This window comes from Plectrocnemia conspersa, unplaced genomic scaffold (genome assembly GCF_051122295.1).
Source record: "Plectrocnemia conspersa isolate PC_06_02 unplaced genomic scaffold, ASM5112229v1 ptg000002l, whole genome shotgun sequence".
Lineage (NCBI taxonomy): Eukaryota > Metazoa > Arthropoda > Insecta > Trichoptera > Polycentropodidae > Plectrocnemia > Plectrocnemia conspersa.
This window is the reverse complement of record NW_028277166.1, coordinates 800962-1089319: the sequence shown is the minus strand read 5'-3', so window position 1 is coordinate 1089319 and position 288358 is coordinate 800962. Positions and strand designations below refer to the sequence as shown.

The following is a 288358-nucleotide window of genomic DNA, read 5'->3' as shown; positions in this document are numbered from 1 at the left end:
ATTATGTAATGTCAGAAAAACTAATGTGTGTGAATATAAATAAAATAGTTTCAAGCTGGTTTAGTAGTTATTAAAAAAATATTTAGAAAATAGTAGTAGAAGGAATAATATATGATGGTATATCACTAGGACCATTATTGTTTATTATATATCGAATCCCATACGGACCTTAATGTTTTTAAATTTCTATCGTATCTGGGAGATCGGAATTAGTGATTATTATATAATTATTATTCCAATCGATCATCACAGATTAGTTTTACCTTGATTTTCCTAATCTCACGGATGAATATCGTGAGGATTAAGTATAAATGATCTAGGTCGTAAACATCTTGTATTTAAAATTCCTTAATAATGAGCTAATATGTATTAAAAAAATATATAAATTATTTATTATAACAATGATTTGTTTAATAAAAATATAGTAAAACAATATTTTAATTTTAATTAAAAAACCTAAAACTATATTATTGATAATCATATTGAAAAATGAGGTTATATGATAATGTTATATATAAAAATGTTATAGAAATATCTGATAAAATAAAATATTTAGAAGTAATTATAGATTAAATTTATATAATTTACAAAATAGTTTAGGAATAATGAACTTTAAGTAAATAATACTAAGTTTAAATGTATGCTTGACAAATTAAACAATATAAAAATTGTTGTACTTGTAGATAAAAAAAAAATAGTGCTTCAAATATATAAAACTAAATCTTAACATTTAAATATTAAATTAAAATATGTGTAAGATAATATAAATATAGTTAAATAATTATAGATATTATGGAAATAGTTTGAAGTTGTTATATAAATATAAATAAATTGTTGTCAAAAAGAAATTGTTATATAAATATAAATAATTAATTGATAATATAAAATATTTATGACTAATTTTATATAAATATCTGTAGTTTAAATAGTATTATTATATGAGTGGCATTTCAATTATTTTGCAACTATATAGATTAATTTTAAAAACCAAAGATTTACTTGTTGTAGAAATATGATTGAAAAATCATAACAGTTAAATGTTCGAGAAATATTAAATGTTAATTTTAATTTATTAAGAATTAAAGATATACATAAATTCAATAATATAAATAGCGAATTTTTAAGGGTAGATTTATTTATAATATTTCTAGAGCAATCTGCAATCTGCAGGGTTTCTAAATAACATTATTATATACTTCACAAGATGTTTTTTACAATACTTCACAATAATGTGTTACGTAAATAGATAAATATTATATTTTCCTATTCCGTAATTATTGAAAATTATTTAAAAGTAATTAAATATATTTTCACATAACATTCAGTACAACAACTCCTTTTACCTAAAGAGTGGGGGAACTGTTAAAAAAGTGCAAACGATTCATACTTGACGCGCGCTAAAAAGTGCACGGTGCACTTGCACCTCTAACTCTGTCGACCAATCACGCGGTAGGGCGTGGACTCTCAATTCAATAGGCTCCGCCCTTCGAAAGCGGGGGTAGCACGTGGCTTTTCCTACACACCATCCACTGGGTGCTCGAAGTGAGCTCGCTCCACTCGCTCCACGCACGCCGGCGGAGGAGCACACGTTAACTCACGCAATTATAAACACAAACTCGCGATGTGTCACGTGTCGGAAACATGAACGGGCCGCCGCGTTCAATACCATAAACAGTGATTGATATTGTTTCATATTCGAATATATATTATGATCAGTTGAAGAGGATTTTTTTCAACAACAAGGGGTGTGTTGTGCGATTGTCGTCGTTGCGGGATTGATGTTGTTGCAGGGCGAAGCGCGCGTGTACAGGGGCGGGGGCGCGGGGGGAGGCGCCCCCATGGCCGAGGAGTGCCGCGGCTCGCTGAGGGCCTCCGCCACCGACTTCTCGATAGCGGCCATCATGGCCAGGAGGGACCGCCAGGCGAGGCGATCTAGAGACGAGGAGCACTACTCGATGCACGGTATGATTTTTATCATACATTTGCAGCCGACGGATGTGTAGATAGTGATGTGAGGAAAAACGGGGAAAATTCAGTGACAATAAGTTTAGCATGACGAGAAAAATGGTCAAAATCAACCTATAATAAATTTTGATAGATAGGAAAATATATTAAAAACAGACATATCTATCGTACAGAGTCGAATACAATCGAGTATGTGTGATTGATGCATATTTTATGCTAATTATCACAATGAGATTTTTTTTAAGTTAGTTATATAGGAATAGAAAAGTCGTTTTATTTGGTTTGATAATAATCTATATTTTTACAATTACGTTAGACTTTCTTGATCAATATTTATAGTATATTAAATACCATTAGAAATATTGCTCACAAAAAATACATATAATATTGGTAACTATTGTTTTTTAAATGGAAATACGAAAAATCCATTAAGTTAAAATAAAGAAAGCAAAAACAGCTTATAAAATTTCTGTTTGGGTTAATATTATGTAGTTACAATATATATCTTATTATAATATCAGGGAAAAATCTGAAAGCGATAATTTAAGTATACATTTTCATATGTCCCTTATTATTTTAATCGTCATTATTTTAATTTTAATTAATAGTTAATCGAAATAGCTTAAACTCTAGAAGTTATATGATATGTGAAGGAAGTTGTGTTTTAAATATATCACAAAGATTTGGCAATGTATCTCCATTATAACTATTTTTATTATATCTAGCAATTTTTATAACACATAAAATAAGTCACAAACAAATTCTCAAAATAATATAAATTTTAGTAAATGACTTAAAAAAATATTTTATTAAGCTTTTTAAAGTATATTTACCAGCGATTGGAAAATTATAATATTTATTGACTATATAAGCTAAAATTTGATTTAAAAATAAGTATAATACACAATTTTAATGTTAGGATCAGAAAGCAAAAATTTATATTTACTTTTACTTGATATATTAAAATGCTAGTTAAGCTAAATTAAAGTATTACAAATATTATAAGTATTTTTTTTAAAGTACTAAAAGTTATATGATATGTAAAGACTATTGCTTTAAATCTAACACAATGATTCAGAGATGAATCTTTTACTTTATTATGGCTAGAAAATTTTTATTACATATAAAATAAGTCGCATGAAAAATTCAAAATAATATAAATTTTAGTAAAATCTAACAGTAAATGAAATGATTAAAAAATGGCTATTCTTAAAAAAACAGATTTATCAGCGATTGAAAGTTATTATATTTATTGATTAAATGAGTTACATTTTTATTTAAAAATAATTATTATCAGCAATTTAACTGTTAGGTTTAGAAAGGGAGAATTTAAGAATACAATTTTATATGTAATTTTAATTAATGCCTTTAAATGATAATTAAGCTAAATGAGAGTATAAGAAATAATATAGGTATTTAAGTTAGCATAATTTTTTAGTATAATCAAAATAGTTTTATTAAATTTTATAATATGTAGAAACAATTTAGTTTAAAATTTAGCACAAAGATTCAGCCATGAATATTTAATGTAACCATTTTATTATGAATATTTTCACTTTATTATCAAGCAATTTTTATTTCAAAATTAGTAAAATCAACCAGTAAATGACTTTTAAAAAGTTAGTATTGATGATAAAAGAAAATTATTGTATTTATTGACTAAATGAGTTAAAATTTTATTTATTCAGCAATTTAACTGTTAAGTAGGAATATTTTTTTATATTTGCTAACTAAGCTAAATTAAAATATTGTAAATAATAAAAGGTTTGTTATTATTATTTATTTATAAATATTTATACGTCATATTGTGCTATTAAAACTAAAAATAATTAAAATAGTTTTAACTCTAGAAGTTATATGATATGTGAAAACCATTTTTTTTAATATAACACAAAGATTCAGAGATAATCCTCTATTATAACTATTTTTATTATGATTATTTTTACTTTATTATAACAAGTAAATACTCAAAATGTTACACTATTATTTTTTTACTAAAATCAAGATATATATGACTTAAAAAATAGTAATTCTGATATAAACAGTTTTATTAGCTATTATTGACTATACTATTTATTGAAGTGCAAAGATGATTAAAAAATTAATATTATTATTTATTTAACTGGTTAACCTGTAGTGTTTATTTTTATATATATTTTAATTTGATGCCTTAAAATAGTAATTAAACTAAACTGAAGTTTCGCAAATATTATAAGTTTTTAGTATAATAATTGTCATGATTTTTTAATTCAACTAAAAGTTAATTGAATATCTTTGAACTTTAGAAATGAACAATTTCTTTATTTAACATAATATTATTTACAGGCGCAATTGATATATAATTACATTTTAGTGTCTAGTATAATATTCCCATAATTATGTAAATTTACTATTTTTAATAGTTACGTTTTTGAGAATGAATCTGTGTTTGAGTAAAGGAAAAGTTGTTAAAAACCTCCTATCGAAAATATTATCGAATTATTTAGTATGTAAAGACTATTTTGTTTTAAATATAACATAAAGCATTTGAGATAAATCTCTATCATAACAATTTTAATATGCATATTTTTAATTTATTATTTAGCAATTTTAAATACACATAAAATAAATTATAAGGTTGAACGCAAAATATTATAATACCGTATAGTATTAAAAATATGTTTATCAAGTAGTAAATTATTAAAAAGTATTTGTCTTTATAGAGATAGTTAAACCAATTTTTATGTCTATCTTATTGATAAAACTGATTAATTTTAATGTTTTATCTAGAGTTCAAGAATTTAAATATAAAAAAAATATATGCTTTCACTTAATTCCTTAAAATGGTAGCTAACCCAAATAAAATAATTCCAAACAATAAAACTGATAAAGTAAATTAATTGTCATGATTTAGTTAATAAATATATAAGAGATCAAAATTGTTTGAACTCTAAAATTATATTGTGGGTGAAGACTATTTTAATATTCACAATATAAATTTATTTTATACCTATTTTTATTATGTTTCTTTTTATAGTATCTTATCTAGAACTTTCTTATGAAACTTAAATAAATTGTGAGCAAAAGCTAAAACTATCCTTTTTTAATACACTTCTATTTAATGTCTAAAAATGTATTATTTCAATTATAAAAATTGGTGATAATGTTTTTAATTAATTAGTTCAAAGTATTTTATAAAAGCTCTTAATTACATGTTATATTGTTATCATTTTTTACGCATCTTATAATTTTCCGCAGATTTTCCATATATTACAAAAACTTATTAGAACTTTTACCTATTGAAATATTTTAAATGAACTTAATGTTTATATTGATGTATAGAACCAATTAAAATCAGTATTATTTAAATGATTATTATAAATTTATACAATTTATTTAAAAACAAATATATTAACTATAAATACATCGTAATTTTAAAAACGCTGAATATTTCGCTATTTCACTTTTTGCAAATCATACCTCCCGACATCAAGCACACATTTAATGAATTATGCAAATGCACCCAAATTCAATATTCACTCGCCGCCAGTCTTCCGAAAGCTTCAGAGAGCTTTTACTCTAGTGAATGTATGTGTGTATAGAGAAAAGCTTCGAGTCCCGCGGGTGGGTGTGGGTATACAGGGTGTTCTCTCGAAAGATATTTGCGGGCATGAATATTTGATACGGCGCTAAGTGCGGCCGGCTGAGGTGTTAAGCTCCGGTCAGCGCGGAGCTTTTCCAGACCCTAATGTCCCGACGCCGGAGTCTCGATTTATGGACACCGAAAACCAGGTGCAAATTCGAACGAAGAGAGTCGCAGAAAATGGCGTAAAACTTTCAGACGGATAGGTGTGAGGAGCTTTTATACGGGATACTTTTTATATAGATTATTTTTCCAACCCAATTTTGTTTATTACTTTTCCAACTCTTTGAAATCAAGTGCGTAGAAGACATCTGAGAAAAGCTTTTAAAGTAAAGAGTAAATAAGCTTAGAGCATAAATGCTTTGTTCGATTATAAAAATTGATTTATTGACAGATTAGTGGAAATGGATAAAAAGCAGCATAAAAGCTTTTATTATTAGTGATTATATATTTGTATAAAAGGCTTAAAAATTATAACTAATAATAAGATATGGATGTATTAAAGAGCAATAAAATTTATATTTTAAATAATAATTGAAATATAAAGATTTTATGAGCATTTAAGAAATCTTAATAAATTTATATTAAAAATATTATTAGTTACATATGTAAGAAGTTACATATGTCTTTTATTTGTAATATCACAATAATGTCACTGTTTTACTTTTAGCAGTTTAGCTTAGTAATGATTATATTCAAAGCTTACATAATAAAAAGTACAAGAAATACTAATTTTATAATGCACTCTAAATTTAACAACTATTTTTTTACAATATTTCTCGTTTAAGTCAAATATTAACTTTGAAATGTTTTATTATATTTACTTTAATATTATTTTTTTTATATTATATATTAGTTTAATGATTCATAGAGTTGACAATATGGCATTAAAATATATTCTTTGATAATTAAAGATCCTACGAAAATAATATTTTATTACTAAATAATATTCGATTTACTAAGAAATAATATTACTTTTAATTAGAAATTTACAATAAAATCTAATCAAAACTTATGTCTTAGTTAAATTTAGGTGAGTTTAGATTATATTCAATGTCAATATATAATAAAACCTCTTATCTACTTGGCTATTATTTGATATATATTTGATGACTCAAAGCATTTTTATTATTGTATAAGGTTAAATTTTATTTTTATTATTAAATAAGCATATTAAAAATATATTTTAATACCGAAAATTACTTGATTAATTAATAAATAATTTACAAATGTATTTTAACTAAATTTAGGTTTGTTTCTAATTATATTAAGAAACATATAAAAAACGATTACAATATTGATGATTTGAGACAAATTTAATATTATTAGTAGTATCATTAAAAATAAACTTAGACATTATTTGTTTCATGATAAATATTTTTTAATGATTTTTAGCTTTAATATTATAGTATTAGGTTTAATAATGTTGATTAAGCCTATACAAATATTATTTCTTAGTTTAGTGTTATTGCATTAACACGTTGAAAAGTTTTTATTGGAATAGAAAATTAAAGTCACATTAAAACTTATGTTTTAACTAAATTTAGTTCAGGTTAAATTAGATTCATTGATAACAATTTATCAATCACGTATAAAACATTGATTAATAATTATAATACATATAAAAATAAGCTTTTATATTCAAAGAATAGAAATTGAGTTTTAGGATTGAAGCTTGAAACCTTTTCATGTTTATTATACAAAAAGATTTTATTCTCACGAATAGTAATTGAACTAAAGTCTTAGATTAACTAAATAATACCTAATAATTATTAAATTAAATATTGTAATAATTAAATAGTATTGTTGCTATTTTTTACTTTTTTATTTGCATGTATATATTTATTTACATATTTTATTACATAATTACATTTCGATTATATACGAAACACCGACGGTCATGAGAAAATACAATTTTATCTTCTGAACAATAGAAAAACGTTACAATTGATGATTTCTGTATATTTTAATTAGATTAATAAAACTAAATAACATTTGCACCGATTTCTCACTAAGCAAAAATAGTTACGATATAAATTACACTGCGAAACGTAATAAAGTTCAGCCATATTTAACCGATCGAGTGTAATCAAATAAATAATAACTAAACACGATAACGTTTTCCTTGTACTCAATTAACAAATGGTTTACATGTGGATACAACTATATGTTATGAGACGTGTGTGGGTTGCTTTTCCTCGTCAAATTAATTACTCTTGCGCTCGCAACAATAAATATTAATATTATTTTCATACACAAAAGTTTATATAATTTGTCAGTGCCTTGTTGTATAACGGCTCATTAACTTCATGCTTAATTACCGATATCTTTAGATCAAAACTAGACATCTACCCGACGCATATCATTAAGCTTTTACAACTATAATATAATTTAACGTGATTTGCTAACAATGCATATTGCGTCCTTAATGAGCAACTTTAAATGTCGAAATCTTTAGATTATTGCATTGAGCCATAATTGATTTTTGCATAATTTTATGTATAAAGTATGTCTTTAAGATATTTTGTATAAATGTAGCTATAATTTGTTGTGGGATGATGAGAAAATAACTATGAAACGCTTAACAAAAACGTGATCTATGTACCATTTTTTTTTGTAATAAAAAACAAATAATAATCATTTATAATATAATATGTTAGCACTTAAAATTTATAATAAAAGGCATTTCCCTTAGATGTCGTCAATTAAATCTATTGATTAGTTTAGCTAAGTAATCTCAAAAATAATTTAATGTGTTCAGCTTCTTATCTAGAAAATGTGTGCAAAAAATAATATTAATCGTACACGTGTAACCTTTTATTACTTTCTATTACAATCTTGATAAAAGTACTATTGATCGTATCGTCGCACATTAATGTGTAATTAGAAAATACTGTTTTTTTATGAGATGTAGTATAAAAAGTATTTGTGTAGCTAGCAAAATATATATATATCATTCTGGAGAACGTGTCAACTAAATAAATTTTAGTTGGGACGATTTTTTAACCTCGTTTTTTGGTTGTTAAATATTGTTTATATGTTGCGATGATATAACGGATTGGAATAATAACTAAGAAACACAATCGTTGACAATGAATGATTGCGTTGACAAAAACGGTTATTTTCTATGAAAATATTATATTAAATCTAACGTTAAAAATATTCCTGTGGCTATTTTAAAGTTCCCACTTTATAAATTATACATTCTTCGCCTGAGACATTCTTTTTGCATATTAAAATATATTTTACATATATAACAAAGATAAATTTATAAACAGCTACTTGCATAAATCTGCGGTATTGAATTTTCGTTATATTTATATTATTTTTTAAATGAAAGGTAAAAAAAATGTCCATTACAATGAATCAGAATTAACCAAATTTAGAGATATTACAGATATATTAATTTATATATTTTTGCAGTAAAATACAAATTATCACATAATATATAAGTATCACAATATTTATCATTTTAATTAATAAAAATTACAGTAGCTTTAATAAAATGCATTTATTTCATTATATTTTTACTAGGTTTTATAATTCAATTTAAAAAAAGAATAATACAAATTAACATGAATTCAAGCAAAGTGTCTTTATATAATATATATTAAATTTGATGACTTCTTGCATGTGCTGAAAGTGTCTTCAGTCGTTTTAAGAATATATTACAAGTAACACATTTTAAGCCACAAGTATAAAAATCTTTTCAAGCAGTTTTTTGAGCAAATGTAATTTAATAATTTACTGATACTTCTATGGTTCTTTAAAGTTCATTTAATAATTGTATAGATTTTAAAATCTAATTTAAAAAATATATTTAGTTAAAGCTTTAGAAAAAAAATACATAAATTATCCTCAGTTGTGTTAAAGTTTCTTAAATATTTTTGAAATCAAAATGTATTCTTTAAAGAGTGTATTATTGATAAGAATTATTAAAAAAATTAAACATTCACTGTAAAAAAAATCATGCAAATTTTCCTCATAATAAATATATGTTTTATTATGATTCCTACTGTTTTTTTATTTCGCCTTATATCTATCTCTATAACTTTAAAAAAAATATTTGGTTATATCGTATGGTAAATTTTACCATAAATAAATCTTAAAATATGAGCAAATTCTGTTAACCTCCAGTATAAAAATATATTTTAATGGAATCTTTAATATTTATTTATTTATTCACATTAAATTAAGACCATTGTAACTTAACAGATTACCCCAATGCGTCACGATGATCGAAATCAATAATAGTATTATTTCAATACACACAAAAATATATGTATATAATACGATACAACCAAATAAAATTTTAAGTTGAATTTTGAAACGTATACAAATAATAAGACGAATTTAATTAGTCTTAGAATTAATTGTAAAAATTCTAGCATCTTAATGATTTATTGAATTTGACTCAAATTTTTATATGTTTCAAAATTCAACTTAAAACTTAATTTAGTTTTATCGTGAGATAAAATTTTACATAAATTTATATTAAGTTGCAACCAAAATTTGGTTATCTATTTTAAAATATTTTTAGAATGAAAATGTGTCTTAACCAATATTTTTTATGTGAGATTAATCATGTCCTGGTTGTTCCAAGAATGTATTATTGGTAACATTTTAAGAGCCTTCGCCATTAATTTTTCATTTAAATGTTTGCATTCATTAAAATTACAATTTTATGATTCCTTATATTTATATTTGTGTAGCTTTTAAAATTTTATTTGGTTGTGTCGTGCGGTAAATTTTAATATAAAAATCTTAAAATGCGATCAACATTCAATTACCTATAATTAAACCTATAGTATAAAAAATATTTTTATGTATTTTTACATACTGGTATATATATATATTGGTACTTTAAATAATATGTTTAAAAATTTAATATAGTGAAATTTTACAAAAATAAATATATTTTTAAATATTTTAAAAATCAAAATGTATAATATTTGATATTTTTTAATGTGTTAAAGGTAATGGTGAAATTATGTTCTGGTTGTTCTAAGAATGTATTACTTTTAATACTTTTTTTACCTCCAAAAAAACTTTTGATATTTTCTATTCTATTTTTATTTGCAAAAAAAAGAGAATAAAATTTAATTTATTTTATTCATTAGGCATAAAACATTATTAGTAGTTTCAAAACTCTCGTAACATGTGAGTGGTAATTTTACTGTAATGAAGTAATTTAGTAAAGTATATATTATTTTTTTATCTTTTTTAAGAAATAATCTCATAAATATTTATCAATTAGGAATCACGTAAAAATATATAAAATGCCATTTTTGTCATGAGGGCCGGAATCTTTGATTTCCCAGGGCCGAATTTGCTCTCGGCGGGTTTGAATATTTCTAGTTTGCAATGGTTGAAGTATCTATATTCATTGCTAGATTTATTAAAACCACAATAAGGGTGTGAAAAATAATGTTTATTGCAAATAGTAAGCAGCAATAAAAATCTAGAAACAATGTATTAATCAGTCAAAAGAAACGGTATTCTCAAACATACACCTTTTTGGAAAGAGTATCTATAAAACTATTTTTTATTATATTTTTTTTATTAAATCTTCCGTTGTAACCTGACAGGCATTGCCTGATGCGTTACAACGGATGAATCTGTAGCAACTGAGTATGGCAATCAGATGTTATGAATGATACATGTAAGTATTAACTACCAGACTGAAAGTCTGGAAATCAGTAACATCTATTAAATGTTTAATTTAATTTATAAGCAATAGATGTCACTGCAGCTGGGGCGATTTTATAATAATAGCCCATTTTTAAAAAAATAATAATTCGAGTGCCGCTGCCGGTGCTCGAACCCGCAACATCAGAGTTTTTATTATGTTACATTATGGACTACGCTATTACATTGACTTTCTGTAAATTTACGTGTTAAAGCTTCGTCTGTAAATTATAGTAATCAGATTTTTATTTTTTTAGAAAAATTTGGAGAAACGACTTCGTGCTCAGTGGCTAGTGGATCACCTTCACCTCCCATCACGGTGACGGGTTCTGAAGAAGGGCGAGAATCCCCGGTGGATGTTTCGTCCACATCGGAGGCCGGGGGCTCCAGGGCCGCGGGGTCTCCGCCTGCGGCTCCCCGAGACCCCAGGCTCCAAGAAAGGTGCAACTGTGAGGAGCTGCGCCATGTGCACTGCCACCTAGAAACCAAAGACTTGTGGGACAAGTTCAACGACCTAGGCACTGAGATGATCATCACGAAGACTGGAAGGTAAGAATTATAACACGTGCTTGTTTTTAATTTTAAGTATTGTATAAGCGGCCTTATTCAGAGTTTTACAATCCAAAAAATATAAAGTAACATTATGAAACTTTGTATCTGACTAAACGAAGCAATTTAATTCTGAAGTCCGAGTCCAAGTTTATTCTCTTCTGCGGTTTCGGCGCAAACGACCGAATGATTTACAGCTTTCGGTAATCAAACGGCTCCGAATAAGAGCTGCGATCCCATCTTAAGCTCCCCTGACTGATTGATTGCCGATTGTTGCCGATTGAGTCGCCGTTTTGTCAGTGAGATAATGGGATGCCGAGTGGTCCGACGGTAGCATTTTTTTTCAAAATAGAAGCTGTTTGCGAACCGCAATTTGCAACTTCTGAACAGTATATAATTCCAACAATAAAATTATAATTATTATTTATAATTTATTTTCAATTATAGATAAATATATTTTTTATATGTGAATGCTTAGGCTACTTTTAGATGTCCATTCACCCTTGAGCGTTTATAATTTGATCATAAATATTGCGTCCGCGCCTTGTCAAAACAACGCGATTAAAATTTTACACCGAACGCGATTAGGTTCAAAATTAACCATAATCGCTGGGGCGAGGGCGCGTCATCCCCTTTATTTTTAGCCGATTAAAAACTCTCCCATGAAGGGATGAAGTTTCGCCAAATAAATCAGGCTTTATCTCTCTCTCCTCTTTTTTACTTGAGCCTTTGTCCCTTTTATCTGCTGACTACTAAGTCCAACGTGTCGAATCGCCGACGAACGCCGATTTTTATCTGTTATTATATATACAATATTTTTTATAATCTATAAAATATGGGAGTTATAGTAATATTAATAATACATGAAACATTATAATATTTATTATTATAAAATCAGTATTAAAATTATATTTTAAATGATTTTTATTAAAGGCATATTTACTTTAAAAATCACTTTTGCTTGCTCTATTTATATTTTTATATTTTTTGATACTTTACTTAAATACCAATTCTATTAGATTTTCCGCGAAAAATCCGTTTTTCTAAAGCGTTTGCGCTTGACATTGGCAACCGTGAAAATCGCAATGGCGTTTCAAGCCTTGAAACGGCTATAAACCGAATCGAATAATAGTTATCGCTTATAGCGAATAAGGTTTTACACGTTCGCGTATTTATTGTGAATTTAACGTCCGAGAGCGTTATTGCGATAAAGCAGTGATTCTCAAATTAAAGAAACATAAACATAAACAAGAAAAAGTTTGTTATGCGTATAAAATTTAATTTGTATTTTAAAGTAGATAAATTATTATTATTATAAATACTACAATGTTGTTTGATTAAATATGTTGAGAACCACTAGTTTAATAAATTTATCCAATCAAGCGCTTAATGGCTGTGTGATAATTGTTATGACTCGAATATCGATTGCAATCTTGCGCATGATCGAATATACGTTCGATTCAATCATGGTTTTCAAATAGTTGCCATTTAAAAGTAGCATCTCAAATCTGATTATTTATATAAAAATAAGTATAGCCACATTGGTAATTCGTTACTGAGCTTTTGACGTGAATTTTTGCCTTCTGAGAAGTGAGAATTTTTCCTTCTGAAAATTCCGATATAATTTTATTTAAATGACATATTTAAAAAAAATTTGGGATTTGATTCGAAACTGTTTTTTCAAGATTTTCTTTTAGCAATAACCACATGACACAATGTATTATTTATTTATTTTGCTGCAATATATCTAATATAAAATATTATATTTATATAATTCAACTGGTGCTGTTGTTGATTTTTCGTTATTTCTTTGCTTCCTCCCTAGGTATTCGATCTGAATTTTCAGATGGAATACCTGAATGTATTGCTACTAATTTAGATTCGTTGAATATTTCCTCTCATGTCAAATATTTTTTAAACGTTCAAAAAGCAATAAAATCAACAATTATTTGCAAACAAATTTAAACATAAACGAACTGCTTCAAAAAACTACAATCTGTCCCTTTGAATAATAATTTTTATTGTGAAAGTACTACCTAGGAAATGGGTGTTTTTGAAGGCAATGTACCGCTCCTTTTTTCTTGTATCATCAGTACATACATATCAATAAACTGTAGTTTAGTTACATTCATCATTTAAGGTCGGTTTTTATTTTTTTAGAAATATATTCTTGCTATGATTTTTTCAAGACTTAGGTCCCTTTTCCCTCCCTTTCTCGGCAGGCGTATTTCTTGATCGAATCTTAATATAGATTATAAAAATTAAATTGCCTAATAAACGTAGTTCTTAAATCGCCTCCTACAATAAGGAAATTTTAGGAATTGTAATTACTTCACTACATAAAGTTTCGGTTTTCAATATTGAAATAATTTTTGTTTTTAGTTTGTTTAGTTTTAATAAATATGTAATAAAAATTTTCATTATCGCTTCATAAAGTTAAGGTCAGAATCAACTTTTTTTACCCTAATTTAGTGTAACATAAAAAAATCTTGTCGCAAAAATATTATTTTTTCTGATCAAATATGATTCTTAAGGTTATAAAAAATTTAACAAGCTTTGTATAATATAGAACTCTCAAAATTTTTATTGATTTAACTATTCAAAAATCAAAGCCTTTCCAATCAAATTTCAATTTTAGGATAAGAAAAATCGTATAGATCATTATTATAACTATGTAATACAAATGTAATAAAATTATCGCTTTATAAAGTTAAGATCAGAAACAAAAAGTCTTTATCGTAATTTAGTTGAGGAAAATAAAAAAATATTATTTTAAATGTTTCAGAATTAAACCGTCTAATATAATCTAGTGCAAGATGGCCCAAAAATCTCAAAACTCATGAACAGTTTAACTTTTTACTATATAAACTTTTAATGATTGAATCCGACCTTTGAGATTATAAAAATATTATCAGCTATTTTTACGCAGATCTTAATCGCTCTGTATAACATAGAACTCTTAGAAATTGTATTGCTTTCACTAAATAAATCAAGGCCTTCCTAATCAAATTTTAATTTTAAGATAAAAATCATAATCGCTCAGTTACAGCTTCAATAACAGTGTATTAAAAACGTTAAATAAAAAATAGTCAAAACCGAAAATTCTTTATCGTAGTTTAATTGAGAAAAATAGAAACATCTTATTTGAAAAGTATATAAAGTTTTTGTTGATCAAATCTGATCTCTAAATTTAGAAAAATCGTATCTCATTTCTTAGTCAGTTTCTTAACAAACCTCATATAATATAAAACTCTTAGATATTGTATTGCTTTAACTATATAAAGGAAGGGTAAAAATAAAAGCATTCTTAGTCTAATTTCGATTTAAGAAAATAAAATTATCGCTAAGTAAAAATCTAGAATTCTTAGCCCTGATTAGTGTATAACATGAGAAAAATCTTATGTGTATATTAAAAGTCGTGAAAATTGTATTATGCAACTTTTAAAAATTATTTAGCTTTTTCCATAGAAAGTAAAGGTATTTAAAGTATTCACAATACAATTTCAATTTTATGATAATATTAATCTTATCACTTAAATCTTTACTGTTTCAATAACTGTACATTAAAAACTTTAATTGCATATCGCTTTATAAATTTAAAGGCAAAACACAGATTTTACGTGTAAAGGAAGAAAAATCTTGCCGCATTATAATAATGATACATCAAAATCCTAGATATTTATTATTTTGTATTACTTTACACAAAACAAGTTTTCTCGATCAAAATTTACTTTAATGATAAGAATAATCTTATCGTCCATTTTCACTCTGTTTTTAATCTGGCTCATATAAAATACAACTCAGTAGTTTGTTGGAATTTCGCTGAAATAAAATAAAAATAAAATCAAAAAAGTTGAGACTTTATCTTACATTAGAAAAATCACCAATTTTCTTACAGTTAATCTTAACATTATTTAACGTACTATTATAACATATTTCTAAAAAAAATATAAATTATATCGCTCATTAAGTTTCGTACATTAAAACGTAATCGATATAATTGTGTTTCGCTGTTTAAAGTTAATATCAAAATCAAATTTTCTATAATCTTATTAAATGGTATAAAATAGAAAAATCATATCGACGCTTTCTCAAAAATTTTAGAAGCATCTTGTATGTATTTAAATTGTATTACATTTAACTATATAAAGCTAATATGAAGACTTTTCCGATCGTATCAAACCTTTTAGATTATAAAAATCATGTCGTCCATTTCCCCACAGTTTTGGAAGCGCCTCGATACGCACACGCGGGGGTGCGCCGTAATTGCATTTTGACAAACGAACCAGTTGTAAAACAATCTGCGGCCGCTTTGTTTGTCGGCCCGGGGGCGACGCCCCATCAATTCCGGGGGCGCCCCCTTCTTTATTATGATAATCTTCCGTTTAGGACGCCTTAATGCGCCTCGCGACAGATAATGTCATATTTGGACAAATTAGACGCGGATCGGCGATAATCCCTTTTGTATTGAATCTCGGCCGACCCTAAAATGCGGGCGGAAGGAATTGCACCTCACCCCCTTTTATTATGCTATTGTTATATGTGGCCTGTTGTGCAAATATAATGCAAATGTTAGGGGTTGATTTTATTAGGCTACGGAGTGTTACAGTTAGTCAAGTGAATTTACACAGATGATACAAGCATTATTGTTTTTTGTTAAAGAATTATATTCATGTAAATAATTTTATACCTAATTAATTAATGATTTTGCTTAAAAATATAATAACACATTAATATTATAGAAAAGCACTTAAATAGTTTTTTTTTGTCCCTTCTAATAAATAGCGCTTTTTAATATAGAAACCACAAAATAATATTTTGTGTTTTTAACACATGTTTTGTTAAATTTAATGAAGCAGATATTTTCTTCTTTTAATTAATAGCGCATTTAAATGTACTTACTAAAAAAATGCGTTTTATTCACAAGATTTGTTTCATGTTATAAAGCAGATATATTTTTAAATGGCGAAGGAAATAAAAAATAGTAGCTAATGTAATTACTTTTATTTTCCGCATGTTCTTTAAATATTTTATCTAAATCTCCCAAATTATTTTTAGAGCTTGTAGCGTAATTAAGAGTAGCCCAGAATTTTCCTCTAATAAACAATGCATTTAAATGTAGTAACTAAACAAATATTCTTGGTTTTTAAACGCAAGATTTATTTTATGTTATATTTTGAAATGATCATATAATCTATAAATAGCTATTTATAATTCCGTATTATTTTAATATATTTTCAGAATGTTTGATCTAAATATTCCACATTCTCTCTAGAATTTGTGGCGTAATTAAAAGTATTTTAGATTTTTTATAAATAGCGAATTTAAGTGTTTTTACTAAAAAAATATTCTGGGTTTTTTAATGAATGTTTATTGTAATAAAGCAGATTTATGCATATTTTTTAATTAATGGCGTATTATAAATTTTCTTCGATGAATATAATGTAAATATTTTCTTATTCACAATTATTTATCTAAGATTCTTAAATTGTTACGAAAATATGTGACGTACTTTAAGATTGTTCAGAGCTTTTTATTCTAATAAATAATATTTTTTAATATGCAAATAAGTTTTTCAACACAAGTTTTTTTGAAGTAAGAAAGCAAAAAAATGCATTTCATTTAATGATTCTGAAATTTAAAATTCTCTTTGTTTTCTTATACTTTTAAAACAAATTTCATCTAAATTCCCTACATTTAAAATAGTTTAAAAATTATTTCTTAATAAAAAGCGTATTTAAATGAATTAACTAAAAAAAAATACTATGTGTTTTTAAGCACAAGATTTGTTTGATGTATGCATATTTTTCAGTGAATTATTTTACGTATATAAATTTCACTTATAATATTAAATAAATACGATATACCTAATTATTATTAGCTATATTTTTTTCTAATTCTCTTCTTTTTACGTAATTTTTTTAGCTCAGGATCTATAAGATGTAATGATTCTAATGTATTATTTAAGCAGAAAACTTCATAATTTTATATATATAACTACTCTTGATATATTTTCTTTATTCACTGTATTTTTGGCGCAATTAAAAATAGCCTGAGTTCTTAATAAAATTAATTCTGTATTAATAAATCTGTGTTCTAGATAACAATTGGCGATATTTCGCGTATATAAGATTTTTTAAAAGTGTTTCACTAAAATAATTTTAACCGAATTCATTTATATTTGCCACTTAGAGATAATAAGATCTGCTTTAAAAATCCAAAAAACATTTTTTTTATAAAATTAAACTTCTAGTTAAGTGGACATAAAAATGTTCTTAAAAAATATACTTTTGTGGAGTGGAACGGCACAGGCTGCACATATGCTTATAAAAATATATGATTTTCATATTTTACATTTTATCAACATTTTTGTAGTACTAACATCACTAATAATATTTTTAATTTGTTGCTCGCACAGAGTATTCCGGAACCTGCAGATAAAGTGTTAAAAACTAACCTAAAATCTTCATGTAATGTAGAAATATAAATATTTTTAGTTTCATTTTAAATGTATAAAAAAATATTTAGTATTACTGAACTTTACAGCGTTATTATTATATATGATTAGAAGAAAAAATACCTTATTTATAACACACTTTTCATTTACTACAAGTTTAAGTTTACCACTTTTTTAACCATTTAAGTAGTAAGTTAATTAATACACAGTTTTTAATTCGCTAGTTTACACCTGGAAATGAGTTAATTTTACGTATCTTTTCAAAATTATTTCTGTTTTGTTATTTATTTATAATTATAGCAAAAATTTACGATTCTCATCGTTTTATTGCTTTGATTTATATTGCTACTTTTTTTTTTGAATTTGCCATCACTTGTGTAGTAAAGGTTGACAACTGAGAGTTTAGGGTTAGTAAAAATAAATAATAATCATAAATAATTCTATCCTATGAACTTTATGATTCAATAAGAAAATAACAATCTAAAGACTGAAAAATATGTTTTCTATTTAATTCAAATCTTGCGTTAATTTTGGCCATCCTATATTACTTTATTTTAAAACTTTTCTATTTATTTTACATATTTTTTATACATTATTCGGCTTTTGTGGTTTTTTTTATATCAATTCAGAGGCTCTCAATATTTTTTATAAAATAATCTAAAATATTTTTTGTTCTGTTTACTTTGTACTCTTAAATATATTGGTATGTGGGGGGTGCTTCTTAAAACTCGCACACTTATTCACCGTAACCAATACAATAATAAGGACGATAGTGACAAAATAGTGGTATCGCCGTACATGTACGGCGATACCGCGCAAAGGGTTAAGGTAAAAAAAGCGTAGTTCATACGGTCTTAGTAATTCAACGACCACTAATTCGAGTCCCGGAAGCAAACTATAATTTTTATAAATTATAATACACATAATATTTATCAGACTGAAAAGTTTGATCGTTTTAATATTTACTTGTAAGTATTCATTATGTCTGATTGACTTACCCATTTTGAATAGATTTACTCCGTTGTAATACATTGGGCTTACGCTTGTTACAACAGTATAAAAATAGTTAAATATGCAGATTTTTGTGGCCTATTTAAAATTAGAAATATAGAAATTTTTACACATTTACCATTGAACACAATCGCAATCGAAACGTTCAAGGCTTTTGAGACATAAACGTTTATCGTTCAGTCGTCAGACTTAATCGCTTAAATACACGTGCGTCGTAAACACTTAACGTTTATAATTTTATATTTACATTGACCGATTGAGAACAACACAAAATGCGAATTATCCAACGTTAAGATTCAGTGTAACATAATATTATTATAATAGACGCGTGTGAGTGAATTGCGTGCGCTCGTATGTGTTTTTTTCTCGTCCAGTGATCGCGTAGTCCCCCGCCACTGTCGCCTCCCCCCGCTCTGCGCGCCACCCCCACCGCCCGGCGGGTGCTCCCCTCCCACCGCCTCCTCGCCGCGTTAGCCGCCATGCTAATGCTCTGAAAGCGTCGAGACGTTGCTATATTGTTTGTTTACGTGTCGTCGTGCCAGACGGCGGCTCTCAAACTTTGGCGAAATGTAATTGAGGATTGCTGGTTAATATGTAAATAGTTTTCGGTAGTTAGATTTTAGCTACGTGCGTTGAATAAATTATAAACTTTTTATTGAGATTGAGATTCACATGTTGAAGTCTTCTAGATGCTTTATATGTATGTGGTCTAGTCGTGACATAGTAACACGTTAAAAAAATTATATTTGCAGAACTGAAATGGATCACTTCAAATCATCAAACGAGTCACTTGGTGACCCGTTTGATGAGCCCTGATATATTATAGATGGACAACAACATTATTCTCATTCTTGAAAAAATATATTTCATTAGAGTGAATATTGTCTTTACTTTTTCGATCCAGAATTTTATCTCTAGTGTGTGGTTTCAGTATTCACATTGAGATATTTTTATTTTGGTTTTTGATTCTTCTCATTTTCGAGTATATTTGAAGTACTAAGTCAAACAAACCGCAGGCGATTTTGATTTACCAGAATCAATCAAAACTCTTGCGTGCCAGAATCCATTAACTCTCGCGTTCGCGAACGACTCTCGGCGTGAGATTCGCCAATTGTCGTGTTTGTACATGGAAGCTGTCTAATTAGACCCATTAGGCAATTAGGCCCGTCTCGGGTAAAGATGGAAGCCGTAGATATTAATGCTCGGCCGTCGAGAACGCGACAAATCTTTACGATTGTGTGTAGTTTGATGTGTAGTCACGCGACCGATTTTGTCTGGCCGCTCCGAGGCCAAAGATGCATGTCGTCATAAACGGTTTTTGTCGTTGGGCCGCAATAAAACTTCGCACGACACACGTTCGTGCCGCGAGACGAGAAAATTGCTCGAGAATGCTCGGATCGTAACTCACTCGCCGGGGCCAACAATAAGAGAAATGGCGAGGCGAGAAAGAAAGAAAGCAGTCGAGAGAATAAAAATAACGACGAAAAATTTATGCGAGATCGTACTCATTGAATAAAGCGATATTATTAAAATACAAAAATCATAAAGATACTATCACCTGTCACTAGATGGTGCACTCTAGAGTCTAAATTTAAACGTGTATGTCGTTTTCGACAAAAAAAAGTGGAAGCTCTGGACGCACAGCCAAATTTATCATACATTTTTTTAAATTTAAATAGTTAAGTTTTTCGTTACGCGGCTTTGTCAATAAGCGATTAAATAAGTATACTATTTGTTTCGAATATTTATTAATAATATTCTAAAATGTACGAAACACAACGCCCGTCATTGATTCTTATCTTACTATTATTATTAATATTTTTTCATTATTAAATCATCCGTTGTAACCTGATATGCGTATGAGGTTTTCCCATAATTTTCTAATCTCACGGATAAATCTAGCTAGCTCGTGTAATAATAGCTGTTATAATATAAAAAAATAGTTCACCTACGTAACAAACATTGCAATTGCATTAACAGTTTAAATTATAAAATAATAATATTTATCAAATAGTTTGAGAAACTAAATTCTAACTCCACCTACATCAATCTGATTAGATTGAAATATGCGAGTGAGATGACGAATCATAAAATCGTCAATGATAAACACATCTGATAAATGTGTTTATCTAATTTATCTGACATTTACGATACAATATCGTTTATTGGACTGTTTAATTTAATGATGTTTTAACTGATTCGATTTTATTTATTTTTAAATAAAATTAAAAGCATTATATTTGAGATGTTGTCTGTAAAATTATTTTTATCTAAAAATAAACTGTGTATATTACTCTATCAACAAAGCACTGCGATTGTCATGCCATGCAGATGCAATTATACATCTCTTGATGTACGATTATATATTACACAACATAACTCATAAACATATGTTGCGTTTGAAACTCTTCGTTGACAACGCTTAACATACGCTAATAAAGCACCGCACATACGCTATAAATATATTCGAATAAATAAAAAATATTGAAATGTTTTTCCGTCTTGTATCGACTTTGATAGTTCGAATGTGTCGTGTCAGCGAAACATGTGTGGGCCGGCGAATCTGCGGATGTTCATTACGAGATGAAATCTTTGCGCCATCAATCTCGGCGACGGCCATTACTGGAGATTCGGCCGCCCCGGGCGAAGACACTTCATTAGTGGCGAGCCGAGTGCGGCTCTGACAGATTAGCGCCATCTTCTAAACGTCGCCTTTGAAGCTCTCTCGAGCGATTAATTTGATGGAAGTAAGAAGGTCACAATCGGGTTCGAGACTGATATATATTTTTTACTCTTATGTGTTTTACTGCACCCGACCCGAGCCACGCCTACGTGTTTTTTACATAAAATAATTTTTAAATAATCCGTTCATTAATAAGTTTTGAAAGATTTTATTTATGATGAGGGCATATCAACATAAAATCATAATTAAATTGTCAATAAGTTGGTATCTTGTTTTCCAGATATATTCTGATTTTGATATGATTTACTCAGCTGTGCGATTTATTGATCTTAAGTTTTAAAATTAGTTATGTATCTTTTACTTATACAGTCGATTGTATCATATATACATTTTTTTCGAAAAAGTGTACTTTGAATTCGTAAGATATTTATATATAAAATAAAATAAATCTTAAATATTATTTATTTAAACTTTAAGTGATTAACTATACCTATATTTAAAAAATATGATAGCTAACCTTGCCGATGTTAATATGGACCTCTAATATAAGAGGGCTGAACAAAGTATTTTTAAACCGAATTTTGGTCAATAGGGGAGCACAAAAACAAGTATTAGAGCATTTCAATTAGAGCATTTCTGCGACGGCGCCGACACAACTTTATTGCTTTTGACGTGAATTTTTGCCTTCTGAGAAGTGACAATTATTTTTGCGCTCTCCTATTGATCGAAATTCGATTTGAAGAAACTTTGACTAATATTCTCATATCATATTTTTATGTATTAATATATATATATATATATATATATATATATATATATATATATATATATATATATATATATATATATATATATATATATATATATATATATATACATATTTATCATTATTTATTCACATCCGATGTATAAATGTTACAGGGAATGTGTATTTTTGGTAGTTATATTTTCACTAGTAAAGTCCAAATACATTTTCACCAGTAGATATATATTTCTAATAGTGGATAGGCGCTAATATGCTGCTCTAAAATGTCTATGAAGCTCAATTTGACAGTTGCAAAACGTCCATTTGCTGTTCCAACCCAAACCTAACCTAATGAAAGTTCTAAAACCAATTATAATTTTAGATCTTTTATTAGGCTAAGTTCAAAATACAGATTAAGCTAATTCATCTCTCAGGGGAAAATAAGCGGAAGAATAAGTACAGACAGACATCTCATCTCACATATTGCTCTATAGATTGTCTGCATTTCGATATTACACTATGTTTAAAAAATATGATAGCTATCCTTAGCAGTAATATTATGTACTTCTAATTTAAGAAGGCTGTTCAAAGTATATTCAAACCGAATTTTGGTCAATAGGAGAGCGCAAAAACAATTATCACTTCTCAGAAGGCAAAAATTCACGTCAAAAGTAATAAAATCGTGTCGGAGCCGTCGCAGTGGGAACGCTCGGAAACGAGCGTTCCCACTGCGACGGCGACGGCACGATTTTATTGCTTTTGACGTGGATTTTTGACTTCTGAGAAGGGATAATTGTTTTTTGCTCTCTCCTATTGGGCAAAATTTGGTTTAGATGTGCTTTATTCGATTCTCATTCGTAATATTGTTATAAAAAGTCGCTTGAAAATCGAGCGTTTTTATGGCACGATGGCACGATTTTATTGCTTTTGATCTAAACTGAAAATTTACTATATGGCAACACTGAGCAGGAAAAAAATCATGACTAATTTTTAAGTAAATATTATAAATAGTTATTTTTAATAATTTTTAATGCCTAATTTATATATGTTTTCAGAAAAAAAAAATTTTTTGTAGCATAGAAAGAGTTTACTCTTAGCTATTTTTATTTATTCAAGAAATTATAAGTACTACGGTAATACATTGATTAAAATATGATAAATTTAAATTGATTCAGTAAAACATACAATAAAGAAATAATTCTACAATTCAATCAAAAAATACATTGCTTTTAATAATTTTCTTGAAAAATATTGGATCGATGTATAACTGCTGTTACTGATGATGGTGATGACAAATTACTTATAGTATATTAAAATCTGAAATTACAAAGCTTAAAAAAAATAGAATCTGATATTACAAAGCTTATAAAAAGCAAAACTTTTGCAGCCATTAGTTTATTGTACGAAATATGAGGCCCGGAATCTTGGTTTTTCCAGGGCTCTGGTTCGCTCCTGGCAGCCCTGATTAGAATAAATTTTTATTCCATAAATACTAAAAACATATTATAATGTTAGTGGTATCTCTTTAATTATTTATTTATATTTATTTACAACAAAAATACAACTAAATAAAATTTAAAATCGTTTAAAAATTAACTTAAAGACAAATTATTAGTTATTAAAATATATATTTATAGCAATGTATTATAGTATTAAGATACATATTAAAAATCTTCTAGTAATACATTCTTAGAACAAACAAAGAATCGTTTACCGTAACTTTCAGAACATAATGAAAATTGTCGATTAGAATATATTTTAAACTCGAAAAATATTTACATATTATATAACATAATCTCTGTTGCATCTCAAGGTTAATTTATATATTTTTTTACCTTAAGATACAATCAAAAATAATGTTAAAACCTATTTAAATATCATACACAATTAAAGTAAAGTATCATTTTAAAATTAAATTTGAACGATCAATTTTTATCATTCAGTATGTAGTAACTTACTTTTCTCAATATTTTGTATTTAATTGATGGTGTATTAAGCTGAGATTTATAGCTTATTTTGCGCATGCGCAATGTAATAAAAATCTAATATATCTGAATAATTATAAATTTGGTTAAGTATATGTAAAAACCATTACACTTTTCGACTTTTTTCATCATGTCGTCTGACTATAAATCAATTTTGTCATGTCCATGAAAATTTTTAGACTATCCTGAAGCATCTATCTTATGTGTATAATATGTATGTTGGAAAAAAGTGTCTCGTGTGCAGATTTTATAGCCAACGCCCGGGCGTTTTGGTGGCTTAATGCTCGGTGGCTTGGGCCATATGTCTTCATTCCTGCCATATTTTATGTGGCACGTCGCGGCGAAGACTTGTGACATTATTAACTGTGGCGGCGCTAGATCATTGCGACCGGGTGGGCTCAGAGACGGACTGGTGATTTTCGAGAAGAATAAATACATCGGCAAGCTTATGATGCGCTTAACCCTTTACGTGCCAGCAAAGGCAATAATGAATAAAATTGCCAATGTATATCTTCTCGAGAAATTAAAGCCAAAATATAGGTTGGAGGTTAGAATACAAATTTCAAAAGGAACGAGTGCTATCTATCTCATTAATATTGCATTATCGACAGTTAACCCATTGGCGATTATTAACCCGACCGAGAAGTTGGAGCTGTAAACACTTAACGCTTTGGGAGGCTCGTAAATATGATAACAAATCCGCAGGAAAAGGTTTCGCCGGTATTCGAGGGGCTCCCATGGGTCTAATTCGTCTCTTGTGCAAACAGGAATAGGGTTAGGGCACCCCGGGCGCCATTTTCTCCTACCCAACTATATATTACGCGTATTATTATGTGATTCTTAGGTTATAATCTTCACAACTTTATTATTTTATTTTAAAAATATTTTAGTTCTTAACGTAAATCTGTCCCTATCTAAGTATTATTTTAAATATGTTACACTATTTGCTGAAATAAATTTGATGTGATGATGATATAAATATAATACGCTGTTTGCTATAAAAACAACAAACACGCTGTTGCTTTTAAGACGAAATATATAATACATACAATTACATCGGATCATTATATTATATAAATGTATTTCCACTTGAAAAGTATCTAAACAATTACTTCAAAGCACGTTGTTGTACGTTCGCGGGAATATTACGCTCGGGGAATGTAAACGTGCTTCATGGGGGTGGGTCGGTTGTGTATAGGGTGGCCGAGAAAAACTTCCCCGCAACACGCCGTAAGTTTATGGTTGACACAAGCAGTTTGCTGAAGATGAAAGTTCACCTCAGAAAGATTAAAACATAATTTATGTTCACGCGAAAAAGAGGACTTTCGGGGGAGGAAGTTGCCCCAACGCAACGCCCGCGTTTATTCCGACGATAAAATTTATTCGAACGACCCTGCAAACACGAAAATGGATATCGATATCAAATTCATATACAGGGTGAACCAGGAATCTATTAAAAAACGCTATTGAATATATTAAATACTATTTAAATGATAGTAAGAAACACTGAGAAAATTTGAACACTCTGGTTGTTCTAAGAATGTATTACTAGCAACGCACGGTGAAGTTTTTCTTAGCTTGCCCATATAAATATTACATTTTGCTTAAATTGTTTTACATTACCTGCTTTATTTTTATTTGTGATTTGCGATTGTGTGGATCATATTTTTTTTTGAGCTATACATTATTAGATTTTAATCATATATTTCAATGGTGAAGTCAAAAAACATTTTCACCAGTAAATATATATTTTTATTAGCGAAAATATAATTTGACTAAAAGTGAAATAATATGCTGCTTTAATATGTCTATGAAACTCAATTTAACAATTGAGAAACGTCCATCTGCTGTTCTAACCCAAACCTAACCTAATGAAAGTTTTAAAACTAATTATATTTTTAGAACTTTTATTAGGTCATGTCAAATACTATAAACAGTATAAACTAAGTCTCTTAGGAGAAAATAAGCAGAAGAATAATACAACAGGCATTTCGCATATTGCTCCATAGTTTGTCTGCATTTCGATATTTAAAAAAATATTACTATGGACTTTTGATATGAGAATATTGGTCAAAGTTTCTTCAAAACAAATTTCGGTCAATAGGAGAGCGCAAAAACAAGTATCACTTCTCAGAAGGCAAAAATTCACGTCAAAAGCAATAAACGAGCGTTCGCACTGCGACGGCGCCGACACAATTTTATTGCTTTTGACGTGAATTTTTGCATTCTGAGAAGTGATAATTGTTTTTTTGCGCTCTCCTATTGGTCAAAATTTGGTTTAGTTATGCTTCATTCGTTTCTCACTTATTGTAAGTCGTCATATTGTTATAAAAAGTCTTAGTATGAACGCTAGATAACCGAGGGTTTTTAATGCGACGGCGCGATTTTATTGCTTTTGACGTGGATTTTTAACTTCTGAGAAAAGATAATTGTTTTTTTGCGCTTTTCTATTGGTCAAAATTCGGTTTAGTTATGCTTCATTCGTTTCTTACTTATTGTTATTAAAGTCTTAATATGAACGCTAGATAACCGAGCGTTTTTATTACGACGGTGACGGCACGATTTTATTGCTTTTGACGTAGATTCTAAACAGGGACACTTTCGAATATGCCCAGAAAAATGCATGTCATTTAATGAAGTACTATGAAATTTAATTAAATGTAAATATTAAAAAAACGACCATTGACTGGTCAATTTTTGCCCCCCCCCCCCTGGAAAAAGTTGGAACAGTCTCGAATCTATCCCGAAAATATTTTTTTAAATATGTCATATTCATTTATTTTAATTAAATTAGGACCATTGTAACCTAACAGGTTACCCCAATGCGTCACGATGGTTGAAAACAATAAATATATATAATTAAAATAATACATATATAGAAGTAATCAAAAAAATTATAGAATATATCAGTGAAATCGTATTAGAATACATTTTTACTGGTAGATATATATATTTTTACCAGTGAAATTATCTGGCAGGTGGTAGTTTAATTTTTTTTATGTTACACGGTGAAACGTCGTTCCAGCACCTTTTTTTAAGTTATTTTACTGTTTCAATTGATACTGAATGACAACGTGTGTTGAAATGACGTCACTGGATGAGTGTCATTTAAAAAAAGCGAGATTTTGAGTGCGAAGTGCAAGATTATGAGTGCGTAAACCAGCATAGCGAGCCCTAACATATATTACAAATATTTTTTAAAGCTTTAATTTGTCGATATCATAGTTTAGGTTCACACATGAACAGTTTGAGATATTAAAGAAAACAGCTGCCGTGTCTATTGCACGCATTCATGGTCTAAAATGCGATTTTATTCAATGGTTTTAATTTTGCTACATTTTTTATTTATGAATCTAAAATAATATGAATAATTATTCACTTGTTTATTATTATTTTTTCAAATAATCGTACCAATTAAGATGATACTTTACCCTTAATTTGTTTTTTTTTAAATAGATTAAACTCAATTTGATCTAAATATTTTCTGTCTATTTAAATAATGGTTCATGGAATTTTTTAATTATTGAACATTATTTAAGACGTATGTGATCATTTGATAATATGGAATTTATAAGTAAAAACAGCAATATATAAATTAAAATATATTTTGATAAGTCGCCAGTAGATGTCTGCCATACAGGGTATACTATATATTACGGTTAAAATATTATCATTATCTAAAATTCTAAACTATATTTTGTTGATTTCAAATCAATGTTTTTATGACTAAAAATATTATTTTTAGTGTACCATCACCTGTTATAAGTAGTAGGCGACTTAATTTGTAATATTAATAATTGTGTAACAACACTATGAATTAGTGAAAATATAATTATATGTGTTTTACATAATAATAATATTCTACATCGTCGTCAACGACGTACAATAACACTAGGTTGTTCGCACACTTGTATGTTTATCGACAGCCAACAAAATATTTATTTACAAGTATATTAGTGTACGTTAAGTACTCGTAGTATGTAATATAATACTACAACTAAAATTAAACAAAATAGTTTGAAAACCCAGCTGTGGAGCAGCACCAGATAGTCGGCAGAGGGTGGAGTTATAATAAGAGCTAGATAAGAAGTTGGCACTCGGCGGCGAGAGATTTACAGCGGCTGGGCGCCATTTCCACGACGATGGGAGGGTCGAGAATGGAGGTGGGTTGAGCGAAGGGTGGTTTCTTCCCCCAGCCGTCAGCTAAAATGGCGAACCGCGCTAATCGGCTGCTAACCGCCGAGGTCGAGCTTTGCTTAATATTTGGCTTGGATGTCAAAGAATCAGCTAAATAATTATCTGATGAGTATATGTTATTACTTAAATTAAATTTCTTGTTAACGTGTTTAAATAAGTGATGTCATTTTTAGACCGATCGCAATATATATATATATATATATAGGAGCGTGAAATGGGTGGTTTTTGTTTCACATTAGTATGTGGCCCGCGTGCATGCGTCGCTGACACGTGGGCCAGGGGGCGCTAACGAGACAGCAGACACACCGAGCTTACTCCCGCTCCCGCCTCCCCTTTGGCACTTGACAGGACGCGTCGTGCCCGTCACGTGCCCGACAATCATGATACAAATCCACTTATTTTATTAACACACAATCGCGCGCGCGCTTTCAATTCAAAACCGCCAACCACCCCGCGACAGAGGCGGATCAAGGGGTAATGGAACTGAAATTTTAAGATTGCCATACAGTTCAGCTGCGCATAAAAAAAGATCGCCTTAAAATTTAAAAAAAATTGAGGCCGTGCAATTTGAAATTTTTATATTATTAAAATATAAACAAAAGCTTTGATAAAATAAAAAATTCGATTCAATTCAATTTTATTCCAATTTGATATTTTATGCTTAGTAAAATATCAAATATACGTAATAAAATAAAAAAAGCCTTAATAGTTCATTAATATTGAATAATACTATAAAACCAGATTTTTGCCATTAAAATACTATGATTCTATCTAATTGTAAATTCTAATTGTAAACTCAGTTGGTACAGATTTGACTGTTGTAACGCATTGGTCTTACGCCTGTCAGATTTAATAAAAATAATTTAATGAATTAATAAAAATAGGAGATTAGTGGGTTAGTTTGGTTTCGCGAGATATTTTTATAATATTTTCTGATATGCAAATGATTAATTGTTAGTAGTTTAAATGTAATATGCATTTTTTTTAGAATTAGTGTAAAAATGTGTTTTATATATTATATTATGGCTTTGTTTTGAATAACTTGTAATTTAGAAAAAAATGATATTAGTACTGGTGTTACTCCACACCGGACAGGCATATGTTAAGATGTGTCTAATTAATTGTTTATATATTAAAATTTTATTTTTTATAATTAACGCACTTTTTCTATTCAATATTGATCTAAGGGTCGCAATGGTGGCAAGCCCTTTAGAGCGAAGTTATAAAATGTGTTTATTAAATTTAAGCTTATATTTAAAATTGAGTATTTTAGTAAAAAATTTTACTTTTAATATAAATTAAGTGAGATAATTTACGTAGCCTAAGTTTTAAGTAGCCCTAAATTTATTTTGATATTGTCTCTAATTATTATAAAACTTTGTACTATGTAGTTTGAAGAAATAGAAATTGTTCTATATAGTTTGTTTTAGAGCACATTATAATGTATTTGAATTTTTATATGAAATATTTTAAAATTCTAAACTTTTAAAATTTAATTTGAGATTGAGATATTTAAGTAAATTTAAAAATATTTACATCATTCAGATAATACAATTAAAATACTGTATTTTAACATTTTAATGGATTCTTCTTGTTTAGTAATAACGCTATATAGTTTTATTTTTAAGGTTATATTACGATTTTGTATAATTTATAGTTATAGATTTTATAAGTAAGCTTATTATAGAATCCATTATAATTTAAACGTTTTCTGTAAGGTCTTAAAAAAAAAATTAGAACTACATATCACTAGTTTATATTTATTTATACCAACAAGATTAGCTATAAAAAATCTGGCAAATATTTCCCAAATGCGTATTTAAAAATAGCCCAAAATTTATATTGTGTTACTTATTAGTTATCGAGTTAGTAAATCTTTAATAATATATAAATTTCTAGCTATTTCAAAATATATCATACTAATACATATATTTATGATGTATCTTAAATATGTTTCAAAAGTGTCTCTCCAACTTATGTTTGGCTTTAAAATACTTGCCGTTGAAATTATTTGTTCTTTCATTTCTTACACTCTCAGAACGCCAGTTAATCTCGCGTATCTCTTCACTTCCCCAGAGCTACGCCCCCGGCCCCATTTCGCCCCATTTTGTGGGGTTGGGAGGTGGCGCCGGCGCTGATCGATTCCGGATTGTTTTCGCGGCGAACCGCAGACGCGAACGACGAGCGCGCAGAGCGAACGGTCGTTAAAGTGACTCTCAAACTGTTTTAAAAAATATGACACAAATAAAATAGATTTGTTTATTAAATTGTCTGCAGATTATGTTTGAGAAGCGGTGGAACAATACAATGCGATTCAATCTGCGGTTTAATTGCATGACGTGCTTTACGACGTTTCGCAATTCAACAATGGCAGCAAATAAGCTCGTTTTACAGCATGGTTAAAACGCGATATTCAATGGAAATTCTATTTTATTATAATATGATACAACATACATTTAGAATGTATATATACATTGTATGCCAGAGAAATATTTTTTGCTTAGAATTTAATGAATAGCTTGGAAACTGTAAATACTTAGCAGAAGCGATTAACGATGAGTGTAAATTTTATTTTAGAATTGAACGATGCACATTAAAAATTTAATGAATTTTCATTTAAAGAAATTGAAGATACAATGTTTTAAATAAATATTTTATTTTAATATTAAAGCTACATGGATAAAATTTGATTTACTTCTCCCAAATATGTACAGTATGTTCATATCTAAACCATCTATTTTCTATGAAGCTTACTACTGTTACATGGCTAATCAACTAGCATCTAAAAAGTTAAATAAAACTATTTTTAACTCAATCGCGTTCCATTTGGCTCATCGATAGTGTATACTTTATGTATGGTACAGTGACGCCGTTTAACAATTTTCTAGTATCTCAGTATGTATCTCCAGCATTTAATATTTTTCACTCTGTCGTAATAACCTCTCCGAAAATATTTCGTCACGTTAATTTCACGGCAAGGAGAGGCGTCTTCGTTTTTACGACGTGACGACGCCCCCACCCCTTTGCCGACCGAGAGTGGGTGGTCGTTCGGGTAGAAGGAAGATCTCCTCCCCGTTCGCCAATTTACTTTGTGTCAAATTTTCGCGAACGAGTTACAGCCTCCCTTAAGGGAGCGCCCGCTGAATTCGTTATTCGGCTGTCGTAACCCTAATTCGACGTTAACAGAGTCAAAACTCTCGCCGGTAAAGTTTTCGAGGATATATCTTTAATATTTTATTGTAGGCAGCCGTCTACCGTTTTCTCTCTACTCTGCTCTCTCTCGCTCTTTTCGTGACGTATTTCGGCGCGAATTTGCATAATACGCCAGACGAGGACGTTTTAATGAAAATCTGCGGCGTTATTGCTTTCCGACACGTTGCCGAGAATAAAAGATGAATTTCGGCGAAGGCAGGGTTGGAGGTTGGGGTTGGAGTAGCTGTCGTTTTGTGCTTTTCGACTTTTCTTCTGTCGGCGAAAGAGCTGCGCGATTAAAGCGTCAAAGTGTCGCCAGTTAATTGATCGGTCGCTGTTTCGGAATAACGAAATATTTTAAGTCTCATAATTAAAATTTGGAGAAAACTCCAGACATACCTAATGTTGGGTTTAATTATCTACTACTCCTTCCCTTAAATATATATTTTTATTCAAACGGTTTATTTTAATGATTGCTATAATCAATTATTCTTAAATAAGTATACGAATAGCGTAGTCCGTAACGTCTCAGACAAGTAAATCTAAAGGTTCGAGTCCCGGCAGTGGCACTCAAATTATTATTTATAAAAATGCGCTATTATTAAAAAAATCGATTCCAGCTGCAATGGTATCTATTGATTATATCCCAGACTTTCAGTCAGTTCAGTAGGTTGTCATTGTCTTACTGAGTTGGTACTGATATGCCCGTTGTAACGCATTGGGCTTACGCCTGTCGGGTTTCAACTGAAGATTTAATAAAAATAAAATAATATAAAATACCAATTTATATTTTTTATAAAAATAATAATTAATTTGCAATAAATAAACCAAGTTTAATTAATATATTTTAATAAAAAAATTAATTGACGGGTAAAAATATTTTTGTTGTATTTTATAAAATCAGATAGTATATTTAAATTTTTTTTAAAAAAATCCAGATAAACCTAATGTTGAGTTTCATTTCTAAAAAAATGTTTTTTTCTGTTCGAACTTTAAATAAAAAATATATTATACATTTCTTAATAATAAGTTTTAATTGATACAGTATATATAAAATAATCAATTATATGTTAGGAATATAGATTTATTTGTAAACTTAAACTGCTTAAATATAGGAAAATTTTAATATATTTTTTATCCGTAGAAAATATAATTCATTCACAATAAGTAGTTATCTAATTATTTTTAAAATGCTCAAATATTGTTGTATTTCAAAATATTACGGTTCACAATCTGTCAAATCAATCGTTACGTTAGAATAATATTGTTGTGCCTTATAAAATCAGACAGCATGTTTTTCTGTAGAAATCAAATATTAATTTAAATTTAAAATATATCTTTTAAATACGAATTATGTAATTTAACGATATGCTACTATTTAAAAATATAAGATAGTGTAGCATAACACTATATTATATTAAAAATACACTTAAGACAAACCAAAGATTAAATTTAAATAGCATAGTTTGTATTTAAAATAGTTTTTCTCCACTTAAAATAAAAATATATTTTTTCACTACTTTTATTTTCATTTATTGCTATAATCAATTTAATTAAATTCCATCTTATAAAACTAGTTTTAGATAGTTTATAGTTTTCTGTGATTATTACACATTTAATTTGCTTAATCCATTCACGATAAAAAAATAATTAAGTTGTTGTTGTATTTATGAAAAACAGACACTATATTTTGTTGAGTTAAATAACCAGATTAATAGCTTTTTTACTTAAACGCAAAATAAAAAAAAGATTACACTATTATTTTATTTATTACAAATTTGCTTTAATTGATAAATAATTTAACTAAAAATTCTAATTATTCATGTTTAAATATTGTTGTATAAAAAAACAGATGGTTTAAAATATGGCAAATAAATTACCACGTAAGTTACAAAATCAGACAGTTTTTTTTATATCTAAATATATTTTTATTACAAAATTAAAATATATAACAGACTTAATAAAATAAAATTATGTAAATTAATAATAAAAATATTTAGTTTATTCTAATTTTTTTAAATTGAAATTATTTAAGAAATATTTGTCGCTGATTAAAATACATTAGAAAAACCTTTATAAATAATTTATATAAGAGCGACATATAAATATTTAATATTATTAAAATAATAATATAATTCATTGATATATATATTATAATCTTACATTAAATAATTTATCGCGGATGTATAAAAGTCGCATATTTAAATCATGTCTGTACCGAAACCAGAGACAACTCTTTGCGTGGTCTTAAAGCAAAACAGTTTTATAGACTCAATAAATATTCCGCATTATTATATTTCATACTAGGAATTTTCACAGTAACATCTGTTCGCCAGGCCGTATACTGTAGTAAGGACAAAAAGTACGAATTTTATTGTCCATACAACTCGTGATTCAATGATAACCATAAACACTCTACCAGCTTCTTTGTGTTTCATAGTATGTGTTTGATACTTGTGAATATTACAAAAATCTCTCTCTAAAAAACTTTCTTAATAACAAAGTTCAGAATATAATATTAAATTTAAGATTTTTAATATTCCATTCCAGTTCTCTCAAGACTAAATAAATGTCGCTTCATTATATATTTATATGCATTGGAATCAAACGGAGAGAATGACGATACTCGTTACTAATTAAAAAATGATTAATTAGTCGCGACATGGAACATCCCTAAAATATGCTTTGACGTATTGACCATTGCCGTGGAGTGAGATAAAAATATTTTATTTTATTTTATACAATATTGCCAAATGAAATAAATTTCTCAAAGATTTATAAATTATTATTATTATTATTAGATACATTTTTGGGTCACTTAGTTTTCCAGCGCTTAAATCGAGTCGCTTCGCCAAATTTCTCATCTGAATTTCAGCTCCTTTTTCAGTCGACTGGCGAAAAAAACCCTCAAGCGTCACCCATCTGTCGAAATTTGCGAATTTATTGCGGCGAAACGCTCCAGCCAGGGTCGGCAGCGCAAACTAAATCTAATATCGCTTGAACCCGCCCGAAGATTAATTATGTGCAAGGGCGCCATCTGAACCGTGGAGTGTTATTCAAATTACAATTTGGGGTCTCCCCGACCCCGGTCTTCTCCACTGACAGTGACTTGTGGCGCCCACACCCCGAGGCGATGCCCGTCTGTCTTCCCGAAAGGGAGACGGGGCTGCTGCACCGCCATTTTAAATATTTCCCCATCGAGCCCTGGATTTATGGTCGTTAATATATTTAACTCGCCATGGATCTGCTCGAATAGATTGGATACTTTTGAAAATGGGGTTTATTATGGGACCTATTCTGGCGTCTTAACTAAGCGATGCGTAATCTTAGGATGTAATTTTAAGAAGTTTGACGAAAGAATTTATATTAAAGACATTCTATAGATGTTTAAAACAATAAAGTATAATTTTTAGTAAGCAAGTACATACTTGGATTTTTTTATTAATTAAAAAAGCCATTGCCAGACGTACATATATGTACAATCAATCGTAAAAAATAAAATCGTTGTTCTAAGAAATTAAATAATTAAATAAATTTATTTAATTAAATTTATTATTTATTATGTTTTTTGCTAAAAAATAATCAAGTCAATTATTGAGTCCAAGAGAAGTATCAAAGTTTTTCAGCAGAATTTTTTTTTTGATACATTTGTAGCAATCTATAATTTTTTGTTATTATAATGATAAATAAAATCTACTTCTATGGTTACTTTTTTGCTAAAATATGTATTTTTTTAAATAGTTGTTTTTGAGATCATGTAATTAAAAATATGATTTGTATAATCTTAATTTTATGGGAACGAAATTTTTATTTCACCAAATATTAATCTTTTGTTAAAATTTATTTTATCATAATTGTATCATTCAATATAATTGTGTCTACTTTAAATTTCACAATAAATTAAAATATACTGTAATAAAGTTAGTGAATAATTTTACATTTAAATCAAATTAATTATCATTATTTTTGCATCTGTACAATGCATTGTTTTTATTTTTTCGCAAAAAATATGTACATTATAAGCTTATTAAAAATTAATTTTGAAAAAAAAGTTTTTGGTTTTAAGATTGCCAAAAGTTTATTTCTGTAGCTATTTTTTTAAATAGGCAATATTTTTTAATGTAGTCGTTTATATGATTATTTAATAATAAGTATGATTTTAAGTAATAGGATAAAACCTAATTATTATGGTTTTGGGGATATTTTTTTACCATAGTATATATTTTTTGCTAAAGTTGATTGAATAGTTATTAGATAATAAAATAAATAAAAAATTTAAATGCAATTTTTTTTTAATATAACAAATATTTGTAAAAATGATGAAAACGACTTTAACAAAAATATATTTACAGCAATATATTTAAAAAAGTATCAAATCTCTTCTTAGCTCTTTTCTTAAATAAATAATTTTTTTCGTATATAAAATTTTTTAATGTGATTAAAATTTTTTTTAATAAATCAGAAAAAATATTCTATATAGCAAAAATATACAAAAATAGTAATGATACATAAAAACACACATTTAAAGCCCATATCTTGTTTATAAAAAATGTTTAAAAAACATTAGTCTAAAATTTAAAAAAAAATGGAGTATAAAAAATAGTTATAATAACAAAAACTTAAACTGAATATTTATATGGAATTTTTAAAAACATTTTTTATTTTAATAAAAATGAACGTATGTTTCTCTATTTACATTTGTTATTTAGGATAATTAATTTACAATTTAAGAAAATAATATTATTTATATTAAATTACATTACGGTTATAATAATTAATATTTTACTAAGAGTGAAAAAAAATGTCGTGCACTTCGGTGATGTACACTCAATTTACATCTGTGTTTTAAATTAAAAAAACTGCAATATTTTTAAGAAAAAAAATACTATAATAACAATTACAAATACAAACAATTAATAAGTCGTAGAAATTATAGTAAATTATGTACTTGCTCTATTGTAAATTGGTTATTTCTAAAATAAAATTGATTATTTGGTGAAAGATTAAGTTCCTATATTCCCGGTTTAATTATTTTTATTAGTATGTTTTTATCATTTTTTATTTAATTGTTAATTGATCTGTAGGAGACTATATCGTTTGGTTCTTTTTCTGGTTTCAATAAAATTATAATTTGAGAAACCTTCTATTGGGTTAGAGAATAGTTTTTCCTAATTAATGGTTTTTAATAATCACCAACAATTCTTTATCACTTTGCTGTTTATTAGATCATCCCCTGTGTTTTATTGAAATTATATATTTTTCTTGTTTATTAAAATAAAAAAATAAAAATTATTTGTTGAACCGTTTTAGGTACATTGATTTTGATCATTTATAAGTTTCTTCAGTTTTTCTCTATCTATATAAAAATTTATCATTGCTCAAGTGATTGCGCTATTTTAAAAAAAAATTATAAATAGTAATTATTTTTTTAAACGATTTTGAGAACATGGAATTACAATGTTTTTAAGCAAAATGGGTTTTTTAACTTATACGTTAAAAATAATGAAGATTTAGTATGTGCATAATATTAATTTTCCATCTTATTGTCTAACCCTAATGAATATTCATATTACTCTCGAATTACATATTGAAAAAAATCACATTATATGTAACGATCACTCCACGCCAATGTTCATCAGAGGTGCTCAACAATGTCCGGTACTTCAAAGCGTTCCAAAAACGAACACATCTATACACACAAATTTAGCACATGGCAGATGTGGCGATCGTTCGTCTTTCACCGTCTCTCGTCTTTCGTCGCCAATCCGAGAAATCCCTTTTGAAAGGCGAAACGCGTAAAGGACTCTTAGGAAGATCACCGAAATCCAAAAAAGATGCTTTTTGAAATGACAAACGATCGACTTGTCTTTGACGGTTCGCATGTCAATCTTGTCACTCAGTCAACATCATCAAAGTGCTCTCCATTACGTTTTGGAGGAGCTGAGGAATGACGAGTATGTAAATTGAGACGTTTTTGCACGCCAATAAGAAAAAATGTTTTAATAACTTTGTCTTGTAACACCTTGTCAATGGTTATTTGAAATTAATAGTCTGAGGATCGAGTCGCCAAAGGGTCGTGTTGAAAAGATTACTAACAGGCTACTTTTAAATATTTTAGCAAAGCATATTGTCAATCAAACAGGATCAAAACATTTTCTAATATTTTATAATATTTTTGATTGAGAAACACTGCGTGCAAATTTAATCATTTATATCCGGCATTAATAAATAATTGCACTTCAAGAGGGTGTGTTTAGTAGGGATACTTATCGAGTATCATCTCACAGAATAAAGTTGTCTGACACACTTGACCGCGTGACCATAAATCAACCCTGCTGTCATAATTCGTGTTGCTCGTATAGAACGCATTTGCACACACTGACACACTCACAAAAATATTAATTTAAAGTGACACTGAAAGAGTTAAAATCATAATAAAATCAAATAAGATTTATGTAACTAATTTATTTTTTAGTTTATATAAACATTGAAAAACAAAACTCTAAGCATTTTGTGGTTAACCACTCGAGTGCTATCGAAATGAATAAATATATTATAATAGAACAGAAGATTTGTATCGAGTGTAATTTTAATCGAATTAGAGACGTCATTTATGTCATGTTTTACAGTAAATGTTTTAGCATATTGTGGGTAAATAATTTTTCACGTACTGGCATTAAAAAGGTTAACATTTCTGATGCCGTTATATCATTATGATGGTATTATTCAATAGAAATTTTTAATACTGATTCCAGATAAAATCTATTTTAACTCTCAGTTTGTCTATTTTATTAAAAATGTTTATTGAGCAATATATTATAGATTCAAAATACATTATTTTTTAAATATATTTAAAATATTTAATTGCATTTTGGTTGTTTTTAGAATGTATTATCAAGAGCAAAAATTCAAATTTATTGCTACCAATAACAGATTAAAAATAAATGAAGCGACTCACTGAGTTGAGAGTAATTATCATAATACAAGTATCTTTATTAAGTGGTTTTAAAAACGATAATATATTTTTTTTTCAAGGGATGATGTCTGTTGCAGCACATTCATTTTATTCAATTGCAAATAAAAAGTTTTTTTTTAGATATATAGTGTCTAAAATGTTATATGTTGCGCATGCGCAAGAAAAGCACCTGCCGCGACGAGGTGATAACAATTAATGTATCTCGCCCGCCATTATCCGCCAATTACGGCCATTAGGCGACATTAGCGCGGCTAAACACGTCTGCGAATTAATTCAGAAGCTACACAGATATCTATATTGTATATGGGTGTGTGTATGACCGCCGCATGTGCGGCCACGGTAGTGACTTGTGAAGTAACAGACCGCATAAATTATTACACGCATAAATCGAGCGAGACCCATACTTATGTACAAATGTACATACCCATGTATGTATATTATAATATATATAAATTAAATATAAAAGATTTTATGTATATATTTAGAGATATGTATAGTTGAGCTAGAAAAAATGCGCGGTATAAGCCAGTCTGTAAGGTGTCGTAGCGGAGTGCCGTGAGATATATTATATTATAGTTCATTTTTTTAAAATATTTAGCATATATTTAAAAAAATATTTTTTAGATTCTATTATTGGGAGAAAATATTTTTATAATATATAAATATATTAAAACTTAGAATTTTACAAATATTATTATAAAATGTAATATAATGTTCATTAATGCAATATTATATTTAATAATAATAAGCATTATTTTTAAGAACTAAAATAATCTTTTCCATGTAAATTTAGCTATATCTTCTTTTATTATAAAATTGCTAATATTTTTAGTCTAGCTTTCTGCAAATTTGAAAGCTCGATATTTTTCACGTCATTCAAAACATTATTTTTATCGCTATATTCATATTTTAGCAGTGTCTTTAATTTTGTTAACATAATCTATTTTTTATAATACTGATCATATTTTTAATAATTTTAAGCAAAATTCGTACTTTTTTATTCGTTCTATAAAAAAAGCGAAACAATAAGTATTGAAATTGCAAATTTTCTGCAAAATCATCTTTGTTAATTTAGAGGTAAATTAAATAAATTCTACTGATTTGTACTAGCATTTGCAATTGATTTCCATTTTTTGTAGCAATATTAATCTTGAAATTATACGCCGTTTAAAATACTTTATTTTTTATCCCAGAAAATATGACCTAACATAAAAGTATGCATTGATTAAAAAAAATTAAATAAAGCGAAATTTTAAAATAATGCATTAGAAGTAAAATAATAATTTATAAACTATAGAACTTTTTTTGTAAAGGGCTGGACTAAAAATATTTTAGGCTTGGCGTATCAGAAAGCAAAATTTAAGTTTGAACCACTGGGTAAAGCCAAATAAAAAAAATCTTTCGAAATAATTTACTTTATTATTAAATTGCCTATTGATATCACTCACAATGTGCACAACACTTCTAGGGGCCCGAGCTCCCAATTCTTTGTAATTAAAAGTAATATAAAATATATATTAAAAAATAATTAAATTAAATAAATAAATTATTATCTTAAATAAAATCACTAGTTGTGTATATGAAATATTGTATGAAAATAAAATTTTCACTGTTATCTGATATTATAAAAAATACGAAAAAATTAATTAATATAAGTAAGTATTCAATTAAACTTCATATTGAAGCAAGTGTTGAGAAGCTCTCACTCATCACTAGATGTAATTTTGCAACATTGTATCGTTAACAACATAATCAACGATTTGTAACTAGGAAATGTAAGATAATTAACTTGTCTTCTATAACGGAACGAACGTTACTCGGCAGCGCTAGTTCGAGTGACGATAGAGTCCCGGGACTGATCCAAGAAAACAATTTCCTGTCTTTCGAATCTATTAAAAACGCGACTTCATTAGATTCAAAGGAAGAAGAGCCGAGAGCGTTTATCTTTATTGCCGACAGTTAAAATCATAATCGATCACGGTAGTCGTTCATCAAAGTACCCGAAGGTTAATTGAGGTTAGAAATTAATTTCAAACGCCGTAAAAAGGTTAATTCTTGTTATTAGAAGCTCACGGACAAATAATTATCTAATTTTAAACACTTTATTATGATCGCAATAATAAAAAAATATTTTTTTTATAATTTATAGAGATTGCTTAACTGAAATCTGAGGTATACGTTTTTGTATTTATTGATAAAATTTCAAAAGATTTTCTGTGTTTATTATCGCATGAACAAAGCATTTAAAAGTAGCCCAGCCGTATAATAGACTCATTTAAAATATTTTCGAATCATCAAAAAGCAATAAAATTCATCAAAGAGCGACAATCTAACAACTCGACGGCGCGCGGCTAATTCGCTTAATTGCTCTAAAATCGCCCGTTTTTTTTTGTTTTCTTCGCACGATCATCCTTATTTCTGTAACTTGGTAGAGTGGTAGACTTTTGTGGTGTCGCAGATGACGTCTAATTGCCAGTGATTTGACAGGTGCGATAATTCTTTTCGCTCCAAAGCGACCGGAACGTTTCGGTGCATTGAAAACGCGACGAAGCGTCGATGGTTGACTTTTGAAAGCGACAAATGTGCGACGAAAATAATTGGTTCACATTGATCAAAATTCTGGTCGGCTTTGTGCGAGAAAGCTGTTTGATGTTTGCGACTATCTATCATAATTTTAATAAGTTATCTTAATTCAAGATTTTTTTATTATATTTAGAATGTGGACTTTGTGTAATTAAAGACGGAAGAGAAGTAGATAAGGGTATTTTTTGTTTGAGCTCAAAACAAGTTAAATCCAAATATTCAATTCTCTTGAACGATAATGCATGCCTTACATATCATTTTGTAGTAAAAACCTCATTATAGAGTGTAATCATATATAAAAATTTCATTGTTCATGCAAAATATTTTTAAAAAAAAGTTTTTTTTTTAATTTGCGGATCATTGATGATCATTTGATACTAAGTTAAGTATTTTAGTTTAATTTAAATCCAGTCTGTAAGATTCTTAAGAATAAAAAAATCTATCAAAATTCCATGATTTTCCAATCCACATATTTATGCACTCGTTCGTTGCTTCACATTTAATTGCTCCTCACACACGTTCGGCAAATTACATTGCCTTGTGTGTGCACACCCTACATAGTAAGGCAGTATAGCTCTCCAGAGCTAACTCAATAATTAGAGGTTCCGGCCCTCGGACTGATATATGGCTCAATTTCTACGCACTCCGCCGCTCCTTTCTTGTAAGCGCGAGCGGTCGCTCAGAAATAATAGCGTTATTTATTGGCCGACCGCGCTTGTCAAACTTTCCGTCCTTGTCGCCCAAGAATGGAGTTGGCTGTCAACTGAGGCGCGATGGAAAAATTCCGAGCTGTCACTGGCGCTGCCAAAAGGGCTCGTAAAAATCGACGAATTATCGGGGTCATTCAAGAAACAGTGACTGTTACAAATTTGCTAAAAAAATATTAGTAAAAATCTTATGATGAAAATTACAATGGAAATTTTTAATTTATATAAAAAAAGTATTATTTGCAATATTTTCATAGACAAACATTGTAGCAAACGTGACATATAATTTCTGTACAAGATAAGCTACGATAAAAGCATTAAATTCATGACTTTTAATAAAAAAACAATATTAATGTATAACTGCTGTTACTGATGTAACCTATAGAATAATATGACATTACAAAATGCGATGATAAATAAAATTAAGATTTTTTTTCTTAATCTCTCCAGTTTGCATCCGTTTAAAAAATATATAATTTACTGAAATGTATATACATCAATATTGGGTGGCGGTGTCACGTGAGAAAGAGTCATAGAACCTCACAGTTGTGAAAATTTAGTGCTCCTGGTCTTGATTGGTATGAAATATATTTTATACTGGTCATTCGAGGAAGCTTAAAGCAACGGGGGCAAATAGCTAATTTAGAGCCAATCGCATAAATATTAAGCTCCATTTATAAATACCTACGTATGTAGGCTATCGTCCGATAATTACAAAGTATTTTTTTGGACTTATGAAATGCATGAATATTTTTTGAACTACGAATTATCGAAAATATATTTTTTCAGTATATCTGAAGTAATGAAAAAACATAATAAAATTATAACCAATTCAGATTAATATTCAATAATAATTAGAAGTATCGTTGAAATATTTATTAACAACAAAAAATATTTCTGAATAAATAGTTATTTATACTGTTACTGATATAATAATTTATATTGATCTTTCCTGTTTTTTTTTTTAACTTTTTTCTCTTCTAGACTATCTACATATTTTATTGTGATAATTGTAGGTTAATTCTGTAAATCACTTCTCAATCGTCAATTTACACTAAGCTTTGCAAAATTAAAACAAGTTGAGTTGAATGTTTTTCGCAAAACTTTGTTTTTTATAAGTTAAGTGTGCACTTTTAACCCTTTGATTGCCGAAACTCAATAAATCAGCTTTTGAACAAATTTTTATGAAGGCTATTTTAAAAAATAAATGTTTGTTTCTTGTCCTTGGAGCAAATATACAACATTAAAATATTGCTGATTATCTCTTCAATGGTTACGTCAGATATATTAGATTTCGGTAACCTACGAGTTAAAAATACTACTATAAATAGTTATTTTATATATTTTGTGAGTCTATGTAAAAAAAATAATATCAAAATAAATTATACATTTTTCGCGAAATAAATATTATGGGTAAATAAAATCAGACAGTTTTATATGTTTTATAAACGAAGCTATGTTGCCCTTAAAAAAATAGACTACTATAAGAAAGTTTCTGATTTATTCTTCAAATCTAAGAGTAGCAAAATGCAATATATCGGATTTCAGCAACCAAAGGGTTAAAACTATCAGTTCATAAGATATATTTATTTTAAGTATTTTTCAAGTCTAAGTAAAAGGAAAGAAGATCATGCTTGAAACATACTTACTATATTATAATGACATTATTTAATCTTTATTGATATTATTTTTCTATTTTTATGAGATTATTTCCATCTATTCGCAAAAATCGAGTTTCTCGAGTCAACTATGCATCTTTTAAATATTATTAAATATTAACAAATTAACCTTTGTACCCCCATTTCACCTACTTTTACAAGTGTATATGATAGAGAATAAGAATAATAAAACAAATGTGATCAAAGTTTGCTATTTGGTAAAAAAATAATGAGTAGATAGGGACAGATAACTTTGCTTCTTTCAAACACGCCTTTGAAATATTATTGTAATATTTTTAATATTTGCAGGAGTATGTTTGATATTTTATTTTTCACATACTTTTGCAGTTATTTATCATTACATATACTAATAATAAAGCAAATGTGATCTATAAAATCAAAAATAGTATAGTAGATAGGGACAGATAAATCTTACCTCGTGTGCAAAATTTGCGCGCACTATGAACCAGTCAACTATGAATCTTTCAAACGTCATTAGTTTCGTTTAATCCTCGTCCGGTCCATTACAGCATCCGAGGTGTGATGTTAGACGTTGGTCTGGAGCGCGACAATTAGAGCAGTCCTGACGGTTAGCGGAGCGCTCATGCGACACCTCTCATCCGACAAAAGGTCAGCGTCGGCTTATTAAAGAGTAATTATGCGAAGTGAGACCGGCGTTAAACGACCGGAACTGATTTATGACCGCCCGCGAGCAGAGTGACGATTCCATTCCGGCCCTGCGTTGACATCCAACTGCCTGGTATCGATCGGACATTTTGTAACATGTCGGTACTTCTGCGATTGATTAAAATTGATCAATTACTATCAATCGATATACTTGAAGATCGGTTGAAGTTAGCAACGTTATTACTAAAATAAGATTGTGATTCATTTATACTCTAAAAGCACTATAAATAGTCAATTTGATGATTAAGGTTAGTGAATCAATATTTTATTTTTAAAGTCCTTTGTCGAGGCGCTTTGAAGGTAATCTTTCAAAATTACAGTTTCTGATTTATGCAGTGTTATTTTGTAGACATTATATGTCAGACGTTTGAGCTGACAGGTAATCAATAGTGTATAATGTTAAAGTTGTCATGCACATAAGAGTGACAACAGTTTATATTGCAAAATCGCTACTTCAAATGATGTAAGATAATTTAGTATTGAATACTAAAATAGATAAAGGGTTAAATTACGAACAAGTGTATTATATATTACATATGCATTGATTGCTTTATGAATATTTTACAATTGAAAAAAACGTATCATTATAAAATTTATGAATAATTTATTGGCAAGGAAATGAATACAATAGATCACATTTGTGCATATAATTTATAATACAATGGAACATGATAGGTTTTTTGAAATACACCCTATTTATCGGAAGTCAGTAAGTACAGTATTGGAACGTCAATTTCCAATAGGGTAATTACTATATAAATGTGGAGAATGCGTATTTTTTCTCTATTATATAGTCGGCTATTGCGTCAACCGATAAAAGGAATTATGCGACCGTTTCTTTTAAAAATTCATAAAAAACGAAGGGACGATTCCAATTTCAATCAATCTAAAATTTATGAATAGAGGCAATTTGTAACGTCATCGGCAAATTACGTGCAATTTTTCCGTTTGTCATGAGTATACATATAACGCTTGCAATTTGTGGCGTCGAGTTTAGAGAATACATTGTACATAATTCTATGTGTAATACATGAATTAGTGTCACGTCATAATACAATCATTTCATAATAAATATGTTACGTAATAAACTAAATATTTAATTAAAACTAAAAATCACTAAAATTCTTCATTTTTCAATCCTTGGCCTTTGACAAAATAATAATAAATAATTTTAAATTGAATTTTTATATTAGAATATATAATCATATTATGCTTCGATAAATAATAAAAAAATTAGCTATGTTTTACACAGTGGAACATTTTTGTAATATACGACTAAGTATGCAACAATTATTTTTTTACTACCTACCAATCTAAAATAACATGTAAAATTTTTTTTTTGAGCGACTACCTATTATCCTTTAATTAAAATTAAGATTACAAATACAAATTATGAACAATTGATCAATCGTCTTCATACTTAAACCACCTCGCGTTTCAAAGTAAAATAAATAGGAAAACTTATTATAAAAGAGTAAAAAATTCAAATTGCTACAAAAATGCATTTGTACCATTTTAGTTATTGCTATTATAATCATTACTAAATATAACAAATAGTTAATAAACTTTAATGAAATTTATTTTAATCTTTATTGCAAATATAAAATTTCATAGTTGTTGTAGTTTTATTTAGAAAATATTATTTTTAAATTAGAATAAGGATTATTTACCAAAAAGAATATCAAACAAATTAAAAATAATCGATCAATTGTCTTCATACTTGCACCACCTCGCAAAATAAAATAAATATGAAAGCATCATAATTGCTTAAATCGTTAAAAAAGTAATTTTGGACCATTTTTTGATATTGTTATTTTAATCTAATATAACAAGTATTTATATATTAAATTTGATTTAAATCGCTACAAATAGTAATTTTAATTGAAAAGAGTTGGTTCAATTCTCAACGTTCGCAGCATTTCTTTTATATATATATTTTTTTAATGTAAGGTAGAAATGCAGCAGTATTTTAAAAGTAGAACGATGTTCTATTTCTAAATATTTGACTAAACAGCTTTTTGAAGAGTTTTGATTAATGTAAAACTTATAAATTATTTATATACAATTTACGAATTATAAGTAATTTACAAATAATTAAATTTTTATCGCGATTACTATTTATATATTAATGAAATATACAGTTAATAAATATATATTAGGGACAAATACTATTAAAACTAATTATTAATTGCTGATATATCAAACTTCGGCAACAAAAAAGGTTAAACGTATTTTTTTGCATAATGTAAATATTTCCTTTTTTTTATTAATATGTGAGTCTTCTATTAATTTTTTTTTTGATATTATAATAATATTAACCGTTAAATATATTTTTTTTGCTTGTGTGAAACCACATTATTTTGAAGATAAATTCTTTTGCCATTTCTGTTGAGTTGACAGTTGGTATTAAAAGTGTTCTAAAGATATAGTATCTAATACCCACACCCTGTCTTCGATAGTTTCGGTTTCTGGGCTGGTCGTAAAGTAGTTTTTGTACGTGAGGCCCCAGGCCGCAACTCCCCAATGGGGTGAGGCCCCTGTCAACGTGAGAGGTGACAACTGCTCCACTCGCGCTGATTGGACCAACCCTTGGGGAGACAACCCACACGACATTTCACGGAGAACCGTAAAACAACACGACATATCGCCGGAAAAACGTGCGAGTGTATAAAAATATAAAGAGCATACAGGTCGGATCGGTTAAGAAGGTGGCGAATTTCAGAAACGAACGACGAAAAATCTACAGAATATTTTTTTCCCTACAAGATTATAATTTTCCTCTTTTCTTCTTGTTGCAGACGGATGTTTCCAACGCTTAGGGTATCGTTCTCTAGCTTATCGGGGTCCGCGAGATACACTGTGCTCTTGGACATTGTACCTGTGGACGGAAAGAGGTATAGATACGCATACCATAGATCTTCTTGGTTGGTCGCCGGAAAAGCGGATCCTCCAGCGCCAGCCAGATTATATCCACATCCAGATTCACCTTTCACGGGAGATCAGCTAAGGAAACAAGTCGTCTCATTCGAGAAAGTTAAGCTGACCAACAACGAAATGGACAAAAATGGACAGGTAAGAAACTCATATTATCTTCATATTCATACAAGCTAGGTCAAAAGTCATTTTATTATTTATTAATTCAATATTATTATTTTTGCCTTTAACATGGTCTTAAAAAATATTAATAAATAAAACATGCGTTATACTGAATCTTTACAATAAAAAAGCTGTGGACTCTCAAACTTATATATTATGCATAATCATTTGGAACTTGCGGTGCATCAGAGATTATTCATTCCAACGTAGGGTAGTTTAGGTTTAATTTCTTATTTTTTCTTTCGGTTTCCAAATGTGTATTATTAATACCCTGTCTCGTCTCGGCGACGATAAAGTGCGTTGATGTAGCACCGCGGTTTTTATTGGCGCACAACACAATCGGCCATTAACGGCGGCTCTTTTAAAAGGTGCAAAGAGTTAATAACATGTCAGTGTCGGACCAATTCCAGATAATGTTCGCTCTTCGAAAAACTAATTAGGAACGAGGACCGCTGCTTGGCAGTCGCTGATTGAACGCCGTTCGATTTCGAGACACAATGCGGAGAGGGCGTCTCTGTCGCATCGTGACGGTATCCTGTTTAAAATATTTAATTTTATTATTCTCTCGTCCATGTGTACGATTCTTATTTAATTAAGTGCCAAGTAATAAAGCATCATGAAATCAGGAGGTTTAATGAGCAAAAAATACATAAAATGCATTTTTGCAATGCTTTATTCGATTCTCACTCGTAATATTGTTATAAAAAGCCTTAATACAAACTTGTTTTTAATAAATGTGTTCAAAAGAAATGGATAGACCTCGAACTGACTGTGTTAACGCAAATAAAGTTTAGTGAAAACACGTTAAAAAATTGCACATTATTATTGGGAAAATCTACAGATGAGTAGAATACTTTATTACCAAACTCGCACTTTTACTTTTTTGCATACAATAATATTTTTAGTTTTTAGTAGAAAAATACTTATGGATATTTACAGTTTTATTAAAGTATGATAAATCACATTTATGTTATTTAAATATATTTAAAAAGCAGGATACATCTAGAAACTATGCGTTGATTTGTTAAAAGAATCGGTTTTATTTAAAATTACACAACAAAATTTATAAAGTTTATGGACCAACAAAATGAGTTTGTTCCATGCTGCTTACTGATTGTAATTTCTGAACATAGTACAGTTTGATAATTATTGCTAAACTGTTATTTTATAGGGGTAAGCAATATTACTCTCTGTATATGGTAATGTAAATATATTTTTATTTCAATGTTTATTTAATTAAATTTTAAAAAAAATTAAGAAAACAAAGAAAAAAAAGAGACAATTTAAGAATAAGAAATCCTCAACAGTTTTTTTTACGAAAGGTCAAAGATAACATTTATTTTAAACCCTTTTCTAATGAAAATATTTGTGAAAATAGTAATAATAGTTCAGAAATAAGAAGCTTAAGAAAAATCTTATACTGTAATAAATTATCATCAGGAAAATCACTTTAGAGTAGTAAATAGTAAATATACAATAATAATATAATAAAATTCTGTCTTTTCAAATACCTTTTAAGCGGAACATAAATCATTGAATATGTTTTTGCCATGAAAGTTTACAGATGTTTATTTCAAATCATAAAAGTGATTTTATGTTATTGGGAATCGATGTGTCAAAACATTTTAAATACAATGTTACATGTAAAATACCATCTACAAATGTTAAACTTTCACCGCCATATTTTTATAAATAAAATCAAATACATATATATTTTTATGCAAAACATTAATTTTATCTATAACCAAATTTATATTTCATATACTTGCAGTTGGTCTTAAACTCCATGCACAAATATCAACCAAGGATACATTTGGTGCGTAGACGGGAAGGTTCCGGAAACGCACCAATCACGGACTTAGAACAGGAAGACTACAAGACCTTCATTTTTCCCGAATCGATATTCACAGCCGTCACTGCATACCAGAACCAGTTGGTAAGTCATCATCTATCAAAAACAAACTATGTATTTATTATTTTTGGCGCACACTATGCGACTGCACAGTGCGTCTTCTATTTCCACCTCTTTATTATTTCTTCAATAAAAAAGCTAACTGCTTCGAAAATAAGTCACGAGTTTGTATTTTCATATGCATTGGACCTCTGACGCCATTTGTCGCATTCCCCGTCTGAACTTTCTTTAGCCTATTTTGCATCCATTGTCACAAAATGACGCTTCGCTTGGCACCTAGGGCGACTTTGCTGTCATCGTTTGGGTTATTAGCGCTGCTCCGGGTCATCATCGTTAAACATTCGTCAACGCACAGCAGCAGATCTTTTTCTCCTGCCACTTATCGAGAGGAGAACACCCTGCTCTTCTGGCGTTAATTACCAAGAGAACAACACCCTTCTCGGAATTCCACTCGATATTATGCGGATTGGACAAGTTTTCACTTGGACTTTCTCCAACGCGACTGGTGTTAAGTGAATGATTGGCGTCAATCATCAGCGGGTCCTACGTGTGTGGTCAGTGTGCTAAACTATTAAGAAAATAAAGAGGTCCGAGATAGATTTCTGAAAAAATTGATAATTATTTTATCAAAACATAAATATGTATATTCCCTTCTAATAAAAAAATGTTCAACTAAATCTGCCTTAATTATATAATAATGCATTATATGATCCTGATATAAATACAGACCATAATTGACATATTTTATGTTGTTTGGACAAAGAATTATCTGGGGGATATGGAGGTTTAAAAACTCGTTGATGAGTATCACTTAATTTGCCACGCCATTGGAACATGAACATATTTAATTGCTATTGTTTTGTTTTATAGTAAGCTTATTAGGGTTTTTATGGCATATAAATGAAATAAATACATTTTAACTTAAAACTATTTACTTTATAGTCAAATTTTATATTATTAAGATAAATAATTATATGGGACAGAGAGATGTTGAGAAATTTATATGTCAAAGGTTCGAATGACTCATTCATGAGTCATCCCTTATCACGCTAAGCCATTGGAATATAGCGATATTTAATTTTTTAGAGTGAGTTTAATATAAGTTATAAATAAATTTTAATTTTAATTTAATTATTTTATGGCAAATTTATATAATGCTTAGACAAAGTATTATATGAGAAGAGAGGGGTAATAGCATTATATGAAGCCTAATGCCTCATTGATAAGTTATTCCTTGTCTAGCGATGTTATTTGAATATGGCTATATTTAATGTTATAATGACATTTATTTTACAGTATGATTTGTATGGATTATAAATTAAATAAATGCATTTAAACTATTATAAAAAATATTAAATGGGAAAATTGATGATGTTTTTACAAAGCAGTATCAAGGAAGGAAGGGGAATGAGAAACCCTTAAATTTTCATTGTTTTTTATTCCATCTTAACAATGAAATATCTCCAAATACAATGATATTAAAAAAATTGATTTGTTGCAATATAATTTAACTTTACAAAAATCACAATGTATGTAGTTTGGATAAAGAATTATCCGGATCAGAGAGAGGTTATATTTCTGAGGTTTGAATGAGTCAGTTATGAGTCATCTCTTATCCCGCCACACCAATAAATATAATTTAATTTTACAAAACTCATAAATTATGTTGTTTGGATTAAGAATTTTCTAGAGCATTTCATTTAGAATACGTTTAGTAAAGGTTAATAATAAGATAAACGTATTTAAACATTATTAAAAATCATTTAATGCGCAAAATTTTATGATGCTTAGACAAAGCATTGTCCGGGGGAAAGGGGGGGAGGGTCAGAAAAGTTTATATTCGAATGACATACTTTTTTTCTTCATTAGTAAATACTTATCTTGCTATGTTTTCTGGACATAATATTTTTTTACATAATTTTTTTAAAAGTCAGTTTAGTATGTGTGATAAATTAAATAAAAACATATATTTTATGATATTTAAACTAGGTTTTATCCAGAGTTGAGAGAAATGAGCTGCAAAATCACGTGGTTCAAAAGATTTAGAAAAAATTTCAATGATGAGCCATCTCTTATCTCAACAACGCCATTACTATTTCGTTATTATGTAGCCCCTACAACTTATTTTATAAAGTATGAAAATATGTTTATACTTACGACACTTGTCGTATATTATCAGAATAATGCTAAAAAAAATTAATAATAGTTAAGTAAAAAGAAAATTATTTTTAAGATTATTACCATTTAGCTTACCATTACAATACTTACATATTATAGAAAAAAACTATTACAGATTAATACCATTAACAAAAGGTTTATTTCAGTTTATAATTTTGCTTATGTAATATATTAAAATTACTATTCAAATTACGTTTTTATATTTTCTTTTTGTTGCAAAATTTAAGAATATGTTAATCGTTTTAACTGTAACCTTTCGTTGGCAAATTATTTTTTTTAACGTATTTTTTTGCAAAGTGTAAAAATATTACTTTTTTCTATTTTAGTTTTAATAATAATAAAAATAAGTATAATTAAATACAGTGAAAACAATAATTTTACATGAAATAAAATTATTTTAAATTATTATAATGTAATGTTAACTATCTGCCGCGTTCTAAGCTAGTGTGTGCAATATGCATATATAAAAAAAAAGAAGCAACTGTTCTCAAATGTGTTTTGTAAGCTTTTTGATTATTTTTTCTCTTTTTACGTACAAATTTGACCATCAAGGACAGGTTTACCCATTGCATCAGTTTTTATATAGTTTGGAAGAGTGTCAGTAGTTCACTTTTAGTTTTTGCGTATATTATATTTTGATTATATTATATATGTAGTATTCTAAAACATTATAATAAAATAATACAGTATCGAGAACCTTGACATTCGATTGAACTTGACGTACTTTTTTTTTGCCTCAGATGGCATTAATTATGTAGCTATATTTTTTATGTCGTCAGTGACTTGATTTAACAGTAAATTGTGAATGAAATAGGACAGTATCGTTGCTATATGATGCCAAAACATAAAATATTTATATAAATGGTCCAGGTTCTCCATACTGTTCTCTTTGCTTATAACGGTAAAGATTTGTGCTGATGCAAAAAAATAGGTGCTAATTGTTTTGTGCTAAAATTATTAATTAAAATTGATTCGCATATTGTTTCATCATTTTTAAAATAAAAAATTGCGTTGCTGGTATTTAGTTGTTAAGCCCAAATTACACGTTCGATGTTGCTAATATGCTTCTACTTTAGGTGTGCATTATTTTATTTTATTGATTGGTTTTGAAATAAAATGCTTTTTTTCTTAAAATATATATTTGATTATGGAAAGACATTTACTTATATTTAAATACATTAATATTATAAATAAATTGCAATTCGTACATAAGTATCAAATCAAAGATAACAATGTGCAATATATAATATTATGGTTATGGTCAACCCGATCGAGCTGCGGGTCAAAATGCGTCACTATCAACAAAATTGTCGATCGAGAAGCAGAAAAAAATTGTTGTCGTTGAGTCGCGTTCGATTCCGCACACGTTCAACAATTGGATTCAAATCGACACGTACACATGGGATACTCTGTATTTTCCCGGAGGGAATAGATCCTGATAGATAGCCAAATCCGGAACGCTGTCAGTGGCTAAACCGCTGTTGCTATACTGGATCGATTGCTATTACAACTATTATTTAAACCAAGGTAAGAGACACGCATACTATTAGGATTTTCATTTTTGTAGCAAATATTTTGTCGGTATGTTTACAATTTAATTAATGTGCTTTTTTAATTAGGCCTGATTTACTTTTTATTGTCGGTATGATTTAAAACAACAATTAATTACTTGCGACCTAACATTATTTTACTCATCCTCGCTAATTCATCATTCAAGATCTTTTGTTGCATATTACTATTATTGAGTAGTAATAATTATTTCATTGATGGTTTATGTTTATGGTTAAATATTTTAGCTATCCATTGGATCATAAAATAATAAAAACCTTTGTACATATTTATCTACAATAATAAGTAAGAAAAGCTACAAAATATAATTGTAATAGTAATAAAATGAAAATCCCCTTAAACCATTTAAAATAATGAGTTTTATCATTGTTTTATGGTGATTGTGCCTCGTCAATTTATTTATTGGAAATCTTTCATTGTAATGCCTTACTTGTAAGACACGAGATATTTTTAAATAATTATCTTCTGCTTCTGCTTCCACTTCAAATGAAACATTATATACTCAATCTTCTACTTTGTAAATCAATGTGGTGTATAATTATACAAATAAACAAAGGAAATAAAATTAATTTTATTTAACAAAATTAAAAATAGAATTGGCACGATGATTTTCGAGCCTCCCCTAATGTTCTAAATTCTTTTGTTGTCAACCAATGAAAAATAAGCATTCAAATATAAAACAAGATGGCCGACAGTTTTAAATAATTATTATTTATTTAATAATAAAATTTTGCTACGCGACAATTTTCATTAATTCGTCATTTGACCGGATATAAATAATCGGATTGCAAATTAACTACATGTGCTATAACTATGCTAACTTAAATATATACATAATGTGTTGAGGATTAGAAGAATACTTTGATTAAACTAGATAAACAATCTTCGTAATGAAATCTTCAAATTTTGAATTCCCGTCGACGGGCTCCGAGGCCGTAGTTAGTTTTTTCATTTGTATTTGCATTTGCATTTGCATTTGCAATACATGAAAATTATCATTGCTTCTGTAATATAATTAAAAATAGTAAGAGCTTAAAACAAGATGATCGACAGTAATGTGACGACAGTTTTGAATAATAATTATTTATTAATAAAATTTTGCTATGCAAAAATAATTTTCATTAATTCGTCATGTGCGTTGTTCCATTTGACTGAATATAAATTAACTAGGTGTGTTATAACTATGAAAATTAAGTATAAACATAATGTGTGTGAGGAATAGAAGAATACATTGTTAATTTATATAAACAATCATAAAATAATCTTTGTGTTGAAATCTTCAAATTTTTAGTACCGAGTCCAAAAACTGAGTTTTTTTTTTCAATACATAAAAATTATCATTGCTTCTGATTTCATGCACATATTCGTTAGATTTGACGAATTTCAAATTAACCAGGTGCGTTTTAAACCTGAATGTGTAATTTATCCTTAGTATGTATGAGGATTGAAAGTTAATGTCGATCAAATCGGCGCCGTCGCAGTGGGAACACTGTATATCAGCCAACGGACAGCTTATAAATTTGTAGTTTCTTGCATGTTATCTAATAGATTATAAATATGTGATTGCATACCTGGAATAATCGATAGCCAAAATATCAAACAGTGGATTATTTTTAATTCCGATGTGGCAAAATATGTATCTACATCATAGTTTTTTAGCAATTTTTCTTCTGTGCAATCATTTCTCTTCTGGAACAGTCAAATTCAAGATATTCAGTTACATCAAACTTATGCAGTATGTTCTTTATAAAAAGGTAATACTTGCTGAGATAATTCACTTTTAGTTTATATATATCAATTCTACGCTGTCGCCATATAGATCGTCAAATTGTTCTATCATTGCTTCTGAAAAATAATTAAAAACAGTTAAACATTAAACACAATACTACTAATATAATCCATAAATTAAATATAAACGATAAGTGAAGAACAAAATTAACGGAAGTTACCGTAGAGGATTAAACACATAGATTGGCATCTCTTCATCTTTTTCAAAGTTGTCGTAATACGTCATATTTTAATTGTTTGCCATATGTAAATGTTATTAGATCTTTCGTTGCTTCTGAAAGTTAACTGTAAACGATACAATATAGTGGGTAAAATGTAACTTTTTGTTTACACTAATATGAGATTTTTATTTATTACTACTATTGTAATATGTTTAATTAACTTTGCTATGCATACCTTTAATTGGCAAATCACTGCTGTTTGTTTATTAATATGTGATCCTAGAAAGTCAATAGTAATTTTGTTAGAATAATCGTGATATATTATTCATATAACCAAACACTTACTGGCACACTCATAATTTATAGTTTTGATTACTATAATTCCAAGTGTACATCATTTGGAATCATCTTCAATTCACACTTTGTGAGAAAAAATCTGTGATTATAACATATTTCACTGTTTATTTTGCACTAACTTGCGAGTGGCGCGCGCTTGACAGATGACGCGCTTGGAATGTGCTCATACGTAAACAAATTTGACAGAAGGGAAATCCCGGGTATTGACGCGTTTGAGAACGAACGACCCAATTGATTTTATCGATTCAAATTGTAAAACACATCTCAAAATATGTAGAAAAATCATCAAGTTCTAAAAAAAATATTTTTATAACTTAAAGAAAAATTATTTAGTTTATAAGGGATTTTAAATTAAATAATGTGAATTTGTATTAGCTTCTCTGTACAGAAAAAATGTGAAATTAAATTTTGGCGAACGTTGGCAATTTTTATTTATATTTTTTTGAAAATTTTTTAAATTTCGCTTAAAAAAGTAACATTTTTTTTTCTTTCATACAAAATGTTTTCATTGTAACGAAGACTGATCTCAGTATAACGAAATATTTTGATCCGAATTTAATAATGACGTTACAACTTGACACAATATTTTTTTGAATTCAGTTCGACCTTGACTTGGCGCGTGCTGGATGTTGCTCACAAGCAACATTCAATATGTTTTACCGATCCTCAAACTTTTTTTATAAAACATTTTTTTAACAAATTTTATTGTGTTTATTACAGTATTCTTAAAAATGGACAAAAAACGATCTATCAATGCTGTAGTAATTAGGCAATTAAAAATAAAATAAAAATATATCATCTTTCTTACATTCAATGTAACGAATTTTCAGTAAAACTAATTTTTTTCTTCGGTCCCGTAAGCATCGCTATACTGAGATTTTACTCTACAATGTTTAGTTTCATTATTATCTAGCTAAGTGTTAAACCTAATCTTGAATGATATACAAATTTTTGTTTTATTATTAAATATGTTAAGTTTCAAATCCAACTTTAAATAATATAGAATATTTTCTTCTAGAAATATTTAGCTAAGTTGTAAACATATTTTAAAATGAATTGAAAATGTTAAGTAGTTTTTTAAAGATTGAACCATTTTGATTGTCATTGAAAATCCTAAATAATAATATATAATTTCAACCATTAAATTTAAAAATATATTTTAAAAAATCAGAACGAAGCAAAAATAATATTTAAAATCCAAAAAGTTGAGGGTCTGGTATTTGCACACATCCGCGAAGTTAGAAAAATCTAGGAAAACTTAATTTCAAATTATCTATCGGAATTATAATTAAATAATTATCACTAATTTTAATCTCACAGAAACGATAAAAATTCAAAACATTAGTTTTCATATGGGTTTTGAATCAAGGTTTGTCAGGTATTAGTTACTGACTTATACCATTAGTCTTTTATTTTTTTGTCGTTTGAACTTCCACAGCTAAATTATGATTGCATGCGCTTATAAAATTTCAAATTAAATCACATTATAAAAGCGTCGAGGACATGGTGAGGTAACGCGGATTGACCAGTGTGACTATTTTATCGTATTGCGAATTTTTTGGGTCCATAATCGTTATTAATTACGGGCGAGTCGACGAATTGGCGGGTCGTGGCAATGGAATGCGCCGAAACACAGATATCACGCTCCGATAAAGGTGCCAATGACAGTGACAAAATGGCGCATAAACCATATTTTCGGTGGGGAGTCACGTGACGCGCCGCGGGGTCGATTCCCGGAATACGCCTATAAATCCCCCATTGAAAATGACAATAACACAATGTTGACTACACGGTGTTCAAAACATATATCGCACTACTTTTTATAGTATATTTAAAAACAATAAGTTATTCTTAGTATTATTATTAAATTATCGAATAAACCGGCAAATTATAGCGATACTAAAAGACCGTGTAAAGGTTGTCTCTGTTTATTCAACGTAGCTCCGCTTGGAGCAAGTTTAGCTGAATATAGTTGAAAGCAAACTAGTAGTTCTGAAATAAGCGTATTTAGTATGACAGTGTTCCTATTTATATACCCATGATAAGCGGGGAAAATTCGACTATTCCAGTTTACGATAATTTAACCTATGTCAACGATTTGGTGCGGAACCAGACTCTTTGTAATTAACTAATATATATCTTACTAAGCACGCTAGAGCTTAGGATCATATTATGAAATTTATGCTCCATATCATTGATAACTTTTTAAATTTGCCACCGATCTTTTAGTGTAAATATTTTGGCACCGACCTTGTCTATTGTATTGGTTAAGTCCTGATTTTATGCATATTTTGAGATGGTTAATTAAACCCATTTTATCAGATACACAATATCATTTGTTAACGCCATTGAGTAAAAAAATTAATGTAACACAATTTAATTCATTTTTTGAGCCCCTTTTATCAAGTCTTTGCAACAAATTTCGTCGCAATGTGATCCTGATATATTTTATAAATTCAATATAATAATATTTTCCCAAGTGAATTCAAGATTTTTTAATATTCGTAGCAGTGAAATTGTGTATATTTTAGTTTTAAAATTGCTTAAACTAACAACAGTTGATCACTGATTAGGTTTACTTAGATTTTCTTAATCTTACAGATGAATATTTTGAATATTAATTAAAATCAAGCTAGCTATTTTAAATGCTTAAATAATGTGCTAGAATATCTTTAATCTATAAAAAATTGTCTTTATATTTTTTCTAGTTATTTTAACAATGTACCACTAGCGAAAAAACAATAGCTTAATTGTTTTGTATATCATATTATATTGTTATTTTTGATTCATGACTTGAGTGGTCCATTTAATTTGATTTTTTAATTGATTATGGCTAATAGCGGTACTAGAATACAAATAAAAAGTACATGTTGCTTACCACTGACTCACATCATACAACTTAAGACATAAAGTTTACTCTAAAGAGCTGGTCCAATTTATGTCAGATTATACATATTTTGTTGTGTGATCAATTGAAAATGTCTGATATTTATAAAAATAAATTATAAGAATGTATAATAAATAGATTTATATTTAATACATTAATTTATTCATTTATATTTAACTTATTAGTCAGTGACATCTATTTATTAGTTATAAATTAATAATACAATTCATTATGCACGACCTAGCTCGATTTTATTTAAAATATTAATTATGATATTCATCAGCGAGATTAGGAATATCTAGGAAAACCTTATCTGTGATGATCGATCTGAATTTTACTTTTGTTATAATCACTTCTTCTGATCTCCCAGATTTGAACCCAAATATTTTAGGTATTAGTCACTGTGCTGGTAATGCACCGTATATTTTTCAAAACACAGTATGAAAATTAGACGTTAGTTCTAAAAATAATCTAAGACTGTATAATAATTGAAATCTAAATTCGTTTATATATAACATTATGGTCAAAAATACTTTGGCATGATAAAAAATACTTTGATAAATTAACTACTGAAGCAGTTGAAATCAAATAACATTAAATTTAATATATATTTATCTCGTGCGCGTGTGTATTTTCGATGCTCTGAACAATCATATTAAAAAAAAAGTTATTTTGTAATTTAAATATTTTTAATTCATACAATTTAAAAGATGTTTATTATACAAAAAATGATTAATTCTAAATCTTTTGTGCTTTATAATTTAAAAAAATTAAATCAACTGTTTTTTTAAGTGTGTATGATTAAAAATTATGTGGGGGGTCAAGATTGGGACCTTTAGTACAATAACTATGTATGTATTATATTGTATATGCTCTGTTGGCTGTTTAAATTGATTTTATTTTTTCACATAAAAGTGTTTTACGGTTGAAATAAACGAGCTGCTTGCTAATAATTATTTAATTATCGAATCAAATCTCAGAAATTTAATTGTTGCACATAATGAAAACCCAAAATTTAAAAACAATCCCACAGCCGTAAATATATCAACGAAACCGGCAATTATCAGAATTGAATTTATTTATTTTTTCGATATAATTTACACACGTGTTGTGCGCCTTAATGGCTCACTTATCAAACAATGGGCGCAATACATCACATACAAAAATACTATTTGAAGAAACGCTAAAAGGAAGCCATACACGTTCATAAACGCGTAATAATAAATTCTCATACAACTAACGGCACGGAATAGAGTTATTAAAAAAATGTGTACAACCAATTCACCGTTTGATTTTGCGATTTATGTTAAGACTTTTTTTTATTTATTGCACGTAAGGTGTAATTACTGCACAGTCACGTCTCTTCGTTTTCGTGTAAATAAGAGTTTTAATGGTATACTGTTGGTACGAAATTTTAATAACTATACACTTAATGACCTAATGATTTTGATTGATTTTTTGCCGTCGTTGCAGTTCGAAAGCCATATGAGGTCGTTTTTTGTTGGCGCTGGATGTAATCAATCAATCGTAAAAATAATTTCTTTGGCACGCCTAATTGGCAGTGTAAATAATGTTTGAGAACGTCGGTCATAATATGACACGGTGTCAGTCAGCAATAGCTGATGTGTGTTTTTTCTCTTTCTCTTTTGGAATAGGATTAATGAAAGGTTATGCTTTTATCAATTTATCCAATTGTTTTAAGAATATATTTCCATTAATAAAAAATAGAGTTAGGTGACATACTTTCAGACAATAACACCTGATTGATTTGTGGGGAGCACAGACAATTTTTTATTGCTAGTTTAAAAATCTTATTAAATAAAATGTGTATCCTTTGTATTTGGCACCGATCATTTAGATATTTTCAGATAGTTTCGGTTGTTTTGTTGTTAATAGATATTAGGTCAGCTACGCAATCATTTGTATAACGTTGACGTAAAATCGAATAAATTTATAAGTTCGTTTATTTATCTGCAATTTAGATGGTTTCAGACCTATTTTATTTTATTTTATAAATCCATTATGTTTATTATTTATTAGCTAAATTAAAAAATAGATTTATACTAGATCAAAACTCTCTGAATAATGAATATTTTTATATAAAAATTTGCTTAATTTATTGTTAATTTTGTGTGGACCAATATAAATTGGCTACTCTGGTTCTCTGGTTCTGCCATGGAACTTGGCTCCGTAATATTTTTAGTGTTAATATATAAATATTTGCTCAGATACAAAATTATTTGTGTATCGTTGACGAGAAATAAATTTATTAGTTTTTAGCAAGTCTACTATTTTTTTCACAATTTATGTTTTATAAATTTAATTTGTTTAATATTCAATCGCTACATTTAAAAAAATAGTTAAACACAGATGTACACTAGATTAGAATTTTAATTAATATATTACAAATTAAAATTAGCCTAACTTATTAATAAATTTGTGTGCACTAATAAAAATTGGCTACCCTGGAGCCACGCAGTTCTCTGGCAACACTTGGCTCCGTAACATTTTTAGTATTAATAAATATTTGCTCAGTTACACAAACATTAGTATAACGTTGACGAGAAAGGACACTTATACATCGATTGAATTCCTAAACTTTTAGCTAGTTCATTAATCTATCTGCAATTTTCAATGCCTAATATAATATTATATTTACGACATAGCTTGATTTTAATTAAGTACCACAAAGTTCATCCGTAAGTTAAGGAAAATCTAGGAATTCTTAATCTATGATGAAATATAATTTTATAATAACCACTTCTTTCGATCTATTAATTAAAAAACACTAAGATCTAAATAGGATTTAAATTAAAGTTTTTTAGGGCAATAGTCAGCAGCTTATAATTTATTCTGATTTTTTTCTGACTTGCTAGTGCTTAATTTATTCTGAACACGCTATCGGTAAGCTAATATTATATTATTAAGTGTGTGCTTTAAATACTCTCTTCCATTTTTCATCCTGACTCGTGACTTATGAGTGGTCAATTCACTGTAGAGCCATGCGTTGCTGGATTCATGTACTGAATAAACTTTTAGCTATCCAAGTTATACATTCTGAAATTAAAAAACACAACGCAATATTTAATATATATGTATATTATTGAATAACAAGAGTGTTAAAGATATAGTATGATAAATTTAAAGTAATCTTTTTTAAATGGCTACCGTTCCTATTATACTAATTATATGCCCTTAACTTAGATTAGATTAAATTAAATAAATTTGGGTTTTCATCACGATTAAGACTTGTTTTGACAGTGAAAACTGTTTTTTTTTTAAATTTATTTCGTTGTAATATGCGTAAGCCTAATACGTTACAACGGTATAAATTAGTACCATTTAAGAAACTTAACCAAAAGTCTGTAAATCGGTGACATTTATAAATAATAATGCTTTGAAACTAAGACCGGTTTTTAATAATAAAAAAATTGAGTCAGATGTGGGGGCTCGAACTCGTAGCCTCTGGGTTACCATTCTAGACCATACGTACTACGCTATTTCGGCCTTTCTTATTTTATAGCTATCGTGATTATGGCAAATACATCACTTTTAAAATATTGAATATTAAAATAAGACTAAATTGTAGAGAAATCGGTTTTCTGATAATATAAATGTTTATTAAATACTCGCGAAACTCTAAATAAATATATGTATTAGGCAAAATAATTAAGAATTATATAAATTTTACTTCTAAATATTATATATATATAACACACAACAATATTATTCTCATACATATTACTTTAAAATATAAATTAATTTATTTTAACGGTTTTATTTTTATTGAAACTGGATTAGGTTAAAATTATTTTTGTATACTTTCCATTGATTTTTCACCAGGTATAATATCACATGTAGTTGTTTTTTTTATTAAAAATAAAAATATCAATACAATTTCCAAATTTAATTTTCATCAAAGTTATTGCCTTGTTTGTAATAAAAATGTATATTATACTATATTCGTCGTCACAATAAATTATGTTGTAAACAGTCTGTGTTTTCGTCGCTCTCTTCTTGCTCTCATCTTTTGTCCCTTTCAGTCTTATTTATTTCTGACACGGTATGAAAAGGACAGAAGAACGCCTAAACGTCTGGGAAATATTGCCATGATAAAATATAATAAATAAAGGGGTCTCCCGGGGGCGTCCGACAAAATATTTGACCAAGGAAATCTTAATAGAATTGTGTTTTTTGGAACCCTCTGCACCTGTGGAAACCGAAAGACCCTGAGGTCACTCCTCGCGGGTGGCCTCGGATTTTTGTTTTTCATGTGCGGGGCGCTTAAAAGCAAAAGCAGCAATCTTTAATTGTTATATGTATTTACAGTAAAAAATTTAATGTGATAAAAACCTTAAATTATATATCTTTCAGATGCGCGTTATTATAACAATGTTGCAAATGATCAATCACGTGAACGAGTTTACAAGAATAGTCAAAACCTTTACGTTGACTATTGGTTTGGGGAGCGTTATGGATATGTTGGAGGTTGTTCGGCAAATTGAGCAAAATGAATTAAGTGACGTGGAAATGGAGGAGCTATTTCATTTTGCAGAATGATTTAATATTTTTTTTATAAAGAATTGACAATTGTAAATATAAATGATATATTTTATAATAATTATTTTGAATATTAAAATTATATATTATTTTGTAGTTTTTTTTAAGTTGATAGTCAAATTATAATATGATTATTTATTGAGTGATACTTTAGTATTGTTTATTCAATATAATATTTGGAAAGTCATAGTTAAAAATTACCGCTTAATTCGATAATTGGCATGTATACGTTACAAATCCTAGTTATGGCGTGACAAGTTTCATTTAATATCAAAACGATTCGTTATGATCGAACGAAAACAGTCATAACGTTCAATTTGGGTAATGACGATTCATTCGTGTGAAATAATATACATTTTCGAATGCGTTATGTAACTAATGCTGTGGCGGTCATATCGTGATTTGGCCAAATTACAGACATTCACAGCAACTTGAGTAAATTTTATGAGTATAGTGATTTCCCATTGTTATCGGGATATTTTTGAATTGAATATGATTTTATGGCTGTGCAGCAATTGATTATATTAATAAAGACTTATTCAATGTGATTTTTTAAGATAAATTTCATTATTCAAATGAATGCTATTTAAAAATCTGCAAACGATAATGATTTACCTTAGAAATTGCCGTTTCCGTATAAACAGAATTACATAAAAGCAACTTAATAGCAGACTTTCTAAAGCCATAAATTATTTAATATACACAAACTCTTTAAACATCTAAAAATAATTTTGCCATTGCATCTAATGAGCATTATTTAAAGTATTGTTTGTACTTATCGAATAGTAGGTGGAGTGCTTAACATAAACGCGATTGTCTCTATCTAGCATTTTACCATTCTTCTTTGATATTGGATGTGACACTTATGACACGAACTGATTCTCAAACTAGCTCAAAAAATAATTTTGGTCTCAGAGCCACTCTATTTTTTAACACATATAATGTATAATAAGTGTGCATCCAAACAGATCTTTAACTTTAAAAAACGCCCAACTTTAAAATTCAGACTACTCAGCCACCAAACTCAAAAATACTTGTTATAAATCAACGAAATTATAATTTCAGTAGACTCCCCAATAACACGGTAAATTACGGACGTGCTATTTGGGAGCGTGTAGTTGGGGAACTAGAAAATACTCGTACAATTAATTGATATCCTCTCTTTGGCACGCTCACACATAAGGTAGCGGGTATACAAATAGCACATCCCTAATTTACCGTGTTATTGGGGGGGTCTACTGTATTTAATAATCACTAACCTCGATCTGCTAACAAGATGTATAAAAACACTTAATTTGGACACAAGCTTTTCAGTTGTTAATCGCCGATTTATTCCACTGGTCTATCATGTTGTTCATGCTCCAGAAAAATTGTTGTTTTTCCTTATAGAAATATACACACACAAGAACTAGTTGGTTCATTTTCAGCTGCGAGTATTAGAGTGCCCTAGAGGGTCACGATCACGTCCCTCATCGCGGCCAGGATATCAGAGCTCTCGCTCGCGTTGACGAGATTGAGTGAGAGATAAGGACGTGCGTTACATGCGTTCCGCGTGCCTACTTTTTCTCACTCATTCGTCACGAAAGGGAACGTATCTCTCCGAACGCGCCTGATGATCAGTAATAGCTAAATGACTATTAGAGAGATTGTTAATGGAGTTGGTAAGACGCATGTTTAGTATCAGCCATATTAAACGCGTATTTTGTGCTTGACAGTTAAGTATTCTCAACGCATTTTGCCACGCTTGGCGATTTATTTATTTTGAAAATTATGATACAAGCAATTTTTATTAAATTATACTTTTAAAATTAAATAATATGTATTGAAGTAATTCAAATATAAAAATATGTTTTTGGCTATTTTGTTGTTATTTTCAAACAAATGAATCATACATAAAGTTAAATATGTTTTTAAAATGGTTTTATTTTAGTACTAGTAAAAACGATTTTTTTGGGCATTGCTCTTCTTGAAAATTATATTTAGGTAGGTCAATGTGTACATTGACCTATTTAAATGGTCCAAAACGAGGAGCTGTCGGTCGCCATTCATCGTCTACGCTGAGAGGTTGCTTCATTATGCTTCTGTGAAGTGGCATGTCGCTACCGGGGCCCTATCTCAGAGGCCCCATAATGGCGGTAGTCGGGCATCGCCTTATAAATAACCAGGGGGCGGGTGTCGCCGTAAATTTGGGCCCCGAATGGCCCGTAACGGCCCGTTATCAGGTGTCCCCATCGATTTCGGGGACCACCTCCCCAGATACACTCCCGCCCGCTGACATCTCTGGCTAAGAAACTTGTCACAAAACTTTTTTAAGGTTTTTACTTTATTTTTATCATGTATCGATTGGGTTTCCCGAAACTCATCATTCGAAACCATCGACTGGATCATTTGATATGCATTTTGATATGAAGTATACATGCAAAACCATTACCGAAAAAATTCAAGTAGCCAACTGTCAATCAAGCGTAACGTAATTGGGCAATTGTCGGTAATAATACATCAACAAGCGTAAAATTTGACAAGAGGAACCGTTTTGCGGTTGCTTTCCTTAGCTTATGACAATAAAAGAAATTGTCCAAATTCTGCTCCATTATCAAAGGTAGCAACTGTTTCAAGAAAGATTTCTTTGTTACGAATTTTTGTTTCCTGTTAATACTGAGCTACTGTATTGAAATTATCTTGTGATAACTTAATTGTTTTCCTGATTATGTGGCTTTATTAAAAGTATACATCGCCTTAGTTCAATGCATTAAACTTACGACAGAATTGATCAATGAAGCACTATTTTTGAAAAAATACAAAACATTCACTGATTGTGAATGTATCCTTCAACAGTTGTTCTTCGGTTTTCAGAGCCTCAGGTGTTTTGGTGAGTTTTGTTTGTTGACGTAACATAAAGGTGAAAATGAGCTACGTCTCTCATAATGATTTTCTTAAAAAGCTCTTGATCGTCTTTATGCATTTTTATGCAGCAAAGCTATAGGATTGTCTATTGTCTAAAGTATTATTTAATAATTCTTGCAAAAATTTTACTTAATAAGTCACAAAAATCTTTACAGATGAGTGCCGAATAAAATAGCTGTTTTTTCCTCTTTTCACCAAAGATTTTTTATTATAAAGTCAACAACTTTTAAATGAAAAGATGCTTTATATAGATTAATAACACTTCGAAAGTACTACCTACTTTTTAGGTAGTACACTCACAATAAACTTTATTATTCAAAGGAACAGATTTTATTTTTTTGACGATGCTCCGTTCGTGTTAAAATTTGTTTATAAATTACTGTTGACTTTATTGCTTTTTGAACGTTTGAAAAATATTATACATGAGAGTAAATATTATAAGTAGCAGTAAATTTAGGAATACCATCTAAAAATTCAGATCGAATACCTCAAATCAAAATAGAAATCAAATTGTCAATTGCTTATTTTTAATGTTTTTTTATAGGCTATAACTCAGTAGGTTTAAATTTTAATGAAAATATCGCTATACATGGAACGTTTAAAAGCCTAAACTATATCCAAATAAAATATTAAAAAATAGTTTTTTGCTTCAAAACAAGCGATGTATCAGTTCGATCGGACCCCCATACGAGCCATTTTGAGACTTTCAGAAGAGTTAACGCTCGTAACTGCTTGGTTTTAAAGATTAAAAATTAAATTTTTAGTATCGTATAGAACTTCCGAGCACCCCCTATACGTTCTGTATGAAAAAAAATATAATTTTTTTTACAAAATAGCGGCCAATGTAAAAATTAAAAGTATTACAACTTTGCAAAATGAAATCCTACTGAAAAATGTCGTATGCAAAAAGTGTTTAAAAGCTTGATATGCATTTAAAAAAAAATGAATTTTTTTTTTAATAAAAAACGAGTCTTACGGTAAATTGACCGGGCCACCGTTAATATGTTAGCCCAATACATTACAATAGGGTAAATTTCGTAGCATATAGGTATGTCAATCAGACATAATGATTACCTACACTTGTTATTGGTGACACCTTATTATAATTTATAATCCATAGATATCACTTTGCGACTGAAGGCGGTTTTTAATAATAGCGCATTAACTTACTTGGGCCTTGAAATATTTAGATAGTACCGTTCTATTGAAATTTAATTTAAAAAACCAATACTGCTATTGAACGTTGCTATATGTAGCAAATATTTTTGAAACGGTTCTCTGATGATCGAACATGACAATGCGTGGTGATAGGAACAGGTCGCATTAAGAGCAAATTTTCATAGACAGTATATATTGAAGTTATATATGTTTATCTAATATCCTCTTTTAGTTGCTGCGTTCTTAGATTATCACCTGTGCGTATTACAGACCATCGTTACCGTCTTTGTTTCCTTCGTTACATATATTAAATATCTAAATAAAAAAATAACCATAGGGACAGAACGTTTAGCTTTTGTTGGTAAACGTTAAAAAAATAATATGTAGAGTGGATATACAAACAAACAAAAAAGAGTGAAAGTCGTAATTTTGTTAAAGTGTTGCAGCACAATGGCAAGGATGCGCCATTTGGCATTATTCACGTATGCACATAGGAACATTGACACAGCCAGTTGTCATTCGTGAGGCAATTTTCTTTTGTCTCCAGTGACACGCGAGGGTATCAAAATGTGACACGTCCGCGTGTGACATACGAACTTTTGATTTATCGCGGTGTCATGACATATGGGAAGCACGACCATTTACGCCTCGGGACGAATTACGCGGCGAAATTGCCACTTGGCTACACGCAGGACGACACATGGCGTTTTAGGAAAAAAGGAAAGTTTTCCAAAAAATCTTGACTTGACATGTTGCCGGCGAGGCGAAGTTCGCACGCGAACCTAACCGTATAATTGCCGGTGTGGTTTACCAGTGTGTTTGTGCTTTAGTCGACGCCTGTCAGAGGTGGATCTCTTTCTAAACATGCCGAAGACTACGTAACATGTACCATAAAAGTGTTATTTCAGATTATGAAATACAAATGAGTTGGACCAGGTCTGCCGAGAGGGGGAGGGAGAGAAGGAAAATTTCTGGAGCCCGTTCTCCTTGAGGGGACCGAAGAAATCATAGCAAAAATATATGTATAAAATAATCCGACCTCAAATAATAAATCTGAACTAAACGACAGTTGTTTGAGATGTATGTAATGATGTATTTCAGGTATAAGTTCCTTCAGTCCTTTTTATACATATAGGACATAAAAGGAGCGGAACATTGCCTTCAAAATCATCCACTTTCTAAGTAGTATTTTCACAATAAACATTATTATTTAAAGGGACAGATTGTAATTGTTTGTGTCAATATTTTTTAAAAAATTATTGTTGACTTAAATGCGTTTTTAGCGTTTAAAAAATATTAGACATGAGAGGAAATATTAAACAAATGTATATTAGTAGCAGTAAATTTAGGTTTTCGATCTGAATTTTCAGATCGAATACCTAAGGAAGAAGCAAATAAATCAACAAGATTGCTCCATTTCGTTATTACACCATGCTTTAAAAATATTATAGCTATGGACTTTTTATATAAAAGGGCTGATCAAATTATATTCAAACCGAATTTTGGTCAATAGGAGAGTGCAAAAACAATTATCACTTCTCAGAAGGCAAAAATTCACGTCAAAAGCAATAAAATCGTGTCGGAGCCGTCGTAGTGGGAACGCTCGGAACCGAGCGTTCCCACTACGACGGCGACGGCACGATTTTATTGCTTTTGACGTGGATTTTTGACTTCTGGGAAGGGATAATTGTTTTTTGCACTCTCCTATTGGGCAAAATTCTGTTTGGATGTGCTTGATTCGATTCTCACCGTTATCCCCGCGATGGCACGATTTTATTGCTTTTGTTCTGGATTGTAAAATCACATAATGGCAACACTGAGCACGACTAATTATCAGGTAAATATCATGAGTAGATATTTTTAATAATTTTTATTGCGTAATTAAAATATTTCGTATAAAATATGATTTCAGAAAATATGTCGCAACGGTAGCTAATTTTTATATTTATTTGTAGCATAGAAATGTATTCGTACCTATTATTATTTATTTAAGAAATTATATTACGCTGTTAAATATTATATAAAATGCCATTTTCGTCATGAGGCCCAGAATCATTGTTTTTCCAGTGCCCTTAAAGTACCAACAGTACCAACAAATTACAGGCCGGGTGCTGTTTAACACATAAGAACCACTTTAAACATTAATAAAACATATTCATTAATAAGTTTATTAATACATAACTTTCGCACTTTAATTTAAATATTATTTAGTCCCTTTTCAATTAGCATTCCTTCCATTTGCCATCTACTTTATCTCTTTTTTTATTTCTTGCAATCTCGTACATTCATATTTCCGGTACACTCTCGCCGTTTAATCACCTTCTCGTTTATGAAGCGATAAAATAAATTGAATCCACGCACACGAGAATACATATAAAAAACGCAATAAATTGATTAATAACTCGGTCGGCTTCAAAAGAACAAATAAAAAATAAATAAAAAAAAATCCCACCGTGCTAGGTGTGTCATTATTCAGGCGATATAAATATTCGGCTAACACGTTAGCGGCCATCATTGAAATATTTACTCAACAACGACAGCCGGACAAAGCGGTCTCCGGTTCGACATCAAAGAGCAAAAAAATAAATTACAACGTTGAGAAAAGATATAGCGGAGGACCACCGCGGCAAGATGGCGGCCGTTTGTCAGTCGTCGCTCTCGCTTTTAATTGGCCATTAATGCGCTTTGATCGCGGTCATTAACCGTCGATATTAATTGAGGCAAAAAATGGCGACCGATTGATTTTTTGATGGGAGTTCTCACGGGAGGAGACTGACTAATGGTGAAAAAATCGCGATATTGACTGGATCGATTAATGAGATGGGCGTGTTAGTAATTGGCGTGCGAAGAGGTTAACTTTGCTCAGCGAATGAGAACATGACAATTCGAATGGATCGCAACTTCAATACCAAATAAAACTTGTTTTTTGTTAATATGCAGTGAAGAAAATTTCCAGTTTTCAATAGTTGAAAATCTTGTATATATTTCCAATTTCATAACAGGCGACTCAATAAAATGTCACTGGCATTTAAAGAGTTAAAATAATGCATTGATCGATCAAAAGAAACGGTATTCTCAAATATGCACCATTTAAAAATACGTCTGAATAAAAATAAAATACATAGTTGAAAAAACATATGACGTACTTATTTGGTAAAAGAAAACAAACTAAAGGCTTTTGGCAAATGCTGCCTACTGAGTGTGATTTCTGAACATAGTTTTTTCAAATAAAAACTGAAGCTAACGTGTTTTATTCTTTTTGCAGCTTTTTTCTACAATATATATATAAAGAAAATTAATAAAAATAAATAATGTCAAATTTTTAACTAAAAAACAAATTTCTGTGTGTAAATATAATAAAAATTACTAAAAAATTCATTCTAAGATATATTTATTAAGTTATCATCACCATAATAAACCAGTGATATAGTCGGGTACTAATACTTGAAAGACCTGGTTTCGAATACAATACCAGCCTTCTTGAAATAAGTGATTTTTATTTAATTATATTACCGATTAGGATTTCTTAGATTTACCCAATCTTAAGGATGAATATCGTGAATATTGATTTAAATAAAGTTGGGCCGTACATATTAAGTATAAAAATATCTTATAAAGAGCTACATCTTAATATTATTTTATATGTATAAAATAAAATAAAAAAAGTTTCTCCAGTTTTTTCTAATCTCATTGATATTATTTTAGCCAAGCTACACTCTTTATTTTTTAACAGTAAGTGCACTACAACATCGTTTAACACGTGATCATCGCATGCTCTTAAATTGCAGTCGGTCGCCTTGAGGGACAATGCCGGTATGTAAAAAAACACTCGGCGATATACCGTAAGAGTCGTTTTTTTATTAAAAAAAATAATAATTTTTTTTAAATGTAAATCAGGGTTTTAAAGACTTTTTGCATACAACATTTTTCAGTGAGATTTCATTTTGCAAAGTTATGACACTTTTGATTTTTACATTGGCCGCCATTTTGTAAAAAAAATTATATTTTTTTTTCATAAAGAACGTATAGGGGGTGCTCGGTAGTTCTATTCGATACTAAAAATTTAATTTTTAATCTTTAAAACCAAGCAGTTAAGAGCGTTAACTCTTCTGAAAGTCTCAAAATGGCTCGTATAAGGGTCCGATCGAACTGATACATCGCTTGTTTTGAAGCAAAAAACTATTTTTTTTATATTTTATTTGAATGAGGTTTAGGTTTCTAAACGTTTCATACATAGCGATCTTTTTGTTAAAATTTAAACCTACTGAGTTACGAGTGTTTAAGTTTTTATACTTGTCGCCATTTTGCAAAAAATTGACACATTGGATTTTGCTAACAAACATATACAGGATGTTTAAAAATTATATGCTGTCACCAAAATTAAATTTTAAATATTTATAAATAAGCTCACACTGACCTTCACTATATTGCAAGTCTTATAAGCGTATGTATGGTGGGTCGATCGACTCATTACACTAAGCGTGTTTTGGAAAAAAAACTTTTTTTTTTTAGTTTTAAATTTTTTCAAACGGTATCGTAAGTATATTCGAAAGTTCTATTTCGTATCAAAAATTCAAGTCTATATCTTTTTAAGGAACCAAATACAAGCGTTAACTATATGCATAACACGATTGTTAAAATTATTTACGTATATAATCTACGTGTATTTTTTTTTTTTTTTATATACTTACATAATCGTTTATAATCTCACGCTTTGCCAGCCTGTGTTGCTAGTGTACCGCATAGCTCCATGTTAGCCAACTAAATTGCTCCTTACAATACATTTTTATTTGTTCTCAGCGATCACGTGAGGTGCAATGTAACAATAAAATGTATATTATTAAATTAAAATACAAAATTATATTTGTATAAAAAAAAATTATCGCATTGTTGCTAAATGATATATATTATATATAGAAATTTTAATGACACACCACTACATTGTAATCCATAGTGAGCCTACTGTTGCATATTAAAACTTATTATGTATTGCGATGAAGAAGATATTTTAATTAGGAGTAAGCAAATATATTATTTCACTGAATAATTTTACAACTATAGTCACGACAAAATAAATACAAGTGAGATAATATAAATTTAGGAAAAGCTTATCTCTATTAGTCACAATAGAAATAAAAAAAAAACATTATGGTTCATATGGGATTTAAAGCCAGGACTTCTAGGTATTAGTCACCACCAGTCTATCGTATTATGTTCAATAGGAAATTCTAATATCCTTTCATATTTGTTGATATAAAATTAAAAATTTTAATGTGAGGTATTTCAATACTGTAGTTAACATTATAATTCTCATTAAATAAAAGGCACCACTCCAAAATCTATTTTATAATAATAATTTATATGTACCAATACTGAATAGTGAATGATTTAGAAGAATCTAAATTATCTTGTATAGCTGAAGAAAGAGCGATTGCTTACTAAAATAGTTAAATATAAATTTTATTAGGGAGCGAATATATAACATAATTTTTGAATGATGTGTTTCTGATATATGTATATTAAAATAATGTTAAAAGAAGCTAGAAATACTTTATTCAAATCCCAGAAGCTGTGTAAGTATCGAAGCGTGAAGTGCACAAAGGCCCGCGTAATTATCTCTAGTTCTTCTAAATTTAAAACGAGAAGAACGGTAGACCGAATGACAATATCTCATCACGGGTGACAGTCATTAAAACGGCACCGGTTGTCACACGACACTTTATGACGCTCGTTTACAAACGTTTCCGACTCATTTTTTGTCATGTGTTTGTGTGTGTAAAAAATCAAATAGGAAAAGAACGACAGACATTGGAGACTTAGCGCCGGGGGTGTTTTCTACACATCGGTAACGAAGTAGACACGCTTTCCTTTTGTGTAGACTCATGAGAATTTCCAGCAATAAGCTGACAGGAAATCTGTTATTATGAACATAAAAAAAAGTATATTTAAAAGTAAAATATAAAGTCAAAGTAAATGAAAATAATTATCTATTTAACAACTATTGTCTTCTTTGCTCAACCGGCCATTAGCACCTAGCAATGTTTTCATTTAAAGGCGCAATCATTTACTGAAGTCTTACACGATGTTTTAGATACTCCAAAGCTATTTTTAAATCTAAATATTTTTTTATGTGAATATTTCAAATATTTAATCTGTAGTTTTAAATCAGTTTCCGCATTATCTTGAGATTGATATACTACAAGAAAGCTTAGAATGATAATGTAAGTTCGCGCATTTCGATGTTCGTTATATGAACGCGCAAAGGAAGCACTTGAAAACATGTTAACTAGCAAAGTCGACAAAAAAGCACGCGAACGACGCATTTTTACGTCAACGTTCATTTGGTAAGACATTAATTCCCTCGCCGAAATCACTTTCGTTGCGCGTCTGACAGGAACGAGACTTTGCTCGTAAATATTTGAGAGCCACCCGCGTATTTCGGGAGCGCTGCCAAAAAAAAACACACGTGTCAAACGCACCACCGTTCAGCGCTTCCAAAAGTGCGAGTGTAGAGAAAAATAAAGCTGCGGTCATATCTTGATCCTTGAGCAAAAATAAGTGAAGAACAAGATGACGGATACACGAGAGGACGTGAATACATTCAAAACGAGTCTTGGTGATGATAAATGAGATTCTGAAATGCTTTTAGTGACTCTTTGATTCCTTGCAAGAATTTACGCGATTTAAGCACGAATTGTTGGTCAGATGTGCAGAGATTTTAATATACGTATCTGCTACTTTAATTATTTTAAAAACTAAACTATATGAATACTCTATCAATTTTAGTTTAATTAAAAATAAAAAAAAACTCATGGATTAATAATTTCTAAGAATTTTATGACTTAGAAATATGCCTCTTACTGACAAAAAGGGTCGTTAAAAAATAAATAAATAAAAAACAGACATTATTTATTTTCATCAATAATAAATAAATATCACTATTCAATAATTTTGCCACAAGTATAAGATGATTTAAATTATATATAATATTAAACACTTGTTGAAAATATGTTTTATAACTAATTTTATTTTTGAAAGTTTCGACAAATTCATAGATTCACTTTTGATATGATAAAATATTTTCAATTTCATATTTTCTATATTATTATACAGTCCGTCCAAGATATGAACGCTCATCGTCACAGTATTGGTGAGAAAATATAATAGGGTGACCATGTGAAATTACAAGTGCAATTAATTTTTACTTTTTTAATTAATTTTTGTTGAGTAAAGTGTAAAATAACACTTTTTTTTTTTTTTTATATACATATTTAACTCAAAAACATGGGCGCAGTTTTGGTATCACTCTCCAGGTTGAATATCTGTTCAATATAATATTTAAAAAAATACCAATAGAATATTACAGGAATTATTTTATTGAATACAAAATACCACAACATGACAATAATTTATAATAAAAATGTAACACATTATAATTTTTAATTTAATTTCCAACCTATGGTCACCCTACCCTTAAAACAGCCCTGATTTAGTATTGGTAACGTTCTCCTATCGGTGTAAACAAATTCGCGGAAAACTGTGTATGTATGCATGCATGCGTACACGCACCCTTATTTCCAACACAACGATGATGAGCGCTAACATCTTGGATGGACTCTACACATATATATATATATATATATATATATATATATATATATATATATATATATATATATATATATATATATATATATATATATATATATATATATATATATATATATATATATATATATATATATATATATATATATATATATATATATATATATATAAAAATATACAGTATAAATTTTATTGTTTTAAAACTAAGTTTTGGGCTTCTGATTATATTTTTAGTCAAGACAAAAATAATATTTAGGTTTAAAAATCGTTTATTGTAATAGTAATAAAATAATTGTATCAAAAATATATTTTTAAAAATAATATATTTAATCAGTCTACCCCTACCCCTTGATTTACGCGGTTAAGAAAAAAACAGTTTTTTCAAATACAAGTCCAAGTTTTATAATGCATAACGCATAATGTACAAACGCATAGTGTAATGTCTTATTCCCACTCCTTGCAATTTACCTACATTAGGAACCTCATCCACTGCCCATGCAGTTGTTTTTTGGAGAACACGCGTGTCGCTAAAAAGTTAAAGAAATAGTAAAAAATACACGCAAATACAATTTGATCGTTTTATTTTATATTTAATGCAATACCTCGATTTATGCGATATTTTTTAGAAAGTATCTATAGCGTAAATCAAAAGAAAATTGTACTTTAAATTTTTTTTTATAAAAAGCCATGTATTTATTTTTTTGATTTTTGACAGTATTTAAATTAAGCAGTCAATAATTTTAATAAATAGGTTTTTAAGCTGCAAAATTTATTATAAGGTTTTCAAATTAAATTAATATTTATATAATAGAATGTAAAATTATTTTTTATTTATTGCCAATTTTTTCTGCTACAAGTTTTTCGTTTCGATGATTCGCCAAAAATGAGTTTCGACATCCGCAGGAGATTAATTTCGGTGCACTTCATTTATTTGCACACAAATTAATATTCGATGCGCATCGAAAGAGTAACTTTCGCATTAATTGATTTTTTCTCTTATGGTAGTTATTTTAATATTTATTTATAAAAAATAATTGACATTATAATTACATATTAAAAAATGAATAATTAATTTTCTATTGCTATTCTTATTACAAATCACTCGATAATGCCAAATATAATTTTTGCGAAACATCATAGAGAGAGATTAAAAATAACTTACGTATAAAAAAATATATAAAAAAGTTAATTTCAACAAAAAAATTACTAGGTACTATACAGTACAATTTATACTTAAATATGTAACAAAACATCGTGACGTATTAGGGTGCCAATTTTTTTTTATATAAATTACCTTATCTGAAAGGCTTTAGAGCAAAATGTAACTTTACACGTTAAACTTTTAAAGTATAAATAAAAATAAAACTATACATAATATTATAAACCAAATTAAAAATTTCTATAAAATAAAATCATCGATAATCGCAAATCAAAATTTTAGCAGTATAGTCATAGTCAGATAAGTTACTAGTATTGCAAAAGAAATATATTGGAAGGAAAGTCACTTAAGTAGGGTTTTATTGTGACAATAGATCTACATGTGTTGGTCAAGGTTGCATTCTAGTACCAACTGGTATCCAATGCGTCAAAATATGATCTTTTAAAGTTAATACCGCGTCAATTTCTTAATATACTACACAGAGGATATTGCCTATGTAACCTTTTGAACCATACACGTCCCATTTTCCCTCCTCCCCCCCATACCCACCATCTTCATCCATCGGTTAATAGATTCTCTTACACGTCTGCCTTCGTGTGTGGCGAAAGACACCATTCATTATCCGCCAGCTTCTATACACTGTCACGAAAAATGTCTAAACACTCCCCTCGACCCCGACCGCGGATGACGGATGAGCGCCTCTGGATTTATTACATTCCGTTCCGGAATCCGGTGCCCGTAATTTATTCCCAGCCCGTAGTGCCTCTAGTTAGCGCGCAGGGCTCAGCGGGACGCCGGGCGACATTTTTCCTCACGATAAAAATATTTTTATTTTTTTGTATCGCGCACCAAACACCTCGCAGTTGATAAAATAAAAAAATCAAATCAAAAAAGGTTCACAACACCTGGTGCGCCGAGGTGTGCAAGACAAACATATTCTTTTATTGCTCCCATCAATAATCCGACCGTAATAATCGACGATGACAATATGTATAAATATATTTTTATATTAAAATTTTATGTCCGAGCTTTCCGAGAAGTGTATTTTATTCATAATGTGTTGTAAAATAAATAATAAAAAATAGCTCTTTCGATGTTGGAAGAATATATAATGATATGCACGGCGTTATTTATGGACTTGTATGTGTTAATGTGAAAAATTTGTGTGCGCAATAAATTGAAAGATTCGCGAATCACAATGCGACTATTAATCTGAGATATTGTTGCGATAATGTTGTTATGATCTTGTATAAATATTTATATTGTTAAATGATATTTATTATTGAAACGATCGAGTAATTGATAAGAAGATTGAGATGTTTTATTTAAAAAAGATTTTTTTAAATAATAAATTTGAGCTTAAAAACTATTCAATCAAAACACATTGCGTCAGAGCTAACGCTATCATAAATATATTGTTATAAGATTATCAAGTGCGTATTTTTGAATGATTAATGGCAACAGTTGTGCATAACTAATGCACGCCTAATTATGTCTTCACAGGAAACGCGAAATATCCATCAAACATAACTCGGATGACTTCCTGACCTAATGAACTAAGGATGAGCGTATACATATTTTAGATTTACTACCCATAAAATGCTTACGGAAAGCCATTCGTGTCTATTTAGTAGGATTAATGGTGGTAGACTCAACTGCCGATTCGAGAATGAGTATGACGATATTTCATTTTCAGTGGTGGTAGACTTCAATTGGCAGCCCCTGGACTAGTCCAACAACAGCGCTCGAGTTCATAATAAGTGGCAACGAGTACATCCGTCTACTTGAGCTGCGCTATTTTGACTGGGGGAGAGTGATGTATGGAGATAAATGTCCGCCGAGGGAAGAACGAAAGATTAATAGGCGATTATATCTATCATTAAACGCTTGCCACGAGAATCAGATAACTTAAACGCGGTCGTGTGACAGATGTCACACTTTTGCCGTCAAACGGGTGTCCCTTCGATTGAGTGGAGCGGGAGCAAGGTCGGGGTCACCACGACGACCCCATACAAACAGACATATTATGTTTTGTGACGAGTGATTTTATAGATTCATTCAAACAAGATGTTTCTTCATACAACTGCTCTATTCTTATCTGAATTCCATATAAACCCAAATGTTTTTTTAAATTCTATCGTAACTATGCTCATCATATATTAGATTTTCTTAGTTTTTTTTTAATTTCAAGTGATCTAATAATTGTAAGCTGTAATAATAGTTTTTAATTATTAAAAAAATGTCATTGATCTACAGACTTTGATTTCAGTCTCGTGGTTCACTGCTTAACTAGTAGTTGTTGATTGTGTTTACTTGGTTGTGGCGCATTGCGCTAACGCTCATCAGTTTGCAATGTAAGATTTAAAGTAGAAAAAATACAAGGTACAATCATTATCTGGTGTCTCACTACTCACCTAGTTTTTGATTTTGTTTAATTTATTAATATAAAATTAATACATTAGTAGTTATGTATTTTTTTTTGAAGGACCTGAAAAAGTTGCATTAGATTACTAGAAAAATATTAGTGGTGAATGACTTTTAAATTATACTTTAAAATAAGTTAAAATGCTTATAGATGTGATAATCTAATTGCAACATTTTGGAGGCTTAATCGTGCTATGTATATTTGTGCATTGTCGTGCAAGAGAATCAGACATTTTCAATTTACCTGTGCGGATACAAGACGTCACAGTTATTTGTATATTTGCTCGATTTTTTATCAATAACTTTCAGATGTCATTCTGCATTCATCAAGATGTAGTGTTTTTTTGTTGTTACAATTTTACTCGCCCAGAAAAGAACTAATGAGCAGCAACAAACGCTGCATAAGTAAGCCTTCTTGTCCTTTAAATATCTTAATAATATAACACTATAGATTAGAGAATCTTCTTTGTATCTAAACGGTTCGTTACGATTCTGAAAATATCGATGTTTACCTCAACTGTAATAATTTTGCTGAAGTTAAAGTATATGTAGTGGACACAGTAATCAGTCAACATATTTTTTTTTTTAAATAATCAAGGTTTTACGAACTACTTTAAAACTTTATATTTTGCTCTTACTATTGTATTGATTACTTTTAGTGGTCGTAAAGAATATAATTTTGCCAGGATTTAAGTGCAAATAATTTTATTTTAACGTATTTCAGATTCACCTAATAATTTTTGTCTAACCATTCTGTTATTATAAAAATTGCACGATACAAACCAATCGTTTTCTTTCAACGACAATGTTTTTGGTTTTTATTCAATTCGTGCGGTACCCATTTTTTAAGCGTTTTAGATTTGCCTATCTAAAATTATATCTGTGATTATTTTTAACTTGAGAGAGATTCCTTTCTTAATCTTTATGGCTTTAGAATCGTATTTTTTTAAATAGAACCTACACCAAAATCATTATAAAGTTGAAGAGCAGATTTTTATGCCTTAACATCCGTTTGTTCTGATATTTTTTACTTAGGTATAATCTATGTCAAAAACCTTTTCAAAATCAGTATATACAACGCTTACATGAATTCTCACATCAAGATATATCGTCACTATTTTAGTGAAAGATGGTTGGTTCAAGAATAATATATAATTAGAGACAAATTTTGGGTGAAACGATGGATGGAAGTACATTTATTATTATTATTAAAATCACACGAGCTTATAAAAATCATCAAAGATATGATCCCAGCGCTCAGAATTTATTATCACTCTAAACTCGTCTTTCATATACAGAGAGTGTTACATGGTACAACAGTATGTCCCTAATTAGCAGAGTTCGGGCTTAGGGTGTCGAACCCTCATACCTACGTAATTGGGCCACCCTCGGCGCCATGTTTGCCCCTCTGGTTAACTGACAGCGGGATGCTGATTGCTCCATGCCGATTCTGACAGCCAGACGATCCGGAGTCGAACCACCAACCACAAAAAATAACAAAAATTTAGACACGTGATTTTTGTGGTCTCTGTCGGTAGTTTGTATGGTGTGGGAGCTAGGAGGATTAATCATACGCATTGTTGACCACTTGACGTCGTTGGCTGTGTGTTAGAATCCGTCGATAAATCTTTCATGCATAAACAAATCAGTGGCGTATCAGATTTTATTTAAAACAATTAAAAAAATATATTTTCTACGTTTTTTTTTAGCTAATGGTTAGTTCACCTAATACTGGCATTAGTTATATTGGCAATAATATATTTTATTAAAAAATCAATATTGCTCAATCAAGTCTATATCGACACATCCATAACTACTTTTTGGTTCTAAATACTTATAATGAATTAATTTAATAAACATATTATATACATTTTATTGTTTATATTATTTAAAAAAATAAATAAAAAATATACTTCACTTGTTTTTTTTCATTCAACGCTTGACCATCCGATGATGTACGATTAGGTAATTTGGGGAACAATAGGTAAATGCAAGCTCATCGAATCCGATTGACCCTCAGATCGCGGGTCAATCGTTGGTAGCCCCGAGGCTCTCGTTGTGGGGCCTTCCGTCACAATGGAGACCCCGTGGCGACGGTTACGCGTCGAAATTTCGAGGAATTCAACCAGCCGAGCGAAAATTATTTATACTCCCAAATAAAAAAAAAACCAAACACTTGTCAAATTTGTTTATTTTTTGTTGTTACAGATAACCAAGTTGAAGATCGACAGCAATCCGTTCGCGAAAGGTTTCCGCGACTCGTCAAGACTTACCGAGTTTGAAAGGTGAATATTTTAAATTTATTTTAAGAGATTATGATAATATAAAACTTTGACTCTACTAATTCACAACATTGCTAAAATAGTTATTTTAATAGGAACACTATCTGTAGATATATAAATACAATAAAAAAGGAATAGAATAAAATTTAATATATTTTAAGGAAAAGGGTAGTATTTTTCTATATAATGTTTAATCTAAGATTGTATATTCAATATATTAAGCTTAAATATTCAAAAGCGTCGTATCAAAACATTTATCGATTAATTACTAAATTTCAAAAGTAGCTTTTTAATCAGATTTACATTAAGTATTTTCTCTGCAACACATTAAAACTAAAAAAGTAGTTATTTTGTAATAATATTGTTAAGCATAGTTTAATTTATAGGCGACTTTTAAATGCGTTACTAAAATATCATAAATATTTACATTTTTTCTTCCCTCTAAAAAAATGTTAGCTCAAATTTTATATAAACATTTTTTTTTAAAAACTGTTTATATATAATTAAATGTGCCACTTAAATATCATATATTTGTATTATTAACTGGAATTAGTTCTAACCAAAAAAAGTAAACATAAAATTTTTGCATTTTATTAATTTTACAGTTAATATATTACAGTTTGTTTTAAACGAAAATATTATACTTTTAATATAGATATACCCAAAACTTATAAAAACTCTATTTAACTAAAAAGCCCCTAAATAGTACTTTTATTATTTTTTGAATAACTTTTTCATCCTAGAAAAAAATTAACCTAAAACTTTTGTCATTGAAAAATTTTATTTAGAAAATTAATTTTAAACAAAAATATTATACTTTAAATTTAGGAATAACAAAAATTTGGAAAAACCACTATTTTAATTAAAGACCACTTTTAAATGCGCCATCTAAATATATAGTACTTGTATTACTTTTTTCCCCAGAAATTTTTGCCACTTACAAATTTTATTTAGAAATTTATTTTAACCAAAAATATTATAATTCAAATTTAGGAATAATAAAAACTCAAAAACACATTTCACTTAGAGGCTTCTTTGAAATGCGCCACCTAAATAAATAGTATTTGTATTTTTTTGAATTACTTTTTCTCCCCAGAAAATAGTTAACCCAAAATTTTGCCATAGACAAATTTCATTTCGACAATTTATATTAAACGAAAATATTGTTCTTTAAATTTAGATATACCAAAAACTTCAAAAACCCCCATTTCACTTAAAAGGTTACTTTTAAATGCGCCACCTAAATATATAGTATTTGTATTATTATTTAAATAATTTTTTTACACTAAAAAAAAATGATATTAAACAAAAATATTATATCTGAAATTTAAATATAACAAAAACCTAAAAAATACAATTTTACTCAGAGGCTACTATTAAATGCGCCATCTAAATATGTAGTATTTGTAATATTTTTTAGTTTCTTTTTTCACCCCAAAAGAATAACACATTTTTTTTAGCATTTAAAAAATATTTTGACAGTTTATTAAACGAAAATATCATACTATAAATATAGGTATAACAAAAACTAAAAAAAATCAATTTCACTCAGAGGCTACTATTAAATGCGCCACCTAAATATATAGTATTTGTATTATTATTTGAATTTCATCTTTTCCCTTAAAATAGTAACACAATTTAGCATTTAAAAAATACTTTTCATTTTTTTTTCCATTTATAAATTTTATTTAGACATTTGATTTTTAATGAAAATATCATACTTTGATTATATATAGGAATAACAATAATCACTACTTAGAGGCTACTTTTAAATGCGCCACTTGAAAATCATGTATTTGTATTATTAATTTAAATTTTTTCTCGCCAAAAAAAGAAAATTATTTTTTTTTCAATTCACAAATTTAATTTATACAGTTTGTTCTTAACGACAATATCATACTAATATAAAGGTATAATATTTTTTTTTAAATGTGCTATATCATTTGGAGGCTACAACTAAATGCGCCACCTTAATAATATGTATTTATATTATTAATTTGAAGTATTTCTTCTTTACAAATTTATTTAGACAGTTTGTTTTAAACAAAAATATCATAATTCAAATATATAACTATAACCTTAAATAGCACTATTGAATTCAAAGGCTACTATTAAATGTATCAGCTAAATATTATGTATTCTAATATTACTTCTTCTCTCCCAAAAAAAGTTTATCCAAAATTTTAGACATTTACAAATTTTTACACAGGTTGTTTATTTAAAAATAATATATAACTGTTCTATAAAGTTTTAATTAATAAATATTCATTTGCATTTTAATTAAATTATTTTTTAATATATATATTTACTTAAATTATCGCTTGGTAAATATTTTTTTTATAATCATTTTAGACCATATATTTATTGTATTTTATTTTTTATTCAGTATTTAATCATGTTTAAAATTATAAATATAATGTATGATAAAAGTAATGACTTTCTCGTTTTTAACCTACTTTATATGGCACATATAGACAACACATGACATAAATTTTATATCCAAATATAGTTATTGAAAAACAACAGTAGTGTTAAAATTTTAAAATAACCATTATTTTATTATGGCGTATTTAATAGTAGTCCAGAGTTTATTTTGTTAAATCTTAAGCGAACTTCAAACATTAAATATATATATTGATTTATTTTTAATTCATATGTTTTATAGATTAAATAAATTAACAGGCGAGCGCTTGAACCATTTAATTTTTAATATGAAAATTTAGCCTAGTATTTATTTATTCAATCACCAAATTTTATCACCATACCGCAAAATGTCGATTTAAATCGGCCGCGACCGATTTATACACGGCTCATAAACGATCGATTTTAAATGATTTTTAAATATAAACCCACCGCTTTTTAAACTGTGAGTACGAATCAGGCTTTTTGTATTGAATTTTGTGTATTTTTTAAGTAACAGTCACCGTTGTAATTTGAAGGGTAAAAGTTCAAATTTTTTTTTCAAGCGAGAGCTTCATGCAGATGCATCAGCCCTGGTGGCGGCCTTCTTTAGGGCCGATGCCGTCCGCGGCCCCCTGGTTGGACTCCGCCTTCCCTAAGTAAGATCCCTGCAATACATTTCCCCTCTCGTTGTACTTTGTGCCCTGCAAATTATAATGCCGCGTACATAATTAACCGAATAACATATTTATGGCCTGCCATTCGTACTGTTACTACTGTTCAATGGTTATTTATAATTTTTTAAACTTTAAGTGTGCTTGTACATGTATAGGTATTGTATTGTAATTTAATAGTTTAGATTGTGAAGTAACTTCTAGCAAAAAGAAGCCTAATGCGGAAAAACGGAGAGATTGCTATCGTGCGTCCCACACACGTTGCGTATTATGTGCAACATGCCATTACGCACTCGAACATCATAATTAACCTACAGTTAACAAATTGAACGCTTTTGTTTTATATCATATATTTTTATTTTCTACCTTGTATAGGTTACCAGAAGAGATTTTTCTAATTTACCATTTTGTAAGTCGGTGTGATTTATTTATTTTTGACTTTTTTAATAACAATTTTGCTTTAAGTAAATAACTATAACAATCGAAATATGCTTTACTACAATCGACACATTAATACATTTCAGTTGTGTAATATTCTGTTGTTCTAAATTCGAAGTTTACTTTCGGCAGCAACTTAGTAATTAAATACTTTAACCACTAAAAATATGTTTGCCAGATACCTTATGAGTATGGCGAATAAAGTATTGTTTTATAGCCTAACTCATTCGAGTATCAAAAGTGCGTGACTTTTAAATTTAAAAAGCAGAAAATGCTAAGATTAAAACACAAGTAGTTGATGAAATAACCAATGACAACTAGTTTTCATAAATGTATTTTAGTGTAATTTATTTTAAAAACTTTTTTTTTAATGTGATTTCTCACATTAAAAAAAAGCTAAAAATATATTTAAAGTATAAATTTTTAAAGTAAATTTACAAAACATTAAAATTGCTGTTTTATTAAAGGAAGAACTTTTTTCAAACAAAACTAAAGTGCATAGTTTTTTCATTGTTACCAAAAAAAAAGTTGTTTCTGTTTTAAAATTAAATAGCATTTTTATAGATTTTAAATATCAGTAAGAATATATATATATATTTAAATTTATCAAGTCATTATCATTGTTAAATAACGTAATTTTAGGGCCACTTTACTATTAAGAAACTCCTGAAATATAAAAAAAATAATAACTTAAATTTTAAGTAGCTCACCTAAAATATTCGACTTATAACGGCACTGTTTCATTTTTAAATTAAATTACTTATTCTCGATCTTCAGCGAAAATAACCAATTTCATTCTAAGCAAATAATCTTGTGTAGAATTTTATCAGCAAATTAGTATTTAGCATAATACTTTAAAGCATTAATGCATAGTGTTTTATTTCTATTAATAAGATTTAGTTGTGATAAATTTTAACAATAAAATTAAAAAAATTGCAATCAATGATGAAACAATTTTTTCTTGAGGAATATTTAAATTTAATTTAAGCAATAAAACAATACCTATTGAATGATAACTTATGAATGAATAGCTTCTATATTAATTCAAGTTAGCTATTGAGTTAAAAAATAATGATAATATTGGCAATATGAGGTTTTGGACAAATTTTCTTCCACCTAAATGTTATACTAGATGTCGGATTTTCACTGTCGTGAGGTACCACAGTATATTGGGCGTGTAGGTATCGGACGCTTAACTATGATATCACTTAACTATATGTCTACACTTAGTCACTAATGAAATTTGCCTTTAAATAATATTATATATGTTTTGTTGTTTATTGTTTGAATTTTAAAGTCGTGTTTTATCGACCCTTCTCTATATGATATTGAAGGCAGAATTACAAGATATTTTTAATATAATAAATACATTCCATTCTAGTTTAAGTGACAGCTCAAAACTTATTATATTTTTAGTACGAGATGCAATGTTTATTATACTAAAACGCGGGCGACCGCAATTAACTTTGCGGTCGACTGGTCGATCGCGATCAATGCACTGACCACCCATGGTCTATATTAATCTAATAATTAACTTTTAAATGCATTACTCAGTAAACAAATTTTAAAAATTCACTCTATACCTTAACGATTTTTAATTTCTATCTTTCCAGAGAAACAATGGAGTCAATGTTAGCAGAGCAGCAATACTTGAGGGCGCCTCTACGCCCCTTTGAACTGGACGGCCATAACAATAACCTGACTCTCGAAGAGAAGGCTCTGTTAGCGGCCCGTTCTCAGTTGTTCCTCAGGGCCGCAGCGGCCGCCGCGGGCAACGCGGGTGGCGGCGGCGCTTGCGGCCCGCTCCTGCCTGGGATGCCCGGATTGGCCGGGCTGCCACCTCTCGCCTCTCTACCGTCGCTGCCGGCTCTGTATGGCCTGCCGCCGGCTCTGTGGGGTCAATGGGCCTCAACTTGCTTAGCGGCCCATCATCTACCAAGGCCTCTGTATCCTCCGCCGCCTATGCCAGGATCGGGGCTGAGGTACGCGCCTTATCCGCCCCAGCACACTGCGCCCCGCAGGGCTACGCCCCCGCCGGCGCACTCGGCCATGCCGTCGCCGTCGCCGGACGCGGAGCCCCCGCCCCACAGCCCCACATAGAAGTTGTGATGGGTACGTCACAAACTGACGCAGTAGTGCATTTGTACAAAAAATAATTTATTTAATCGTAATAAACGTCGGGTTGGGTTGAGTCATGCTAATTTTGAAACCATTGGATTTAAGAGTTAAAGAGTGCGACAGGGAGAAACATTATCTCCATTATAATCGAAATGATCTTCTTAACTAAAATAATCAACATAAACAATTAGCATTTGATTTATTGCTCCTTTTAGTGTATATGGCAGAAGTCGGCTATTCTATTTTAACTCTTTAGTTGCTGGTTCTTTTGGGATTAATATCTATGTATCAGTGTATTACATAACAACAAAGGTACTTTATAGCCTATAATTTTTTTGATGAATTATGATCCGGGAATACTCGTTAAAGTAGCAAAAGATTTCGGCAGTCAAACTTCAGCAAGGTGTTAGAAAAATAAAATATGAATACCGCAACATAAAACATTAATTGAACTGATTTATTTAGTTATGTATTAGATATTTTGCTCTTAAGTAGCCATATTATTATTTCAAGATGAAATTGTGCAATTGAAATTTTATCTAATACTAGTGATCTCATATAAGCGTTTCACACTATGTTTGTGTTCTAAAACAATTGCTTTAATATTTAATGAAAATTTTTATGTGAATTGGGCTGCGTATAGCAATTTTTTGTAATTTTTTTATATATTGTTTGTCTGATTTTCAATTAAGTTCTGAGTTTTTATTTTATTTTACTGATCAATTGTTGTTGAATCTATTACTTTCATTCAACGGTATATTTTTAATTCTCACAAATACTATTTGGCCGCGTAGTGTTTTTTTTTGTGTAACTTATGTACAAATCTAATACTACTACTGTTTCAACATATTTTTTTAATTCTCAAAAAAAAACTGCTTAAAAAACATTTACAAAAATGGTTTTAATCTAATCAGAAAAATTTCGCATATTTTCAAATTTTTACTGACAAATTGCTGTTCATTCTGATACTTTTGCTGATCGTCATTTATTGATATTCTTACAAAAGCTACTAATTTATTTACCAAAAACATTTTTTTAAATTATATTTATTAAAAAAATGCCTTGCAATATGATTTACTTATCAACATTTTTAATATTGTTTACATTGTTATTAATTTATTATAAAACAAAAATCTGATAGTCAATTCTGCAGCTTTATGCAGTTTTTTTTCATATTTTTCTATAATTCTGTTTAATCTGGTACTTGAATTTAACAATTTTTTTTAATTTAAAAAAATGCCAAATAAAACATCTTTGCTTAAATCTGATTAATAGAACTTGTATAAAAACATTTTAAATAATTTTAATAGCAAAATTTTTAATCAGCAACTTTTTTTTTTAATTATCACAAAATCTTAACAAAAGTGTTCAAATCCAATGAAAAAGTTCTTTAACAAAAAACTTGGCTCTGTACTGCATTTTTTACAAACCTTATTGACAAATCACTGTTTGTATCATTATTTCTGCTTAGCGGCGATTTTATTTAATTTTTCACAATAACCGGTATATTGTTTCCTGAAAAAACACTATATATTTATGGAACGTCTCGATTTTTTGTATTTTTTTTTATAAATATCCGTTTAATCTAATATTTTAAGCAAATTAAGCAATTTTTTTATATTTCTCTGGAACATAAAAACTTTTACCCCTACATTGCAAAATTTCGAAAAATATACTTTTTTTATTTAAAGATAATTTCAATATATATTCTTAAAATAAATTGCTGTGTAATCAGATACTTTCGCTCTATGTCATTTTTTTTTAACTTCCGACAAAAAATCAGCGTACCAAATTTATTTTGGTATGTTACACTTAAAAAATGAAAATAAATTGATTTCCCTATACATATTATTACTATATTTCATAAACATATTAAAATCAATTTAGCCGCGTATCGTTATTTTTTTAAATATTTTACTGAAAATTCGTTCCTACGTCGCAGAGTTTTGACAAAAAAAAATAGTTTATTCAGGAAACATCTCGAAATAATTTTTGTTTAATATATCTTACTAAAAAATTGGTGTGTAATTAGATACATTCTATGCTTATTTTTTTTATTTAACACAAAAACTGCTATTACACATAGCAAAAATTTCAAGGACATTTAAATTAGTTCAATATCGCAATCGAATTTTACTAATTAGATAATGTGATATTTTCCTTTAGAAGTCAGATAATTTAGATCGACAGGTAGTTTGCCGCATCTGATTTAAAGTTATAATTTATTTAGTAGGTACATATAATAATCTTACATCAATTTTAAAGCGGTACCTCAAATACCACATACGGCTCGCGAGCCGCAGTTTGCCGATTCTCGATTAATAGCATAAATGCAAATTTATATTTTTCTTTTAATTAAAATCAAATGCTTTTATAAGATATATATTATGTAATATTTGTCTATACATACATATACAAAGAAAAGTTAAGAAAAAAGTTTTTCTATGCGGATTATTTGTTTATATAAATGATTCTGAATCTGAACCGTGAAAGATAAAGTAGATGTTAACGAATAAAATTAAATTTAAGAACCACTGGTTAAATTTGTGTAAACATGTTTTACAGTTAAACAAATAATATCAAAGCGGTGCTCAAACGTGTCATGTCTCTCAGCTTAACCCAACGTTGTAAATGCGTAGCGTGTATGGGCTCATTGCTAGCGTCAAAGTGTCGCTTTGTATGAGCGTAAAGTGTTAAAACTCTTCGGTGCGATGTATGTATTATATGATATATTATGAAAAAAGTGATTTCAATATAAATAGTTCCTTTTAATGTATGAAAATAAATTCTATGGTTATGTTCCTCGTAAATTGTACATAATAAAACTCGTGCGACCATGGAAAGGTGAACGATAAATGAAAAATGGAATTAATAGTAACAGCAGTAAAAACGTGTTATAAATCAACAATAAACACAATGAACACGAATAAGTGCTTAAATGGACTATTTTTTAATGTCGAATCGGACGCAGATATAGATACAGAGTACGAGAGATGAATAATATAGAAAAAGAAAAAATATTTATTTTTATTAAATATTTTTTTGCGGTACTTATCGTTTTGTAAATATTAAATGTATTTTATTATATTTGAAAAAAATTGTATTTACCAAAATTTTAAATTTGAAAAATCAGTATTAACATTGTATATCATATTATTTATTTAATAAATTGGCAGTTTTATTATTATTATATTGAAAATTGTACAGATGAATATATATTTATGTAGTTGATTATTTATGGCTATCGGTTTAATTGTGTAAATATTAGTTAAATTGTAAGTGATATTATTATGAAATAGTGATGATGTCGCACTTAAGAATATCGATATATGTTATTTATATTAAAATGATTCCTCTATTAAAAAAGAAAGAAAAAAATGTGTATAGAAAGTAGACAAAAAAAGTAGAATTTTGAAGAGAATAAATGTCCGTTATGTATAAAATATATTGATTGTTTTATTCACTTATATTTTAAGAACATATGTATTATAAACAATACATAAAAAAAAGGTAAGTAAATGATGGTAAATTTATTAAAAAAAAATATATAAAATTAAGAAAATATGTGTAAAATATTTTCTCCCTTTCTCTTTTATTTTTTATAACTAATTTCTAATAAAATAAAAATACTATTATTGACATTGTGAAAAGTGTTTAATTTATGCACAAATATCTAATAGTTACAATTATGAATATATTTTTTTATGTTTAGTAAAAGCTGTCATATAATTTTCAGCGTCATTAGAATATTTTTCTAAGCTCAAAGATATTTTTGTTACTTTTGTCTAATTTTAGAAAAGTAAAATCATATTTAATTAGATGTAAATCACATCAGCATCGATCGGAGTTTTTCTCTACATTTTCCCAAGCTCAGCAATTAAGTTTTTTACCGAAAATATTCATTACGTCAATTACCACGTCGTGGCAAAGGTGAGCAATATAAATCAGGTGTCAGCCGAAATTCGCCATGAGGTGAATGATGTATGGCGAATGTGGTTTTTGTAGAATTTTCATCATCGGCGGACCACACAAGACGAGCTTTGAGTAATAAATTCATTAGCGGAAGATCTCGACTCGGCGGAGATTCGAAATGTTCTCTCGTCGAGCAAAAAAGACGCAGCATCAGTTGCTGACGAAGATGTCATTACTGCCAGAGAGATTCCCACGACGAGAGCTCGGCTATTTCCAATGTGACAATAATGGCCAACGGCCAGGGGTCGTCAACAATTGTTTTTAATAAGTTGTAATATATAAATTTATATATGTAACATATTATTACAAAATAAAGACTTCTAGTCGATATAAAGCTGAGATATGTCATTATTCTGGATATTTTTTACATAATGAGATCTTGATCTTTCTAAATCGCTACCATAGGTTCTAAAGACAATGTTATTCTTGTATATTCAATGATGAGGTGTAAAAGTTTGTATTTTTAAGGATGCGGCATCACGTGTACAACCCTATTTATTCGGATCGTGTGAGGACGTGAACTAACCCGGTGCGATCTAGATGCTTTGCTTAGACTAGGAAGCTCGGTAATTTTTAACTATATGCATATATAAGATTATTAATCTTTCAAAATAAAAATGCTAAAATATACTTAATAAAAAAACTGAAATTTCCTCTTTTCCCATGGATCTCTGAAAAATAAAATTGGTAAGAAAAAGTTTGTCTGCCGTAAAAAGCACTCTATAATACATAGCATTGATATGTTAACAAAGCAAAGTACAGATTTTGAAAAATCTTTTGGCATGACAGTTTGATTTATAAGCTATGCAAATTTAAGATATCCGGTTATTTGTTACACTTAATACATAAGAAGTAGAAGCTGTGATATTTCTCTAAATATTGAGCACTTCATATCGCATCAAATTTAAATTTTAATTCCTTAGGGAATTTTGCTTGAGCTGTTTTTCATTTTAATCTTAATTCATCTCGAAATTAAAAACAATACGCGTTTATTTATGTACACTGACGATACAGCTGCTAAATCTCCCGATCTTTTAAATCCGGAATTTTATCTCTAGTGTGTTGTCCTATTTGTTATCTAGAGAAATGTTTATATTTTTTTATGAAATATAGTCTTTAAAATTGATTCAATTAGCCTTTAAAACTCTACAAATAAATATAAACATTAAAAAATGATTTAGCTGTAGTTTTTAAATAAACTTACTTTCCTTGGCAAAATAAAAAAAACATTAAGCAATTATAAAAAATACATAATATAACATATCTACTAAACAGTTAGATACTATGATATATCAGTCAACATGTGTACATCAGTGATAAAAAATCTTAAAAATAAAGTTAGACAATATTGAGTGTGTGGCGAAATTACACTGTTTTATGTGTGTAAGTTAATATATTTCTGTAAATTAATACAAATATAAGCAAATAAAAAAAATAATATTGTAAAATTGAAAATAAAAATCCCAAAATTTTGATATTTTTTCCTTAAAAACTTTTTAGGAATTTGTTGCTATTATTTCACAGTTAGTTATGGTTAACGTTGAATAAAAAAAATGTTTTATTTATTTTGTAATTAAAGATTTTTAGTTTTAAAATTATTATTGATAACTCTATTTTAATAAAAAAATATTCAAGTATCATTTAGAGTACCACAGAAATGTTAGTTGGGTGCATTATTGTTTGTGTTATATATAAATAACATTGTGGATGTAGTTAAACAGTATATATGTAGATTATGTAGGCAAGAGTATTAAAATAAAAATGAAAGTAGTGAATTAATATTTGATTAAAATAAAATAAATTTAAATTTAATACAAAGAGAGATAATGATAATGAAGATACATAAGTTAAAAATATAATTAATTATAAAAAATATAATTCAGAAGTATTTTTTATTTTAAAACAATAAAACTAGTATTTCGAGTGCTGTTAATAATTCACGAGCTGCGATTTACATTAACCCTTTGAGTAGTGAGTTAATTTATACACATTTGTTAGCATACACATGGGAGTGAGTTAAGTTTACATATTTTTCCATTATTATTTCCGTTGTTTTTCATTTATTATTATTTTATATTGCATTTATTAAAAATTTAGAAAAAATTAGCGATTCTCAACGTTTTATTGCTTTGATTTATATTACTACTTTTTTTGTATTAGTAAGATTTAATAACTTATATTTTATTATCAAATTTCGTTATTTATTTTACATATTTTTTATATATGTATTATTCTATCATTTCAGAAGCTCTCAATATTTTTTATAAAATATTTTTTGTAATGTTCTTTTATTTCGTACTCTTTAATTTATCGATAATATTTTCTATAAAAATGATTTATATTAAATCAAATTAAAATAAATATTATATACATGTAATACTCTTTATATATTATTTATTCAGTTAAATATGTAAATATATAACTATCTGGGGTATCTCAAGACAGTGAAAGGTCGACAACCGTACATGTACGGCGATACTGCTCAAAGGGTTAATTTGAATCCTTTTTCTTTGTAGCTTCAAAAAAAGTCAAAAGAATGAAAGTTCTAAATCTAATTATAGTTTTAGAACATAGTTTGTCTGCACTTTGATGTTACATTATGTTTTAAATAAATGATAGCTATACCAATATTACTATGGACTCCTGATATACAAAGGCTAATCAAAGTATATTTAAACTGAATTTCGGTCAATAGGCAAAAATTCACGTCAAAAGCAATAAAATCGTGACGGCGACGGCACGATTTTATTGCTTTTGACGTGAATTTTTGCCTTCTGAGAGGGAATAATTGTTTTTTACCCTCTCCTATTGGTGAAAATTCGGTTTAGATATGCTTCATTCGATTTTCGCTGAGTTGTAATATTGTTATAAAAAGTTTTTATATGAATGCTGCCACTGCGACGGCACGATTTTATTGCTTTTTCCGTGAATTGGTTGCTTCGCCAGTTGTAGGAAAGTCACATTTTAATTTTCTTATTACATTTCTACGTTATTTGCTTAAGTAGTAGTTAATCTTGCTCCCTAGTCTGTGTGTTTGCCATTAAAATCACTTCCCACAATATATCTTTCACCGAGATGCTTTACGAGAGTTAAATATATTTATTTTAATTGTTAGGTTTAATCGTAAACAACATATTTCTCAGTCATTGCCAATTCACTGAAACTTTGCCAGTCATTCGGTTATATACAAATTAGATTGATTTTGAAGAGATAATAAATTGTTTTCGTCTTTGACAGAATCAAAAATATTTTCGTTCAAAAAAATAAATTATTTAGTATTTAATTAAAAGATTTTTCTTAACCTCAAAACATTTTAACAGGCTTTGCTGTTTTCAATAATATTTGAGTAAATTTAACGAGTTCGTTAATCTAAAATATGATATGTTTCATATTAATATTTCCGTAACGTCTCAGACTAGTAACTCTAAGGTTGCGGGCTCGAGCCCCGGGAGTGCTACTCAAATTTTTATTTATAAAAAATGCACTATTATTTAAAAAAATCAGTACTAGCTGCAGTGACATCTATTGGTTATAAATTAATTTTACACATAATATAATAATTTATAATTACTAATATATATGTCACTGATTTCCAGACTTTCATTATATCTGACTGACTTACTCAAATGGTACAGATTTATCCCATTGTAACGCATTGGGCTTACACCTGTCAGGTTCAACGGAAGTTTCAATAAAAAAAATATTATTATAAATTATTTTTAAACTCAAAAATGGTTCATTCATCATATAATTCTCTTCGGTATTTCATTCAATAAAATTACAATTAAAATCAGCGATTATTTATTTTGCTTTTGTACTAATTTTTGATTTGATTTTCTATACTCTATAGTTTCAAAATCAGAGAGTCGCATTCATTATTCACATCTTCACTTTATGATAATTCAACTTCAGTATTGCTAATTAAAATCTCAACCTTTTTAGAAACACTCTATATATTTATATTACATAGCACAGTATATTAGTTATTTGTGTTTATTTTTTTATAAAAAAAGTTTGAGGACCACTCTAACGCGTGTCAGTGTCAATTTTACATTGATCATGATTACAACCGCGGTTTTATGCCTCTAAAATCTTGTCCATAAATCATTGCGTCGTTAAAAAAATCAATTAGGAAAAACCTAGGCGACAATAAGGTCCCGGCTGGTCCCTGACGTCAGGGCCATTACACTAGCAAAGCAACAAAAATGATTACCCAACGGGGCTGTGTCGTATAAGCGGGTGTAATATCTTTATAAATTGACTCGCACAACGTTATTTCACGCACAGTTCACTCGCGTTATTACACGGTTAACGATAGTGCGTTCTCTACAGTCTGGCAACGAAGTTTAATAATTAATATAAATTTGTACAAGAAAATATTTGTTTCATTTATTTATTTATTTAATAAAATTATGACCTGACAGGTTAACCTAAACGGCCTTTGCCAGTGAAGAGTTGGCAAGTGTTCCAGTTCTAGACTTTACAGGTAAGAACAGAGGACGTGATCGAGAACTATAACCACCTTCCGGAAGCCACATTTGAAGCTGCTCGAGCTCTTTGATCAAAGGTGTTTAATTATATAAACACTTCTACGAATTGCCAACGAAACATATTCCAGCGCTCCCAAAATACACTAAAAATCACCGAGCATTGACGGGTTGTTGACACCACTCATTATCAACTTTAAAAAGTACTTCATTGAGTAAACGCTAAGAATGTTCCAGCTTTCTAGTGTTGCGTAAATCCAGCAACGTTGGATCTTACAAAAGCTCAATTGGAATCATCGCTTTGTTTTATAGCTGGCACTGATTTTTTTGCTGACAGTTCGTCTAACAAATGTTCTACGCTTTGATCCAAATAATTCGAATTTAGATTCATCAGATCATAGCACTTTGCATTAATCTTTAATTGTCCAAATTTTATGTTTCATTGCCCAGTAATGCATTTTATTTTTTATCTCGGCATAGAAAAGGTTTTGTCGCTGCAATGCGTCTTCCAAGATTTGCTTCCCATAATCGATATTGCACGGTTGACGACGAAATATTTTCAATACCACTAGAAAGCAAATTTCTGTTGCTGTAAGTCTTCTATTTCTATTACTTGATATTATTAAATGTTGATTTTGATGATTTAGTGCGGAATTTTTATATCATAATCTTAAGTCCGCAATTATCTTTTTCTTAAATTGTTGCTGTCCGGAATTTTTGGTTCCACATTTTCGTTTTCGCAATAATCACAGACCCATATTTTATTTTTGTCTACTAGAAATATTGGTACGTGCTATGCTGTAGTGATAGATTTAAAACAATAATAATAATAATAACCGAATACTATCAAAACTGCCAAACGTGCACGAACGCTCCATAATGCACTTTGAACTTGGGGGTTGACGTATACTCAAACGTGGGGTGTTAGCAGAGCAACTGAAATGAGATTGTTGAGGGCACGCGGACAAGTGTCAAAGTCATCAGCATCCCCGGGGACCGTCAAACTGACAACTTTGCCAATTTCGCTACAGAAGGTCAGTAGGGACCTTCCTTTTTCACGCTATCACCATTTTGCGAAAGTTTACAAGCGCAGATCCCACGCTTCGCTGATATCTACCTACAAACGAGATGAGTTTATTTTTCACCCCGATTTTTTAACTCGTGACGTAGCAAACGCCATGGTATTCAATGAGATACTCAATAAAATAATGCATCACTAATTGAATAATACAATAACATCACATATCAACCGATATTTAACAAAGTTAAGCCCAGGGGATTTTGCCTTTCGAAAGGTAATTTGGTTAGGAACACAAAAATATTTTACTAAAATAGGAAATTAATGTAGCATTCAAAGTCTTAAATCTAAGAAATCTTTGAGCTTTAATTTTTTTGTAAAAAGAATCTAAGAAAAATCTCAAATATATTTATTTAAAATTAAAATTAAAAATATCTATTCATCAAATATCCTTTTTTTATAAATATATTCTTGCTATGATTTTTTTCAGAGTTGGGCCCCTCAAGGAGAACGGACCCCGGGAATTTGTCCCCTCTCCCCACCCCCTTATGGCAGGTCTGCATGTTTATAATAATTCAATAATAACATAATAAAGCAGGTTTGTATAATAAAATAATTTTAATTGAGTACAAATTGATTGTAGTTCTAGTATTAGTTTATTTTTGTAGTATATGAATTAAATATAGTATTTTATATTTTACGTGTTTTTAAATTTAATTGGATACCAAAACTCCAACATGAACAAATCACACTTAGAACAATCGCCCATACACAGTTAATTATCGTATAACTCGCCAGGGGCGGATGGGTCGTTGTTTTTTTTTCGTTATCCGGTCCGTTGATTTAATTGTTCGGATGCTGCTGCACCAGTAAAAGAGTGTCGTCCACCAGAGTGATCCATTTAATTAATTGACACTGGGGCAACAATGCGGGGTGACACTTGCCTCGCAAATCGGAGGGTGGTTCTACTCCCCGGGGTGACAAATTTGCCAGCCACGCGCCGGGTAATTTGATGGAATCACCCCGGGACAATCGCAAATATTGCCGGGATGCACCAGCTACTACATAAATGGGGGCGGGGGTCGATTGGATGGGGTTGAAAAATTATTTCATAGAAAAATAATGTCGGATAGATATGTATACATGACGTGCTTTAGGGGTTGTTGGGTTTGCAAGTTATTTATTGCTCAGAAACGAATTGGAAAATTGCTGAGATATGTTTTTCATGCAATAGATATTTTATTATTTACTTTATATTTTTTAAAATAGCGCACATATATTTTATTCATAGAACTTTACGATTTAAACTAAAATATAAATTTTGATTATAGCTAAAACGGATGATCATTTATATGTATATGAGTAGACATGGGGTTAAATAAGGCAAGTTTAAACATTTAACTGTTATTTTGTTGGTTTAAGATGTAAGTTTTATAGAATTGTTCCCTCACGCCGCTCATGAAAGGTTAAGAAGGTGGAAGCGAATCGTAAATCGCAATGATATGAAGGGAAGATGTGCGCGTGTGCGTTCCCACCCCGTGAATATTGCAAGAGGAGCCAATCGCCCTCCCGGATCCACATATCCGGATACCCTGGAGGGTACGGGAGGCGATAGAGTGCAAAGTTGAAGGCATTAACGTCTTATCGCTCGCCGGATAGAATCGCCGCCATATTTCTACCGGATGCTGGATATATCCGCTTCAATAAGTAATCAACGCGAAACGCCAACGAGAGAGAAATGGAGAGGTTGGAAGATCGATATCTTTTCGATTTCTTTGAGGGATTCAACGTACAATATCGTTATTATACTATCAGTACCCATTTTAATATATAGTAAAAATATTATATTCAACTACCAAAATATAATATTTTATATAAATCCGCACTTTTTTTTCCACAATGCTGTTGATAGTTTTAAATCACTACAGCTTTAAAAATCACTGATTAATTTGTGCAATAATAATTATATGACATTTATATATAGAATACATATATACATGTCTGTTTTTTCCATAGTACTGTATCAAGTACTCTCGAAGATCGTGTTGAATCTTGGGATTCAGGTGAGCATCATAAGATTCTCGACGAGCTCGACGGTTTACCGTTACATTCTAATTAGAATCCACTACTATTTTACTCTCAGCCATACACCGTGGGAGTGTTACCCAGCGCTTCTAAAGAAATATTCACCATTTTATTTTTATTATATAATAATTCTATTTTCTTATAATAAATATAAATATTTTATTGCTTTTGGAAACATAGTAAGAACACAAATAATAGGAACACATTTAATAATGACTATATTTATTTAAAAGATCGTTAAAATTCTGCGCAAAATTAAAAAAAATCAGAAAGATAAGTAGCAAAATTATGGAATGAAGTTAGTGGTATTGTAGGTTAATCAAATGTATTCTTTTAACAATCCAGAACTGACGCCGATCCCCTAGAAATAAAAGTGGGAGGGGTGTCGCACGCAACGAAGAAAGAGATAAAGCATGCTATTTCGTGTAACGGTACTTCATCCAGACGACATGGGAATCTAATGAAGCTTCAGGTGACTAATGAACTGGACTATGATGCTTTCTTAAAATGGCCTCGATCGCTTGGCCGTAGTTCTTCTTGATGCGAGTTTAATTGTGCTTTCTGAAATGCTAGTTTTGTTTTAACTTTGAACTAAATTATCCGAAGAAAGTATAATTATAATGGAATCCATCAACAAAGATACAAGACAATAACGTAAAGGATGGAACGCATAAAAGCCCTCGTTACGATTAGAAAAAATAATATGTTAATATTCTCCGTCTTTGAGAGAATATTTCTTTGTTGCGGAACGATCGCAGATATAATAAATCACAGAATCCACAAGATTCCAGTTGCAATTCAATACGACCTTGGACAATGCCCATTAAGCGAATGTCGCTTTCTAAAAGCGTATATCTATTTCGCTGTTCTAAGAAACATATATTGGCTGGATGACCACTGCATTAGTCAGCAGGCTTTGCAGTCCTGGATACTTAAGCCTGAACTCCGATGAGGAGAAGGCAATCACAAGCAGCCTAACATACTGTCATTAGCGATTACATCCCGAGAGGAACTCCTCTATATTAACACTACCGTAGCAGAGAGGGACCAATTTCCGCTATATAACCACTGCCACGCTACCTACAAGACCACTGAGGATCTTACACTGACATCATCCCTGCGCCAGCTTCTCCACCACTGCTTGGAGAAAATATTTCGCTATTCATCGTCAGTCGCAATATGTAAATATAATGTAATAAAACTCTAACTAGATTCTACCTGCGTCTTACTGGCTGCGAAGTCACACCCCTTATGGTTATAAAACCTCAAAATATAACCATTATTTTTTTTTAAATATTTCGGCTAACTTCGTTAGCCAGTCTGATTTACCGTATTTTTCAAAATTGCGACAATTGAAAATTTGTAACTTTGGTAAAAAAAAAACAACTTAGAGAAATAAATAATTAAGTAAAAACTGTTTTAAAATATAAATTATTTAAAAATAATTAAAAAAAGACAGTCTATTATACCGTATTTTTTTAAAATGGCGATTATTCAAAATTCGTAATTTCGGTAAAATAAAAACCTAAGTAATAAAATAAAAAAGTTTTAAATTAATTTGAAAATATTTAAAAATCATTTGCTTTGGATATAACACACTTTGAAGATACGATAAATAAGTATAAAAATAACGACATAAAATTTTTTTTAAAAATAGCACTAAAACATATCTTTACTATTTTATTCTAAAATGTTTGCTATTAAGAATAATAGCCTTGCATATAAAAGTATTAGAAAAAAGTAAAAAGGTAAAATAATATATATAACATATGTATAATCGATATATATCACTTTGGAGTAGGAGCCAGTTCTTAATATGTATCAAAGTCATATATTTTCCAATGCACAACCCTAAACAATTAATAAAAACATTTTCACAGCCCTTCTCCTTAATCCTCGAAAGCTTTGATAAAGACACATACATTGTATGTACTATATATTGAACACGTACGTCAGTGTAGCTGGTGCTTAAACTTTAAATAGATTTTGCTCACAATTCAGTGGAAATCCAAGTGGCTGTCTGTAGAAGGTAAGCCGCCCCCGTAAACTTTGGCGTTGGTATCGTGTTGGCGAGTTTCCATCCTTCCCTGGGTGGGTGGAAAGGGATAGATAGCACTTCCACCTAGAAAAGCGTTGAACTGGAAAACTGAAAGAAAAATCCCCCCGGCGGTGGCGTATTCCAATATTCGCTCGGTAAGAGGCCGTGAAATATCAGAATATATCGACGCCATAAAACAGACTCGGATATGGGGGTATATGATACGTAGGTATCGGAGGTAGGTGGTGAGCAAAATAACTGCCACGTTTACAGATGTGGATGCTCGATAAACATATAAGGAATTTTACTAAACTGCTTAGCGTGTGAGGAGAATTCCAATCTGTTTGAAGGTAACACGTGCTGGTTGCTCATTTACAAGTCTTCGTCTCGTGATGAAATGATCGATGTTTTTGATATCGAATAGAGATGAGATAAGGATGGTAATTTAATGAATAAGTGATAAAAATGTGTTTGCGTGAAGTATATTATATTGATTATATAAAAAATAAAAATAGGATTGTTTCGCCACGACTGTTAATAATTGCAAGTGCATTTTCTGCAAAGTTGAAGAATGCATTTACCCCAGACGACTCAGAGAGCCGCCCCCATCTTGGGGAAAGACAGTTGCTAAGCAACGGAACCCTCTGTCCGCCCTCCAGACATAAGCTTTATTGTTTTCTTACACCTTATGCATTTATAGGCGTTATCGAGTGAAAAAGGAACCATTTGCGAAGACGCATTTGTACAATAATTGAATTCGAATCCTGTATTGTGTAATTTATTGCAGTGAGTTTGACAAAGTATAGTTTTCCGAGTGCCCTTCTGCAACAGCATTGATGGAAAATCATACACATATTTACTTTAAGAAGAGAGACTACTATTTCTTTTAAATTTTCCATTTTAAATATTCAGACTTTTTATAAAAATAATAATGATAAAATTAATAACTCTAGGGCGTTTTGTAAATTCATTATCAAACGGTTCATAAAATATTGTTGAATATTTTGCGCAGTTTTGAGTTTTGTTTTCGAAAAATATTTTGAATACATTTTTGGTAAATAATCATTGATTTTTGTCTATTATTTACTATAAATGCATTATAAAATAATAATAAATAAATAGCAACAGCAATAAATATGAAAAATACATAAAATTAACTCACTACCGGGTGTATACTAACAAATTAACTCACTACTCAAAGGTTTAACAATTCAAGTCTGTGATTAGCATAATGAAAAACTATATTAAAAGGAAAACGTTCATACAGCAATGTTTTACCCTACTTTTACACCCTAATATCACAAAAGCTAAAAGATAATCTTTTGCATACGAGTAGTGTTTCTTCTCGAGAAAAATGTCAAATCGAGAAGTCTCATTTTTCCAGAAATTTTCTGAAGCTATAGTTTATAAAGCATTTTTTAATAAATAAAATTAAAATTGTGCTAATATTTTTGAGAGGTTTACAACCACTGCTCTTTTTATAACGCCGATTAAGTAAAGGCTGGTTCATTCCTAATATGCATACTTCTTGGAAGGTTTTAATGACAAAAAATTGTTAATAAATTTTTAACACTTTAACTCGATTTATTTTTGCGTAAGTAATAAAATAAGACACTCAGATAAGAAACCTATCCGAAGGTGCTCGTGGCTGATGTTTGAAAAAATGCATACTTTCTCGGAAGATTAATGGTATTTGAATGACAAACATTTTTTTTGCGATTTTCTATTATCCAAACCGGCCGGCGGATTTATTTTTATTTTGGTGATCTAAGAACCCACTTCGATAAAAATAAATTACGCAGAAAACAAAACGATTAAGAGTGACTTTTTTTTTTGATAATCGAAAAAGATTTTTTTTAATATTGTTTTTGTAAATTAGCAATTGTCTCACGATTATTATTGACAGCCGAAGGGGCCTATAATTTTTGGTAAAACAATTAAAAAATATTGTGAGCTAAGCTCGAAATTAAGATTTTTTAGATGTTAAATCCCTATCAATTGCTTATTAAAACCAGTAAAAAATATATAATAGAAGAAGAAGCATTTGAATAAAATTTCAGAAATTCAATTTTTACCCATTTTTATGAATTTCAAATGGTAATAAAAATGACAGGTGCAATTTGCTTAGTCTTATGTGTGTAATAAAAACTCATAAAATACAAAAAATAAGCTGGACCAGTTCCTCGTAGCTGACAATAAACAGATCAATGTGCAATGCCAGCGTATTAAGGAGTCGGATGACGATAGTCATAAGCGAGTCGACTAGTGCGGATGTCCTGACTGTGCCGACAAGAAAAATTTTGTCGCAACGATCTGTTTAATTGGCTAATATTGACTAAATACTACAAAGCCTACCAACCATTTAATGTACACACGATCCAATTTAAAAGACACAATTATACCATAATCGGCAACACCTGCTGAAACAAATTATGACATTTCACTGCACACAGAGGGAGAAAGATATGAGGCGGAAGAGAGAGATAGACTGGTTTTGATCGCACAATTTGCATATAAAGCCGACCGAGTCGTAAAATTATTCAGTCATGAAACGGTTTAACAGTTTCCTGTCTGCGCGCCGATGGTATATTCATATTTGTACGAAAATTATTGCAAACGCTGGGTGCAATCGTTTGCATAATAACATCCAATAAAATGTTGCCTTTGAAGTGATTGACCGACTTTCGGTGAAAGATAAAAGACAATTAAGCGTCTGATTGACTCAAATTGCTACATAGATTAGTGATAAAAGGGCTAATATAGTTATAAATAACTTTTAGTATAATTTTACACATAAATTAATTTATTAAATATTAGTGAAAACATATTTTCATTACCAACTAGTCAGTCTGCATGGTGTCGTGATGGAGTGCCGAAATGTAGTCACAGTCAGTTGAAACAAACAGCGCTTATCTTACGTAACATCACGTCATTACAGTCGCACCCCGATATTCCGCAACTACTAAAAATTCACACGTATCGACACCACAATTCCATTTTCTCACCACACCCCACCCAAGCAGACCTTTGTGGCTTCGTGCCAATTAAATATTAACAAGGGCAACATGTCGAAACGACGGTAATAACATGATTATTGGGAGGCTGTCCGTGAGAGGAGACTCGTAAATCGGCGCGGGGTGTTTTTCACCCCCATCCCCATCAAAAACGTAATGACCGAACCATCTGTTTGATTGGATCGCCGACGCTTTTGCCCACAATCGATACACAGCATTCGAGATAAAACATCATGAAATTAATATTTTAGGAAGTCTTGTTAAAAGAGGAAAAGAACGCAATTCGTGGAGTGATAAGTTAGGTATAAATTTTTGATGCATGTTTAAGAAATTATTTAAAAATAATATATAACTTTATTTTTTATAGATATGGAAGTACAATATTTAATACTTTAATTGTCATATAACTGATATTATCATTAAATAAAAATAGTATAATTTTTTAATAAGCTGTGATGAAATTGCTTTAGAGCAAGATGATGTTTTTTCTCAAACAAAAAGTGTTAAAAATATTATGTATTAATTCGATAGATATTTTTTATGTCACTTGATTTAAAAAAATGAAGGCAATATTAAAATTATAAAAGGCAAAAACAGAGAGAGTTTTTCTGTAATTCTTGGTTTAGTGATAAAATATAGTATTCTTAACCGTTTTTGTGCCGCAATTTGTATTGCGTATATGCGAGCTCAGTGCCGCGTATTTTTAGATTTAAAAAAAATATTTCGGGATTACCTAATGTTATGTCATTTTGTCATAAAAATCATAGATTGAGTTAAGGATTTAATTATGATAGGTGCTAGTTATTAAAAAAAAATTGTATAGCAATTAAATATATTGCAGATAAAATTTTCTAAATATGATTACTATTTACAAAAACTTATCTATGTTACACTCTGCATATAAGATGGATTACTTTTCGGTACCCTCTAAAATATTATACCGCAAAAATGCCGAAAAAAGAAATCTTCACCCCAAATCCATAACCAATGGATATGCACTTTACATCACCGCATTCCCACAGAATCAAAATCGCACATAGGTGGGGTTGTATCCTATCGATCACAACATAACACACATAATCGGATAATGTTATCGTGTCGGGGGATTTCTGGTAATTCTTGTGCACTTATTGGCGAGCACCAGCAAGATTTATTGTCGCAATTTCGCACAATGTTGCACTCCATAATCCACTTGAACGCAAATTATTGATGGCCTTTTCCCAAAATTTCCCTCGCCCCCTATGAAATTATATAGGGTAGTTTCAATAAGCAAGATTGTTATTTAATTCTCCGTGTGAACGGACAGAGTAAATAAATCAAAATTGTGTTACATTTTATTGATGTAAAATATTTTTTAACACATGAACTATGTATGCATTTTATTGTAAAAAATGTGCATCGTTTCTTTTTTTTTGTATGAAAATTGCATAGGGACTGCAACACGAAAGGGTTCGCGTAATTACTTAATTGTTTCGTTAGATCTCAGAGGAAGATATTGTTTTTATATGTCAGGTAATCAAGACAGGAGTTTCTTTGTTTGTGCTTAATAAAAATTTAGTTGAAGTAAGAAAATGTGTAATCAATGTAAAAATTCAAAGCTGCTTAAAGCAGCAACACTAATAAAAAAATTAATATAATTCGTAAATATGTCAATTATATATCTATTATTTTTTTATTAATTTATTTAGCTATTATAGATATTTTTTATTTAAGCAATTAACACCAAAGTTCAACAATATGTATTATATATTTAAGTAAATTAGATGTTCCTAATGTTTGAAGGCTATGTAAGCATAATTGCATGAAAAATTTGTGTATTGTTTAAAGCAAACTGTCATGAGAAAGACAACCGTTTTTAGTTATAGTAAATTTCAAATGTCATGTTCATGGGTATCCAAAGCACGCGTCTTGAGGTCCGTTGCATTATCGCTTCGATCGCAAGAAGGGGTCCCTAATTGCCGTTAGAGCGGCTCGCCCTCTATCATTCCCCGGCAATAAATCATTCCCGTTTTTTCTATATACAACTGTAATGGCGATTTTGCGCAAAAGGTCTTTAATTATGGCTAATTATGTGAAACACAAACGGTTCAATTTATTGCTTTTGCATGATGCCAACAAACAAACACTATACAGCCCCGACCGAGCGTGAGCTTTCTAACTTTGACAGATTGGATTTTATCCCGCTATACACCAAATATTTACTTGAAAACGGAACCCAAATAAAAAATTACAGCATACCCTTTAAAGTCATGATACAAATGGTTTGGAAATCAGATCTCAAGATAAGGAAAAAGCAAAACACGAATGTGTGTGCATGTCGCAGGAGCATTCATAACTCGGCCCGCGTCACAGAAACACTACAATTTAATGGAAGTTAGGTGTAAATTGAGACACATGCTAGCCAACACTAACTCTAAAGTATGAATTAACACTTCACGATATGCATGTGTTGGGTTTGCTGCAAAAGTAATGTTAGGTTTTGTGTTATCTGCGATCTTTTTTTATGGCTTTTAACATTAAAATGTCGAGAGTTTCGTTGAAAACTTGAATGAAAACAGCTTTTTATGTGATTGCTTACTCGTATGCATAGATACGTGTAAAAGATTCCCATAGTCATAGCTAATGGCGAAAAAGCTCGAAATAGATCTTTCAATACAAATATTTTGGTATTTCGGTACATTTTTCAATACCAAAATACCGATATAGCAGTATTTTAATACTTTTTTTAAAGAGCTGAAGTAGCTCATTATTAAATCATTTTTAATATATTACCTATATTTTTTACTAATTTTAATTCATCATCATGATAGCTATCCGTGAGATTAGAAAAATCTAAGAAAATAAAATCTGTGATAATCGATCAGAATTATAATTAAATAATAATAAGTAATTCTAATCTCCCAGATACGATAGCTATTTAAAAACATTAAGGTCCATATTTTTTTTAAGCCCATGTTTTTCAGGTCAATAATTAGCGACTTATATCACTTGTCTATCATACTGATTGTATGTTAACCCTTTGCACTCCAAAGACATTTTCAAAAGTCATTTTCAAAAGTCAATTATATTTGAAGTAATACAAGGGAAAAAAACAGATTTTTATATATATTATATGTATATATATATATATACATAAAAGGGGGCTTAAATTACAATAACTCTTGAATGTGTATATTGAACATTTATTTGACAAATTAATTCTTAAAATTAAGCATGATACTTTTTTAAAGCAATCCCTTTAAAGATAGCTAGATAATTTTTCCTAAATTTTGTAAGAATATGTCGTTTCTTATTTTCCTTTGCGACTTTAGGGTTCTGGTCCACAAATTCTGATTATGATTTTTTAAATATATATTCTAAAAAAATACCTAGAACATTAAAATATTTTATTCCCTTCACAGGAATAAAATATTTCACCAAAAAATGCAATCTGCAACAAAAAGCTTCCGTATTTGGAACATAAATAATTCCTTTTAAGTTTAAAACAACCTTCTGGACTATAAATATAAAAAGGAACACTAATTTTAAGATATAATTAACTAATAAATAATAAAACCATTGAAATATGAGTACATTTAAAATAATAATGAATTATTGCAGAAATACACAAAATGCTCACGGCGTTGAAGTGATATAAATAGCGGTTCTGAAAAAATCTTTTCGTATTCCTTAAATTTAGAACACGATCATCAGGATGTAAAATGTAAGAGAGATTTCACATCTGCCCGGCTATTGGTATGAGAAGGCGGCAGCTCCCACTGCGAGACATGACCGGAGAAATTGACAGATTCAAAACGTCAACCGCATTCCACCAATTGAATTCAATTCCCGATAAGCAATTCATGGCGCACGTGAATCGACTGCACAAAGCTGTTTGACAGCCAGACCACCCGCGCTGCAGTCGGCTTTAGCCGCTCTCTCGGTATGGTTGTCTGTAGCCGATTTTCAGAGCGATTACGTTCCATAATTACGTAAATTAAAAAATATTTAATTTTTAGAAAGGTATGCGCTGCCTCTACCGCATGTATGGATCGAACGCCACTGATAACTATGTATGAATATTTAAAAATGAACTATACAGACTTTTAAAAACAGCAATACCTATTTACATTATTGTATGTCTCTGTATTTTGGTATAATATATATGGTTCAATTAAATAAATAATATATATCTATAGATCTACTGGATGTATAACATAAAAGGCATAGAGAAACTCTCCGGTTGGTATTTAACTGAATCAATCAAACACAAGCGTGTAAAATATTATAAATGACACGAACACCGATAAAACCGGCGTTTGATCGTGTCTTTCAGTTTTTTTTCTCCTTATTGTGAAAAGATCTAAAAAAATATTATTACTGACACAGATCCAAAGGAATACGTGATCGATCATCGCTCAGATACATATTTTTTCTGCTCTATTAGCACGATTTTTTTTTTGTACACCCAGTAAAGAAGACAGATCGCCTCCGGAATGGTCCAGTACTGTGCCACCGGCAAAGCGGATTAATAAATCACGATTGATAATAATAATAGTAATAATAAAGTGAAGGAGTAGAGACATTATACGTATAGAAATATATGACTTCTACTCTACTATTATTCTAATAAACAATACTTGAAATAATAAACATATGACATATCTAAAAACTAATTTTGAGAATATTGCTGACTAAACTATTATACATATCACACAATACTTTATATCTAAATCTGATAACATCAACGATGAAAACGCAACCATTAATATAAAAAAAATCTGTGGGTTGCTAAAAATCCATACAAGCAGTTTAAAAGACAATTTCATGCGAATACACTAGTAATTCATAAAGCAGCATTAATTTTAACCAAACAAAATTCTAGCCCTAAATATGATGCTGATTTCTAAATAGTATTGCGTATTACTTCTCCCAGAGATTGAACAAATTAACAGTGACCAAGATGAAATATCTTATGAGTCATTCTCGTCGAGATTTCTCGTCTCCCTTGTGGTTCGGTCTTCGCAATTAAATCATCGGTAATTATTAATGTCCCTGTGTGTTCGCATTTGGGACTGTTGTCGTGACAGGGCGTTATTAAATGGGACATGGGGTCCCCGAAGCAGCAACATACCGATCCATGGCATGCCATAATATATCTGCCGGTGATCTCTAAAGGACGTTTACCAAAATGTCAGCCGTGTAATGGATGCACGGAATGGCCCCTATCTGGACGGGTATATCTGGAATACCTCAAACGTGTGGCCTGTGCGTTGATAACCCTTGCCGAATGACTTTGCCAATTCGCTTTGGGGTTAAAAGAAAGTTTTTTGAGTTAAAAGAAATATTAATGTCTGAAACTATTGTATTCAAAACGGAAAATCTCATATGTTGTATGTATTGTTTCATTCAGGGTCAAATCGCCATTGTTATGAAAAACTCAGCCATTTCAAAAATAGTAAACTAAAAAGGTTTATTTAAATTGATTGATGAGAAAGAACATAATAACAGAACCTTAAATACTTATTTCAAACAGTCTGTATAACCATAAACGTTAATACCATTGACAACATCTTTAAATATTTTTTTATTTACAGTTTTTATTATTTTTGAAGCATTAACTCTTCATTAGATATAAGAAATTGCAAAGTAATTTTTTTAACCGTTCATATGATAAAATGAAATAATTAAATATTTCATGTTGTCTGTTTGTCTGCATTTATTTCGAGGATAAATAAATACAAAATATATTTGAAAACAAAATATGTTTTATGCATAAGGTGGTCAGCCACCTTATGCATAAAAAATATTTTGTGCATAAGACTGGTTCAATGGTTTTATTTCTAAGAAAAACAAAACCTTTTTTATTTATATTATTCATTATTAAACATGTCATGAATGAAAGGCGTTTGATGCAATTATTTTGGCTCATTCCTCAAAAATTAAATTTTAAAATATTTTTTCTACACAAATTATTGAACAAAACAATTTTTTGTGTATTATTGATTATTTTAAATAAACATTATTGCATACAAAATGTTTTATGCAATTATTTTGGCTCATTCCTCGAAACTTTTTATGATCGTTAATGTTCTGCGCAATATCGATTTATCTTATTTACATTAAGCATTGTTAAAAATGTTTTTTGCATATTATTGATTCCCTTAATTGTACATAACAAATTAAATGTTATATGCAATTATTTTATCTCATTCCTTAAAGCTTGATAAAATCGAATATTTTATATACGCGAAACATTTTTTTGTACGTTTTAATATTTTTTAAATTACAACATAAAATGTGCTATACGCAATTATTTTGGCTCATTCCTTAAAACTTTGTCTTAACCACTGAGTTATCTTACATGCACGATTTTGCATATTATTGATTGCTTTAATTCAACAAAAAATATAAAATGTCATATCCAATTATTTTGGCTCATTCTTAAAACTTTATACGTCAAGAATGTTTTGCGCAACATTATTTTATCATATATACATTAATCAGTAAATAACGAATTAAAAATATTATTGATTGCCTTAATTTAACCTAACATATTAAATACCATAAACAATTATTTTTGCTCATTTTTTAAAGCTTTTTAATATTATTTTACGATAATTACTTTTATATATGAGAATTAATTATACAAATGATTTCCTACATATTATAGATTACTTCATATAAATACTATAACATATTAGATAATATTTGCAATTATTTTGGCCCATTCCTTAAAAACTTTCTATGCACGTTAATATTTTACGCAACATTTAAAAAATTCAAAACGGATGTTTTATTACTTTAATTACATTATATAATGTAATTATATAATGTAATTAAAGTAATAAAATAAACAATTTTTACTATGTGAATTATTATTTAAGACAATTGTTTGTATAATATAATTAAAAATTATAAGATATTATCATAGAAACATTGCACTGAGACTGCATTGAAAGTAGTGATAAATTATTCCTTGACAGCATTGAACAGAATCATTGAAGCAGTTTAAAAATAATAGACAGAGGTATAACGGTAAATAAATCAGATATTATAGATTTAAGTGAAATATTATTAGGATTTAATGATTATTTGAAAAACAGAAAGCTAAAAGTTAAAATGAATTATGCTTATTCCAAAGAAAATCTCATGGTGTACCACAATATACATATATATTAATGATATAATTAATTATACAGATAAATTAAAAAAAATATGTTATCAGACGACAACATAAGTGATACTGTTAACCCCGTCAGCAGTATCGCCGTACATGTACGGCGGTCGATATTTCGCTGTTTTTAGGTGTCCCATATAGTTATATAATTACATGTAACTGAAGAATATTTTTGGTAATTTGATTTTTGTAAATGATTTTTGTAGAAAATAATAGTAAATAAGTGATCATAAGAAAAAATATTCAGTATTAATTTTATAAAAAGTATTGAGAGCTTCTGAATTGATATAAAAAAATCTACAAAAATTAAATAATATATAAAAAAACATGTAAATAAATTTACGTACTTTATATTATATTTGTATTATATGAAAAATGTGCTAAAATAAATGATTAAAACACACTAATAGAAAAAAGTAGTAATATAAATAAAACGCAATAAAGCGTTAATGATCATAATTTTTATTAAATGAAATATAAAATAATAATAAATTATTAACAACCGAAATAAATATGGAAAAATTAAGAAATATGTATAACTTAAATCACTACTCAATATGCAGCTAATTTGGCACATTCCATAAAACTTTAAGAGACATGTTTTACGCAATACAACATAAAGATTTCGCGTATCTAAAGCAATGGGATCTAAATCAACCCATTCTGAACAATAATTTGATTCTATTTTAACACGCCGGCATCGAACGGGTTAAATCTGTTGCCACAACCGTTCAAAACAACCTACCGAGTGGCGCGCGGACAAATGGCTGGTAGTCCAGAAACATTCTTCACTTTGTTATCGAGCGGCTCAGCATCGCTCTCTTGACACATGCAGGACCACTGGCCACCACCGGAGATCCCCAACAGAGATAACTTGTGACAGCCTCCCAATATCGTATCATAATTCGGCATTATCGATCCGATCCGATTGTGTGCGAGAAAATGTGAGTGGTGTATGTGTGTGTAACGGACCAAATCCTACGAGATGGCGGATGCTAATCCGACAAGCGACAAGGCGGTGCCGGTACACAAAAGACTTTGGAAACCACTGACGTTTACTTTGCTTTGCGACTGAGAGCGGGCGGGAATGCTCGACCGCCTGTGAGATTATTACGCACTTTTATATTATTTTTATTTTAAATGTTTGATATCAATAGTGACTTTCATACGATCAAAGTATTTTAATTAAAAACCAGAGCGTTCCAAACCTTCCAAAATTTTTGCAAGTGTCTGAGAGACAAATTACTTTAGCCGTGTAAGTAATACTATTATAATTAACTAATAAACTTAGCTAGAGTAAGTTTTGAATTTCTAATCAAATCTATTATCTTATTTAAAATGGATGCAATTATATTATTAACGCAATAAAGCGTTAATAATCTAATTACAATGAATACTGTTCAATAAATTTATTTTTTATAAATCATCCTTTGCAACACGACAGGCGTTAGCCCAATGCGTTATAGCGGGGTAAACAAGTTTAACAACAGTGATATATATTTTATTTATTATAAGCTTTCATTTAAGATAAAATGTCACTATGCATGACCTAGCTTAATTCTATCTTAATTATTCATCCGTGAGATTAAGAAAATCTAGGAAAACCTAATCTATGATAATCGATCTGAATTATAATTATATCTTATTTTGAATTATAATATAATATTCTTTTTATAAGCTAAAGTAGCTCATTATTAGAGATTTTTTAATGCATAATATGTATGATGTAACACTATTTTAATTAATCATTACGATATTCATCCTTGAGATTAGTTAAATTTAGGAAAACCATAACTGAAATTATTGATCGTAATTAAATTCACATAATTTTGATCTAACAGACACGATAGATATTGAAAAATACTAAGGTTCAAACTACGAGATTTGCACCCAGGTCTTTCATGTATTAGTCACCGACATACACCACTGGTTAATTTTTTATGATTAATTTTATGTAGGAATTTCATAATCAAAAATCTAAAACAAATATAAATACATACTAAAAAAATGAATAATTTTTTAGGTATTTATATACTATATGATATTTAGGTATTTATATATTTTTAAAGTTACCTTAATTATCAATTTTAATAAAATAAAATTAAATTAAGCGGAGAATTACTAATAATAAACAAAGTAATAAGAAGCTCGCCAGAAATAAATATGCATCTATTAAATCCTGCGTTAAATCTACAATATATAATTTTAATGTATAAAGGAATTTATAGTCCTTTTGAGTTATAGAAGAAAGCGATAACATAGAACTAAGAAAGTTAAACAATAGTTATAAGCGTCTGAAAAGAATTTTGAATCATGATCTTCAAGAATAGAAGAAGTAATTTTTATTTTAGTTAAGTTTCTGTAACGTTATTTATATTAATTTTTGTGAATCACTTTTAAACTTATTTTTAATTGCACTACTCTCACATTATTCTTATATTATTCACAATTGTTAATACTCACAAACGTTACATTTTAACCGATCGTTTAACTCGAGTGATTTGAGCGGTTTATTTTTATTGTAACACACAAATGAAAACCTTTCCAAAGAACACCAATCAATCATCCCAACTACACGACAGCTGTTGTATTGCATTTGACCCGCATCTTCTCCACGACACGACTCTTTAGAGCCATTTTCATGCTAATATTCTTATCGAGACCCCCACCTAGGGGTGCCAGTAATTCCCAGGCATTTAATCGAACGATAACTCTTTGTGATAAGTTCATTAAGCGGCCATTTATTTGGAAAGAATAATTGTCGGTTGTGAAGAAAAGAGGAATAAGTGCGAACACCCCGTGCGTCCTCTGTAATTCACGCGACGTGTGATATGTTTACGATCGAAAGACGTGTTATTACGTGTAATTCTTGGTCTACAACTCTATCCGGACGCGAGAGTACCGTGTGAAAAGATTTGGGTGGTTTTGTGATGTAACAAAATTACCGTAAGCTCATCTGAGACCTCTGGAAAAAAGCGAGTGAATTAAGATGATTACGTCGAAGATTAACGTTTTGATTATATTGAAAATATAAATTAACACAGTTATGTACATACATACATACATATATGTATGTATGTACGAGTACGAGCCATCATAGAGCTTGTCAAACATATGGATGTTTTCAGCGATAGCTATAAAGAGCTGGGAAAAATAATATGAGATTGTGTTTATCAATAATATTTTAGGCGTGCACCATATTTTATTTTGTTTTTTTTTAATGGTAAATTGTACAATATCCATAATGACGCATTGGGTAAACCTTTAAAGCTTAAATGCTCAAATTTACAATAAAAATATATTAATACAAATAAAATTGTATTGGCAATGGGAATTTTGGATTTAGGCCGCATAAACCAATTATTATGATTATGGTAACTAAATACGTTTTTCAAAACCAAACGCGTTTCATTGCTTATTTTTTGTGGATCGAAACATAGCTCCAGATACGAGCTACTATTTAAGACTAAGCGTATTTATGATTAGTCGAATGACATAACATAATTATACCAAAATATGAAATATATATAAACTAGCTGTCGGTCACTCACTAGCACGAGGTACCGCAGCTAGTAAAAATGATATATTTAAAATAAAATAAAAAACGAACTTTAAATCCAAACATGTATTAAATTTCTTGTAATCCTATTTTTATACTAAACTTTTTTTTAAATATAAACTTTTATTGCAAAGAAAAAATATGATAAACTACATATATTAAAACTAAGTGCAAGTTTCTGGTTTTTAATCATTTTTCAATTTACTTTTTTAATAGTAATACAAAATATTAATGCGGTTTAATATTTGCAATATTTTATTCCATTTTTTGATTATTTTAAGTCATGTTGTAATATATTATTAAGGGCAAAAGCAGTTTAAGAAATTTAGTTTAGTAAGAGATTTTTTTCAAATATGTTATGCTTAATGCTTTTATTAGAGTTTTTTATAAGTTTTAAATTTTTTACATATTTATATATTTCTTTTCTGTTATAGGGTGAAAATCTAAGACTAGTTGTTTCTTTATTAAGCCCTGACTTTTAATAACTAGCCCCAACTTTTAGTATTCTCTAACTATCCAACTATTAAACTAATTTAAGCCATTTGAATAGATTTCTTATAGATCTCTACTTTGTATCACATAAATAAAAATTATTTAATATTTGATTGCATATGTTATGCTCTTAATATTATCCTTTCATGAATTATAATTTGCTATTTTAAATAGTTTTGTTATAAATAAGTACAAAATAAGTTTTAATTAAATCAATATAATAAAAATTGTCAGTATCTATTATTTGTTTAGGGCAAAAGTATCTAAATTCAATAGCTTATTTAATTAGAGATCTGTACAATAAACATAAATATGAATTTCATATTATCATCTATATTTAACTACAATATTTGAACACCTTTATGCAGTTTAGCTATATATTATATAGTATTGCATTTATTTATATGTATATATGTACCATCTGCAAAATTTTTAATAATTTAGATAACATTTTAATGAATATTTGATCTAACATAAAGTCTCAAAAGTTAGGCTACAGAAATATATTTACAAAAATAGAAGAGAGATCTCGTGACCAAACAATTGCGTTATTAATGGGATATACTTTTCCTTTGTTCTTATTAACTGAGGGAAAGAGAAAAAAATGCCAACAAAAATCACTTATTGTTAATAGACAGATTGTGTAATAAAAGAGTTTTTTTTTAATATATTGCAGACCATTTAATAGTACATCCATCCAAAGACATTAATTACCTATAAGTACCACCGACACAACTTATTTTATATTGTTATTATTAAATACATTATATTGTTATTGTTACCGATCGTCAAAGTGGCGAGCTGGACCGTTTCTATTTTAAGATTTAAATAAATTCGTGGGTGTGATTAATAAATTATGCAATTAGCTCGCAAAGATCTACATCTGCGACTTGCCTAATCTGTCTCGAAGCAGCATTATAAAAGATGTAACAATTACTCAGAGAAGACAGAGACGCATAAGACAGAATAGGAGATAATGTCAAGAAGCCATAGTAGCATCAACACGAAAAAGATCAAGAATCACGATAATTTCACCCGTTTTACCAAAATCCCAGCCGACAACAATACAACTCGACTATCAGACTTTATAAACCTGTCCTTGATAGTAGCATAATAATTTTTCTATATGTATGTGGTAATTTATATATGTTTATAAAATTAACTATTATTTGTTTTCATGTAATTGGATTTAAGTTGTAATGATTTTTTATGAATTCATTTTTTCTGCTATAATATAATGATATTTATATATACTTTCATTGATCTCTATATTTATTATATCGTTTTTATGAGTGTTTTAATTAATTTTATATTGTTTCTCACATTTTATTCGTGTCATTTTTATTTCATCTATCGATTTTTCGTACCATTTTTTAGCTATTCTTAATACTTTGCCATATTTCTACATTGTTGGTATGTTTTCCATTTTTTATTTACAACTTTATATTCCACTCGTTTTGTTTTCATTATTTGAAATATTTTATATGATTCATCTCAAGCATTTTTAACATCATCATTAAACCACAGTTTTGGGTTGAATCGATATTCTGTTCTAAAATTACATTGACTACTATTTGCCTATTAAAGTAAGTTAAAATGCTTTATATATTTCAGTATGAAAGATTTTTTTGCCACTGTTCTATTTTGCTTAATATAATATAACTATGAATTTTATTTTTAGTAGGTATATATAAAATTTTAGGTAATCACTATCGGGACGCGTTATAAAATCGTAATAAATCATATTTTTCCCTGTCATATCGGTGTAAAATAAAGCCGTCTCAGACACCGTCTTAATCAATACAACGTTACGTTATAATGGTTACATGTGAAAAACAATGGTCGTATAGCAGTTTTATGGTCCTAATTCAGTGCCATAAAAACGGAACAAGCCCACTGGGCCTAGGCGTCGGCCATTAGCTACGGCTAATTAAGTGTTTTAATCGATGCAAAGGGTGTGAAACTAGTTAGCAGGAAGCGGCGCCTTCCACCCATCAAACCCATTATTAAAAAATACGACCAGCCACTAAATATTATAAAAAAATATCGCTAGCGGCAATGTGACAAAAACCGTTTAGAATGAACATTACTGTGATAATAAAAATATCTGCAGCGATAGATATCTTTCGCATTTCATACGTGGAATCTAGATGTATTTCATTTTGTTGTCATTTAATTAGTTATTATTTTTATAAGATAATACTAGTACATATTATGATTGTGTATACCTTAGGAAAGCCCTGGAAGTTAGATTGATTTTTTATGCATCTTTCCTTGCCTAAATATATGCTTTAAAAATCGGCAAAAATAATTGAAATTAGTATCAGAAAATAATTTTCTTCTATAATATCATACATTAAATACCGTATTCACAAATTCAGACATTTCATTATTTTAAGCAATAAATATTTAAACTGTGTATTTACTGTAACGTATTTAGCTAAATATTTCAACAATAACATTATAAACAAAATAGAAAATATTCAGCACCATCTATCGGCCTTTTTACGCACATTCGACAATCGCTAACTTAGGTTGAACGTCTTTATTGCTAATATTTAGCCTTGAAATGGTCTCAATATATTTTAAATAGATCAGTGGCTTTGTATTTTTTATTTTATTTGTATGCAATCCACAGTTTTATATTTACTGATTTTATTATTACAAATACAAATAACAATAATTTAAAAGTTTAATTAATAAAAGCAAAAGTTTTTTGTTCTAATTATCCCAAATAAGTAACTATTCAATGAAAAATATCAGGCAAACATCCAATAACAATAAAATATAATTATTGTTTAACAGCAGTGAAGACTACTACTATGTAAATTTCAACAACAAGCTTCAGCAAAAAAAAATGTTATAACTTAATTTTTTTTACATAATTAATAAATATTATTACGTCAGCTGATTAGCAAAGTATCATTTAAATATATTTGGGACATAATATAAAAAAATACTCGAGTTATTAAAAATTAAAGAAAAATATACAAAACTCTTGAATTTTAAATTTTGTCACTCATGGTCAAGATTACAAACGAAATTTAGATTTTTGAATTACAAAACCTATTTATTTGATAAAATTATAAGGCGAGGCGCACTTTAGCATAATCGATCATCTATATGTGAATGCAGCTCTAGAGGCGCCGATGATGCTAACTGAATAAGTCTGATATGCTAAGGGCGAAGCCACGGTGTCAGACCATCTGTGGATTTAGAGATTTTTTAAGAAATGTCAACTAGAAAAGGAACAGATTTGGCTTACTATAGAGTCCCGTCTAGCCTTTTAAAAACCTCTTGGATTAGTCCTGAAGACAAAGACTCACTGTGATGCATTTCTTTTATTCAAAACTAATGCTTTGTAATATTGTAATGCTTTCTTAAGAGCGTAAGAACTAAGAAAAAGCTAATGACATTTTAATAACCATTTAATATATATTTCTCATATTTTTTCCGTAGAAAATATTTATTGTTCCTATTTTTTAAAAACATTCATATTTCTACATATAAAATAATATTACTATATATGTAGTTTAACCCATTTTTACTACAAATAATATATTTTCTCTAATAAAAGTGCAATTAACATGTTCTTCCCTCCTTGATTTTACATTTTTTATCTGTTTTCGGGTAATGAGTGTATGTTTAAAAAAGCATACAAAAGTCTAAAGGTTATATAACTATGTTTATAAATTAAAGTCTACATGTAATATAACATATATTTAGAAAACAATTATATTTATTAACGTTAAAATTACAATTGCAATTAAGTCGACAGTAAATTTCAAGGGAAGTTATACAGAACGTCTAGATTACACCCATTTCCGGTAACACGAGTTCGAAGCACTGTAAATGATACATTTTTCATTTTTTATACTCCAGGGATGATTTGCAACTTGAGAGTAGCCCTTAAACTTTAGTTGTGTTATGTTAATCGGTCGAGAGCTTAAAAGGGCAGTTGCGCGAAAGACAGGTGCCCTTCTTTTCATATATAATATACTGATTCCTGGGAGAACATTAAAAGGCAATAAAATTTAACGTCCTAATAATAACGTAACGGACACAGTAGAAAATATATTATATTTGATATTTGCGCCAGCGGAAATTAAGGGCGAAACGTGTCGTATTATGTCGAAAGATGAAATATGGTTTGAACACAAAAAAATCACCCTGTGAGAAACTAATTAAATTAATTACATATGGAATATAATATTAATAAATAGCTATTAGAGATAATAGATTCGATCGTAAACCTGAAGCAATAAAGTTTCTGTACTTAAATTTGTTATTAACATCATGTATTGTTTTTATCATAATAAATAAATGTGCAGTGGCTACTTTAATTATAAGATTTTTAAACAGGGAAATCAATATGATTTCTATATATACATGGATTTTAATAATAATTTAGTTTAAGTTAATCACTGAATTGTATTAAATAAAATTATTTTACTAGTATTTAAAAATAGATAAACTTAATACATAAAGATGTTCAATTTATATAAGCGATATATTTTATAGCATGTTCTACTCACATTTACTGACTTAGTAAATGTGCATATATTCTAGTTAATGTGCTATATCAACACTGCTATATCAAAATTCACATTTTTAAGTATTTAATCCCGATCTTATGCCGGTCATAAAATAATAAAACCTGACCGTTTAGCGCGCATAACGATCCGTTAATGCGATAGTCAGCAGCTGATCGGCAAGAATGTAACAATCTCACATGAAAAGCGTATATGTATACACGAATTGTATTTATGGTTATTGCCAGACCGCGATCGGCTCGTTAATAAAGCAAATCGAGTGGCACCTGGCAACGTTTATTGCTTGATTGTCTCTCTCGCGGCGAGATTTTTATCATTGCCTAATATTGCAGCTGAACAACGACGAGCTTCTTTTTCGGGGGGCGGGTCGTTAATTTATTTCACGAATTCGGCAAGGTGCGTTGATGACCCGAGCGGACTAATTACCTTTTTTCAACTTGGAGATTTCGCTAATGTTGTAAACGATTGTGGGGGTGGATCTTATATCTTTTGCTTTGATGCCAACCGCAATTACTAATGCATCTTTTCGCTTCACCTTGTGGCCTCAGATTCGAGAGAGCTTTTGGAAAAGTTATCATTAAACTAGTTTTATACAACAAAAGTTTGTAGAAGTTCTACCAATGATTGAAAATTTAAATCATGTTTAACTTTATTCGTCAAAAAATTCAAAAGCTCTAAAGATTAAAACCAGAATGGGTTGCTATTGCAACTTTTACAACCTACCCTTCAAAATTTATTTGAAAATATTTTGAGGTACGATTGAAGTGCTTTATCTTTAAATAAAATAATATTATAGCAAAAATACTTGACGTAGCCTAATCTGCGTCATGTTTTCTCTGAAGTTGGACTTTGTAGCTCGACAAGATTTGATATTAAGTGAAAAGCGTATTGCATAGTTTCGCTTAGTTCTAATTTGACTAAATTCTCGTGTGTCCTAAGTTGGAAGCGAAAAGACAATTTATGACAGATGGAATATACGGAAGGAAGATCCATATTGAAGTGTATTTCGAAAGGAAGTGTTAGATGCTAGTGAGATGCTTTGGTGAAAAAGTAAATTATTATATTTTTAAAATGAATGGCAAGTTATTGCTTAACTCCGTCTTCGATCCACCCCTTAGTGAAATGATGGTTAACCATCAGCTAAGCAATCATTATACGAATCAAGGCTAAGAAATCCGCATGCTCTGGTGATGTACACTTAGTACACATGTATAAAAAATAGTGATTAAAATTTAGTAAGACATGCGTTTTAATGTGAAATAATTATTAAAATAAAATATCTGAAAATGAGTAAATATAAATTTAGACACATTGTGAGAAAATGTCAGCTATTCAAAGAAAATTAAAAGTCAAAACACCATCAAAAACATTTTACAGAAAAAAGTAAAAATTAATTATATATTTTGAGGAGATGATTACTGTCGTAGTTTTAATGATATTGTCATAAAAGTATAGATCTTATAAATATCTTGTCTACATTAGCCAGTCTGATCTGCCTATTTAAAATACAAAAAAATTGTAGTTTTATTAAAAAATATTTATATAAATAAAAATTTAATAAAAATATTTAAAAAAATATATAAAATACCAAAATTACTCCAACTCAATTTTGAAATGTGTCGCACAAAATAATAATAATGGGATTGTTTAAAAGAAACGATCTTAGTTAGGTAAGGTCAGCAAGCTTTGCAGCCCTGGATATATAAGCCTGGACTCCGACGAGGAGAAGGCAGACACTCGAAGGGACCAGCAGGCACCTGCCGCTCGCGGATAACATAATATCATGGGCGCTCACATCCCGAGAGGAACTCTCCCATATGAGCACCACCGTAGCAAAGAGGGCTCAACTCACTACCACGCCATCTGCTAGACCTTTGAGGACCTACCACGTACATCATCCCTGCGCCAGCTTCTCCTCGACAGCTCGGAAAAAACGTGTGTTGCAACATATGTAAATATAATGTAATATAAATCTAGCTAGATTCCACTAAGCGTCTTACTGGCTACAAAATCACATGCCCCAGGGGTTTTCAACCTTCAATATTAATTTTAATAAAATTGTTTTAGAACCGCTGTTTTTTATCGCTGCATAAGAAAAGGTGTTTGTCCTAATAACACTAATCAGCCTTATCTTTGTTTTGGTAATCTAAGAACTACATTAAGAATCAGATAAGAAGAAACCGATCCACATAAAAATCGGCAGATTTCAAATATGTATGGGAACTTTCTCATATTTACGCCATAGAATTTGAATCTCATTTTTTCAATAATCAAAAGAGATCTTGTTTGAAAAATAAAAAATTGATTATTTGCGTCCATTATAACAAATCATCATCCTATTAAAATCAACAATCGTCGAGTTCTTAAAAATAAATCTAAAATCATATACCGTATTTTTCGAGAATTGTCGAGAAAATTGAGAAATGAGATACACCATACATTTTCATTATATTGTAACACTCCTACATGAAAGCTACTAATTTAGATTATACAAATGAGTTATTTATTTGTTAAAGTAGTAGAGGAAGAATTACAGTATGTGAACTCCAAATATGGGTTAGAACTAAGTCGATGATACATTCAATGTTTCGCTTCTCACGCCCATATTTTTCGTCACGCCCGCCATAATAATTCGCTTAAAATCCACGGACAGATAAGGCGATCGGGTCCACATGCACAAAAGGTCACTTTGTCGGATGATATTTGAGAGGGCAATAAAAGCCGCAGTGGAAGGTCGTGGCCCTGCGGAGGTGGGAAGATGCTATGGCGGAGATAAGCGAAGAAGGCATTCGTCCGGCGGCCTAATGGGTGGAGATAGAATCGCACTACACCCACCGCGGAGGCGTACGCGTCGATAAAAGTGACAAATCATATCGCGAGTGAGTGTAGAATGTGGTATATAGGATGGTTAAAAATTAAATTGTATAAAACCAAAAAAATGTGAGGTTTTCGTTAAAGATCGGTGCAAAATGTTGAGACATTGTCTCTTAATTTGTTATTAATTTCCCTTTAAATCGAGTGTGATTCGAACATGTTAGGTTTTTTTTTAGTATTTTAAAATAATGGTTAAAAAAGTCCTATTGAAAAATACCCTAAGTTATTGGTAGTGAATAATTTATTAATAAATAAAATAATTAATTAAACTTCACACTCAATATTCTCCATACATTTATCTAAATGACTATCACCTTTTTTATTTTAAAATAAATTAAAACAGAGGTGTATTATTATTTCATTGAGAAAAAGTCATAGAAAGTGTAGGAAAATATTTATTTTTTATTTTCTTGTATTTAAATATAAAATTGTATTTTAATTGGCAGCCTTGCAGGAAATTCTGCGGTTTTTTTATTAGATAATAAAAAAATCATACTGTGGGGAGCTTAACTATCTGCACAATTAGTTAAGTGGTCGTTCTAACGACTATTTCGAACAAATAAAAATAAATATCAACTCTTTTAAAAATAAGGCTTTACAATGGAAGAAAGATCGCGGGACGAAACAGTTGGGGTAATATATTTAATAATTTATTTAAATTAAATCAATACAATTTTGACCTTACAGGTAAAAAATACATATATATGATTATTACGATATACAAAAAAGTCAATACAAGTAAGAAAAGAAAACATAAAAAAATTATATTAATGGATACGAAATACCAGCTCCCCGTAGCTGACATTAAAAATATGTAACATTCATAGGCGTATTGAACGTATGTATTTTAATTCATACTGGCTTATAAAATAAACTTAACAAGATTTTTCTGCATCTATTTTGCCATGTAAAGTGACATTCATTCGGCCTTAAAACTTATAGAAAGAGTTTGATTTGCTTTTTTTATATATAGCAAGAGTAATCATTTTATCTGTACCATAAGTATAAAGTTTTTAAAGAACGATTCTCCTTAATAGGTATCTATTTTCATGGACCATATTTTAAAAGTTCATAAAAATGTATTGCCTTTATTGTTCTTGAATGTATATAAATAATGATAAAATTGTTTAGGCAGTAAATTTATACAAATTGATTATTGTATGAAATTAATAGTTATTAAATAACTGTTTAATGCCTTTAAATGATTCAATCAAAACGTGAATTTATTATAAATTTATTGTTATATCTCAATTAAAGTTAAATTAATCATAATAATTAGTTTTCGTTTAAGACTTCAATTCTATTTCTATTAATTTAACTCAAAAGGAAGTGCCTATAAATTGATCAGTAAAATTATAGCTTTATAAATATAATTAACAATTTTAAATATTTGCAAATATGGTGCATCGTAAAATGCAAATTAAAATACATCAATTTAGCATTATAACATTTTATTGCTATCATAATAGTAATTTGCATTTAAGGTTAATTTAGTAATAATACTTAACTTTACATTGTTGTATTATAATAACGCAAAGGGAACGATTCTAATGCATTCAATTAATTGTCGCATATCGTGATGAAGATCTATAAACGCGGAGTCGATTTCAATTTTTTTTATAAAAGACAGTAGTCATGCTAATGATTAAATGATACGTTTAGGGCAGTTAGACTTTTTGTTAAAATGATTTTGCATTAAATGGGGTGGAAGCTAGCAGGCATTATGTAATAAAAGGGGGTCGAAATGACCGTAGCAAATGTCACTGTTAACCGGCGCGAATTTAAACCCTGTGACTCAAATAATATGTATATTTTTTATTTTTATAAGACTGAAAATATGATTAAACACAATCAGTGATTTCAGAATCTAAAAATGGTTAAGGGAAAATATTTTAAAAATCAAGATTTTTTAATTCAATATTTTAATACATAGATTATATTAAAAAAAAATATTTAAAAAATAAAAAACACTGTTCTAACTCCTCGTGAATGAGAAATCTATTTTTTAACATATTCAAAACGATCCCAAAAAATATCAATTCGATTCGTCGATAAGGCTCGGAAATTTTGGCACATAAATTTGTCATAAGTGGCGTGTGGCCCCTCGTTCCAGAATGCAATATATATTAAAATTTGATCCCGGCCAAAGGGTGACCCAGTAGTTCAAATCTCAATTTGAATTAGTAACAACAAACCGTGAAATTTAAGCTGCTCATAAATCAATGGCACCCTTGTTGTTCTGTGTTCTCTTTTTTTGTAGTCGTCGGTCGTAAAAAAGGCCAGACGCCACTTCTCAAAATTCGCCCCTGTTCCCTGTTTCGAAAACAATTCCGATAGGGATGTGTGTTTTACGTGAAGTGCGTTAAAAATAACGTTAACGTTACACGGTGGAGGTTTGAATACATATTTTCACGATCCTAAATTTAACACGGATATTGATTAAAATAAAAAAATACATAATACATATTTTGCTCCCCAATTTTATTTTTTTTTCCACAAAAATAAAAATTAGAAGTAATTTCAATTATTGAATAAGAGTATAATAATTTAAAAGAATTTTTAAAATAATATTCATCACTATAATTTTTTTTTATTTATTATTATTTATTCAGGAAATTATAATACGATGTTAAAAAATATATGAAAGGCCCGGAATCATGGTTTTCACAGGGCCCGCGTTCGCTCTGATTTACTTTGTCTGAGCAAACTTCGATTAAACGGTATTAATTACCAGGTTCAAAACCCATAAACCTATAAACAAATCCAAAAAGGTCGGTCTCAAATACAAATAATAGAGTCGATGCTCAATTATCTAAGCTTAAGAATTGAAGCTCAAAATAACATATTCCATTGCATTAATTCATGATTCGCAGTCTAGGAAAATATTTATTAAACAATAACAAATATTTTGCTTCCGCCCCGAATCATCGCATTGGCCAGACTATCAATAATTGAAAAAGTCGTTAGATTTTCAGAAATTCTGTAGGATACGTCATTTTAAATCACTGCTTTCAGACAGTCAAAAACAACATTAATATATATCACTTCGCTTATGGCTTGGAACAGATAAGATTTTAATTTGGTTTGCAGAAAACAAAACTACACTAAAACGACTCTTAGAATCCCAAGAAAACAACTGGTCTATATAAAACCATTATGTTTAGCTAAAGTATAGCAAATAAATTTATTAAATTCTAAGAGTTTAACCTGATTTTCGAGAAGACTTTAAGACTATGTGACGCAGTATTATGACAAAAAATATATATTAATTTTTGTCAATAAAATCGATTTGAATGTAATTTATAAATATCAACTTGGCACTACTAAGTTATAGTTTATTATTATGTTTTTATTATTGCAACTTACAGAACTAAATTCAACTTGTACTATGGTTGCCTCCTTATGAGCGAGTGGCACGATTTTCTAAGCGCGTTTGTGTTAATCAAGTAATAAAGACTATAAGTGCCTAACTATCTTGTGTTTTATATGTGCTATTTAATAAACATAAATATATTTAAAGGACTCTGGGCTAATCTGAGTGATACAGATAATAAATAATAAAAAAATACATTTTTTATAATTTTATATATGAGAAAACTTACTTTTCACTAATGTTTCATTGCACATTGAGTAATAAATATTTTAAAATATAAAGCATAAAAATAAAATATATAGAATAATTGAACAGAAAATAAGTTTTTCTTGCGTTATTTTTATAATTAAAAATATATTTTGTAACAAAAATATTTTTTTGCTAATTATTTAACAATTAATGAAACAGATTTCTACAAAAAAATTTAAAATTTTTAATATCTTTAAATTTAAATTAAGTATTAATACTGCAGCTAAACACAGTTGCAACTCTTCATATAAATTATGTTCATAAAAATTATGGAAATATTGTAGTAAGAATAAAGAAGCAATCTGCTCATAAAATTTACACTTATACGAAAAAATTCTGAACATCGCAAAACGTAATTTATTACCCTCGAGCGTTAATTACGATGATCAGCATTAGTGCTCACTCAAAGCTCACTTTGCCAGTTTTATTTCTATAATTTTTATTTTATCATAATACCATCACAAACTGACATTACGATAAGTGTATATGTATCGACACGCTATAAAGCTAGCACTGTCCAGATGGTCAATATAGTGTGCGCCCTATAACCGGTTAAGTTTTACTCTCCAAAGCGCATTTTGAGAAGCGGTGGTGCGACAAACGGGGGCATAAATCCTCAGGGGGGTCCACGGAAATCTCAATTTAGATATTTAGATGAGTGGCCAGAACGGCCGGTGTGTGGCCGAATTTACGACCATGGGACGTATCAATTTTCCGCTAAATATTCCCGGGGCCCGGGGATAATCCATGAAAAGCGAGCGATTATTTTTTAACAGTGAAATTGTGTGGCATAAAACAAATTTATAATAATTAAAAATATTAATATTAATAAATTAATATCAAAATTGTAGTATCGGTTTAAGCAAATATGTATTTGGGTAATATCTAAAAAAAATTAAATTGACGTATTTAAAAATCCAAGGCTCGATTTGGCAGTACCATTACATGCTTTTCCTGGGCTTAGTGAGAAGTTCACCCATGTTGATCAATATAGCGGCGAATCGCGAAATTACAAGTGTCGCTCGCTATACTTGAGGCAAAATTTCCGCAAACACCTGGCCACTCATGGACGCTAATTACCTAGCACATTATATGGTACATCATTCCGCAATGCACTCACCGACAACGTCCGTCATTCTTGTCTGAATTCCAATCGCGTGTACCCCGATGGCGGTGACAAATTAGCAGTGCATACCACCCTGCATATCTGCAACGTGTAGGCATTGAACACTCATGCCGGCGTCTTAATTGAGGCACCGATTGGCTGAAAGCACTATCGTGTAGTAGACTAATTGGTCGGAAAATGTATACATTGACCGTTGCGTTGGCATGGCCACTTGTCAATATGATGCGTTATTTTCAATGTACGGTAAAAGTGCAATGAAGCATAGAAGCTCTGAAATGCTGGGAATAAATCTAAAAAAACATATTTTATTACTAGAATTGTAAAGGTAATAAAATATCTACACCTGTAGGAGTGTTAATTGTTATTATATTATTTAATAATATTTTTATTTCGATTCAGAAGTAAGAATTATCAACACAATCTTATATGAGTTGTTATTTTTAAACTTAAATTAGAAGCAGTAAATTTAGCTAATCGATCTGAAAATTCAGATAAGGAAGAAGCAAAAAAATAACTAAAAATCAACAACAGCACCAGCTGAATTGTATAAATTTATGTTTTTAGATATTGTATTATCGATAATTTGACAATTGGATTTAATGCAGCAAAATAAATAAATAATAGATAAAGTTTCATGTGGTTATTCCTAAAAGAAAATCTAGAAAAAACAGTCTCGAATTGTCACGAAAATATTTTTTAAAATATGTCATTTAAAAAAAATCATATTAGAATACATTTTCACTAGTAGATATATATATTAATCAGTGAAAATATAAATTATCTGACAGGTGCTAGTAAAATTATATGCTTTCAACTTTTTTATATGTAGATATATAGTATATATTTACATGCTTATCATTATTTATTTACATCCGATGTATAAATGTTACAGTGAATGTGAATTTTTTGGTAAAGTTATATTTTCACTAGTAAATTTAAATATATTGTTACCAGTAGATATAGCGAAAATTCAATTTAACTGATAGGCGCTAATATGCTGCTCCAAAATGTCTATGAAACTCAATGTGACAGTTGCGAAACGTCAATTTGCTGTTCAAACCCAAACCTAACCTAATAAAAGTTCTAAAACTGATTAAAGTTTTAGAACTTTTATTAGGTAAAATCCAAAATACAAACTAAGTCAACTCATAACACTGTTTTTACACAGTCTGCCTTCAGCAGCGATCGTTCCACACACGCGGGCACGACATCGCGCCGACACAAACACGACCGATAGCGGAGCGCGACCTGCCCACTGGCTTCTTCCGTCTCTAACAAAAGATAGTGATGCCGGGAGACCATCAGTAGCTCCGGACTGTCCAACGCTACGACCCAGGTTGAGACTGGAAGCGGAACATCGGCCCTGTCGATGCGAAGCATGTGCTCAAGTGCTAGGATCGCTAATGAGCCAAATTCGGCTTACACACGACCTGAGGAAGCGGGTGGGAGCACCCGGGAACCGCCGTCCTCATCTCTCAGGGTAAAATAAGCGAAAGAATAAGCACAGACAAAGATCGCGTCTCACATTTTGCTCCATAGTTGGTTAGCATTTCGATATTACATTATCTTTCAAGAATATGATAGCTATCCTTACCGATATAACTATGAACTTTTAATATAAGAGGGCTGATCAAAGGGTAAAGTTATATTTTTACTTGAAAAGTCCTAATACATTTTCACCCGTAAATATATATTATGATAGGTACCGATATTATTATGGACTTGCTGATCAAAGTATATTCAAACCGAATTTCGATCAATAGGAGAGCGCAAAAACAATTATCACTTCTCAGAAGGCAAAAATTCACGTCAAAAGCAATAAAATTGTGTCGGCGCCGTCGTAGTGGGAACGCTTGGTTACGAGCGTTCCCACTGCGACGGCGACGGCACGATTTTATTGCTTTTGGCGTGAATTTTTGACTTCTGAGAAGTGATAATTGATTTTTGCGCTCTCCTATTGGGCAAAATTCGGCTTAGATGTACTTTATTCGATTCTCACCCGTAATATAGTTATAAAATAATCGAGCGTTTTCACCACGACGGCATGATTTTATTGCTTTTGATCTGGACTGGAAATTCACTATATGGCAACACTGAGCAGCACGACTAATTATCAAATTAATATTGTGAGTAGATATTTTTAATAATTTTTAATGCTTAATTAAAATATTTCGCATAAAATATGATTTCATAAAATATGTCGCAATGGTGGCTAATTTTTATATTTATTCGTGGCATAGAAAGGGTTAACTCGTACCTATTATTATTTATTTAGAAAATTAAAATATAAAACGCCATTTTTGTCATGAGGCCCGGAATCATTGTTTTCCCAAGGCCCAGATTCTTCAATATCTATTTGCACTACATTCATTCACATTTGACCCTAAACTTTTAGCGATTTGTTTTCAGAAAGGTCCACGATTAATTTGCAAGTGCTTAAAATTTAAACTGTTATTGGATCCATTTTTTTCTAATATAAATCATATTAAACTTTTTAGCGCATATAATTGGGTAACGTTAAATTACAAATCGATAATATTGCCTACCGGAAAAAAACATTATTTTTTCAAGTATATATTCTTGCCAAAGATCTAACTAGCTGTTAACAATTACATGATTGTGGTCTTAATTGGGATTCAATGATTGATTATCTATAGCTGTTGGTCATATTTTTCACTAAAATGGCATATGTATTGTTTAAACAATTATTTTTAATATACTTGAAGCTAGAAATATATTTAGTTAAAGAATAATGATACGGTTCATATTTTGAACACATTTATTTAACCACGTATCTATAATACCTAAAAAATATCATAATCCAAAGCATTTAATGGAAGTGATTTTTATTATCTGACTGTTTTCTATAAAATGGAATCTTAAGCAATTGTTTTTGTATATATATAATACATGTACCCACCCCAATGATCACATGGAAAGTCAGCCGTTAAATGTTGAGCAATTTCTGTCAAGTCAGCCGAATGGAACATCTTTGAGGCAGGTCAGCGAGCGAAGAAACGCTAATAACAGCCAGTCGTCTTCCGTCACACACAACGACACACCGGAATGACGCGAAAATTGCGACGAGGAAATCTTCTCTTAACGTATTAATCGAAAAGTGCGCCAATCACGCGACGATGCTGATGACCGGTCATCATTGCGATGATGACACTGCGCGGTGGAAGGATGTGGATGCTACGATTGCTGTCATCGTGACGATTTGCGCTAATGTACAGCAATTTGTAATAAAATTCAAGTGCTGCTGATGGTTCAATTTGCATTTAACGGTAACAGAAAAATACTGAAGAATGATTTTTAATAAATTCGTCGCTTATATGATACATACATAAACACAAAGTTACCAGCAAAAAAACTCTTTTCCGTGATGTAAAATTATTTGTATACACATTATCTGCTAAACTAATTTTTTATGGTATGTATTCGACTTAAAACGCTATTTTAGATACATTTTGTGTTAAATTATACATTAGAAGCAACCGGATGTTTTTTCATCAAAAATTTTGCCGGTTGCTGTTGCACACTATGGCGCAATGCCATACTTGCGTGCTGGGCAGCAGTGAACACGTTGTCAGTTAACGTTTTAATGGAAATGCATTCTGTCGTGTTCATTTAATAATATTTGTAAGTGATTTTTTATCATAACATTTAACAATAAACTATTAGTTAAAATAAATTAATTACCCAGCCCTGAAATATAAATTCGAATAAATATTTAATTGTAAATCGTTTCTGAACAATTTTCCCAAACATTTTTTTTTTTCAGGGGTAAGTACAATTTTTCAATAAATCCTATTTACGTTAATTTAATATCAATCATTCAATTGTATGGTTATTAATTTCGAGATAATACTTTTACTGTTTGCTTTGAGCTAAAATAACAAATTTTTATTTTCAAAAATAATAACTAGAATACGGACGTTTAATTGTGTTTTATATAGAGTTTCAAAATATTCATTTAAAATCGCGAATAATATATTATATATATAATATCGAAATATTCATTAAAAATCGCGTATAATAGTATGCTATGTATAGAGTTTTCCAATATTAATTTTAAATATAAAGTAGGCAATAATTAACTATTTGACGGTATCGCCGTACATGTACGGCGGTCGAACTTTTACTGTTTTGTGGTAGTTATAGATTTAGGTAGTTACACAGATAGTTATATATTTACATAAATAACCGAAGAAATAATAAAGAAAAATCATTGTAGTACATGTTTGTAACTTGATTTTATGTAAATGATTTTTATAAATAATATTGCCAAAAAATTATAAATTACGAAATAAATTAATATTTTATATTGATTTTATAAAAAATATTGAATTGAAATTCTGAATTGACAAAAAATACAAATAAGTCGAATAATATATAAAAAATATTTAAAATAAATAAACGAAATTTAATAATAGAAAATTGTTTAATTAAATTATTAAGACATACCTATAAAAAAATAGTAAGACAAATCAAATCAATTAAACGTTGTGAATCACTGATTTTTTTTTCTATAATTTAGTATAAATGCAGTATAAAATAATAATAATAAAAACAACAGAAATAATTTTGGATAAAAACATAAAATAAACTCACTACTAAAAGGGTTAAATATTCGAATATATTCCATAAGTTATAAATAATCTAAAAACTTGGTCTAAATAATAAAAAGAGCTTCATACACATTATTTTATGTCAAAAAAAATTGAGACTATTTATTTTTATTTTGAAAATAATGGTTTTAAGTGTTTAAAAGATTTTAACGAGTGTTTAAAAATAAATAGTGATGAGACGTTTTCACTGTTTTTAAAATGTATAATAAACTAAACATAATTAAAATATTTAATAAAATTAACATATTTAAAATCCATAATAAAAAAGTTAAGGTTGAAAAAATATTTTGAATAAATCTTGAAATTTTATAATTTTAAAAATATTTAAATTAGTTTTTCACAATTTTAGTTTAGTTTCCTCTCTAATGCGTTCGTAAATGGAATTTTTGCAACACCGTGTTCTTCTATTACTAGTTAGTTGTTATTGACAGCAATTTACGTGTTGTCATTGTGACAGCGCGAATAGTAGTTATTTTGAGACTTTGCTTCTTTTTGTTTAAAAGGCTTTTTTCAAGCAAAATTTTAACGATTCTCTAAAAAATATAACTTAAAATCGTTTAAAGTGTTTTACAATTTGAATCGATAAAATTAATTGCGTAATTCATTCTCAAGCGCGCCGAAACCGGGATTTCCCTTAACCGTCAAATTTGTTTACATATGACAACTCTGTGTCATCTGTCAAGCTCACGCTGCACAGAGTGCAATGAAATAAACAGTGAAATATGTTATAATCACAGCATTTTCAATGATTTAAAATGATTTAGCACTTGGAATTATAGACAATATAAACAAAACTTTAAATTATGAGTGTGGCAGTAAGTGTTTGGTTATATGAATATTATATCACGGTTCATCTAACAAAATTACTATTGATTTTCTAGGATAAAATATTAAAAGACGAACAGCAGTGATTTCGCAATTAAAGATATACACACCAAAGTAAATTAAACATATTACAATGGTAGTAATAAAGAAAAATCTCATATTAGTGTAAACAAAAAGTTGCATTTTACCCACTGTATATAAGATGACTACGCAAAAATGGAACCTAACTTTTTCAGCTAAATAACCAACTGCTTCACAATCATAGTATTCCCAAATATAAATAGACAAAAAAAATACGTTTTATTAGCATTTATATGGTTTGATCGACATTAACCTCAATCCTCATACGTACTAAGTACATATATATGTACATATTTGCAATTTAAGTGATTATATTCAGTCAAATCTAACGAATATGATCAGAATCAGGATCAATGATAAGTTTTATGTATAGTAAAAGAAAAAACTCACTTTTTGCCCTCAGAGCCCGTCGACGGGAGTTCAAAATTTGAAGATTACATTACGAAGATTCTATATCAAGTATAGTCAATGTATTCTTATAATCCTTACACACTTTATGTATATATTTCATTTTCATAGTTATAGCATCCCTAGTTAATTTGAAATCCGAATATTTATATTCAGTCAAAACGAACAACGCACATGACAAAACGTGTCGCATAGCAAAATTATTTAAAACTGTTGTCACGTTACTGTCGTCCATCTTGTTTTATATTTGAATGCTTATTTTTCATTGGTCGAAACAATAGAATGTGTGATTCAAAAATCATTCGAGCAAATTCAATTTATATTTTTATTATTATAATTAAATATATTTCCTTTGTTTATGTGTATTATTATATACACTGTTCATACAAAGCGATACGATATACAAAGTAAAAAATTGAGCATAAAATATTTAATTTAAAATTAAGATATTATATATAAGATATTGAGAGATAAATTGTATCGCAATGTCGATACTAAAATTAACACAGGTACTTGCTCAAAAGATCGCATGCATCGAAAGGTTAATGGTTTAAAACCCTTGGCGAAAAACAGTTAAGCGCCGTGAGACTGCTCGGTTAAGTAACCCGAAGAGGTCTCACGCGACGCGACGCGCAAAACAATGAGGCCCTTTCTACAGGGACCTCAAGGTCCCTGGAGACCAGGACCTGCCCCAAGGAGAGGCGCCCATCCGGCGGCGCGTTTCCTGTCCACGTCACTTTCGAAACACACTGTAGACAAGAGACGAGTTAAGCGAACCGATACTCCAAATAACAGTTTCCGCGACAAGTGAGATGCAATTTGCTCCTCTCTCCCGCGTCAACGTTCAAAGGATCTCTTTGTGTTTGGGGCACCTCTGCCACGCCAATAATGACCCCTTGTGTGTATGCGTGTAAACAGAGGAAGTGTCCGTGTTTTTCTATCTGAAGTTGATCTCTCAGAGGCGAAAGTATCGATAACATGTGAGGGAAACTCGAATGGAATACTGAACCCTAAATGTTAAGACATGCTATGTGTCAATACAAACTACTAGGAGTATTATCGTAATGTTTCCGCTTGTAATGACTATTATGAGCTGGTGTGACAGGTATTTAAATATTGCGCATTAAGACGTCAAGTGTACCTTTTATTAAAAGCATTAGTAAAACGCGATGCATATATAGCAAAATCAGTTATTAAATAATTTAAATTATTTTTCATATCAATAATATTTTTGTAGGCAAACTAATTCAATGAGAGTTTAGAATAAAACAGAATAAAAAAAATCTTAATTAATATATTACAGTATCTTTCTACTCTTTGAGTATAAAGTCACTGTGTCGTCAGTGAATAGAGCGGTTATATCGTTTATATGTGATTTAGTTAAGAAGTCGCTCTTTAATATACTAATAATAAATCTCGTTACAAAATAATTGCGAACCATATAATAACACATTCGTCCAGATATGTATTCTAAGAAAAAAAATTGTTTGGAATGGACGTGCGCTAGAAAATATATTCTACCCTGCGCATAATACTTTTGTTGTTCTACCCTTTGGTTATCAATCGCTACTTTTGTTTTTTTGTTGTTGAATACATACAAGATATTCTCTATAAGCTAAAGTAACTCATAATTAAAGAATTTTCAATACCTAATATGTACGACCTAGCTCGATTTCAATTAACTATAACAATACTCATCATTGAGTAAACCTAATCTGTGATGATCGATCGGAATTTGAATTATATAATAATCACTAATTTTTTTCTCCCAACAAGATAGAAATTTAAAAACATTAAGGTCCATATGGGATTCAAACCCTGAACTTTTAGAGATTTATACCAATTGCCTATCGTGCTGGGTGAAAAGTTTGCTTTCAAGGCATAAATACATTTCGTGTGTGTGTGTCCAAGAATTGATGCAACATTTTCATTTGCGATTAAAGATGCGATATTTGGTTTCAGAAAAGAATCGCGGTGAGAGACGCTGAAAGGAGACGTCAGGGAGTCACAGTAGCAGACTAATTCAACACTAAAAACATCAGTGAGTCGTCTAGAAAGCATCATAACGAATCCCAGCTAATCCACAGAAATCACAGCCGACAATAATACTACGCGACACGCAGCGAAGACCCTTCGACTTCCATTGCTCATTTCTACTTCACCGCCGGATAGCGATATTAACATTTTTTAAATTCATATACCAGAAAGTAGTATTATTTAACATTTTATATCAATATTAGCTACAATAAAAGATTTTCTAAGAAAAAATCAGATCTATCCAAAGACGAAAAGATAATTATTAGAACCAGTTTATATAAATTAATTTTAACTATATTTTTTTAGTGTTGTTATTTTAAAAGATTTTTCTAATTATAATATTTATTAATAAAAAAATATTACAGTTTCTTTATTTAACATAATATTATATACAGGGGCAATTAATTTACAATTAAATATAGGTGTCTAGTATAAACTATTTCGTGAGTGTAGTGCTTTTGTGTTTGGGTATAGAAAAAATTGGCAAAAACATCCTTTCTGTAATATTTATCAGAAATTTATGAATCGCTGTGTGAAGATTTGTTTTGTCAATAAGAAAAAGAGAAAAAATCTAGATATTTTTATTCAATTTTACGTTTTCACTTATTTTATATAATTAAAAATATTTAACTTTCGAAAGTGGCAAGAAAATTTATTGTTTAAAATAACGATCTATATTCTATCCAGTGAATAACATAGAGCTTTAGTTGGAACATAATCTAAATTAATCGAGGCTCGTTCGAAACTAGACCGCCAATGGTCCGTGCAGCATCCCGTGAGCAAGTGTGTGTCTCTGAGGGGTGTCCAATTATTGATTAGATAACGCCTACCGTTGTCCACACCGCCGCCATACTAATTAAATATTAACCTCTCGGGGGCGCATGTGCAACTGCAACGCCAGATCATAGATAGCCACAGGTGAGCCAACATTTAGAGCCTAATAATATAAAGTGAAAATAGTACCAAATGAACTTGAAGCAAGCTTAAACTTCTGACAAATTATGATGATTAAAATATGGCCATCATGGTTTGACAGATTCAGACGAATGTCAGCTGCTATGAACATTTTATAGATGCCTCTCAATCACATTCAGAATTACCTTACTAGATGAAATGAATTTCCAGTATATTCAATCTAACCTCAAATTGGATTGATTTTTTAAGTGTTTCATCGATAGCCGTGTAAAGTGGCGTAAAGGTTAATTGGTTCGGCGCTAATCGGTGGTAATGAGGTTCGATCAGCGGTTCCCATTGATGCGGTCACGAAATTGTCTTTTAGATGTGATTTATGCGAGGCGTTCGAGTGCGAACCGAAACGATCGTATCGAGAATATACGGAGATGGAGCTCAAAGATTACAGGCGCTGCACCTCGTGAGGTCACATTAAACCTCTTTGTTGTCGGCCGGCTCAAAGGGTCAAAAGTTAAGATCAAAACACGAATTATACACGCAGATGTGCTTTCATATTATATAAATACATAATAATTAGAAAGATTATGTATTGCAGTATAACCAGCAATATATTATATTAATTTTTAATATCAATACTATTTGTTCTATCATGGTAAAAAGCAAATTTGACAAAAACAATCATAAATATATATTTTATACATTTAGACCAACGTTGACAACCAAAACGTCGATTGTGGTTCATCAATCATCGACGCGCACAACGAAACACAGATTTTATTCAATGAATCTAAACGAACCCGATTATTAACAGCTTAACGTCCGCGGACTCGTATACGAGTCTTGAAAGAATATTGTTTAGTTGCCGTGGACTCAAGCATTAGTACTGCGTCATGCGTTTTTTTCATTAAAAAAATACTGGGATACCACCAAGTTTGTCTATATATAATAATCAAAGATGCTAGTACACTATTTCTAGGGACTATCAAAAGAAAAATAAATTATATTGTAAAAAGAGTCTTATCCCATTGCAACGGAATACAATAAGACGTTACCTTTTTGAGAAACGTGAATTTTTTTATGCAATATATTAACAATAATTATTTATTTCAAATAAAAAAATAATATTTTATGTTACACTACTAACAGAAATAAATTTTAGAGTCAAAATGTCTAGCTAGGTAATGCTTCTATATTTTTTTGTATAAAAGATTTATGAAAAATATCCGTTTATAATATAATATAGTAAATTTGCACTCACCAAATTTTTCGACGTCCTTTTCTGCTTACAACTGTCACGGACACATTTATTTTCACCATTTCACTCAGATTACACTATATCACTATTTATTTTTAATATTTACACTTTTTTTATTTTTTTAAATATTTTTAAACGTATAAAGACATTGGTCAATATGAAGAAAAATTTCACAACTTCTGCACGTGTATCTTTCCTTATTATATGTGCATAACAAACACATTTTCTTCTCACATATATCTCCACACTTTTTATTTTTATTGGCTGATGGTTTTTCAGTTTATCAGAAGACTTCTGCATCCACCCTTTAACATTACTCAAAAGAAAATCTTTGAATTTAATTTTGCGGTTACGATTCAAATTTCGTTAGATACTGAACAAATAAAACAATGCGCATTGAAATAAATACCATAACAACCTGATTTGTTTATTCCATTGTTTTTCAACAAATTAGGTAACTAGGTATTGATCGGCTTGATCAACACTTCATATATTTATTACAGTCCATTATAGATTGACGCTTACATATTGTAAGCCGGTCGTTCTGTTTTTTTCCCGCGTCTCATCTGGCTGTTCTTCGTCCATTTTGGGGTAATTGAAAATATTTTTTTTTAAATTAAAATCACAATCACTAAAGATGAGAAAAGAGCAATTTTCGCGATACGTTTCGGTCGATAATTCAGAAGAGACTAAATGTACTGCATTCCTTTGATTATAAAATGCATTTTTTTTATCTGTGTGGAATTCCCAAAATCGAGGTGCGTCATATACTCTAATAGATTAATTATCAAAAGGTATATTTATGCGAAAAATCTCAATATATTTATGCGAAAAATCATAAAGAAGCTACATATTAAATTTCAATAAAATATCTTAATTGGTTTATATTTTTTAGGGAATCTACAATTGTTTGCTGTTATTCTGCGAAATCGCCCGGCTATCAAGCAAAGTTCAGCAAAAACAACTCGGGCGGTAAGCTGTTAAGATGACGGAAAGATGTTGAATGCATTTACCAGGTATTTAAAAAATCAGCTGTTTAAATACGACTTAAAAATATTCTGAGATTTAATATGGTTTGTAAAATTGCAAACGAAAAAATCTGCATAGCTCGATTTCATTCCAACTGGTATGCTTAAAAAAATGCAGGACCTTATCACCTATCCGCTGTTGTATATTTTTAACCAATCGTTGAAAACAAAACCTTTCTTTGAAGTATGTAAAATTACAAAACTGACTCACATACATAAAATGGGTAACAAAGCAATGATGAAGAATTATAGGCCTGGATCGATTTTATCAGTAGTAACGAATCAATTTGTGACTAAAAATCTTGATATAGGTTACTTAAAAAATCATTCTTTTCGTTTTAATAACCTTGCTTTACTTTAATGTTGTTATATTATATTTGATGGTTTTGCATCCATACAATCAAATTGGATTTAGTGGTAGATAATCAACGGTCCATTCCCAGTTTATGTACATTTTATTGAAGTAATTTAAACATCAGAATGCGTTAATGATTCGCCACTAATGATTGAGAATGATGCGATTTCAATGTTCAAGAATTTATTGTTACTGCTTGCAACGATCCACCGATAACACAAACGCGTATACCCCTTGTATCTTTCCGTATCGTTAACTATCTCTTTTATTGCTCAAGATCGTGACCCTTTAATAATAATGATATCCTCTCATGCGTAGAAAAATATCTAGTGACTTTTATATGGCACGAATAATCGAATGTATGGAAAAAGAATATCCAATAATCATTGATAACTTTATTGATATCATAGACAAGTAAATAATCAGTTAAACAAGGACTATGTCCAAATCTTTTTCATTGATAAACTTAAAAATAAAGTATGTAAAAATACAAGTTAAAAATAAAATAAATACATAAATTAAAATTAAATTACTATTTTTAATTTAAGTTTAGTACATGAAATTAAATTCAAAGGTATAATAAAAAATAACAAGAAACATTAAGGAAAAATAAAATATAATATTCGTAAATCAATGATTGAGCTTAAGACTATTGATGACAAATTACTCAACTTGAGAACTGAAGTTACTAAAAATAAATGTATGCCTCTAATCAAGAGGTATTTAGTCATGTTATGCTTATAATTAAATTTCAATTTGGTCTTGTCGAAGTCGCTGATTCTGGAGATTAGTGTGTTAATATTTTTTTTATATGATTCTGGCAATGTCCTTTAATTGTTAATATCATAAATCTACTATAAAGGTTTTTAAAGATTGGTGTAAAAAGTGTGTTATATATTATTTTTTTAAATGACTTGAAGTCTAAAAAATCTAGTTTGCTATTTATGTAATGATTTTTTTTTTATTAATGCGCTTTTCTGTTCAGTATTGGTTTTAGGGCAGCAATAGCAGCAAGTGATTTTGGATATTAATAACTCATAACAAACCTTGTCGAATGCCATCTCAAAATTTGCTTATACGACATCTACTTGAATTATTTATTTATTTATTAATTTACTTAGCTTAATCTTTACATCAAACAAAATTAAGTATATAAAAAATACACAACAAAAAATAAAAAATATACAATAATAAGACTTAATATTATAATTTATTTCTATATGTACGAAGGTGTTTTTTAATTCCATTTAGGAAACCCGTTATATTTTTGCTTTTTCGGATTATTCTTGGAACACTATTATACAAATCAAAACCTCCGTACATAACTCCCCTAGCCGTACTCGTTTTCTTATACTTATCTATCTTTCAATTTTCTCTATTTCTAGTATTATATTTATGTACATCTCTATTTCTTATTAAATACTTATTAAAATATTCTAGTAACATATTATTTTCTAACTTATATATAAATACTAAAACATTCATACTCAATATTACTTGAACATTCAACCATTCTAATCTATCAATCATACTTTTACAACTAGTTAATCTATTTTTATTTAAGATTACTCTCATTGCCCTATTTTGTAATTTTTGCAACATTTGTTTCTCTAATTTATTTAACATATTTAATATTGTTGCACAATAATTAAAATGGGGCAATATTATACTATTGTAATTTTTTTTTTTTGTATTTATACTTAATATATTTCTTATTTTAGATAATAAACCTATTTTTCTACTAATTTTTTTAAATTTGTAATTACAATGTTGTTTAAAATTTAATTTTGTATCAACAATTATTCCTAAATATTTTATACTATCCACTATTTCTATACTAGAGTTATTTATTACTATTTTGATATTATTATCTAACACATTGTTATAATTAATAAACATACATTTAGTTTTATTCTCATTTAGTTTAAGTACATTATTCTTTAACCATATTTCTAATATACTTAATTCATTATTTAAATTATTTACAATTTCTTTAATATCATCACTTATGCAATACATTAATGTGTCATCCGCAAATAGATTAATTTTACACTTTTTCACGTTATTAACTATATCATTAATATACAATACAAATAACAATGGTCCCAATTTAGACCCTCGTGGTACTCCATATAACATTAAGTTCTCTTCAGAATATACATAATTTATTTTAACTTTTTGTTTTATTTAATGTAAATAATTATTAAACCATCTTAAAACTATATCACTTATACCGATATTCTCTAATTTCTTTAACATTATTTTTCTGTCTATTGTTTCGAAGGCTCTCTTGAAATCCAAGAAAACTGCTCCAATGATTTTGTTTGTATCCTTAGCCAACAACCAATCATTTATCACTACCTGTAATGCAGTTTCAGTGGAATGTTTTTCTCTGAATCCCGATTGTTGTTCACATATTATGTTTTGAGAAGTAATAAATTCCTTTAATTGTTTGATTACTACTTCTTCTATTATTTTTTCTATACACGGTAGCATGTTGATTGGTCTCATTTCTTCAACTTTTTTACTATTTTTTATTTTAGGTATAGGTACAATAGTAGCAATCTTTAAATTTTCAGGCATTTCTTCTAAGGATAGTGCTTTATTTTTTAAATAATTTAATTTAGTTCCTATTATTTCCCAAGTTTCTTTAATTATATTTATATCTAGTTAATCAGTACTAGTTCCTTTTTTAAATTTACATATTATGTTATGAATTTCAACTAATGATACTGATTTAAATTTACTAAATTTTACAATTATTGCTTTATTATTATATTGTACTAAATTACTAAGCCTAGGTATTGAATTCACAATTTATTCTATGCTCTCAATGTAATGTGTATTCATTTTTTCTGCCATTCCCGCATCAAAATATTTTCTCACTATTTAGGTGAAAGATAGAAGGTTAGTGTAACAGTGAAACGGACATAATGAAGATCATGCCTTTTGTCCGAGTGATTAAATACGTATCTATGTAAAACTATTTTTAATTATTTAGCAGATATTACATGTATCGATCGTTCTCATGCCAGTTTTTTGACGCAATAGCACTTGAGTAAACATAGCTTTATATCACTAGACAACACCTGTTTAAAGCAATTACTCAGCCACTTAAGTGATCGTCCAATTTAGTAAGCAGACTTTCATGAGCTGAGGTGTCCGAGTGGTTAAGGAGTTGGACTTGAAATCCAATGGGTTCTGCCCGCGCAGGTTCGAATCCTGTCCTCAGCGAAATATTTTTTTTTTGCTGCTAGAAATAATAATTATTATTATTATTAGTACTTATAATTTAATTTACGTACTTACAACTGGCTACGATCGCTTAAGTAACTCAAGAAATAATCGATGGATCATCTGAAAAACTGAGATCTGAACATTTTTTTACAATAACCCAGGACAAACTTTGTCGAAGGCTTTTTCAAAATCAATAAAAAACTATATTTTATTTTATTTCATTTACATAATTCCGCATGATTAAGAAATAACTCACAATAACAGTTACAGCATTTCTAGCTTGATTTTAGATAATTTGTGTTGTCCAATATTTATATTTTTAGATGCTCATTAAACGTTGCCTATATGCTTATTACCTGCAGTTTTGTCTATCTACTTTTACTAGGAACGGATTTAATTTTATTTATAAAATTATTAAAGTCTCTTAAAATTGGAAGATTTGATTATATTTTGTAGTTATCTATAGTTCATTTTTAATATCTCTTTAATTGGTTCACAATAGTTGGATATTTTTTTAATATTTTTTAGACATTCAATATGCAACATATTTTGATCATTTATAGCATTGTCGATATTATATTTTTTTTAATAAATTAAAAAATCAATGAATTGGTATTAGTGCTAATTCTTATGTATACAAAGATTTGTTTAAAATGTTGAAATTATAAGATTGTTCCATTGGTCTATAATAACTAAAGTTGTATGTATTTTTTTATGTTGTACTTTTCCCTTTATTGAACATATTTTTTAATGAACTTAAAAAATCATTATATACACAATATACAACGTCTACTTTCATTACATCAAGAGATTTCGTCACTATTTTGTTAAGATGGATTTGAAGTGACCGTTAAACGATTGTATTAATTTATTTTTTTATTTAAAGATATTATTTTTTATTTTAAAAATTCTAAATAAAATTCTATATTTAAGAACAGCTATTTCCATCAATAATTAACACTTTGCGGTCCTAAATCACTCGCTCGCACAAGCGAGTCGTATTCAATTTACATAACGCCGCCACACACACGCTACAACTTTCTCGCAGCGCCATAACAATTCGCGTCAGGAGCAACGTCTAAATGTCTTAGACGTCTGAAAGGTCCCCATTGAGCTGAAAATGAGATACGCACCTCAGGCACAATAGTACAAAAGGGTTAAAATTCGCCGTCGAACGCCAATTGACAGGTTTAGGTGCGGGGGCCTGGGGTCAAGCACATATCATCCCATGGGGGAGTATTGTGTGTGCGCTATGAGCGAGGGTCGTGCCGATGGTTATTGACGTTATTTATTAATTAATAATCGTTCCGGTCGCGGCGCATCGTTTCGCGAGCGTTCTTTATTGAAGCGATCGAAATAGCAATCGCAAAGAGGAGCACATCAATAGTTTTGATGGCAAGTCGTTACTATTCAATGATTTCAAAGGCGAGCTTCCAATGGTTACATTGTTTGCGTGTGTTTCTGTCTAGCGATAATTTTACATATAAATCTAAACATAATAAAATGTATTATAGAACGCCGGAGAATTCTTCTTGAACCATAACTTATCGGAAGTTCTTTTTTTTGCAAATATTTTTAATAATTATTAAATGAACATATTTAAAATTAAAAAAATATATTTTATTTTAAAGATATATATTTTTAATTTCACGGAATATTTCAGTGAAATTGCGTAGCTATGAGATGTGCCTCTGCTCATACTTATTCTTTCGCTTATTTTCCCATAAATAATGAGATGGTATTGCTCCTTCTATAATATGATCGAGATATTGATATTCCGCAGTATATTGTTCTTTTGTCATACTTCGAGGTAATTCAATATTCATAATTCTATTCACCCAGAAAATGTTCACCGTTTGAGAGGAGTTTTTGTGACAGACAGATTTTTTTTTGTTTTATAGTATTGATTAACATGTAGGTTTGATAAGCATGAAAAATATTTTCAAGTATCATCCGCTACAACCACAAAATAATTTTAAAATGCCTGTAATTCTCAGTGGTCTCTGATCGTATGCACGCCATTGCATGTACACTTGCCAAATATTTTTTTAACAGCATTGTTCTCGAAAATTGACCACCTGTGCAGTCTGTTTTTTGGGCCGGCCTTGGTTGTTGCAATAGTACTGATATATTGCCAGCACGATCCTTGATGTTTTTTTAATTTCTTTGGTGTCTAGGAATTAGTTATTTTTATATAATTTTAATTTCGATTCATTATAAAAAAATAGGTTTTTCTAGATGTTCATTATCTCACATATCAATATAGTGATGAATAATTAAAACTAAATTTAAGTAGATTTTATAGTGACATTTATTAATTTTAAGCCTCAATAATATATAATTAAAAATGTATGGTTTCTCATTACTTATTTAGTAATAGTTGATTATGTTAACCATATTGTAACGCATTGGGCTAACGCCTGTTATATTGCAACTGTAGATTCAAAATAAATCAATTCACTACGAAGCCGGCACCATTGAGAAAATTCCGAATAAAACCAGCTTTTCTGTGTCGATCGTTAAATTTGGTCCACTCTGGCCGCCACCTCGAGTCAACTTGAAGATGATAATTTTTTTCATAACTTTTGAATCTCTAATGGCTACATATTAAATGTATAAATAGTCCTTTGTAATTATCGTACGGCCACCTTAACACAAGCTTTCACCGACTGACTTTGGAGGAGAATGTTAAGCGCTGGAGCGATTGAATTTTAATTGGCCTTATTTATTATTCATCCAAGCTTCCTCTAATTACCATTTTAAAATATGTGTGTCTCGGTCACTTATCACTAGACGACAAACACGAATCGCTATCGAACTTTCTTGACTCATTACTCCATGTATTTACTTTAATACACAATTTCAGTAAATTATATGTTTTTTATAGTTGTTATCAATTTTTCCAGCGTTTAAATTACTGTAAAAGTCACACCACTCAGCTTTTAATTCTGAAATTGTTTCACATAATCGATGTGTTTTGTACTAAAAAATTCTTGATAGTCAAAACAGTATAAGTTTCATAAATTTACGTCAGACCTTCAGACATTGAATCATCGAGTCCATAACTAATAAAGGTCATCACATCAACATCACGACGATTTAATACAAAAGTTTGGAATTTGAAAGACTTTCCATTTCAATCGTCGTGTTTGGTTCAGTCCATTTGTCATATTCGAGCAGTCGTGAGTTTAATCAAGTTTTGAGTCGACCTATCCATTCTTCGACGCACGTATATATACACCATTAAACCAAGACTTTTAGGGTCAGAATAAAAAATATTAGTACAGCACAAATAATGTCTTAATTTTAATATTGAAATTTAAAAACTTAGAAAACAATAGTCATATATTTTTTAAAGCATTATCCATATAATAATAGCATTTAATTTAAACTAAATAAATATAAAGATCAATGACCAAAAATCAAAACTTATTTTATCTTTAAATGTTAATGCTACAAAAAATCAAAAAATCTAAAACTTTTTTTTCGATCTTTCACGTTCTAGATACATAAAGCAGTCCACTTTATCAGACACTACAATGCTTTATGTAACTTATAAGGTTTTACCATTCAAAGTAGAGTGATTTTTTTAATATAATATAAAGCATTTGTGCAGTGTTTCTTTTTATTTAAATTGCTAAAATATATATTATATTAAAATACAAAATACATTTACAAACCTTTCATCTTATCCTCACGCCATCATAATACAAAACGCTGAAAAGGTGCGTTTCACAGACCCGTCTCTTTGCAGCACGATAGGTCGTTTACAGTATGAGAACCGCAGACATGTTTATTGCGTCAATTCATATCGAAATGTAAAATATCAACGAGCGAACACGAGATATGAAATTTGCATATAAGCAGCCTCCGGGTCTCTTGGGATAAATCTCGATTGACGAGAATTGAAAGCAAAATTAGTCATGCGTAATATGAAAAATTTAATAGGTGCTGCAATTACGCAGTGCTTTAAAAGAGCCGCCGCAATTTTATTCTTTATTTGGGATGATGAGTTATAAGCTTAATTTATTTTCAATTAATTAAATTTCAAGTTAGAGAATAATACACATTTATTTCCATTTATCATTTTTGCACATGTCATTATTGTATGTAAATCATTACAACACTAATAGTAAATATCTACACAACATTCAACTTAATTATTATATACATCAACAAACAAATAATACAATAATAATAATAATAATAGTTATTTTATGAAAATATTATTTTTCATACGTTTGGAATACATTTTTTTCTAATACAAAAACTCAATATTTGAATCGTAATGTTTCTATCACAGAAAAAATAATTATTTATCGTTTTGGTTTTTTCTTATCATTCGTCTATTATAAATTAAATTATTAAGTACATCAAGATAATCACAAATGAATTTATATACATTTTAATTAAATTAATAATAATAATAAATAACTAAAAATTAATTTGCTTTTTTTATATTATTAAATATAATATATACATACAATACATTCAGTTAAGTACAATATGAAACAATCACGATTTTTTCTAGTTATATAAAAATCGACCCATAAATCGATCGATTGCTTATATGAGGCATTTCCTTTAAAATAATAGTAATGTAAATGTGATATGCCCATTAAAATACCTCTCGCCTACGAGTATTACAAGTTTTTTTAGCTATCGTATAAAAAATATTTTATATACTGATTATTATAATCTATTGATCTCCATAGTCTTATATAATAATTTTGAATATTTGCCACAAAGATAAAATAAATTATTATTTATTTATTAATAAGCAAATCTTTGTTTTAACTATTATGATATATATATATATATATATATATATATATATATATATATATATATATATATATATATATATATATATATATATATATATATATATATATATATATATATATATATATATATATATATATATATATATATATATATATATATATATATATATATATATATATATATATATATATATATATATATATATATATATATATATATATATATATATATATATATATATATATATATATATATATATATATATATATATATATATATATATATATATATATATATATATATATATATATATATATATATATATATATATATATATATATATATATATATATATATATATATATATATATATATATATATATATATATATATATATATATATATATATATATATATATAATAAAATATATTATAAATTATTTAAAAGCTGAATTATGAGCTGTTTATTATTTTGTGCTCAAGAAAATTTAAGATAATTTTCTTATATATTTGTTAAATGTTGCGAATGTTGAAGATGAAACAAGCTATTTCAACCTACATTTTACAACTTTAGTGCGAAAAGATATTGTGAGCAAAAACAAAGGTGTAAGGAAAATAGTGGCATTTCTATTTTTCAACATTTGTGTGAAATGCTGCGAATGTTGAAAATGTAACAAACCATTTTTGTCTGAATTTTATAATCTTATAAAATACTTTTGAGACAGAAAGCAGACGAACGGTCGAAATGGTCTGTCTTTTACTAATATTTAACGTTTGTTCCTAATCAGATGATTTTGTTTTACAATTTTTAGTACTAATTTAAAATATTGTGTACTTGTTTTAAGATTTTAAATAATGTGTATTATGTATTTAAGTAATAATTTTAAATAAAAAGTCGAAATGGTACATCCTTTCCTATTATTTAACGCTTGTTTCAAAACATATGACTATGTTTAAAATTATGATTAAATTTTAAAATGGTTTTGTTCATTATATAAAGTACTACTGTAAAATACAGCATTAGTGAATTTGACGTAGAAGTCTTCAAAAATACTGCGTTTCATAACAAAAATAGCGGTATTTCTCACATACATGTATGTGAAATGCTGCGAACGTTAAGAATGGAACGAACCATTTTTAACTGAACAAAAAGATAATTAAATTAGAAAAATCGTTACAAATATGACCGTTGTAATTATTTGTATATGCAGATTTTAAACAAGTACACAATTATACATCTTTGTGGCAAAAAAATGTGAAAAACACTTCATACTATTCATAGGCAAGTGGTTTAAGAAATAATTGAAGTGAAACAATCAAAGAAAATGCCTCATATTTTCACTCTCGTCGTATAGTTTTAATTTAAAACTACTCTAAAAATACAAAAAATCGGATATGTAAATTTAATTTAACATTGTTTTCTCAACGAAAAAAACTACATACACACTCGAGTCTCTTTATATATCACTACAAATTTTCACTTTTTCATAAAATCTTCTTTGGCTTTTTCTTCACAAACCCTGCGCTTCTCAATGCAAGGGTCCCGCAGGGGGAGAGCGTCTAGGCGGCGGAGGATAGGGGGTGTATCTAGGGGCCGGAAAGGCTGGTGGCAGTTTGTGCAGCCACAGGTCAGAATGAACCTGCGGCTGAGGGGGGCCCAGCGCCGGCGAAGGGGGCCGCAGCCAGGGAGGCCATGCCGCTTGCGGGGGCGCCGGACCGTAAAGACCCAGAGGCCTCCAGAGACGGGCTTTTTCGGCTAAGGCTGCCGCGACCAGATTGTTGTTCTCCACATCTTGTAGACATTCTGGGTACAGTCTGAGGGGTGCACGAAGAAGCTGCTGCTCCATCAGCATCAGTTCCATTGGATCTCTGTGGATAAAATAAAAAAAACAATGTTAGTTTCAATGATCACTGGCAATCGACGCAAACAAATCATTCGCCAAACACTTGACGAGCGGCCATCACTAATCGCCACTCAAATCATCGACGACTACAGAGAATACTCTCGATTGACTTACCAATTTAACAATTGCTGGCGAAAATACAATAAATTTGCGACAAATGCGCTGTCTTCTTTTCGATTGCTAATGACGTTATATAAATACGTTTTTTAATGATAAAAAAACTACTTCAATATATATAAAAAAGCTTTAATTTATTTAAGATGTGAAGTCAAAATATCAATATTCTATAATAATTTATTTTGTATACTAATAAAAAATAAGTGGAAAAATCATTTATAAAAAATATTTATAGATTGCATTTAAAAGTAGCCTGTATATATATTTTTTAATTTAAATTTTAATTGTTACAGGGCAATTTTTTAACGTTAAAAATTTTATAATTATCTTTAAGTGGAATTATCCAATCTTCGCCCAAATATCCCGTGAGATAATCGCGTTGATTACATCACAGATAAAGACGATAGAAGGCTGTGTGGTGAGGGCCGGCCCGCCCATGGTTCACACGTGTCGGCCCCCGTAAACGGTCGCCCGGGGCACCGGCCGTATTTCATCCGCGCGTCCGGTAATGGAATACGCGCCGGCCGGCACTGTTTGGCCGTAATTACGACGTGTTAATACCGGATAATAATATAATGGACCGCCCATACGAGTCCGCCCGAATGAAGCCGACAAAACTGAGACTAATTTATGTTTGCCTAGGCGGGAGAAGAGCGCTCGAGGTGGCCCTGGACATGATTTCATAGAAGATGAGTTTAAAGTATAGAATAAGAGAAATATGTGAGAGTTTGAGAGCCATATACTATTGCATTGGTACTTATAATAGGAAACAAGAGTTGATTGATCTTTAGAGGAGCAATATATCCTTCATGTAACACTAATTATAATTATAATATTTTAAAACTATATTCTTGTGATTATCTTAAGTATTTTTATTAGGTGTAACATTTAGTATTTTAAATAGGTGTTAAAGTAATAAACCAACTGGTAGCACAAATGTTAATTTACTTACATAGTAAGTACATATTAAGAGTATTTTAATAGAAAATCTAAATTATATTTTGGCTACTTTTAAATGTGCTCCTATTTTTTAAACCTTATTTTATTAATTAACAATAAAAATAAATATCTGACATTTTATTAAAATGTTTTGTTTTCAAATATAAGGCTACTTTTGAGTGCGCCATGTAAATTTAATATTTTTAATACAAAAAAGCACTTTACATATGTATGTATGTACAATATATAGATGGATCAGTGGCGGGCAGTAAGATAATTTCGCTCTCGATCGCTTGCGTGTGAAGTGACGAGAGTGAGCAAGAGATCAGAGCATGCAGTCAGCATGCCCTTTTCTCTCACTCATTCTTGTTACTTAGCACGCGAGCGATCGAGAGGGAAAGTATTTCACCGTCCGTCACTGAGATGGATGTAAAAAATATCACATATAAATAAAAAAATAATAAGTTTGTTATTATAAATATTCATAAGCTTTTCGGTGCGTTTATATTGATATTTTCGCTAAGAAATAATCACAAAATTTCTCATTACGCGCCTCTTGAAAATTCCGTTTAAAATATGGCAATTCCAGATATAAACAAAATTCAATCTCAAATTGTGACATTTTTAACAAATAAAGTTTTAAAAATGTCTGAAAAAAATCTTAATATCGTTTTTATTTCAATACATTTGTAGTATAGGAATTATTAGTTTGAAACTAAATTTAATAAAAAAGAGTAATTGATAAATTTATAATTTAATACGTATTATAATAATAGAGAATTTAATCTACATTTTTGGCTACTGCGCTATTATTTTTTTACATTTTTTTTAGAAAAAAATAAGAATTAAATCTTAAAAATATCTTGTATGAGCTACTTTTAGGTGCGCCATTTAAACCTAATATATTATGTAGAAAATCATCATATTTTTATGTATTAATTTAAAAATCTTATATTCAATAAAGAATACTAACTAGAAAAGTTTGTTATTATAAATAATAATAAACTTTTTCAGTGCTTTTACCAATTTATATTCGCTAAAAATAAACTCCAAATTTTTAACATAATATTTCTGTTAAAGATGAGGCAATTCCAAATATAAGCAAAACTCGATTCAATATTGTGACACTTTCACAAAAAAATTCTAAAAATCTCAATGTCACGTTATATTTATTTGTAGTATAGATATTATCAGTTCTTAAACAAAATTAATTATAAAAATATTGATAAATTCATAAATGTACGTAATATAACAATAAAAAATCTGAACTACATTTCGGGCTACTTTTAAATGCGCAAATATTTTATTCCCCATTTTTTAAAGGAAAAAATAAAAAATTTAAAATAAAAATATCTGACAAAAAAAGTTTTAAATGTTTTGTTTTCGAATGTATGGGCTACTTTTAGATGCGCCATTTAAACTTAATATATTATATAGAGAAGCACTATAAATATTTTTATGTATGAATTTAAAAAATCCTGTATTTAAAAATGAATAATAGCTAAAATAGTTTGTTATTTTAAATATTTTCAGTTCTTTTACCAATTTATTTTCGCTAAAAAAATTAATGTTACAGTTAAAAATGAGGCAATTCCAGATATAATCAAAACTCAATCCCAGATTGTGACATTTTTCACAAATAAAAATCTCTGTAGAAAAACCTCAATGTCACATTTTATCTCAATGCATTTGTAGTATAATATAGTAGATATTATCAGTTGCAAACAAAATTAACTAAAAAAATATTTATGAATTCATAAATGTACGTAATATAATAATAGAGAATCTAAACTTTGTTTCGGGCTATTTTTAAATGCGCAAATAATTTTTTTCACATTTTTAAAAGAAAAAAGAAAAATATCTGAATTATTTCATGACGATTAAATAATGTAATTAGATTTGACAAAAAATTATATTTAAAATGTTGATTACAATTGTTATGTTTAAATGCACCAAAAACATATTTTATAATACCAGGGGGGTCTTTTAAGTACGGCACATTTATTACAGTACACTTGAACACATGTGAGTAAATTTTATTAAAAAATTTAATTACATAAATTTCAACCCTCGAATGAAACGTTCAATGCAATTCAACATATAATTACTAAATTTCAGTGGCAGTGTAAAAAACATATTTACATTTCAAAGCACACAATACACTAAAACCGCTAAACACACACCATGACAATGGGAATACCACACACCTTAACTGCCAATTATTACCGAAGACAGCCGCTAGATGGCTAAGAAAACAGTAGTATTGTAGCATAAATGCCTACCCGTCGATATAATCGATTCGCACAAAAGTCCGTAATGAGCGGTTTCATTCTTACTATGTATAATATGTACCACATGGTATGTTGATCAAGTGTACGAAAAGTGAACGATCGGGAGTGATGATACACGGCCGGGACCGATTAAAAGAAACAAACGCGCGCCGCCCTGTAATTTGCCGCTAGAAGGTGTTGCTGTTGATGGTATGATGGCCGTAATGCGCAGACCTGCGTGTGGACGCGAAGGGGTTAAAAACCGGCGGCCACAAACCGAGTTATATTTATTATCTCTTGCTTCAGATCTCCAAGACAATGTCGCGAGTAGTGTTCCATCTGCCAGTACTGCGGCTACAATTTCGCGCATGCGCAGTCGCGTCTTCAATTTTATTTTTACAGTTACTGGTTCGGACATCTCTAAATCTTGGTTAAGATTAAAATAATTTACAATACCATTATATGATTTATATATAAAAATATATTTTTTTTAAGTATTGATGTGTTTGTTTATTAGGTTTGAATGTAGTGTTGGAAAATTTGTACTGTTAAAATACTTTAATACGTTTTCATATATTGTCTAAAGAGCTTTTAAGGACTTAATATAATAAAATATGCCAAAATTTAATGTAAGATCTAAACTCTAGTTTTAAAATGTTTTTGAGCTACATAGTAGTAAAACAAACTGTAACTCAACTGCTATAAAACTAATTTGCAAGTGTAAAAGTGCTTAATTCCTAACAGTTTTATAATAATAAGAAACAATATTAAATCTAAAAAAAATAATAAAATAATATTCTTGTTTTCTTGATTTTTTAATAGATTGATTCATATTATTGACTGTGATTTTTCAATGTATTTTTCTGATTTCTGTATTCAAATAAACATAAAGAAAATCATCTGTTTTATAATTGGTATTAATTTAATTTTATTAATTTATTTAGTTAATATAGCTAATTATTTATATATGTGATACCTAAGAACTATAATGCTTACAATTTAAAAATAATTAATAAATAAAACTAGCGAATCTATATATTGTAGCAAAATAATGTACTCCAATTTCAATGAAATAAATAGAAAAAAAATCGTTGTATAATTGTTTTGCTTTTAGTCAGTAATTTAAATAAATAAAATGATTAGTTTATATTTTAACATGTAATTGGTATTTTTAAGGTGAATAAATGTTTTTTTATAAAAATCTAATATACTCCTTTTACTAGTATTAAGTATTTATGTAAGGATTAAAATAAAATAAATTATAGCTATGATGAGTTAATCAATCTGAAATTTACTAACCGTAAATCAAAAAATTATTGAACATTTATTAATATAAAAAACTGACAATTAAATCTATTGTCATAATTATTAATGATAAAATCAAATATATTTTTTTTACAATCTTTATGATTAAAAAACTTATAAATACCTAAAAATTAAAATGTTGTAGAGAGCTTGTAAATATTATTAAAATAATAGTCAATATTTTGTAAATACTATTAAAATAAAATAAAAAATAAATATTAATATTTTTTTTAACATATTAAAAAAATATATTTGTGATACATTTTTTGAAATGGCGCATTTAAAAGTAGCCTTCACAAAAATTTAAATCAGTAAGCTTAGATGAATATGCACAGATTGTCTTAATTTATATAAATTGTCTGGAGCTCATAAAAAAATACAAAATAAAAATGTTTGTTCCTTATATGAATTTATTTTAATATGTAAATATGTGACTGTAAAACAGTATTTTTTAAATCTGGAGTTTTAAACTAAGTTTACATAAATTTAATACAACTGTGTCTATCATAATCTAAATTGTAAAATCAGTGAGTAGTCCTGAAATTTAAAAAAATAAAATCGACTTTATTTATATATAAAACTTTATAAGATAACTAATGATTGATTAATTATATCATTAAACTCTTATATTTCTTAAAAAAATCTGATTGTATCTAAATAATTAAAGTTTATAACCCCACTCAAAAGGTTAATTTAATTTATGTTTATATACATATATTGTATGTGTATAAAAACAAAATTAACCCTAAATTAAAAAACAAAACCATAAGACAAATTATACACATCAAACTCTTGTCTTTGTGGTAAAAAATCTTATCGTATCTGAATTATTAAATTTAGATGTTTTTATTAAAATAAAAATGTCTTAAATTTATATATAAAAATAAAATCGACTCTATCTACTAATGTCAGATTACATAAAACATCTAACTCTTGTATTTGTGATAAGCCAAAAAAATACAAATGAATAATTAAAATAAGTTGTTTTTACCTAATTTTAGAGTAATTATTTAACCACCTGACTCAAAAAGTTATTTAAAATATGTATTTAAAAATAAAATTGATCTTAAATACAAAACCATATAATTAAACTAATCACAAATTATAAATATAATTAAGCTCTTGTCTTTGTGGTAAAATAAAGTTGACTCTATGTATCATATATTCAATACCTTATAAATTCACTAACGACAGTTTAATAACATTATTAAAATCTTGTCTTAGTGGCAAAAATATTATCTGAATAAATTAAGTTAGATGTTTTTATTTAACTTTAGAGTACTTATTTTATCACCTGCCTCAAAAAGTTGATTTATTATGTATAAAATAGATTATAAATTAAATTAATGACAAAAAAATAATATCATCATGTCTTTGTGGCAAAAATATTTTTGTATCTGAATAATTAAAGTGTTTAGTGTACCTATTTAATCAACTGACTCAAAAAGCGTATTTATTATATGTATATTTTTATTGTATATATTATACTCGTGCGTTTCGCGCTTGAACTCCCCTGCCGTCTGAGAGTAAAAAGCGGCATCATCAGACAAAACACGTCTCGCATATTTTCTCACAGCCCAGGTGAGGAAACTAGCCCAAATGTGGACCCACAACGAAGCCGTTCCTAAACTAATTCTACACAACTAAAAGCCACCACCGCAAACACAAAAGATCGATAAGTTCTTCAATAACAATTTTTTATAAAAAAACTTTACAATTTTTTATAAAAAATATTCTTTTCAAAATGCACTTGTAACATTTAAGTAAAACAATTCATCTTACAACTCTTTCATTTGGCAACATTCAGGTGTCAAGTTCAAGCGTTTTGTTTAATGACAGACAGACCCAAAACGCAGTTCATTTCTGCCACAAAGTTAAAATAAAAATGGTTTATTTTAGCTGTGTAATAAGAGCGTTGATTAAGATTTTAATACATAAATAAAGCAGCAAAGATACATGGTTTCATTATGCAGAGCGCGTGTCATTAAAATGTATTGATGATTCGCGTTCTGTATGATACGCTAGTTCGTGGCGTACTTAAATATGGCAGTTTTATCTGAATCTCTATGAAACAAATTCCTTATTGTTATTAAAGAGGATTTAGAGAAAATTTCCTGTCAATCAATAATAATGTTATTTGAAATATAAGTATAAAAATACGCAAAGTTGTTTTAGTACTTCTTGCTCCATCTTTCTAATTGTTGCAATTTTGTATTTTAAAATTCAACATTTAAAATGCATATAGCGAGCAATTAAAAGCCAATAAAACGGAATAATTAGCCTTTCCACTATAATTTACTAAACGACATACGGAGTTTAATGGGTTAATGATCACTTGTGCGCGATTAAAATTTATTTATTTAAAACGCTCAAACTCGTTCACGCGTCAGTTGCCAAATTGTCACCCGATCGCATAATAAATTGACATTTCGCACACACACATACGCACAGTCCAATTAACCCGTTCCCGCCCGCAATTTTTAATTATTGGCCGCCGCGAATTAAAAACGTATTAATTCTTTTTGTTCTTCGAAGCCGTGAGGCCTCTTTTTCATTGTCCGCTCGTTAATTACACGTGCGCGAGTCCTTTAATTAAAAAAAACGCAACCCGTTGATTGCTTAAGTGTTGCGAGGCCCCGGGGGCCTCCGAGCACCGCAGAGCACAGGTGTTAATTTAGTAAATATGTAATTAGCCCTAAATTAGCCCTGGCGAATGCACCGCGACCCGAGGCGCAATTCGCGATTGGATTTCTCTGACTCTGGCTGGCAAATGTAATATATGGTCAGGAATGCAAATGAGTTTTAATTAGCTCGGCGATGGGCTAATTAAAACTTATTTGAGAAATGAGTTAAAGAAAAATAAGTAAGGACCATAATAATAACAATGTACAACAAAACATTATGTCAAAAATGAGTTATAATATTCACTAGATGAATCTTTGTGTTCTTTTGAATGAACATAATGTATGTGTTAAGCTACGTAACACATCTTCTACATACATAAATATGTTTTTAAATAGGCTTTTATAAATTCGCATAATTATTTAATCAAAAAAAAAATACTCCAGGATGAAAAAATATGTTTAAAGTACATATTTTAATAACTTTAAAAGTGATAAAAGGCTGTCATGCATTCTATTTTATATACATATAATTAGATCCGTTTAATAAAATGTGATATTTTAAATTAAACTATTAACAACACTATAAATTGTTTTTGAGATCAATTGACGCGGCGGTAAACTGCTAGCGATTAATTGCTGGCGGTGAATTAAGGGCAATAAATTTCATAGACTCAAAAAAAAAACACAAACTAAAAAATGATGTATACTTTAACAATATACTATGTAAATTTAATCAATCTGTCTTTGTAGATAAATATAAAATACCCTAAATTATAAATTTAATGTTAAATAAATAATATATTTTACAAAAATAAAACTAACTATTTTGTCAAAATTATTTGATGATATTACATACATTTTTAATTGGGTTTATTGTTTCAAATTGTATATTTTTTTATTTTAATATAATTGTTACTATTATTTTTGACGGTTAAAACGTTGATTGTATAAATAAATACTGAAAAAATAATGATATAATCAACCTTAGTCATAAACATGTAAACGATAGTACAATATAATAAACTAAAAGCAGTAAGCAGTATTTTTGTTTCAATTTTCATTTAAAAAATATTTTTTTTAAATTAATTTAATTAAAAATTACAATATAGATAAAGATTATTTTTATCAAATTTGAAGTGAAGCAAATATTTTCCCTAAAATCGACTATAATTAATAAAACGAGAGTTTTGGAAAATTTTAAATCAGCTTGAATGTATGAAATTTATTTTATCTTTATGAAACATATTTAAATACAAATTAATGAAAAAATTATACTCTTAATATTTTACATGCAAAATTTGCCTAACAAATTTAGACAAAACTTTCAATAATAAAGTCGACCATATCTAAAAATATGTATCTTATTTTTGTGACAAAATTAAAAAAATTGTCAATCAAGCTTTTATGTGTATTATATTGTATTAAATGTTTTATAACAAAAAAATTAAAGAAAAGGCAATTTTATCTAAATAAATTTTATCTAAACAGATACATTTTAAGTCAGGGTGTACTTTTAAATAAAAATCTATTTATCCTATCTTTGTGGCAAACATCTAATTAACAGATCAATTTAGTTAACAGACTTTTGTGTATAACAAATTTTAATTTTTCAGTATGAATATTGTTGAGCAAAATGTAAATGTAATTTTTTAAAATAATATCGACGTTATCAAAAAAGAATAATTAAGTATGTAATTGTATATATAGATATATGTATCGTATCTTTGTAGCAAAATGAATAAATACAGCTAATTTTATAAGTTGAAGATTGCCAAGCAAATTTGAATAAAATATTCACAAAAATAAAATCTCTTATATCAACAAAAAAAAAACTAGATTTATAAATATATTTTAAACCAGCGCTTACTTTTACATACAAATCTATTTATCATAACTTTGTGGCAAATATAAAAAAATACGACCAATTTGCTAAGCTTTTGTGAATAATATATTTATGGATTTTCATTATAAAAATTGTCAAGTAAATTTTGCCAAAATTTATAAAAAATAAAATTTTCTATACAAAGAAAACATGGATAAATTTTAAAATGGCTTATAGTTTTACATATATCTCACTTAATATTATCTGTGTGGCAAAAATCTATAAGATTTTTATACCAGCCAAGGACACTGCATTAAATTTAAATACATAGCACTGATAATTTCTGAAGAAATCCATTTGAAAGTGTAGGTGATCCATTTCATCACCAAAATCTCAATAATCTCTGCATGGTTTAGTTTTAGTAGTAATTTTACGAAAATACTGTTTTTTAACTAACTATTATTTTTAATTGATAACCAAATAAAATTTTAGCAATAATAGTTATAACATGAAATGGATTAGAGCTATGATTTTTGCAGGGGTATTAGAAATTATATATTATTATCATAATTTTTCAGTTAAATAAAGTTTAATAAATAAATAATTTAAAATAACCTTTTTATCCTTCTGAAATAATTTTTGATAAACTAATAAAATATATCTCGCCCCTATAGAAAAATTAAGTTATCTTTCTGGTTCTACATATTCAAGTCTAATAGATATTATAAATCATTATATTCTGCAATCTTCAATAGTCTCCATTTTAATCAGACACTACAAACACAACAATATTTTGCAACAAACTACATAAAAATGCTCATGATTTATGGCAAGCAATTACGGCGCCTCCATATTCAAGTTCCGGAGACAATGTTCCCGTATCGGCTCGCCTGTCAATTAATCACCCGACCGTCGTTTTTTTGTGCAAAAAGAGTTTGAGAAGCTCCGCTCAGCGGAGTCGCGGCAGAGTTTTTGCACAGCGATCGAAAATGAATAATGCTAATGCACATTGACGGGCGATCGGGCCCTTCGGGGGCGGCGCGCTAATGACAGGGCCGGCGCCCCCGCGCCTCTCCCCCCGCCGGCCTTATTTACGACTTCTTAAATGCCCTTTTCCGTTCTTTTTTACACCTCCGACTCTCTGATGCATTGCCCGTGTAATATACGGATGAAGCTGTGCAACAACAATGTTGGGAACAGATATCGTAACCGGATCGGGTGTTTTAGATTAAATCATAACAAAAATAAACTGAGAATAATATTGTTGTGCTTTTTAAAATTAGATAGTATTAAATTTCTTTATTAAATATATAGGGAGTAGAGAAGTGTAGAGACGTTTAATTTTTAAATTAAAAAAATACATTCGTTGTTCACCTTTGAGTGCTCTCGTGCATGACGTCACCGTTTTAATTGCACCAATCTGTACATTAGTAATAACACCCATCCATCGTGGGGAGCCCTTGTTCAAACGATCGTACGACAAAGGGCCTTCTAATTAGTGCTGTTTAATGTTTGAAAAATAATTACGGGAATGAGGGAAAGTCCATCACCTGTCAAGCTAATAAAATATGACAATAATAATTGCACAATTGCGATATTAATAAGTGGTTCGCGTGAAATAGGGTTCCCAATCCGGCCACCATAAGCGATTCTTCATGAAAAATATTTTATTTACATTTAAAATAATTTTACTATTTAAATTGCAATTAATCATATTTTTAATATTTTTCTATAATATTATAAATTGAAAATAGAATTTACATTAAGCAAAATAATAATAAAAAACTTATAACTGAGAAACAAGATTTTTTAAATTAAATAAAATAAAAACTAAAAAATAAAACACTTTTTTAAGATATCAAATTAATTTTTTTGTACCCTAAGATAAATTTTAATAACGTTAATTACAATTAACAAACGTTTTCTACGATTTACTATAAAGTTATAGAATAAAAACATAAATCATCTCATCTGATAATATTAATAAATAATAAAAATAAAAACTTTAAAATAATATAAAAATCTTTAATGTATCTAATTAAATTGTATTTTAATATTTAATAATCTGGATTTAACTCAAATTTATTATTATTATATTAGTTTTTACATATGAAAGAAATATGCTATTAATACATGATTTTATATTGAAAACATAAGGATTTTCAGTATTTATTTTTTTACATTAAAGGTAATAATACTAATTAAATTTAAATAAGTAAATGCGATTGACGATTTTCTATAGAATAATAAAAATAAAATATAAATTCTGTCAAAGTGTTTCGTGCATTTTATAATAATATTATTATATAGGGTTTTAACACATCTAATACCATGTACACATATTTGTGGAAAAAAAAGTTAATAATAAAAATTTGGGATATAAACTTAATTCGTGTTTAAAAATTATTTTGAATCTAGCTTGAATGTAAAAATAATAATTATTAACAAAAAAATAATAGAACTAAATAGAAACTGAGAAAGTGAGAGACATTAAAATATATTACAATATGAACATTAAATCATTGCTTTAAGAATTAAATAAATTGCACTAAAAAGTATTATATAGCTCATTACACTGATTTATATATTATATATAGTCCACACATATATATAAAACGAAATACTCATTTTTGTTGAAGAGAATTCAAAGAAAATTTCTGTGATGTATTTAAAAGAGGGAGTACGGGTCATATTCGTATTTTTTTCTAAAGGCTTTTTGAAAGGAGCGTTGAAATTGTATTTTCTACGCAGCGTCTATTTATTGAAATATTTTTTAATTGTGTTGACAACCCCTCAATGATCCGTGATTTTCAGTTGCAAACTTAAGAGTGCCATAGAGTCGCGATCGCGTCCATTATTCTTGCTCATTGCGGCCATGACGCAAGCGTTCGTGAACGTTCCTCTTGCACGAGGAGCTTAGCAAAGATAAGGATGTTTTCAATATTTAGTTACCAATCATTAATCTAAACAGCATAAAATAAATGTTTAATATATAACTTTTATAATAAACATTTCACCACGCTAGTTAAAAAACCTGATTCATTCTCTACCCTTTACATTAACGTCGCGTTTCTTTTATGTTACTTAATTATAAGCCATCATAGATCACTCACCTATTAATTAATATCCACAATAACCAAAAGGATGCGTGCTTGTCGACATGCGTAATTGCAATTTCGAGAAATGCGCAACTCGAATGTGTATACTTTAACTGTCCATTGTGTCAAAAAACGACCGTTGGGGTGGTCCGCAGGCCGCAATCGAGGGGCCGGATAATTAGGGCCCGCTGGCCGCAAACAGTCCTCCGCATAATGCCATCATATACATTTTTTTAATTTTATTTGAAAAAAAAATGTATATCGAAGTAACATTTTTAATAAGTACGTTACGTAATAAAGCCATCGCAGCTCCACCGATAAAATTGTCCGGGTATATAATGCTGTAAAGGCCGACTCGATGATATGTTATTACGACTATAAGCATCGACTGTTGTAAATGTAAATTGCACCGTATTAGCGCTTCTCAATGTGTGGTTCGCGCCGATCAAGCACTTGGATAAAATTATTACGCGCTTGAGTGCTTATATGCATCTAATATAGTTTTACAGCTTGATAATTATTTTTAGTATTATATAAAACCATATAGATTAGAGAAGATAAAATAAAATCGAAACCATTGAATCACAGTTATATAAGTTATAAAGAATATTCATCTGTAAGATTTATTTTAGAAAGTGCATCTCGGGCAGGGTCGCTGAAAGTGAACCCAGACCCTGGGAAAACAATGATTCCGGGCCTCATGACAAAAAAATTTTAATATGGTAATAAAATTTCATGAATAAATAATAATAGATACGATTTAACCCTTCCTATGCAACAAATAAATATAAAAATTAATCACCGTTGCGAAATATTTTTTGAAATCATATTTTATGCGAAATATTTTAAACAGGTATTAAAATTATTAAAAATATTTACTCATAATATTTATCCGATAATTAGTCGTGTTTTCTTTGCTGCTCAGTGTTGCCATATAATGAATTTCTAGTCCAGGGATCGCAGTAAAAACGTTTGGTTATCAAGCGTTTATATTAAGACTTTTTTAAAACAATATTACGAGTGAGAATCGAATAAAAAACATCTAAACCGAATTCTGCCCAATACGAGAACGCAAAAAACAATTATCCCTTCTCAGAAGTCAAAAATCCATGTCAAAAGCAATAAAATCGTGCCGTCGCCCTCGCAGTGGGAACGCTCGTTACCGAGCGTTCCCACTGCAACGGCTCCGACACGATTTTATTGCTTTTGACGTGAATTTTTGCCTTCTGAGAAGTGATAATTGTTTTTGCGCTCTCCTATTGAACAAAATTCGGTTTGAATATAATTTGATAAGCCCTTTTATATTTTAAGTCCATAGTAATATCGGTAAGAATAGCTATCATATTTTTAAAACATAGTGTAATCTCGAAATGCAGACAAACTATGGAGATGTGATGTCTAAGTAAGAGATGAGTTGACTAAGTTTGTCCCTCACGCGTTGTCTTAGTTGTGATACTATTCATTTTTATTATTTATCTGAGTTGTGATACTATTCCCATGCGTCGAGAAGCAACCCACACACGCTTCGATTTCTCAGTATATTTTCAAATTAATTACATTCCCAACTTTTCGATAATTTCCGTTTAGCACGATCGACATTTTACAAAATTGGCCCCAACAACTTACAGAGTGCACTGAGAGCTTCCAAGGCCGATATGGCCATTATTCAAATTGGCCCCATGGCTGAGAATTAATGAGACGACGAATATCGCCGCGTAACGATATCGTTTAGCCTTTTCTTACACACGATCCAGTTTTGTAATGGGTGTTCCGAAAAAAACGAGCAAATTCCTCGTCGGGCTTTTGCCGAGATCCTTTCGGATGAGAAAGGAAACCCTTTCGAGGGATAATGAGCGCTGGCGGTGTAAAGCCGCCTTGTAAACACGCTGTAATGCTCGCTAAGAGGGGTTTAATTTGAATAAGCGACTTTATAGACACGGTGCGACCGGTTGTCCGATGTAATGGAGAAACCAAAAAAGAGATGAAGAACAGAAGACTCTTGTGTCGATCGTTCTTTAATGAACGATCGATGAAATTGCTGAAGGATGTGTGAGAAAGTTGCAGATTGGAGGTAGGTTTATATGTGAAATATTAAACTGAAAATGAGAGACATTGCTTACACCAGTAGAAATTTATTGTTCTTTGGATAACGTAAATAGTAAAATAATCCAGTTCCTTTACAACCTTACAAAAACAGGTATGTTTTTAAAAATCTAATTTAGGTGTGCACCATAACTTTTTTTAATATTTTTAAATGTTCATTTTTTAAATTATTTTTAGTTTCATAGTGTATATAATATTTTAGTTTTAATTATGCTGATGAAATTTGTAATAAAAAAAATATATCTTATAGTAATATTTGCTTCGCATAGATTAAAGTTGATTACCATTTTTTGCCACAAAGATTAAATAACCTATTTTATATGTAAAACTATGGCATTAAATTGAATCTTTTTTAATAATATGTTATGCAATTGAAATAATATAATTTAATAAAATAATATACTAAAGCTTAACTTTAAATAAATTTGTGCAATGCTGCTTATTGACTGTTATTTCTGAACTTAGATAGATTCTAATTTTTGCAGCTAGAGCGAATATTTTACAGTGATTTTTTTAGGATAGCTGAAATATTTGCAAAATTATTTTAAATTAATGATTCATTAGATTTAAAATAGATTTTCCTAAAAAATTAAATTTATTCTTTTCCTAAATTTGTTACTAGAATAGTATAAAACTATTTCTTAATTCTTAATTTACAAAAAAGAGAGTACTGATACCAATTCAGTTACTTGGGTGAAGTTGAAAATAAAATATAATGCAATTCAACAAAGAAAATAATATAATTTAATAAAATAATATATCTTTTATATAACATAAATAAATTTGTGCAATGCTGCTTATTGACTGTGATTTCTGAACTAGCAAAACTATTATAAATTAATGATTCATTGGAAATTAAAATAGATGTGCAAGAAAAGTTTCATTAATCTGTTACTAAAACAGTGCAAATTTTTTCTCAACCCTTAAAAAAATTAATTTACAAAAAACTGTGATTAAGTTAATAATACAAAAAAATACAAACTATATTTTGTAATAAATATTATTAATTTTTTTTACCGTTGTTTGCCACAAAGATTTAATAATCTGTTTTATGCATATAGTATTCACATGCTTTACATGGTACTGAATTAAATAATTTAATCTTATTTAATGAAATGTATTGCTAATGAAAAAATAAATAAAAAAAGCACTAAGAAGTCTTCTGTTTATGTTTAGTAAAAAAAAAATGGTGTAAAAATGATCTATTAAGCTAAATTATTTATTGAAATAAATAAAGCTCGGCGTCTTAAGTAACTGAAAATATAATATTAATATTCTAAAATGTACGAAACACGATGCCCGACATATTTTTTATCTAATATTTTTTTTTAATTGAACATTGCGATCTTTTATCTTTATTTAAGTCAAATTGAAAAAAATTTTGTAATGATTGATTTTTATATACGCAATAATAAACTCAATAAACGTTAAACTGTGGATCGCGTACCAATAAAATTTCATAATACATTGAAAATCAATGACATACTTTATACAGATCAAGATTATTTGAGGGCCAAATATTATTGGCAAGAGTCTGGAATACCTTAAAGAAAAGTAAGAAATTGACGAATGTGAGTCAGACTGCCTAAATATGGTAATTGAATGTAAGTAATGAAAAAACGATTTGAAATAAATTTATTTCCTAGAGAGAAGGATATCGATTTTTTCAATCTTTCGTTGTCACCTGACATGTGTAAACCCAATGCGTTACAACACAGTAAATATATACCAACTAGGTAAGTGAATCAGATATAACGAATCAAGTAAATATTAACCACCAAACTTTTCAGTCTGATAATCAGTAATATATTTATAATTAATTATAAATTATCATGTGTTTTAATGTATTTTATTAATAGATGATACTTTAAAGCTGTAGTTGATTTTTAATAATGGCGTATTTTAGAAACAAAAATTCGAGTTTTTGAATACGGCCTTTAGGTTAAAGGCCGTTACTTTTTTATTTATATTATTTTATAAATAAAAAAGTAACGACCTTTAGGTTACTTTTCAGAGACTTTACGGACTATGCTATTCAATTCTGTAAATAACTTTACCTATCATAATTAATTCAGCTGTGGTTATGGAATAAAATACAGTTTTCTTGTAAAAAGTCGATCATCATAACACAATAAAAAAAATATTTTTTGTACAACTAAAAAATATTGAAATGCTAAAGTGAGAATAAATAACTCATACGAAGAATTAACTTCAAAAAGTTAATTAGATATTCGAGTAAATTGGAAATAATTTATAATAATTGCTAATAAATCGCTAGACAGCAATTAAATTGTCAACAGTAAGATTTCCACTTACTAATAATCATTAAATGTGTTAATAACAATGTATTTTATAGTCGTTTAAAGAATGGCCTTGATTTTTTGCAACCTTTGCTTAGAATGCAGAAAAATATTATACAATTATGATTTTAATAATTCCTATAGCTCTCCATGTGTAAATTTTAATTTATAATATTTAATTATGTGCATTGATTTTATTTTTAAAAATGCTAAAAAAATCCTAAAAAATCGAAAATGTTTTCCATCACCATTATTGTTATTCCAGCATCTCTAAAAGTGTTACAGGCGTACGTATTCGTGTGCGTAATGGTCGAGATTGATCGGTTAGCAAACCGTCGAGTTTAATAGGTGATCATTATATTATCACGTTTCATCGGCACCGACACAAGGCGAATCACTTTTCTCACATATTTTTTTCCCCCGGCTCCGGGGCAATTTGAGGCCGGGGAGGAATAAGAATAAAAAAAGTTGAAGAACCGCCGACAATATCGGATTGCGAGCGTGTAAATGCCACCATAATGATACTACAGGGCCGCGACAACGGTCTCAAATTATGAGACCGCGACCCTCGAGCGCTTTCGGAGGCTGTTGATTAACTCGATCGAGGGGGGCAATTTGGTGAAAAATAACGTCACGCCATAAGGACCTTGGCGATAACTAGTTTTTATGAGAATACAATAAAAAAAACATGAGATAAAGACGCGACCCTTGGGAACAAATGTAATGTTTGTATGTGTAATTTGAGAATTGGAGACAAAAAACAATCGATGTTTTGAAGGGTCGTTAAAATTTCAATCTCTGATATGAATTTAAAATAATATTGTATGCTTTACTACTTGAATTGACTAAGCAAACCGAAATTTAGCTATTGCAAACAATGGTAGTTTTGATAAGATATTAATATTTTGTTAAAAAATATTAAGTGTACATATAGAAGCATTATGTTAATAATAAATATTAATTATTAAATATGATTAAAAAAAATATTTAAGTGGCGCATTCCAAAGTAATCCAAAATCATATTAAGGCTACATTTATATGCTCCTGAGAGACGTATAAAATACAAATACAAATCTCTCTCTTCTCGTTGCAAGTTTTCAAATACATACATATATCATTGAATTGATTTGTTTGTTAAAAAACTTTTCTATATATGTCATAACATACATATATTATGACATATATACAAAAGAATATACATAGGTAATCTTCAAATTACCTAATAATATTTTTTTAACAATGATTTGATAGGAAAAAAAATAATATAAACTGTCGTGAAATATATGTATTGAAAGTGATTGCATTTATTTGGACCTCAAAAATATGACAAGGTTATTTTTAAATGCGCCTTTGAAAATACTGATAATAATATTTAAAACTAAAATAATCTCGTTAATTGTTTTATATAACTGAAATTCAATATGACCCAAAGAAAAGTTTGACATGGATCAATATGTATCATCTTAAAAATATAACTTATTAGTTGATTAGATATAACTGAAATTGAAAAATGAATTGTTAAAAATAAATATTGCGCATTTAAAAGTAGCCCAAAAAATAGCTGAAATTCGTTATAAATAATATTTATTCATGCTTATGCAAAAAAACTAAAGATATTATCGCATTATAAAAAATAATGGTTGCTAAGTGTGAATAATGGTCAAACATGTTTCATTAAATTGATTTTTTATGTTAATATGCTGTGTATGTACTTAAAATATATATTATAATACTGAATTTAATTTTAGCTTAAAAATATGGATAGGCTACTTTTAAATGCACCTTTAAAATCACTACCACTTATTTTTTAATATCCCTAGATAAAGAAAAACGTAAACTCAATAATTCGATTATGAATTTGTACTTCAAAAAATATCATTTGGTAAAATTCTTTAAAAATTAAAATAGCGCATTTAAAGTAGCCCAAAGACTTAAAAATTATTTTACTTTTTCTGTAAAATACATTATTAAAACAATAAGAAAATAAAAATTCTCGTTGGAATATTTATAATATATAGTAAAAAATATTTCATTAAATTATTATTTTTGTTGAAAAATTTATGAATTTATGTCATAAAATATATATATTATTGTATGGCAGTTCTTTAAAGCACAAAAATATAAATAAGCTACTTTTAAATGCGCCTTAAAATACCGCTAAATATTAAATTTTAAGCTATGATATAAATACAACAGAAAAAAACTCATTAATTCGATTATGATATATATTTATAAAATATAACAAATATACTCTTTAAATGTGTCTTTACAACTAATAAACATAAAATTTAAAACTTTGATGAGTTTTATTTGTTAAAATTAGCACTGGTGCATTTAAAAGTAGCCCAAAAATAATTTAAGCGCAATTTAATTATAGTTATGCAAAAAACTCTAAATAAAATCACATTATCAAAGACACAAAAATATGAATCATACATATTTTTAAATGTATTTTTTACTTAAGAAACTTACGTATATATGTTATTAAATTAATATTATTATTATTATAATATAAAAGCATTCATCTGTAGCTCTAAAATATGATTAGGCTACTTTTAAATGCTCCTTTAAAATCACTGCCTATTATTTTTTTAATATCCCTAGATAAAGAAAAACGTAAACTCAATAATTCAATTATGAATTTGCACTTTTGAACCTTAAAATTCTGCAAAAATTAAGATAGCGCATTTATAGTAGCAAAAAAACTAAAATAATATTGTCGCTACGATACATTAATAAAATAAAAATGATGAAAACATTTTCGTTGAAAAGTTTATAATTTAGTTGAAAATATTTCATTAAATTATTATTTTTGTTAAAAAAATTATGAATTTATGTCATAAAATATATATTATAGTATGGCAGTTATTTATAGCACAAAAATATAAATAGGCTACTTTTAAATGCGCCATAAAATAACCGCTAAATATTAAATTTTAAGCTATGATATGAATACGACAGAAAAATTAATGCTTAAACTAAAAGTGGTGCATTCAAAAATTGCACAAAATATTATTTTTTTTTATGGTTACGTATGTAATTAAAAATAAAATTACATTATCAAGTAATAATGAAGCACCGAAAACATTCAAGATTAAATTATAGTCATATATTTTTAATTTTTTATGTTAAATAGTTAAAATATACTATATGTTTATATTTGTAGCACTAAAATATAAACCTTGATAGAAAAAACTCATTAATTCGACTATGAATTTCAACTTATAAAAGTTTTATTAATTAGAAATGGCACTAGCGCATTTAAAAGTAGCCCAAAAATATAAAAAATACTTTAAAATACAATATAATTATAGTTATGCAAAAAACTCTAAATGAAATTAGGGCACAATAAATTATAATCATACATATTTTTTTTAAATGTATTTTTTATTTAAGTAACTTATTTATATATGTTATTAAATTATTATTATAACAAAGCATTTTTTTGTAGCTCTAAAATACGACTAGGCGATTTTTAAATGCCCCGTTAAAATAACAGCTAGTTTTAATCACTTTACCATTATTTAAAATCACCTAATAAGATAATTAATGTTAATGAGGTGGCACATTTATAAGTATAGGCAAAAATTGGATATCAATGGTATATTTACCATAATTTAATGGTGTGACCTTATTATTATTTTTAAATCACCTATTGTGATAAATTTAATAATCTATTACGACTTATTTTTTTGGCAATTATATTTCTACATATATTTTAAGCTAATTTTTGGATTGAAGTCACACAAGGCCAAAGCTCCCCTTCAATTTTGATACATTTGATTTTAATACTCAAATAATAACCCATCTTTAAAATATAATTTACACACATATTATTCATTGAGAACACGTATTTAAAACCGACCTTGTGTAACTGAAAATTGGCACTAGCAGCTGTTTTCCTCGCAAATTACACATCACACTCATTTTTTATACATACGTTGATGTATGACGGATTTATCGATACTGTAATTACAGCATTACCACACTTTAAACGCGGAAGCTTTCACAAGAAACTGCCGTTTTCCAAACTAAACAGCAGTTAAACGAGTTTAGGCCTACGGTTTCGCCACCGCAATCTCTTCGGAATTGGATCGAAGATGGAATTACAGCATCTCTAGCGGCTAGGGGCAATTATTCGAGAGTGTCATTAGTTTTCACGTGGTATTTCATTAGTGTGGCAGGGCATAAAGCGGCCGTCGCCCCGGGCGACTGTTTGAGCTGCTACCTGTTACCTGCTGGAAAATTACTACTCCAGGTGCTGCCTTTCTCGCCTCTTGATGTTCACCGATACCATCTGAGGGGTCAGAGCCCAAGATTCGTCTTTAAGGGGCACGTATTATAGATATAATGCTGTAGAGATTGGATCTATGGTACAAAAGCCATGACCTTTCAATCTCGCGAGGTACTACAGTAGGCGAACGGTGTAATAAAGCACTATAATTTTATTAAATTACTATTATATAGATTATATAACAATTTAAATGCAAATATATTTTTAACTGATAGCTCTCTATCTAATTACTATTATACCGTTATTGAGTTTGCATTTTTGCCACAGAGATAAAATAAAAATTTAGAATTCAAAGCTGATATTAAAATCATTATTTTTTCCTTACAATGTATTGTGTTACAGATTTTATTTTCTATTTTTATTTTAATTACATTTCTATGTTTATATGATAAAAAGTAACTGTTTTTGTGTAAACATAGTATTTGTATTAAAATAATGATATTTCAATACAATGAAATATTTTATAAAAATCGCTACATATTTTTTTACAATTATTTTTGTAATGATAAAAACAATGGTACAATGTAACTATCTATTGTTATTTTAATAACCATTTATTGTATTGTACAATAAATTATTTTAACGACTACTTGTGATTGCTATAAACATTTATATAGCTGAATTAAAAGTGAAGTTCTAACAATTTTAATAAAATATAAATAATGATAATTTGAAAGTATACTTGCGTTGCAAAAACTCTAGCACGTATAGTATTTTTATAATAACGACTTTATTAAATTATTATTATTTTTAAGTCAGCGTTTAATTTGATGCAAAAAATGTAATCAAATTGAATTCTAAAATCATGCATATAAATATAACTACGTAGCAAACTAAGCCGTAAAATATGATATAATAAGAGAATTAACTAGTAAAAAAACAATAACTACTAGTGATTATTCAAATAAGACGCATAATATTGCTATTTTATTAATACAAAGAAAATACATTCGCGCGCGTGTATATTTACGATGTTATGAACATTTTTTATTTATTTATTTAATTTTTAATTAATTAATTTTCATTAATATAAAAATAACTATATAAATAAACTGTATTCATCACCGATTATATTAAATTTTTCTACTTTAATATTAAAATGTATCATATATAATTGATTTTAATAATCTACGATATCAATTGAAACAATTTATTTTGTATTTTTTTAAAGCAAAAGTGTAAGCGGAAATAATTTATTTAAGAATAAATTATCCTATAATGATCCTAGAATCAAACTTCGTCCATTACATTGTCATAAAAATGAGTTTATTTAATTTTAATTAATAAATATATTATCATAATCCTAATACCATACATTATTTATTTGGAAATACGACTTCAAACCACTGAATATTATTTTAAAATTATAACTTATAAAATAGGTCACTAATTAAATTAGGAGTTTAAAACAAAAAAATATCAATCTACAAAATAATTGCTAAAAGATCAAGATTGCGCATTTAAAAGTAGCCTGAAAACACAATAATAAATACAGTGTTTGTGTTACAGTCATACATATAATTTTTTATTTTATTTTAATTTAAATAATTTAATAATTCATTATTTAATAAATTAATATTATAAAATAGTATTTATTTGTAGCTCGAAAATACAACTACAGCTACTTTTAAATGCACCGCTAAATCAAAAAATAGCAAATTTTAAGCTAAGCTAAATAGATAAAAAAACTAATTAATTTGATAATAAATTAAACCTAAAATATTATATTTTTGCCATTATTTATTGCTAAAAGTAAATCTAAATAAATTAAAGGTAACTTTTTAAAACGCAAAAAGATATACATAAAAAAAACACAAAAAACTTTCTCGTTACTAGATTTGAATTATTTCATGAAAATAATATTTTTTTAATGTCATTAAATAGCATTTATTTAAAGCTCAAATATACAATTAGGCTACATTTAAATGCACACTATGAACTACTAAATAATAAATTTCCTACGTAAAAACATTAAACGCAGTAATTCGATCACGAATTTAAATTTTATTAATTATTGCTATAAATAACGGTGCATTTAAAAGTAGCTCAAATATATCTTAAATTTCTTTATAAATAATATTTAATTATAGTTATGTAGAAAACCATAAATAAAATATCATAGAATAAAAACCCAAAAGTAGCAAATGCAAAGTTTGATTTATAGTCATACACATTTTTTTAAATTATTTTTTTATGTATAAAAACTTATGTACAAAATGAAACTATGATAGATCATATATTTGAAGCGCAAAATTATGATTGGGCTACTTTTAAATGCTGCTTTAACATCACTGAATATATTTTTTTTAAGCTAAAGATTGATAAAAAAGAAAATTTAAAATAAATACATATTTATTTATGTATAATAAAATTTATATAATAGAATCATAAAAACACTAGACCACCAGAGAGCCTGTCCCCATCAGAGACGCTCTGAACCACTACACCTACGCATTCCTAAATATCGACGACATAGAAGACAAATCACGTATCTTAAATGTTACTTTTTTTATCCACTGTATTGCAAATAAAAGCAAATCTGATCAATATCTAAGAATAGCTCTATCGTTTTGTTTACAGACTTAGGTGAACTGTGAACTAGTTGATTAGATGTACATACGAATGTTTTTAAAATTATAGTCACAATCAAAAAGTAGTATCGAATTCATTGTAAATGAAAGCAGTTATGTTACCTTTAAAATGTGGCCTTTAAAAAAATGGGGTTTAAAAGAATCAAACAAATCTGGAAGATCAAAGTATAACAGAATACCTAGGAATTAAAACAGAGTAGTAGTGTTTTTGTTCTTTCTAAAATTCATCGTTATCTATGATTAAGAATCGAGCGATAGTCTGATACATGTTTTACAGTCTCAGATCAAATAAGATGAGAATTGCTAGTGCTTTTCAAGATCTCAAAAAAAATAATTGATAAGCATTTCTATTCAACATCTTAAGCAAATCATTTACAGCTTAGTTGAAATATACACCACGAATCAAATCATAAAAGGAGTTTGTTTCCCGTCGACAAGGGCCAAAATAGCCAGGCCGAAAAACAGACCCCCAAGAATCGAAAACAAATCACAGAGGGCCTTGGGCCGTGTCCGGCTAATGGGCCAAGATTACAGGGAGTCTGCGGGCCGCGTCCCGCATAATCGTTTTCACACATTTCGTTCTTAACGAAATCTTCCCGATCGTTTCGGGCAATTAACCCTCTGCGTGTGTGCGCGCACACCCGACGCCTCTGTGTCTAGTGTGAAAGGGCCCCGAGGGCCCTGAGAGGAATTTCGACCTTTTTTATACATACCACAATACTTTTGTATATGTGATTTTCTTCAATACCTAAATTAGTAGGCCGATTGTTGCGGTAAACGTAAAGTTATCATCAAAAAACAAAGGTTCAATTTAGTTCCATAATTATCTGAATATGTATCGGTGTTAGTAGTCTAATTATTTACTGACTATTAAAATAATACGCATAAAATCGTCACATTCGCGCTCGTGTATATTTACCATGTTATGAACAATTGTTTTTAATAGTTTTAAATAATACATTAAAAATGTATAGGCGAAAGCAGCAGATGAGTCGATGAAAGCGATCAATTCCAAGCCTCAAGATGCTACAAACTACTAGGTACCTAGGCACTTAAGTGCCTCAAATTTGCATAAGACCCGATTCGGGGCCAAGAGTGTAGTAAGTAGGGCTGCGTAATTCGTCGCCATCGAGTTAATGAAGGGCAATTATGTCGTTTTAGTGGTTGTTTAGTAGACTTAGGCTCGCCAGCTGACACCTAAGCCGGCGTTAAAAGCGTCCCAAGTGTTGGGGTGAGACGGAGAGAGAGAGAACCCGAGCAATCTGGCAGACGAGCGAGCGTACACTAATTCTTGGCTGTCAAAATTATGCAAATTTAGTCACTTTTGCGCCTAATTGGGGGCCTCTCCGCGAAGCCAAATGGCCAAAACCGCCAATTAACGAACGGGCTGCGGCGCGTGCGCACCACTGTAAACATAATGTAGCGCAGGATGTCTGTGGTGATAGTGTAATGGACACCACAGCAAAAAAAAAACATACGTGACAACCCTGAAAGTTCACTTTCACTATCATCAAATGTGTTACGAACGGTGAATAAATTATTTTAAATATATAAATTGAATAGTTTTGAGTGACAACCCTGACGTTTATGCAGAATGCTACATTCAATTCGGTATGTTTTTCAAAATATAAATATACCCTGAAGCAACTTTTAAATGCGCCACTTTGTATTGAGATAATAAGCTTCTACATGCATAGCAAAATATGCAATAAAAACATATAATCCATTTAAAAACCATGCAGTAAAAACAATATTTGTTATAATATGGCAATAAATATGAGTGGTTTGGAATAAATAATTAAAAATATACAATAAATCTAACAGAATTTTTTTGCGTAACAAACATTGTTCAAATATGGACCTCAAGTTTGTGAAAACTCGCTGGCAATAGCAGCCATTTGTTCTCAATTATTCTCTTTCCATTAGACTATCATAGCTGGTTTGTTGTTGTTAGCCTGAGTCTTTAAGTATCCTCAGATAAAAAAAGTCAGGACACCTTGGAGGCTATGGAAAGTCACCTCAACACAAAATGAGTTTTCACAAATTATAGGTCCATATTTAAACAATATTTACAACGCGATGGTGCACACCTAGTCAATGTTATTTTTAAGATATAATTTTCCTGAATACTTATTTTAATAAGAATTAAAAAAATTGATAAAATTAATATATTTTAATATATTAAAATCGAGAGACAATGACAATACGTTTTTTGTACTGCGATGCTGAATTTTTTTTGTAAAATTTTAAATGCGCCACTTTGTATAAATTATAAAAAATATCTAATCAGGGTTGATACACGTGTTATTTTGCTTAAATTGCTCAAAATTAATAATCTTAAGCAGACTACATATAAATGTAATTAATAATCGTTTTGAATTTTAAATATTATATTAAGAAAATAATAGCTCCAAAAATTTAGGAATTAAAAATTAGATTTATATAATCATAAATTGATGGTGGCTTTAATCTGACGCTACGTAATAATTCAACCCTTAGAATCCCTTGATTTTAAATTTAATAATTCACAATTTAGCTCACCTGTCAAAGTCAGTCAGCCTCGACGAGTCTCTGAACCCTTTCGCGAACGGATTACTGTCAATTTTCAACTTGGTAATAAGTTGATTCTGATAAGCGGTCACAGCCGTGAAAACAGTCTCGGGAAAAACATAAGTCCTATACTGCTCGGCCTCTAAGTCCTGGATAGGTCCTGTGGCGTGCTCTCTCCATTTCACTAGATGAATCCTTGGCTGATATCGATGCATCGAATTCAAGACAATCTAAAAAAAATAATAATTTTGATTAATAAATAATTAAATAATTTAGGCATATGTATTTGTATGAATATATGTATATATATATTATTATAAATTAGTGACGACCTTGACAATATATATATATGAAAAAAAACATCAGTGACCCTTCAATCCTTTCGCGTCGATGTTACGAGAGGTGTTAATTAAGTAATAAACCTTGAACTATAATATGTAAAACTACAAAGACATTTAGATATAGGCATCGAAACACCTTGTAGGCAGTGATCCTCAACTTCTATTTAACGACATACTTAATTACACGTATCTGTGAATTCCCTCTTTACAAATTTAATCATTGTGGGGCTAAACGATGGAGGTTTGCGTGTCGTTGTTTTTTTATCAAAAAAGTTTTTCTATATTTCCCCTAGTTTTTGGGAAATAAAAGAATGCGATTGTGCGTAAAGAATGCAGCACGTAATTAGTGTGAAAGGCATGTGATGGGGTCATGGCACGAAAACGTGGCATTTCGGCCAAATTAGTGGACTTGCCGGAAAATTTATACGTCGACATATTTCACAGCGGTGTAAATTTTATATTTCAAAAATTTTTGCTTCAGTATTGGGTTGTAAAAAAGTTTTGGCTTTTTTATGCCTTTTGCGCTTGATTGGGTAATGAAAAGTTGAAAATGGCTTAATTTCGTGTTGGTTAGGAAAATCAATTTAGATCAAAGCTGATAGAACCATTTTTTAAATTAATTAATAAAAGAAGTAATAATAAAAACTGTGAAATTTTCATTATAAAAATATCTGAATCATACAATGGCGCAAATAAAAGTAGCCAGTAAACTAACTTCATAAAAATGTACTTAACAAGATTTTTTCTCAAAGATACGATTTTTTATATTTAAATATTTTACAATAAAACAATGTTTACATCAACATTTCGGTTGTCATTTGAATTTAATTTATGGATTATATTAGTAGTAATAGTGTTTTCTTTCTTTAATCTTATTGTTTTTAATTATTTTTCAGAAGCAATGATTGAACAATTTAATGACCTATATAATATTCTACAACGTAGAATATATAAACAAAGAGTGAATCGTCTCATGCTGAAGTCACTGTCAGCAAGTATTATCTTTTTATAAAGAACATACTACATAAGTTTAATGTAACTGAATATCTTGAATTTGGATATTCATAAAGAGGAATGATGGCACAAAACAAAAATTGATTAAAAGCCATGACGTATATATACATATTTTGCCACATCGGAATTAAAAATAAACTACTCTTAGATATGTTGGTTATCGATTATTCCATGTATGCAATCACATATTTATAATCATTGTAAAATGTCATCTATTAGATAACCTCAATCTTCATAAGTATTAAGTATATATTACATGTTCACGTTTAATTCGAGTAATTTAATTCAGTCAAATCTAACGAATATATGCATTAAATTGGAAGCAATGTTTATTTATAATAATGAAAAGAAAAACTCACTTTTCGGCCTCGGAGTCGCCGGGAATTCAAAATTTCATTACGAAGATTGTTTTATAGTTGTTTATCTAGTTTAATCAATGTATTCTTCTAATCTTCAACACGTTATGTATATATTTAATTTTAATAGTTATAACACACCTAGTTAATTTGCAATCCGATTATTTATATTCAGTCAAATGACGAATTAATGAAAATTATTGTCGCGTAGCAAAATTTTGTTTATTAATAATAAATATTTAAAAAGGTTGTCACGTGATTGTCGGCCATCTTGTTTTATATTTGAATGCTTATTTTTCATTGGTCGAAACAACAGAATGCAATACCGGCGGCTCGAAAATTAATCTTAGCAAATTCAAATTTTATTTTTATAATTATAATATATTTCCTTTGTTTATGTGTAATATTTTTGAATATTTTTTTTCTTTATAAGATAATTTAATAAATTTAAATATTTTATGATTAAACAGTAATTTTACACCTACATATATAATATCAGCTATATATGTAATATACATATGTATATAAATATATCGATAGCATTTTCTTCACGATTTTTATATAATATATTATAAGTATGATCAATTTAAAGATTAAATTATATTAAAAGCTTTTAAAAACCTTTGTTTGGACTTCATACTAAAATATATAATTTATTATTTTATTAAAATATAATTTATTATATAAATTTATATAGCAAAAAATCAGTTTTTTGTTGAAAATTATTTTAAGGTATATTTTTATATGTATAATATAAGTTCAGTGACGCAATTAAAAGTGGCTTCTAAATTTATTTTTTAATAAAAACTACACAGTACAACATTTTTGTCACAAAGATAAGATAATTAGATGTATATTAAAATGTTCAAAAAAACACTAAAAAATATTTTTATTAAAAAATACTAAAATACAATAGAAAAAATCTAAAATAATATATCAGAAATCTGTTTTTCTTGGAAAATATCTTAACTATTTTTTTCATATAAAACTACTTATATTTAATATAATAATATTTATTTAGATTTTGTGATCTAGAATATATTTATGATTTTTCGAAGAAATAATAAAGTATAAATATTTGATATTAAATCGCTAAAAAAAGCATAACATTTGTCCCATATTAAAAACATAATATGTATTTTTTAATAAAATAACATAAATCATAACCTGATTTACATACAAAACTATGCTGTGATATATTATTATTTTTTACAAGTTAATTTTTTTGTTGTAGTACAAAATAATAGCTAAGATTAATATTAGGCGTCAAAATATAAACTTAAATTTATTTTTTAAATTCATAGCAATATTATAAATTTCTAGCGCAAATGTTTGAACTCAAATTATAAACATTAAGAAGTATTTACAAGTAAATAAATCATTCATATCAAGCAAAAATAAAATCACTTCATTGACATAATTATAATCTAGTACAAAGAACTGTACATTTAAAAAAAATATTTGTAAAAAATTGCTAATGAGTATTGTGAAGAGTTACTAATGAGTATCTCTGAAAATTGTCTTGCAATTATTTATTTATATAGAGGAAATGTTATATTTAAAATAAAAATATATCATGAAATAATTTACTACCACAACCGTAAGAACCAATTTCAACATCTCAACCTACTTCAAGGGTTAATTAAATATTAAAAACATACTAATTCCACTCAAATAACCCAACCTGCAATTATAAAATTTAGAGATCCGACCCGAAGCTTAATATTATATCGTACTTAAGTTTTTTTTATTATTAAGCATCGCGTGCCCTCGGGGCCATTAATAAAATAACAATTACGATGGTGAAAATTCGAGTGCGTGTACAGGGTGGTCACAAAATTTATTAACACGTTGTATATGTGTGTGTGTGTGGGCACAAAACCTTTTCGGTCTTGTAACCGAACCGTGGAAACGCTCCATAAGCGGCCGGAAATCTGAACAATTTATCACGTGATTTCAACATCTCGACGCGTCGAGTGAGGGGTGGGGGTAGTTCGCGCATGCGCAGTAGTGAGTGGGTGGTAGGATTGGTAGCACGCAATCACGACGATGTCTTGATAAATCTTGAGGGCACACAAAAACACATTCAAATTTGTTAACGTCACCTTTCACCACCCACCGCCGGGCTCTTATCGCTTTATGGCCGGGCTTTTGGGCGCTTGGGTTTGCTATTTTGGGATTTGGTGAAAAAAATGTGGGGCGAAACGTAAAACAGCTGTTTTAGGTATTGGATGAAGCACGCGAGTATTGAATGTATTGTATTATTGATTTTGTAGAATAAAATAAATGCTAGAAAGTACCCATAGACGTTTCGCACTATTTACATGAGAATTGATGACACAATATTACTAAGCAGAGGAATGACTTTTACATAATCATTATTATGAAAATCTATACCTTAACAATAAATCAAAAAAAAAGGCAAAAACTCTTGTACGGTGGGCACTGGCGTCATAAAATTTGAGCAGCTTATTATATCTAGAATTGTAACAAGTCATCTAAACTATTTTTAGCTTGCAATGACATTAACATTATGTCATAATCAAGACATAGAGACACTGCATAGCCATAAAAATACGTATTTTTAAAATAATTACGTTTCTATTTTACGGTTTGTATTTGTGCATATTAGAAGTGAAAAAAAACAATAATAAAAATTGCAAAGTAAAAACGAATTAAATAGATTTGATATTAAGTGTGTTTTCATTGTTCGATTTAATTCATACATAACAGAAATATTGGTTTCAATTATTCTCATTCAATTCATTTCGACATACGAGTAATTTGAGTAGATCAAGACACTCGTAAAAAACTCAAGGCACCACTGTATTAGGTTCAGTGTCGGGCGGCGATATTACATGCAAAAGATGCATAGATAAATAGAAATTGTGTAGCAGGTCATCGAGTAGTTTTAAGTAAATGAATCGTTTTAAAGAATCGCCTCTAATATTACATGAATTTTTGTTAAATCTTAACTCCTGTAAATGTCAGGTATGAATCAATTTATTCCTGTAAAATGTGATAATTCATTATCATATCAATCATTAGGACACAAAGAGAAAAAATAAACTTGAGCTACATTAACGTAAGAAAATATAAAATTAGTATTTATTGCGGTGAAGATATGTGTTAAATTTTATTTCAATAAAAAAACACTTTTGTATTAAATAACATTAAATTATGCATAGGTCGTGCAATGGGAAATTTAACTATAAAAGAAAAGCATAGTAAAAAATTAAAAGCTAACTATTTTTTCCAGTGATGAAGTAATGATTTTGATTGTAATTATATAGTTTATTATTATTTTAATAATATTACTAAAATACTATAAATTTTATATCTGGACGTCAATTTGTGTCACTTACAATATCTACAACTACCCATTTTGTCCTTATTACACAAATTATCGTGTCCCTCTGTGCAAACAAACAAGGCTCCGCTTCCTGAGGGGCGCCAAAAATACCGACGACATATTGGCCGCACACGTAAATTGCATCGGCGGCAGCGGTGGCGAATTAAGTGCGGCTACGGGGGTGGAAAGGCGTCGGAAAAAAGCGTCCATTGTCATTGGACCACCCCCGAGGGCGTTGCCTGGCAACGGCGGGAAGGGGCGCAAGATGGCCGCCGGGGGGCGGGATATAACGACCCGCAGATTCTTTTTGACGCGATAGCGTCGCTTACGTGTCAAAACCCGGACCGTTCGGAATGAAAAGCGTTATCTGCGAAACGAACAGCGACTCTCAAACTATGGGTAAACATCTCTTCGATATAATCTAGCATTTTTAGCGATTGTCTAAGTATACATATGTGTGTTGCAAAAAATTATTAAATTGTTTCATATCAAGTATTGGTAATATTTTAACTACCTTCATTAGCCAACTTGATTGCAAGTCATTTTTTCAAAATAGAGACAATTCAAACATTTAAAAGTTGTAGCTCCGTTAAAAATTCTCATCATCAGACATCAAAATTGTTTCATAATGTTTCAAAATGACAGCTATCCAAAAAATAAAAACCATAACTTCGTGAAAAAGTGAAAAAAAATTATTTATTTTATTTTATTGCCATTTTTTGAAAAAAAAAGCAATAACTCTAGTCCTAATTAAATTTACATAAAACTTTTTCTAAAAATATGTCTTGTAAAATCTCAACTACTTTTTTAAGCTAACCTGATCCGCAATTTTGTTTCAAAATGACAGCCATTTCAAATAATAAAAATGCTAAAAAAAAATTAAAGACGTCAAAACGATAATAAATAAAAAATTTAATGTCGCGATAACAGCAATAGTTTTAACTATATAATCATAAAATAAAAAAACAAATTTGGTTTTAAAATAGTGGCAAATCAAAAAAGGGAGAAAAACTGCATTTAATAGTTTAAAATAATTTAATTTTAGTTTGCAAAAATACCGTGCGAACATAATAAAGGTTGTCACTTTTTATAACCGTTTATGTGCCGAAGTAATTTTTCGTAAAATGTAATTGAAAAGTAGCATTTAGCCATTTAAGTGGTAAAAAATTTAAACGCTTCTTCATAGATACCTTAACCCTTTAACTGCGGATGACATCTAAAATCAACAAAAAAATCGCCTGTATACGTTGGGCGCATAAATGTGTCATGAGCCTTTGAGCCTTTTAATATGTTTTTTTTTTTGTATAATTTAAGGTTGAAAAACACTATAATTTATTGAAATAATATTTAAATAATTTATGGCATAAATATGTGCTCCCCCACATAGCGCGCAAAATTATCAGCCGCGGTGAAAGGGTTAATAGTCTTGTAATATTATTTCGTAGTGTAGTGAGTTTTTGTGAGAGCCCCATATGTAGCTCTTTGCAATACAATCGCGAAGCGACTGAACCTCGTAAGTGGTTCGTGGCATTAGAAAGGTTGAGAGATGGCGATATAATATTTTTAATGATTTTAATAGCTAACTTGCATTTTTTTGAAAAAAAAAATATAAATATAATCGTTTGAAATTCCGCAAAAATATCGAACCGTAATACGTTAAATATTTTATTTTTATCAATAGAGTTAAAAATCTAAAAAAAATATCAACATAAATATCCATTTAAAAAATTTAGAAAAAATGTATTTTTTTATAATTACAAATTTTACTATGTTGATACTTTTTTTAAATGCGTCATAATTTATAATATGTATTAAAAAAACACAATTGCGGCCTTTTTAGACGGATTTTTTCTCATCACACTCCGTATAATAAAAAAATAAATAGAATTATATGGAATAAGTTGACATACATTAAAAAAATTAACGGTTTTTCGAAACATATTGACTGTTGAATTTATCGGTAATTAAAAAAAGTATCTATTGTATAAAATTATGTATTTATTAACACTTTACAATGATAATAAAAATTAATAATTCTTGACATTCATACAAATGCCACCTACTTAACAAAAACACAGCCAGAAATTTATACTTAAGACGTATCAAATAAAATAGATATAATGACATTAAACAATATAAAGAATTTTCATAACAAATTAGTGAACTTGATCAATAAAACTGGCGTGGGAATTTCACAAATGTGTGATTTAAAGGTATTAAAATTAAATGTGTCAATTATTTCTCAGAAGTAATTGCACAGTTGTTTTTGACTCATTTACTTTTGCACAATAACCGCGTAAATTTTAACACTACATACGTATATTTATACGTTTTTTCCTCTGAACGTCAATCTTTTCACGCCACTTCTCCCACTTTTCCGGAGCTCAGCCAATTGTTAACGCTCGTCAATCGCTACTTGTGTGTGTGAGTAAAATTAATTGTGAAAAAGTAAGTCATTGTTTAAAATGACTTACGGTGGGTGAGCTGACGATGCTCGCCGATAATCATCGCACCAATTAATGTCAGAATTGTTCGCACCGGCTTCTAATTACTCGCGTTTTTTCATTTATTAATTAAACGCGTGTTTTGCATGTATGTGTAGCGGAGTTAACGATCTGATTGTGGAAGTTCTCAATATTAAAATAAATAAATAAAATAAAATTTCCAATGATATTCTATGCACAAATTAAATACAAGATAGCAAAGTCGTCGATTATCTTGTTTCGTACTAAATTTTTCAATAAAATAGTACGAAGTATAAAGGGCTAAAGCTGATTCATCTTCAAATATCAAGACGATAATTTGCCAGCGAGCTCGTAATTGTATAATTGCGTGATGATTCACCGCTCATTCTTTATTCTTATGTTTAATCTGTGTTGTTGATCACAACTTAGTAATTAGTGGAACAGTCGAGCGAGCCGGCGTGCGCTATGACCGCAAAGGGTTAAATTATATATTGCATTACTTACAAGGCGCGAGCCTATAAAAGAAATTAAAGCAATTATAATATAAAAAAATAATTTAATCTACTGCACCCAAAAAAACCTATAAGTATTATATTATACAATCAATCATTAAAAATTATTTCTTAAAAATTGTATCAAAGCAATAACGTTAATGAAAATAAAATCAACTAAATTATATCTTTGTGGATAGCCAATAAAATTATTCTAAACAACATCTTTCAAAAATCTTATTTAGATTTGAGTCCCATGTTTAATAAACAATAACACTATACAAGATAATAAATAAAAACGTTAAAACGTGAATCGTCACGGGGTGTCGTGCTAAAGGGGCGTTAAGCCGAAACGACAACGTAACTGACGAATTTACGACCGGCCAAAATGATAGGATCGCAATTTTAATCGGTCGGTGAGAAATTACATTGAAATTTTAACGTTTTTATTTACGTGTTGTTATATATTTTCGGCTCTCGGCACCACGTGAATACGCGTTACGTGATCAAAGCGATAAAAATCTATGTATCGAATGTATTGATTTTTTTAATTGGTTTGCGTTTTAGTTAAAGTTAAAATGAGGGTTAATACTGCTTTATTTAGGGTAGTATTTTGCTTTGATAAATTATTATTTTTATCCATACTTTTAAATTTATTATAAAAATATGTTAAATGATTCATAATAACCTCTATTTATAGTCTGAATATTTAAACACTCCTTACATTTTTTATAATAATTGCATTATTTTTGTATATTGATAATCCTATATTGATTTTTTACCATTGCAACGCATTGGGGTAACGTGTCGGGTCACGATGGTCTGAATATAATTTTAATAAATAAATATTATTAGATAGAAAAATCACATTTCACAAATCACAAATTAAAAATATGTAGAAAATTTTTGTAAAATACTTAAAATATTAAAAATAAAATTGAATTTTAATGTTAAATATACAATAAATATTAGCTTTGCCTTTTAATTTAACATAAGACTACTATTAAGTGCGCCATTTGCGTTTTATTATATATTTTATTATTTATGTATTATTTGTTATATATTAATAATACATACTATATATTGATTATTTGCCATAGTGACGCATTAGGGTAACCTGTTAGGTCACAATGGTCTATATTAAATGTAATAAAATTACATGAAAAATATAAAAAAAAATACAAAATATGTAGTTTTTTCACAAATACTAAAATAATTAAAAATAAAATAAAATTTTAATAATTAACATACAAAAAATAGTTTATACACATAGATAATTTTTTTTAAATACTAAAGTTATTAAAAATAAAATTTAATTTTTCATTAAATGTATAATTTTTTACCATTAACATGAGGCTACTATTAGGTGCGCCATTTGCGTTTTTTAATTTTAATATTATATATTTCCTACATATGTTTATCTTACTTGTATTATTTTTTGTGTATTAATAATATTTATTGATAATTTTTTTCATCGTGACGCATTGGGATAATCTGTTGTATTACGATAGTCTTAATTTAATTTTAATAAATATATTTGATCACATGAAAAAATACAAAAAAAAATATCTACGTATATTTTTTCGAAAATACTAAAATTAAATTTTAATTTTATTAATAAATATTAGCTTAGCCCTAAGCTTTATTATGGGGCTACTATTAGGTGCGCCATTTTCGTTTTCAATGAAGTATTATATATTCCTCATTTCTCATTATACCATATTTTTTAAGAACGGGACGCATAGGGGCAACCTGTTAGGTTAGAATGATCGTAATTTAATTTAAAAATAAATATATTTACATAAAAATTACAAAACACTAAAAAAATATGTATTAAAAAATCATTTTTTTATTTATTATTTTTTTACTTTTACTTTGACATTTTACTTATATAAATATAAATATTTTTAGTTTTTGATAAAAAATAATTTATTTTATTCAAATAGATTTAAGTGAATTTTTAATAATAAAATCGCTGATATGATAAATCTGATTTATAAATCAGTGAAGCGCTCTTTTTCGTCAAAAATTTCGTCAAAAGTCACTTTAATTGATTCAGAAATCACAGTCAGTAGAACGCTAACTAAGAAAGAGGGTAACTCGCCTAGGTATTTACCTCAATCGATATGACTATCGTTACTATTTTTTACATTTTTAAGCCAGATAAATAGCTTAGTAAACGTTTACGATCGACTTAATTGCATAAAACTTTTATATTAAGACATTTATATACAACCCATACAATTGTCAGTTTGTTTTTATTTATAAGAAAATATTTAACGTAAAATACTTATAATTGTGAAAGTGTAGATATAAGTAAAATATTTTATTTTCAAAATGGATAAAATTAATTACATGAAATATAGAACCACATTACAACAAATATGGTAAAAAACTATTGTCTGAAGAAACTACCAATATTCTCAAATATTCACTTTTTGTAAAAAAAAGTATTTTAATATCAAAGCCATAAATAAAATAGAATCTAAATAGACAATAAAAAACTATGTGTGAAAACTACTACGATATTTTTTTATAAATTACTTAACCTAATATTTATAATTTGCAATAGTCAAAAATATATAGTCATACCAGATTCATACAAACTACAACAAATCTGTATATAATTGACTGTTGAAAAAGGAATAATTTGATTTTTTTTTTGTTACAGTGAATGTGTAAAATATAAATTATCTCACAGGTGCTAGTGAAATTATATGCTGCTCTAAACTTGAAATGAACGTTTTGTTAATGTCAAATTGAGTTTTATAGACATTTTAGAACATAATTTAATTTCACTAAAAACTATCATCTATTGCTAATATAAACTAACCAGTGAAAATGTATTAGGATATGATTTCACTGAAACAGTTCGTGAAATTAAATTGTATCACTGAAAAATATACCTTCACTGTTACATATGTATATATTATAGTAGATCTTGATTATTAATATAATATTAATATTTTTTTGGTCCGAGATAAAATTATTCAAGATGTAGCAACACTTTTTTTTATAATTAAGAACATATTTTTATGATAATAATAATTGTGATGAGTACTACGATATTAACGAAATATTTTTTTCTTACGACGCGTGATGCTTCATATTAAATTTAACCGCCACATTATCTTTATTGATAATTATTATATATGTGAGGCAATTTGAACGTAACGAAACAATATAATATATACAGTAATCGTTAGATCTTAACGTGGACATTAACGTCACGTTAACGTGACACACCGCGCAAGCCTAACGACAACATCTAAAATTATTACCCGAGATAAGCGATTTCTTCTTCTCGTTTTTAATGTGCAGCTAAAAAAAGAACATCCAACCGCGATTGTAAATTAAAAATAACAGCAATTAGTCAGGATGATATTTGAGATAATATACCTTTTTGGAAAAATATGAAACTGATCCGTAATTCACGTTTATTTCAGAGTCACGGTTTTCGTTACGGATCACGCGATGAATCTGACACGGACCGGACAATGACGGTCAAGAAGTGACAGACGTTTGTTGTTGAAAAGGATGATAGTTAAAAAAATATTGTTATATTATATAAGTCAGCACGCGTCACCCCTGACCGTTTGGGCAGTGAAAAGACCGACGCACACTGTACCATTTTTTATGCTGTGTTTTTAATCTGAGATTAATTGTCGTGTCAACGATCTTCAAACAAATCGTTTGCGATATGAACAAACGTGTTCAACATGATTTTCTATCAGACCTTGAAACTTACAAGACTACCAGTTTTACATTTTTAAATAATATTTCAAAAGATTTTTTAAAACAGACATGTCACAAAATACATATAAAAAAAATACATTTATCACTAGTAACTAAATAAATATTTTATTTTATACATACGTATGTAACATATACTGTTTAGTCTAACAAAACTTTGCTTCAAACATTTTATACGTGAAACAAAATAAAAGTCCTGAACATTTATCAAGTTATTTCGAAAGCGAAATGATGGAAATGTCAAGTTGTGACTGAAGTATCTGGCAAAAGTTTTTAATGGAAGTTACAGACGGAAGTGAGGTCAGTACGCCATATTCGAGCTTATAAATATTTTAATAGTTAAGGAAAGTTTGCCTTTTAAGTTCTCGATCGTCAAGCTCATGTGATAATTCAAGGTGGAAACAGTGTTATTGTCTAATAAATATCAATTACAATTGGCACTAATTTAAGTTATATAAAATTCGGAATTATTTCAAGCATATTCTATCGTATTGTGCACCGATCTTTAGGCCTTGTATTACCACTGGATGGTTTAGTTCCTGCAAGTGCTATATATGCAGTAAATTATATATGTATTAAACACTATACAGGCCGATGGCACAGCATGTGTACTATGTTTCCACATGCTACACATGCTGTGTGCAATGAAAATAAAATTAATGTGGCGACCGTATACCAAAAATAACGACGTTTATTGGAACACGTTTTTGAACTACATTCCAACGATTTTAGGAATCACTTTAAAATTGCTCTTAGAGATAGATAGCTTTCTAATAAATAAATAAATTACACCGAAAAATATTTTCCCTTCGCCAGGCAACAATATCAAAATGTTTGAGCTACGCCGTGTTTTTGATCATCGTTCATCTACTAGACTAAAGACAGGGCACCATTTTTTGCCTTGACAAAACCCTTGGCTTATTGCGCCCCTATGAAATGCTTTACAATTTGTCAAGCTTTTGAACTTGGCTCATTTTCGATTGAGTCATCAATCGCAAATCGCCTGATGCCAAGTTGTTGATCATGCTTAATTTATGGCATTCTCTGGAAAAGGCCCTTTCCAGAGAAACAGCAACCTCCACGCTGCATCCACAGAGCAAATCCCTCGTAAGAGTCTGACCAGTTTATATGGAGCTTCTAATAGCACCCCGCTGACAACAGCCCCTATAAGGGTCTGCGCCCGCAAATAATGTGCTCCGTAAACCAGTGAATTTTATCAGTGTTTATTTTAAATATAATATATTTAAATTTGAAATAGCTTAAATTGCGTTTTACTTTCACACAAATCGCCACAGGCTACTTTAAAGTGCGCCTCTCATTAATCGATGATAAATTATTTAATCCAAGCTTATGTTAATTTTATTGTGATTGAATATAATTTATGCCGATTCTAATTAAAATATTGAGATTCTCAAATGTGTGCGTGTGATGAAAAAAAGTTGTTTTCTCGACAACTGGTATCGTCAATATTGTTAAGCGCCGTTCACACCGTCCTCGGTTTATTAACATTTTAACGATCTCGCAGCGTGACACGATACCTTATATCATCATATTGTGTGGCGAGCTTATAATAAATTACGTTTAATTACATCTAAATATTAATAAGAACCTCGTCTCGCCGATAATTTATAACTAATAAACATTTACAATCGGACCACGCGTGATTAACGGCGTTAATTTCCAATTTCGTCGAGTCGCTAGTAAATGTATGTGGGAATCGATTACTATTACACACTAAGCGTATACAATGATAAGGATACTTTTAAATTAGCCATGTTTTATATAAATCATTAATACATTTACTAAAACAGTAAATGTGAGTTGAACTTATTTGGTTAATGCAAGGCAAAAACATTATAAAATTTATCCAAAAATATATATATATAGAGAGGTGATAATTTTGATGGATTCGATATTCATACATACGTTTATGTGACGTACGTTTTACGAGTGATAAACTGGTAAACCCGTAAATAATTCCAGCACAACCGAGAGATAAACACCCGAGGATTATAATAATTCACGGCCATTTGTCCAACACGGTGGCATTCTGGTTAACCCGTTCGCGACCCGACTTTTATTTTAATTGATCGCTCTTCTCCTTTTTTGTTCGTTGTTTTATATCATCGCCCCGAGGCGAGAATGCCATATAAATAAACATTTACGAATCGATTGTAAAAAATAATTGAGCAATTATAATCAATTGATTGTTTGAGATATTTATTCATTTTTTTATAATCATCTCTCAAACATTGTGATACATACTTTTATTAAGGCCGAAAGGTTCAGCTGTAGCTTTATCGTGACGTCACGAACATAAGGGTGAGAAATGTTTTTAATTATATATCATTTGTAGCATGATATTAAAATCAAACTCTCAACACCAATTGATATGGCATCACCATATTCATCTCATAAAAAAACAACAAAACCCCTGAATGCCTTCGTTACAGCCTCACTTTCACAACCACATTATGAATGAATGAACACACAATCCCCGCTAAATACATCGCCAGGGCTTCCAAATCGGTGGCTCTGTACAATTTATCACTGACAGCCAAAAGGCAACCGAGATGCTGGCCGTTTGTTCTCGACAATCGAACACAATGTTCTCGACAATCGGTTTTATTTTGTGAGCACCCTATAGCAGAGGCGTGTCCGGCACAACAATGCGTTATAATTTTTATATTGTTAGCCCGCGATTCGCACCTCTGACGGTGGCATTTGGTGGGTAATATTTACTTGTCATGACTCTGAAGAGGAATGCTTAGGTGCGGCCTTTTAGGAGGTATCCAATGACAGTTGCTATATGAGTTTCTCGAAAAAAATCTATTATAATTAATTTAGATGTAAACAATTTTGAGAATGTTTGTAAGTAGCGTATTTGTTGGCATTGGTGATTGAATGCTTTTTTGTAACAAATCAGTAACAAATGTCTAATAAACTATTGAAGAATAATACTGAAAAAACATTTGTGATTAATGAATCGCTGTTTGAAAAAGTTGTAATTGTTTAATCAGATTTCTCCAAAATGAACTATATTTTTTAATAAATAACTATAGTATTTATATCTTGGCCTTTAAAACTGAATTAATAATAATAATAAATATTGCGCTAGAAAGCTATTTATTAATAAAATATAAAAAAATAGGGCATCGTGTTCCGTACACTGTAGAATATTATTATTAAATATTTTTTAAATTATGTTAGAAGCATTTTCCTATAATTTTATTTTTATGATTATTTGTGAACATTACACGTTGTTCAAAATTTTTCTAATAAAAATAAATAATAAGTGCCACTGCCACAAATTTCAAATTCCGTCCGGAAGGTGGCCGTGAATGACGTCCGCACGACGGCTGCTGTCACGTATAGCTGGCATATTTGTGCGCGATCAAAAAATGTGCCAAGTAATCGCAATTTTTAAATTGTCATATATTTTGTGTGGGCACTCACCAATACAATATAAGTGAAAACTTTTCGGTCGTAAATATTCAATTTACGCAAAATCTTTGTCGGCTTTTGCAAAATGCCATAAGGCATAAAAATGATACTTCAGAATATAAACACCACATCTGTGACTATCCTAGAACTTCTCGCAATCAATTCTAAATAAGAATTCGTTATGGTGTGACATTTATATAAACCGATCTAGGAAAATACATAAGGATATTCGAAACGATTTTTTTTAACAATAGCAAGTATCATCAACTATTTTTTAATTATTTAATTTTATATGAAAAAAATATAATAACGATATCTGTTAGAAGAATATACTATCAAAAATATGATTAATCCCTTTTGGTGCCCTAAAATATTCAAAGATTTCAGTAAGAATCTGTTGAAGTCCCCGATAAGTATGTGGTATTATAACTTGACCACGTGACCACGATGCAGCGCTCGACATGCGTATTAACCATAGGACGCCTACTTGCATACTGAAATTGAACCGACTTACTCGTTCTATCTCAGTTTGCGAAACACCATATCATTATCTCTTTCACTCTCGTCACTTAACACGCGAGAGAGCGAAAGGGGAAGTATCTCACCGCTCGCACTCGAAAAATATAACACATCTAATTGCCTTACATAATATTTTAAACTATAGATTACAATTTTATATAAAATAAGTAATCTTATAGGGTTTAAAATTATTCTCAATGATGAAAAACTACGGATTTTTCACACAAAAATGGTTAAATTCTATATATTATATTATGAATATATGTAGCTTAAACTAATATTAATAATAAAATAATTTTATCACAGCTATATTACAACAAATAAAATACTAAGAAATATTATTATTAGATTTTTAAAGAGAAAAGTTTTCCTTCTCTACTTTAAAAATCCATAACTGTAACACAAATCTCAAAAATAATTTATAAATAATTTTTATATATATACTGTGTAATACTTTGAATCATAATAAATTTTAAAAATGTAGTTAAAACATATTTTTAAATATATGCATTTCAAAATAAATCAAAGATTATTATTAGACAATTTCATATATAAAACAAATCTATAGATTTCATATTAAATCGAGTCATATTAATTTTGCAAGTAAAATAATGTTTTATAGTGTAATAAAATCATTTGTATAATCATAAATTCTAATAAAATTAATAAGGACTCACCTGTCCACTTTTGTCCATCTCATTGTTGGTCAGCTTAACTTTTTCAAAAGATACGACTTGCTTTCTAAGTTGGTCTCCAGTGAACGGAGAATCTGGATGCGGATATAATCTTGCAGGCGCCGGAGGATCTGCTTTTCCAGCTACCAGCCAAGATGATCTGTGGTATGCATATCTATATCTCTTTCCATCCACTGGCACAATGTCCAGCAGTACAGCATATCTTCCAGTACCCTGAACGCCAGTGAAAGACACCCTCAGAGTGGGAAACATGCGCCTGTAACAAAAAAATGACAAGACATTACAGATATCGATCAAGCACCTGTTGAAGAAAGAGATGCTGTTGGAGAGGCGTCGACCCCTATATGCCCTAAGGCGATCAATCATGTCCAAAAAATGAAATTATATAGCAAATCAAACACGAGTTGATGCATTGGATTTTAATGCACCCCTAAATGGGCTCCAAGGGCCGGTCTCGCGATTAGGATCTTCGGGGGTGAAGATAAAAAAGTTTGGTTATTTATTTGGCTTTGTTAATACATCTATCATAAAAGGCTGCAGGTGCTCTTTGGACGCAAATTGGTTTCGTTGAGAATTATTATGGTCAGTTTTGTGGGACCACCGATGTTACTTTGCCCAACAACGCGTGCTCTCTAACGGCGACGAATGACATAATTAAAGATGTCAAAAAAATTAACATTCGACTCTAATCGACTCCTGAGATCGTTTATGCTCAAGCAACTGTAATGCCAGATATGTATAAAAAATAGGTTAGAGCTACTTGAGATTCTGGTGAAGGAATGCGGATATGTTTTATATGTATATATTGAACTCACACTAAAACAATTATACAAAGTGAGTTAACTGTCTTAAAATAAATATAAGACATGGTTGCGTTGTTTTAAAATATTATTTTATAATATATTTTAGTTTCAGTATCAAATATCGCTTACTGTAAGCATTTTCTAAGGTTATTGGAAACTGTTCTGTTAAACGAAATGCAAAAGATATTCTGAATTAATCAAATGTCAAAAACTTAAAACATTAGTTTTACTAATGCGTGAATTAGAGCAAAAGTATTAAATCTATTAAACAAAAAAAGTAAATATATACAATTTTTTGCTAAAAATTCACTCTAAAGCAATAATGGTTCAATATAATAACCAAACATGATAAATGTATTTAGCACATATAATTTATGTAGTAAAATAAATATTAAAAAAAAAATATCAAATATTTAATAGGTTGTGTTCTATAAAATAAAATATGTTTTAAGATATGAAAAAATAAAAAATAAATTTTTCAGACAAATAAAATTTATAAAATTTAATTTTTTTTAATTACACCAATTTGTCATAAAAATATCAATAACCCATTTTTTTTTTATTGTAAAATATTTAATAATTACTAAATATTTTTCTTAATATTTTAATTAATATTTTTCTTTCTTCATATCATATTTTGACTAATAGTTATATGAAGATTTTGAATAATAGTTATATAACATACTTTATTATGAAAAACAACTATATATTTTTACGCTTTATTATCTATTATGAAAAACTGAAAGTTTTCTATATTTATTTACCCATAAAAAACATAGTTTATTTATTGTAAAAAATATATAAATTTTGATTATATTTATATTACTACACTGTCTTATAAAATAGCTACATAATCTACTAAGAGAAAATATATGTTTTCTATTATTATTATCATTAAACTTTATAATATTTTGACTAAAACTCATTAACCCATAGAAAACGTAATTCATTATAAGTATAAAAGATACATTATATTTATAATACTTTTTCACGCTTCATTACGTATTGGGGAAAACTGAAAGTGTTCTATATTTATTTTAAGCATATAAACCATAATTCCATCATACTATAAAAAATATACATAATTTTTAATAATATTTATGATACCATATTGTCTTATATAATAACAATATTTTTCCGAGATACACAATCTAATGAAAAAAAAATCTATATTGATAATCATAAAGCGTTATAATATTTCGACTAAATAACGATTAGTTAGTAGTATTTTATTTGTTTAACATACTGCCTTTTAGAATACAACAATATTTCTATTACGAAAAACAGAAAGATTTCTACATTTAATTGCATATAAAAAACATCATTCATTTATAATAAAAAAAATATTTTTTATTTGTAGTATAAAATAAATAAATTGCTATTATATTTATATTACCATATTGTCTTATAAAATACGACAATATTTTTCGTTTCATTTCATAATCAGGAAAAGTTTTTTCTATATTTATTAGCCCAAGGAATATCATGATTTATTTTTAATTTAAAATATATTTTATATTTTTAATTGAAAACATATAAATTGCAATTAAATTTAAAATAACATACTGTCTTATAAAGCACAACAATATTTTTTCATGCTACATAAACTACTGAGAGAAACTTTATAATATTTATAATATCATTAAGCTTTATAATATTTTAACTAGAACTTAAAAGTGTTAATTAATAAATTACCCATAAAAAACATAATTCATTATTTGTATAAAAAATATTTGAAATTTATAATAACATACTGTCTTATATTATACAACAATAATTTGTAGTAAAAAAAAATTATTTTATTTAAACAGGAAATAACATAATTCATTCATAATATGAAAAATATTATATATTTACAGTGGTTAATACATAAATATCAATTACATTTAAAATTACGTACTGTCTTTTAAAGTTAAACAATTAAAGTTAAATAAATGTATATATTATCATTGAGCTTTAAAACATTTTGATTATAACTAAATAGTGTCTATATTTATTACACATAGAAATCAAATTTCATTAATGGTATAAAAAATATTTTACACGTATTATATCATACTGTTTCATGAAATAAAAGAATATTTTTTTACGCTTTATTTTCTATTGACGAAAACTATTTTTTTATATGTATTTAAAGATGAAACAATATTATTTATTCCTAATATAAAAAATATAAATATATAAATTGTTTTTATATTTACAATGAAATACAACAATATTTTTTACGCCACATAATCTTTTGAGAGAAACTGAAAGCTTTCTATTTTTAATATCCGTGTATTTATAATTAAATTAGAAATGGATTCAACCAATTTTAAAAATAATAATAAAACAAGATAATAATATTGTTGTAATTTAAATAAACAGATAGTATTATTAATAATATAGAAATATAAAAATAAATAGAGTAGGCCATTTTCATTTGCTAGCAAATGAGCGATAAAATGTTTATATTACTTTGCCACACATGAAGTGATAATTTTAACTTAGTTTCTATATTTAAGAGTGTTGCTAATTAATTCTGGAACAATACATCGCCACGCATTCTTGGAAACTACCGGGCGTTCCCAAAGCAATTTTATTGCCAAAACGTGTCATTGTTTCCAAGTCACGATTATCCACACACAATCCAAATCATACACACTCCGATTGGCAACAAAATAACCAATCTAAAAATTAACCAAAAAAACTTTTTGGTTATATTTAAACCCCGACGCTCTTTACACTTTACACTAAAATAAAAGAATAACGACTGGATTGTTTGCCCGTGAAATTCAGCGCTTCTCAAGTTGCATAAAATATATAAAATTCAATCTATAACAAGTTACATTGATTTTTGTGAGAAGGATGGTTGACGAGCCCGCTTCAACCGATCTCTAAATATGTAACGAATCGAATAGCTGTTCTGTTGATCATGATCGCCAGAGGTTTTCAACCCTTTTTATCGACTAATCTTTTTGTTTTCGTCGACTCCCGCGTGCACAACTGGTTTACGGTTTTATTAAGCAATTCGGGCGCCGTGTCTTTCTTTTCCCCGGGTCGTAAATCGAGCTGATCGTTAATTGAGATGTTGATCGGTGGTTGTTGTTTTTTTCATCAAAGGTTAATCGATTGGAAAGGCGCACAAACGCGTGGATGACTCAGCGGCGAGTTGTAAAGGTTGAAAGAAAAAAATGAGCATGCCCAATCGAGTGTGAAGTATTTTGGGAGGTATCGTGTTCTGATGTGCTAACAAGAATTAACAAAAACATATTTTAATTTTAGCTTAGGTAAAGCAAAACATTTATGTTAAATGATGATTCAATTACAATATTTATTATTATTGAAAACAGACAATCCAAATTTTTATTTATGCAAAATCTCAGAGATTTAAAACAAATCAAAACATGCAAAATGTTGTATTATAAAATATTTAAGCAATTTAACTGTGTTAAAGTTTATTGTAATTTCATTTAAAACATTATATCTATAAAGAAATGATTTAAAGCAAGCTATTTAATTGCGACAGTAAAATTTGCGAATAAAACATTTATAAAGCTTCAATGTAAGCATTTATTACTAATAATTATTATTTTATATCTGTTTTATATAAACATATGTATATAGAAAACCATTCGCAGATAATTTACTGCTCATCAAAACTCGTTTTGTCCGCTTATTATCGCAGAGAATCGTAACTCATGAATCGAACGAATAAATAATATCATATACATATATATATATATATATACAATACCAAAATCACTTGCTATTCGATAGAAATGTATTGAGTTACAAACCCAGTACTCAACTGATACGCGCGCATACAAATCCGTGAAAAAATCAATGAATATATACAACATTTTTTTGATGCTGTGAGTAGAAAAGTTAACTTTGAAGGGGAAAAAATCTGCAATCTTGATATTTGCATACACAAACGTAGTGTGTTTGAGTGTGGTTTATAAGCGAACTCGCACATGCTCGTGTACACGTTTATTTGATAGTGTCTGGCAAATTGGTCAGAGTCACGCAACAGGTACCGCCGCCATTAGTTGAATCACCTGCGAATCTCCTTGCGAAACTCTCGACTTTGCGAGATTTGATATTCGCGCCGTGTCGTCTGCGTATGCTGTTCCTCGGTCGCAGAAGATCGGATACTGCCAGGGGTCGCCAACCGTCGATTGCGCGATGATAGATTAGGGAATATTTATAGTCTCTGTCTAGAGATTGTTGCTCGATATTTTAAATTAAGCGAACTAAACACGTCATTTTAAATATTGTACGAAAGAGGTAGTTTAAAATAATATTTTTTAATAACACTAATATTATGCTACAAACTTTGAGTGATTCTAAACTTAAAGATTATATTTTGTTGGCTTGTATATATATATTAGCAATAAATTCAAAAAAAAAACTTCAAGTTATTTATTAGTTAGTATTTAAAATTGAAATCAAGGATTAAAAATAGATTTATATATGTATTAAAATGTTTGCATAAATTTTAATTAAACTTAAAATAGTGCTTAAATTAATTTCCTTAATAAAATTGTAAAAAATAATATATGTATGATATGTATCCTCAGATTTTTAATCGAATTAATTGTAATGCTTGCACTACACTCTCTGGAAGTTGTCCGAACCGAAGTTACAACTGAAATCGGCCGAAACCTACGACTTCGAGTAAGCTGCCACACTCGCGAATTTCATATGCCGTCCGGACGGCGGGCGTGTAAGATGTCCGGCCGGCGGTTTCTGTCACGTACAGCCGGTATATTTGCACGCGACCGAAAAATGTGCCAAATAATCGCAATTTTTAAATTGTCATGTTATTAAAATTACGCTACTGATAATTATAAAAGTTTGTGTGGGCACTCACCAATACAATATCAGTGAAAACTTTTCGGTCGTAAATATTCAATTTACGCAAAATCTTTGTCGGCTTTTGCAAAATGCCATAAGGCATAAAAATGATACTTCAGAATATAAACACCACATCTGTGACTATCCTAGAACTTCTCGCAATCAATTCTAAATAAGAATTCGTTATGGTGTGACATTTATATAAACCGATCTAGGAAAATACATAAGGATATTCGAAACGATTTTTTTTAACAATAGCAAGTATCATCAACTATTTTTTAATTATTTAATTTTATATGAAAAAAATATAATAACGATATCTGTTAGAAGAATATACTATCAAAAATATGATTAATCCCTTTTGGTGCCCTAAAATATATATATTGATATAAACTGATCTAGGAAAATACATAAGGATATTCGAAACGATTTTTTTAAACAAAATCAAGTACCACTAATTATTTTTTAATTATTTAATTTTATATGAAGAAAATATAATTACGATATCTGCTAGAAGAATATACTATCAAAAATATAATTAACCCCTTTTGGTGCCCTAAAATATTCAAATATGTCAGTAAGAGTCTGTTGAAGTCCCCGATAAGCATGTGGTATTATAACTTGACCAGGTGCCTACGATGCAGCGCTTGTCATGCGTGTTGACCATATGACGCCTACGCGCATACTGAAATTAAAGCAAAACTCAGTTTGCAAAACACCATATCATTATCTCTCTCACTCTCGTCATTTAACACGCTCGAAAGCGAAAGGGAAATATCTCACCGCTCGCGCTCGAAAGAGCAGCTCCGAGTTCGGTCCCTTTGACTCGGAAATAATGCCGACAATCTTCAGGAGCGCTCGAAGCTGGGCAATTCGACTGAATTACTCCACTTTATCTCCCGTTCTCGGTAACCTCGGACAACTTCCGAGAGATTTTAGAGCGGGCAGAACCGAACTCAACCGAAGTAACCCACTATATTCTCCGTCCTTGGCCAACCTTGGACAACTTCCAGAGAGTGTAGTGCAGGCATAACACATGTTTAAAATCTTAATATTATTATATTAATAAATTATTTAAAAAAAAATAAAAATTGACGTGTATATGAAAAATATGAAATAACATAATTTAATATTATTAATTAGTTGTTAATAATAATAGAAACCAAGGATAAAAAATAATATCTCTTAAATATAATGTTTATTTTCATATAGTTTAACTATACTTCATAAGGCTTTTAATTATTATCCTTATATAAATTGCAAAATATATATATTTTATGTATATTTATATCCAGAAATTTAATTCGAAACAAATAAAATTATTTGTCAAAAATATTATAAACGTAAAAGATAAACCTTTTTTAGACAGATTAAATTATATCAATATAAAATTTTAAAAAATAATAAATTAAAAACTGAGACATATATAAAAAAATACACAAAATAAAATTATTTAAGAATATTTATTAGTTTATATTAAAAATAAAAACTTTAAGCATATAGTTTACCTATACGTAAATTGGTTTTAATTGATATTATAAATAAAATTTCATGATTTCATAATTTATCCTCAGATTTTTAATCGTATCGAAACATTTAAACAACATTGTATCGTATGTTAAAAATCTTGAGTGATAGTAAACGTATAAGATAACCCTTTCTTAGACAGATTAAGTTGACCAATATAATAAAAAGAAATTAGAAACCATGGTATGTATATGAGAAACACAAAATAAAATCTAAACAGCATTAATTAAGGATATTTATAAGTTTATAATAAAAATATAAATCAAGGATTAAAAATGTGTAACTCTGCATTAAATCCGATTCTTAACTATATTGAAATAAAAAAACCGCAGTTTTTTTTACGTTACAAATCTTTACGTTATTTCAGACTTCAGTAATTAAAAACAAAATTAATTTAGTCATCATATATAAAACTGGTTATCTTTTAAGACACGTTCAAAGATCCGATACTTTATTGTTTAAATAGTATAAAAGTAAATGCAGGTTCTAAAACCTTCGAGTGTTTCTAGAGAAGGATCACACACAACTAAACGGTAATTCTTGATCAATAGATATTTAAATATAATATAAAGTCTGCTTGCTTTTAAATGCCCCCCTATATTTTCACACGCCACATCTATGTAATTACTACTGTTAACCCACATAAGGATGTTTGAAAGTACTTGAGCCGCGCTTAAGCTCTTTTTTCCCCATATCCGATACAGGTTTACCTTTGCCCAAAAAAAAATTGGCTTCTTGGCTTTTGACAGGTGCGGCCGTGAGACTAGGCTCTTTTTCTAGGAAGCTACACAGAGACCAAGCCGAGCGTGTGCGCCTCTTCTAATCTGGAAATCGTTTCGAATGTTGAACATCCACTTTTGGATATGATCGGAGTGATGTAATGACAGGCCCGTGTGCGGCGGACCGTTTCGGCCGCGATGTGACACCGCCACAATATTATTTCATTTGGAGGGGTATTCAACCGTGTTTTATATTTTTTTTATTTGCAACTGAAAAAGGTTGACAATCTTTAGATTTTAGTCGGAAAGCACCGTCGCGTGTGCTGCATATGCAAATGTTATCGCTCGTGTTATTGTCGGTGTTTAATGGATTAAGACGCGGTGGCAGGTGTGGCCGACTGTGGGATATTTTGGGTGAAATTTTATAATTTCGTTTGGATTATTCCACGGCACCCGTTTAAATATCAGCTGAGAGCATAACTTAATCGACAATTCAGCATAATCATAAAAACTCACACATGAACAACGCAACTAGCCTTTTATGCATTTTAATTAATGTCATTTAAATTATCCGGTTACATAATACATATTTATGTAGAAAAAATAAATTAGTAGATTTATGACATAGCCGATTATGATTAATATGTCACGCAGGTTAAAAATAATAGATATAAATTAAATGATATGAAGCGGACCAGCTCCTCGTAGCTGACATTAAATAGATCAATGTGCGTTGCCAGTGTATTAATTAATAAGACTTTTCAAAATCAACATGCGTGACGTCAACTTGTATTCCCACATCAAGAGATTTCGTCACTATTTTAGTAAATTATTTAAGGTTAGAGGCATTGGAACGAACAGGAAGAAAACCATGCTTATAATTATTAATAAAAATAATTGTAACTGATCTATAATTCTAGATGCGCTTTAATGCATTTCCAATATCAGGAAAATAGGATATTATATATCTCTAATTACTGTCATAGCATAGTTAGCCTAAATGTATTTTTTTCTTAAATACATATAAAATTTTAGTTAAATAATTTCTTTATTAGAGATTTTTTATTCCTAATATGTATAAGCAGGGCCGCTGAGAATGAGCCCGACCCCTAGTAAAACAATGAATCCGGGCCTCATGACAAAAATTACATTTTTAACATCGTAATATAATTTTTTTGTCACCAAAATTAAGCTTTAAATCTGTATAAATAAGCTTAAGCTGACCTTAACTATACTGCAAGTCTTATAAGCGTATGTATGGTGGGTCGATCGACTCATAACACTAAACGTATTTTGGAAAAAAAAAACTTTTTTTTTAATTTTTATTTTTTTTAAATGCTATCATAAGTATATTCGAAAGCTCTATTTTGAATTAAAAATTCAAATCTATATCTTTAAAAGGAACCAAATACTAGCGTTAATTATATGCCAAGTCGCATAAAAGCTCGTATGGAGCCCGGTCAATTTACCATAAGACTCGTTTTTTTTTTTTTAAATAATTTAAAATGCAAATTAAGCTTTTAAACACTTTTTGCATACGATATTTTTCAATAGGACTTCATTTTGCAAAGTTATGACACATTTTTACAAAGGCCGCCATTTTGTAAAAAAAAAATATTTTTTTTTCATAAAGAACGTATAAGGGGTGCTCGGTAGTTCTATACGATACTAAATATTTAATTTTTAATCTTTATAACCAAGCAGTTAAGAGCGTTAACTCTTCTGAAAGTCTCAAAATGGCTCGTATAGGGGTCCGATCGAACTGATACATCGCTTGTTTTCAAGCAAAAATATATATTTTTTATATTTTATTTAGATGAACTTTATGCTTCTTAACATTTCATGTATAGAGACCTTTTTGACGAAATTCAACACTACTGATTTATAAGTGATTAAATTTTAATACTTGTCGCCATTTTGCAAAAAATTGACACATTGGATTTTGCTAACAAACATACACAGGGTGCTTAAGAATTCTATACTGTCACAAAAATTGAAATTTAAATATGTATAAATAAGCTCTCACTGACCTTAACTATATTGAAAATCTTATGAGCGTATGTACGGTGGGTCGATCGACTCATAACACTAAACGTGTTTTGGAAAAAAAACTTTTTACAAGTTATTTTTTTTTACAAATATATTCTTGCTATGATTTTTTCCAGAGTGGGGTCCCTCAAGGAGAACGGGCCCCGGGAATTTGTCCCCTCTCTCCTTCCCTCTCGGCAGTCATGTGCACAAGCTAGCTTTATTTTAATTGATCATCACGATATTCATTCGTGAGATTAGAAAAATCTAAGTAAACCTAATCTGTGGTGATCGATCGAAATTAAAATTATATAATAATCACTTATTCTGATCTTCTGAAAACGATAGAAATTGAAAAACACTAATGTCTACAAGGAATTTAAGCCCAGAAGTTTCAGTCACTACATTTATCACTTCTGTATCGTGCTGGTTAAAAATAATGACTTTAGTCAGTCGTTTTTTAATTTTTAAAGAGTGAAATGTCTTTGGAATAGGTTAAGAAATATTTGTTCTTTCTCTGAGTAATTTAATTTAAAATGTTAAGATTAACAACACAATTTTTAACATATCTAAAAATAAAGCGTCTGAATAGCATGTGAATAAAAAATAATCAGATATATGCTCCGTCAATCACAAATGTAAAAAAAAAATATTCGCTTCTCAGAATTTTCAAATTTCCGTCAAAAACAATTCAAGCAGAATTTATACGTTAAAATCTATCTCTGTTTAACTTTCTTGCCAAGTAGTTTATTCTATTGTTAAAAAATATATAACATACATTATTGCCATGTCTTTTAGCCTTTTTCCCATTAGTTTGTCAAATAATATGTTTTTATCTAAGCAGCTGATTAAGGGCTAGCTCATCCCGACAATTTAAAGAATTCCGGGAAGCCACAAGATTCATTCAATCATCTCGCTGAGAATTTCAGTAATGAGCTACCCCTCGGATTCCGACCGTCTAAAATGTGTCACAAGCTTGAATTACCGGCGTGTAAATCTCAACATCTCAGCGTTTTTGAGGAAGCACATCTGCAAGTGGTGCGCCACACACGAAGCACCAAGGGAACGCCCAAATTAGTTGCTAAATTAGGCTTCCTACGAGCTTGGCTATTTCCATGCTTCTAGATGGATATTTACCGAGTATTTATTGCCGAGTCGAACGCCAGTCGTAAATCAAGCGGAAGTAACGGCCCGTGGAAACTCGATTGTGTCTGGTGTCAATTTACTGCGACACACCTTTTAAGAGTCGCTGCTTATCCGAGGAAAATTCAATTGAGGATGTGTGGGATTTAAGTGTTTCGCTGATGGATGATTTATTGGGTGCTCTGCATTGATTGAAAATTTTCCAATCTATACATACACTAATTTATTAATAACTATAGATTCTTAATATTTATACGTGAGATTTGGAAAATCTAATGAAATCTAATCTGTGATGATCGATCGGAAATTTAATTATATAAATAATTAAAAAACACTATTGAACCCAGATCAATAGTCAGCGACTTGTACCACTCGTCTTAATGCTCCCTTCCTAGACACGATAGAAATTGGAAAATACTGGAATTAATATGGAATTCTATCTCAAGACTTTCAGATATTAGTCGCCGATTAAACCACTAGTTGTGCTGGTCTATTGAGTAGTATTATAATTATATATTTATCAAATGATTAAACGTAGTTAAGATTAATTGAATCGATTTTTTATATATTTTTTTAATTTATGAATCTCAACATTTTTCGAAAATGTAAGTCCGATTTTTAAAATATTTTTCTTAGTACATTATCATGAACATAGAGTTTAAAAATGGTTTGGATACCGTTCAATACTATTCGATCTTGGCAAAAATTCTAACAAGGTCAGCTCGCGAATCTTGGACCGGTGCCTAGTCATCGTTTAGCAAGTGGCAGGAGAGTAATTCGCCTTATCTTCGCCTGTCAGTCAACCATTAGTCGGATGGTGTTCAAGAGCTTCGCATTTAATCCGCACAACGTCATATCGATTGAAATATCTTATTGCAAAACACACATACACAGTGGGCAATAAAAGCCAAGGCCCCGTTCTTAATAAGAACGTAAAAAAATAAAAAGATTCACCTGCACTCACTGGAGAGATGCTCACGGACACGTGAAAACGGGTTAAGAGCAGTTTCTCGGTAAACCGAATAACGTGTTATTAAATTGATCATCGCTTCTGGAAACGATTCGTTTAGATCGGACGCTTTTGAATATTCATAATAAAATAATTGTACATAATTGATACATATCTATTTTTAACGTCTTAAGTGCCGCGATGTGTGCGCGCGCCTCGAGAGATAAACGACTCGAAAGCGCTTTAATTGAATTTGAGTTGGATCATTATGCTGTTTTGGATTTAAAACTCAATTATTTTGATTAACAATTTGCTTTTGACAGTCTTGTCGATTGTCAGTTGAGTAATTGTGATATCAACATGGTCATTAGAAGCTCTAAACTATTTATAATATTACATCCCGATGACTTGAAAGCGTCCAAAAGCTTTCGAACTTATCTTTGCAGACTAGCTGGTCTGATAACAATCGTTAATTTTTCAGCATAACGAAATTTTGTTTGAAAGGAAGTGGAAATTATTTCTGAATTTAATTAATATTTATCTAGCTCTATTCTATAAGTGATCCGCGTATTTTATAACACTTAATTTGGAACACCTGTTAGGACAAATACTCTCATGATAGATCAAAAATATATTAAGGAGTTCTAAATGAATAAAAATATATGATTATTATCCTCGTCTATATCTAGAAACTCCAATATTCGAATATTTAAGCACCGAATATATTCGTCCGTTTTTAAACGAGGAAGCTGCATTATCTACAGTCTAATTGTGACATTTTTTATTTCGAAAAAGTAATTTTTATGCTATTTAAAAAAGCCATTGGCATTATAACTAATAACTAAAATATAAAATATTGAAGAAAAACACTTAAAGCTTGCCGAAATTCCAGAAATTACTTATAATTCTTAGTCAATATTGTGCAGCTGTGGACTTTTCAATGACTACTATTGAATTTTTAATCCCTTTAAATATATAGGAATAATCCATAATTTTTTTATTCAGTCCAAAGAATATTTAATGATAATATTTTTTAGAGCCTACAAAGTTGCAGTAATTTCAGCACCGTGTATATTTCGAATTTAGAAAAACACTTTATAATTGCTAAAATTCTAGAAAATACTTATATATCTGAGTTAATGATGTTCAGCTGTAAACTTTTTCAATGGCTAATATCGATTTTTTCATATATTTAAATCTATAAAAATTTAATTTAAAGTCTGTCCAAAAAATTAATTATGTATTTTTTAGAATTTTCAGCAGCAGTTATAAGTATAATAAAAAAAACTCTTTATAACTGCCGAAATATCAAAAATTACTCAGATTTTTTAATCAATAATTTGCAGTTGTGGAAATTTTCAATGGCTAAAATTGATTTTTTTTATCTCTTTAAATCAATACGAATAATGTTAAATTTTTAGCATTGCAAAATTCATTGTGATTATATTATTTTTAACTACTTGAGCAAGACCAATTGTGATATTTTTTTATTTTAAAAAATGTATAATGTTATTTATTACAGTTTACATCATTGAAACTAATAACAGAAACATAAAATACCAAAGAAAAAACACTCAAGAGTTCTCAATGTCTAGTTTAAAAAAATGAAAACAAGTAACTAATTATGGTCATATATTTTCCGTACTAATTTATGGTATAAAAAATTAATACTCTAATATTTTTAAAATTTAAATAAATAAATATTTTTATTATTAACCCATAAATATGTATTTAAGTATGAGCCCTTTTACGTTATTTAAACTGTAAACCTTACGAATATATTTGAACATATTATGGTTAACTTTTCGATTTTAGAATAGTATAAAATAACGAATATTTGTGAGCTTTACCTATATCCTAGCGTTTTGGATTATCATAATTCACTGTGTCAGGTACCAGAAAATTAAACGCTCGCAATTCACCGCCAGCAATTAATCGCTAGCGATTTACTGGCGCGTCAATTGATCGCATAAACAATTTATAGTCTATAAATGATCACTGCTATATTTTATCACCATGCATTACATATAATTCATATAAATTTATTGGTCATTTTAAATTTACCAATAGTGCAGTGAATAAATACAGTTTAACTGATATTGACCAATGGAATTATAAATCAATTGCTTGATACATTTTATAGTTAGTAAAATTATATTCATACTATTGAAATATAGCTTCAATGCTGTATGAACCCAAACCCAACGTTATTTATGTATTTATTTAGATTAAATTAAACCCAACAGTTCACTTAAATGCGTCACGATGGTCGAAAACAATAATTGTATTATTTATTATACAAAAAATAGATATATACACAAAAAATCTAAAATATCAATATTAAATGCTACGAATTGGACCAGCTCCTCGTAGCTAACATTAAACAGGTCAAAGTTGTGAAAGTGAAAGTTTTAAGAAAATGGTTTTTGGACTTCCATTAAAATAATTTGTTTAAGTTAGGTTAGGGTGTAAACAGCAGAGGGACGTTTTTCAATCGTCAAATTGAGTTTCATAAACATTTTAAAATAGCATATGTTTTAAACCTCTTGATTTCTTTTTTTTAAAGTTGCCACACCGTCAATCACCCAATAAATAAGCGAGTTTGTATAAGCACAACTCATTGCTTTCTAGACGGTAAAATATGCTACCAATCATTTGAAAGCTATAAATTGTTTATGCGATCAATTAATGTGGCGGTAAATTGCTAGCGATTAATTACTGGCGGTGAATTGCTGGCGATAAATTTTCCTATACCTTACTCAATATACATATTGACTAGCATTTCTTTAATTTACTTAAGGAAACTGTAGAAATTTTTTTTTAGATTTGGGTTCTGGAACACTTCTAAGAAAAACGTTGAAAGAAAATTTTCATGTCGGTTTTTGCGAGAACATCCGCACATTCTAACAAACTGTAATCATCCAGCTTCTTATTACGCTAGCATTTTAAGTTGATCTGTTGAAATGGAGATTGGACAGAAATATAGAATTTAGATTAAGGCAAATTATTGAAAATAGCCAAGAAAAATTTGAAATCTATTATATTACAAAAAAAATCAAAAGTTCAAAAATCACAAAATATTATTATACAATATATAAATAATATTTTGGTTATTCAGCAATCTCACATCTCCAAAAATCCCGCCCCATGAAATGGAGCTAAATGGAGGTCAAAAGCGTCTGAGGTGCAATCCATCATGTGTTGCACGCAAAACGCAAGAACCGTTAACACAATTAAAGGGTCTGAACAATGAGAAAAAAAATGCCTTAAAAAAGGCATCGTCAAGAGTTCGTCAACCTTAACGAGGGTGGCGTGTTAAAGGATCGGTTAGGATGCTGTTAATCGAATCTCAAAAAAATGCACAGCAGATTGTAAAGTACAAAGATTTGATTTGATTTAATTTTATTTTTTATAAGCTATGATTTAACGGTATTGTGTGAGTAAATGGGACACGAAAACTATCAAGATGAATAGTGAGTGTGATACTCGATACGTTAACGTTTAATATGGCAGTCTAACTTGCACGTTACAACTATAATAAAATAGTTAAGTGTATATAGTCGATATCTAGTTTCAGGGTCAATGAATTTATTTTTAAATATTTTATTTAAATATATCTACTAAACTTTTAAATATTTTTTTTTATTAACATATTATTCACAATTACATGTGAAAAAATTAGATGAGACAGCTAAAAGTAGCTTAATAATACATTTATAAAAATTTTCTTCTCAAAACACGAGAAATGGATCATTTCGTTGCGTAAAAAAAACACAGAACAAACAGACGTTTTTTCAATTTTTTTTAATAAATCAAACTTTTGTTTAATATTTTTAAATAAATAGTATATATACTCATTATTCGATTTACGTACCATGGGATATTACGTAAATCGGAAATTGTGATAAAATAATGTATTTTTAACGTTTCCTTTACTAATAAAGTGAACAAGCAAAATATTCAGCGACACGCCTGCACTTCAGAAAGCAACTCAGGATCAACCGCATGGGCAGTGGAAGAGGTTCCATGTGTAGGTCAAGAAGTGGGAGTAAGCTATTGCGTTTGTACATCGCTGCACTACATGTTTGGAACCAAATATGTATGATTTGTAAAATATAAAAAAAATACGAATAAATGTAACATATTTGATTACCGAATTAATGCATTATCTATAAACTGTCGTTATTTTTTTAATATATAGTCCAAAGAAATATGTTCTTAAGAATCACTTTAATTGATTTAAAAATATAATAGCTATTTTTGTGATGGCGCGACTTTATATTTTTATTTTAATTATTGATCAAAGTATATTCAAACCGAATTTTGGTCAATAGGAGAGCGCAAAAACAATTATCATTTCTCAGAAGTCAAAAATCCACGCCAAAAGCAATAAAATCGTGTCGGCGCCGTCGCAGTGGGAACGCTCGGCAACGAGCGTTCCCACTGCGATGGCGTCGGCACGATTTTATTGCTTTTGGCGTGAATTTTTGACTTCTGAGAAGTGATAATTGATTTTTGCGCTCTCCTATTGGGCAAAATTTGGTTTTTATGTACTTCTTAGAAATCGTAATATGCGATTATCACTAGCGTTGTGTAAATGATGGAGCGTTTCTACTACGACGGCGACAGCAAAATCTTAACCACATAAATCGATACTTAACCACATAATGTAGTTCTAAAAAAAATACTAAAATACTACTCAACTTTAGGGCAATCAATGAGATTCAGTTTATATGAACCCTATTTATTTTGTTTGTTGCGCTATGGGTTGTGCATATCTTCTAACAACGATTTGTTAGAAGATCAGTTTAAATTTATTTGAACTGATTTTCTAACATATTTTTATTATAAGATCTGTTTTTTTTTATCTTATCAAATCTACCAACAAGTTGTAAAGGAACGCGTTCCTTTACAACTTGTTAGTATTAATATTTGATTCACATTTTATAAATTCAAGTGCTTCCGATTCATCTCAACAATACGCACCATGATTAAGTCAATTTCTCCTCAGTTTGTTGTGACGGTTTTTGACCGCAGAAGAGAGCTGAAACTTCTTCCGAATTGCCACTTAAACGGTAATAGTTTCGCGGAAAGTCGTCGCTTGGCTGCCTTCCGAATTACCGAGCAAGTCAAAAATAGTAAGATCCAGTAGCGCTTGAGCTCCACATAAGAGCCACCGGTCGATAAGTGTTAAAGCAATTAAATCTTAAAGAGTCACTTCTGGGAATCGTATGATGATCGGAAAGCGTACTAGCTTTGCGTGTTGCAAATGAAAAAGTCATTATTACCATAATATACAACGCGTTAATCGCTACTAAGAATCCAATTAGAATCCGAGACGAATGAAGTAAAAGACTAAAGTTCTCAGAAGTTGGAAAAAACATACGATACGATTCTCTCGGACGCTTCGAGGGTTAAAAGCTCTTCGTTTCGAATCACAGGACGGTTAAAAAGCGATTAAACGAGCACCTTCGTAAAGTTCCGCACTCGCCTTTGTGTCGTAATTCGCGTGGCAAATTGTTCGTATAAATATTATTGAATAGAGCTGGCAAATTATGCCGGCTCTTAAACGAGCTGCTGTCATTTGCCTGTCTTATTAACAACGCTAGCAGGAACCGGTCTTGAAATCGACCACCGAAAATGTACTCACTTTGGGTGCGTAAGCGATTTTCTTTGATGCAGAAAAATTGTCAGATCTTTAAAAAAATTATTTAATTGATTATTGTGATTTTTTATTTGTGTATATTTTGAGGGTTAAACCAGACTATTGGTATTTTAAAAATCAATCAATCAATAGTTGGACATTCGCTGATGAGGCCACACCTGATCCGGAACGCGGTGACCAACCATCGGCGCGCGTACGACAATTAAACGGACGCGATCGCCAATTATGTCGCCATTTCAGAAATGCGACATCGTCCGCAAATGGAAAAAAATGGCGTCGTTAATAATAATTGATGGGGTAATTAGTGTAGGAAATGAAGTAATTAACCATCGCGTTGCGGCAAAACCGGCACTAGATACACTGTATACCATGAACTGCACTTTTCCAAACTGCAACTACTACTTAGCGCTCAGGCGGAAGTGTGATAATTGATAATGTAAACTACTTCTTAAAATGTTAAACGCTTTGATAAAATGTAGCGAAATCTGCATATTAACGACGCTTTAATAAAAAAGTTATAATTGACAGACAAGATTAAAATGTCTGCCAATTATTTAAATCATAAAATCAGATACTAGTTACTAGTAGTATTTCAAACTAACGCATTTGTTAAAAACGGCACTTTTCTAAGCCAAATACATAATATATAAATTACGGGAATAATGTGTTAAGCTACATAGTTAAAAATAATATTTTTATCCAGAAGATGAGAATTGGCTAAAAGCGAGAAACGAGGGCGAGACTTTTTTGGTACTGCGATGTTGGAATTTCGCATTGCCTGTCGTAGATATTTATTATCATTATAACACAGTCGATCATTTTTTTAAACTAAAGCAAAGCTGAATGTCGCAATTTTATTATAAGGAGGTTTTGAATTAATGCCTAATTTTTTTATTCCAATAAAAATAAAGCCACATAAAACACACATATAAGTTTTTGTATGACTTTTCCTCAAAAAAAAAATCTCTGCTCTCTTCCTTCACTTTTCAGTCACTCGCCGAGCTAACACTAACAAATAATGCTGTGAAAATGTTTTATATTTTTTTTAACCCTTTTTTGTACCGCAATTTGTATAACGTATACAGGCGGCCCCCGACTTTCAAACGTTCGACTTTCGCACAATTCGCTATTTCACACATTTAAAAAAAAAAAACATTTTTTTTTTTAAAAAAAAATATAAACATGAGTGAGAAACGGAAAAACTTTAATGTTGATACAAACAAAAATAAATCAAGGACTCATAAACTTTACATGATTCGAGATAAAGATGGAGATTATGAGACGTTTTGATAGCGGTGAATCTTTTGATACATTTTTGTAAAATAAAAATATAATTAAGGAATACGTTCAAAATTGTGGAAATTAAAGATATATTTCCACAATCTTTAAAAATATGTTTCCAAAAAAACACGGCAAAAAAAAACATGGATGAAATGGAAAAATCTTTGTCATCATGGATCGATGACCAACATCAAAAAGATGTCTCTCTGAGTATTTTAATGATTCAAGCAAAAGCTCTTAGTTTGCACAAAAATTGGAAGGATAGATTAAAAAAATATTTTAACACGAGTTTTCAAGCAAGTAACGGTTGGTTTTACAATTTTAAAATGAGGTATTCTTCTCATAATATTAAATTTATTGGAGAATCGGCTAATGTGGATGAAGATGCTCCAAAATAATTTATTTCCTAATTATCCAAAATTATTGAAGATGTAAAATATTCCTCTAGCCAAATATTTAATGTAGATGAGACAGGTTTATTTTGGAAAACTCTTTAACAATGAAAAATATGAATGAAGCCTTCACGCATCTTGACAAATTTTTAAATATTATGGAAGATTGTGATCCCAATGGAGAACGCATATCTCAAGTGCGTAGGGCGATCAATAAGGACATAGCATGTTATAAAATACTATATGAAGAAAAGAAAAAAAATAGTGGAAAGCACTATTGACAACTTTTCAAAGGAAACCCCCCCAAACCCCACTTAAACATGTCTCTTAAATGCCTCTTAAACATATTATATTTACTTGATAAATAAATATTTTAAAATACACACAATTTCAATTATTATTTACTTCCCTCTACTTTCGAACATTCAACATTCGCACACATTTTCAGGAATAAATTATGTGCGAAAGTCGAGGGCCGCCTGTATACGAGCTTAGTATCAAATCAGTTAGTCAAGAGCTTGGTATTTATTTTATATTTTATTTGCATGTACAATAAAATATAAAATAAATATCAAGCGCTGATTTTTTTACTTAAAATGTTTTGTGCTTCTTTTTTTTTAAATGAGTTTTGAAACACGATAGCGTAACAGTCTGGCTAACGAACTATCTAGTATATAAGAAGATCTATTTTTAAGATAAGTTTTATGCTAATAACATTAAAGCTACGGTAGTTATCGTATCCTCAAAAACCTACAGAAATGAAAAAAAATTAAGAAAAAAATATTTTTTTTAATTTTAATTTTATTTAAATTTCTGTTTCTATTTATTAACGGAGTTTTATGAATAGCCGCCATTTTAAACTAAATGGCAGATTAAGCTGACCCTTGAACTTTCTCAAAATATTTATATTTTAAGATATATGATACATTTTTATGTTAATATGATAAAAACTACGGCAGTTTCTAAGTAATAATAAAAAATATGTAAAATATATAAATATTTTAATTTTAATTAAAATTAGATTTTAAAACTTTTTTTATCTTACTGTTAACAGGTGACTTTTTTATTTTTTTAAATAGCCGCCTTTTTAAAACCAACTGCCGGATTTGGCTAGCTTGCAAATTTAGCTGAGATTTTTATTAGGTCTATTTTTATAATAAGTTTAACCTCGATATGATAAAAAAAAATGTTATTTATTCTCTAAATATATTTCAAACAACTATTTTACAAAACTACAACTACATATTGATAAAATATTTAAATAGTAAAGTTACCTATTATTTTATACTATAACTACATAATAAGAATCCACGGCTTTCCTTACTAAATGTGTAATTATTTAAAAAAATATTTTTATAATCTGCAAATTACACGTTATAGTGAAGACAGGTATGCGCAACCCGCGGCGTCCGTTTTATCGCAATTAACACATTAAAAAAAATAAGAATAATAGTGTTCGGAAATGTTTATTGCTGAAATGATTCCTGTTTATTATAGTCTTTGGCAATTCTTCCGTTGCGAATCGATCGCCGCCATTAGAGCCTTTAATTTGAAACGAGTCGTCTCAAAACGCATCGGCCAATTAGAAGACATAAAGGTGTGAGCACGTGGGATTCCCAGTGCGAATCCCTGTTATTTGCGACCAATAAAAACGCGGATAATGACCCGAAATGGATGCTGTTTTGACCGAACGCTCTCAGAACACGCACGACAAAATCAAATGTGACAACAAAACCAAGCATTTTTGTGATCATTCAGTAATCATAAATCGAAATTGCATATAATTTTAATCACAAAAAATGTACCGAGAAGTCGATACAAAGTTAGCACTTTAACACATGACATGACAAACAGGGATTAGAGCGGCGAAGGTGTCAAGAAATGGCAGGGCAGCTGCCCGATGGTCAGCAGCTGGCGCAATAAAAATATTAATCATCCATTTTTTAATTGCATCGACTTTAAACGAGTGCACTACAGGTGCGCGCATGCGCCCAAAATCATCTTCGTTCGACAAATAATAACTTGTGATATGAAATTTGCTTAAAGAGACTACTTTTAAATAAACCATGCGATGCAGGCTACACTTTTCAATAGTGATATGAAGAACATGGGTTGAGTTTAACGTAAAATATATGGATAAATTGAGAGCTTAGTGATCTAAGAACACAAAAGAAGTCTGATATATTATATATCCTGGTTAGGTATAAATTTCTACGTTACAACTCGGTGAACGAATATTTTTTAAACATCTCCCGTGTATTTTTTTTGTTTAGAAATATATACACCGCACCTCTGAATTTCGGCAATCGCAACTGCTGGTGTGTGTGCTGAAGCGTGATGTTGATCGAACTCACTTTTCATTAGCATTCCAGGTCACTATTTTTTTATTGCTACACAGAATTAATGATACAAGTTACAGTAGTATTGTACTGTTATGATTTGACCTTAAGGAATATACCAAACACATTTCATCAAAAGCTTTTTAACAAAGTAGCAAACACATTACTAAAAATAATTTATATGAGATATTCACAGCCTCTACAATTCTCAATGCCATGATCAATTAGTGAATCAAATCTATGTTTTATTCAGCATTAGCAGTTGAAGGTCTTCAATGCTTTCCTTCCCATCTTAACTGTATTTTTTGTTAATTGCCTCTTATATACTTTTCTGTAAGGAAAGCAATGCATTTGTGTGAATACTCGAAAATTCCTTCACTTCATCGGCACATAATAATATTGATTTCTTGATTACAATTATGACGTAGTATGTCATTTATAACAAGAAGAAAAAGCAGAATACCTAAATTGGATCCCTGTGGTAACAAATACCAATGATGGTCACTTACATGACTCGAGTTTATTTTTGAAGAAGTAAATGTCAAACTTTATTGTATTATTTTTGAAATACTTTATTTAAAAAAATATTTCTTTGAGAGGTCATTGAATGACGCAGACGAAAACCGTGTTTTTGGCCTACTAGAGCCTGTCGACGGTGACTATATTTATCACGAGTGTAAATTTCCACGAACCAAGAAAGGAAAATTTTTAAAATGTATCTAATATAATATATTAAAACAACATATTTGTTTTATATGTGCATATTTTAGAACCTTTTACTGTTTTTAAAACTTACTAATTGCTTTAACGGTTTCTAGCTTGAATCTTATTACAATGTTTTTTGCCATTTTATTTTTATTGAATTCTCATTGCAATCTTATTAGACTAACTATAAACCTCATAATTATAAGTCATTTATCGGTCAGGGGAGGTCAACCTTTTCAAACTTTCACGGTTAACCTTAATGACTTTTCCGATTCTTTCCACTTTTTCGCTTTTTAAGGTGTGAACTAAACGCAATCACAATTTTCATGTTCAGTCATTAGAAACGAACAATGCGACCGGAGAAAAAATATATATTTTTTTACAGATTGGCCATTGTGTTGTACTACCACCGTAGTCGATCAACGCCATTTGTCATGTTTGTAATTGTCAACTTGTTGTCACGTTAGCTACTCATCAGACCGTCTCTTTTTCTCTCTCTCTCAGGTGAGAATTTTTGTATAGAAAAAAAAAGTGTGAGAAATTTTATGAAAATTGGCCGAAAACGAAAATAGCCGTTATTATCCGCTCTCAAAAGCGATTCAGGCACAATGCAGCTCATCCGTTTTTTTCACAAAATTATCGCACGGTTCCTAGGTAATAATGAATTCCCGTGATTCGAAAATAATGCTTCGGACCGATGTTAATATGACATTAAGCAAATTACTATAAAAGTATCAAAACTATTTTTTTTAAATATGTTTTTAAATAAAAAGGTTGCCCAACCCCATTTTGATTGCGTAATAAATCATACGAGAAAAACGCTTTCGATTTGTAATTGCGTAAATGAGTCAATTTGTCAAGAGGACCCGATTGACAGACGGGGTGGATTTTTTGGGGTGGCCCCCGGCGATAATCCCCCGATAATGAGCGCCCCTGCCCGCCGGTGACAGATCCCACCCGCCCTTAAAACGCTCCCCCCCTCTTCACTCGCTACGTGTGACTGTCGATACGTCAATTAATCGGAGCGCTGTCCGTTCGTCCGAGAGTAATCCCCGGTTAAACCGTGCCGATTTCGAAATCCAAAAAAACGGTGAAAAAGCGAGGTTCGTACGATTTTTTCAATTGAAATTGAAAATACAAACCCTCTTCTATAAATTGAGTTCAAAAATAGAGACCAGAACTATATATAACTATTCCAAAAATGAGGATCAAAACATACATTTTTTAAATTAATACATAGTGATTCAAGTATGTTTTTTCAAATTAAATTATGATTAATTAATTATCATACTTATGTTTTATAGTAAGGTTTTAGTCATATTTAAACATTACAATCATCATTTTTAATTGTTTTAAACCAATTAAGCTAAATTATTGCTCGAATTGCGTATACATAAACGTATAAATTATATTAATTGGGAAATATGTTTTACTTTAGATTTTAATTTTCATTGCCACAATTAAGGCATGTCTACACATTCTACGAGTATTTTGTAAGTATAATATTTACATGTTAATAAAAAATCATTGAAATAGTTTAAAATAGCAATGTATGCTATGATAGTATATCCGTTGAAAAATCAACAAAAAATAAACAACCATGAAAAATATAATTTATTGCTAATATTATAAAATGATTTATTCCTAATACTACTCGAATATTGTTGTACTTTATAACAACAACTATCAATATAAAATAATCAATTTTATATTGACAAAAATTAAAATGAAATGAAGAAATATGTTATGTTATTATTCAATCTATACTATTTCCATGCAGATTACAATCGACGCCACTGCTTATTTTCAATTAGACACACGTTTTACACGTCACGGTGTATTGATTTGTATAATGCCGTAATTGCGCAAGTGCAACAATGCTATTTTTTTAATTCAATCGTGATCTTGATATAGAACTAAAATTGCATTGATACATAATCATACCTATGTATAAGATCACAGATTTAATTGCGATACGAAATAAATAAAAATTAATGTAACAAATTTTCATTACGCTTTCGTTTCCCAATTGTGCATTGGCGCAGGCAATTACATGGTCCGTTGCCAAATCGTAATTGGATTACGGAAAATCAGTGAAAATAAACTGCGAAAACGCTAATTAAATAATATAGTCGATTGTTGATTTATTACGTGGCAGCGCATAGATATAAATAATTTTCTATCTTACACTAAATAATATGAGACAGAGTTTTTGCCAGAAAATATTTTAAATATATTTAAATCATCGTAGATAACAGCTAAATTTAGGTTATAGTCATCTGAGCTTAGTTAAATAAGATTAACTAAACAAAATAATGCCCATTCCTGACTATACTGATTCATTAAAATGAATATACATTTTTGCCACATCTAAAAATAGCCCGATTATATAAATTAATCATAGTATAGGTATTGACGATTCTTTTACTCCAGTGTTATTTTTTGGCTCATTTAATAGTAGCCCGTTGATAAAAAAATTAATTAAATATAGAAATTGATATCATTATTTTTCTAGCGCCTTTGAAAATAATTTGAATGCACAAATTAAATATTGCATATCTATTGCTGTTTCTAAGACAATTTAATATTTTTTGGCACATTTAAAAGTAGCTTGATTACACATTACAAGTACAGTATAAACATTGCTAATTACACTGCTACACTAAAAGATAATAAATATTTTTGGCACATCTAAAAGTAGTCTATATGTATATAAATTGAAAATAGCATAGATATTGCTACTTTTCTTTCAATAATGTAATGTAATCAACGAATTAAAAATACACTGAATATTTCCTGTAACATAAAAGTAACCAATCATTCAATATTAATAATTGCCGATTTTGATTTTATACTACTATTATTTTGGCACATATAAAAGTAGCTCAAACATACAAATTACACATAATTGATAAATTTCCTTCTTCTCTACTTGTTCTTTGGTGCATTTAAATGTAGCCTGATAATACAAATTTAATTTAATAAAACTATATTTGATTCTACTAACCACTTAAATGAAATATTTTGGGCACATCTAAAAGTAGCATGAATTTATTAATTACAAATAGTATTGCTGATTATTTTGCTACAATAAAAAAATATTTTCTGGCACATCTGAATTTAAATATTAAAAATTGCAGCTTCATTGTTGAAAATACTGCTTCACTAAAATTGAATAAATATTTTTTTGCGAATTCAAAATTAGTCTTGTCAGGCAAATAAAAAATTGAATTATCTACGCTAATATATTTGGCAATTTATAAATTAAAAATAGTAAAAATAATTACTTATACTGTTCTACTAAAAGAGATTTAATATTTTTTTGGCTTATTTTAAAGTAACCCAAATATATGAATTTCAAAAATAATAGAAGCACATAATATCATTGCTTATTATAAAGCTCATATAAAAAAGATGAAATATTATCTGGCACATTTAAAAGTAGCCCACCTTTGATAATTCTCCTACATTTTATCTGTGCTAGAGCATTAAAAATAGCCTGATTAAAAAAAATATATTTAATTCTGTTGATTATACTCTTCCATTAAAAGGGATTAAATAAGTATTGGTACATATAAAAGTAGCCAGAATATAGTGTTTTTTTTTTATAGATATTGATGATTCTGCAATGTAACTACAATCTTTTCTGCCGCATTTAAAAGTAGCACAAACACACAAATTAAAAATAAGGTAGACATTAATTAAACAAAGTATGTTCATTGCTGATTATATTGCTCTTGACACGTTTTATAGTAGTCCTTAATATAAATATTAGTAATTATAATTATATTGTTTCATTAATAGAGACTAAATATTTTTTGGTTAAACCCAAAACAATAAATTAAAAATAGTATATTAGTAATATTTTTTTCTATTTCATTTAAAACTAACCCAACTAAACAAATTAAAAATTGATTCAACATAGAACGATCATTGCTTATTTTACAGTTCCAATAAAATGGATAAAAAAATCTGGCACAACTAAAAATTACACAAATTAAATATTGCTGATTGTACTGTTCCAATAAAATTGAATTAATATTTTTTGGCACAACTAAAAGTAGCCCAAATATATAAATTAAAAATAGTATACACAGTGATGATTTTGCTACTCCTTTGCTTTTTTCTGGTTAAATACAAATTAAAAATGTTGTATGCATTGATTAAACATTATATGATCATTGCCAATTATAATATTCCAATAAAAATAAAATTGCCCCCATCTAAGTAAACCAAACGTATTAATTTAAAGTAGTATATGTACAATTGATTCTGCTACTGCTTAAAATATTTTTTTTACAGCTTAAAGTAACATAAACATACAAATAAAAACTTTAATGCACATTGCTGATTATACTGCTCTACTAAAGTTGAATAAATATGTTTTGGCACATGTAAAACTAGCCCAAATATAGCAATTAAAAATAATATAAATAGTATTGATTCTGCTTTTTTCTGACTCATTTAAAATTTGCGCAACAATTAAAAATAATGTAGACAACGATTAAACATAGAATGATTATTGCTAATTCTACAGTTCCAATAAAAAATAAATTTAGTGCAACTAAAAGTAGCCTGATTATAAAAATTAAAAATTATATGCACATTGCTGATTATATTGCTCCACTATAGTTGAATTAATGTTTTTTGGCACATCTAAAAGTAGCCCAAATATATAAAATAAAAATGATTTTGCTACTCCTTTTTTCTGGTTTATTTCAAAGTAGCCTAACAATACAAATTAAAAATAATGTAGGCATTGATTAAACATTATATGATCATTGCCAATTTTAAAGTTCAATAAAAATAAAATTGCCCCATCTAAAAGTAGCCTGAACGTATTAATTTAAAATGGAATAATACAAACGATTCTGCTACTGCTTTTACAGTATAAATCAAGCTAAACATACAAATTTAAAATAATGTAGAGGTTAATTTAACAGTGTCTGGTCATTGCTGACATACAGTTAAAAGTAGTCCAATCATAAAAAATATAAATAGGGATATAGATGATTCTGCTACTCCATTATAATCATTTTTAGAGCAGTATCCTAAACACACAAATTAGAAATTATGTAGAAGTTGATTTAACATTGTATGATCATGCAAATTAGACAGTGAATTGACGAATCTGCTACTTCACTACATTATTTTCTGGGGCATTTAAAAGTAGCCTTATCATATAAATCACACATAGTATGCGCATTCCTGAATCTATTTCTTCACTGATGATTATAAGATTTTGGGCATTACTTTTTAACTAAATGTAATGCATTGAGGATAATATAAAAGTAGTAAGAGAAAATCCGATTAAGGTCACTATTTATGTATCCCAAAAATTGTGAGGGCACCTTCCCCACTTGGCGTGAAATCGCAAGTGTCCCAACAACCGCTGCCAGATTTATGGCATTGTATCTGACGTGAAAATGGTGCGATTCGCAACGCCGAATCGCATTCTGTAAACAGAAACGCTGGGTGGGCCTGAAACGAGCCAAAGCGTCTACACCTCGGCAGGTGGGCCGCACGTTTTGTGCGTCAAGAAATCGTTGGCAACAAAGAGCGTCAAACAAACAGGTAACGTTCAACAATGGACTCTAAATGGTCATAGAAGAGCATCATTTCTGCCAGTGCGTGCCCTGCAGATAACGCAGAAAAAACGGATTCTAGAAAGCTTAAAGCATAAATCATGATCGTGGGGCTTAGGAACCGTGGGAATGCGGGTCTTATCAGAGGGCCAGATACGGCACGAGCTGTCATTATTTAAATCAATCGAATACATACATTGAATATATCTCAAATGCATTGATTGTTTCCAAGTATTTTATTAACTCTCAGTGAGAATAAAATCGAATCTCAGATTGTAAACAATTAGGAAATAGCATAAATGACGCGTCATATAAATAAATCATTATATCTATAAACTCAATGATAGTATAAATAAATTGCTCATCAAATATTTTCCATAAAGGCACTATTATTATTTAAAATGAAGATTGATTATAGAACTATCTAGTCATAATACGCAAAAGAAAATTTTATAAATTATAAAAATACACATAGAAACTAAGTTAACGGACTTACGTTCCTCATATAACAAATCACTTTCAAGACAAATCTTAATTGTTTATTTTAAATAAATAAATACTGACAGCCCTGTTGGACCCCTTCCGTCAAACAAAACGTTTTTGAAATAATATCAACGAGGCGAAAGGGTCAGTCGGACCTCTGCGGGGGATTACTTTTGGGGTCCACCTGCGAGAACACAGGTGAAGCGACCAGCTTAACCCGTCGAAAGATTCAACATTGACACAAAATCTAACACGGTGCCACCCACAATACCCTATCTATCTCTATCTCCCTAGTGCGAAAAAAACAGGGAATTGAGCGACAACCAGAAAAGAATAGGGGTCCGGACCTCGTTAGGAGAGAGATGCTTATCCGGCGCATCAAATTGAAACATTAAGAGGATAAGCGATCTTGACAACAATCAATGGTTTGGTGCCATTTTTTTCGTTTGCACTTCTGAGAAATGGGGTCAAGTGGTTGTGAGAATGTTTGTTTGTCGATACTGATTTTGGATGAACGTTCTCAGGTTTAAAGGTCAAGTATTACAATATATTCAAACATTTTTAATATGTACCCTTAACACAATTAATAATAATTATTAATTCTTTGATGTAAATTTAGCTATGAATTTTGTTCCCCTAAAAAATAAATATAATATCTAAGTCAAAGCACCCAAGATTAGTATCTGTTTATGGTCCGAAATGAAAATTTAGTTAACCTTTTAACCACTCTGAATACATTAGGCAGTCATTGTCGTCGTCGCATGTGAACTGGCATTTGGTATAACATAAAGCATTTTTATGTCTAAAACACACCGTCCCTGGTCGGAGAACAAGAATGGAATATGACAGGCCCACGGTTAAAAAAGTAACGATCAGATAACAGCGCCAAAGCTATTCATATTATTCTTATACACATTATAAGAATGTGAACGTGGCAGGGATGGAATTCCTGAACGATTCGTAAATGTAACAAAGTCACTTCACGGAGGAGTCGTAAAATCACTAAATACCCGAACGAGAGATCTCCGAACGCAGATTGTGATTTGAATTATAACGAGTTTTGGATTCAGAGTCGCGAAAAATAAACGCAAAATAAAATTGTGCAAAAATACTATTATATTATGTATGTTAAAGTTTTATCTTCATCATAAAAATATCGTTAAAACAATAAAATACAAGTGTTTCACCTAAGAGTAATATCAAAAAATCATTACCTAACTAAGTGTAGTTTTTTCAACTATCTCAATTTTTTGATCAGATATTTTCTTAGGGTTAAGCTGTACTACTGTACTAAGTGCAATAACTTGACATATAAAAATACAATATGAATTATTTAGATGTATTCAAATATATTTTTTTTAATTGTTCAAAATCATTATTAATCACGATCTATTAAACATTTTATTTATTTAAAGTGATAGGTTCTTGATAATATTTCGCAATTTTAAAAGTTGTAAAAGCTTCAAAAATCAGGTGCAAAGGTACAAATAGGTGGTAAATATTTATATTTTATTTTTAAAATACACTTGTAAAAAGACTTTTGAATTCTAGAATTATAAATTTCAATAAGTTAATTTTTAGTTATAAAATATTGTAATTTTTAATTACTAAAGTATTTTTAGTAATAAATAAACTTTAAAAAGTTTAGTAGTATTTTTTTTAAATAAAGTCACGTTTTTTGTCTTACTAGGTTTTAAATTATAATTCAGTATCCTTAGAGATAAAAAGTAGAATATTAGGTTAGAAAATTACAACTTTGTATAGTTTTTTTTCTCAATTCTATGATTCTTATAGTTTTTATATTTTCCTTGATAATTTTTATAGAATTTTGCGTTTTAGATTATAATTTTGAATATTTAATATTATAAAAATGTGATTTTTTTATATACATATATACATATGCAATTATTTTTTTGATACAAAACTTAATTTTATTTAGTAAGCTTCAAAGAAATTCTAGATTATAATTTCGCATCTTATTAAAGTAAAACAGTTCAATTTGGGTTGAAAAATCATTAATACAGTTAACTAGTATTTTTTTTAAATACATGTCGATATTCTGGTATTCAAGTAAACTTTATTTTTTAAAGTAAATTTAAAAAAAACTGCTTTTAGATTATAGCTCAGAGTCTTTCAAGTAAAAAGTGAAATTTTGGACGAAAATATTAGTTTTTTGCTCTAGTCAATTATTTGATTTTTATAGCATACTTTATTTTCAATATTAAACTTAACACTTTCGCGTCGGGTACAAATTGTATTAAAATTACTACTGTGACGGGGCAGTTTTGCACATTTTCCAAAAAATTGCATTGTTTTTGAAAAATACCCATAACTTTTAAACTAGTCGGAATTTTAAAACAAAAATTTCAGAGATATTTCTTTATAACCCGAGGTATTTAAATATTTTAAAAAATCGGTGGTTCTCAATCTGTGTTTTTTTATAATGGTTTGTAATTTTTTCTAAATGGCAACATAGAGGACACTATCGAGGACCTTCAGTATTGAGATATCGACGTTACAAGATCGTATATGAAAGTAAATAATATAAATAATAAGAATTGGTCTCACGTGCAAATGTGACCTACTATTAGTGACATTTCAATTTGAAAAAAATTCTGAATATCATAATAATTTAAATAAAAATAGTAAAAAAAAATTTTTTTGTTTGTTTTTTTGTAATCTGAATGTTCGAATTTCACGAATTTATTTTATAGTTTTCTTTATTACTAATATCCTTCCATTGGTATCTGTGAGCAAAATCTAAAAATAATATTGCTCTGACCGATTTTTTAATAAAGTTCAACGTACGCAAAGACTCGTATACGAGTCATCCGTGTTTCTTCAAAGAAATTTTAAAGATTCGCATACGAGGCATCCGTGATGAGTGTGTTTTAATAGAGTTTTCGGTTTTAGATTCAAATTTAAAATGCTTTAAATGCAAAAGTAAAATCACTGCATTGAATATCTGTAGTATTTTTTGTAAAAGTCGATTGTGTGATTTTTATAGTTATTTTCAATAATAATTTTCATAGAATTTTTGAGTTTTATATTATAATTCGTAATTTTTCAAATAAAAAAGTTTTATGCTTGCACTACACTCTCTGGAGGTTATCAGAACCGAAGTTAAACTGAAGTCGGCCAAGGTCGCCGACTTCCGAGTAGCGGCCATACTGCCACAAATTTCATATGCCGTCCGGACGGCGGCCGTGAACGACGTCCGCACGGCTGGCATATTTGCGCGCAATCGAAAAATGTGCCAAATAATCGCAATTTTTTACTGATAATTATAAAAGTTTGTGTGGGCACTCACCAATACAATATCAGTGAAAACTTTTCGGTCGTAAATATTCAATTTACGCAAAATCTTTGTCGGCTTTTGCAAAATGCCATAAGGCATAAAAATGATACTTCAGAATATAAACACCACATCTGTGACTATCCTAGAATTTGTCGCCATCGATTCTAAATAAGAATTCGTTATGGCGTGACATTTATATAAACCGATCTAGGAAAATACATTTTTTTTAACAAAATCAAGTACTACTAATTATTTTTCAATTATATAATTTTACATGAAAAAAAATATAATAACGGTATCTGTTAGAAGAATATACTATCAAACATATAATTAATCCCTTTTGGTGCCCTAATATATTTAAAGATATCAGTAAGAGTATGTTGAAGTCCCCGATAAGCATGTGGTATTATAACTTGACTAGCGCTCGACATGCGTGTTAACCATAGGACGCTTACGCACATACTGAAATTGAACCGAGTTACTCGAACTATCTCAGTTTGCGAAACACCATATCATTATCTCTCTCACTCTCGTCAGTTAACACGCGAGAGAGCGAAAGGGAAATATCTCACCGCTCGCGCTCGAAAGAGCAGCTCCGACTTCGGTCCGTTTGCCGACAATGTTCGGAAGCGCTTGAAGCTGGCCAAGTTGACTGAATTACCCCCCACGTTACCTCCCGTTCTCGGTAACCGCGGACAACTTCAGAGAGGTTTTAAAAGAGAAGCTTTGCATTCTTTGACATCGTTGTTGAAATTGTAAGTTTTACAGTTATTTTAATTCGCAGAACAAAATTGTTAATTATTTTTGACAGTCATACTGAAATATTTACTATAAATTTAACTAACGCTAAAAAAACTTTCATTGTTTATCAAATGTATTTTTATACATATATAAAATATAAGGCTCAAGAAAATTTTAAATTGAAAATGTATTATTTGAGAAACAAGCACATAGTTCCACAGATCTATATGAATTTTATTTAAAAAAAATACTTGTTGATATAATTTTAACTAGATCATTAAAAACATTTTCTTCATATACGAGCAGATAAATCTACTGCTTTTAATATAATTTTAATTATTTTAATATACCAAACTAGACCTTATCAAAATAGTAAATGAAGAAAGAGCCATAGACTGTAACGAAAATCAGTGTTTTCTGATATGTTTCTTGTACCAGAGATGTTAACATCAATTCATGCGATATCCGTGTCATCTCCTTGCACAAAGACCGTCATCAAAGTTCACCAAAATTCGTAGAACTATTTTTTTCACCAAAAACCCACCACAAGATTGGCACTGACAGATCTAATCGCGAGAGCAGACTGATCCGCATGTTTCGCGTCACGATCGACTCTGGGATCAGGAAAAAAAACAACTCTGGTGTTGAAAAGCGATTTGATTCACACGTGTGCTGTAGATGTAAAAAATGTCTTCTAAACGGCTCGGGTTTCAGAAACAAAACGGAACCGATAGGATCCGCGCGTATAAAAAAAGCACCTCTGGAATGTGATCCTATAGTTAATGCGGCCATAAAGTAGGCCTAAAGTGAGGGTCTACAAATTGAAGACAAGTGCCGAGACACCTTGGCCAACCGCCTTCTGGGTGGGCTCAACCATAATATTATTTATGTCGCTAGACGAGATGCTGCGAACATGCAAATCTAGGGAGATTACGTAACTCGAGAGGAGAGATTTTTAGCTGTGTGGTCTAATGGGTGGATGGTTTCTTTGAAAGTTTTCAAATCGATATTGTTAAGCGATAGAAACCGCAGTTGGAATGAATGAAGACAAAAGACGTTGACGTCTCAAAAGCTTGGGAACAATCCATCTTCTGACCATTGTTTGGCCGCAATAATTGTCTTCGCAATTGTCATCGCTCAAAAAGGCCCAAACATGTCACACACGCTTTGTCAAAAAAGAGAAACACGACAATATATTGCTATGTTTATTTGGATAAAAAATGCTCATAATATTTGTGGTTCTGTCACATTAAGAATAAATTCTCAATAATATTTTTGCGTAAGCAATGCAATGCTATTAAACAAACATCAAGAGCGAACATCTGTCACGTTTACTATGATTTATAGTGTAACATTTTTTGTCACAAGGACAAGATAACTCAATTAATATGAACAATTCACGCTAATTACAACTGTGTCTTTAGTTTTTAAATGTAAGGTCTGGTTTGTTTTGAATAAATATTTTTGAAGTCTTCAATGAAATTCGATAACGCTTTTAAAGCATACAGATTTGAAAAGGTTTCAATGAGGTTTTGAAATACTATTCTAATTAAGCTCTCGGTAATCCTAACTTACAGTTTTATTGATACGCCATAAATTATTTTTTATTGCTACAAACTAGCTGCGACTCGGGTAAAGATCGCATTTATTCGATTCTCCACGTACCGTTTGGTACTAAGATAACTGAAAAATGATTTTAGTACAAAGTATTTCTTCCTATGTATAAAAATATGTAAATTGAGATGTTTAAATTAGAAAAATGTAACGCGTGTTGCTACGCAAAGTTCATTAGTGAGCGAGCAGCCTCAGAATATTTCTAAGATCGATATTGTCTACAAATTTATATAATTATTTTTACATGTATTATGTTTTATAAAGTAGTGAAAATATTATACGTTGACATTTATTTCTTTATATTATTTTATAAATTAATAAAAAAAACTCACTGCACGGCTTTACATAGCAATGTACCGATTTTTAAGCATACGTTAGATTTGTTGTAGTATGAAATATTCAAATAAGTATTAAACATCATTTATTCCACAAAAACAAGATCATTAAATGATGTAATCATCAATAAAATTTTATTTATTATTTTATGACCGTGAAACGCTAAAATAAATTTTCAACACTGATTTTATTTTGCATCTTTTATCGCAATAAAAACAGTTCAATTAAAAATCTGATTTTATAACAACATGTTTATTTATGCGTTAATCGCATATTCCAAGTAAAAATGTAAATGCGTATAAACACAAGCATACTCTCACATAATTGAATTTAGATTTTTAGAATTAACGCTTATATACAACTACAATAAACAAATAATTTCCCGTGTAAGTCGTATAAAAGTTTATAGCGCGCTCGTAAATTACCACAAAATCGGGTACACCTTTTGAGCACCGCTGACTCACGGCAATTAAATAATGCAATAATAAAACACGAATAAGGACAACGCGACCGCGATAACATTATCGCCCGACAACGGCGTTAATTACTGTCCAAAGAGCAGTTAGGCGCAGTCAGTATTTGCCATTTTCGGAATGATGGGAACGTTCCAATCAGCGCCATTGTCCTCTTCTATGATAGTCGCACGCCCAAATTTTTAATTTGTACGCGGGGACAATAGGCTCCATAGCACCCCGGGGTGGCATAAAACGCGTGAAACTCGACTCGATAAAACAATAAAAAATATTTAGACACGAAAGCGTGTCACGCGGCGGGGTGTTGGGTCGTAACTTGGGCGATTTTTAGTGCTGCGATTCGATTCGGCCTGAAAACACACGCGATATGGTGGAGCGCCACTATGAAAACGTACTTTGTAGCTGCGATGCAGATGCGATACAGATATCAAAATGTTTGCAACTTGATCTTTAATGAATTTCACCAACGATTTTTGAATCGGCTGATTTTTGCCGAAGTTATGAACCATTTATTAAATGCCCAAAAATGACGAATTTTTCCCTTTTTTAAAACATGTTTCATTAGCGATATTGTGGATTATTCATTGACAATCTAAGATATATATTAGATGGGTATAAATACAAATTTGTACAATAAAAAAAAAATTGAATGAAAAATAATAAAATTTATCAAAAAAAATTTTTTTTTGCATATTATTTATATACTTAGTTGAGAATAAACTAGACTTAAAAACATCAAATCGATTCTAATCGATATGTAGTCTTTTTTTTTTGTATAAAGGTAAAATGACAAAACACAAATTTGTACACACGGTATTCAATGAGTTAAAAAATATCACATTAACTTTATGTTTTTAGTATATTTTAATAATTCTTTGATTTCTCAATAGAATTTTAAATTTCCTCATTATCATTATCAGCTGTAGAAAAATATATTGTATTAACAATAAATGAGAAAATATGAGAACGAAAGTTATTCAAGTGGGAAAGATGTTCCTCGAGAATCGGAATCCAGTTAACAGAAGAAATATTGGAACTAATGAGCGATCGTAGGAAATTAAAAAACATGAACCAAAAAAATTTAGATAAATTATAAATGCAGAGGAATAGAAAATTTGCAGCAAAAAGACGATGAATATAATTTATATAAAAAAATAAAAAACGCATTATGACCAAATCAAAAAAAAAATTGCCACTCTTGAAATATACAAAGGGAAAAATATTACTTGAGTGAAAAAATAAATGAATGGACTTAAGTACATAAAATCATTATTTTAGAAGCATAGAAAAGCCACGGCAATAAACTGCTAGCGATTAATTGTTGGCGGTGAATTGCGGGCGATAAATTTCTTAACTCCCATATTAATATGTCTTTGAAAAGAAAATATATTTTTTAGCTTTAATATTATTTATTTTATTATTTTTTTTGTATTTAAAAAGTGTCAAGTACAGAAATTTATTTAGTTCATAAAATAATAGAGAACACGTGATACCAACATACATTTCTTGTCTTTATTACAAAAACATAATCAAGAAATCTGTATCTATATACCAATTCGTCCCTTACCGGTTCAAAACGATCGATTAAGTAGTAGTAGTAGTAGTAAAAAGTATTTGTGATCCATTCGCCACCCCTATCAAAATATTTGTATGTTTACATATCCGTTATGCAAATACTGACAAAGCGCATTATTTACAATGACGCGCATTTCGAAGAACAGTTGCGCAAAGGACGAACTTCAAAGGGTGACTAACAAGGACGAAAGACTTTCGGGTAACCCTGTGGCGAAACGAGATGGAAGCACTACAGCACGATACGTGAATTTTATTGGATAGGTCGTCACGCTCCGCTATCAACCAAAATTAACGGGAGAGACAGGGACGAAGCTAGGGTTTAGGGGTTGTTAGGCAACAGGGGGTGGGTTTTCAGTGGGGTCGGGGTAATTGAAATATGATTAGATCGGACTGGGTACAATATGCGGCCTGTTAATACGGAGTGCCGTTTAACGTTGCCAAACTTTGCCGATTAATTACTATCATTGACAGCCGAGCGGCGCTGATAATTGTTTAATGATTCAGAAATTTTGCGAGTTGCGTTTGAACGACTGCACTTTGGGGATTTCGGTGAGATATCTCATAATGTAGAGCATAAAGTTATTATCTAAGAAACTTCACTAATTGTTTGAGATAAATCATAATCAGGATTGAAAAGCTATAATCGTCTAACTCTCGTCATAACCGCAGGGTCACCGAGAAGGAACCCGGGCCCTGGGAAAAACAATGATTCCGGGCCTCATGACAAAAAAGGCATTTTATATATTTTTAACATCGTAATTTAATTTTTTTAATAAATAATAATAGGTTCGAGTTAGCCCTTTCTATGCTACAAATAAATATAAGAATTAGCAACTGTTGCAACATGCGAAATATTTTAATTAGGCATTAAAAATTATTAAAAATATCTAATCATAATATTTATCTGATAATTTGTCGTGTTTTCTTTGCTGCTCAGTGTTGCCATATAGTGAATTTTCAGTCCAGAGCAAAAGCAATTAAATCGTGTCATCGCGGTGAAAACGCTCGATTGTCAAATATTTATATTAAGACTTTTTATAACAATATTACGAGTGAGAATCGGATAAAGCACATCTAAACCAAAATTTTGCCCAATAGGAGAGCGCAAAAAACAATTATCACTTCTCAGAAGTCAAAAATCCACGTCAAAAGCAATAAAATCGTGCCGTCGCCGTCGCACTGCGACGGCTCCGACACGATTTTATTGCTTTTGACGTGAATTTTTGCCTTCTGAGAAGTGATAATTGTTTTTGCGCTCTCCTATTGACCAAAATTCGGTTTAAAAATACTTTGATCAGCCCTTTATTTATTGTATGTATAAAAAGGGCTGAATGAACTTATACCTGAAATACATCAGAACGGACATCTCAAACAACTGCAGTTTAGATTCATTATTTGCGGTAGGTTTTTACTTTTTTATAAATATATTCGTGTGGTCCCTCAAGGAGAACAGACCCCGGGAATTTTCCCCTCCCCCCCCCACCCCCCCCCCCCGTGGCAGGCCCGCAAAAGCGTATGTAGGCAAATTGAATATTTATGTAATCGTAGGAACCTATTTTGCATCAATTATATAATTTATAACTATAAGTAGTTACATCTAAGAAAATTTAAAAATAATAAATATAGAAATTATATTATATAAATTAAATTGAGTATTTCATTTAGAACAAAATATCTCATTACCTCTTATCTGAAAAATCTAAGATTTGACGACTTCTAGGCCCTTAAGTTTTTGGCAAAAAAAGCAAAACAACTCGTGTTTTGCCTCAATTCGTCAAATTAACACCCGGTATCGACCACAGGGCGTTCCTAAAGCAACTTTTATCCGTATACAATTTCGTCGGATCCGCAATCGGTAAAATGCTGTATTAAGTAGGAAAAACGCGTGTAAAAATTATGGTTATAAAGTTAAGTAACGTACTAAAACACGCGGCCACTTCCTCGAGCATGAACGCAATAATTTATTGAGCCTATCGGCGCAATAAATCGCGCTTCAACACACACACACCCACGCTAAACCAGTGGTTGTCAATGTGTTTGTGAAAGTGCATCGGATCGCATTCGTGCGCATATGAATTGTTTGCTTAATAAAGAAGGCGTTCCATCCACCACAATAATGATACAGCTGGTCTGTGGCTTCCTGCCCAGTTCACAAAATAGCCTGAAAGGCAGGGGTTGCCAATCAATAGGTAAAAAATGAGAAGCATACATTTCCTCTCATTGTATTCAATAATCGTACGTAATCTTACATATTTTTTATATACATAATATTTGTAAAATAAAAATGTTGAAAAGCTCTGATTGTACGTAAATCGAATTGCTGATATAATAATTCCGACAATAGTGCAAACTATTTTATTTGAATTAAATAGAGCATTGGTTACGTCAGTCATAAACATGATTTAAAATCGTATATTTATTATATGAATTACTATTTATAGTATGGCGCATTTAAAAATAGCCTTAATAATATAAAAATATGCTTTAGCAGTAGCTATATATTATTATTTATGGCTTAATAAACTCTTTTACTATAAAAAATACATATTCATGTTTTTTTAAATATATAAAATTAGTATGGCTTACTTAAAAGTAACCTTCAAATATCATTTATGCTTTAGAAATAATAATAAAAATAAAGCAATTATTACTGTATGTGCTATTTCTTTAAAAAATCAGTGTTTTTTTTAATTAGGTTGATTTTAAATTCACATTTTGATAATAGTACGATTTTAAAAATAATATATTTTTAAATGGTGCACTTAAAAGTAGCCTTGAATATCGTAGGTTTTATTTTTTTTTAATAATAAAATCTGATTTTCTCAACATGCTTTATTTGAAAATATAACATAAAAAATATTTTGCAATAGATGGTCCCAAATACTATTATTTTAAAATCCAATATTTTTAATCTTAAGAATTAAATTTTTTTGTAAAAATAAGGTTAATACTTATTGTATGAACCCTATAGGGTTACCAAACTTTAATATCTGGTAACCCTAAGGGGTGATACTCGACCATCATAGTAGCCGCAATATATTACATAATATAATCTAATAAAATTCTCACTTGTTCCCATCTGCGTCTTACTGGCTGCGAAGTCACACCCCTTAGAGTGTGACTTTGCAGCCAGTAAGGCCCCGTGTGGTGACCCCGACGTGATCGTACTATTGTTAAATAATCACTTTTGGTCACAGTAATCACGCGAGTTCTAAGAATAAGCCTGTGTGGTCCGCACAAAATCTGTATAAAAAATATTTTTCGCAATAAAATGTAACCGCAGTAAAATGCAGTATTTTAAATATTATAAATTTATATTTTTATGAAAATCTCGGTTGATTTTAAAATTAAATATGAATCAAATATCTAATTTTAATATTAGTATGATTTAAATAAAATATTATATTAAGTGGCGCACTTAAAAATAGCCCTGAATATCAAGGGTTTTATTTTTTTATTATTTATAGAATCTGATTTTCTGATATTGCCTTATTTGAAAATATAACAAAAAAATATGTTGCAATAAAAATTTGCCCCAAATATTATTATTTTAAAATCCATTATTTTGTGAAAATGCAATAAAAATAGGGTCAATACTTTTGGTATGAACCGTATTATTTTGAACGAGATAACTTGTTTTTTTAATAAACCTTGAATTTCTTACTACGTGACGTTTTTTAATGATAAAAATAAATTAAAAGTGCGCAAATTTCAAATGTATACACAAAAAAAAATACAGAAGCCAGAATTTTTAAAAAATAAGCTAAGCATATTCTTGCTATTTATTTTAAAATAGTTTACAATTAAAAAGTGAAGTATGGCGCACTTAAAAGTAGCCTGAAATAATATATTTTTTTAAGTGCATGCATTTGTCAAAAACTTGTTTTATCAAAATTTGATAAAAATAAACAAAAAAAATAGTTTTATGGCTCTTTTTAAATATGCTATGAATAATTTTACTATTACAAAAATTAAAAACACCTTTATTAAGAGATTGATTTAGGTACGAAACACATTGAAATCTCAGTATAACGAAGCTCATGGGACTGAAGAAAAAATTTCGTTACAGTGAAAATTCGTTATATTAAATGTAAGGTAGATGATATATTTTTATAATATTTTTAATTACCATATTACTATTGCATCAAAATAACCTTTTACAAGACTGACGTTTTTTGTTCATTGTTAAGGATACTGTAATGAACATAATAAAATTTGTTAAAAAATATTTTATAAAAAAAATTGAGGAACGGCGGAACACCTTGAATGTCGCTTGTGAACACATCCGGCACACGCCAAGTCAAGAACGAACTGAATTCGGAGAAATGTTGTGTTAAGTTGTAACGTCCTTCATAAATTCAGATTAAAATATTTCGTTATACTGAGATCAGTCTTCGTTACAATGAAAACATTTTGTATTAAAGTTTTTTAAGGACAAATTGAAGATGCGATATTTCGGTAATCGTTACAAGGAGATTTACACTGTACATAAAAATAATAGTTTTCATAATTAGCTTTGAATGTTTTTTTTCATATTTTTTATTAAAAAGATAAAATTCGACAAAAGAAAAATACTAGATATCTTAGTAATTCAGTCAAGTGACTTTTATGTACTTTTTAAGAATCAGCTTTTAGTATTATTACTTGATATTAAAATAAAATAATAGTTATTAATAGTCAATCATATTAAAGCATTTTTAGACACAGTACGAATTTTTAATTAGAACTTATAATATGGGTATTTGGAAGTAGCTCTAAATATTTTTACGTCTATTTAAAGCCAGAATTTTTAAAAATGCAGCGATAAACATTTTTACTTTTTAATTCAATAACATAATATATTTAAAAATTTAAAGCATAATATGATGAAATTAAAAGTAGCCCATAATATAATATGCTCAATACAAAAATTCGCAAAAAATTGTTTATTACAATTAAACTATTTATTTTAAATTATTTTAAATAAACTGTAATATTATTTGCAAAAAAATAAATATAAGCGCTCCTGTAAAAATATTTCCGGTTATAAATATTTAAAATATTAATTTTTCACTGCTCTGCTTTTTAGGTTAACAAAATATTTTTTGTAGAAAAATCTACAAAAAAATGAAACAATATAATTTGCACAAATTTTAAGCCAGACAAGGCTTTTAATTTATATTTTTTTTTTAAACTGTTCATTTTTAATTTTACCCTTATTTTTTACAATAAAATTAAGCAATACATTTTACGAAAATTTTAACGTAGGCAAAACATTAAAAATTTAACCCTATTTTAAAAAATTAACCAAAAAAATCAAGCAATAAAATGTGCCAAAGATCAGCGACTTGAAAAAAATTCAATTATAATTTTTCACGATTTTTTCACTATTTTTAAATCAAAATCAAATTACAAAAATAACTTTGTCTATTTACAGTTGATGAAAAACTAACTGATATTTTTTAATAATATAATATATTATGTTTTTTATAAAAATACTTATTTCAAAATGTTTTTATGATTCAAAAGGGCATTTAAAAGTAGCCTCTATTACAATTTCACACATTTTTTTATACATAAAAAAATAATAAAACGCAATTACTTTTCCGGTGACCTGATAACGTGTGAAATCGAAATCCAACTACAGCGGAAGCCTAAGCGATAAATCAATTTTATACGCAAATTAGAAATCAACGCTAATCCGTTTTTTAGAAAACACTCGCAGATTACGCGGATTGCATGCGATAATCGCTTCTTTGAAGTGCTATTGACCGACGTGTGTTATTATCATTGTACGGTACGATACATTCACTGCATAGAGGAGTTACCGTACTGCAGAAATATTTCTAATGCGATTATAATTGAGATAATTAAAGCCCGCGTTGCACATCCATCGGAACTATGCTAATTAATGGCTCGTTCGGATTTGTGCGATTTAAGTCGCTTTTGAGATAACTCACCGATCGACGTCAACGGGTAAATGGAATGAAACTCACCTGAAACAAATAAAAGTATCATATTAGTACAATATATGGATGTGACATAAACAAATCAAAGTTCAAGTTAGAAACATGCTGTATTTGGATCGATCATCAAAAGCTTACGAAAGAAGCACCAATATGAGGAGCAATTGAAAAAAATTATAACCCTTATGTGTTGATTCAAAAAAATATTCACAAAATTTACATTGTCTCCGATTTACCAAAGTGGCTCAATACATACTTTTCGCTTTGCTCTTTAAAAGTCAACAAAAATCACAGTATTGGAATAAGTTAAATTATGTAGTGACAAATCAATTGATACAATATTCAAAAGGACATCCAATATGTCAACCAGCCCACGTGCGCTGAATGAATAATGTATGTGGAATTGGAGTCGAAATGTCAATGGATTCAATCCGGGATTAACCCTTTATTTATGTTGATATGAAATTGGTAGAGATAAAAAATACACGATTCGATATCGTTTTGAGCGTGTTTGAGCCAATTTATCGTTGATGTTACGGTCTCGTGACAAGATTAACAAGGATATTACAGAGCGCCTGGACTTACACCTGCCCCTGGTTAAAAAACCAACAAACTAACAAGATGTTGGTATTGCGCTCGAGCAAAAAGTACACCTGTGCCTTTTAATAAATTAAGCGAGAGTTGCATGTTATGGGTTCAAAGGTCAGATACTTGAATATTTGCTTATAGCAATCAGAATGTTTGATAAGTCATTGCTTAATGGTGTTATTTTTTTAGTTCTTGCAATACACGTTAGTTTTTAAAATTATAATCAAAGTATCTAGTTGTCAATGTGTTTATTTTAGTAATATATGTGTAACATAATTTATCCGAATAACAGAATAATAATATAAGATTATCCTAAAGATCGTTAAATGCTTCTCATTTCAATTTATTTTAAAATATTGACACAAAATTATAGGGAGAATATTAATGATCTAATAATTAAAAGCCACACTAAACAACCATATTTTTTCCATAAAGATGAGATGATTCAATTATATATTAATTTAAATATATTTCTATCCATTTAAAGATATATATTTCGAGCATCGCAACGCATTACCTGTTAGATCAAGATTGTCTTTACTTAATTGAAATAAAATCAATAAATTTAATTTATTTTTGTCTTAAAAATATACTAAAAATATTTTTATTTATATTTTACGATTGATAACAATATATTTTAGAACTCATTTTAATTATGATTTTTAAAATAAAAATTGTAAGAAATCCACAAATTTAAAACGCTACAAAAACTATTTAATATTGCAATTTTTTTATAGTATGACTCATACGGTTTTAATCCATCTATTTAATGGAACTTTCGTTTATGATTTTTCACCATGTCAGAATTTCGTATAACTTTACTCTTTATTTAACATAAATCAGGACTCAATCACATTAAAATATCGAAAGAAAAAATTGATAGAAATTACTCAAGCTTTACGATTTTAATCCAATTTTAATCTATCCTGAAAATCTTTTTTTAAATAGGTCATTTAAATAAAATTATCTTGGAAATCATTTTCACCAGTAGATATATATTTTTACCAGTGAAAATATAAATTATTCGGTAGGTGCTAGTAAAATTATATGATTTCAACTTTGCTATATGTAGTAATATATATAATTACTCTCAGGAGAAAATAAGTACAGACAGCCATCGCATATCACATATTTCTATATAGATTGTCTGCATTTCGATATTACACTATGCTTAAAAAATATGATAGCTATCCTTACCAGTATTATTATGGACTTCTTATTTAAGAAGGCTGTTCAAAGTATATTCAAACCGAATTTTGGTCAATAGGAGATCGCAAAAACAATTATCACTTCTCAGAAGGCAAAAATTCACGTCAAAAGCAATAAAATCGTGTCGGCGCCGTCGCAGTGGGAACGCTCGGTAACGAGCGTTCCCACTGCGACGGCGACGGCACGATTTTATTGCTTTTGACGTGGATTTTTGACTTCTGAGAAGGGATAATTGTTTTTTGCGCTCTCCTATTGGGCAAAATTTGGTTTAGATGTGCTTTATACGATTCTCATTCATAATATTATTCTAAAAATTCTAAGTCCCTGAATATAGATAACGATCAATCGCATTAAATGTCACATATTTTGCTTTTTTATATTAAAAAAATATATTCTAGGCTACTTTTAAACGCGCCTCCTGTCAAGTCTTAAATCTTAATAGTAGAAGTATATATTTCAGTCCGCGTCAAAGATCGCGTTATTAACGACCGCGAGCGTAAAATTCCTCGAGGGTCTGTATTTTTTTTCGAAGTCACGTCTGTCATGACGTCACACGATGTGACATGCGGCGCCCCCGGGGGGCGCAGCGCCCCGCTATCTCGGCCGCCGTACGACCGACACACTATTAATAACCCCGCGTACACTTCATCATGATCATTTACATTTCAAACGTTTTCCTTTTTATTCTACTCTTTTTTTGTGCGCCATCTCAACCGTCTACCTGAGCGAAGGTGTTGAGAATAAACGAGTAAAATATGTTTTCTAATCGTGTGTAACATAATAAACTTATGTATAATGCATAATCATGTTTTGTGTTGAATTGAATATTGTTTATTGGGAAGTTTATCATATAGTCCTAGATACATTGCCTCACCATGTCCTCGCCATTAATACATTTGATTCAATAACCAAAAATAACAATTTTTTCTTAACATTTTTTAACAGAGCTATGATTTTTTTATTTTTGCTGGAAAACTAGGCTGACAAAAAAACATAGCAAAACTTTTTTTTTAAACAAGTTTTATATGGATTTGATTAAAACTACCATTTTTATTGTGTCCTCAAAAAACACTATCTCATAAAAATAAAAATAAATAAATTAAGAAAATATTTTTTTTATACAATTTCCAATATAAAACAATTTTTGTAATAGCCGGAATTTTAAAACATGATAGACTGACTAACGAACTTAACAAAAATAATAAAATAATTATTTTTTGTTATGTTATTTCATTTTAATTTATATTGTTTTAAAATTTTGACTTTTTTTTTAATTTTTTTCGAAGTTGAAATTGTTTTTTAATACTCTATTTTTAAACAAGATGGCGCACTAGACTGTCTAACAAACGTAGCAGAGATATCTGTATGGCTATTATTCAAACAAGTTTGTAATCGATACAATTAAAACTTTGACTGTTATATTGCTCTCTACTGTTATATATCACAATTTTTAAGTAAAAACGTTTTTTACTTTTTTCTTTTATTTCTAAAAAAAATTCAACGGAGTTCGAATTTTTTGAACAGCCGCCATTTTGATACATGGTGACAGACTAAGCTGACTAACGAACTTATTAGAGCTATTATCTATTATCCTCAAACTAGAATTTTTATTTTTCGTAGAAAAAATATATTTGTAAATTGTTTTTTAAATACATTAATAGGAAAAAAAAAATTTTTCGATGAAATTATTTTTTTTAGAATTTTTTATTTAATATTTTTCTGTATTTTTAAATAATATGCTGTACATTATGATATACAAAAGATACTAGTGAAACTACATCGAAAATGGCTTCAAAAACAAGCAAAAAAACATGTGATTATCGTATCCTCAAAAACCGCAATATCCCAAAAAAATTAAAAAAAACAAATATTTTTTAATTTTAATTTTCTTCAATATCTATTATAAAACGTTTTTGCCCTTTTCACATTTTTCTATACACTTTTTAACGGAGGTGTAAACATTTTATTTTTTTGAATAGCGGCCATTTTTAAACAAGATGGCGAATTAGTCTAAAGAAATTTACAATGTTGATGATACTGCGTTGAAATTTTTTTGACGAGTCCCTCTGCAGTATGTATTAGTCTAAAAAAAATCTACCTATCGTAAAGAGGTTCTTTAAAGGTTTTTAATTCCTATATATTTTGTTTTAATGCACTGACTCGAATAGTAGACGATTGACGATACGTCAGATTAGGCATGTCAGATTTTCGCGCACCGCAGGACAATGAAACGGTCACCTTTGTCCGAAGTTTTATTATTCATATTCTTTGGAGTGGAATCCGTTGGTTAAAAAACGACCCACCGAAGTGTGAGTTAAGTGAATTGGATACAAGGACCCCTAGGGGCGCTATGAAAATACCAATTAAGCGGACGTTGAAATATCGTACGAGCCTTCCGTACGCACAGCAAAAGCTTTTTGAAAAATCTCTCTCTTTCTCTCTCGATGGTTACGAAAGGGCTTTTGCTCTTGTTGCATTCTTTACCAGCTCACGCAACTCCGTTTAAGGGCAATTTGCTACAATTCGCCAATAATGGACTGTGATTCGTCACGCCTTGGTATCGCTAATGTGTGCGTGTGTGCATGTATCCACTAATGCGAATGCGTGTAGACATGTATCGTACTATAACAATCTAAAACATTGAAATACTTCAAGTAACACATTCCCAAGAAGGCTCATACAAATAATCTATGTATTGAAGGAACAAGACAGTGTATGAAGTCACATTGAAAGTTTAGTATGTTGAGACAAAGAGTTGACACAATTATATTAAAGATTTTTTTGAATAGAAGATTGATGTTTTGGTTATTGTTCAATACAGTCAAATTAAAACGATCGTTTCAATTCCATAAAACAGCACTTTCGATCGCGTGCTAAAAACGCCAACGGATAGTGTTTCTGATATCTGGTCCTTAACAGGTTTCGATGTTGAAGAGTCGTGACGATAACGAGGGCATAAAGTCGAACAAGAAAGAGCATAACTCCGTGGCGTATGTCAAAAATGAGCCAGGGTATATGAAATGATCCGGGTGATGACAGCGAATATCTTTGGGTACGGCTAGCCAGCTTCCCGCTGCGGTTATTAGCTCGCCGGACCGTAATTTCGAACACGGCTCTAAAACGGTTTATAAATTATAATTTTCGGATAAAAAACCATCAGATAAAGACTCCGTGGTCAATGGCGATTAAACAAACATCCAACGAGAAAAAATCTTGACGCCATGGAAGCAATTATAATAAAAAAATATAGATTTTTATTAATCACGCATAGACGAACAGATAAGATCTTTATTAACGACCGACTACTTTTACTATATTTCATATTTAATATGCTGAATAAAAATGATATAAATATCTGTAGTGTGTCGTGAGATAACAACGTTGATAATAAAAAAAACGGAAGCTTAAAATTATAGCGTATCGGGTTTCTTATGTAAAAATTAATAAATAACTATCAGATTCACAATGAAATGAATAATCGAATACTGAATCGCAGGAATTTTATTTATATTTAAAATGAAGGCTTAATACTGAACTTGTCTTTTAATTTATTGCACAAATGATCATGCTTCAACTGGCATCGCCATTTAAATTCAAGAATCGATTGCTCTTTCGCTAGTTTTTAGTGGGACAGAAAAAATAATATATTATAGATACTGTGTTACTCGAACACACCTCTCGATTATATATTTATACATATGTATGTATACATTATATAATCAGCGCTAATGATCATTTATTGAATGTCAACGCATTGTCACGAAAGAATAAGTTATTCACAACGGACTCATTGTGTTCTGTCTCGTATTATATACCAAAACCGAACAAACAACAAACACACATTGTACATTGTATGTTTTCTATTAGGTACGTGTCGCTAATGGACGCCCATAGAAAGCACAAAACCCCATGGGCGTTTTGCCAATAATTGAAAATTATCATGACAGATTCTGCGAAAGCCTTCATATAATGTAATATTTTCTCTAAAATTTTGTGAACCTATTTCTTTGCTTTCATACCACTCAAATGACAAAGCGTGGAAATAGCTTAACCCATTAAGAGAGTATATATGTAAAGGTCCTATAAAATATTTTATAAAATGTATCTCTAAAAAATATTCATAGTATACGGTTATGAATCTATCAAAAAAATATTTATAAATATGTTACCTTTTGAGTGTTAAATAAATTGTAAAATAAATAATGATAGCATTACCATAACGTTATATAAATTATTCAATGTAAATCATGTCATAATAATACTTTTTTTAAGGCTAATATTTATTATGTAAATAATTAAATTAAATGGTCAGTCATTCTTAAATAGTGTTTTTTTCATATTTAAAATAGTTAGATTATGTTAGGATGATATTGAATTATAAAAATCATATATTAGTATTATCTATACAAGGGAATCTCAATATAGCGAAGCTCACGAGACTAAAGAAAAAAATTCGTTATACTGAAAATTCGTAATACTGAATGTAAGGAAGATGATATATTTTTATTTTATTTTTAATTATCATATTACAGTATTAAAATAATAATTTTTGTCCATTTTTAAAAATACTGTAATAAGCACAATAAAATTTGTTAAAAAATGTTTTATAAAAAAAGTTTGAGGGTGCGCGAAACACCTTGAATGTCGCTTGTGAACACATTCGGCATACGCCATGTCAAGGACGATTTGAATTCAGAAAAATATTGTGCAAAGTTGTAACGTCATTATTAAATTCGGATGAAAATATTTCGTTATACTGAAATCAGTCTTCGCTACAATGAAAATATTTTGTATGAAAGTTTTACGGGGACAAATTGAAGATTTGTTACATTGGAAATTTCATTATTTTGGTATTCGATACAAAGAGATTTTATTGAAATCTGTTTTCATATTATATCTATAACTCGTTAGCTGCAATCGGAGAAAAAAAGAGACTAATATATAAATGTTACTGTTGATTTATTATTAAAAAAGTGGATTTTTATGCCATTTTTAATAATGTATATGTAACATTTAAGTATACACTGCAGATGCAATTATATTAGGTTTTAAATTAAATTGTTTTTATATTTTTTCTTTCTAAAAAATAGTTTTTTAGCTAATATTTATATTAATGCAATTCTATTTTTTATCTTAGTAATAAGTATAAATATAAACATAAATGCTACGACTATTTTTTTTAATTTACTTAATTTTAATCAAATTTAGGGGATACTTTTAAATGCGCCACATTCGTGTTTATAAATGATGTTAAAAATAAATAAGTGCGTAAATATAAATAAAATATTAAAATTTTATTTAAAAATAATTTTGTGACATTTTTTTAAAATAATTTTAACCTCATTAGATATTTGGGGGCTATTTTAAAGTGCGTCATTGTTTTGCGATTAAAATATAACATAACAAGAAATAGAACTGTATTTTTTTCTGTGACTAAGATAAAAAAAAAATACAAGAATATGTAGAAACTAATAAAATTTGGTAAAATACTTTTTTACGTATTGTTTCGAAAGTTTTTTGTTATCTTTATATTATTTTATTATTTAATATTAATTTATATTTAATATGCTTGTGCATATTTTTAATTAAAATTAAATATTCTAAATGATTCCAAAGCAAGTAATATTACAATGACAGTGAAATTTATATTCCATAAGTATTGTTTGTAAATATAGATGTGATAATAATTTTTATATTAATTAAATTTAAATCACAGTTTTAGAGGCTACTTTTAAGTGCGCAATATTCGTGTTTCTATTAAAATATTTTCTAGAAATCAAACATTTTTTAATGTTTTTGTTCAATATTGTGTTTTTTATATTAAAATGCTTGATGCTAAATTTTGCCTATTTTTTATCAAATAATATTAAATTAATGGCAATATATTTTAACCTTTATATAAAATTAATATTTTCTTTAAATTTTGTGTTATTATTAATATAAAAATAAGAGATAATTTTCTATTAAAAATATTTTTTGTGTAATTTTTTTTAATAATAAACTAATTTAAATATCACTTTGAAGGCTACTTTTAAATGCAATGCAATTAAAGTATAATATTACTAAAAAAAAGCAAATAAATTTAATTCAATTTTATATAAAAATTTGTGTTCATTTAAAATTGTGAAATTGTGAAAATATTCTAAATATTTTTCAAAGATATAAATAAATATGTTATTACTAACTATATTAAATATTGTATATAAATATAAAAAATGTAAATGCCGCGATTTTTTTTTTTAATATACATATATGTATATTTAAATTTAAGCCACACTTTAAGGCTATTTTTAAGTGCGCTACCGTTACGCTATGCAATTTATATAGTTTATAAAATATAAACACGTACATAAAATAATTCAAAAAAAATAAAAAAAATCGTAAAACACTTTTTTTACATTTTTACAGTTAGCACGGTGCAATGCTCAAAAACCCACTGCGTTTTCCATGCTGTTCAAACCCATACCTAACCTAAAAAAATTAACCATTGTACCGTTATTACATCTGTTTAGGTTATATTTGGGTTTGAATAGCATATGCATGTTTCGCAACTATCAAATTCGAGCGTTGCGCCATGCCAACTAACAAGTAGCAAATATTAGAAGAATATCAGTAATTAAACTCAGATATCCAATGCCTTATTCCGTTAAACATCAAAACATTGTTGCCCAGTAACCAAAGAGTTAAAAGGTCGTTTAGTATAAGACTATTTACTTTAGAACGCGCGCCGGAAGTCAAAGGGTTAATCAGTGTGCTTATTGTAACTCGAGCGAGTGAAAGTTACAAAGCCGCACATCACTAGGGCGGCGCTGACAAAATGGCGGGGTACAAATTGTGGTTTTACGTGACGCTCGCGATATGTTTTCACCAATTCGGACTAACGACGGAATTAGTGTCGCGCCACCGGAAGTTGACGGGCATTAGAACCGAAGGGGTGGATTACGTACCCCCGGTGGCGACAAACGATAACTATGACGTCAACGACTCTGAATAGTTGCGTCAGCAGTAGAGAATCCTAAATATATATGGCGTTACGCGTTAATAATGGAATTCCGATTCATAGGATCTAATAAAAAAAAATACATAGAGAAGTGTGAGATTATGAGTGCAAAGCGCAAGCTTATGAACGCTACGCTGTATCTAAAATTGCCTGAAGTTAGTATTTGACACACGTCTATGAATCTAATATTAAAATGATGAATGAGAACATGTAAAAAATATTGCTCCATGCGAATTATTAAAACATGAATAACAAACAAATTAATATCAATAGTGACACAACTAAAAAGTACCACTTTAGATAATCATTTTAAAGAATACAGTAAACATTTTATTTGGTTTACTTTGTTTGATAAGATTTGCCTATATATAACTTGAACGGTTGTGATTTTTGGTATTGCTACTACCCGTTTAGGAATACCACATCACATTTATATTTCTCGCGATGATCTCACGCTATTTTGACGCTGGTTAAACGATCGCTGCGTTATATAACCGATTATTGATTTAAGGCCGATGAAAACCGGTAGCTCTCGCCAGTTTTAAAAATCGATCCTCGCCGTCGAAAGCACCGAAAGATTAATGGTCACAATCAACACGTGTCATTATGATTAATATTTCGGTGCCGGCTAAATTATGACAATATCGATTCACGGACCGAACATTACATATTTTATAAGCAAGTTCGTTTTGAGTCGATTGTGTGCGACGTTTCGACACGTGTTGTGTTACGATAATGTTAGCTTGTTATCACGAGCTTTCGGTGATAGAATATTAAAATCAAGCGATAAGTGTTCACTTATTTGTGGATGAATATTTGAAGCTCAACATAAATATATATATATATATATATATATATATATATATATATATATATATATATATATATATATATATATCATGAATCATAAATAAACGATAAACTATGACACATAAACGAACCTCAATCAAAAGAGTACTCTAGAATGATATCACCAGATCATGCCGAAAGACAATTTAGCGAAACGTTGTGTTGATATTAAAAAATACTATAAAAATATATTTATTTAATTTTTATCCAATTAAAAAAAATGTAACTCTGCAAAAAAAAATTTTTGGAACGTATTGTTTTTGTTATAATGTAATACAATAATATAATTTTAAATAAATTGTGACGTCATTATTAACGAAGTGCGATACTGCGATTTAGAATTAATTTTACTGGAAGGACTTAAAGTACAAAGAGAAACTTTGTAATAATTTTCTTAGGAATATTTTATGACCTACTTATTTGCTTAATAATCAAATTAAGTCCATCCACCGCACAATCGAAAGCCCACAACAAAAGCCGAATACATCATAATTGAATACGTAACGAACAGTAGTTCGAACTACGAACAAAACAAATATGAAAAAATACACGAGTTTTCGTGTGTCACACCCGTTTGACAGCAGAGGCGCCACCGTCGCTTCTCACCTGACGCCGACGCTAATATCTAATTAGCCATTGTGGACACGGAAATAATGATCGGTTCGGCTGTCACACGCTCGCCTGTCACACACGTTCTATCCCACAACATGGCCGAACGTGTCACGTGATGTATACCATCCCCAGAATGAAAAAGAAGCGATTTATATGTATATATTAGATTTCGAGAGTAAAGTCCTGCCATGATCACGGCATCTGAATAACAGATAAATAGGTACACTCGTAATAAGAACATATATATACCGTGAAATCTCAGTATAGCGAAACTAATGGGACCGAAGAAAAAAATTCGTTATATTGAATGTAAGGAAGATGATATATTTTTTATTTATTTTTAATTACCATATTACTACAGCATAAAAATGATTTCTTACAAGATTAACAGATCTTTTTTGTCCATTTCTAATAATACTGTAATGAACACAATCAAATTTGTTAAAAACATATTTTATAAAAAAAGGACGGCGAAACTCCTTGAATGTCACTTGTGTACACATCCAACACGCGCCAAGTCAAGGACGAACTTAATTCAGAGAAATATTGTGTCAAGTTTTAACGTCATACTTAAATTCAGATCAAAATATTTCGTTATACTGAGATCAGTCTTCGTTACAATGAAAATATTTGTTATGATAGTTTTTTGGGGACAAATTGAAGATTCGTTATATTGATAATTTCATTATTTTGGTATTCGTTACAAAGAGATTTCACATGATTTTTGACCTTTGCACCCTTTAGTAATTTGAAGAAATGCTTAGCGATATACTTGTGCAAATTATTGTATAACGATCATTTAAATGATACACAGTAAGTTATACAATTTTACCGCTCAGTATAATAACTACAAATATTGTAAAAAAACTTATCAATGCTAATATTAATTTACAGCACAGAGCGCGAAAAGCAAATAATTTTTATTTTCATGCATCTCGAGTTGTCAAGTTATTCACGCCTATAACATGCATGTACATAAAATTGTAAACATTTTCGAGACAGTGAAAAAAAATTCAATCCAATAAAAATAAATAATATTTAAAAAGCACATTATAAATCTGTTTTTTCAGAATCTAATTCTTGCACTACACTCTCTGGAAGTTGTCCGAACCGAAGTTCAACTGAAGTTGGATGAGGTCGCCGACTACCGAGCAGCGGCTACACTGCCACAAATTTCATATGCCGTCCGGACGGCTGAAGTGAATGACGTCCGCGCGGCGGCTGCTGTCATATACAGCTGGCATATTTGCGCGCGATCGAAAAATATGCCAAATAATCGCAATTTTTAAATTGTCATTTTATTAAAATTACGCTACTGATAATTATAAAAGTTTGTGTGGGCACTCATCAATACCATATTAATGAAAACTTTTCGGTCGTAAATATTCAATTTACGCAAAATCTTTGTCCGCTTTTGCAAAATGCCATAAGACATAAAAATGATATTTCAGAATACGAACACCACATCTGTGACTCTCCTAGAGTTTGTCGCCATCGATTCTAAATAAGAATTCGATATGGTGTGACATTTATATAAGCTAATCTAAGAAAATACATAAGGATATTCGAAACGATTTTTTTTAACAAAATCAAGTACCACTAATTATTTTTTAATAATTTAATTTTATATGAAAAAAAATATAATAACCATATCTGTTAGAAGAATATGCTAACAAAAATATAATTAATCCCTTTTAGTGCCCTAAAATATTCAAATATGTCAGTAAGAGTCTGTTGATTTTCTCGATAAGCATGTGGTATTATAACTTGACCACGTGACCACGATGCAGCGCTCGACATGCGCGTTGACCATAGGACGCCTACGCGCATACTGAAATTGAATTGAGTTACTCGTTCTATCTCAGTTTGCGAAAAACCATTTCTTTATCTCTCTCACTCTCGTCACTTAGCACGCGAGAGAGCGAAAGAGGAAGTTTCCCACCGCTCGCGCTCGAAAGAGCAGCTCCGACTTCGGACCGTTTGCCGACAATGTTCGGAAGCGCTCGAAGCTGGCCAAGTCGACTGAATTACCCCCACTTTACCTCCCGTTCTCGGTAACCTCGGACAACTTTCGAGAGATTTTAGAGCGGGCAAAACCGAACTCGACCGAAGTAACCCACTATATTCTCTCTTCCAACTTCCAGAGAGTGCACTACAGGCATAACACTGTATTTTAATATTCCTTATGATTCTTAATATTTAAAATATTAATTTGCATGTATGTGTATATCACAATTCAAATTACGGGTTTCTTCACTATCCTTTAAATGACGTTTCGGCACTGTGTATATATGTAAGTGTGGTAAAGGTAAAACTAATTATATAAAGCAATTCCATAATAATAGAATAATGAGGTGCAAACATATTTTTAAGCTTGCTTTACACATAACAAGTTTAACCTTTAAGTTAAAGATATATTATTAAATTAATAGCTACACTGTGAGTATGAAAAGGTTATGAACTCCTTATATAAAATAGATCTAAAAATATGATAAGAAAATAGACAATCATATATGTGTTGAATTGAAAGAAGTGAGCCTTGATCGTGATAATTTGCGACCTTATAAAAACATTATTTATAGCAAGTGCTAATTTGAGTTGTTTTATTACACTTGTATTCAGGTTTTATTACTGCTAATGAATGAGTACCGTTTATGAGAGTAATCTTTCTATAAACAACAGATATGAAGGCTTGCAAAAATAACATATCAAATCAATTTCTTTATTCAAGATATAGTATAAATATTAGTAAACAATGGAAACTAACACATCACTGGTTTGTAGCATTATCAGTCACTCATTGATTAATACTTCTCTCAATGGCAATTTTAAGTGACAATGTCAGGAGTGGAGCATCTAGTTTCAAAAGAAAGTATGGTCAATCATTGAAAGACAGGATATTAAAGCTAAGTAAGCAAACTTTCATACACATACAGATATATGTATTACTTCCATTTTATTTATATTTTTAACACTATACAAGTGAATTGAAGTGTATTTTCACACATCCTCTCCAATACTATTATCATCGTTGTTGATTTTTATTTTTTTGGGAAGGATCTGGATTTTCGGTTGACGGCTTTTCAGGGTGGTGGTTAGTAAGTTATAGCTCATATAGCCGCTGATGAGCGTTTCGCGTGTTTCGCCCAACAGCCGTCGACAGTCGCCGCCAACCATCGGCACTCGAGCGTCATGACTTCCTGACAAACGTCAAAGGCGCAATCATCGCGATGCATGTCGATAACTCGCTAACAAACTGTTAATCAAACTGTGAAAAAAAATACACAGCCTCGAGCCATAAATAACCGCTTCGGTCATAATGTGGTGAATGTTAATATAATAATAATATTTGTATATAATAATAAGTATATCCCTTGGTGCACGTGATGTGTGATAAATAAATAATTGCGGTAGTATCCGGAAAGACCAGTTTTATAGTTAAAAATTAATGTAATTATCGGAGATCATAAATTATATGACGCGAGTGCAAAGCGTTAAAAAATATGTATATACATATTAATGCTGATGTATCAAAAAAATACTATTTGCTATACCTACGAAAAATTTGTAGCCTATTAAAAAGTCAAATTAAGGTTTTTTTAGAGTTCACTTCTCTTCTATTACTTTTAAGTATGATGAATTTACAGAAAGCTTTCTATTATATTTATAACATATTAATATTGCAGCATTATTTTTATAAAAAAAATCAGCTCAATTGGTTATAACGCGTGAGAATAATATTGTTGTGATAAATCAAATTAAACAGTATGTTATTATACACACATACTGTAGACATATAATCAATATGAAAAAAAAATATTTTATTTTATCTGTTATAGAATATTTACGAATTAAAACTACGGAAGTTATATCCTATAAAAATGTGATTTCTGTGGGGGAAAAAATCATATTTTTTTTATAACGAACTGTTTAATTAGAATCACCCCACGTATCATAAGATATTAATGTGTTAAAATATTATGACAATAATGTGCTATAAATATAGAAGACTAGCAATACATATTTATTTAATATGCCTTCATTTTTGGCTAAGTTAGTTGTTATATGTATAATATATAAAAAAAAATGTATTTATTAATTGTATCATAAAATTAAAAATAAATAAAATATTTCTTCTAAGCATATAAATATCTAGAGAAAAGATTAAGTTCAGTACTTCACCTTTTAAAAATTAAATATCTATTTTAATACAGTGCTGCATTTAAAAATAGTCTGAAAATAATAAAAAAATACTTTGTATTTTAATATCATTTAAAAGTAACTCGAAAATTATAAAGTGAATCTAATAATATCTTATAATTTTAACTAATAATACATTATTAAATAATATATCTATTATAAAATCCTTATCTTACATAATTAGGTTTTATGATTTATCTCATATGACAAATTAAAATGAAAAAAAATTAATTTAATAATATATTATACACTTCATATTTTTTTTTGCATAAAGCAAAATAATATAGTTGTATTTAATAAGTTTCATAAATCAAATATAATAAAAGAAATATTTGAAAATATATTTTCTAATATATTTTAATATAGTGGTGCATTTAAAAGTAGCCGATTTTATAAAAAAAAAATGTTTTATTGACTAACAGGGATTTTATTTAATTTTAATTTTAATGTTTTTTCATGTCTACGATGTTTCACTAAAAATGTATTTAAGCATCATCCTGAGCACCATTTAAATCTAAGCAATATTTTTAATCGACTATTTTTAATGCCAAAAATACTGTAGAGTTTTATATGCAAATTTTAGTGAGGCACAAATTTTATTATTGCTGGATTTTTAATATTTTCACACTTACAATTATATTCTGTCAGTTGATAGAATCATATTGTTATATTTTTATGCGGATGATTTTTTTTTATATAGTATATATATTATATATATACAATATATTTCATAATAAAACTTTACTCATGAATAAAATTTTGCCTCTAAAATCTAAATACAAGTGAGTTTCTAGGGAAACGAATTATGTTTAGTCGTGTTCACTTAATTAAATTAGAAAACATACATTATTATATTTTAAATTACATTAATTAAAAAAATAATAGTTATTTTATATAATATTATAACATGTTGTCTGATCTTATAAAATACTACAATATATGTATGTTTTCATTTAAGTAAAAATTATGATTCCTAAAAAGACTTTAAAAAAAAATAAAAATTCTGATCATTCTTAAAACATATTTAATACCCCGACTTTTTTTCGATAATTAGAACAAAAACATTTTTGTTTATTACTTAACGTTTTAAAGTCAAATGTTTTATTGCCTTTTTTTGTTTGCAATGATATAATCAATAAACATCAAACTGTGGATCGCGTATCAATAAAATAAAAAATAAATTTGAGTTTAAATAGGATTAAAAGCCACTGATTACAATAAAAAGGTTACAATATTAACGAGCAAACTTCAGAAGTTAGGGATCGATGAACGTGCATAGGAAGACCGACAGATGGTGATGGAACATAATACAAAAAATACACTAGAGACACAAAGGAGATGGAGAAGAAGATATATATTTTATTAAATATATTATTAGTGACATTTATAACTGAAGGGATGAATAAATACGTTATACAGTATATACGCAGTGTGTTCTTTTTATGAAGTTAAAATGACGAAACGCACAAGTTTTTGCACACGGTATTAATATGTGTTAAACTTAAAGTAATTTGAGAACCACTGGTATTACCTGCCGTTAGCGTGAGGTTCTCATTTATAGCGGCATTAAACCCGGCGCGCTCGTCATTAGCGCTAAATTATAAGTTTATTCTTTTAACACCACAACCAGTTGCTCGTGACCGACTCGAAACAACTGCTCGAATAACCCTTCAGGGTCGAGCACTGTTCCTGCATTCTACCAAAACCCTAAAATTTTCAATATACACATGCATACTTATATGAATAATATATATTCAAAAATGACCAAACGTCAAAATGATACATCCTTAGATCTGTATTCTGATCTCTACCAATTTTTTTGGAAGTTATGGAGCGCGTCGTGTTTTAATCGCTCGTTAACAGCCTCACAATTCACAGTGTTACGACCATGATTTCATCACCGCTCGGAACACCACGAATAAAATTTCTAATTTATTCGCGTCGGATTAGCGCTTACGCGATTTATGGCTGTCGACTGAGATAGTCGTTCTGTATTCTGTACGTGTGTACATTTACATAATTTATTTGCTAAAGATCGTGCGCTATAATGCCGTAATGAGTGATAGATATGTCGCTGTTATGACCTTTTGAAATAATTTGGTAGTATCGTGTATTTTGGTAGAAGTCAGTATCGGTTATAATTGAAAGCGAAAAGCACCGTGGGAATAAATCATGCGAATCCGAACCCTGACATCTGACCTGTTCTGTAAAAAATGCCTCTAGAGTGAAAAAGTGGTAGAACGGCAATCGCCAGAGGTCGCTGTCAAGTCTCGTCCTACTTCATTATACGGCCATTGTGCCACCGTGCTGACAAGCGGACTCAATGGACGCTGCTTAGCGCCCGACCACCTACCACAATGTCTATCGAGAACCACAAATATCGCGTGGATTTTATGGCTATTCCGCTACAATGTGTCATTGTTGCCCGCCGATGAATGGGCGCAACCAGCACATAACTCACATCGGAACATAATCCAAATAACCAACACTGACTTCTACCACTTCTACCAAAATAAAAAAAATCGATCGATCTTTATTAGCGCGTAAAAATCCCTGTATGTCATTTCGTGATATATTTATATTTTTTCATCTCGTTAAAAATGCTAATCGTGCGCGGAAGCCAATTCAACGCCTGTCTGCGCATGCGCAGTGGCGAAAATGTTCCTAATCGTAGATGATAAATCAAATATTTTTATTGCGCTTGCATTTATGCGTGGGTGTATTTATTTTTTACTATTCTTCAACGTTTAATTCCTCTAAGCGCATTAGCATAACAAAAGCTGAGGAGCCCGGGTCAACGGAATGCTAAGATATAAATTTAAAGAAAAATTGAAATTGATAAATTATAGACGCTGAGCATAAAATTAACGCGCGTGTGGTAGGTAGAAGCTGGTAGAAACAACATTTTATAATTAATATATCTGTTAAAAATACAAAATTATGAGAAGCTTGTTTTTTATATATGTACAGGTATATATTATAACGAAATGCTTATGAATCATTCATTCATTATCACATTATAATATAAAAAGTAATCACCGGATAAAATTTATTTGTGGACAAATTTATATTTCCTGCGTTTAATACACACAAAAAGAAATAATGTCAAAAAGTTATGAACCATTGAAACGGTCGAAAATACACCGACAAAGAACGAACTTTAAAAGGTGGGAATAAATTCTAGAGATATTTTGCACATCAGCTACAATAACGTCACAACTCAAAAATATGTTTTTGAGTTCTTACCATATTTTGATTATAAATGTTTGACTTTGTAACTGCGTACGCTCAAATTAAATCAAAAATGAAAAGTGACACAATTCAAAAATATGCTTGAAAATGATTAATTTCAATAAGCTTATATTATATTAAAAAATAATAATTATTTTATTCTATTGTCGCTAAGTGTTTGAATGAACAATGTCACGTTAGCTACTGTAATGTTAGTAAGTACCGTAAATGGTCTGTTCCTATAAATGTACAACACAATTTCTGTAGCTAATAAATTTTATTAACTACAATAACGCCACAACTAAAAATTGGCGGTTTTAAATAAATGGATAAGCTACTCAAAGTAGCACGATTGTGTTATGCTTGCACTACACTCTCTGGAAGTTGGCCAACGTTGGCTAAGGACGGAGAATATAGTGGGTTACTTCGGTCAAGTTCGGTTCCGCCCGCTCTAAAATCTCTCGGAAGTTGTCCGAGGTTACCGAGAACGGGAGGTAAAGTGGGGGTAATTCAGTTGACTTGGCCAGCTTCGAGTGCTTCCGAACATTGTCGGCAAAAGGGCCGAAGTGAAAGGATCCGAAGTCGGTGAGATGCTTCCCGTTTTGCTCTCTCGCGTGTTAAGTAACGAGAGTGAGAGAGATAATTATATGGTATTTTGCAAACTGAGATAGAACGAGTAATTCGGTTCAATTTTGACGAGCGCTGCATCGTGGTCACGTGATCAAGTTATAATACCACATGCTTATCGGGGACTTCAACAGACTTACTGACATCTTTGAATATTTTAGGGCACCAAAATGGGAGTAAATATATTTTTGATAGTATATTCTTCTAACAGATATCGTTATAATATTTTTTTCATATACAATTAAATTTTTAAAAAATAATTAGTAGTACTTGATTTTGTTAAAAAAATTGTTTCGAATATCCTTATGTATTTTCTTAGATTGGTTTATATAAATGTCACACCATAACGAATTCTTATTTAGAATCGATGGCGACAAATTCTAGGATAGTCACAGATGTGGTGCTCGTATTCTGAAGTATAATTTTTATGCCTTATAGCATTTTGCAAAAGCCTACAAAGATTTTGCGTAAATTGAATATTTACGACCGAAAAGTTTTCACTGATATTGTATTGGTGAGTGCCCACACAAACTTTTATAATTATCAGTAGCGTAATTTTAATAATATGACAATTTAAAAATTGCGATTATTTGGCACATTTTTCGATCGCGCGCAAATATGTCAGCTGTACGTGACAGCAGCCGCCGTCCGGATGGCATATGAAATTTGTGGCAGTGTGGCCGCTACTCGGAAGTCGGCGACCTTGGCCGACTTTAGTTGAACTTCGATTCGAACAACTTCCAGAGAGTGTAGTGCAAGCATTAGAGAGTAGATATGATATTATTTCACGTGCCATAACTAAACACAATAGAAAAAATGTGAAACAGTGTTAGTTGTAAACGATAGTGTTAATGCATATACGCCATTCAATAAGCAATGAAGTTTTGCGTAGCAAATTAACGTTTCATAGATATTTTTAGACGAGAAGACGAAGCAATGACGTCATATTTTATTTTAACACATCAACACAATATTATAAATAGGGGAGAATATTATGTTTCGAGAACTTAATCATATTACATTTTGTACCAAACGGTCAGTCAAAATACTGATAATATCGATCTTCACCTGAGGCACAAGTGGCTTTAGATATCAAATTATAACAAAGACCTCAATGAAAGCTAGCGTAATAAACTTTGAGCCTGGAGGCTAAGAATAGTTCCTGAGTCTCATAAAATACTTTAGATTCTCCACGAAACCATCCCAACAACATGAATAAAATAATATTTAGAAGCTTTGAAGCAAGCTGAGGAGAGTTTAATCCAATTATACAGATCTTTCTCTATACCTTCACAACAGCAATATTTAAAAAAATTCTAGAAGCCCATTACCTGGAAACTAAGAAAAGTCCCCGAGTTTTTATCGGATACTTTAAACCCTCATGTCCTCAATTAAAAATGAGCTGTTAAATATTGTGGCTACTTTTATCTGCCTAAATAAATAATAGATCTCACAGAGAATTTCAGAGAATATAGCGAATAGATTTATGGTGAAGATGGGTAAATGTACAATAAAACTTTATATGGACAGAAGTAAACAGCAAGAGAAGAAATATTGCCAAAATCATTAAAAAAATAAAGTACCACTATAAAGCTGAAAATCTATTGCCATTTAATCTGCACATCCTATTATATTTGGATTTTTTTTGAAAAATATAAATTTATAAATCCCTGTAAGTACAAGTACTGATACAATTAAAGATTGCAATGTTATCAATGCAATCAATGCGAATTGCTTTCTCAAATTCTGTACAACTAAATTCTAAATTTAGAGCAATGATCAACTCCTTTCACTGGAGTGAGATATGGTCACCCCAATCTTAGTTCATTTTGGCACAATCTAATAACAATAATCACATTCCAGCGACACGTTTATCTATGTATATACATCCCCCGACACGATCAACCGTAAATTAATTAGTCGTGACGTCATCATCATCCACGTCGATATTGGATTCCTCGCGTTCGAAAAGCCCATTGTGTTCATCCATCGGGTCAGTATTTACGACGGTTTCGGTTTTTTAGTGGCCCACCACCATGGTCAATCGGTGTCGATGTCGTTCTTCTAAATTCTCACATTTTATGACTGACTGGCTGTGGAGTCTTGTGCTACATTGTGCCACATTCTGTCTCCTCTATATCTGGCCCGTTCCTGATGTGAATTTCGGAGAAAACTAACCCATAAAACGCGGTGTTGTTGAACTGGCGAATTCACTACAAGTTAGTAATTTGAGAACATAACCATGAATATCAATATTATATATTGTAGATAAATGTTAACTACAATTAAAAATTCAATATCTTGATAATAGAAGAGTTTGATATATGAGAAAAGTGTCACAGCACAAAATCCCTACAGTTGTCAAATTATTAGGATTAAATTTTCTTTATGGTCTACCAAACTTTCTCATATAAACTAAGTCCATATTGAGAATCAAAACAGCGTAACTGCGCAGAGCGTCGAAAAAGGGCGTTGTGTTTGCACATTTATGCTAAACCACAACGTCTTCATTATCCAACATTAACAATTAACACTCCATCATCGTTTTTGTGAGAAACGCATTTAAACAAGCAGAACAGAACAGTGCCTACATTCCCACGTCTCTATGTTTTATTAACGCGTTTGCATATATATTTTTTGCATTATATATTAACCGCCAGACTTGCTAGTAATTAACTAGGAATTAATCCAACTACAATGAATAACTATTATTACTTTTATGTTACGTTTCTGTTTCGACGTTCTAATTATATATTCTGGTTAGTGCGTAAGATTACATAGGCATGTTCACAATCGAGTGAAAGAGTCCATCGCAAAGGATAGATTGAAGGAAAAGTGTATCGTATACTACAAGTCGATTCCACTAAGTACTGCTAACAATTTATATCAAAAGGTCAGAGTTCATTTAAATTTATATACAATTGATTCTCAATACTACGGCTCATTGCCTATTTTAAACCAGTGAGCTATAAATAGATTTTAAATTTTTAAACTAAAAAAAAATACAAAATATGCGCTATACAATATACTCTCTGCCGAGTTGAGTAATTGCAAGATTTGAGCGTATGTAGTGCTCCTATTGCTTCGCATAATTCTGTTATAATTTGCAATTTTTTTTTCTCATTTTATCAATATTCTACATGTCTTCGACAAAGATAGAACAGATGCGACTAGTATACTTTGAATGTCGTGCTTTTAATGCAGAGTAGAGTGTAAATTAATTTGTTATCAAATTAAATGACATTATATTTGTTGTGCAATTATATTATGTCTATACTAAAAGAATAAAAAACAAAAAAATATTTTTTTTATCACAACGCTTTTTAAGCAAAAATAAAATATGAAAAAAATTTTAATTTATATAAAGCCATTTAGCGATGGTGAATTTTTCAATTATTATATGATTGTTGCAGCCTTCTAATTTTGATGACAACAGTTGCTATCTGTGTTGAGCACATTGTATGTTACATCAATAGCCAATTTACTAAATAGAAATAAATTAAATTTTTCTTTCTAGCCCCCTTGGCCTGACTCAATACTATTAGTACGACTAAATAAAAAAATTAAACTTTGTTTAATAGTTAAAGTACGTTCGGGATAAGGATTCCGGTTTGTTATTGTGTGCGGGAACTGTGTGGCTCAAAACAATTTCGCTCAGAATATTTATTTTTTTTATTTTAAAAAAAAAATATATGTTTATTTAACATACATACATCTGAGCTAAGTTGGAAATTTCAACGGATAATTTAAAATATATTATATAATCGAAGAAACCAGACATTGATGTCATTAATCAAATATTTGCAAAATTCAAAATCTTTCACTAGTCAAAAAAATAATGAAGTCTTTAGCTATTCTTCAAAAGCAAAAAGATATAAAATGGGGAAAGAAATAATTCGCAGATTGTTTAATGGCTTGACGACTCTATTAAATCATTAGAGTCCATTGAATAAATTAAAAAATTATCATTGGCGCAACGATAAGAATAATAACTTTTTTAAGCCTTACAGAGAATAGTGTAAAAAAACTAACAACGTACGGATTAATGGAAAAATAATTAAAATATTTTAATCCACAGGTAAGAGAACGAATAACTTATAGTGTATATTTGAAGCCTTGATATCAATTAACCCAGAAATGCCCAAGAAATTTTGTTCTCTTAAAATTTCATTTATAAACAAAAAACAGTGGCACGAGTTTAGTGACCTACCTATGGGACAGTGGGCATATCTGGGTTAAACCAATATCAACACAAAATTATTTAAAATAAATCATTAGAGAAGATCGAACTTCTGTGCACACTGCACTTTAATGACGAATACCAGCGTTGACGAATCAGCGACTGTCCTTGAAAGAGAAAGAGAGACAACGAAGTACACGCTACATCGCTTCTCCCTCTCATATACATGTACACGCACACAATAACAAACCGGCATCCTTATCCCGAGCGTACTCTACTATTGTAATTTATTATTAAGATTCCTATAGAATATAGATAAAATGTTCAAAATCAATCCTTTCACCAAATTGAGTGAACAATACCAACGTCAAAAATCTTTCTATTGTAAAATGCCTTATATAATGTAAAAAAATTTTTTTTTTACAAAAACACAAATTGTAACGTTCGACCTGCGCTTTGTAAACCGTTAGAGCCATTTTTCTTCCTGTTGTTATATACGAGGCAATAAATATCAAGACGGGGTGGCGGCGAGCACAATGAGCGGGGACGAAAATATTTACAGACGGCCATAATGACAACGAATATGAATTTTCATAAAAAAAATGTATATAAAAATAAATTGGTGTGTGTGTGTGTGTGTTACGGACGCGATATAAAAGTGACAGGGAATATTCGGTTTTTACGAGGAACAGGTGTAGCCGAATAACAATAAACGGGGCGCCTGTAAATCAAGACGCGTGACAACTTTATTGCCCGAAAGAGTTGCTTCGGCCGAGCGGGGGAGGGGGGAGAGAATTTTGGGGGATGACGAGGTGGCAAAATGGCCGCTCGAATCGCCCAAAACACCCCCTGGGGACGATTGAAAATATTTTTTGCATAAAATCCAATTAGTATGTTGAAAAACTCATTGACGCTTCGACAGCGATAGAACTGCCATCTTCAACGTGGAAAATATATGCATGTTATTCTTTAGCATTAATGTTGTCACAATTGTTTTGTATGTTTAATTAGTATAAAAAATAAACACTGACACAGCAAATTTCAAATTGAATACATAAAATGAAAAGGGTTTTAAAATTTTTCATAGGCATGCGGTCGGTCAGATTTATTAATCTGAACAGCCGTACGTACGGTGTATATTTTATCGTCAAGTTTGGACATAAAATTTAATGTGGAATTTATTTGAACAGTTCTCAGGTGTTGAGCGGACTAGTAAAAATGTCAAACGTGGATACGTATGGCGATCGGGCCATAATAAAACGCGAGCCATAAAACCCGTCGCCCCCCGGGCAGATGCTGCCCTGGACCATCGTCACCTAGACGGGTTGACAACCCCTGGACCGACAGAAGACGTAGACAATAAAACGCCCCGAGACACACCTAAACAGAGCAAATAAAAAAGCGACTTAGCATGTATCTTCCGCAAACTCGACATACGTAAGATTATTCAACATACTAGAGCGGGCTCCAAGATGTCCGGATTTCTCCGGACATGTCCGGATTTTTAAATTGTCCGTACTTTTTAAACCAGCAACTTGATTCAAATGACAGCTCTAAATCTAATAAAGGGAAATTTCCGGACTTTTTTAAAAAATCGGGACTTTTATATACAAATTTGTACTTGAAAATTGCTTTAAATGAATTAATAAAGTATCCATTTATCTCCTCCCCTCCTCTCTCCTTCAATTGTTTATAAATATTATTAAGCTGTGTACAGAAATTCTAACGCTAAACTAAGCGTTTTTGGGGAAAAAAATTTCACACAAATATAGAATTTTATTTATGAAATTACTATATGAAATTAAACTATTTTAAATTCGCAATAATTTACACATTATTTTTAATTATTTATTAATTCAGGCCATGCATCGAAAATATTTTTGATACTATTAATTTTTAAAGATTAGTTTTGTGGTTTGTTTTACGGTGAGCTTTGCAAAATTCTAGGTTAAAACAAAAGTATATAATTATTGACTTTGACTCGAATCGTTTTTTTATTACGCCGTACATGCAGTGGTGTAGCTATGGGAGGGCGGGCCGCCCCGGGCGGCACTTGCTTGGGGGCGGCATATTCGCGATGGGATCGTCTAGTGTGGTGTGCGCTAATTATAACAAGAGCATAATAATAACCAATTTATTATTTTAAGAAATGCTGATTTTATGACCCTGCAAAAATGTATGAGGGGGGGCGGCAATTTTAAGGATCGCCCTAGGTGGCAGATACCCTAGCTACGCCACTGCGTACATGCTAATTGAATGCGAATTTACTGCAGACGTATCATTGGATCTATGGAAGAGACTGAATGGAAAAAGCTGCAACCACACAAAGAGCTTTTTTATTTAGCCAAAGTTAATAGTTTGATATGTGCAGTTGTAGTTTGATATGCGTGTGTGGCAATAAAAATGTTTTATCGTTTAGAAGAGTGACAAGGAAATTAAAGTGACTGTAAAGATTATGTCCTGTTCAAATCCTTGTCTTCTGCCCACTCCGCATTTTTTTATGGTCCATGATCGGTCACAATGATTCAATTTGACGTTTATGGACACTGTAAAACGTCTGTTGCCTTTTCGGCGCAATTAGTCGTCTTTTAATTGAAATTTTACGGCTCGTATATTGATTGATCGAAATAAGAGTGGGTACGTTCATGAATTTTATCAAAATTCGCTTCGGCGTTCATAAATACCACAATGTACAGAACGGGTCGAACAAATGGGCTTAGAAGAGGAAAAAAAACAATTACGTTCATATAAAATATCGTATTTGTCAAGCGGATGGGGTCAGGTGGAAGCGGATCCGCTCAATGGCCAATTTTCCGGAATGGCGGTTTGACATCAGGAATATCATGGGGGAAAGTTGAAGCAACCCCTGCGCGTATATATAAACTCCATAATCCGCTTCGCATTGAGCCGCACGATACTTAAACTCCAAAGTGTTCAAAATTGCATTCGGCGCTTGTGAGTTGTGTTGGGTACTTCGGTACATCATATACCGTTTAGAACTCAAGCTTAAAAATATAACGTACATACTCTAATTTGGCAATGAGTATATATTTGTATAGACAAACATACATTGTTCAGAAATCAAAGTCAGTAGTCAGCATTTAACAAAACCATTTAATGGCACCGCTTTTTTAAAATAATTTTATTTAATTATCGATACTGACCACCTATATGCATATTTAAGAATAGCAATTTTTTTTATTGCACATCTTCTTAAAAAAGCTATATTATTTATTATATACAACTTGATAATATATTTCATGACAACTCCATTTTAACGATGACAATAATAATAAATTATCAGAAATGGGTGTTGCTAAAAATTATCTAAATATATTATTAGAAGAATAAATTAGCATCTTAATGGCGTATTTGATTATATACGGTAGAAGCTTAATTGCTTAATTTTTTACGCAACAATTTAATCACTAATAAAAATGATTCAATGAATCGTTTAAATGCCTATCTTAATACGTTTGCATCACACCGAACATCTCAAAGCAGTCATAGCTTAACTATGTATAGTTATGCTTTGGGGATGGAACACAATGAGTCATTTGGTGATTTAGATTGATGCGATATCTCGAGCCATTAGACACGGAGATTGTGCTACAGCCCCTCCGGGGGACCCTAGGAGCAGATTAGGCCCTGATTTAGGGGACCAGATTCACACGAGGGTGACCAATGTCATCTAATTGATATACCCTCGTGTCCCCCAGAAGTGAGCTACACTAAATCACGCCGCCACTTGTATTAATTGATTTCTGAATGTACCGAAAGAATGAAGACTCACCTTCCAGTCTTGGTGATGATCATCTCGGTGCCTAGGTCGTGGAACTTGTCCCACAGATCTTTGGTTTCTAGGCGGCACTCGGCCGTGAGGAGTTCTTCGCAGTTGCAGCGCTGCATGGAAGATGCTCTAGGATTTGGCGGTGAAGGGGTTTCTCGCTCTCCTACGTCTATCAATTAATGTATGAGTTATTTGGAAGTAAATAAAAATGTATTTAAATATATTTAAAAGATACCTGAACAAGGCGTTGGAGATCTGGCAGATCGTGGCGTTCTTGGTGAACGTGGCACGGGACCTTCTCCATCTGAACATCTCTCTACATCCACATCAGCATCTTCCTCTGGTTCGGCACTGGACGCAGGAGAGCTGACTCTCGAAGTCATCCCTGAAATTACACCATAGCTCAATTTTCAAAGTCGGCGATTGACCAATTGAAAGCAATTTGGTTCCGCCCACTCATGCTTCCGACTTATGTATATGATCCGTGCCATAAAATTGTTCTTAACCATAAATCATATTTTATTGCTTATGGACATTTAGGGAACATAATCAAGAGTGGTTTAATTTATTTAAATCGAAATATATGATAGTATAACTACAGTATATTTAATTTATAGTAAAACATCGTTTAACGAACGATCAAAACGTACTTAGCCGGTACACAGGGAAATATGGGTCTGTTATTCTCGAGATTATTTTTGTATCGCCATTATTATATATTTTATTATTTTTTTTAATATTGTATATGTAAGTATTATCTCAAACAATACGTTTTTCTGCTAGAACACAGCCTTACATTACCCAAAAAAATTCAGTCAAGACCCATTCAGAACTATCACTCGGAGTAACGAGAGTTAAGCCGAACTCGCATCAAACGGAACTACGCAAAGTATCGACCGAGACGATCCTTAAAAGCGCGAGGAAACAGTCACTTTCAACTCCATCTGAATCACAATCGCAAGAGCTCAATTCTAATATATACAACGATGAGTACTTCTCGTTAATAGTTAATTGTGTTTTATTTTTGTAATTAGGTATAGAGAGATTTAGGTTCCCAATATTTATTTTAATTTACAAATAGGTATCTCGGACACCTCGTGCATCCCGGAAGCTCGCTCGCCTCGAATATTATGTCTGCTATACACACATATACGTGTGTGCGTGAGTTTGTTCACCTGGCAAAAGGGACCAGGTGAGAGATGGGTACACGCCCGGGGAGGCTGAGTTCCCTCCCGGATCGATACGGGGCCCTCTCGCCTCGCAAGGTACCAGCACCTGGTAGGTATAGGTAGGTAGGCCCACTTTGGCAAATTTGCAAATTAGTAATCCCGTAACGAAATCTCGCTCTATCACTCGGTAATCCTCGGCTGTCTACCCCCGTTCTGTCGTCGGGGGCGTCACACCCGGATTACCTGCCGTCACACCACCTGAAGTGTCAACGTGCTGCCAAAACTCCTTCTTCTTTACGAGGTGGGAATAAATTTAATATGTAGGTATGTATGTTTCTGGGTAGTTTGGTTTTGAAGAAAACGGGAGAAGAATAAACACTAAAAGTAGCGGTGATTGCTTATGATTAAAGTTAGTGTTCCGACTCGTCTCGGGATTTTTAATCTCTCTATAACGTATCTATTAAAAAATGTTGAGAAAAACAAGTAAGTGCAATGCCGCTGGAGTTTTTTACTAAATTACCGACAGATATGATTTATTTTGAACCTCAGCAACATCATTTAAAAGCTGCTTTAAAATTTACTGTCCATAATAAAATGTGTATGTATAACTATGATTTAAAAATAATATTAATAATATTAAACCAAACATATTTTTACTTAATGTCTATAGCAAAATTTATTTCTAGTTTTATGAATATATTTTTTTTATAAAAATATCGCAATTTTAAAATTAATCAACAAGGAATTGACAAATAAGTATATTAATATAATTAATTATTAGATTAAAATATTTAAGAATTATTATTAATTATTTTCACAATTAATAATATTATATATAATATATTCGAAAAAGATTCATCAATGTGACTTTTAATATCTTTGGTATCTCATTCTAACATCAATACCTGTATTATAATTTTATTTTTAATATGTATATTATTATTTAAAAATATTTTGTAAATATATGAGTTTTTATAAGCATGATAACATCAGACTGGATATTTTTCAAGACTTTATTGCTTCATTAATCGTACATTTAAGATGCAATCAGATTTTTGTCGTATAAAAATGAGTTAATAAATACAACTATTACTTATCCTATTTAAAAAAATGTGCAATTAAAATTAAATGAATATTTATAACATTAAAATAATGTTCGTTATGCATCTCAAACAATTGGTTACCATTCACAACGAATATGTAAATTTTCATAGCAATTAATAGTAATCAATCTGTGTTAAATTTAGTTAAGTATGACTATAATTATATTTAAAATTTTACTTTTTGTAACATATGTGAGAGTCAAAAGCAAATCAATAATAAAACACAAAATCATAAATTGATAAATAGTAAAGAAAAAACTCATAACTCAAAGTTACTATTGTTATTTTTTTAATATTTAGAACGGAATTTATGATATAATATAAGTCATATTACAACTAATGATTTCACAACAAATAAACTGGAGACTATACAATTTTTTTTTAGTATTCTATCTATATATTTTTTCTTATGTATAGATTGTGTAAGATTGGGTAAATAAAAAAAATTCTCTAGAGAAAAAATTAGTAAATTTCTGTAAACATAAAACCATTTAAGTATATTATTTTTTCTCTCCTTTTATTTCTAAAATTTTACAAATTTTTGCCTGCTATTTTAAAACAATATGACATATTAGGCTAGCTAACAAACTTAGCCGAGATATTCACAAGATAAAAATTGTATTTTTTATAAAATGTCTAATCAAATTTTCTGCGGAACTTTCGAACTGCGTTTTATGGCATAGTAATCACATAGTATAATAATCCTGTCGACAAAAATCTTAACTTGCAATATATACAACATTTTTTTTAAATTTCAATTTATTTTAAAGATTTTTCGCGAAAATATGTAATATCCATTTCATTTTAAAAAACAGATATATTTTTTAAATTGCATATTATTATAGCAATCAAATAGTACAAAAATCCTGCCCGTATATATATATATTTATATATATATATATATATATATATATATATATATATATATATATATATATATATATATATATATATATATATATATATATATATATATATATATATATATGAATATATTTTTTAATTTTAATTGTATGTTCAGTATGTAATTATACTTTCTGCAGAACTTCAAAACTATGTAATATTAATTTAATTCTCGAAAACAGATTTATCTATTTATTATGCGTATTAACGCAGATAAATATGCTATAATTAGCATAGAAATCTAATGCTATAATACGCAGAATCTTGTCTGCGTAAAACATAACATCAAATTAGTAAATATGAAAAAAATATAATCAAAATTAATTAAGATTTGTAAAAAAAAAATATTTTTATATTTTTTTTATTTTTAATATATAAACAGATTTTCTACGGAGCTTTGGTGCTATATATTTACTAGTCAAAGGCATATTCATATTTTTAACTGAATATTATAGCATAGCAATTAAATAATATTTATATCCTGTCTATCCTATAAATATTTTTAAGATATAATCAGACTATACTATATAATATTTCATTTAGCTATCAAAGGCAGATATATTCATTTAAATGTTGATAATAGCATAGCAATCAAATTAAATAAAAATTATGTCCAAATTTTTGTCCAAATGACATAAAATTATTAAATATTAAAAAATATATATTTACAAGTTAAAATTCGTTGAAAAGTTTTATGCAACTCTGATTTAGAGAAAATATATTATTTATTTATTTGTAAAAGACATGTATATGAACATGCATATGACCAGACTTGTTGAGAGAGGGGAGGAGAGGTGGGAAATTACCGGAGCCCGTTCTCCTTAAAGGACACAATTCTGGAAAAAAATCATAGCAAGAATATATTTTTAAAAAAATGAAAAAACTGACCTCAAATAATGTATCTGAACTAAACATTTAGCATGTTTTATATATATTATATAAAAAATAAAAAGAGCGGAACATTGCCTTCAAAAATACCAACTTTCACAATAAACATTATTATTCAGAGAGATAGATTGTAGTTTTTTGACGCGGCTCCGTTTGTGTTCAAATTTTTGTGCAAATTATTGTTAACTTTATTGCTTTTTAGACGTTTAAAAAATAATAAAAATGAGAGGAAATATTTAACGAATTTAGATTAGTAGCAGTAAATTTAAGTATTCGGTTTGAAAATTCAGATCGAATACCTAAGGAAGAAGCAAAGAAATAACGAAAAATCAACAACAGCACCAGCTGAATTATTTTTATAGATTGTCTTATCGGTAATTTGACAATAAGTTTTAATGCAGCAAAATGAATAAATAATACATTCAGTTTTATGTAGTTATTCATAAAAGAAAATCTAGAAAAAACAGTCTCGAATCTATCCCGAAAATATTTTTTAAAATATAACATTTCAATAAAATCATATCGGAATAGATATAAATTTTTACCAGTAAAAATTTAAATTATCTGGAAACCTTTTTATGTAGTAATATAAATATATTAACATACTTATCATAATTTATTTACATCCGATGTATTGTAATATATTTTTGGTATGTATTTTTATCAGTTAAGTCCAAATATATTTTTACTAGTTAATATATATTTCTAATAGCAAAAATTTAATTTAAATGATTTTTGCTGCTCTAAAATGTTTATGAATCGCAATTTAACTGTTGCGAAACGTCCATTTGCTGTTCAAACCCAAACCTAACCTAACAAAAGTTCTAAAACTAATTATAGTTTTATTAGGTCAAATCCAAAATACAAACTCTCAGGGGAAAATAAGCGGAAGAATAAGTACAGACAGACATCGTATTTCACATATAGCTCCACAGTTTGTCTGCATTTCGATATTACACTTGATAAATAAATAGGATAGCGATATTACTATGCACATCTAATATAAGAGGGCTAATGAAAGGATATTCAAACCGAATTTTGGTCAATAGGAGAGCGCAAAAACAATTATCACTTCTCAGAAGGCAAAAATTCACATCAAAAGCAATAAAATCGTGTCGGCGACGGCACGATTTTATTGCTTTTGACGTGGATTTTTGACTTCTGAGAAGGGATAATTGTTTTTTGCGCTCTTCTATTGGGCAAAATTCGGTTTAGATGTGCTTTATTTGATTCTCAATATTGTTATAAAAAGTCACTGAGCAGCAAATAACACGACTAATTATCAAGTTAATATTACGAGTAGATATTTTTTATGCCTAATTAAAATATTTCGCATAAGATATGATTTCAAAAAATGTATGGCAACGGTGGCTAATTTTTATATTTGTTTGTAGCTATAATTATTTATTCAAGAAATGATATTACGGTAGAAAAAATATAAAAAATGAAATTTTTGTCATGAGGAATAATTCCCAGGGCCTGAGTTTTTAATAAATATTTTATTTTCAATTTACACTCAGATTTTCTATGAAGCTTTGAAACTATAAAACATTTAACTGCAAAACGTAACATAACAATCTAAAGACCGTTACATTAAGTTTATTTATATACTACAAAAAAATATATGTTATTTTCTGTGGAGCTTTGAGCTATTGAATATTGATTTAACTGTATAAAAATACTGTCCGAAAAACTATAACATATAATATACTAAGTACAGATTCGGTGATTATCGCGAAACGAAAATTGCGCACAGCAAAAATCCTGATCATAGATAATCATTATACACATATATGTATATTTAAAAGCACGTCAATATATATATAAAAAAAATCTGTAAATATGATTTCAATTAAAAACATTATGTTTTAAAAATATTTTACAATTATATTAGTATTTTAACATTGCTGTGAAACACATTTTTTTACTTAAAAATAGAAAAAATATAAAACAATTAAATATTTGCCAATCAAACAATCGTCTATGTTCAGAATTTTCGTTTGCGCAATAATCAGATCATCCTATGTATAATATATGACAATAAAACATTTCAATATGCAATCAGATTTTCTACGCAACTATTAAATTTTAATTTAATTGTCAAATACAACAGATTTTCAGCAAAGATTTAGAGAACTATTATTCAAACTGCGTATTATAGAATAACAATCTAATGATATAAAAATTCTGTCCTGGTAAAAAAAATGTTAATCAGTTTTTTTATGGAATATTTATAAATTGTCAAAAATAGATCTCATAATAAAGTATGATACTAATATGCAAATATTATACTTTTATTTATAATACATTAATGAAAGAGGAAAAATATGCATAAAGTATGTTTGAAGCATATAATATATATTTGCCAGATTTTGCTTTGTATACATTTATGTATAAAAATATATTTTCAAATTAAGCCGCACAGCGAAAAAAATTAAATTGATAAGGATCGTATTTACTAAGAACAATGTAATATAATAAAGCACGCCTAATAACTTTCATATAATCCTTAGATTTATTATTGAATAAATAAATTGTGTAGATATTCAAAGAAAACAACAATCTATAAACACTGTTATTATTATTTTATAACATAACTAGCATTATATAATATATTAGTAGGAAATTATTGCTTCTATAATTTCAGTATAATACTTGATATAATATATCTCAATATTTGTATAGATAAATATGCATATCTAATTCATATATATGTATATAATTAACTATACAATAAATATTATATCTAAAAATCCAGTTTCGCATTTTCTAGATAAACATAATAAATTCTAAGTAAGTATTATTGATGTTCGCACATTTATTAAGTAAAGAAAATTGAAAGCGTCGATCGCTTTGCATACCTAGGTGTGTATTTAGGCATTCGCGCGGCAGGTGATCCGCGCATCCGAAATTGCCGGATTCCGGAGATGAGACACGGTGAATCCGGTAATTTGAGAGAAGGTTTATCCGGGATTAGCGCAGCAAACTCAACACTGACACCTTGAATAATTAACCGGGGATCGATCGGCATTGGGAAATTTTCGACCTCGTAGCGCGCTTTGCATACGAAACGAATCCGGGAATTGGCCTCTAAGCTTCCGTGGATAAGGGATATATCATTGATTCGAGGTGTAGATACATACATAAAGATGGCAATTCACAGTTAAGTATGTATATAGCCTTATAGACTATTGAATAAGAATTTCTAAACCTGTCAAGAAATTATTTTTTACCCTGTTAAAAACATTTACATATGATATTGTGAGAATATTAAGGTCCAACTCAGCAATTATACGCTACGAGACGCACAGGTCTAGTCTTAGTTCAAGGACTACGCTAGGTTACTAAAAAAATTAATGCGGTTTATGAATTTTAAATTTATATACAATTTCCGAGCTCTGGAGGTGAAGTGCACTTCAAACAATAGATTGATTGTTTAAATCTACTAGCAAGAAACCTTGTGATTGTGAACGAGGTAATATTTCATAGCTACGCACTATCGCGCATTGTCGTGCAAGCGAATTGGACCTTTTCGATTCACAAGTGCGGAAACCAAACGTTGCAGTTCTCTATTTATATGTCCATTATATGTAATGCTTTCGCCAGGATTAAAAAATGTAGAGGATTATATCAAGCGCAGATCAAAATGTCACCATAATTTTGTTTTTTTAATGCTTTGTTTGTGACTTTATTTTTGTACAACTCGCATTTTGTAAAAGATCCGTTATAATACGATCAAGAAATGTACAAAAATATTAGAAATCTGACCATTATGCATTGACAGATTTTTCCAATGCGTCATGATGGGCATTATACAAACAATAATTATTCAATTAAACGTTAAATACTAATACTAATAGGGTGCACAACTAAAATAGATGAGCACCATCCCATATGTTTATTTTCCAGTGTTTGACAAACTTGTTGAGAACTTGTATGGCTCGTAAAAATGGAGCCTTCTCAAGCGCTGGCGTCCTGACCGCAACAAGGGATGCGATCGCGACTCTCTGAGGCACTCTAAAGCTCGCAGCTTATCCGATTTGACAACGCCCCCTAATTTAAACAGTGCTTTATTGAGTATACGCTATGCCAAAACTGAAATTAAATATATTCCAGCGCTCATAGCAAAAGGCTGTAAGATACAAATACGGATTCTTGAATTCTCCCTATGGACATTCACGTCCATATTAATCTTTAAGTCTCTCGATAACAATACTCATTTAATTTACGTTTTTGCTGCATTTGTCAAGCATTTTTATATTAATCACTGTTTTAAATGGCGCAAAACTGTTACTAACCAGTATCTACATTACATTAAAAGCATTGCTTAAATTACAGACGGTTTCTACTGCTACTTTAAAATTGTATTTTATTTGCTACTTGCTTAATTTAAAACAAGTATCTTCATTGAAAAAATGATTTCAGACCCGCAATTATTTTTATATTAACCTACTACCATAATTAAAACTGAATCATGAACCAAAAAATATACTCCTGACTTTTCGACATCCCTCTACGTAAGGGCCAAAAAATTTTTTTTCAAAGAAACCATAAATTTACGGTTTTTACTTTAATATAATGATAAAAACTTATGTGTTTACTGACCGCGTATTGATATAAACAGATTTAAAAAAAATTGATTACTTTTCGGTCAACCTAATAAATCAATAATTCATCATTGTATATAAAATAATAAATTAGATAGATCGTTTTTATTTCATTTAAAAAACTACATAATATTTTAATATATAATATGAAAGAGCATAAATGAATAATACTATTTACGGACTACTTTTAAACGCCTAGTCAATTTAATTGCAATTTCAAATAACATATTGAGCAAAAGTGTATCAAAATCAAAAAAATTGATAAAAACACTACAAGCTAAACACAATTCGTGTATAATTACTATTGAAACTATTACTACTAATAATAATCATAAATAAGAAAACATAGCTGTGGTCTATTCTTAAACGCTTATTCAATAATTCATTTAAATTTGTAAAAATAACGTCAAATGTATTGATTAATTACTGTTTCAATCGTATAATATATATTTCATAAACAAATCTATTTATATTTGAATTATTAATAAAAATAAATGAGAAAACATATGAATATACAAATAAACAATTAACCGTTTTGATCCATTTATAATAATAATAAATATTTGAATAGCGAATTAAATAAATGTTAAATAAAAGAATATCACTTGAACGTCTAACGTTTTTTTTAAACGATCAATATATGATACATTAGTCGGCTTAGAAAAATAAAATATAAATAAATATTTTCATAAACGACTTACCTGCGTCTAAAAGGGGCGACTCTGGTGACCTGCCTCTCGACGGGGGCGCAGCCCCCCTCGCCATGATAGCGGCTATCGAAAAATCCGTGGCTCGGCCCTTCGCAAGGGCCATCTCGTCCTGCATCGTCCCCAAAAGCATCTTCTCCGCAACTTCTACCTCTTCATCCGACGGCAAGCACCAACTATTACTTTTTCAAATAATTTCGAACCGTATTGATTATATTATACTACAAACGATCGTGTTGTTGTTATTATTATTATTATTGCTATCATCATCATTGATCTTTTCTATATATATAATATATATATAAAAGGATAGATTTATAAATTTGGCAATATATATTTTTTTAAATGGCGAAACTTATGAGTTTTATCACGTTTGTTGATATAAATGTGTATTTTTGTTTTTTCCGCGCGTTATTTAAGGTTAAAAGTGTGTGAAGTCGTTCGACCGAACCGCGAGATGGCGACCCGCGCGACGTCCGACGTAGAACTGAAGCGGCGCGCGCCGGTGGGGGGAAAACTGGCTATGGGTGGGGATGGGGCGGGGCTTCGTTCTTGTCTCACCAACGCACGATGCTGATTCGTGCGTCTCGCTCGCACTCGACCGGGGGGTGGGGTCATGCGCTTCCCCCTCCATTCCACTGTGTGCGCTTTTTATTTTCAAAATAAAAACTGGAATGTTGTGTTGTTTAATTCTCGCCATAATATTTGGCAAATTTGAGGTTATGTATTCAATGTATTGTTAACCTATCACAAGTTGAACCTAATAACGATGAATTTTAGTGTCACTTTAATCAAAATTTATTATTCAGTAATCTCAATAAAAAAAAAAGTGGAAAAATATTCTTGCTGGAACGCAATTATAAAATAAAGATAAATAATATCATCATGCCTGCACCACATTAATATGAAAATTTGTCACGAACATTATGTACATCTGTTTTAAGATAAGGGTTAAACAAGAGTTGAGGACCGACTTTGAGGTTTTATGATTCAGGCAGAAATGATTCACTGCATTCTCTACATTCGCAGCATTTCACGATGATGCAAGAAATGATTTTTATATCAAATAATAAAATCATAAAATAAAAAAATCGCCTTTTAAAATTTTAATCGATTTTTAAATTAGTTCTGAATAATAATTTATTCGATATCTGCTTGTTTACAAATACTCTAAGGTTGTCAAATTCAGACAAAAACGGACTGCTACATTATCAACGTTCGCAGCATGTCCCTAAGGCGTAAAACGTGTGTTGTAAATTAAAATCTCAAATGGCATTAAGAAAAGTTGCAACTTACTTTAACTTTTGCTTTTGGCAGCTTTGTAGTAAAAAGCGCGTATTTTTTATTATTGCATTTAAAAAATTAGTTACAGCTGTATTTATATTCGATTAAAAACGAGTACTTAAATATGCTTATTTTTAATATTTGTTTTTTAAAATACACCGAGATTGTTAAATTGAAGCAAAAAATCTCCGTTACATTCTCAACGTTCGCAGCATTTCACTAAGGCGTAAAACATGGGTTGTATATATCGGGTCAAATCCACTTTTAAAAATATAAATCTGTTACTGGAACGGTGTTACGAAGAGTTTCAGATAGGTTACCCCAATGTGCCACGATGGTAAAAAACAATACACAGTGTTATTTCAATACAAAAAATAGAATTAAAATAGTGCATAGTAATAAATAAATATTAAAAATGTAAAATAATAAAATTCAATTATACGAACCGGACCATTATATTAAGGAGCCGGATGGCGACAGCAAAAGAGGATGCGATCGGTATTATCGAAGAAAGTCCGGAAGCAAAACTGAAATTGTCGATAGCACTCTTCAGTAGTTTTAAAATATGCATAGCGACATACAACTACCTGCGAAAATTCAGTGAATCGTATCCCAACACTCCTAAAAGAAAGGCTACAAAAATGGATAATAACGAAATATCTTCTTAAAAATGTATTTAAAGAACCTTTTCCAAGCCATTTTGATTACAATAAGGTATTTGCTAATTCAGAGATTTCAATTTAAAATTAGTTTTGGGTTAATTTGTAATCGAATATCAAAAACTAGTTAAAACATATTTATTTCTCATTTTATTAAGCGTTTATATTTTTTTGTTTACAAATACACCAAAGTTGTAAAATTCAGGCAAAATTAGTATGTTTTATTCTCAACGTTCGCATCATTTCTTTAAGACGTAAAATATGGTTTCACATTGCCGTTATTATATTTATATAAATCTAAATGTTTTTTCAGAGAGTTTCAGCTAACTCTTATATCTCATTATGCCGCCTTCGTTGTAGAAATTGCATTTTACTCGTTTTTTACGGTTTTTTAAATGATTTCTAGATTCATTTTCAATCGATTTAATGTACATTATTTTTTTAGCGTTTCATATTTGTTTGTAAATTATCTTAGCTTGTTAAATTCAGGCAAAAATTGTCTATTGCATTTTCAACTTCTGCAGCATTAGACTAAGACGTTAAAAATGATATTTAGATCTGATTAAAATACCACTACTATAATTATAAATCTTAATATGTGAACAGCGTTCCAATTTCTATCTTATACTGTATTTGTAGTAAAAATATTACTTAAGAGAACTATGATTTTTGTCTAATAATGTATTATTGATTATTAATAAGTACTTGACATATGCTTATTTTTCATAAACCATTTCATGTTTGTTTGTATCGTACATTTTAGGATTGAAAAATTTAGGCAAAAATGATTCGTTACTTTCTCAACGTTTGCAGCATCTAATCTCAGATAAAATTTCAACATTTCGTTTCTAAGAAATTTATAAAATTCTATGTTACTTTTTCTTCTATTATACTTTTTAACGGTTTTGAAACCAAGTTTTGTTTTAATGTGTGATCCATTAGCAACGATTGTTTGAAATTTTTTTGTTTACTTTGAGATTCAGTCGTAAAGGAATCGTATCATTCTCAACTTTTGCAGCATTTTACAAGAGTCTAATATTGGACTAAAAAGTTTAAAATGCCGCTATTTTATAATTAAAATAGCAATATTTTAAAAAAAATATATGTTAAAAATAAATTACATTTACCGTTGATAGAATTTAATCCATATTTTTAATAAAATATACAATATTTTTATTAATGACATACTTAACCGTGCAATATTTTTTTTATATTAAATAAAAATACAATTTAAAAAAAGAAATCGAGAAAAAATATTTTTTTTATATCCTTACTATATTAATATAATTAGATACAAAAATCATATTTTATAAATATATATTTCCATTTAAATAAAATAGGAATATTTTTTAATTCAAAATTTAATATTAAAAGTAAAAAATAAAATATTTTTATTAAGTATATGTATTTTAATTAGAAAATTTTGTAGGTGTGTAAAGTGTTAAATTTGTATAATATATAAAATAAAGTTTAATATTATAAATAAAAAGTAGAAGCCGTAAATTAATGCAATATGCAAAATGCATTTTTTTTTAAATCAAGATTTACAGAAAACCATACAGTGTGATTTTAGTAAATTAGTAAATTTTAATCATGGAAAAATCTAAATTAATAATTTATAATAGGGTATCTAATTATAATTTAAAATTTTATTTTTAAAAATAATACATAATAAAATTGTACATGGCTATCAAAAAACATGATACTTAAAATTCCAAAAAAAATTTGAACGGTAAACTTTGCGCTGCAAGGCCACAATTTTTGTGCAATTATTTTATTATAATATAATTTAATAAGGATATTAGCATTCTAATCTTAATGTTTTGATACATATTTTTATATACGAGTTTCAAGCGTATATCGAAAGATGACAACAACACTCCCATTATGCATCCCAATCAAAATAAAGTTTCTCCGCGCCGCCGGAGCGAGACGCGCGAATGTTTTGATTCGGCGAAAGGCCGGCGGTGGGGGCTAATCTCTCACGCCCACGACAGAGACGGAAGAGTGCACACCGTTCTCGCTTGTCTCGCTCCCTCGCCGCCGAAAGCTCTGATAACAGAATGTCAATAATCTGCGTGAGTTTTCACGGTCACGCGTTTTGACAGCGCCCGACTTATCAGCTCGTTATCGGTGGCGTATGCGCGTTTTGCAGATTGCCATTTTGTGACGTAGCGGGTTTTGATGTAACCAAGGTATTTTTGGAATTTAATTAATTAGCAGAATTAACGCTTTATTCAAAACACATAATCACCTCGTTATATATATATATTAGGTTGCTAGGTAAATGTTTTTCTATTTTTATTTATTTTTATCGAATTCATTTCTTTATCAATTTCGATTCAAATTGAGCTTCTCAATTAAAAATAATAGAAATCAATTAGCTGTTCAACCCTAATCAAATATATTAGTGATATAATGGTTAATTCGTTTTGGTTAGGTTTCGCAATTATTACAATAAAGTTATATTTTCAATAGTATGAATATAATTCTACTAACTAGGCCAGTTAAATTGAATCAAACAATCGATTTGAAATTTCACTGATCAATACATTTTTTTATTCACTGCACGGATGGAATTAATATAAATTATATGCATTTTCTCGCGATTATTTATAGGCTATAAATTGTTTATGCGATACATTAACGCGGAGGTAAACTGCTAGCAAATAATTGCTGGCGGTGAATTTCGGGCGATAAATTTTCCGGACCCCGATTAAAACTACAGCATGTCTTCAAAATTATAACATTTTTTAATAATATATGAATAGTCTAATATCTAGTATACAGTGAAATCTCTTTATAACGAATAACTAAATAACGAAATTTAAAGTATAACGAATCTTAAATTTGTTTTCATTGTAACGAAGACTAAGATCAGTATAACGAAATGTTTTGATCTGAATTTAAGAATGACGTTACAACTTGACACAATATTTCTCCGAATTCAGTTCGTCCTTGACTTGGCGTGTGCCGGACTTTCACAAGCGACATTCAAAGTGTTTCGCTGACCCTCAAATTTTTTTTATAAAACATTTTTTTAACAAATTTTATTTTGTTCATTACATTATCATTAAAAATGTTCAAAAAAACGCACTGTCAATCTTGTAAGAAGTGATTTTAATGCTGTAGTATAATAATATGGTAATTAAAAATAAAATACAAATATATCATATTCTTTTCGGTCCCGTGAGATTCGCTATACAGAGATTTCACTGTCTTATTTTTTTTTAAATTTTCAGCACCGATATTTAGTTATATCTATATCATAAAACAGAGAATACATTTGTCTATCTGTCACAAGTACTCCTCCAAAACGGTGAACAGTAGCAAATTGACATTTGCACATGTCATTTTTAGGTTAACGTTTTATTTTCAATATTTTAACCTAAAATTTTTAAGTAGAACGTCAAAAAATTAGGTGAGGAACAGTGTTACTGCAATATGTGCCAATAAAACAGCTGAAGAAACTAAACCGCGACGTACTGACGAGCGATTATGTGCTACTGCAATACGTAATTACAGAAGACTAAATATGTTATATATCATATATTCACGAATTTAAATAAATTGGTAATAATAGGATGAATAAAATGAATTATATTGATTAAAAAATAAGTTTGAATTTATCTCTGATTAAGCCGGGTATTAAATGGCATGAGAAAATATTCACACTGCGCGGCCAATTATATATTTAATTTTAAACAAAAAAAATTTTTTTTGCACCATACATGCCGTGCTGCAAAATATATCTTGTTTTAAAGTTATACAATTATACAATTGCAGCGTTCACTTGGTCAATAACAAACTCTTGGCACCAACAAACGTTACATAGTTATTTTAGGGCAAAATCTTATTTAAAACAATGTTATAATTAGAGAAGAATTCTTTGTTACGAGAGCATTTATCATATAATTTTGTACCAAACGGTCAATCAGACCACTGATAATATAGACATTCTTTAATATGCATTTATTTTATGTCGGGCCCATAAAGTTGGAAGATAGAATTATTGAGAGATTAAAATAATATGACCTCAAACCTATGAAACCTTACGCGATAAGCTGAGAACAGTCTTTAGAGTTCAGACCCTTAAAAGGCAGGCAGGCTTTAAAAATATTAAAAATAAAGTATTTCAAATTTAAATATATGTGTCGCGTACAAAAAAATATTTTTTTTGAATTGATCGCCTTTCAATTTAAAGTGTATTAATATGATTATGTGGTTCTCAAAATATCTCTCTGGCGTTTTGAGTATTTGAAATAATAATTACACAGATATATTTCAAATCTATTTATTAAATGAACTACGAAAGTTAATTGTTCTATAAAGTATGTAGATAGTAGTCAAAAGTTTAAGTCAATTCGTCAATTTCTAAAAATTCTATGATCAATATATTTATACTCAGATATCAAAATGAGATGTCGCGTTAGCCACTCAATAACGACGTCGTTAATTTTTTTTTATTATGACGTGTCATTAGCATATGGTCTTGTGTAAAAAAACTCGTATCTTATGCGCGTTTTTGTGTGAAACTCATAAAAAATCTCTACTACGGGGGTCTGAGGGAAATTCGACACCGCAGTGGATTTTTGACACTACAACGACTTCCAGGTGATGATGACAATAATTCAAGCCTGAACACAGATTAACCGGTAAAAAACGGTGAAAACACGTGGTCATACGGGAGTCTGTATCGCTTACTCGGTTTCGGTTCCTATCCGTGAATGTTTATGAAGCGGAAATTTTTTGTTTGGGTGTAAAAAATAAGTGTTTGTTAATCGACACGTATATCCGTTAGTTAATGAAGTTTATTTTTAATCATATGTACTTTGAAATGTGTAAGATGCAACACGGTTAAAATAGTTTATACATGCATTTGAGATATGTGACTTCAATGTTTCAATTTAAAATATGTATATTTTATATGCTAATATACATTATCTATGATTTTCTCACATTTTAAAATATTTCGCGACCCACCGCTGCGCCATCGTAACATAAACTAATAATTAAAAAATAAATTTATACCTATTTTATCATTTCACGCCATACGAAAATATTAATAAATGACGCCGATAAAAATACAGTGCGTCATAAAAAAATACGTATAGAAACGCACGGCGCTTGATAAATCGACACATCAAAGGGTAAAATGTAAAATATGCGTATTGAATCATCACATCATGTGAATCTATTCGGACCTCTGCTGGCATTCCACACGATGTTTTGATTGATTCACCGACATTAAAAACAAACATCGGACGTGGAATTAAAAATGTGAATGGAGAAAAAAAACGTTCGTGGGAGTGAAAATGTATGCGCTCTGTACTAATGCCATCAATAAGCCGCCAATTATACGGCTCACATTTTAATATTTTTTTTGTAATTGAGTTGAAAAAAAATGAAAAAACAGTTTAATTAACTTTCTATCTATGCATAGAAAAAAATATGTTGAATTTGATGGTGGGATTTATGCACCAATAATATATGCAGGAATTCAAAGAATGCGCAAATGATTACTGTGTAATATATTTTTTTCTATGGACATATTATGTGGCAGTTTAATTTAGAGATTGATATTAAATCACTGAATTTATTTAAAATTACATTAAATTTAAATTTTTGGCACTTAAACATCTGCAAATAACAAAAGTTTAGTCTAACGTAAGAAATAACTCAATCGATACATTAAAATTATAAATATAATACATACAGACTAAAAAAAATTTTAAAAATATATTTAAAATAATTATTATTGAATTTTAAAAAATATATATGAAAAATAAAAAGCCTGTGAAAGGAAAACATAAATAACAATTATATATATAGTACAGGCGGCCCTCGACTTACGCACAATTCGCTATTTCGCACATTTAAATTTTTTTTTTTTTAATTTTTAAAAAAAAAAACGGTCTGATAGCGGTGAATCTTATGCTTTAATCGGACGTTCGTATGATACAAACAGGTGTATGATATGTTCAATTTTGCAAAATAAAAATATAATTAAAGAATACGTTCAAAATTGTGAAAAATAAAGATATATTTCCACAATCTTTAATGATATGTTTCCAAAAAAACACAGCAAAAAAAACATGGATGAAATGGAAAATCTTTGTCATCGTAGATCGATGACCAACATCAAAAAAATGTCCCTCTGAGTATTTCAATTATTCAAGCAAAAGCTCTTAGTTTGCACAAAGATTGGAAGGATAGATTAAAAAAATATTTTAACACGGTTTTTCAAGCAAGTAACGGTTGGTTTTACAATTTTAAAATGAGGTATTCTTTTCATAATATTAAATTTACTGGAGAATCGGCTGATGCGGATAAAGATGCTGACAAAGAATTTATTTCCTAATTATCCAAAATTATTGAAGATGGAGAATATTCCTCTAGCCAAATATTTAATGTAGATGAGACAGGTTTATTTTGGAAAACTCTTTAACAATGAAAAATATGAATAAAGCCTTCACGCACCTTGACAAATTTTTAAATATTATGGAAGATCAATAAAGACATAGCATGTTATAAAATACTATATGAAGAAAAGAAAAAGAATAGTGGAAAACAGTTAACTCTTGATAACTTTTCAAAGGAAACACCCGCAAACCCCACTTAAACGTGTCTCTTAATCGCCTTTTAAACATCTTATATTTACTTGATAAATAAATATTTTAAAATACACACAATTTAAATTTTTTTACTTCCCTCGACTTTCGTGTATTCCATTCGCACACATTTTCAGAAACCAATTATGTGCGAAAGTCGAGGGCCGCCTGTATCATGTCCCATTGCGATGGTGACGGCACTATTTAATTGCTTTTGACGTGGATTTTTAACTTCTGAGAAGGGTTTTTTGCGCTCTCCTATTTGTCAGATTTCAGTTTAGATATGCTCCCTTGATTCTCACTTACTGTAAGTCGTAACATTACTATAAAAAATCTTCCTTTTGATGCAAATTCTTAACAGGGACATCATTTTCCTCCCCTCTTATATTTGCCCAGAAAAATGCATGTCATTTAATGAAACATGACATGAATAAGGACCACTGACTAGCCAACTTTTCCCTCTTGAAAAAGCTGAAATGACGTTTCTGATAGCAATATTAAAATAATATAAAAATTCTGAAAATTCACCCATTTTATATTTTCAAAATAAAATCATAATTCAAATACTCGTAACTGAAAAATATGGCGCAACTGAAAAATAAGTTGGTACTTTAAGTGTTATTTATATAACAAAACATACTCACAAGCTTTGTGACAAGCATTGCGAACAACTTTTAGAACATGTTTATTGATGTGATACAAGCGCACGTGAAGATCGAAGATTTGGGCGGGTTAAACGCATTTTAAAATTATTTTTTATATTTATCTAAACTGAGAACAGTGACGTTTTTTAATATGTCTCCATTGCCAAAAATCACCGTGAAGCTAGATTAATTGTTAGAGAATATTCAGAATATCCTATAAATAGAGATATCGACAATTGTTTTTAAAATATTGATTATTATAATTAAACATTTAAATTAAATTTTTAATAAATATATATAAATATGTCTCAAGGGCTGGTAGTATGTTATAATCCCATAAACATAATATATGCGTAGATAGGTTATATTGCCAGTAATAATAATAAACTTTATATATTTTACAGATATAATTTTCATAAAGTTTTCCATCAAAAATGTTGCAAGCAACATAGTTTCATTCTCACCTCACCCCATGGAAGATACACACACCGCCAAAAACCCATTCAATTTATCGGCACTCTAACTATACCATTTATACCAGAGCACTCCAACTAACTCTACATAATAAACATAACATTTTCGTCGTGCAATTCGCGCTCGGCGTCACCTTCCCGAGATGCAAATTGTATTTATTGGCGCCCCCCGCTCGCAGGCGCCTAGGCGAGAAATGTCAGCAATAAAATTCGCATTTCTGTTCCCGGGGCCATTCCGACAAATTGAAAAATGTCCGCGGCGGGACCTCCGTCATATCGCGGGGCCTTAATGCGGCCCGCGGAACGAGCTAAACGATATTGCGACGGCGGTGCCACCCCACGAGGGGGCGAAAATGTCCTAATGCCGCGTTCACACTGACGCGAACTGAAATTCCAATCATGCAGCTGAGAATGACATAATGTTCAGAAATCACAATCAGTATGCATTTGAATAAGTCATACACTTATAAATTATTTATATTTTAAAATACTGATTCTATTGATCAATCAATGCATTATTTCTAGAAGTATATTTAATACTGTGCTGCTTTTTAATACTGTGATTAATCATACTCTTCATATAGTTCATATACATGTACAATTTAATATAATTTGTTGTAATTTAGTGGTCACTTTGACGAATTGAACAAATGAAAAGAAACGTCAACCAGTCTATTCGCAACACAATTGATGAAAGATCGCGTGACCAAATAATTGCGTTATTAATTTAAAATATTGCATGGTCCATTTAATAATTATTTACATAAATATGTTTAATTTAGAACATATAAGCAACAATATAAACGTGTTAATAACTTACACGTGTACTTAAAATCATAAGTGAAACATAAAAAGTGCGAAACACAAAAAATCTATGAGATGTCCAATTGCGCTAAATTATTAAAGGGCTAATTACTAATACTTGTTGTAGTACTAAAATTGTTTTAAAAATATTTATAACATAATTATTTATTAATAGGTAAGTAGCCCCTGAACTTATATTTATTTCAGGGGTACTTTCTTCATTTTTTTCAGTAATTAACCGCATTCGGCCAGAAAAGAGAGGGAAGAGAAGAAAGATCGCGAAATTGTCGGCAGTCAATAATGCGGCTGTAGGGCCGTAAGGTCATTCCGCTTTCGAGTTTTAATTGGTCGTTGTTCTGCGCCTACGTGTCGGCCTTTGATCCCCTTCAGATACGCAGCAACGGTTTTACGATCGCCGATCACGATCGCATCTCCGAATGACTGGCAAGTCACGACTGAAACTGCACTTCCGACTCAAGAGAGACAATTGGAAAAATTCGCATTTTCCACCAAGAATTTATTAAATTGGTTCAATAATGGCGAAATATTATATGTATCTTGTGCAAGTAGTTGTACATACAGAACACATATATTCTCAAAATATGTTGGTAAATAAATTGCATAGAAGTTGGATATAATGATGTGTAAATCTGATAAAATTTACAAATTATAATTTAATTTTGGAGTGCCAGGCGATGCGATGTAGATCGCGTACTATCTCAGTCTCTTAGCAACAAACAACACGTAATGAAGATTGCGTGTGACGTGTTCAGCGGATGACTTACGGCTTGCGATTTTTAATATATATTCGTACATAAAATAAATCATGAGCTCTTTGCAAGCGCATAGCTTACATTAAAATCGTATAATTTCAGTTTTTTTTTTTTTAAATATATATATACTCACTTGCGAATATGCTTAATAAGCCAGCATATTCGCAAGTCGCACAAAAAATTCAAGGTGGCAACAAAACTTTAAGCAACGTGTAGTCAAAAATGAAAATAGTTTTCGCACCACTGCAAAAGACGAGTGGTATAAACTGAAAGACTTGGGCTTGAATCCAATATAAAACTTAGTGCTTTTTCCATTTTTATCGTTTCTGAAATAATAGCTAAGCACACACGCACGGATCTGTCCGAGCTTCGGCACACTCGTAAACTGTCTGAACTCAGACATCAGCTCTATGTGTTTTTAGGTAAATCTGTATTTTAACTAAATAAGCATGTTATGTATTCCTATCTCTACAGTAGCAGAAAAATAACTAATGGCGATTAGCATCAAAATAATAATCAATTACACGGTTTACAATGATTTTTAACACACGAATTTAGTTTACAATATAATATGTCTTTGACAAAAAAATGTCAAAACATACATTTTAATTTTTTTTATTTTGATCATAAAGTAATAAAACCTTATCACTAAAATCTTATTTTAGACAAATTAATAAAGGTCCGGGGCATAAAATCACTTAACCCTTTGAACGCGTAAATCGAATGAAGTCGCCCGATTGATTTTTTATCTCTTTACTCAAAAATCAGTAAAACAATTATTTTTGGTGAATAAACATAAAATATCATTTTAAAAAAAAATTAAAAATCAAAACATTTAAACACATTATCAAGGTAAATTTTGCATTTTTCATAAAAGCAATTTATTATTTATTTTTAATTAACGCGGCCAAGTGGTTAAGGGAAAGTTTAACAAAAAAGACTGTAAACCGTCGTTTTCGCGCACACTCGGATACTCGGAACAGCGTGTCCGTGTTCAATCCGTTCGTTTTCAGCATGGACAGCGGACAGACACATCTGTGTTTTTTTATACCAAACACGATCGGATCTGTCCGCTAAATATCCGTCACGGACAGATCCGTGAGTGTATGGCCAGCTATTAAAATTTGTGATTAGTATATAATTATAGTTCCGATTGATCATCACTGGTTAGGTTTACTTAGATTTTCCTAATCTCATGAATTATGACTAATTAAAATAAACCTAGGTCGTACATATTAGATATTGAATGTTTTCTAATATTTAGCTACTTCAGCTCATAGAGAATATCTTATATGTATTTCTTTTATATAATAGTGCTGCTACATTTTATTAATTTAATTATAAAAACTTCACTTTAAAATAAATAATAGAAGCAAACTAGCAAAACATAATTTGCGGTATCAGTTTTTCGTAATACCTTAGAATTTATTCGCTTTTCAGATAACTTACATATGTATTTATTGAACGGTATTTAGTTTATAACACAAGATACATTGTGTATAAATAAATAGTAAGAATTTAATCATATGTTTTATGTATCGTTTTATTTTTTATGGATATGGTGTATTGAAAAACTTTATTTTGTATTTATTACTAGACTAATAAAGCCAAAACTTAAAATAAAATCTTTTTTTATTTTTCAAGTATATATGTTAACCGGTGCTATGATAAAATTACAAATAAAAAAATACATGTAAAACTACACAGAAAAATTATACATTAAAAGAATTATGTATACAAGGAAAAATCACACACCCAATATATTTCACATTTTCTACTAAAATGTGAAATATATTGGATGTACTTATAGAATATCAAAATCGGAAGCAAGAATACTTTTATATTTTGATAATTATATACTATTAATTTTAGATTTTTTTAAATATTCAACAATTACATTTAGTTGTTATTTACATTGTTATGGAACACTATATTATATTTATAAAAACTTCATTTGAAAAATAGATAAAAATTTAAGGAATTTCTAATAAAAGTAAAATTCATTCTTAACAAAAAATATCAATACAAATTCGTATTTTTATAACGAATAAGACAATAAATTATATTTATTTTCCTAAATTTAGTCATTATTAAAATGTGAACTTTTTCAATATTTTTTGTTAAGAATGAATCTTACTTTAACTAGAAGCTCCCATACCAATGTAAATTACTAATTTTGTAATATTTTTAAGCTATATTTCATTATTTCAATAGGAATAGAATATATTGTATATATATAATATAAAAAACATACATTTTTGGTTCAGCTTTTATTATTTTATATGCACACCGAAACATTTAAGAAGGACGCAAAATTACTCCAGTGTGAAATTTATTGCGTATGTATTATTTCACTATGTAATTCTTACCATGTATATATTTTACTGTGTAATTTTATCATGTTTATTTTTTTTCTGAGTAAGTTCATCATGTAACCGTTACAGTCAAAGTGTAAACTAATTCAATGCATGCATTGCCTAAACAACGTATGCATTGTCTAACTTAATAAAAATATAAACCAGAAAATTTTGGTTTATATTGAAAAAAAGAAAATCTAAATAAAACAGTCTCGAATCTATCCCAAGAATATTTTTTTAAAAACATGACATATTAATGAAATTATACTGGAATACATTTTCGCTATTTGATATATATTTCTACTAGCAAAAATAATAATTAAACTGATAGGCACTAGTGAAATTATATGCTGCACTAAAATGTCTATGAAACTCAATTTTAGAGTTGCGAAACGTCCAAACCCAAACCTAACCTAATGAAAGTTTTAAAACCAAAATCAGTTTTAGAACATTTATTAGGTCAAGTCGAAAATACAAACTAAGCCAACTCATCTCTCAGGGGAAAATAAGCGGAAGAATAAGTACAGACAGACGTAGCCAGGAAAATACATGTCATTTAATAAAATACTATAAATCTTAATGAAATCGAAATATTAAAAAAATAACACTGATTTTGCTTATCGCTGGAAAAAGCTGAAATGCCGTCCCTGCATCTAGGCTTAAGATATTAAATCAAAAATGCACTACCTTACTATATATATGAAATTATAAAATAATATCTGAGCGATAAATATTTTATAGTAAAATATCAAGACGAAAATTTTTTCGTATTTACAATAAAATCTGGAGTACTTTAAGGCAAAGTAATAGCTCTAGGGCCAGTAATATGTAATATATACAGCAGACTTGCTAACTACAAACAGGATTACCTATGCAACATTAACGACACATTATTATGGCTACTCGTGAAGAACCGAACATAGCGTCTATTTATCTACAAGAAATAATTTGGAGATTAAAGGCAAATGAGCTATTCTTGTAACGTTATAATGCGATAGAAATTCCGATTTATTAACGCAATAATCTTACAATTGAACGGTACAAATTATCCTCAAATAATTTACACCGGTTGATTATAGATAAAACGGGCTAAAAATATTTTTTTTAAGTACAACTTAAATTAAATATAGTATTAATAATAGATACATACGTTTCAATTAATATATGTATCTTAACAATTTATTTTAATACTATCATATTTAATTTACCCTAACATAATCTAGAAAAAAATTCGTTGATTAGTTAAATATTCTAACCGGCATTTTTCACTAATTCAGTCAAATAATTTACACAACTCATTTCCTACTATAATACATAACGTTATCAGCTATCAATTCCTCATCTAAAAAACAATAATAAACGCATATTTTACATCCAAAACCTTCAACAATTTTTTACCCATCTCCGCACGAGACTTCCGTATCGCATTCATTATTTAATTTTTTCCAAGGCATAAAACGTTTTTTAACACCGTCCGCGCCATGTTTACTTAATACTATCGTAAAAAGGTACACACATGCACATACATACATATTTTTTATTATTATTTTTATATTTTTTCTTAAGGGGGAAGAGACAGAGAGCGTTTTCAGCGCCGCGGTACGTTTCGTTTCGCTACTCTTTGTTTCATACATAATATTGCTTACATTTCGCATATTACTGAGGAGGCCCCCGAGGGGGGCGGAGCGCCCACTCTCTCCAATGTGAGCATTGTGAAATTTCAGGTGGTATCCGCCACTTTATGGCGCTCTCAAAAGCGTAGAAATTGTGGTGCCGCTCCGCGCCGCGCCCGACATTTGTTACCCAAATATACCACTTCCCAAAACGGGACTGTGTAAATAAGTTGCTCCATATTGAAACTAAACGTTTTTGCTACAATGTTGCATTAAAATAATTTAATAAATCTAAGTGAAAGATTTTTAAAATGCTGAGACAAACGGCTACTGCCTAATTAGGCGCCGGACAAATCACAAGCGGAAATCGAGCAGCAGGAAGCTCAAGAAATTTTTGGTATATCTTACGCACACGAGCGGTAATTACCGGCTCGGGAGCGCAGTGGTAATTTGACGCTAGACCATATCAAAAAATTAGATCTATAAACAACAAATTGAAAAGCGTTATCGGTAGCCTTATATGCATAAACATTACAGAGACGACGACGCTAATGACCGACCGAGTAATGTTCGTAATTTATTGTTTAATTAATAATAACATATAAATATGTTGAGAATCACTGAAAAATACAGATTAAGCTTGACTGTGTTTCTATAGTAGCTCACCTGTAGATTTCTTTAACAGTTCTTATTGACCACAAAATAATTATAGAACGATCATGTAGCACCGTTTGAGAACTTTTGCTCGCGGCGCTTTCCATATAAAGTAGGCGCGCTCTCATACAAACACACATAATAACACTTTCAGCCAGGGGGTGGAAAGTGGGCGGTGGGGTGTTTCCAATTTTTCAAGAGTTTTACGATAAGATGCGGACAGTGAAATTGGCGAGATAAAATGGAAGCACTCAACAAACCTGAACGAATAAAATTTCTGAGCTCTTCAAACGAAAGCTCGTATTGTTTCACTAAAGGTATTTGCATACTCACACGTAGATGTATACATATGTATGCAAATAAAAAATATTTTACGTATAACCAACTATCATCACAACCTATATTGTGTAAATAATTATCATTAGACATTTTAAAAACTAGTTAATAAAAATTTGGCGACCGTTTTATAATTGCAAAGGAGATAACAATGTCACTATGGGGCACTTATGGGGCTCATCAATAGAAACACCTTTTCAATAAACAATTGGACTACTTAGTGAATATCTAAAAATAGTAAAAAAAATCACAGGCGCCATCAAGTTAACTGCATATTATTTTTATTAAATAAATTCGCATAGCAATAACGAATTTATTTTTTATATACATGCTACAAATTAATTTAATTGTATGTAATTAATTATTTACACGTGTTTCTCATTAATAATTAATTATCATTAGTACATAATAATTAATATTTAGCATAAACATGGAGCGAATAAAATAAATAAAGGTCATTAACCAGTCGTCACAACGACACATATATTATTGCTGGAGCATCTACGCCTCACTTAGCCCCAGTTTCCACCACGACAGCGGCTCCTTAAAGGGCGGGCGCTTAATTGTATTTTATAATACATAAAAATTTGTCTAAAAAACTCATAAACATTTTTTTTCTTATTTAATAAAAGTGACGATTAAAAAATATAATATAATAAATTAAATGGCCGTAGCTTTTCTTCATTGTGGAAAATTTATTTATAAATTAGAAATTGCCATGAAGCTCTCTATAAATTTATTTAAAAAAAACTTTACAACCACCCTGTATCCTGTTTTATACCGACGCGCGCGAAACATAGCGAAATATCATCTTTCGAATAATCGCCGTCATACGTTTTATTTGCTTTTTTTGTTGTGCTGGTTTATCTCCTTTGTGCCGCGACACGTATGCCAGGTTTACGAGCCCCCTCGCGGCTCTGCCCCCCCCACCAAACGCGCCCCCATCGAGTCCCCGAAGCCACTTTCAAATTTGTAAATGGCTTTTGCGGAAAAGCGGCGGCTTACGACACCGACGACCTGACGGTGCCGTTCCGACACACTTGCGAAAACCAATTGCGATTTAATTTGGAGGAAACGACAACCTTTGGTCTGCGAGCAAGGTGTCATTTAGAGACCTCGAAAAGGAAATCTTCCGGTCGTTATTTAGCAAGCTAAATAACGACCCCAGTAACCACAATAATTTTCTCTGTAATATATGTCCAGAGAACTAATTTTCTTTCATCTCCAAGAAATAATAATAAAATCTTGCTAATATTTATTGTAATCTATAAGGATATCCTAATGAATAAAACGTAAAAATAAAACTATTAAAATTACTCTTTTTCAAATTTAAATGGGGTCACTTAGTACCCCATTTCGGTCCTTTAACAGTACAATTGATTTCACGTTTAGTTCATGCGGCACCCATTTATCAAACTTTACATTGTTCTTGCTGTTTTAAGTAACCTAAAACATTTTTGCAATAATTAAAATTGTACCGTGGATTTTTTAACCACTTAAACGCCACTGACTCACCGGTGAATCACTTGTGGAATAAATTTTTTTAACAAATTAATTAAGTAATTAATATTTTTTTTTAATTCAAAGAAATTATTCTACTAGCATAATTTATAAGTTATTAATATATTGAAATAAGAACACACATGAGGTCATATCTGTATTAAAATATGTACTTAATTTAAAAACATCATCAATAATTCTGTGAATCATTTCAAGATATTTTTTCTCAAAACGATAACGATTTTCAGCATTGTATTGATCTACATTCCACACTCACAATTGTTCGCTAAACTTTTTTTGCAGTTTTGACTAATGACCTTCTTCTTCCGTGAACGTCTAAACATCCGTTTCTTCGAAAAGGAAGATAAAAAAATCTGAATGCCCATTGTATACTCTCAATGATAAATATTTTGTGGAAACTGTCGCATTGATCCGCTATAGAGATCTATAGATCACCGTGTGGCCAAAAGTGGACGTATTGAAGGGCGCGTGTTAAATGGGTGTACACGCAATCGAGGACACAATGGGGCCCCTCTGGACACCCACGGAGGCTCCGTGGCCCCACACCAAGCTCTTCGTTCGCCCGTGAAATGAATGGATTTGATTTATGGGGGCGCTTTCGACCACCGACGCCACAATTTCACTACGCCGAGGAAAGGGTTTTAAACACACACGTATCGAAAACACCTGTGGTGTGTATGATATAAAATATTGAGAAACTGTTTTTATGTTAATTTAAATAAATCAATAGGGTGTTTCATGACCCTAATAAGATTTCAGGTAATGGATGTTATGTTTATTAAAATAATATCATATTTATTCAATATATGAAACAATGATTTAGACTTAAAATTATGTTATATATAGAGTTATTTTTAATATGGAACATTAAAGAAAAAGAAAACAAGTTTAACTGCATATACGTTCATTCATATCTCAAAGGTTCATCTTAATGATCTCAATGCGGGTTACAATTAAATTATTCTACGCATAAAACTCATCATTATATGTAATTTTATTACAGCAACTTTACATGTTTTATTATCAGATTAATCGAACAAGAGTTATTTATATAATTCATATTAAAAAATGCATCTTTTGAAATAAAGTATAAAATTTTTTTTTTTATACAACACCTATTTTTATGCAGGCGATTATACCAATGCGGGCGACTTTTAAACGCGCCACCTTGGAAATAGCAGTTTATTTTATTTTCTAATAATATTTTTCAATATGTATGGAATAAATTTTAAATAATTTATTTTTTATTTAATTTGTTTTCTTTCGTTGACATAAATATTAAAAAAATAGATAATTTTATTTTTTACCTAGCTGAAAATGCTAAAAATATATATTTTATAAAATACTGAATTATAAATTTAAGGTATAAAAATTAAATGCACAGTTTTCTATAAATAAAAAAAATATTTTATATAAATTATCTAGGCATTTTAAAAACCAGATACCTTTTATTAAGAAAAAATAAGAATACCAGTTAGAAAAACCTTCATAATAATAAAATGTTTTAAAAATATAATAGCTATTCTTTCCGATATTACTACGGACTTCTGATATGAGAGTATTGGGCAAAATGTTTTCAAACCGAATTTTGGTCAATAGGAGAGCGCAAAAAACAATTATCACTTCTCAGAAGTCAAAAATTCACGTCAAAAGCAATAAAATCGTGTCGGTGCCGTCGCAGTGGGAACGTTCGGTAACGAGCGTTCCCACTGCTTCCTATTGGTCAAAATTCGGTTTAGATACGCTTCATTCGATTCTCACTTATTGTAAGTCGTAATTTTATTATAAAAGTCTTACTATAACCGAGTGTTTCTACTGCACGATTTTATTGCTTTTGGCGTGGAATTTAAACCCCCTTAAATATGGCAAGAAAAACGCATGTCATTTAATAAAATACTATGATACTTAATTAATATTCATTAAATAGTAAAAAATACAACATAAAATGCTTTTTTTGTCATGGGGCACAGAATCACTATTTTCCCAGGGCCCGGGAGCGCTTTTGACGGCCCTGTATGTTTTTTAAAAGATGTACACTTTTAATTCAATACATTGTTTAACCCTTTGAACGCGTAAATCGACTAAAGTCACCCAATTGATTTTTTATCTTTATGCAAAAATCAGTAAAAAAAAATAATTTTTAAGAAAAAACTATTTTGTGAATAAACATAAAATATCATTTTAAATAAAAAAAATATAAACTCAGAACATTTAGACACAGTATCAAGGTCAAATTTTCATTTTT

The 288358-nt window shown here is 29.5% G+C and overlaps 2 protein-coding genes and 1 non-coding gene across 4 annotated transcripts; 2 read left to right on the top strand and 1 right to left on the bottom strand.

Annotated features, from left to right (window-relative positions):
- The first annotated feature begins 1553 nt into the window (after window positions 1-1553).
- Window positions 1554-87250, top strand: LOC148237262 (T-box transcription factor TBX20-like). Of its 2 annotated transcripts, XM_088205414.1 has the most exons (7): window positions 1554-1962; window positions 11533-11824; window positions 47504-47777; window positions 49573-49737; window positions 80675-80751; window positions 83715-83807; window positions 85874-87250. In XM_088205414.1, the coding sequence occupies exons 1-7, from the start codon at window positions 1779-1781 to the stop codon at window positions 86358-86360; spliced, it is 1572 nt and encodes a 523-aa protein (XP_088061540.1). In that variant the 5' UTR covers window positions 1554-1778; the 3' UTR covers window positions 86361-87250. The 2 variants fall into 2 exon arrangements, with proteins under 2 accessions (XP_088061540.1, XP_088061541.1); XM_088205415.1 differs by lacking the exon at window positions 83715-83807.
- A 53811-nt stretch (window positions 87251-141061) lies between these two features.
- TRNAS-UGA (transfer RNA serine (anticodon UGA)) lies at window positions 141062-141143 on the top strand. Its single transcript has one exon. It is a non-coding gene; the product is annotated as a tRNA-Ser (tRNA).
- Window positions 141144-147432: 6289 nt separating this feature from the next.
- On the bottom strand, window positions 147433-268669 carry LOC148237260 (T-box transcription factor TBX20-like). Its single transcript, XM_088205455.1, has 6 exons — window positions 268379-268669; window positions 259243-259392; window positions 259011-259176; window positions 190264-190537; window positions 173843-174081; window positions 147433-147803 (listed from the first exon to the last, which is right to left on the bottom strand). Exons 1-6 carry the CDS (start codon window positions 268515-268517, stop codon window positions 147464-147466), a joined length of 1308 nt encoding a protein of 435 aa, XP_088061581.1. The 5' UTR covers window positions 268518-268669; the 3' UTR covers window positions 147433-147463.
- Between the last annotated feature and the right edge of the window lie 19689 nt (window positions 268670-288358).

Excerpts from the sequence above, each read along its gene's own strand:
- LOC148237262 (XM_088205414.1), top strand. The coding sequence starts at position 1,779 with ATGTTGTTGCAGGGCGAAGCGCGCGTGTACAGGGGCGGGGGCGCGGGG. Across the intron at positions 47,778-49,572 it reads AAATGGACAAAAATGGACAG|TTGGTCTTAAACTCCATGCA; the intron begins GTAAGAAACTCA and ends ATATACTTGCAG. Across the intron at positions 80,752-83,714 it reads AGACTTACCGAGTTTGAAAG|CGAGAGCTTCATGCAGATGC; the intron begins GTGAATATTTTA and ends TTTTTTTTCAAG.
- LOC148237260 (XM_088205455.1), bottom strand. The coding sequence starts at position 268,517 with ATGCTTTTGGGGACGATGCAGGACGAGATGGCCCTTGCGAAGGGCCGA. Across the intron at positions 259,177-259,242 it reads ATCTCCAACGCCTTGTTCAG|ACGTAGGAGAGCGAGAAACC; the intron begins GTATCTTTTAAA and ends ATTAATTGATAG. Across the intron at positions 190,538-259,010 it reads ATCATCACCAAGACTGGAAG|GCGCATGTTTCCCACTCTGA; the intron begins GTGAGTCTTCAT and ends TTTTTGTTACAG.